The 288358-nt window shown below is 47.3% G+C and overlaps 1 protein-coding gene across 1 annotated transcript; it reads right to left on the reverse strand.

Annotated features, from left to right (window-relative positions):
• Positions 1-6188: 6188 nt before the first annotated feature.
• On the reverse strand, positions 6189-242331 carry LOC144720439 (transcription factor SOX-5-like). Its single transcript, XM_078597241.1, has 14 exons — positions 242306-242331; positions 241146-241366; positions 191617-191706; positions 172429-172601; positions 149386-149454; positions 96852-96975; positions 92677-92756; positions 62085-62231; positions 58274-58460; positions 49121-49260; positions 26581-26692; positions 24735-24908; positions 23619-23835; positions 6189-12337 (listed from the first exon to the last, which is right to left on the reverse strand). Exons 1-14 carry the CDS (start codon positions 242329-242331, stop codon positions 12046-12048), a joined length of 2052 nt encoding a protein of 683 aa, XP_078453367.1. The 3' UTR covers positions 6189-12045.
• Positions 242332-288358: the final 46027 nt, after the last annotated feature.

The following is a 288358-nucleotide window of genomic DNA, read 5'->3' on the forward strand; positions in this document are numbered from 1 at the left end:
TTTTCTTTTTTCTTTTTTTCTCTTTTCTCCCCGGAAAAGTCACATGACTTTACCGAAAAAACCTAAGAGTAAGAGCTAGTAGCTCTCGAAATTCTGGGGCCTTTTCTTACTACGTCACGTGGTATCAAGTACCTTCTGGTTGGGGTTGAGTATTTTACGCGGTGGCCTATGGCCTGGGCCCTCCCCAACCAGTCGGCAGCAGCCGTCATGGACGCCTTTGTTTAGGGCTACGTCTTGGACAAGTGCACTCCAGAACGGCTGCTGACCGATCAGGGAAGAAATTTTTCGAGTACCCTGTTGAGCGATGTATGCCACCTGTTGGGCACAAAGAAGGTGTGCACTTCACCCTACCACCCTCAAACTGACGGCATGGTGGTGCACCTGCATAGGATCCTCACCTCTATGCTGTGCCATCAGGTTGATTAATCCCACCTAGACTGGGACTTGCAGGTTCCGGGGGTCCTCGCCGCATACCGCATGGCACCACACGCAGCGACGGGGTTCTCCCCATTCTTTCTAATGTACGGCAGGGATGCCATTTCCCCCGCCGATGTTTGGCTGGAGATAGAGCAGCCTCCACAGTCATCAAAGCTCGCTGATCACTTGCACTTCAACCTCCGTAAGCTCTCCGAGGCACGTGATGCGGCCATCGAAAATTCGGCCTCCCGCCAGTGGGCAAATTCAAGTCTGCAAGCCCCTCACACGTCCACGCATCAGTGGGCGCCAGGAGATAAAGCATGGCTTCATTGCCCCCAGGTGCCGGTGTCTACATCGGCAAAACTCCTTAAACCATGGCGGGGTCCGGTAGAAGTGGTTGAGGTTGTGCGACCACAATGTGTTAAAATCCGTTGGGGACGGCGTTGCTGGTTTGTTCACCCTTCTCGCTTAAAGCCTTTTGTTGCGCCGCGCATCTCTGCGTCAAACTCACAACAAGAGGGCCGAGCGTGCCATGTGTCCGACGAGCCAGATGTTGCCCCGTTGGTGCCTAATCCACAGCGCAGACGTGTCCTTCCTCCTGCAGATGACGCAGGAATGATGGGGCCGTGCAGGCCACGATTAGCCACTGGGGACCATGGGTCGTTAGCGGTCTCCACGGAAAGGCCTCCTGACCCACCTGACACTCCTGTCATGCCAACTGATCTACCTGCACCGCTGAAGGGGCCACCTCGATGGTCCCGCGAAACACACGCGTGTTAAATCCCGCCGGTTTTCGTAATATCTACGTTATGTTGTACGACATGGTCCCGTTGGTGCATCGTTTTTTTCAGCAACTGCTGCCTGGGTTGTTGCGTCGTGCATGTTGTTCAATTGTTAAATGTTACTTACCTTGTACATATGTTGTGTTATTAAGGGGGGGTATTTATATTGGGTATTTATTCTTGTTCTTGGTTTGTTCTTGTTCGCAAAGCACACACACTTCGTTTTGCATTGTTGGGGTTTCCCATTGTTGCAGCCGGGATGGCTGAAGCTTCCAAAGGGGGGGTGATGTAGAGGTGCTAGACACTCTATTCGGTAACCTGCGGGGCCACTATGTATCAGAGGGGCAATGCAGCAGTGTTACCGCTCTGAGGTGAGAGCGGATCGTAAACAACAGATTCCCGCCAGACCAACGACCAGGGGTCAGATGAGGTAAAGAGGATCGAAACCACGGATTGTAAAGAACCAATCAGAGGGTTCCACGAGGGAGCGTGGGATTGGATAAGGACCGTTACAAACGGGTATAAAAGGGCGAGCGCGGGGAGCGCGCGGGAGTTCTCACACGAAGACTGAAGCCGGGCTGAAGAAGCTAGGACCCTAGACCAAGCCTTCCAGCTCTTCTAAGAGCTAAGGCTCAGTGTTCCAGCGGTCAAGGGGAGAATAGGTCCTGGCAGGCAGGACCTTGGCTCCCCAGCCTTGCAGCTCTTCTAAGAGCTAAGGCTCTGCGCGACCAGTGGTAAGTGGACCCACCGAGCCAGCGGTGAGTCAAGCTTGCCTCCCCTTGGTCCCAGCCGGAGGACGTTTGGGTAGCGAGTAGACTGAGAATAGCTCCCGCGAGTTCGGAGGCTGTACCTCCCTAGGCTAGCAGCCAGACCCGTGTATAGGTCCGCCAGGTACGGAGGCTGTACCTCCTTAGGCTACGGGTGAGGGAACCGTATATCCCTCCGTGTGTGTAGGGACTGTGTCGAAAGAAAGACAATAAACCAGTGTGTGCCTTAAAGGAGTTTATTCATCTGTTATTTACAACACTACAATAGTAAAGACTTGTCCCTTGCTTTTTATTCGATGCATGTGCGGCGATGGCGCAGCCATTGATCGAGGGTCGAATTCGACCCATGTGTGATCGGCATCGCGCTCGCTGAAAGGTGTTTGCCTTCAGGGAAGTCGTGTACTGTTTACGCAACTGCGCACAATTCTGAGTCACTTATAACTGCTTTGCCGTTACTTATTGCCAATTATGGACTCAGACTATCGTCCTATCATCTCATAGAGTCCTTGGCACATAATATGCTACACAGTGGCAGTGGGGGTCACAAAATGCCGATTTATTACTAATAAACTCCAATGGATCTGATCTAAATTAGGGATTTCGATCGGATAATTGGGGGGGGGCACGTGACACCCCCCCTCCCCCCCACTGGCTCCACCAGTGACTGTAGTTGTACACTTTCGTCTTCCCTCTCCCTTACTATTAACCCGAAGTCCTCAAAAATGATCCTCTATATTTTTTTGTAATTACCATCAGCAGCTTTCTACACCCTCTCGACGTGCATAACCCCCATTTGTAGCAACATGGGGAAGGATTTTCTTAGAGACGCTTTACAAATCCAAATTGTACTTGACGTTTGTACACGTAAGTTGCATTAAATAGAACCGTGTGTGCTCCCATCAGGAAACTCAAGGCCAAGGGTTGCCAAACTGTGGTACGTATACCACTAGTGCAGGGGTGGGGAACCTTTTTTCTGCCAAGGGCCATTTGGATATTTATAACATTATTCGCGGGCCATACAAAATTACAACTTAAAAATTAGCCTGTTATCTTTGGTCAAACATTTAATTAACTCACAGCTAATGTGATGGCTGGAACTGCTTCTCTTTGGTGAGGCGTGTGATGTTAGCTGGTATTGATAATGTTGCTACTCGCAACTGCTTTTCCAGGTTTGCTCCTAGATTTATTGAATTTCGAGTCCCGCCTGCGGTTGCCTTGGCAGGGCCAGACCAATTTTTTTCACGGGCCTTATACGGTCCGTGGGCCGGACGTTCCCCACCCCTGCACTAGTGGCACGCAGACAGATTGTCAGCGCTCCTGACACGTTGCTGAGCACGTGTTTTACACAGAAGTTGAAGATTTGTTGATTTTTCATGTAAAGATTGACCGCTTTTTGGTTAATCACGAAGCAGAGACAAACAGGGAGGCAGACAGCAAGACAAAACACAGCAGACACGGATACTGGTCACGGAGACTGACCGCATACAGAGAGACAGACGAGTGCTGTACATGGAGACAGACAAACACAGCGAAACACACAAGTACCGCGTTAGGGTGATTTGATGTGTCTTTCGCCTGAGCTCCTGTAGTGTTCAATACAAGTAATATAATAATGGAGAGGTGGCTGACTGCAACGTCTCTGAAGAGAAACCAGACGGAAACAAAAAAACCCTTTGATTTTCCGGAAAGTCGTGCTAGCTCATGCCACTGGATTAAGTGAGGAGGGCCCGCTGGCAGTTCTGAAACGTGTCCTGCTGCTACAACAGTTGGGTATGCGCGAAGTTACCAGAAGATATGATGTCAGTTGTTTGGCATTCAGAATTACTTGGAGTGGTGGGGAAACGGAACTCGTTCTTATGACGGTTGCTCATTTTTAATATGGGAGAGTGAGTAATTCGGTCCAATTTTCTCTCCCAAGTAATTACCTCTATTTTTTTTATGAGACACCAATGTGGATGTTTTAAACGTGCTTTACCGGCGACTGGACGAATGCCAATAACTCTATCCAGAATACAATGAATCTTAACAAGAGTTGGCATTTATTAACTATGCTTTGATTCGTAATGGTAATAGCTATGCATCCCTTGCAAGCCACCACATGAAAACCTTCCACTTCTCCAGCAGAAATGTCTTCATACAAAGCATAACTCTCCCAAAGATAAAGCTCTTGATTAAAACAAACTCAGCAAGTATCCAAGACGGGTGAGAAAACAAACCACTCGAAGTGGTGTTAATGCAAGAGCTTTGGGTCGCTTGAAGTAATTTTAAGGATTGCTCAGATGGGGAATGCACACACACAAGGTAATACCCCGGTGCTTCTAACTGCAAGAGATGTGTTGCTTCATCCGTTCTTGGAGAGGACGCTGCAAGGCAAGTTGGACGTTGTTCCTTTGTCGAACAACAGTGTCAAGAACAATTTTAGATATGACTTGTCAAGTAAAAGAAAAAGCGAATTGAAAACATCGAGAAAAGCAAGTAGTTTTCATTGCAATCAGATGAGAGGGAAAATTGTTGCTGAAATTCTTGCATATGTAAAGTTTGAAGCAGATATGGAAGTTAAAGAAAGTTTATTTTTTATTTTGTGAAGCTTTTGTCAAGTCGTACAACATCAGAAGAGATATTCAAGAAACTGGATAACCTGATGAACAAGAACGGACTACAGTGGCAAAAATGCATTGGTGTGGGCACCTAATGGGGCTCTAGTCATGACTAGCAAGTCAGGAGGAGTTCTGGCACAAGTAATAGAAGTTGCACCCACTACCAAATTCACACACTGCAGTATACATCGTGAGGCTCTAGCAACCAAAACAATGCCTGCCAACCTCAAGGTAATTTTAATTCAGGGAGCATAAATGTGGTCAATGTCGTAAAAGCACGGCCACCTCAAATTCACGGTTATTTTCTCTTTTGTGCAACGAAATGGGGACCGACCACGAAAAGCGTCTTCTGCATACTTGAAGTGAGGTGGCTTTCTCGTGGCAAGGTGTTGTTGGCCCGCCTGTTTGAACTCCATTCTGAGACGTACATTTTTCTTAAGTGAAATTAAGTTTGTGTTTTTCTGACCGTTTTCACTGATGAGCTGTGGTTGCAAATTCTTGCCTATTTTGTGGACGTGTTTACATGGTTCTGTATACTATCGTGTTTTTGTACTGTTTGTTCTTGTAACGTTCTTACCCGCCCATACTGGACATGTTAAAAAGAGCTTCATAGCTCATCGGATTCCTCCGGTATAAATATTCTGATTGTCTTAATGAACTGATTGCTAGTCTACAAGGCCTGAAAACAAATCATTTTAACGTTTGTGACAAAACAAGATAATTTGTTGAAAAACAAACTGCAGTTCATTATTCCGCAAGTAGAGAGAGATAATTGTCAATCATTTCTAAGGTTGAAAATTAACTGAAACTGCACCCGGACCTGATTGCTGACATGAAAGAGCACTGCCATTGCCTGGTTGCAGATTTCAGTGACTCCTGCCCTGAAGATGCCACGAAAAAAAAGTTGGATCGGAGACCCGTTTTCACTTGAAGAACACTTTGCCAAACCGCTTAAGGAAGGGGAGCGTCCAATCGAAGTTTAATTTGACGGTCAGCTTCAGCTGGACTTCAGGCGAATCAGACAGGGCCATTATCATTTTTTTACTCCATTCTGTACAACTTATCGAAATTCACTGCTATGATTTCCATTACAAACCACACACAGGACGACGCTGAATGTAGAAGCAGACCTCCGGCTCAAATTAAGCTAGATTTCACCAGACAAGCGACAACTGCGCCCCGTCAAGCAGTCCAATTAAAGACGTCCCAAAAACGCCAAAAGGATCTCTGGATGGAGTAAGTTTGTTCTGTCTTTTTCCAATTTTTTACTGTTTCATATCTTATCTTATCTCAATGACATTTATATAGCGCCTTTATCAAGGCGCTTTACATTAATTATAATTTGTACATAGCCGTCATTGATAAAAAAGATATATAATGAATGCTGAAGGTTGTGATGTTGTTTTAATATAGTCTGTTAATTATGTGGATATACTTTTTGCTGTGGTTGTACTTGAGGTTGTATTGTGTTAAATTGGTGGTATATAATCTGTTAAGAGTTTGGCAACCGCTGCTCTTGGACATTACTTATGACAGCAAATGGTTGCAAAATTTACAATTTGCCATGAAGTTTGAGCTGCTTCTTAAAAAACGTAAAAAAAACATCACGTGCAGGACACGAGGAGTGATGGCTGAAGAAACATTTATTAGTGTCTGTCATGTCGAATCAGTTTGCAGACCGTACGCACCAAGGACATCACACGAACTGTACTGTGTCTACCAATAGGCAGCTAGTACCAAGCACAGCCCAGCATGAGAGTGATAATACTTCATTTTAAGTGGCACTAGATTGGTTTGCAAAACAATAGCAAATACTCTATTATCTGCATTGCAATGCGAATTTTTTTTTTTTTGATCAACAATGACCGCACCAAACTTTTACTCTGGACGTAATACTGAAGGTCCACTTAAAATAAAGCATTACGTTAGAAAAGTAAAAACGAACATGGTAAATACATAACTTATATTACACTGTTACAAACAAAAATAAAACTCTATTTTCCCCTATGTTACACATACAGATGGTTATCGTCAACTTTTATTTTCATCTTTTTTAGCTCCAAGTCAATAAACACTGAGATATGATTGTCTTTTTTTATGTTTTCTTTAAAATAAAAGTTACTTTTTAAAACGGTCTTTTTTTTACATATTACAAGTCAAAATTATTGTTCATATCGCCCGTGGAATGCCTCATAGCGGGATGTGAATAAATATGATGACAGTAGGCATTGTGCTTTTGTCCAATTCCTTTTAATCACGGGGAACTATGGAGCTAAAAAACTCTGCAGAGACAAAGTTGCATAAATAACACGAACATTTTAACACTCTTACACAGCAGCTGTGAGCAAGTCCCACAAGCAATATGAACAGTATTCACACACATCGCATATGTTTTGTGAACAGTTTACACTATTGATTTAAGCATTTTTCATTAAAACAGTGCTCTCTCAACACACCAGTTTTGACTGTGGTTGCACGACGGCGGATAGCTACATGAAAAGCAAGAAACCGAAACGAGCAACATTCCAAATAACAGTCCATGTGACACAACTTAACCAAACTGAAAAATGTTCATATTTTGAAATGCAGCTAGGAAATCTATTTGTGTTGGCATGGCCAACATATGGACTAATATCTACAGTATCTACACATAAATTGGACGTACGATACAGGGCAAAGCTGAATAAATAAATAGGGATTTGTAATAAAAACCTAATAACAAAAGGCTGTTAAATACAATAAGCAAGGACCTATAAAGCAGCACGGTCCATTCTATTAGCATCGACTGGACTACTGGTGGCAGAAGGCATGCAGTTTGTGCTTCTACTCATCTCTAAGCGTCTCTTGTTTAACACCCCACGAGGAAGTGAAGTTCGTTTATGCTGATCAATTACAAATTGTGAAAACCTTTACCTGAGTTTGTCATTTATTACGTTGAAATATGTAGCAGCCTGTGCATATAATGGAAGGAACTTGGGGGTACTAAGACGATATTAATCTAATTCATTATGACTTAGTCTTGAAATAGTAATAAAAACATGTTTGGCACTCTAAATTCAAAATACAAGAAGGAAAATTATAATTGTCATTTGTTTTCATTCTACAAAATGTTTACGATACTTGTCGGTTGTTCTATGCGTAATGGGAGTCTAACGTATACGTTGAACTGACGTCGGCATTAGAATAGGTTAGATACACTAAGCACACTCCATGAGCCAGCTGATGGGCATTCATGTACCTGAGTCCTAAGCAGGGAGGCCCCACAACACATAGGCCTGTGTCAATTAAGAAAGACCTGCGCTCTCCTCTTAAGCCATGTTGTGCCTCACATACATCACTAACATGACAGCCTTTTCAAGTCTCTAACAATTACAAAACCGTACCAATCTGCCCAAGCCAAGATAACAATTAAAATATTAAAGACATTTAAATTATTTTTATTAAGAGTAGCAGTAATTGACACTGGAGTGTGTTGAACGTGCGCTTTGACATGTATAAAAACAGAGGTATGCCAACGCAAGAGAAACTCCGTTCATTGTGTCTAAGATACAATAGTAGATTTCCTTCACGTGTCTCGTTTTCATTCCATTGTCAACCCTCAAGCGGTCTCATCACCAAACGACAGAGCATCGTTGACACACAACTTTGCCAACGGCAGTTTTCGAGGGATGTAACGTCTCCTACAATGTTGTTACACAGTGCTCGGATTCATCACAACAGTGAATCCACCGAGTGCTGCGATTTTGTTGACGAATGGGCGATGGCCGGGATGGCGAGTTCATGGTTTTTCACGGAGTCCGGATGAAGTCTTAAAAAAAAGCTATATGCTTTAACAAGAATAAAGTTGGGACTATTTTAAGCGATATACACTGCAAATATCGGTCACATTCACACTCCCAATATGTATATAGCACTTTCTACTTTATTTCGCTTAGAGGATAAAATGTAAACAACTTTTCATTGTGCTCAATATAACTGTAAAATGTTAGTTTTATCTCCAAAATCAGATGTTTGTTGAAATTCTGTACCTATGCAGCTTTAAAAGCAAGTACCTATTTTATGATTTATTTCAAAATAAATAAAAATAAAAACCAAAAATATAAAAACTGCTTTGAAGTGCTAGACAAGAAAAAAAAACTCAGTTCTATATTTTTATCGAGCAGACAGACCACGACCTCCTGTGTGTGTGTGTTACCTCCTGTGTGTGTGTATGACCAACATACCACGACCTCCTGTGTGTGTGACCAACACACCACGACCTCCTGTGTGTGTGACCTCCTGTGTGTGTGTGTGACCAACACACCACGACCTCCTGTGTGTGTACGTGACCAACAGTGGGGAGGGCTCTGGCCCCTCCGCGCGACACTCCAGCCAGTCCACGTGCGCTAGGTGGTGACTCGTCAGTCTTGGAAGCTGCTGCTGATGCTGCTGGGTATGAAGAGCAGCATTAAATTGGTGGTCATTTGGCACTTAAAATCATTATATATATTTCTTTGCTCTTTTGCCAACATTTCCGTTACACATTTGTTGCCAATAAAATGGAGCAAAAGCAGCCAGATTTCTAGCTAAACACATAAGCCAACGGCATTAACACTGTGTTACATGTCGCTGCTGGCTGGCACCGACTCTTGACATCTTAGTGCACCTGTTCCCTTCTTGAAGGCGTGCACCAGAAAAGACGTCCCGCTAAGCGGTGACAAATTGAGTGACAGTGTACGATATCCGGAGGGCAAAATTTACCTCCACTTGGTTCCTCTATAACCGCACCAGAGCAAAGATGGGAAATATATTCGCTAAAGTTGTATTTTTATACTTTACAAAGATAAGAGTTATATCTTTAAATACAATCAAGCCGAACACATTGACGAAGCCTTAGCCTGTACACTCAGCCAAACTATCTCCACAGACGATGCACTGGACAGGCGAACCTAAACCATTACTGACGCCGAGATGCCACCTTGAATTGTAAAATTATAGGAGGAACATAACCTTCCATTTGTCTTTTAGATTTGTTTTGGTTGATATAATTTCAAACAATATCCAGAAACACAATAACATTATATAGTGAGTGTCGTTACACTATGGATACATGAGGCGTGTAGTTATTTGTGTAGCCCGTTTCGATCTCAGCATTGTTTGTGTGTGGCTATTTTAATTATTTATTCAAATATTTTCACCTGGAAAATCCCCTCAGATGGAAGATCTCATTTGTAAGTGTGTCCAGGGTGTATGCGTGTAATTTAAGGTTACTTCTTTTGTGGAATAACACTGTAACATAGCAAATGATATTACTACACCAGCTTGGCATATTACGGACGGTGAGTGTGAATCTGTACAAGTACAACATATTTTTACTGCCTCCAATAATGTTGGTGAAAGTCTTCATAAAGAAACAAAAACACCTTGCATAATCCAAATGTTATACGTCGCTTATATCATCCATAAGAAGGTTTTTTTTGGTTAATGTGTCGTTAAAACCCGCCACCACCCGACACAGCCAACTACTAAGGGTTGTCACGTAAACAGAACGTGGCCAATTCGTCGCTAGTACAGCACACCGGTGTGTTTGGAGAGCCAAGCCTCAGAATTTACAATCTGAGTACGACGTTTCGCCAGTAATTTTATCCAGAATGAACTACTCGGATTCCTGATCAAATGACGAACACCGTTGTGAACTCCCTTTTGGCAACAGTTACGTCTTTGCCCAGAGAATGATAATAATTAAGACATTGAAAGAACGTGCGATTATGTCGAAATATCTCAAGTGCGCTGCGTCGCTGGAAGGTAACAGGCGAGCCTTTCGGTCTCGTCTCACTATTGAGAGACGAGACGTCTTTGTCCTTAATTTCCTTCGACAGTGCGTTTCACAATAGTGCTTGTCTCTCAATCGGTCTGCCTGGTCCAGCCACCAAATAGCATGCCTTGGCACATGGCTGTTGTTGGGGTGTTTTGCTGTCGGGTCAAGAGCTGGGCAAGGCAAAATTAAGCGAACTACCAAATATCAGATATATGTATGTGTGTACAGTACATGGAGATTCGGTGCTGAGAACATCAACTCACCACACTCCAAAACTTTTCTTACTTTGCAGTGATTAGGATTTGCTTTCTGGATCTCAGTGGACATTAACACTGGAATTAACCAACTGGATCACTCCATGTTAGACTTAAGTATAAGTAAAAGGGCATATAATAATCTAATATTGTATTCTAGAAGTTCAGTGACTGTAAGAGTTTGAGTTTGTGCATACCAGTCGGAATATGATATGACTACTTCTTGTGTACTAGTATATGAATGTACGTCTTGGGCCGTACAATTCGACGGTACGCCATACTGGCACAGACCATCACACGTGTGTACCGAGACTATTCAGAACGAGTTCTATTCCTACGCTGTGATGTTTACGCCGAGGATAAACTGCAGTGAACATGGGCTGTTGCAGAACGAAGAGGTTTTACAGCGGCGCTCCATGCGTTTACATCTCAACCACCGCATGGACATGACATACGGAACGTGGCAGATAGTTTGCTGAGCTAATGATGCAGAGGTAACTGGTGAACTGGCAGACAGGGCCACAGCGAGCCCAATCAAGGCTTTGGGCAAATCTATGAGAAAGAGAGGGAAAACAATAACAACACTATTTTCTGTAAGCTCCTATATGACTTGTTTAAAATGTATGAAAATGTGAACTATATTCAGCTCAGTAAACGTTGAGTTATTTAATATGGTCATACTTTAGTTTGTTATACAGTATTTATGCTTCTTGGTCTTCACCTGAGAACGGCTGCTTGCGTTGTGGCCGAAACGTCGTGAGAATTATTTTATTATGTTTTATTTTTATTATTTTATTACTTCCCTTCTACGTGACTTTACCGAAAGAACCAAGAAGATGAATCCCTGCAGTCACGAAAGCATTAAATCGAAAAAAAAAGTATTTATGCTGTCGCTTTATTTCCTGCACTATTTTCATGCAAGACCTGGGATACACTCATTATGAAAGCTTATTTTTAATCACATCAGGTTTTGAATTGACAAAATAAAATGCGTACACTGCATCACTTAATTGTGTCATGGCATTACGATATGTTCCTTCTAATGCAGTCACAGTCTGTATTTACTAGATATGTATTTCTGTGCAGAAGTATATTTTGAGCATCGAGTGATAACGCTTTGGTGCACATTCTGTCCAGCACATCTCTTGTCTTTTTAAATCACAACTTAATAGGAGGGCATCATTTAAGAAATAATAATTTGTAGAAAATAATTTAGCTGGTTACCGCAGGCTTTTGGCCCATGATCCTGCTTGTAAAGGCTGGGTTTTTAATCTCTGTGTACACGAAGGGGGTTCAAAATTGGGTTAAATTGTTCATCGTCGTCTGGCTGGGTCTGGAGTTTGAAGCGTACACGACTGGCTGCCGCTTGTTCTCGGTGCCCCGCGTGGGCATGCGCCCACACCCGCCCGCCTGCCCGCTCGCTCGCCCGTGCTAGGCGTGGTGCTCGCTCTCCTGCTCATTCCCACTGCTGTATTCCACAGCCTCCTCATCCTCATACTCATACATTTCGCTGTCGTCCCCATTGAGTTCCTCCTTGGGCTGCACTGCCGGTGCCCCCAGGCCGTAGCTCATGTTGGCGAAGACGGGGGGGGGCAGGCCGGACTGAGGGCTGCCTGAGCCGCTGGAGCGCTCCGAGATCTGAGGCGACGGTGCCGAGCTGGCCATGGCGAAGGCGCCAGGGTAGACCATGCTGGCCGATGACATGGGCAACTGGGACTGCGGGCTGGGCACAAAGCAAAAACAGCGATGTTTAATATCGGAATTGACAAAACACAACACACACACAGCTACCACATTAAAAGTACTCTACAATTTTAGCGACATGGCTATCACAAATGGAAAATGAACAAATTGTGGCTTATCATCACGTGGAAATTGATAGTAGCAGCCAAATACTCTTAAACGCACGTTGATTCTAAATGTGGGGGAAAAAGCCGGAGGACCCGGAGAAAAATTCACGCAACCACAGGGAGAACATGCAAACTCCAAATATACAGCAGGCGTCAGGGTCAGAATCGAACCCACGACATCCGGCATACTAGGTGAGGTAGTTAACATCTTGTCACCGTGGCACCCTCTATATCGGTATTAACTTTAATCACGGTATCAACCAAACACCAACACACACAGCGACCAAATTAAAATTACTCAACCGGGATTATAAACACAGAGCAATAATTGCACCCCACTGGCAGCGTAATGCCCACCTGTGGTGCTGTGTCACTACTGGGGGTGCCCTTCAAATGTTCGGGATGAGACGCGATTGAAGGCGCTCTGACTTGCCGAGGCATTTCAGAGCCAAATAAATGCAAGTAACATTATTTTTCTGTTAGCTATATGTAAGTCACCAAAAAAACAACACGTTTATGATAGTTGTTTACAATTAAACAATTTGGATTTATGTCGCGTCCGAGGGGGACCGGATCTATTGGATAGGCAAATAACTGAAGTTCAAGAGGGAAGAGGCAGAGATAAGGAAATTGTTGCTGCACTGTCATTCATTCAAGAGAGCATTTTGTTCAATGTCCAAAAAAACACAAAACGTTAAGTTAAATGCTCACTGTGGCAGCAGTTTCGTGGTAAAAGACAGGCAGTCCAGTCAAGTTCCATTTAAAAGAGGTGTCCATATTTTACCAGCTTACGCGGGAGTCTCAAGACTCTTTTGTTGATGAGGGTCCTGCCACGTTTCTTTTGACAGTAGGAGGTGATGTTTCAATGTGTAACCGATTGAGTAATTGCAAATATTTTTTTTAGCGCTCGGATGTTTCGCCAATACTGGTTGCATTGCATGTTCCCTTTGAGCTATGGAAGAAAACCGGAGAACCCGTAGAAAACCCGTGTTGAACATGGGGAGAACGTGCACACGCTACGTGTATAGAACAGGGGGAGAATGTGCAAACGCTAGGTGTATAGAACAGGAGGAGAACGTACACACGCTATGTGTATAGAACAGGAGGAGAACGTGCAAACGCTACGTGTATAGAACAGGGGGAGAACGTGCAAACGCTACGTGTATAGAACAGGGGGAGAACGTACAAACGCTACGTGAATAGAACAGGGGGAGAACGTGCAAACGCTACGTGTATAGAACAGGGGAAGAACGTACAAACGCTATGTGTATAGAACAGGGGGAGAACGTACACACGCCACATGTATAGAACAGGGGAAGAACGTACAAACGCTACGTGTATAGAACAGGGGGAGAATGTGCAAACGCTAGGTGTATAGAACAGGAGGAGAACGTACACACGCTATGTGTATAGAACAGGGGGAGAATGTGCAAACGCTAGGTGTATAGAACAGGAGGAGAACGTACACACGCTATGTGTATAGAACAGGAGGAGAACGTGCACACGCTACGTGTATAGAACAGGGGGAGAACGTGCAAACGCTACGTGTATAGAACAGGGGGAAAACGTACAAACGCTACGTGAATAGAACAGGGGGAGAACGTGCAAACGCTACGTGTATAGAACAGGGGAAGAACGTACAAACGCTATGTGTATAGAACAGGGGGAGAACGTACACACGCCACATGTATAGAACAGGGGAAGAACGTACAAACGCTACGTGTATAGAACAGGGGGAGAACGTACACACGCCACGTGTATAGAACAGGGGGAGAACGTACACATGCCACGTGTATAGAACAGGAGAAGAACGTACACACGCTACTTGTATAGAACAGGGGGAGAACGTACACACGATAGGTGTATAGAACAGGGGGAGAACGTACACACGCCACGTGTATAGAACAGGGGGAGAACGTACACACGCCACGTGTATAGAACAGGGGGAGAACGTACACATGCTACGTGTATAGAACAGGAGAAGAACGTACACACGCTACGTGTATAGAACAGGGGGAGAACGTGCACACGCTACGTGTATAGAACAGGAGAAGAACGTACACACGCTACGTGTATAGAACAGGGGGAGAACGTACAAACGCTACGTGTATAGAACAGGGGGAGAACGTACACACGCTATGTGTATAGAACAGGGGGAGAACGTACACTCGCCACGTGTATAGAACAGGGGAAGAACGTACAAACGCTACGTGTATAGAACAGGGGGAGAACGTACACACGCCACGTGTATAGAACAGGGGGAGAACGTACAAACGCTACGTGTATAGAACAGGGGGAGAATGTGCAAACGCTAGGTGTATAGAACAGGAGGAGAACGTACACACGCTACGTGTATAGAACAGGAGGAGCACGTGCAAACGCTACGTGTATAGAACAGGGGGAGAACGTGCAAACGCTACGTGTATAGAACAGGGGGAGAACGTACAAACGCTACGTGTATAGAACAGGGGGAGAACGTGCAAACGCTACGTGTAAAGAACAGGGGAAGAACGTACAAACGCTATGTGTATAGAACAGGGGGAGAACATACACACGCCACGTGTATAGAACAGGGGAAGAACTTACAAACGCTACGTGTATAGAACAGGGGGAGAACGTACACACGCTAGGTGTATAGAACATGGGGATAACGTACACATGCCACGTGTATAGAACATGGGGATAACGTACACACGCCACGTGTATAGAACAGGAGAATAACGTACACACGCTACTTGTATAGAACAGGGGGAGAACGTACACACGATAGGTGTATAGAACAGGGGGCGAACGTACACACGCCACGTGTATAGAACAGGGGGAGAACGTACACATGCCACGTGTATAGAACAGGGGGAGAACGTATACATGCTACGTGTATAGAACAGGAGAAGCACGTACACACGCTACGTGTATAGAACAGGGGGAGAACGTACAAACGCTACGTGTATAGAACAGGGGGAGAACGTACACACGCTATGTGTATAGAACAGGGGGAAAACGAACACACGCCACGTGTATAGAACAGGGGAAGAACGTACAAACGCTACGTGTATAGAACAGGGGGAGAACGTACGAACGCTACGTGTATAGAACAGGGGGAGACCGTGCAAACGCTACGTGTAGAGAAAATGGGGAGAACGTGCAAACGCTACGTGCATAGAACAGGGGGAGAACGTGCACACGCTACGTGTATAGAACAGGGGAAGAACATACAAACGCAATGTGTATAGAAGAGGAGAAGAACATAAACACGCTAGGTGTATAGAACAGGGGAAGAACGTACAAACGCTACGTGTATAGAACAGGGGGAGAACATACACACGCTAGGTGTATAGAACAGGGGGAGAACGTGCACACGCTACGTGTATAGAACAGGGGGAGAACGTACACACGCCACGTATATAGAACAGAGGGAGAAGGTGCACACGCTATGTGTATAGAATAGGGGGAGAACATACACATGCCACGTGTATAGAACAGGGGGAGAACATACACATGCTACGTGTATAGAACAAGGGGAGAACGTACACATGCCACGTGTATAGAACAGGGGGAGAACGTACACATGATACGTGTATAGAACAGGGGGAGAACGTACAAACGCTATGTGTATAGAACAGGGGGAGAACGTACACATGCTACGTGTATAGAACAGGGGGAGAACGTACACACGCCACGTGTATAGAACAGGGAGAGAACGTACACATGCTACGTGTATAGAACAGGGGCAGAACGTACACACGCCACGTGTATAGAACAGGGGGAGAACGTACACATGCTACGTGTATAGAATAGGGGGAGAACGTACACATGCCACGTGTATAGAACAGGGGGAGAACGTACACATGCTCCGTGTATAGAATAGGGGGAGAACGTACACACGCCACGTGTATAGAACAGGGGGAGAACGTACACACGCTACGTGTATAGAACAAGGGGAGAACGTACACATACTACGTGTATAGAATAGGGGGAGAACGTACACATGCTACGTGTATAGAATAGGGGGAGAACGTACCCACGCTACGTGTATAGAACAGGGGGAGAACGTACACATGCCACGTGTATAGAACAGGGTGAGAACGTGCACACGCTACGTGTATAGAACAGGGGGAGAACGTGCACACGCTACGTGTATAGAACAGGGGGAGAACGTGCACACGCTACGTGTATAGAACTGGGGAAGAACGTACAAACGCTATGTGTATAGAACAGTAGAAGAACATACACACGCTAGGTGTATAGAACAGGGGGAGAACGTGCACACGCTACGTGTATAGAACAGGGGGAGAACGTACACATGCAACGTGTATAGAACAGGGGGAGAACGTGCACACGCTATGTGTATAGAATAGGGGAGAACGTACACATGCCACGTGTATAGAACAGGGGGAGAACGTACACACGCTACGTGTATAGAACAGGGGGAGAACGTACACATGCTACGTGTATAGAATAGGGGGAGAACGTACACATGCCACGTGTATAGAACAGGGGGAGAACGTACACATGCTACGTGTATAGAATAGGGGGAGAACGTACACACGCCACGTGTATAGAACAGGGGGAGAACGTACACACGCTACATGTATAGAACAGGGGGAGAACGTACAAACGCTACGTGTATAGAACAGGGGGAGAACATACACACGCTACGTGTATAGAACAGGGGGAGAACGTGCAAACGCTACGTGTATAGAACAGGGGGAGAACGTACACACGCTATGTGTATAGAACAGGGGGAGAACGTGCACACGATACGTGTATAGAACAGGGGGAGAACGTGCAAACGCTACGTGTAGAGAACAGGAGAAGAACATACACACGCTAGGTGTATAGAACAGGGGAAGAACGTACAAACGCTACGTGTATAGAACAGGGGGAGAACATACACACGCTAGGTGTATAGAACAGGGGGAGAACGTGCACACGCTACGTGTATAGAACAGGGGGGAGAACGTACACACGCCACGTATATAGAACAGGGGGAGAAGGTGCACACGCTATGTGTATAGAATAGAAGGAGAACATACACATGCCACGTGTATAGAACAGGGGGAGAACATACACATGCTACGTGTATAGAACAAGGGGAGAACGTACACATGCCACGTGTATAGAACAGGGGGAGAACGCACACATGATACGTGTATAGAACAGGGGGAGAACGTACAAACGCTATGTGTATAGAACAGGGGGAGAACGTACACATGCTACGTGTATAGAACAGGGGGAGAACGTACACACGCCACGTGTATAGAACAGGGAGAGAACGTACACATGCTACGTGTATAGAACAGGGGCAGAACGTACACACGCCACGTGTATAGAACAGGGGGAGAACGTACACATGCTACGTGTATAGAATAGGGGGAGAACGTACACATGCCACGTGTATAGAACAGGGGGAGAACGTACACATGCTCCGTGTATAGAATAAGGGGAGAACGTACACACGCCACGTGTATAGAACAGGGGGAGAACGTACACACGCTACGTGTATAGAACAGGGGGAGAACGTACACATACTACGTGTATAGAATAGGGGGAGAACGTACACATGCTACGTGTATAGAATAGGGGGAGAACGTACCCACGCTACGTGTATAGAACAGGGGGAGAACGTACACATGCCACGTGTATAGAACAGGGTGAGAACGTGCACACGCTACGTGTATAGAACAGGGGGAGAACGTGCACACGCTACGTGTATAGAACAGGGGGAGAACGTGCACACGCTACGTGTATAGAACTGGGGAAGAACGTACAAACGCTATGTGTATAGAACAGTAGAAGAACATACACACGCTAGGTGTATAGAACAGGGGGAGAACGTGCACACGCTACGTGTATAGAACAGGGGGAGAACGTACACATGCAACGTGTATAGAACAGGGGGAGAACGTGCACACGCTATGTGTATAGAATAGGGGGAGAACGTACACATGCCACGTGTATAGAACAGGGGGAGAACGTACACACGCTACGTGTATAGAACAGGGGGAGAACGTACACATGCTACGTGTATAGAATAGGGGGAGAACGTACACATGCCACGTGTATAGAACAGGGGGAGAACGTACACATGCTACGTGTATAGAATAGGGGGAGAACGTACACACGCCACGTGTATAGAACAGGGGGAGAACGTACACACGCTACATGTATAGAACAGGGGGAGAACGTACAAACGCTACGTGTATAGAACAGGGGGAGAACATACACACGCTACGTGTATAGAACAGGGGGAGAACGTGCAAACGCTACGTGTATAGAACAGGGGGAGAACGTACACACGCTATGTGTATAGAACAGGGGGAGAACGTGCACACTATACGTGTATAGAACAGGGGGAGAACGTGCACACGCTACGTGTATAGAACAGGGGGAGAACGTACACACGCTATGTGTATAGAACAGGGGGAGAACGTGCACACGCTACGTGTATAGAACAGGGGGAGAACGTACAAACGCTACGTGTATAGAACAGGCGAAGAACGTACAAACGCTACGTGTATAGAACAGGGGGAGAACATACACACGCTACGTGTATAGAACAGGGGGAGAACGTACAAACGCTACGTGTATAGAACAGAGGGAGAACGTGCACACGCTACTTGTATAGAACAGGGGGAGAACGTGCACACGCTACTTGTATAGAACAGGGGGAGAACATACACACGCTACGTGTATAGAACAGGGGGAGAACGTGCACACGCTACTTGTTTAGAACAGGGGGAGAACGTGCACACGCTAAGTGTATAGAACAGGGGGAGAACGTACACACGCCACGTGTATAGAACAGGGGGAGAACGTACACACGCCACGTGTATAGAACAGGGAGAGAACGTACACACGCTATGTGTATATAACAGGGGGAGAACGTACACACGCTAGGTGTATAGAACAGGGGGAGAACGTACACACGCTATGTGTATAGAACAGGGGGAGAACGTACACATGCTACTTGTATAGAACAGGAGAAGAACTTACACACGCTAGGTGTATAGAACAGGGGGAGAACGCACACACGCTAGGTGTATAGAACAGGGGGAGAACGTACACATGCTACGTGTATAGAACAGGAGAAGAATGTCCACACGCTAGGTGTATAGAACAGGGGGAGAACGTACACACGCTAGGTGTATAGAACATGGGGAGAACGTACACATGCTACGTGTATAGAACAGGGGGAGAACGTACACATGCTACGTGTATAGAACAGGGGGAGAACGTACACATGCTACGTGTATAGAACAGGAGAAGAACGTACACACGCTACTTGTATCGTACAGGGGGAGAACGTACACACGCTAGGTGTATAGAACAGGGGGAGAACGTACACACGCCACGTGTATAGAACAGGGGGAGAACGTACACACGCCACGTGTATAGAACAGGGGGAGAACGTACACATGCTACGTGTATAGAACAGGAGAAGAACGCACACACGCTACGTGTATAGAACAGGGGGAAAACGTGCACACGCTACGTGTATAGAACAGGAGAAGAACGTACACACGCTATGTGTATTGAACAGGGGGAGAACGTGCACACGCTACGTGTATAGAACAGAGGGAGAACGTACAAACGCTACGTGTATAGAACAGGGGGAGAACGTGCACATGCTACGTGTATAGAACAGGAGAAGACCGTACACACGCTACGTGTATAGAACAGGGGGAGAACATACACACGCTAGGTGTATAGAACAGGGGAAGAACGTGCACACGCTACTTGTTTAGAACAGGGGGAGAACGTGCACACGCTACGTGTATAGAACAGGGGGAGAACGTACACACGCCACGTGTATAGAACAGGGGGAGAACGTACACACGCCACGTGTATAGAACAGGGGGAGAACGTACACACGCTATGTGTATATAACAGGGGGAGAACGTACACACGCTAGGTGTATAGAACATTAGGAGAACGTACACACGCTATGTGTATAGAACAGGGGGAGAACGTACACACGCTAGGTGTATAGAACAGGGGGAGAACGTACACATGCTACGTGTATAGAACAGGGGGAGAACGTACACATGCTACGTGTATAGAACAGGAGAAGAACGTACACACGCTAGGTGTATAGAACAGGGGGAGAACGTACACATGCCACGTGTATAGAACAGGAGAAGAATGTACACACGCCACGTGTATAGAACAGGGGGAGAACGTACACATGCTACTTGTATAGAACAGGAGAAGAACGTACACACGCTAGGTGTATAGAACAGGGGGAGAACGCACACACGCTAGGTGTATAGAACAGGGGAAGAACGTACACACGACACGTGTATAGAACAGGGGGAGAACGTACACACGCCACGTGTATAGAACAGGGGGAGAACGTACACATGCTACGTGTATAGAACAGGAGAAGAACGTACACACGCTAGGTGTATAGAACAGGGGGAGAACGTACACACGCTAGGTGTATAGAACAGGGGGAGAACGTACACACGCCACGTGTATAGAACAGGGGGAGAACGTACACACGCCACGTGTATAGAACAGGGGGAGAACGTACACATGCTACGTGTATAGAACAGGAGAAGAACGCACACACGCTACGTGTATAGAACAGGGGGAGAACGTGCACACGCTACGTGTATAGAACAGGGGGAGAACGTACAAACGCTACGTGTATAGAACAGGGGGAGAACGTACACACGCTATGTGTATAGAACAGGGGGAGAACGTACACACGCTATGTGTATAGAACAGTGGGAGAACGTGCACACGCTACGTGTATAGAACAGAGGGAGAACGTACAAACGCTACGTGTATAGAACAGGGGGAGAACGTGCACATGCTACGTGTATAGAACAGGAGAAGACCGTACACACGCTACGTGTATAGAACAGGGGGAGAACGTACACACGCCACGTGTATAGAACAGGGGGAGAACGTAAACATGCCACGTGTATAGAACAGGGGGAGAACGTACACATGCTACGTGTATAGAACAGGGGGAGAACGTACACATGCCACGTGTATAAGACAGGGGGAGAACGTACACACGCTACGTGTATAGAACAGGGGGAGAACGTACACATGCTACGTGTATAGAATAGGGGGAGAACGTACAAACGCTACGTGTATAGAACAGGGGGAGAACGTACACACGCCACGTGTATAGAACAGGGGGAGAATGTGCACACGCTTCGTGTATAGAACAGGGGGAGAACGAACACATGCCACGTGTATAGAACAGGGGGAGAACGTACACACGCTACGTGTATAGAACAAGGGGAGAACGTACACATGCTACGTGTATAGAATAGTGGGAGAACGTACAAACGCTACGTGTATAGAACATGGGAAGAACGTACACATGCTACGTGTATAGAAGATGGGAAGAACGTACAAACGCTGCGTGTATAGAACAGGGGGAGAACGTACACACGCCACGTGTATAGAACAGGGGGAGAACGTGCACACGCCACGTGTATAGAACAGGGGGAGAACGTACAAACGCTGCGTGTATAGAACAGGGGGAGAACGTGCACACGCCACGTGTATAGAACAGGGGGAGAACGTACACACGCCACGTGTATAGAACAGGGGAAGAACGTGCACACGCCATGTGTATAGAACAGGGGACCTGATAGCTTCCAACACGGTTTCCTTTCACATCCCAGTTGTTGCGCCAAATTTTCGCTAGAACCCGGCCAGGTCTCACAAAGCATGAAGAATGATAGTAACAGTCATTGAAATGATATCGCCAAATTTGTGTTGCTAAGACCCATCACCACCCAACACAGCCAAACAGATTTTATTACCACAGGGTGTACACACGTTTTAGCGACGCGCCAATGATTATTGTTTCAGCTCCCTGGTAAGTGGCGAGATGTTAACTACCTCGCCTGGTATGCAGGAGGTCGTGCATTCGATCCCGACCCTGACGCTTGCATGTATTTGAGTTTGTTTAACACGTAAGCATACGCGACAAACATTTTTAATGAGAAAGGTTTTTGGGGTTTGATCGCGTAAGTATCAATGTGTCATAACCCTCCACCACCCGACACAGCCAGTAAGGTTTGTCACCTAAACAAAACGCGCCAATTAGTTACCACTTCAGTTCACTGGTGAGTTGGAGAGTAAATCCACAACATTTACAATTTGAGTACTCAACCAGAATAGAGGCGAAATCCTACGTGTTAAATTTGAGTGCGCAAATTGTAGTAAACTAATTGGCACGTTTTGTTTAGGTGACACACCTTACTGGCTGTGTCGGGTGGTGGAGGGTTACGACACATTGATACTTACGCGATCTAACCCCAAAAACCTTTATTATGAATATTTGAGTTTGCATCTTATCTCCCTGGTTCGTGTGGATTTTTATCCAGGTCCTCCGGTTTTTCCCTCCACATTTAGAAACATGCGTTTAGAGTATTTGGCTGCTATAAATGTCCACATGATAAGCCACTTCGTTGAGTATCATTTGTGGCCAGGTCGCTTCAGAAAAAGAAAGCTCAGTGGGCGTGACCTGGTAAAATAAAAAGTCGTTCATAGTTTTAAGTTTAATGACAATTCTCACAATCAACCTCGCCAACTATGAGATGCAACTTTTCGCTTTAAACATCGTCACCTGACCTGGCTTCATAAATCGGTATCACGAGGCAGAAGATTAGTGCTGGATATAATCAAATTTGCCAATGTCATTGGTCACTTTGATCTTTACCCATGTATTGACAGTTACATTTTAAATGTGAAATTTTATTGAGACACTGTGTTGTCTTGGTGTGGTCTGGGACAGTTTTTTGCTGCTTTGTACTTATGCAATTTGTACTCATATAGTTTATATATTTAGTGATTTGCTTAGCTTTCCGATACTTTGCACTCCTATCGGGTTTTTGTATTGTTAGTTGTTGTAAATTTAGGACCTGCCCCTACTTGGACATTTGTGGAAAAAGAGCTTCATAGCTCATTGGATTCCTCCTGCAGTCTAAATAAAGATTCTGACTCTAATTTGTACACGTGACAACTTACTACGGTTGGCTACGTCAGGTGGTGGAGGACATTGACAACACAATTTCGGCCAGATAATTACACTACGTGGCCTAGACCAAAAACAAACTATAAACCATAATATTGGCTGTGAAAACCTCCGTGCTGAATAAAACAAAAGTATTTGTATCTTACCCCACATTGTAGAACTGCTTCATCTCCTGGCGCCGATTGCGCATCAGAGCCTTGTACTCGCCAATGCGGAGCTTCTTCCCGTCCACGATGCACGTGCGCTTGGGACGAGGCTTGTACTTGTAGTCGGGATACTTCTCCAGGTGCAGTTTGCTCAGGCGCGCTTGTTCCTCGTAATATGGCTGCTTCTCCTGGTTGGACATGCTCTTCCAGCGTGAGCCTGGACACACACACACACACAAAGATCCCCCATAGAGCCTCAATGCACTTTTTGAGGCAAGTGCGTTAGCAAGCACCGATGAAGGCCGGCATGGCACACGAGAGGGAGGTTGACCAGCACCATACCCGGCCGCCTTTGTCTCCCTCGTGACAATGTTTGCACATCGCACGAGGTACTCATTTAAGGCTGACTCGACCTAGGGGAGTCTATAAACACACGCGTGTGAGCCTACACACGCGCGTGTGCAGACATTGTGTACTCGTATATATTATCCGAACATATTTAAAGGAACTGTTTATAAAATAATAGTTAGCGTCATTGCGGAGAGTATATGTAACAAAATAAATAAGCAAACAATACTCATGTATGCATATGTCCCTCCGCATAAAAATATTAAACTATATTTTACACATTTCATCAGCTACACGGCCTTTTGGGAATTGGTGAATACAATTAAACTCTGGATCTATTGTATGAAATTAGTTCACATATTTTCTATGCTTGTTAACCCAGGAAAGCCTCACTTGAGTGTCAAGACTCTTTGTCAGCAAGGTACTGCCAAGTTGTCGCAGTAGGGGGCGATGTTACTGCAGTGTGTGATCCCAATTGAGTAATATGCAGCTAACTTTACAGCATTGGGTTGTTTGGCCTTTACCAATTACAATGTATGTTTATTTAGCTTTGACATTCAGTATCTCATCAGCAGAGACAGCGTTCCTTCAACCAATGCTGGTGTACTGCCAGATGTTATTAGGCAAGTAGCCTCTCTGATTGTTTCTTGCGTCTGCTTGTGTCGATTCAATGCTGTGGTGGGACAGATACATTGTCTGCTTATTTACGCGATCTACATCGCGAATATGCACAGTTGTTCCCGCATCGTGCTCGCCACGTGTTCTCACCTAGTATCTTGCTTATGTTTGAGTTGTGCATGTCCGGGAAAGCTTGAAGGATTTTCCGCCTCTCGTCCTTTGCCCAGACCATGAATGCATTCATCGGCCGCTTGATGTGAGGTTCATTGCTCCCTCTGCTTCTTGACTCGCGGAAAACTCTTGCATCCGACATGGAGTTGCTTCCTGCACAAGGCGATCACACGCGCACACACGCAACCAACGGCAGTTCAGGCAACGAGCCAGGCCACTTGCTAGAGACGCGGCACTTTTGTCAACCCACTGCTGGATGAGGGCCTGTCTGTCACTCCGCGTGGGCTGTGGTGGGGCCAAGTTGACCGCGTTTCTCTGCGTTGGGCAGCGGCGTGTTGGTGAAAGAGGCAGCACGGACGTTGGAGAACGGAACGACGGTGGATTTGGCCGCACTACCCTCTGTTGACAAAGTGACCTCACAGCAGCCTATAACATCTGTTATGCTTGGTGGTAGCCCATCCAAGCACTATCCACGCTCACCCCTACTTATCTTCGAAATTTGATGAAATTGAATAGACACTTGATTTTGGCATTTGGCCAGGAGATTTAGTTCAAGTAAATTACATAGCCTATAGCGTGTTTCTCTTTTGTCACCGCGTGCATGGGTTTATAGTTGAAGCAGTTTCGTTATCTGGGCTGAGTTTGTCAGTGCTTGAATGGGGAAGCATGCGATCGTCTTGAGATATTGGCTGCATTTAGATGCTTTGTCAATACAAATTGCATCGTAAAAACTGAATACACCTCAGAAAACGTTCCGTTTTCGTCTTGCAGCCCCTCTTCCAATAGCAAATGCGCTTTGTACTGTGGTTAGGGATTTAAAATATTGGCATTATGAAAACATCTGTACAAATGAAGCCCATGTGGAGTGTGAGGGACGAAATGACATGTTACAAATGCAATAAACAGCAATGCGTGTTGTATAAGAGTGTGCTTGACTATGAGTGCATTATACGGTGATATTTCTGTAATCAGTTATCCTCTTATCTGTGAATTTTTACATATAAGAACTCCAATATGACCACTGGGAACGCGGGTTTCCTTTTGTAAATACAATCTCAGGTTGTGAAGAAGGAGTGCCCAACAATTAAAATGGTTGGTCTGCCTCAGAATGGCCTCATGGCTGTGTGCTGAAGCCAGCCTTAAGCCCTCTCGATAGCACCCTGTCACATACTGTCATGACGGAACCAGCCTTATCTGCCTGGTTGTCTTAGCTCGCTTGTCTCTCTTAAATGGCCACTGCTCATAAAGGAAACGATCTAATAACATCAACAAATATTCAGACAATACTCCCCCCTTGCCAAATGTGTGTCTCCATGTAAAAATATATTTTGTTCACATCCCATCGGCCACACGGCCTTATGGGAGTGCATCATTTCAGCAGCATTGGTTCATCACAAGCAAGCTCTGGGCCGGTTTTGACATTCATTACAGCCACGATTTATTTTCCTATCAACGATGGTGTCACGAGGCAAGGGATGGCGTTACAATTGTTAACACAGAGGCACTCTGCATTCAAAGGCAGTGTATAAATCGTGCGAAGAATCAGAATCCGTATGTTTTTGTCTGAAACCCATCCATAGTCTGTATTATTCTGGGTCTTTCCCGTAACAGAATTCACCTTTGCGTGCATCAAGGTACATTGGAACTGTGCATGACTTTTGTTTTTAAGTCACAGTGTGAGAATAAATAATGTCTCCTGTACATATGCCAACGAGTCATGTAAAATTGGCAATGTCTAACTGCGAGGGCTTTTGGTTTTTTGCAGGATGAATAAGCGTTGGCTTCGAAGCAAAGTGCGCCTGTTAACAGCGGAGGAGATCATTACCTTCCATGTCTTCGTTTGCACTTGTCAGGTCGATGATGCTGTGGCGGAAAGGGCCGTCGTCTGCCGCCTTCCCAGATAGCTGGTGCATTAGAGGTGACAGCATCACTTTGTCCTAAACAGCACAAAAAAGCATCTAGAATTATCCAAGTGAAATCAACGCACCAGCATGGATAGGGGAACGCCTGACGATGGAAATCCTGAGACCTTCATGGTAGGCATCCAACACGTCCCATTTAATGAAAGAATGTAACTTAGTCAATGATGTAAGATACAATGTTCTAAGAGGATCAAAAAGCTGAAATTGGGCTAAGATACAGTGGAGTCTATAACTTGAAAAATTAAAAATTACATCTATCCCATTTTGGCCGCAAATATTACCGATCGGTGGTTGATTGGTTGTTCTCATATCTTTATAAAATAATCTAGAAAATAAACTAGAGTGGTGGGGATATATAGAATCTATAGAGTTATGATTAATTTTGTTTTACAGTGGTGCAGTGGTTCGCGCATAGCACCGTGAGAGATGACTTTACCTGTCTTGGTGACCACCACACATGAACCGGCATGGTGAGGTATGGTCAAATACAACCGACATGGAGGCTATCATCCAGTAGTCAATTGACAAAGGGACGATGTTTGATTTTCGTGGCGTAATGCACACAATATAGAGTGTATGAAACTCTGGAATCTATAGAGGTGTAATACCACATACAAATGTGTATTTGAAATAATAATGTTACTCACAATCTGATGCATCTCCTAAGGGCATAAGGATTGATTTGTATTAATCAATGGCTCATTATATCTATAAAAGGTGTCGAATGAGTCATCTGCTGGACAATTCAATGCAATGAGGTCACAATTCGATTTGTGAATAAAATATTTTTGCGATCGTCATGCACAGAATCGACAATGGCTGCCGGCAATACAGTAAGCTACATTCCTACAACAAACACGAATTGGCAAATCACATTCTCCTGCCGAGCAGTTGCATGCGAGGAACTGTGGATGGGTCCCAATCGGCTCGGGATGATTTTGTAAATGCGGCTGTAACTGGGTCCCATCAGACCCAGATTAGTCAAGACTGCAAATGAGACTCTTCTGGTCTCTGGAGTTTCTCACATCGTTAAACAATTACAACTTGAACAAACAAAAAATATCCCACTAAATAGACACGGTTTATTGGATGTCCACTTTGCGGGAAGCCAACGGTTGTTGCTCCATGGAAAGACTGGGCCCAGCAATAGGAATGTGGAATTTCCACCACTGCTTCATGGCTCTCTGGCAGAAGACACTCAATGCCCTATGCTCGTTAAGAGGGGCAAATCACCAACTCCGCTCCACGTGGTTATGACTGTTAAACACACATTGAAACGTGCTCTGCTCCGATAAGCACGGTTAGCTATGCACGGTGCTAAAGAATATCAACGTACGTACAGTGCTGCACCCTGGAAATGCTGCCTAAAAGGCCAGCCAAATGTTTTAATATCAATGCACGTCTGTAGGGCTTGCACTGTAACTGATTTACACATACATAACCAGAATCTTAGTAGAATTTTCTGCGCACAATGTAATTGAAAACATATATATTTTAAATGTTGCAAGGCTCACATCGCTCTATATGGAGTAATGCCGAGCATGTGTGAGCTATCAATCTCATCCGTGTTTATACTTTTCAGAGGCACATTCTCATTTGTTTGTCAGCCATCAATAAAAGTGCTTCTGCTTTTTGGAGATGATCATGGTCCTGATGCTGAACCTCTTCGTGCTATTTATATATATATACAAATTATTATAATTATTGTTTACCGAGGAAAGCCTCACCGAGTCTTATTACAGTCTTGTTACGGTAAAGAACAGTCCGCAACAACACGTGAAATGCGTATGCAGGCCGAACAAAGACTGAGGCGTGTGGGTAGCATCTAGAAGCATCCAGCAGTATCCCGATGTTTTGTGTGATGCTACGCCGAGGCAGCCGTACGTCCGCTAATTCCTACTCACGCGACGTAGTTGGTTCACTCGATCGCGTTATATGCAATTCGCATCCACGTTATAAAAAAATGTGTTTCCTATTACATTAATCGGGTTAAATCCAATTGGCGTTATGAACACAACACGCGGCGTCGTTATAGGAGAACAGCCTGTAGCTCGTTCTAAGGAGAGTCCTGCCAGTAGGGGAAGATGTTGCTGCTACGTCTACTCCTGATTGAGTAATTTGCAGGCACATTTTCAGCATTGGTTTGTTTGGCCAATACCACTGGCGCTGTGCAGTTGTTTTAGCTATGGGAGGAAACCGGAGAACCCGGATGGAACCCATGCACAACATGGGGACAACATGTAAACTCCGCAGAGAGAGGCGTCAGAGTTGGGAATTTAACCCAGGCCCTCCGAGCTGTAAGGCACAAGTGTTGCCCCAGTGCTACCCTGCTGCCCAACGTGTTACAAGGGTACTACACACTTTGGCCTTAAGATACCAGGACCAGTCCATGTACAAATGTATCATACAATAATACAAGTGTGTAATGCGTGATAAATATCAAACAGTTTTAAATTGTGAAAAAGACTGAATACAGTTTACACTTACGCGACATATTTGAATACCACATTCAAATATACAAAGACGAATTACAAGATAAGGTAAACACGAATACACAATTGTACGCGATGCAAACCAGCACACACTGGCGTGAGCAGCGAACCCGTTATGGCTTCCAAAGGGCTGCTACCATTTACACAAGAGACCAAAACCGGGCATATTTCGCAGTCAGCCTATATCTATCTACAGTGGGGGGATAAACTGAAATAAGTTCAACATAATGTCGGTACCATATCTTGGTACAAATCAATTCCTGCCACTTGAACGCAGGTGTCAATTCCCCGACTGCACCAGATTAAACCCGGGTTACCACCTGTCTGGGTCAAACCGGGACAGGTCGCAAACCCCCTGGCTCCACACCACTTGCGCAAAACACTCTGAAGGCAACGATCAGAACTACAAGCACATTAAACACAACGGCTGCCTCTCCGGGTAATAGTGGAGCAGCATTCGGTTCAAACAGCACGTCCAGCGGTGACGTCACAGTGCGACGTGTGCTGATGCAGTTCGCACGGCGTCGTCATAGCCATTCGCTGTGAAACTACCACGCCAATTCCACTGGCTGCTTGACCATGCTAGCGCACAGACGTCGGGGACAGACGCGATATGTAGACATACAATAACCAGCGCCAGCTCGGGAGCTTGGTGGGAGAGCGAGCGTATCGCAAGCGGAAGGTTTGCGGAGTTCAGATCCTGTTTGGGAGTTGACTCAGCCCATGATTCCTCTGGTGTTGACTAAAAATGGAGTACCACATTGTTGAGAAGTGAACAGCGGCTGTCCTATGTATTTACTCGCCCCCGCCATAGGAATGAGGAATTTTTCCTACTGACTCGGGGCTGTAAATGGGGAATAGGCACCACCTCAATCCTCATTTGAGCAGGAAGTCAATTTGACTTTGTAAAATAACAAGCAGCACTTTCAAATTATGACGTTAATTTGTCGATGCAATGTAGGTTATTTAGAAAAAAAAATGCATTCACCAATTAAATCTGCCAGGAATTTTGACAAAATACGTTGATCCAAAAAGGATGGTAATCTTGGGGGACATATCCACATTTCAAGAAAACCATGACATCTCTCAACTCAACAATAGTCACAGAATCAGCCACAAAGCCATGGTTGGCAGGGAAATACAAACGTCGGATATGAACTGCTTCCACTTTGGTCGCGCGCACGCGAATTCGTTTCTGTACCGGGCGGGGCTAGGAGCTTAGTAATTCTGTCCACTCCGCACGGTCACGTGGCCTTCAATGCCAGGCCCTGATTGACTCCGACCCACTGGTGGGGGAAAAACTCACAGGACTACATAAAAATCAAAGCGTCCGTCGCGCTTATGTGAGTGAGTGACGGTGCACCCGTGCACCACAACACAAAGCCGCACCACGCGGATAATCATTTAATAATGTCACACCGCTGCATATGCTGCTGTGCATATTTTATGCTAAAATGGTGCAAATGGACGTATTGATGCGTGAGGATGAAGTTGCCTGCACAAGAATATCATTCACATCTCGCTTTAGAAAATCAACAAAAAGTCCCTGGGATATTACAAAGATGAGACCTGATGCATGATGTACTAACGCCCCATCAACAGCCGTGTCCTGATTAACACCCCAATGAGTTCATGAATTGCCACAATTCGGGGGTCACAATATTCTATTCAAACATTGATTCCTTTTTATCTAATTTTTATAGCTTGTCTGTATAGTTCCTCGTAATTCCCATCAGATTTTTTCCAGTTTTGTCTGCTCCATTAGCCGAAATATATCAGTAATAGTTTGCAAATAATTTCGACAAATCATAAATGATACATTGTCACATATGCACCCATCCGGGATTTGCAATATTCCAAACCATGTTAAGTGATTCACGCTTGCCCTGTGTCAGCCGTGGAACTCCGAGGGTCAGACGAGGTGAATGATTACAGTGGCACAGACGCTGATGCTCATTGTAACATTTTCCAGCGAGGGACTGGCTCAGGCGACGCCACGTGCGTTAGACAGGCCGCGTCTTACACCCTTAGCACCACGGGGATTCCCCAGGGACGAGCAGAACGTTAATCAAGGCCTGGACAGAAGCCCTGTACAAGTACTACTGTGCGCGTTACCTGTGCATTCTCCAGTCAAAGTCTAAGTGATTTTCTTACTTAAATGAGCATTTGGTGTGGCTTTTCTCGTGTTTACAGCCATGAGCCAGTGGTAGAAATTCCACGATCCTGTGGTAGGGGCAAGTCTATGCATAGGACAACCACTGTTGAGCCATCTTGCCAGATACGTGGAATATCTGGTCGTATGGAATAAGAAGAATCATGAATCTATATTGCCCCTTATCTGCAAACATCTAATTTATGGCTGAGATGACAGACATTACTTACAGTTCTGCTCCATGCAATGTCTGTCAAGAACACCTGCCTGTCCATAGCCCTAAACTGTACCATTGGGTAAAACTTTAAACGATATTGTTTATAAAGCTCACTGAAGCAAATCCAACATAGATGTTGAATATATTTTAAACAATGATGAAGATAATCATGTCATTTGTTCTACGCAGAATAAAAAAAATCACATTCAATTATAAGATATAAACCCGAGGGGTGGCACAAATGTTTTAAAAAGTCGCAATGTTAAACATTGTATCCAGTCTCTGGAAAATGAATGCGGGCCAAACAGCTAAGCTAATATTGTTTCTTTAAAGCCCTCTTGACTCCTGTGTTCAGTGATCCCAGGGCCCACTTCAACACACAAAGCTTTGGGTTGTTGTGTCAATGCCACAGTCATGAGGGAGTTCATTTTAAATATTCTAGATCATTCTACAAACATTGCGGCAAACAATTTAATTACAAGTCAGGGGTTGGTAATATTGATAAAATATAATTTTACATAATTTATTTGTAGATTTGTCAGCACAAGAGTACAAAAAGGCTGCAATGCATTACAGATTTAATTAGCTTAAATGATACTGGCAGTTTGTCTTGTAAATCTTACATCGCAGGAATTAGGCAAATGAAAAACAGATCACTGCATTACTTTTCTGGGTAATTATACTTGACGTCTAGCAAATCCCATCGCTTCGGGAAAGAGAACGGACTGACATATTTGCCATCTTTCTTGGATGTCTGAGTGTGAGTGCTACTGGCAGCCCACACCACTCCCCTCATATCAGGGTAAACGCTCTCCGGGGCACAATATCACTGCTGGTTAACGGAGTTGCGAGTGAATGCAAAGGAATGAAATATGAAAGGGTCAGGAAAAGAAACATTTCTTTCCAGTGCCACTGAAAACAAATGAGATTTTTGGTCTGAAGCCATTCAGAGATTCCTTCTAGTCTGCGAATGTTATTGAAGCCAGTCCCGTGAGAAAGTTTTTTTATCGCCATAATTACAGATTCTAAGCTAAGGGCAAAGGAATTATTTGTAGAAGTAATAGCAGTTCCATTTAAGGCATTATGCTGCCAACAATGCCAGCCAAAATTCCCACACTACATTTGTCAGCAATTGTTTATCACTTCCAAACATTGCCTTACTAAACACACAACATATTTAGCCCTAGCCTTGTACTAAAACACTGCCATTGACCACGTGAACCTGAAATTTTATTTTGCCTGCTCTAGAGATTGTTTAAAGGCGCATAGACGGCACTACATTGCATCAATATAGTGGACTAAAGAACATCACGAAACATGGTCACAAATCCTAGATTGTATTTACGTATCAATATGTTATATACACATATATACAGTATGTATACTTATGCATTTATTTTCATAACAATCTGAACTAAATTAACAGATTAAGGTGCTCAGTGATTTAGATTTTGTGAAAATAGACCGGAGACAACCTCTTACTATTAAAACGCCATGCCCCATAAATATTACTCCACAGAAAAATATTTTTACATGGAGCATTTAAAAAAACAAAAATTCCCTCCTGTTTTCACCAAAAAGTGTTCTAACAATTCTCAGAACGAAGACTAAGAACCTAAAATTCAGAGTTAAACTCGAGGTCCCTTCACTGAAGAGAATTCACCCTTTTTCCATACAATTGCTACGGAAAAAAAAATTAGGAATACGTAATTTGCAATCCGCGTGATACTGAGATGTACGTCAACTTGCAGGAGGTTACCCTCCGCAGCGTGCCCACGAGAAAGTGTGGCGTTGGTGAACCACGACGCTTTCAACAGCTCAGTATTGGTGCCGTCTCAAAAGGAAACACAAACGGCTCGGGCGTAACACAAACTTCCACCCTCGTGTAAATGCGGTTGTTCGCCTCGTGGAGACGGCCATTTTGATCAACGCGAGATTCCACAGGCGGGACTTCAGAGCGGTGGCGAGGGAACATCGCGCGGTGTCTTTTAAACATCGCTGTGAAGCTTTCAGATCGATGGAGTTAAAAGTGGGGAGTGCAAAGTCGGTTGCCCTGTGAAGCCAAGCGCTGATGCCCTGTGACCTTTACACCTGTCCAGTTATTGACATGGCTCCACACCAAGGGCTTTCTAGGATGGGTACGTTTTTTTTGTTATCATCAATAATATCTCACAAATGAAGAAAGAAAAACGCTGTACATGACAAAAAATATATGTACAGTGTGTATAGTGGTGTAATTTCTACTCATACATAAGTGCCAGTTGCTTAAATGTTCACAGAAAGGACTCTCATTGCTGTAGGTTGCTATTGATAACATATATCTCAATGCTTCGCAAACTAGATGAGAAACATGAGTTTGAATTACATAAGCACGATACATAAAAGTGAAACGGACACATAGCGTGATACACACGTATGCATGTTCCTGTATTACTATATCAGCTTATTACAAAATGTTGGCTGACGCTTTTTGACGCTTTGTGTGACGCTTTTTGACGCTTTGTGTTCAATTATTTTTTATTTGTCCAGGAAAAATCATTTGAGAATGTTTTGTGGATTAAGACTTAAAGAAATCATCATCCAATGTGATCAGCACATCACTAAATAGGCCATCCAAACTATAAAGTCACGTACAGTTGGAGTTGAGCATTGCAAACACGTTATTACACGTTGATATCCATTCCCCAGAATCAGAATATTTATTTATACTGGAGGAATCTGATGCGCTCTAAACCTTTTTTCACAGATGTCCAGTCGGGGCAAGTAAGAGCGTTACAACACACAATACAACACACGATGGTAGTGTCTTGATTTGAAGCTTTCGTGACTGCAGGAATCCATACTCTTTGGTTCTTTCGGTAAAGTCACGTAGGTAGACAAAATAATAGATCACGACGTTTCGATCGCAACAATAAGCGACCGTCTTCATGACGTTTCGATCGCAACGCAAGCAACCATCGCTTGTGTTGTGATCGAAACGTCATGATCTATTTTTTTGTCTACCTACGTGACTTTACCGAAAGAACCAAAGAGTATGATGGTAGTGTAAAGTATAAGAAAGGTAAACAATTCACCCAAAAACATACAGATAAAGCTAGACCACCCCCATCCTACCAGGCAAAGCCCACCGAGGTATTAACTTGTTTTTCAGAAGCGACCTGGCCACAATTGCTCACGTGGCCGGTTGGCCTTTGAACGCTCCTGTATCCTGTCCCCAAAGATCTTCGTACAGGATGTACTCTCCTCTACATGGGGGCTCCTTGGCCTGCAATCCTTCCAGTCAGTTTTAATCCCTTTCTGAAAAGAAGAATCGTCGACGCGAGGTTCGTTCCAACAACTGTCCCAGATTACTTTACGATGTACACAATGATACCATTTGGTCAATGAGCCTTCCCCTTTGTATACTTTGAGGAGGCCTTCATTAAGCAACGGAGAGATCACGAATGATGATGAATGTGTGATAATATAATGTATCGTTACTATGGATTTCATGATAGTCTTTGTTGGCATGAGATGAATATTGCACTGTTGGTCCTATACATCTCTCGTTGATGAGAGCCCCGACTTGCACTCATTGTTGTGACTACACATTCAAGCACTTTGTAACATTTCTGATGCTGACATGTGAACAGCATTTCAAAAGATCATTTTAATAAGTGCAATTAAGAATAGGGAGTCTGACAGCGTCACTTCATTGTCAATTGATCTTCAATGGTAATGAGGATAACTTTTATTTCCAAATCATTGGGATATCCAAAAAAAACGAGCTACCCTACTTGAAAGCAGACAATTTGAATTCTGCCATACGCTGTGTACACCCACTGTTTGTTTCAATGAGCACGCAGCGAGCGTGCTAGACAATTAATGATTTTTAGGTGCATCGTCGGAAATAATGAGTTTAAAAAATATATAATTTTGTGCGGTTAAGGAGATGAAAGAGATGTAGTACTGGAAGACTACTTATGGGAACTAATGTAAAGTGGCAGGAACTGACAACCAAATGAAAGCGACTAATGAGGGCTAGTTATGTGCTTCAGTGTTCTCAACAGCTTACCTAGATAAATGGAAGAGACAATCAGCATTGGGAGTGTGCTGGTATTCAATCACATTGTTTTAGGCTGATATATAATGGGCTGTACGTAACACGAGTCAACAAATACAAATTTAACCTGTATTGCAACGTGTTTTCTGGTATGTTTATATGAGCATATTGTATTCCCTGAATATACACAATTTTAGTTCAGCAATCCAAAGTTATGGGCGTTTCAAAGCATGTACGTGGTTGTAAATGCATGATACAAAACTAAACAGCGTGTAAAAAAAACTATACAAAGCATAACACAAAATTATACAATGCAAAACACTAAATAATCACGAGCGTCGTTGTGGAGATTGTTATATTTATTCACAACAACGCTGAACTCGGAACCGTATCTCACAGAGAGGGTCCTTGCCTCTAAACATTTGGCAATTATCCAGCATTGGTTCAAGCAAGCCTGACACTGGTGATGAGATACTGAATGTTGACACTGCTCCAGATTTTGCTGAAATGACTCTCAGAAGGCCATGTGGGTGATGGTATCTGTAATAAAAAACACATGTTTTTGTTAAATGGAGGGAAGGATGTGTGAAGGCGGTGTATTGTCTGCTAATTTATTATCTTAATTTGTCAGGAAGCTATCTTTAAAAGGACACATTTTGCGACGATAATTGTCACTGTACAGGAGCACTTAAGAGATGAACCCAGTTGTGCCGGGCATCCGAGCTCACAGTCGTAATCCCCTGCTCTGGAGCCAGGATCAACGGATGTCACGGATGGCACTGCGTGCTAAGATACACTGGCTGGGCTGCGAGATGCCAGGGGATGGCAAATGGGTTAATCACCGTTTTTTTGGGGACCTGTGTTTAGTCTATTTTCTGGGTGAGTGTTCTCAAGCTACATCAATGTCCTCTGCACTTGTGCCATTCTGTAATAAAAAACAACATCAATTGGCTAAATATCCAAATGCATTATCCTCCCGGAGAAGTCTTGACACCTTGTTAATCCTTCAAGGAAAAAAACATTACATTTTTGTGTTTACATATTTTATATTCAGCGGGAGACAATGGACACGTTTCACAAATCCGTCCGAGCTCTGTCTGCCACCCAGCAACGTCGCAGTGCCTGTTCATACAGGTCGCATGTGGTGGGGTAAAGTGTGGGTACTCCCACAGTCAACATTGAAGAGTAGGTCCAAACCGCTACCTTTACTCTGCAGGCAGGGGAACTCCTTGTATTCAGGATAAACTCGGAGGAACCCTGCTCCAGACTTATAAAGGAGTTAATCGCAGGCACTGCGTGGCCATCTGAGGAGCGTGGCTGATGAACCACGCCACTCCAGATCGATCCGCACCGTACCATACAAGTTGGAGCACAATCATCGAAAAGCAAAACAAACGCTCGACTACAAAAACATAATGTGGTATCACTACATAAACTAACTACAGTAGTCATGACCTTGACTCCATTGTGAGCATTCAGGAGAGAGCCAGCAGCGGTCCCTAAGAACCCCGGTCCCCGTGATGTCTCTCTCAGAAAGGCTCCGTTCACGGCACGTGAACCCACAATCAAGACGTGTAAAAACCCAAAAACGAATTCTTCTGTGTCTCTCCCAGGAGAGCAAGCAGCTCGTAATCAGAAGGTTGCAAGGTCCTGGTTGGGTGTTGACTCGGCCCATCGTCCCTCCCATATTGATTCACAATGAGGACCACTTTGACGGGGAAGTCAACAGTGATTGTCCTATCTCTACACTACCACTGCTATAGGAAGGTGAGTTTCTACCACTGGATCAGGGCTGTAAACGGGAGATGAGCAATACATCAATGCTGTATTCGAGTAGCAAATTACTTGGATAAATACGAGGCAGATGGACAGAAAGTCTACTCTGCTCAGGTGGCATGGCTCTAGTACAGGAAGGAGCCTCCGTCTGTATGAAGCTCCACAACAATTAATGTTCACGTGTAGGTGGTGGTAGGTCAGACCCGGACAGTCCTAGAAACGGTACCTGTGTCTTGGGTGGCAGGAATTGATTTTTGCCGAGATCTGGTACCGGTTGTGCATCGAACCTTATAGCAGTTTACTGCACAGTTTTGATAATAGACCTCGGCCGACTGAGAAACATGTCTAGGTTTGGTCGACAGTGGGAAAAGGTGGCAGCCCTAGTCCCTGGCCTCTGCCGATAACAAAGATTTGCAAATAAGAGGGTGACAGATAAAGGCGCTTCACTGCAATCAGGAACACACTGGTGAGCTTATGTGATGTGCACCATGGGCATGTGTTTCCCTGAGTCTTCAGACTCGAGCAAAAGTCAACTTGGAGGAATATTTTGCCTTTGACTACATTTGCTACAATAACAATTTACTGACCAAAATCCAACAAGAATCGGATAAACTGCCCGTTCTAAAATTGCATGCCCATGTGGGTAAAATCATCCACCAGAGGGAGCCCATGCACACAGTCGAGTCTCAGAAGGTACATGTTCATATTTTTTTACAAAACAGTGTGAACTTAAAACCATGCCAGGGCCTCAAAGTTTACAGTTCAGTCCTTGATTTAGAGGACACATTACTTTTTTGCAAGTTTTAATGAAAGCTTCATTTAACATCCTACACATCTTGACACAGTAAAAGATGAATGCCATATAACAGTACAAAAACCACAATTTAGCACGAATGGGTGACGCTTGCACAGAAACATCAAGACGCACAATTGGATTATAGGATTACTGCTCGTGCATTGTTGTAGCAATGTTATGGACCTCACTTGCATATTATTGAGCCGTGTTTTTTGCTAGTTACGATCCTTGTTGCGACAATAATTATTATGATCGGTATGCACTGGAGCAGTGGTTCCCAACCCGTGGTAGGTGTACCCCTGATTCCTCTGATTTATTTTCACGTACTAAGTGCCAGTGATTGGCTATGGATATAATATCAGTTTGGTTCAGAATTTCATCGAAAGTTTGGACTGCTCGTCATTCTAACATTAAAACGCGATACACATTTTTCTTATGATAAAATCATAACACGAAATTGATTTTGTCTACCTCAGTCACTTCTGTCAGTACCTCCGCAGTTGGCCGAGCCCTAGTTACACCACAGGAGACATGGATATGTGCGTCCCAGCTAGAGAGGTATTTTAATGTAAATTCTTCAACAGCAAATCGAAGGCATGTTTAATCTTGTAATCTCAGTAACGCATATTAATTCCATGTATTACTATGATTGCTGTTAGAGCATGCCTAAGCCATCACACTACACGGGCACTATTTCATCTTACTATGTGCATTGAGAAACAAAGGTGTGTTTCTCAGTAAACTGGAGTTTATACAGGACGACTTAAAAAAAAAGAAAATATATATCAACATATATTTTTCTCTTAAATCATACATGAGATCATATGGGTTATTTGACAATAATTTAACTGTGATCCGGATAAGATCAGTACGTCGATCTGGATCACATTCAGCCCTTGGACAATGAGATTTACAAAAAAAATGTGGCTCAGAATCAGATTCGGGTCTGATCAGACGTCACACGGCCAGATGCGACCAGACCTTGCCCATGCGGCTCAAGTTCTGACCTTGCACCACCCTTCACAGTGGCTCCTGCAGAGATGCATTTTGCTACCAGGTGATTTAAGGCGCCATGGTGATGAGATATTTATTCCCTCGCCTGGTATGCAGGAAGTCGTGGGTTCGATCTAGACCCTGATGCCTGTATATTTGGAGTCTGCGTGTCTCTCTCCATGTGATCACATGCATTTTTCTCCGGGTCCTCCGCTTTTTCCCCCTCCTAAACACGTGATGTTGATTTCAGAGTATTTGCTTGCTATAAATGTCCACATAAGCCACTTTGTTGAGCTATCATTGTGATAGCCTGGTCGCTTCTGAAAAAGAGAAATACAGTAGCTCAGTGGGCCTTACATGGTAAAATAAAAATAGTGAAGTCAGGTTTTTTTTAAACCCAGGGTAACGCAAATTGTCATGTGGCGAGCATTCGTGAAGTTGATTCAATGAGAAGCAGTCGTGCTCCAATGTTTCTTTCATGATCATTAACATTTAAGTAATATTGATGTAACTTCAGTTTGTTAATAATAAAAGTAAGGTTTTTCTAACTTTTTGGATATTTTATCCTTATGGCAGTATCCCGGGGTACCAAATAATACAAAATGGCCGAGGCATTTAATATTTTATTTCTGGGACACTATTTTTTCCAGGGGTGTACTTAACTCCACGACTGGGGTACCAATCAATCCGAAATCAGTGCTACTCCGCGATGTCAAAACGTAGCGAGGACGATTGCGCTGAAACCCTGAACGCTAGTATGCACCAGAGTGCATCGTGTACAGCTCGTCGATATGAGTCGATTGCCGCATCGCCGACCATCAACAGACTAAAAATGACTGTATCACGGACATTATGCGAGAGCCGGGGGACTATGGTACCCCGGGGTACCGCCATAAGGTTCATTTTCTAATAATAATATTACTTTAGAACTTTTTTGTACATGCTCCGTTCTTGTAGCGCAAGGCTATCAGGAAGGCGCTGCTGTGTTTCACAGACACAGTCCGTGGTAGTTTCAGTGCCGATCGATGTTGCTGTCATCTTAATTAAGAAACTTTCAGAAAATTTTCGGAAAATTTGACAAATTGGCATCGTTACGAATGATGTGACAGGAATCTTTTCACAGCACATGTCACAGTTAATACGCCTGCAGCATTAACCAGGGCAGCCTCCTGGGTTCGAACCGCGAATTATGTTTCATGATTAAAAAGCTCATTCAGCAGAGTCTACAGAAGATCTATGGGCTACATTTAACTCTTGCACGTATTCAACGTGAGTAGGGCACTCAGGCCAAAGTGAGTCTCCATCTCCGATGCTTGCAGCGAATATGGCGTCATCTGAATTGCTACTGTCGCCGTCTCTCATGTGGGGTGCTTGGGAGCTCCAGGTTTTTCGTCTTTTTTATGAATTCAAAATATCCTCACTGGTTCTGTCTTTATTGTGCTTGATAAGAACCGTGCCTCCATGTTGATATTCACAGTGTCAAGGATGTCATGTTGGGATTACAAAGACGAAAAATACTATACAATTAAAATTACATGTTCATGACTATTTAATGAACGTAAGACACAGTTACAATGACATGCTGCATAATAAAGGCTTGGGTGTACAATAGCGTTATTTGTTACTAATTTAACTGGTGAAGCCACACCGATTCCCAAGATTATTTTGCAGAAAGGGCTGGCTACATTGAAATGTGTGGCCACCACCAATGGCATTGTGTGTGCTTTTAGCCAGAGGAAAAGACGGGGAACCCGGAGGAAACCCACGGAGAACAAAATATAGAAACCCCACGCAGAAAGGTGCCAAAGTTAGGAATCGAACCGAGGTCCTTCTTGCTACGAGGCGCAAATCGTATCATCGCATCACCGTGAGCACGCCCGTTGAACGTAACATGGGAAATAAAGGCCAGGAGTGGCGGACGCAGCCATGACAACAGTGTTTGCACCGTAGATATTAACACAACAGTATTACTTTGCAATTTGGGAAACACTGTACAAAAAAAGCATATCCTTATTAATAGCACACCTTACAGATGCGTTGACATCTGAGAGCGAGCGACTATATCTATTGCTGATGTGACGTTTGCGTTGCGTGATTTATATCGAACATCGTGGCCTGATCTTGTGAGGATCTCTCTTGGCACCTCTGCGGTAAACGTGGTATAACACGAACATTTCCGACCACCTTGTGAATAGTGGAAATCTTGGTGCTGAATTACCTTCAATTCACTTCATCTGCACGCACGACTGTTATCCTCTGAGGAATGCACGATACATGCAGAGATGTTTGCATGTGTTTTTTCCAGCAGTCAACTGTGGGAACTTGAAAAATAGAGATTTAATAAAGCAGATGATACATAAAAAAATGCAGTTGCCGAGGTAGAGCAAGAATACTTCAGTGTTTACTGCAAGAAAAAGGCGGCAACTCAATATCTGCATTAAACACTCAATAATTACCATGCACATGATCTTATTGTTTTCCCAGGAAGCAGATAAAGCATTACGGCCGCAATGGATACCTAATGAATACCATTGGTTGGTCAGTAGTGGCTATGCACGTGGCCTGTAATCCATCACTGTGGAAGCAAGGGTTGGTGGATCACACAAATGTTGCAATACTCCCTTCCCGTGGGTGTTGAGGTACCAGATCCTGGCTTGCTATGAGAACACGGTTCAGCAAAGCGTGGACGAATGTCATCGGTCACTTCTCAATGGGATAGAGTGTTGAAAATAAGAATAAGTTTTACCCTTTCTGGCAATAAAACATTGTCTGTGTACTCTTCGCCTTTCGGCGTTGTTCTCTGCTCTGATACCGGTGATACAACGCCATGAAGAAGGCTGCTGTCTCTGGTGTAAGCCAATCATTTTAAAAGACAATGCGTCACAAGTACGTGTGGTTAATGCGGACTTGATGCCTTGCAAGACGTTCTGTTTGATGTTGTAACATCTTAACACCTCATGTTTGATTGCCAGAAAGACCACCACATATTCTTATTTTAAAAAAAATGATACTGGCAAAAAAGGTCCCATGGATACAGTGTTGCCTGCTCACATCACCTGGTTTCTCCGGCCGCTCCGATTTTCCCCGGTGTCTATAAATACTCATTAATTCGCTGAAAACTTCTTCAGATATAGAGAAATGCAGAGCTTGGGCAGTTATTGGTTGTGCTGGCTCGCCGCCTGGCTGCTTTCCAACTTGGCTGTGGTTTCTCAGTGACTGTAAGATGCAATTTTCGTGAATGAGGCAATAGAAAACTAACCATTATTCACGTAATCATTGAGACCAGTGGTTCTTAACTTGGGGTGCACACAACTCCTGAGGGTGCGAGCTGCACTGGGGTGCGAGACATGGTCAGATTATTTTTAGAAGGTAAATCATCGAAACTGCAAATTCAGCACGGGCACGTAAGTACAACTACTTTGTTTCATTAAACCTCCTATGTATTTATTAACATTATACATGATTTACTATTGCGAACCAAAGGGGTGCAAGGCTGCAGTAAAGGTTAAGAACCACTGATTTAGATACATTGTGGGTTTAACCTGGATTTGGTTAAAATGAATGTAATGAGAATGTTCATTCATAATCTAGAAAGCAAATGAATAATACTAACAATAATAATTATAAAAACTTTGGAGTAAAAATAAAATGTTTTCAAAGCAGTCAAGCAATTTTTTTTCTAAACAATGTTTTCTGTTGAGACACAAGGGGCCTGATTCATGCAGCTATTTTGGCCATCGTTTCCACACCTTTTGGCAAACTTCACCACCTCATTCGTACATCGGAAAATTCAGAATTCTTGAATTTGTGAGCAGCAGATTGTGCACAAGAAGTACCCATAGCGTCACTTCTCGTGGCACAATTATGGCCCAAGAGTGAGGTGGGGCCAGGGTAAAGCCAACAAAACGTTTCACAAAATTGTGGAAACTTTGTCATGGCGAGGGGGATCGCCGACGGTCGTGCGTCGAGGGCGGCGTGGCTCGTGCAGTCAGAAGCACGGCCGATTCTGCGCGTGGATCCTTGTACACGATCGATGTCTCCATTCCGCAAATTATTTTCCTGCATTTGTACGCAAACTTTCTAGCAGCAGCATGTGTTTGATGCACGAAGCTTTTCAGAAAAGCAGCAGAATCGAGGCTCACTCACAATGTGAAAATGATATAGCTGATCGAGATCAAAGAATGCGATAAAAAGATGTCGATGCTGATGATGATGTCAATAATGGAGTTGACGAAAGTGAAGATGACGATGATGAATTTGAGTATGATAATTAAACGCTGCTGCTGGTGATGATGTTACCATTGCTGACACTGCTTCATCATCATTGTTCTTAAGAACATTCCGCACATCGCAAGAGCGCAGAGCAACTGTCTCAAAGATAAAGACCCGCCGTATGACCTGTACAGACTGTAAGGGGCAAGTGCTGGTAGCGACCACCTATGAAGGCCGGCACGGTACACGAGGGGGTGGGTGGCCAACACCACGCCCAGTTGCCTTTGTCATCCCAGTGGTTATGTTTACCTACTGCAGCAGGTACTAATTTGAGGCAGAGTCAACCTAGGGGAGGCCCAGAACTGGATCAGATAACCATCACTGGTGTTGGTCGTGAGAACACACATACACACATGGGAGTTTGTGTGATGAGAGAGTGCCCCTGGTCGGCTCGGTGTGACGGCAGGGCGAGCATGCTGGTGTCACCGCACATGACTCGGATGACCCTCGGCACTACGCTGAATACCCATTGGCTGTAAGGGGTTTGTGGCACGAGTCACGAGATCTTAACGGGCCGTGAAGACTTCTAGACTACTGGCAGTTGATTTACAAAGGTAACCCTGAAGAGTCACAAACACAATTTAGGGCCTTATTCATCGAGTTAAAATCGACTACAATTCAACTGGGTTGGAATTATATTTGTCACGGAAAATAACCACCCCAGTGGTAAAGGTTACCTTAATGGCACTTATTCTAACAGAGCAAGCGTCACCGTGTACGCTTTGGGAGACGAGCCGGGGGGGGGGATCGTGCCCGCAGTGGTGCAGAGCAGTGGGGAGGAGCAAGCGTCTAGATCCGCCTCTGCGTGCCTTGGACCTGGCTTTGGGCAGAGCACCTCATAAATGAACGTGGAGACCAGAGTAGAAACGTCCACGGGAGGGGCGTCTGCATGGGCTTAGGCTCATGGTTGTGGTGAGGGGAGGGGGGGGAGCACACGGCCCCTACAGGTGTGATGCTTCGGATACACTCACAGAGGCTGTGTCAGTGTCGACTCATCAACAACAACTTTCAAACTCATTTGTATCATCAGATGACAATTGCACCCTATCGATGCCACATGTTAATGTAATGAGAGCCTATGTCCGGCTCACGTGGTGATTGGCTCTGCCGGTCCTGCTCTACAGCCAATGGGGGGAGAGCCTGGGAGCATGGCCCTGGCGTGATCGAGGGATGTCAGCTAGGATGATTGGTTCTGCTGCTCTTGGTCTCAGCCAATGAGAAGACAAGTCAGGGGCGTGGTCCCGGGAGTTGATGGAGGAATCTGGAACATTCAGCGCAGGCTATTAAGGATTGGCTGGAGCGTACCACGTGACCCAGGCATTAAATAAGGGAAGAGCCGAGGGACACGTGGTCAGACAAGGAATGAAGAGAGAGAAAGCGGGGCTCCGAGTGCCACGTGGCGGTGCGTCTCTTGCGATCTGTCTGCCCACTTCCCGTTGCCTGACAGCAACGGGGAGTGCTTGTGAACTGAGAAAAGCAAATAAAAGGACCGATTCCACAAGCCGTCTCTAGAGTATTATTACATTAAAACTAAACTATTTTTCTTATTTTACCAAGTAAGGCCCACTAAGTTATATAGATATTTTTCAGAAGCGACCTGACTTTCACAAATGATAGCTCAAGTGGCTCATCATCATGCGGAAACTATAGCAGCCAAATACTCTAAACGCACATTGATTCTAAATGTTGAGGGAAAAACCCGGAGAAAATTGACGCGACCACAGGGATATGTAAACTCTAAATATACAGGCGCCAGGGTCGGAATAGAACCGATGACTGCGTACATACCAGGCGAGGTAGTTAACATCGTGCCACCGTGGCGCTCATTAACATCCAGCATTGAAGATGTTAACATGCAGCATGGAACCGCACTGAGGATTGTGTTACTGCCCGTGTCCCGCAGTCTCACAGTGTGTTCTATGCGAGTCTCTTCCAAGAGACGTGGAAAGCAAATTGGTGATTAATAATATTGCTGGTGTAACCACAGCACCAAGCAGTTATGGATCGTTATTTATTTATTCATGTAATACAACGCTTGTTTACCCAGCAAAGGCCTCACGCCTCTCCTACAGGAGGGTCCTACCAGGTTTTCATGATGGGGTGGGGAGCAGGCGGTGTTGTTGTTGCTGTTGTGTGTGTGATGTTTGGCCGATACTGGTTACATTCTGTGTGGTTTGTTTTTAGCTATGGGAGGAAAGCGGAGAGCCTAGAGGAATCCCATTCAGAGCAGGGGGAGAATCACACAGATTCCTCACAGAGAGGCACCCGAGTGGGGAATCAAAACCAGGAACTTGTTGCTGTGAGGCACGGGGTTGTTACCACTGCGCCACCCTGCTGCCTTTAATGCCCACGTTGTGTTTAATGTCTCTTGAAATAGACTTGTTTATGATACACGGTGTGAGACTGCATGACGCACGTAGTCCCACAATACTAAGTGTGTTCACTTGCTCAAGTATAGCAGCACGTCAACTGAAATACATCGATGCATTTGTCTATATTACAATAAATTTGGATTGTGAAAGGTGCTCTGTGTGATAACATTACCGCAGGCTAGCTGATCTCATCATCTGATATAAGTTCATACCTTCACTTAACATGCACAAAATGTTTATAATTTAAATATGATGCTCAGGCTTGATTAGTTATTCTTTCCATAAGTTTACAAATTTAATAATTAGTGTGAAATGTATGTTTCCTCATTAACTGTGTAAGATATTACTATGCACTGTCAGGTCACACAAGTGTAGCATTGAACAGTTGCAAAGTTTGAAGTCACCTTCAGGTTTTTACACCTTTGTTAGTGCCATTGTGCAGGAAATATAATTTAAACGTTTGATGAACTTGTATCACATTAAAGTGCAATGTGGGAAAGAGGGTGGCACAATGTCCTGGGTTGAATTCCCAATTCGGGTGTCTTTCTGCATTGAGTTAGCATGTTTTCCTCCTGTTCTGCCCGGTGCGAGAGTGTGAGAGTGAGCGGTGGGCAGCGGTAGTGCAGAGGTTAGCGCACTGTGCTATGAACTGGGCGACTTGAGTTCGATTCCCACTCGTGCCCATATAATATGGTAGTGCTGAATATTTGAACTGGTCTTGGGCCTCCCCTAGGTTGACTCAGCCTTATTTGAGTACTGTTTGTAAATATAAGTCTTAATTTATTGACTTTTCTCCCCCCAGGTAAGGCTATTTTTTCAGAACATCAGCACTGGGGGTCTTTATGAGTGTTAGTATTGTCTTTCCCTGTTCTGCATGGGTTTCCTCTGGGTTCACCAATTTCCACCCACAGCAAAGATTCCAATGCTTAAATATCACCTGAAAATGACTCAATTGGGATAACTAAGTGGCAACATCGCCTTCCAACTGCGAAGACTTGACAGGACCCTCCTGAAAAAAAGTGTCTTACAACTCACCGATGCTTTTCTTGAGAAACACGGTCAACAATTGCAATGTTGTGTGATACATAAAATCAAACTATGGACCACACATTGAGCCACTGCAGTCTGTGCTCCTTCTAGGGAGGAGGAACATCAAAACTATACGAACTCTCTCTCCTGAAGCACTCTCGTGGCAAGCGCACTACGGCATTGACAATCAGCTTCTGAACGTATCGCTTCCATCGTGCGCAGTAGAATATAATGGGACAATTCATTAATTCAATGGTGCACACCGCCGGTTCATGTACACGTTACAGCTGGAATACATTCTATATAAGCCGGCGGTGTGCATGTAGCTCCATTTAAGTGCATCTTTTGCTAAGCCGTTCATCCAGTATGATACTAATAATAAAGAAAACAGCTCACATTTGTGACCAAACTGTTGACAACTAGTGAACAGTAGACATCAAAAAGCTATCACTCTCAAATCACTGCCACGGGCAGGTCGTAGGAACGGAGCTGTCGTTGTGCATGCTGGGTTCCCCGCACCAGCCAGCGGATTGTTTCATTGGGAGTCCGATGCTGGCGAATCGGTGAATTTTTTGCCCAACAGTTGCTGCCGTCGCATGCATTGCAATTATTTTTATAATGACATAATTATTCCGCTCGTTTACCCAGGAACGTCTCTGTGAGTGTCATCACTCTTTTCCAGGAGGGTCTTTTCAAGTGTTCGCAGTCGGGGGGTGATGTTGCTGCTGCTGGTGTCCGATCCCAATTGAGTAATTTGCAGCTAATTAGTCAGCATTGGGATGTTCGGCCAATATCAGTTGCATGGTATGTTTTTTTAGCTTTCTCAGTAATGTTTCAAATAAATATGAATACACCAACGTTTCATAAATACAACGACTAATCACGCACTCCCGTACACCTGTCCAGATTGTCTGTGATTTTCAAAAAAGTATGTTTCTTGCTTTTAACAAGAAAAACAGCTAGAAGCACAAAGGGAAATTAATGTTCTCTGTTTTACACATGCATAGGTGTACAGTGTATGGTTTGTCAAATGCTCGTATGTGTTGTCATAATATTATTTTAAATAATTACGAGCTCTAATATAAAAACATATACTTGTTTAACTGCAGTACGTTGCTGAAAATACACATTCACAAGGCCTACCATGTACGTTTCAATTACTCAACTCTCAGCTTCATAATGTACCCACGAACTAAATTACAAACGGTATTGGGAAACACACCAATACAAATGCCTGCTTAAAAATCCGTATTGTTCCTACGGTTTTGCTCACAAAAGACAACACATCTCAGCATGCAGCCACCTGCTTTCAATAACAGCTATTTAATCCAGTGTCCATTATTTGCCTTTGCTGAATGCACGTTCTAATGCTTTGTGCAAATGACACATCTCGAACAAACCCATGATGACCAATTTGGAATCCGGGTAAGAGTTTTAAAACGTGCATTTTTTTATTGTGCAAATCAAATAGCCACATAAGTTTCTTCCTTCAATGTTCTGAATGCTTTAAGGAAACGTCATTGCAGGTGACAATGCTTGCGTGCATGCCCCAACGTAGAGAGGGGGCTTTTATCTCATTTTTATGTGTACATGTGCGGTGGTGGCACAGTGATTTTCACACAACACCACTATCCAGGTGACCGAGGTTCAATTCCTAGCCATGGATAACATTAGAAGCAAGCGATATCTCAGCCTGTCATTTTGGTGACACAAATTACTCTTGCGAATGAGACTGTCCTTGTCTCTCCGGTTCTCTCCTGGTTCAATGATAACTTTGATCATGAAACCTATCCTCGGCCCTGCACTGGATTAACCTAAATTAGTACTTGTTGCAGCATGCATAAATCAGAACTCGGGTGACAAAGGCAGCCGGGTGTGGTTCTGGTCACACCGCCCCTAATGTGCCACGCCACCTTTAGTGGTTGCCACCTGTCTGGACAGTCCAGGAATTGGCATCTGTGTTTGGGCCGCCGGAATTGATTCATAGCGAGATCCGGTACTGGTGTGCTGTTGGATTTCATTGCAGTGGACTGCACAGTATTGATAACAGACCTAGGCTGGCTGGGAAATATGTTGCGGCTTTGCCCCATGGAAAAGCTAGCAACCCTATATACAGTTTATAACGATAAATATGGGGGCCCTGTGCTTTTGTGTGGAGCGAGTAGGCCAGGTGTGATGCTGGCTACACCACCCCCTCACGCGTCATGCCGACCTCAAAAGACGCTCAGCGGCGGCCGCAGTTGGTCCTTGACCCTGGTGGGGCAAGCAAGGAGTGGGGGGGGGGGGGTGGTGCGGTGCGTACCCTCTCATTGAGGCAGTGGTTGATCCCCACGGCGAGGGAGAGCTTGCCGTCGGAGGAGCGCGACGACTCGTGAGCGCCGCCGCGGCCCAGGCCCTCGTGCTCGCCCAGGAAGGACGTGGGGTGCAGCGACGACAGCACATCTGCAGCACGCGGTGGTGGCAGCAGCAGCAGTAGCGCATGCTGTTGTTACGTGAGGTCACAAGCGGGTCACGCCCAGTCACCGGCAAAACTTACTTTTCTGCTCGTTTTTGTGGCTTGTTTATTCACGCAGTTGCTGAGTACCAGGCTTCACGGCCCAAAGTGTCAAGCGGCCAGTAACAACCAGCACAATCGTCAGCGTTGTAACAGATAAAGAGTGTAATACGTTTCTTGATTTTTGAGCGAGGTTATTATTTTAAGGGCTTTGGGAAAAGAGACGATGATGGAGGAGGGAATTCAAACAGTGGAGCAGAGAGAGAAGTGAGGGGACCTGTAGTGTGGTGAGTGGGTGGTGAGTGTGTGGTGAGTGCGTTATTGTGTTGCTGTGATCTGAAGTGTGGTGAATGAATGGTGAGTGTGTGAGTGCGTTAGTGTGTTGCTGTGATCTGAAGTGTGGTGAGTGGGTGGTGAGTGCGTGAGTGCATAGTATGTTCCTGTTACCTGCAGTGTGGTGAGTGAATGGTGAGTGCGTTAGTGCGTTTCTGTGACCTGCAGTGTGGTGAGTGGGTGGTGAGAGCGTTAGTGTGTTGATGTGACCCGCAATGGATGAGGTGAAACAGCCTGGTATCGTCAACATCGGAGGAGAAATCAATGAGTGAAGTTCACAGGAATTGTAACCGTAGTAATAGTGATAGAAGAGTGTTAAGAAGGTGACTGGCCACTTGTGAGCGAATAACTAACTGCATACTGCATAATAACGTTCCGTATTATGACAAATCTGTGTGTGTACGGTATTTGATGTGCGCTATTATATTGTATATCTATATCCAGTAAAGTGTCTCTACACTTCCTTCAGTGATGCATAATTTATTTCAATTGTTTACCTCACTTGCGCATTTCCAGTGCCTAAGGCAGAATTTAATCGGTTCAGGCGTCAGGCAGAAAACAACACAAAACGCTGACACAGTCAAGCGTTTGGATCGCTGGGTACACACCGACTCGCAATCGCACACAAACAGTGTCGAGATCCCTAGACTACGGCGTCCTGTACCATGAGCCACCTTGTATCCCATACTGAGGCAAGAGAAAACTGAGCACCAGCCTGAGCAATAATGACCAATACTCCACCAGGTATTCATTTAAACTAAACTATTTTTTTTGACCAGGTAAGGCCCACTGAGCTCAATAGCTCTTTTTTTCATAAGTGACCTTGCCACAAATGATAGCTCAACGAAGTGGCTTATCACGTGCAAATTTATAGCAGCCAAATACTCTCAATGCATGTTTCTAAATGTGGATGAAAAAAACAATTTCCATGAGCGCCCAGCAATAAATCCAGGTGGTGTGGCACTGAAGTGCAATGCTCACCATCGTGCCACTGCTCCCTTCACGTTTTGTGTATACAGCATATGAACCACACTGTGGCTCGGTGGGAGAGCGTGTGGCTCGCAATCGGAATGGTTGCAAGCTCAAAATCCTATTTGGTTTTTTGACTTGGTCCGTCACTGCCCCGGGGTCGATCAAACAAGTATTGCTTCTTGGGAATGTCAACAGTTGTTTGCCTCGGGAAGGCAAGACAAGACTTGCCCCTGCCATATGAATGTGGAATTTGAACCACTTGCTCATGGCTGTGAATGGAAAATGAGCACCGCCTCAATGCTGATCTGAGCAGGAAATCCCTTTGACTCTGAGATGCGCGCACAGGTGTAACGCCGCCTCTGTTGAATGGGAAGCACGCCACCTTCTCGTCAGGAGCAGCACATCCCACAGGCTAAAACAGCGTGAACAAGAGGGCCTATGATGTCGGACGAGAGCGAGCCTTTTTCTCTTCCTCGCACGCGCTTGCTGCGCCCGCTCGCTCGCCCGCCTGAAGTTTACACAATCTCGGCGCTGTTCAGAGTGTGTCCGTGCCGGCTGCCTGCCGAGGTGAGCCTCACCCATTACCGGCACACACACACAAAAAGCCCATACTACAAAGGCGTGCAGTGGGTTTTAGAGGGGCCTTGCTACAGTCAGGACGCGCGTGAATCCCGCACCCTTCAAAGCCTTTGTCACCACGACCAGACGCTCCTCAGAAGCGCAGAAAGCCAAACATTTGTACTACAAAGGACGACGGGGGCTCAGATTTGCTGAAGTGCTCGTTTGAAGCGTCCAAAAACAAAGCAAAGCAAAATGGTAAGGGAAGCAACTTCAAAAGTCCTGTCAGGTTTGCTTAACATTGTATCAAAGTACATCTGTTTGCAATGAAGCTTTCTGCGGGTAGGTTCATTAATTTCTACAGAACAAGCAGCCGCGCAATTCCAAATAATTTCGCTTGATTTTCGGTTGTTTGTCAGAGGCATTTGCGAAGAAGAACCGGGATTTTTTTTAAAAGATATCAATCATGAAATAAAAATAGAGGTGTCGATAAAATGAAACAGGTATGCGCTCATTTAAAAGTGTATTCCAAACAGATGTTCCTGAGGTTTTTAATTTTTATTTAGGTAACACGTTTTGTTGTCGTACATCAATGTAACGTGCACAATTTATTAAATGCTTACCATTAATAAAAATCCAGAGCTGAAGTCTATGGGCTCATGAATTTATACAAGCATAGATCTGTGCGCAACGCAAAAACGTGAACTCTGCATGTGCATGCGATGAAAGTCGCTTAATCTGAATTGCAAAAACTACTTCCTTTGCAGGATAAAACATAAATCCTTATTTTGGCTTTAACACCAGATACAGGACTTTAACTAGTTAATAATCCATTTTCCATGATCCATTCTGAGGATCTTCTACAGCACAAAATAATCATACATGACATAGATTAGCACTTTATCCTGCCGTTATTAGTTCATTTAACTAATTACAAGAATCGATATTGCCATTCTAACCTGTATGTAATTGGAAACATTTTTTATGGGGTGGTCTTGAGACTTTTGTTTACCTAGTTGTCCAAAAAGCACAGGCACAAACTTATGAATACAGTGTACATTATACAACACGTAAATACAGACACACTATATATACTGTATACAAACATTAAGTAAAACATTATTGCCCTACCTATGCGTATAAACACACACACACACTCGTATAAAGCAGCACAGCAAACCTTTATGTCATGATATAAAAATTCAGGTGCTATGGATACACTCACCCATGCCATAGGAATGTGGAATTTCCACCACTGCCTCATGCATCTGAACGAGAGAGGAGCACCGTCTCAATGCTTATTTGAGCAGCAAACCACTTGAACTCCTTCGTTCACATTGTTTTTATCTGCTCTGATGCAACCTCTGTGAATGTATAAATCAGCACTAATGACACATGAAAACCAGTTCTAAAATAAATCTACTCAATTTACAGTAAATATATAGAAACCGCTTGACGTATGTCTATGGAAAGGTAGTGTGGGACATTTATTTATCCAGGCTTTATTTTTTAAATGTATGCTCCTTTAGTTGATGTTATTCTCTTGTGCATGTATACTCGTGTTGTATTTACAATAGCATTTCAATTATTCTATTCATTTGAACAAATTGGCAAGTAAAACACACACACACACGTAATGCGAAGGGCATCAGCGGCAGATTCGTTAAGGGCCCTGCTGATTGAATATAAAGTGGAGCAGGCCCTCGCACGGTCTTAGATACGAGCAACACGATCTTAAATCCCACCCGACTAGAACGACAGGAAGGCAATGCGACGGTGCAAGACCAGGAGCGGAGATGAATTCTCGCGTGAGCGCCGTGGCTGACACATCCTGCAGCACCGTCTGCAACGTATGTACGTGTGTGTTGAACTTCTTTCGCATCGAACATAGCCAATCGTGCTAATCGGAGGTGCGGGGGGAAGGACAACAAACTAAATACAAAAAGCAGCTATAAATAAATTAGTTTTCAATCTAGATGTAAAAAAGTGCAAAGCTCTCGTGGCTTCCTAATATGAAGTGCATCCCAGACACGGCTGCAGACGCAGCCGTGTCTGGGATGCACAAAAGCCGCTGCGAGGACAGCCGGAGTTCGCTTGATGGTTTATGCTCCTTGACGATATCAGCAATGTATTATGGTTCATTTGTGGCAAGCACTTTGTGTGTAATGAGTGCTACCTTATCATGTACAACCTGCACAAGACCCTTGCTACTCAGGACCCCAAACCACGAGACATTGCGGTAGCCAATCTGCATTTACATCCCCACCGCTGGATACGCATATGACCAAACATGTTCTTGAGTTTTTGTTCTTCAGTGACCAATATTAACTATAAAGTGGCAGAAGATGCAAGCCTACATGTCATTTTCACTGTAAAATAAGAACATTTTATTGGGATGTAATAAATTGGACCATTCAGATTCTATCGCGTAAAATATCGTTAATAATATTACACAAGTGCATAAATAATGACAAACACGGGCAGAGGCTAATTGACTATTCAGTGGGACCCGATTTAAATATCTCACCAAGACCATACACTCATTTGATATCAGCGGGTGATAGGAAATGAGTTCTCGTATTCTTGCAGCATTCGCTATGAGGGTACGATGATGTGGGATTAAATAATAATAAAAATAATTGCACATGTATTAGGGTATCGTTACCATAATGGTGTAAACCAGTGTAATGGGCTTACATGCTTAGGCTTCGTATTCTGGACAGATATTTCAAGAGCACAAACAAATGTGTTCCACACAGTGTTAATTAAACGCTATTCGGCCTTGAACACCAATTGCTGCAGCGATGCATCTATTACTTGGACTGAATATCAACACGCACAAATTAACTATCAATAAATATTATCGGAGCATATTTTTGTTTGCATGTTCACCACAAGTACGTGGAGTTAATGTGGACATAATTACTTGCAAAATGTTTTGGTGAACATCTTAACACCGGTTTTATTGCCAGAAAGGGTCAAACCTATTTTTCTTTTTCAATACAAATGCATCGAGTTGGATTGTTTTATTGAAACACTGTTTCCAATCTGTCATTATGCATTCCTGTAGGATTTTGGATGACACAATGTACACGACTGTGGAACTGAATCTGTTGTCATGTATGACCAAAGAGGACTGGCTCAACACTGTAATCATCCTGTCTTATCTCCATGAACTGTAACAACACCTCATGGTCCTTCATTGTACCTCTCTCCTGCGGCATGATAAGTAGCCTGGGTCAGACTTCCCATCTGTTAATGGGAACCTACATGGCTCAGGGGAGAGGCCATGTTGTTCTATGCGTCTGAATGGGTTAACTTCATCTCCTGGTTAAATAAAGGACACTGACTGACTAAAGGACAAGCAAGGCCACCATCAGTCTTGAGTTTGACCCAGTACATTCCGGGGAATCGGGGTCTATGCTTGAGTGGCAGGAATTGATTTGTACCGAGATCTGGTGCCGGTATTGTGTTGAACTTTATCCCAGGATACTGCACAGTGTTGATTGTAGACCGAGGTGGAATGAGAAATATATTCGGGTTTGATCTACAGTGGGAGAGGCGGTGACCCTGTGGACAGGAGTCATGTAAACATCCTTTTAAGTAACTTGTTTTGATGTATTAATCATGTTTCATGTTTAAAGCAACTTTTATAATGAAAGGCAAGCAAATGTGATCCTGTGATGTCACCAGTCAGTTTAAAACATGAACTAATGGACACAGGTTACACACAACCAGTCTGAACACTGCGTGCACAGCCACACATGACGTGTAATTGTACTGTCGTGTTCGATTTACAAATGTAATCAATTAATATCTAAACATATTGATGGCCATATTTTCTATTTTTAAAAAAATGTAGTTTTCTTTATCCCTTTCATACACAAATATTTCAATGTTCTACCATTTAATTGCCACTAGATGTCAGGTAGGTACACATTACAATACATTATGGGGAGGATGCTCGTGTTGGTTTCTTGTTGTATTTGACGAAGCTTAGCAGAGAGACTGCTTCCCATCCAAGTATTTGCAAACTTTTAAACGTTCACCACAAAGTTTGCACTTTCCGGACTTGGCTTTTGTGTACAGGTACAGGAGTCAAACCTCGCAAAGGACGACTCGGGGCGGTAAGCAAGAGAGGCTCCCTGAACGTAAACATGAATAAAATAAAAACGGCGTTACAAGTACTGCGGCTGTGCCCATGACGAGGGCTGTGGGAGGGCGTTGCTGCTGCTGGTGCGGGGTCACCCGTCGGGCGCGGGGTCACTAACTGCGACCCGTCCACCACGTCGACTCCTGGTGGGTACCTCGCACGCTTGGTTGCTTATATGTTATTTAAATAAAGACATCGTTAACATTTTTTTTATCTTCTCAGCTTTCTTACCTCTACTTCGTAGTGACGGTATGTGACCAGATTCAATGTGCGTTCGTTTAAATTTGATTAAATTGTAATTATTTAGTTAATAATTATTAGTGTACAGCAGTGTTTTTCATTGCAAGGCCCGCAGGCCACAGGCGGCCTCTGGTGGTCTTTAGTGTGGCCCCTGACGTGCAGCCCCCTGACAATACACAAATGTAAAAACACCCCCATCATCATGCTGCTGTCAAACACAATGGTTTCAAATGCGTGGCGGCCCTCACTCTGATGTCTTATCGGCAAAAGTGGTCCCCTTCTGAAAATGAGTGTATAGTTAAAATGTCATCATGATCATCCATGATTGGTATATTGCAGAAGGTCTCTCCACACCATCATTATCCCTCATTAGAATTCAATCCACCCAGCACCTGCACAGGACCCGATGTCATCGCTTCATCATCTGCGTGGTTGAACATCTCGTTTTGCAATGGTGCCCAAAGCATCAATCGACATACACAGCAAACAAATATCATGACACATATAGGTTAGATAACTGTTCAATCAACTGTTGCAACATAGACAGAACAATGCCCCAAGAGAGAGAGTGAAACCTCGGACGGATATCGTTGTGAGCAGCAGCCCACGTTGTGCTATCTTCACACAAACACACGCATGCACAAATACACACCCGGTAAGATGAAGCAATCAGTTCGAGTCGAGTAAGAAACTATTGCACATACATATATGCCAGAAGTGCAAATGCAGCGTGGTGTGATGTTGTAAATGACTGGCAGGAACAAACGTGCCACGGGATGATGAAAAGAACGCAGTTGGAAGTGGGTAAGTGGCAAGAGCAAGGGGATTAGTTGGGTGCTCCTCATCTCCTTGTCTCATACGGAGCTGATAATAATTGGCCAATATCAAAGATGAATGAGAAAATTAAAATAGGGTGGGATGAGGCAATTACACTGAGTTAGTTCGGGCACTGCTGAGAGGAGGCCGAGTCGGTCCGTCTGGGAACTGACTGTAAAACAATAGACTCTCTTGAGAGGGGATTTGTGGTGCGCGTGGCCCGTGGGAGCTGTTGAGTAGAGGCCTGCTCGCAGCTTAAAGAGGAGGTGAAAATGAGCGTCCCGGCGAGACTTAAGCAAATGTACTCGGCACGCAGTGGGTCTCACACAGGACAACGTGCAAAGGCACGCCGCTCGCAGCGGAGAGGACGGGCTAGCGACAGGGAGTAAACGCCACCGGGAGCTCACAGAGAGAGGGGGGAGCCACGGAGACTTTTTGGTGGCAAATTGGGAAGGCGGCACAGGGGGCAGAGGAGCCGGGTGCAGGAGGCAGCAGAACACAGCAATTTCCCATGTGCCATTGCTTCCTTCAGACACACAGAGAGTGTGTGTCTCTCTGCTTGTGTGTCTGTCTGTGTGTCTCCGTATCTGTGTTTTGTCTCTCTCTCAAATTTAGCAATCTTTGGAAGAACGTAATCAACCAGGTAGGGTGTTGACTGTTGTGTTACCCGACTCTCTGTGTTGTATTGCATTATATTTCTAAGTTTACTAGGTTTATTTTCTACCTGATGACGATTGCTTGTGTTGCAATCGAAACGTCGTATTCTATTATTTCATTTATTTTCTTTCTACGTGACTTTACCGAAAGAACCACAGAGTAATTTCTCAATAGTGTTTACTCAAGGTAAATATTAAGTGAGATGTGTTAATATTTCATGGGGGTGGAGCAGTGGTGCAGCGGTTACCACACTGCGCTCTTACCCTGAGCTCAATTCCTGTCATGCCACTTGTGTTTTTCTTACACTCATGAACTGCGGCATTCGCTATATACACAAACACTTTTCCTATAACTCAAAATCTGATAACCTTTAAAATATTACCCACGTAAAATTATCTTGATTTCGTCTCAAATGCTCTCAGAATGCTATTGCTGGGCATCTTTACAACAACTCCCCTCCCTGCAGCGATGGCGAGAGCTCGGTCTAAACGCCGCCTTGACAAGGGCCAGCACTGTGGCTTTCTCATCGCCAATGCTCGCTCGCCGTACCAATCTAGCAATGGGGAGCTTCAGGCCTGGCTCCTTCGCCGATTGCTCTTGGTGCTCACAACCACACTCTGCACCCCGTCACCAGGAACAAGTGCAGTTTTCACCGCGCCACCGCTCAGCATACCCGTGGACAAACAATAATATGGTGCAAACTCTTTGCTGAGCACAGGCTCAATGGCCCAAAATCTCAAAGGAGCCAGCAAAATAAAAAAAGTTGTCAATAGATAAGAGAGTGAACATGTTTATTGAATTGAGCAAGGGTATTGTTAGAGCTTCGGAATGGGGTGATGAAGCAATGCAAGGGGAAGAAACAGAAAGAGAAGCATTTTGACCTCCGTGTGGTGGGTGAGTGTTGAGTGAAGGGTGAGTGAGTGCGTCTGGTGTTGTGATCTGCAGTGTGGTGGCTGATCACCGTGTGGATGAGATGAAACAGTCAGTGTCTGGTAGACCGAGTCCTCAACATGAGGGAAGGAATCAACGATAATGAAAGCTCACGGGAACGGTAACCGTGGTGATAATGACAGAAGAGTGACGAGGCGGCGACTGATCGCTGGCGAGTAAGCGAGTGACTGGAACAAATCGGTGAGCGCCGGATCACAAATCAACAAATTCAACTGACTGGAAACCGTGGTGCTGTGAACTGAGCGATGCACATGCAGACGCTGCAAGCAGCACACACGTACCAAGGGGAAGCGTGCGGCTGGGCGGAGAGCTGAGGGTGGTGGGCAGGGGCGGTGGCTTGCGTAGGAGGCTGGCGCTGCTGCACTTGAACATGTGCAGTGGTGGGGAGGATGCTGCATTGTCGGGGGACCTGGAACCCTCACCAGATTTGGGTTTGGCCGAGAGGTTTAAGGGCTGAGATGAGTCTTCCTGTAAAACAACAACACACGGACGACGGCATGGCTCATACCACGAAATACAGAATTTCATTTGCAGCAGCATCAACAGTGGAACGTGCTAATTCTAACAGCACAAGGGATATAATACCTACGAACGCACACTGGAACTTATTTTATTGCAGCTGTAATGTCAGTCATCATCGATGATGATTTGTATATCATCATCAATGCGTCCGACTTGAGGCATGACGAGGATTTCAGTGCTTGTGTAGAGGACTTGTGGAAGTGTGAAATTACTGTCATTATGATTACACTTGTGTACCCAGGAAAGCCGTATTGAGTCTCAAAGACTCTATTTTAGCAGAGTGCAGCCAAGTTATTTTTTGCAGGAGAGGCCAATATTGCTGCGCATAATCCCAATTGAGTAATTTGCAGGTAATATTTTGGCATTGGGATGTTTGGCCTAAAACGGTCACATCGGGGGTTTTCTTGTAGGTAGCTGTGGGAGGGAAACCATGCAGAACAGGGGGAGAAAAATACAAACTCCACTCAGAAAGGCAACCCAAGTCATGAATTGAGCCCAGGCCCTCATTGCTGTGAGGCACAAGTGTTACCACTGCCGCCACCCTGCGGACCAATATAATAACCTCCAAATTCAGCAATGACAATGTGCGTGACAGTCAGTGGCAATGGCTATGCGATTCAATCTTCGTGGTTCTTTCGGTAAAGTCACGTAGAAGGGAAGTAATAAAATAATAAAAATAAAACATAATAAAATAATTCTCACGACGTTTCGGCCACAATGCAAGCAGCCGTCCTCAGGTGAAGAACATGTCTGTCGATAAGACAGAGTCTGAATGACACGTCTTAGGCTTGGAGCGCCTATTTAAGCTGGGAGGGAGGAGGAAGAGCGCCTTGACAAAAGAATTTGCATATTAAGAGGAATTTAGCATATTTATGGGAAATGCAGGAATGTGACTAGTGCTACTTGTGAAATGCGTAGGAGGTAGGCGGGGGGTTTTCAAAGTCATATTATGCCCATGCATTATGCAGGATTAGCAGCATCAAATGGAGGGGGTAGGGGTAGCATTAATAAAGGGAAGGAATGTTAATAGTATGTAGCTGCAGTAACTAAAAAACCACGTAAAAAGCTAAAGTATAAACTACATAGTATCATCAGTATGCTAAATATACTCTCAATAAGCTGAGCTACTAACCGTAAGTAATACATTACAATTCTAGGCCGCAAAAAATATAATATGCTTCCAGCTAAACTTTTTCCTTACATCACACGGGACTATCCCGTACTATATGCTGCCATAGACAAACCCAACATTAAATTGTATACTGTATTACGTGTGGTAGCAGTTACATTGGAGAAACCAAACGACATATCTCGGACCGCATCCGTGAACATAAAGCAGACTTGAAACACGGTAGGACAAACACCTCAGCCGTGGCAGATCACTGTTACAATTCAGTGGGTTCACATGATACTGACTTCTCCAAGACAAAGGTTCTCTGCAAGCCATCTGGCTACCATGAGAGATTCGTTCATGAGGCGATCCACATATACAAACACAGAGACAATTTCAACCGAGAAGATGGATTCCGGCTTAGCAATCATTGGAAGGACGTAATAAACCATTTCGGATCTTAACTGATTGTGCCCACGTTTACGGTGACTTTCAGACCGCGTTCCACTCACTGACATTGACTATATATCTTGTATTCTCCGCAGGGAATGGATTCTTTGCTCCGCTGCAAGCTTCCTACCACCACTCTCCCATTGACATATTTCGTTGCTTCCTCTTAGTACCTTTCACGCGACGGTCAATGGTATAGTGTATAGCATATTGTATAATAATAAATAGTATTAAAGTGTAATGTTTAATAAAATGTATAAGGTAATATATAGTATCGTAATTGTATAGTGAATATACAGCAGTGTGGTATACAGTTGGGTGGGTAGAATAATACAGTGTAATATTACACTATGTATTATTTTAAGACATAGGGTAGTGTATAGTAATACAGTATACAATTTAATGTTGGGTTTGTCTATGGCAGCATATAGTACGGGATAGTCCCGTGTGATGTAAGGAAAAAGTTTAAAAAGTTTAGCTGGAAGCATATTATATTTTTTGCGACCTAGAATTGTAATGTATTACTTACGGTTAGTAGCTCAGCTTATTGAGAGTATATTTAGCATACTGATGATACTATGTAGTTTATACTTTAGCTTTTTACGTGTTTTTTTAGTTACTGCAGCTACATACTATTAACATTCCTTCCCTTTATTAATGCTACCCCTACCCTCTCCCTTTGATGCTGCTAATCCTGCATAATGCATGGGCATAATATGACTTTGAAAACCCCCCGCCCACCTCCTACGCATTTCACAAGTAGCACTAGTCGCATTCCTGCATTTCCCATAAAAATGCTAAATTCCTCTTCATATGCAAATTATTTTGTCAAGGCGCTCTTCCTCCTCCCTCCCAGCTTAAATAGACGCTCCAAGCCTAGGACGTGTCATTCAGACTCTGTCTTATCGACAGACATGTTCTTCACCTGAGGACGGCTGCTTGCGTTGTGGCCGAAACGTCGTGAGAATTATTTTATTATGTTTTATTTTTATTATTTTATTACTTCCCTTCTACGTGACTTTACCGAAAGAACCAAGAAGATGAATGCCTGCAGTCACGAAAGCTTTAAATCGAAATGTATGCGATACAATGTTGGCAAGCAGAGGAACCTTGATCGAATCTGAAAAGCCCTGGTACAGTATATAGTTACGTATGAATACAATCCATTTCGTTTTGAAGGTTATGCTAAATATACCAAATATTACACAAATCCCTCTTCAGAGGAAAACACATGATCATCAACTGTGGTTTATTAATGAAGATTTGTTAGCCAAAACATCCAGTTAATGTATAAACAATGTAATTTGCTTTGCACTACATTGTTAATGTAGGCATGTGGAGTGAAGGGGTGTGTGATCCTGCTTAAGCAAGCGGTGGTCATCACGCCCAGAGCCACGCTCCTAGCTGGATTTAACCTGTGGTCACTCTCCACTAAGCAATAGCCAACAGTCACCCTGCTCGGGTTACAGCTGGCCAGGTGCCAGCGGCAGAGCGGATGGCTCCAAATCGGAAGATTTCCAGTTCGAATCCTGGTTGGGAGTCAACTCAGCCCATCTTCCCTCCAGGGTCGATAAAACGAGCACCACTTTGTGGGGAAGATCAATAGTGGTTCACACTGCCACAGACATGTCGAATTTCCACCACTGGCTTAGGTCTGTAAACGGGACATGAGCACCGCCTCAATGCTCATTTGAGCAGCAGGAAATCACTTTGACTGTTGACAAGGATTAAATGCCGGAACTTGGCAACTTTCCGATTGCACGTTTCAGGCAACCGCAGCGGCACCTGGCTGAGTACAAACACAAGGCCGTGTAAGAAATTGAAAAACAGTTGATTTATTTCAGATTCATAAATTGAAACTATTAATTCCAAACATTTTAGTTATCAAGTATTATTACACTTGCAAATGAGTACTGCCTATGCTCCAGACACACTGGCATTAAAAAAAAACTAAATTCAGAAACACGTGCCCTCACGGTGGGCGGGCCTGCGCAGGTGTGGTGAGCTACCTTGGGTTTGGGAGGCGGGCTGCCCTTGGGCTTCTCGTGGAGTTGCGGGTGCCCAGACGGAGAGCCGGGCAGGCCTGACGGCGGCACCCCGTGCAGCTTGGCACCCGGGGAGAGCTGCAGGGCTGCCAACTGGGCCGCGTACAACTGCTGTGTGAGGGACAGATGGATGTCAGGGGTTCAGCGTGATAATGAAGCATTGTTCTTGGGTGGCGTTCACTGCCACGTCAACACGCAGCACATTGCTGCACTTTGCTGGGGAGAGCTGATGGCGCAGCAGCAGCAGCAGGTGAAGCAGCCAGCTCGGGGTTAGAGGGGCAGCCTCAAGGGAGGGGATAGGCAGCTAGGAGATCCTGGGGGCCCCGGGGCGTGATGCTGCAGGTTGATCTCAGTGTTTGTAATTGCAAGTTTATTTTATTTTATTTGTGTAGGTCTTGATTTAGTATTTAAATGAAAAATTAAATAGCGAAATCAAGCCCCACGTGAGATGCATTATCGCTGTGAAATAACCTCAGGACTCCACCTTAGTCCAAAGCAGATGCTGCAGGTGGATGGGAGATTATCTACATAATGTATACGTCTTTCCGACATTCCAAAACAACAAACGCACCGAACATTACACTCTCCCCAAGAATTGCTCATGTGCTGGACTGCGCAAGAAGAGTTCACAGCAGTCATTGACAATGCAGAAGGTGAGGGTCACAGTGCGAGGGGAGTGCTGATGTCCCTTTGACCCATCCAAGTTAATTCTCGTTTAGCAAGTGAATCCCTGCTATTGTGCCACCCACCACACAACACATTTTCTGCCACCACCTCCCCCCATCCCCCATTCTGAGAGGAGCCACAGCCCAGCCTGGAAAATAACGTGGGTGATGTGTGCCCTGCCCGTGCAGCAGAAAAGGACCGGCACCACTGCTGGAAGTGTGACCAGCGAGGCTTTGCATGGCGACGTGTCAGTGTGTGTGTGCACCAGGGCAGTGCCCACAGCAGATTTACAACACATGTGTACTTCTGTGTCTCTTGGTGACCAATAGCGGATAAGAGGAGTTGAGCACATGTACAACGTGTATCTCACATTGACCAATAGCGGATAAGATAATTTGAACACACGTACACCGTGTATCTAACTGTGACCAATAGCGGATAAGAGTTTAGTCCACATACATCATGTATCTCACGTTGACCAATAGCGGATAAGATGAGTTACACAATTAAAAGAGGATCTTCCTGCTATCGCTTTGTTTTTTTATAAAGAAGGGATGTCGTGTGTTTAATTACATTATCACGTAACACATGCGCATTGAGTAAATGCCACTTTACAAATGCAGTGTAAGACGTTATATTGCTATAACCAGATCCAATCTTTAATTTGTTGGTCACCAACGATGTGTAGCGATATACCAAACTACGCTGTGTGCACTCACGCATCGTTCTGCTTTGTGGGCACGTGTGGTGTATGGTATGTGCATTCAGATCCACTATAAATACAACCGTACAATCTATGTAATCAATCACATTTTAAGGGGTTATTTTAAATAATGACCATTTACATTTTTCCCATTCTCATGAAAGCAATTTCACCATGTGGTTCCAGTTTTAAAAGCCAATCTTCAATTATCAAAAACACAACACCAAAAAAGTTGTAAACATTTTTCTCTATGTACACTACATTTGGAAACGTTGCAATGCATCCGTGAGTCTTTTCCCACTCACACTGCCGTTTCTCAAAGAATATCTTTGTAAATGTTTGAGTTTGCCGCAACTCAATCTGCCCGCAGCGATGGCTCTGGCTTGCACCATGCTCAGTGCAACCTCAGATAACAGCTCAGTCCTGACAAAGCACTCCTACAAAGGCACTGTTCTAAGGTGCGTGAAGATGATAAATTGTTAAATTAATTATTATAAATTGGGGTGGTCTTACCATCTACACTAGTTCACAACCACCACCACACACTGCAGGCCACCAATAGCACAACCACACTCCAAACCACCATCACCACCACCACCACATGATCCAAGCCACCACCACCAACACACTCCACACGACAAGCCACCACCACCACCACACACACTACAAGCCACCACCAACACACTCCAAGCCACCACACGACACCACCACCTCTAAGCCACCACCACACACATTACAAACCATCACCACCACCACACTCCAAGCCATAACCACCACCACACTAAAAGCCACCACTACCACACTCTAAGCCATCACCATCACCACCACACGCCAAGCCACAAAGCGATTACCTCTGCAAGTTTTAAAATAAAACAACCAAACCGAATGTTGAAGGAACTATGTATTTCACAAGAAACGTATGTAAATAAAATGTTTGCCGTATGATTATACTCCTCTTGTTGTCTCTGTAAGCCGTTGGCCAGTGGTTTCTTCTGCATATTACTTTCTAGTATGGATAATTTTTACACTGAAAGCATTAGCTCTGAAAAAACCCAACAACTTATAATATACATTTACGATTTATTATAAAAAATAATACGCAAACTAAAACGGCCATCACATTTCAAATTCTCTCAAATTCGGCCAAATAAGGCATCTACTTTCATTTCCATATCAGTCACTTCATACGTACGGATTGCCATATGAAACACAGCCCGTTGGCTGGCACGGAGCATGGCAATAATCATTCAGTCTTTAAATATACACCTTATGGCAATGAGACAAAATAGCATCTGTGGTAACTTGCGTGTAATGAGAAGAGGGCGACAGCAATCGCCTACAGCAATCCTTGTAAGGTAACTTTCCCACACTGATATTGCTGCGTGTTGTTTGTACTTCCTCAGATCAAACATCTGTCTTCTCTCGGCATTAATCAACATCGACAAGACAAATCGTTTCTGTGTTATTGTTTTCCATATTTCATGGTCCTTTTCATGTCGAATGCCCGGCCCTGGCCCATACCAGCCTCACCCCCTCGTCCTCTCCCCACCGTCGCAAGAACAACAAAAAAAACGTCCAACGCTCAGCGTATGCTGAAGGAACAGTCGAGCGTTTCCGAGTCTCCGACTCGCTCTTAAAAGGCGCAGTATTTGACGAGCGCCAACTGCTTGTAGCGCTCTTTATACCCACAATACCACCGGCTCACAACATCCTGCACCACAGATTATCACGGTTGGCTACGTACGGTACGAAAAAAGTTAAACATACATGCATACACTGCGGTAAACGTCATCTCTTCACCAGTGTTTTTTTATACGGGGTGGGGTCGGGTGAGAGGTTGACGTGGGGTAAAAGGCCTTTTCTGTCTTGGTGCGAACGGAAATGACATCATCAGTGATGATGAGGATGAGGAGGGCACCTGCGGCTGCTCTAGAGGGGGGCACCAGCCTAGAGGAGGACACCTGCTGCCACTACTGCTGCTGCCGCTGGTTACTAAAGGTCCACAGATGAACCACGCACGGCAAGTGTCTTCAACTGGCTCTGCGGCTGCCCGGGCACACTTCGATTGGCTAAGGAGTAGTTTGTTGTCCTCCCTCCGCACCTCCGATTAGCACGGTTGGTTATGTACGGTGTGAAATAAGTTCAACATACGTACATACACATCAAAGTGAATGGCCATAAACAGCCAGCAACTCTCCAATTGGCTGCCGAGTAGAAAGTGGGTGCCGAGGAAACGCAAGGAGGCAGTGACGTTGGCACGGGGCACTCTTTCTCTTCTACTCTCAACTTCGCGCTTCATCTTCCTACGCGGTGTTCCGTCTCTTTGGGGTGAAATAAATAAACCTGCAAAGACTACCTGCACATGCTGATGTCTTCTCTTCATATATATTCATATAAATTTCAGTCCGATTAAAACTTAAAGGTGCAGAATATTCTACAGTTAGTTTTCAAATGCCAGAAACGTTACAGACAGAATTCTGAGTAAGGCAGTCAGGTTGATCAATGATCCAGAATCACTGATGTATTCCAGTCACTCGCTCACCAGCGGTCAATTGCTACTACCATAGTTACTGTTCTTGTGACCTTCAGTGGTGGATTATTCTCGAAACAATGAACTCAACAATTTACTGAACCATAGTTTCTGCTTCCTTTAACCACACACCATAGCCAACAATACACCGATATCATCAATCCTTTTCCGCATCACACCGCATCCAGGAGGCCCACACATTGTTCAACATGGGCATCAATTACAAATCGCTTACCCGATCATCATCCCACAGCCACTTACTTGTGAGAAGTTAGTCAACATGGCCCACTTGAGCCACTCAAAGTCGAGGACACTCGTCAACGCGCGCACAGAGTGCACTGCCTTGGACACCAACTCACGGCGATCATGCCGACGGTAGTCACAAGGAGGAATTTATTAAACCATTACCAACACTTAGGCGTAGGACTGTGAGACGTACGCACAACTTGCCTTTTGTAAGGTTGTAATAAAGTACAATGCCTCATTAATGCCAGTGCCATGTTTGTTATGTTCAGGTATTACGTGCAAATAGTTACTTTATAATTATTGGAGTATGCATGCAGAGCACAACAACAACAATGCACCAGGGCTCAGTTCTCTCTAGACTTATTCTCCTGCAAAGCTGCTCAGATTTCAGTTGAGCCATCTGCTGGCGGAAATCTTGATGATGCCACTAACATTGAATTACAATGAATCAGGTAAACGCCTGTGCATTCCACCTGAAGCTGAGGGGTCTGGGGTGGATTCTAGTGCCTTCTCAGAGCGGAGCCGTGCGATACAGCTGGTTAGAGTTCACATCTTTCTTTTGAGTTGTATATGTCGGGAGTTGTAGATGTTGGGAGTCGTAGATATTGGGAGTTGTAGATGTTGGGAGTCGTAGATGTTGGGAGTCGTAAATGTTGGGAGTTGTAGATGTTAGGAGGTATTCTAGGGAGTGATGGTCTGTGGGTCTGGGCCAGCCACGTGCTCTGTGAATATTTGTCTGTGACTGTCCACCATGTGAGGTGTTCAGGGGATCTACCTGTTGCCGATCTGGCGGCACCGTGGACTGGTAGAATCCTCATTATATTACTGCCGCCTCCTGGGAGGGGACTCTGGCCTGGAGTAAGGATCTGAGGGATCGTCCAGGGCTGCTGCTATGGCCACCAGTGTGCTCATTCCCTGGACTCAGGACTAGTTTAGCCAGGTAGCCTGGACTTTGTGTAGTGTCTCTGTGGTGTTCTGTCTAGTTCGTGTTGTGTCCCTGTTGTGTCTCTCTATGTTGAGTCTCTGTGGCATTCTCTGTGGGTTGTGTCTCTGTGATGTTCTCACTTCGTTGTGTCTCTGTTGTGTTCTCTCTGTGTTGTGTCCCTGTGGTGTTCTTACGAGTTCGTGTCGCCGCCCGTGACAAAAGGCCTTTACTCATCCCATTGCTGATGATTGGCCTCTGGTTTAGTGAGGAATGGTGCGTCACACATTCCTCCTGGAAAAATCGAGGTCGATTAATTACCTTGTTGAATTTAGTAAAAGAATACGTTTCTGGAAATTTTACACCAATGGACTTTCTGGACAAGTTAGAATAATCGTAATGAATAAATAAACCAACCCTGTGTTTTTTAATTGAGACCAAGGTATATAAATACATAAAAAATTATATACGACCCGTTGTCAATTAACTACAATAAGAAGGCCTTTACCATGCCGTGCCGATCAAGGTGGTTATTTGACCAGACTTCACGCTGATCAATGGCCAAGTGTGGGTTGGTGAAGGGCGTACATGGGGCCGTTTCAGATATTGAAACTACACTATAAACTATTTTTATTTTACCAGGTAAGGCCCACTGAGCTATATAGCTCTTTTTTTCGAAGCGACCTGGGCACACATGACAGCTCAACGAAGTGGCTTATCATGTGGAAATTAAGAGCAGCCAAAAACTTTCAATGCATGTTTCTAAGTGTGGAGAAAAATCCACGCGACCACGAGGAGAGAGACACGCAAACTCCAAATATACAGTTGTCAGGGTCGGGATTTAACCCATGGCCTCCTGTATACCAGGTGAGATAGTTAACATTTCGCCACCGTGCCGATATATAACTTTGCTCTGATGTTAACCATGCCCAGGGACTTAACTCAAGTTGCCAGGTCGAAAGCACAGCGTGCTAACCACTGCGCTGTCAGTTTTGGTTAGAAGGACATGCCCAGGATATAAAATGCGACTGATGTTAGCCATGGTCAGAAATCAAACTTGGGTTGACAGGTCCATAGTGCACTGTGTGGATCCCTGTGCCACCACTATCTTGATTGCATCTCCACTCCAGAAAGCGACGGAATAATTTCTACCAGAATTTTCCCATACTCAGAAACAGTGACGATGATCATGTTGTGTAAAACACAACAAGTAAATAGAAGACACGTGGAGGTGTTCTCAAAAGGCGCAGCTCTGTGTGCGCGCGCTTTACAATCATGCCTCCACGCTCGACACCACCCGCACTGCGGTGCATGCACTCCCTCCTCCCTCCCACGTTGCGATCCATGCCGACACTCGTCCTTGCAGCTTTACATTCAACGCTTTCACGGCGCGCGCCTTCCACCTCACATTAATCACCTCGACTCCAACCTTTCACCTCTATTCTTACAACTTCACTCCCTCTCCACCACACGCACCATACCTGACCCTCTCTTTACACTTTTCCTCACCCGTTACGGCAATTCCACACCTCCGCCACCTCTTCCCCCAAATCCCGCTTGCACGTCGCATCGTCACCCGTGCCACACCAGCTTCCCACGTCACGCGTTCATTCATTCCGCCGACCTTTCATTGCCTTCGCGGTTGCTTGGAGGGCAAAATACGTGAATTAGAAACTATGAAGTTTGCACGTTTACCATTCTCAATGCGTGTGTAATAACTTCGTTCGGATGTACATGTTGCCAAACAGCCGCAAGCTTAACACGTGAAGGTGTTCTGTCTGCTGCAGCTAATAATGGCTAACGCTGCGTGAAGTTACGCAGGTTTCACCGCATTGCCAGGAGTCGTTCCCTAGCTGTGAAAACACGGCAAGTCGTTTTTTCGGTGACAATGCCGGATTTGAGACTCATTTTTAGAGAGTTCAATGCAACGTCTCACTGCTCTGAGCCAGCCCGAATCGTGCGCAGCCTCTCTTTTCAGATGCCCTGCCCGCTTGAGTGACCTCGTTAGGGAGCGTGACCTTTGCAGAGGAGAGGACTGCTGCATTCCTGTTGTTACCGAGGTTCGGAGGTCGGATGACGATGAATGTGGTTGAGGTGCTGATGGTGCTGCTCTTAAATGTACAATGTTGGTGTGTTGCATGGGCAGGTCCCTCCGACAACGAAATTCAGGGTGACAGAGGAAGGTTACCATGCAAGAACTCCGCGTGTGCGTATATTTTTGACAAATGGGTAGGATCTGAATACGGTCCAGTCAGAGTAAAGCTGTGGCAAGAAAGGAGACTGAGACTGTCGACTGGAGGACAGAATCCTAGGGCAACCAATCGAGTGAAAGATCGTGAGAAGTGGGAGTGTGCGGATCGGAGGGATCTGTGGACGCCTGGGCTTCACGAGGCGGAAGCAAAACGTAGTTCCGGAGAGTGCCCAGGATGGGGCTGAAGGCTACAGCAGAAGCAGCCAATAGCGCAGTGGAGACAATTACATGGAAGTTATCATGAGGTAGCACAAGAAAGCACAGGAAAGTGATACAGTGTATTACTGCAGTGATTACAGGAGTGATATAAACGAGTGTTTCGGCCCGAGACGCAGACATCCTTGGAAATTCAATGGGATGGTGATTAATGGAGTTGTGCGGAAGTTATTGCACTGATAGCGTTTTCGAGTAAATTATAGAATTACAATTGCAACATATATATCGGTCAGTGAACTCCGATACAAATTTCCATGGCCATTAGAAATAAGACCCAATTCCGTGGATTAAGCCCATTCTACCGTGTCCCCCTCCACCCTCCAGAACAAGATGAAGTGATAGAATTAAGACAAAGTTTAACTAGATTAAATGAGGCTGGAGTTATTTTACATTATCATCGGTTAAAATATGTTATTTCTGTAATTTTCAGCTGTGCGTTTGAAACACTCATTGCTGTGAGAACTTGTGCTGAGCCCACGTTCCAGGTACAGTCGTCCCTCGGTTAATCGTAATATCGGTTAACGGTTTTCGGTTAATGTTTCGCCTCCCATAATGACCCCTTAGTTTCGACTTAATGTTAACATTTTCATTCACGGTATGTTTATATTGTGTGCGCGGGTGCCAATTTCGGCCAATCTGAGTGCTCGTAAGTGGGGTGAGCATGCCTAAGCCAATCAGCGACACCCATTTATGGCCATTTAGACCTCAACTGGCGTTGTTTACATGTTTTCTGTTTTGGCAGTGGAAACAGCTCACTTACTTATTTTTCAACTTACAGTACAAGTGAATTCGATTAACGGTTATTTCGGTTAACAGTAGTTTTGGTGGAATGAATTAAAAACATTAACCAAGGGACTACTGTATGCAAGCTTAGCCGGCCTGCTTCCTCGTGGCTGTGGGAACACGGTAAGAAGAGACCCTTGAGATGCCTACTGGATGTGGGCTCTGCTGTGCAATGGCCTCGATGGTGTGGCTGGGCTAAAATTGTATTGCAGTTGATGTACGTGAAGAGCAATACAATTGTGCCTCTTGACTTAATACTGATGAATACAGTCAGGTTGAACAAATTGTAATTACCAGCAAAACAGTACTCGAATTGTAAATGTTGCGGGTTTACTCTCCAACAGACCGGTGTGCTGAATTAGAAACTAATTGGCATGTTTTGTTTACATGACAAACCTTACTAATTGGCTGTGTCGGGTGGTGGTGGGTTTAATGACACATTTATATTTACGCAATCGAACCAAAAATATTACCTCTTGTTAAATAAATTGCTTTGAATTAAGTTGAAGCTACATATTATTTCTAAATTGGAAGCTCACTGCCCTGCAAGCGATGGGCTACCTTGCATCATATCTGGATAGGCCACGCACGGCAGGGTATTCACCTCTTTTCCACAAATAATGGAAAATGAAGAACTACCCAAGTGCCAGTGTGACGCAGCGCAACAGACCGGCGGAACTCACCGCAGGCCCGTGTCCACTGCGGGCACCTTCCGAGGGGACGACTGAGGAGTTACCCGTTGGCCCCTGAGGTCAACAGCTGGATAACAACCTGGACGTAGATGTATAATCACCAGAGGTGGGACAAAGTCATTGTTATGCAAGTCCAAGTCGAGTCGCAAGTCATCAAATTCATGACTCGAGTCTGACTCGAGTCCAAGTCACATGACTCGAGTCCACATCTCATAGGTGGGACAAAGTCATTGTTATGCAAGTCCAAGTCGAGTCGCAAGTCATCAAATTCATGACTCGAGTCTGACTCGAGTCCAAGTCACATGACTCGAGTCCACACCTCTGATAATCACTGCTCAATTCACATCTGTACGAATGAGAGGCTGACGAAACTTTGTTTTAGAGATTCCATCCTAGCAGGGCACATCCAGTGTGGACCTGGTAGAAGTTCTCTTCCCACGCTGTGCCATCTGCCTGGCAGTAACGGTGCCACTGGGAACAGTGTAACATTTTTGGCCATCTGAGCATGCCAAAATGCAAGGGATTGGAATGTTTTGTGAAGTTATAAATATTTCTCTTTGACACTGAGAGACACATTTTTTTATTTTGGCTGACACACTTTGGGTATCAATTTAAAAGGTTTCCAAGCTAAATATTTGCCAGTAAATGTTTTGTCATTCTGCTGGGAGTGAGTCCCAATGTGCCTCAAATGGCTACCAAAAGAAGTGTTTGCCAGTCCTTGCAAAGCATATCTACAGCAAGAGCATGTGAGACGTATTCCAATGTACTTGTCATGACGGCCACAAAGCTTTATCATCTTCATTGTTAATCATGATCAGATTTGTACTTGTAAGCCATTGTGAGGTGAGGACAACCCCTTACTACCACGGTATACGATAACAACTCCACTGTTATTACTCCTACATGTACCCAGATTCAGTTAACACAAATCGCTTTCATTGTTGCCCCACGCATCAGTTCTGATGGTTTTAATATCAGCTGATATACTTGGCAGAAATGTTTCATGCCCAGGGAATCTTTACTTACCTAACGGCAGGGTGTTTTACTGATAACAATATTATTAGTGTTTAATATTGTTTACAATTATTTTACTTTATAATGTACCTTGATTCTGACCTAAACATCGTTTTATGCTCTTTTAAAATCTATGTTTAATTTTGTATAGATCGTAAAAAGTACGTTATTTATCATTGATGGTTAATATTTTCAGAATTTAGAATGTGAGCCATTTATTCAGTCCGGTTATTGTTTTTACTAACTAAATTACTATTTGCATATTACAAACAAATCAATTACAATTGTTTCCATGTCCATAGCACACCTAGCAATACCGTAAAAATATATAACTCAAGATAAACTGAACTATTTTATTTTTATTTTACCAGGTAAAGCCCACTGAGCTATATTGTTCTTTTTCGGAAGCGCCCTGCTCACAAATGATAGCCCAATGTAGTGTGTTATCATGTGGAAATTTCTAGCAGCCAAATAATCTAAAAGCATGTTTATAAATGTGGAGGGAAAAACCAGAGGACCTGGAGGAAAATTATTGCGACCACAGGGAAAACATGCAAACTCAAAATATACAACAGGTGTCAGGATCATGATCGAATCCACCACCAGGCAAGGAAGTTAACATCTCACTACCGCGGCGCCGCATATTTATGCTTTATCAATAACTCATTAAAATCACAACATACAGGACACAGTTTGTTGCTTTTTCAGTCCTTTGACGTAGATTAATTAAATACGAATATGTGAATTAATTCATATCGCAAAAATGCAAGATAGCGAAGGAGAGTGGAGAAATTCCAGCTGATCAAGTCAAGTCGTGGTCAGTCGGGCACTTCCTGGATGTACAAAACGGCCTCCAGCAAACGGCCCAGGGAAGAGCTACTCAAGAGAGTCTGGAGCAGTGCACCCTGGCCTCTGTTTGTCTGGGCGCCACTCGAAACGACGGCGCTCAATGATATCCCTCATCTCCTCGGTGCACACTTCACTTGATTCTCGCGATTCTCGTCATTTCAGGAGCTGAGTTAATGCTGGCGCTTGCTCGAGACTGTGTCAAACGCTGCGACGAGAGCATGGCAGCGAGACGCGTGTCCACTGTGGCCTCTCTCGCTCTGCGCCACTGGCCGCCCTCGCGCACAACGCGCCGCCCACAGGGCCAGACCAGGCCATCGAGCGCGGCATGACGTTCGCACAGCAGCCGTGGGGACAGAGGCAGCGTGCACCGCACGCTGCTCCCCGAGACACGCCTAGCGTGTGCAAATAGGTCCGTGTCAAATACGCGTAGGTTAACTCTGCAAGTGCAATGGTATTATGTCAATTCAGGTATGCAAGCTATGCACTTAATTTTTTAGTTAACACCATAACACAATACGCAATACTACGCAATGGTGACGAATGGGACAGGACCCCTCAAAGTAATGTATCACTGCTCACATCCACGTGTCACTGTTAACATTTATGTGTCACTGTTAACATTTACGTGTCACTGTTAAGATCCATGTGTCACTGCTCACATCCTTGTGTCACTGCTCACATCCATGTGTCACTGCTCACATCCATGTGCCACCGCTCAAATTCGCGGCCATGAACAAACTGCTTAAAATAAACATGCATTGTATCTACCGTTAGACATACACGAGAAATACTCCTACAACATCCACTGAAATATAGTAGTTTATACTACTATATTTGTGTTATAGACATTGTTTTGCGAGGAGACTTTAACATAGCTCCAATATTTTGCGTGCAGTTATATTGTCAGCGTTCCTATCCATTACATGCAAAATAGATGCGGCTGCTGAGAAGTGTTTGTTTGGAGCGAACGTCTCGGTACGTTCACCCACGAAGCTAATGCTCCGTGTAGGAGGAGGCATTGTTATCTGTTAGAATATTCATGCGCAGGGCCCCTGGCAGAGCGGCCGCAGTGGAAGACACGCACGGTCTGGGCTCATCTGAGTGGCTCGTCGGGATAATGTGAGTTGTCAGCTCAAGCTGAAGCTTCGAGCTGCTCTCTTAATCCCCAACAATATGGCAAAACATCTGCCCTTTCTTCCCAAGAATGTAACCCCACCCAGCCAGAGCCGCTCCCACTTGGCCAACGTGCTTAGGTATCTTTTGAAAGGCCATTGTGTCAAACTGTAAATTTGCAAATTTTGTAAATGTATAAATATATAAATCCATTTTGATTAACATCAACCGCATGATGTTAATATGTATTGCTGTAAAGAAAATGTGGCATTACAATTTGGATGAAAACCTTTTTCACTTGTGTTGCTACCGCTGTATACTGTTTGGAAATCAACAAACATCGATCAGTTCCATATAACACCAGATAAATAAAAAAACAAGGACAGTGATTATACCGCAGCAGAGACAACGACGGGGGCCTCTGGTGAGCTGCCACCATTAAGGTGGTAAGGTGGCAGCTTGCGCTCTGGCAGCTTGCGCTCTGTGCTCGCGTTGAGGATAGCGTGGTGCCCAGCTCGCACTCCTCCCTCGAGGGCTCCTTCCCTAGGCAGTGGAAGCACGAGGAGTGCAGCTCGCCGCATCTGAGCGCTGCCCTGCCGCACTCCTGGCACTGTAAAGCAATAGAATGAGACCGTGAACTATGCACCTATGTTGAGCTTCTTTCGTACCGTACGAAGGCAACCGTGCTAATCAGAGGTGTGGGAAAATATGGGGGGAGGGAATAAATTATGATCACGTTCAAATCAGGTTACCCTGGGTACGTGCAAGACCACAATGAATTACGGAATGGGAATCGACAAATAATCGCGATTTGGATTCCATGCTCAAACCCATAACAGCTGAATCCATCTATGCCAAGTTCGACCTCATGCCGTAACGCATGCTGAAACCCAAGCCACATTAATATTCAGCGACTAGAATTACTTTGGAATGACACGCATAATCCCTCTATTTCACGAACTTATTCTGTCGTGCCACAGCACCTCTCTACTCGCGTGGCCGTTCCTCGCCATAAGTCCGTAGCGCTGCCGCAACTAATTATCTAAATAATTATAAATAAAACATTTAACAAGTTAATTAACTTCCTGGTAAGGAGTGTGCTAGTTCCATCCACTGCAGCTATTGCTGCTGCTGAACTCAGCGAGTGATCATTTGGTACGTCCCTACCAATCTTACAGAGATGACACCCTGCTAAACAAACGCCCTGATGTGTTGCGGGAGCCGCTGTTTTTAAAAGCGCCCAGCGTAACAGAAAACTCAAACAATGAGGCCGAGATGACGGATGGGTCTCCTGGGGGCGGGTGGGGGCCCCCTGCCCCCTTGTGCCTCCTCCTCTCGCCCCCGTGGCGGGGAGGGGCTGCGGGGGGGGGCACCTAGCGAGAAGGAGATAATGTTACGAATGAAATTTTATGAATTCCCGGCAGCAGGATGAAGGAAGCCGGAGCGTGTCTGCGGCCACCGTATGAGCAACCGGTGTAACGTTCGAGGAGGGACTTTTAACTGGCATTTTTTATTACAAATGTATGTATTGAAAAGACACTCAACCCCCAGAGGCACGCCCCCGTGTCCACAAGCAGCAACGTGTGGGGTAATGCAAGCTGGCGTCTGCTCACAGCTGCGAGCCATCCACACTATCTCTCGATGCTTTTACATTCGGATTCCCTGTCATCTCGACTTCTCTTTGTCATTAAAAAGACCCTCAGTAATTACATGCAGCATTTGGCTCAATATTTGTGTTCCTGAAGGATTTTAATCTTCCAGGAAGAACAAGCAAAAAATATAATTTCAGTATCGAGACCAATAAAATAACACGTATTTAGTGAAAGCACCAATGGTGATGTGCTTGCATTATGAAATAACACGTTGAATTTGATGATGATGAATACTCAATTATGCAATCTATTATAATGCATTTGAGGTAATGTTGTGTCCTGGAAAATAATACCCAATTACAGTCGTCTACTGCTGATGAAATTATATTGTCGTTTTTCCCGTGCCTCCAAGTCACGATGTTGACATTAGCCTGTCATTTTGCGAATATGCATGCATTATAAATCATTTGTTATGATGATGAGACTAAGTGGTACTACTATGATTTTTTTTCTCTCCGGTATAAAATGTGTTACATTTCTTCGGTAACATCATTTCAAATGTGCGTGTTTTTCAGGTATTGTTTCAGGAAATGCTTATGTCACGGACATAATTTCTACGAGAACAAATTTCATTTGCCGTGCCTTAATGCCCCTCTTGTGTAAACCGTGTTTCACAAATGTGTGCGACGTCTTTAGGCTTCATCTGCTCGCGTATCCCCGCCTGTGTTTCTGAGACCTCGCGAGAGAGCGAGCGAGAGAGGAGAGAGGGACGCATTGTCTCACTGAACTCACACTTGTCCTCGATTAATGGTGCAATTGATTTCACACCGAGCACCAGCCTCCTTGCATCATTATCCAGGTGCAAGAGGCTTGGAGGTTTACGAGATGATTGTTTTAAATGAAGTGCTGTAAAATGCTGGTCGTGATAGTGATTTGTGAGAACCACTCTCATCATTACAACACCTTCCCTGACCTGACAAATGACGATGAATAAAGCGTGTGAGACTCACTCAACAATGATAAAGGTAATTGTCACACTCGAGGTACAGCGCTGCCCCAATCCCTGGCCACGTGCTTTGTTGACACTGGGTGACATTTCTGACAACTGTGTAATGTTCAAACAGACATAATTATAAAACGCATTCCTGTAGATGAAAGTCATTAGGGCAACGCAGCTGTAAACTGAAAGTGGCACGTACCAGCGCAAGCCAGATCATACCATAAGCTGCTTCTTTGATTCTTACAAAAACACACACAATGATCCAACAATTTTTTTAAACCATATTCCATTATTGATATTATTAGATAGTAAGATCTGCTTGGTTATTTTCATTTATAATACATTAAACACTGTGTGGATTCGAACTTTTGATTGATTTAATGAAAGCGGAGGTGTACAAAGAGTAATTATTATTTATTCATATATTGGATATCGGATATAGTGAAGCATCAGCAAGATATTAACTGTGTTCATGAGTAAATTAAATTGGTGTATTATGTATTACTCCAGAAGCAAACTAGGCTGCAGCTCAAAGACAACTCTGCCTTATTAATTGCTGCTGCTTCTGCACACGGAGTGTGAGGGTAGCAGCAGCGGCAGCGTACGTCAACCGCCCAGGTTGACTCCAGGTTGACGCAAGCTGCTGCAGCCGCCGCTGCTGCTACCCTCGCACTCCGTGTGCAGAAGCTGCACGTAAAACGAGTTGCGACCTAGACGACGGTTGACTCCGGCCGCCGTGCCGCACGGTGTCCTGGCGTAGCGGTGAGGCCCCGCCGTGGGGCACAGCCGTGGAGCACAGGGGGCCCACGGTGGTTCAGGGCTATGCTGTGGGGTGTGCCCAAGCCAACCCAGAGGCCCTCCTGGGGCCTCTATTTATAATAATAAAAAGTGCGACAAGAGTGACAATATATAAAAATAAACTATTTGTAATTAAGCTACTTTAAGAGCAATGCATGCCACGATAAAGCGTGTCGAACCATTGCCCTGTGTCTTCCACAAACCAGCACTAATCCAGTCATTAACATGACTTAGCCTCTGGCCATTATTTTCTTATAATTTAAAATATCAATATCGAATTTCATACTTTTGCCTTATGAACATAATTCTGAAATGAAATTCCGTTTTCTCCTTTATGTAAATGTACGTAAGTTTATTTTATCAAGTGTTTTTATGGAAATTTGAGTTTTGGTACATGGTGTACAAATGGGGAAAGTTGCAGGGTAGGAGTGGGAGGAGGTGGTGGCGCAGTGGTTAGCACGCTGCGCGATGGACCTGGCCACTTGAGTTAAATTCCGGGTCATCGCTAACATCGGCGTAAAATGATATGTGAAGCGGCCCCATGATCCCCGTACACCAACCTATACTGACCAACGTGGTAAAGTATGGTCAAGCAATCCATATGACTTACACAGCATGGGGAGGCCTTCATCCAGCAATGGAGCAACAAAGGGCTTCACATTCGCATTGTATTTAATATTAAGAGCAGGTTCAAATTTTATAAACTCTACATATGGTGGGATATAGTTTAGAAACCCATTACACGGTAGTGTGATTAAATACAACAAAATATTCTTAAAATAATGAGACGCTATGGCAGATTACTTTTGAGATATATTTAGTGGTTTGGGTGCTCTCCTGCATACCTCGTATAAAGACCCCCAAAATTTAGTATACCGTACTATAATTCTATAATATAGTCGATGCTATTTATCATAAATAAGCAATTCCTATAGTCGCAATTCAATGTTTGTATTGAGAGAGTAAAATGTGACTGCAATGAATGAAATTAAGATTGTTTACATGGCTGCTTCTGCACAGAATGCCAGCGCTCAATAATGTGCCCGCACAACATAGCAGCTCTGTGGGCTCGCTCTGCACGGAGCTGGAGGTTGTGCAGACGAAATAACTAAGCGGACAAGTCGCCTCTTTCAAATATCTGTCCCTCTACATACATCCCATTAGCCACATGGCCTTCTGGGAGTTCATACTTTTAACAGCATCAAAAGCAAACTCCGGAGCATATATTTTGTAATGTGTGGACACTGCTACTGGAACCGATTTTTGCAGGAGGGCAGTTGTGGCGGTCGTATGGAGACACTGGGCCATCATAAGGAATATGGAATTTCCTCCCCAGGCTCAAGGCTGTCATCAGATACACTTTGCACTAACATCGCCGGAAGTATGTTTATGTCCACGATGTTTAAAGGCACAAATAATATCATCCGAAGCGAACATATGTGAGCTTTATAAATTATCAGTCACGGGTGCATGAATCACGTGTGAAGCCATCCTTGCACTATTGTCATTTGTATGAATGGTATTATTTTACAAGAGCCATTGGTAATATTTACCCGTAGTCCGCAAAGCAAACCGACAGCCAAAGTAAGGGTAATTGTAGAGTCATTTAGAAATCTGAAAACAAGCTATTGTACATTTCCAGCCAGTTTTCTAACATGACAAGTTGAGTGTCCCAAATGACAAACAAAGTCCTCCACACAGAGAATGGCTGCGATCTACACTGGCGCACAGACGAGCGGGATGACAAGCTAATAAGTCATTAGGTCCGTATATCTAGCTTAAGATGCACTTAACGATTGCAGATGTCTTGTCTTTTGTAGAATCATTTCTGCATATGCTCATTAATGCTTCACTTAATATATTTTGAATGGTGTGGTGTTTGAATATGCATAGCACTGCGAGGGTGATTCCTAACTTCTCCATAATGTGGAAGTGGTGAGGGCATTTGTGGCGATAAAACGTATATAGTGGATGCACACGCACAGATTCACCGAAAGAATGTTGGGCGGCGTTGGCACCATGTATTGTCCTCACTCCAATTAAACCCGGTGACCACTTCGGTTGCCACCTGTCCAAGCATGAACCTGGGACACACTGGGGATTGGCATCTGTCTTCAGGCGGCAGGAATTTGTATCGAGATCTGGTGCCAGTATTGTGTTGAAACCGTATGACAGGATACTGCACAGTTCTGATAACAGACGTAGACCGAGGAATCTGTCCAGGTTTGGTCTACGGTGGAGAAGGTGGCGACCCACTTCGACACTACTGTACATAGACACCTCCTTGGCCATTGCTCGTTATGCATTCACCCTAGTGCCTGGCATTTATTTACACTGTTTAGATAGATCACAGCACCACGCTTCCAGGCCATTGTCAGTAAGACTCACCTGTCCTGCCTATTTTGAGAGACGAGCACAGGATTGGAGGGGTAAGCCTGCTGTTTAAAAAAAAATGCTCTATGTTTTAATAATTCTTTCCTGTATTTGTGGAGCGTACGTTCACAGGAAGTTCCTGTTTTTTTATGCTAATTTTGGTCACGTGACCAGGAAGTTACGATTTTAGATTTCCACTGTACCACGCGGGCGTCGGCCATTACACAGATAAGTCAAGATGGCGCACGCATCGCATCTCAGTGAGACCACAGCCGCACTTGTCCATTGTGCGAGCTTAAGAAGCATTGTCTGTAAGTTGTTTATATTCCTATAATATTGGCAATGCTGTTGTAATGTTGGAATGACCGTTATAGTGATGTAAATGCCTTTATGGTGCCGTTAAGTTGTTGTAGTAAATACGAGGCCTAGTTAGTAACGAAGCCTGCGACTTTCCTTATTGTGGATGTTACTTGTGATTTAGTAGGTCGAGTCAGACTTGTGCCTATGTTGCGATCCTGAGAGTAAAGATGACGAAGTATCTCATCTACAGTTTAGTGTTATGTGTAATGCTGTACATTTGGGGTGCAGTGGGATGAATACACGATGTGCCTGTATGCAACGCACCGGCTTGTGCTTTGTCTAGTTGTTCAGTGGTAATGTAGGGGCCTGGTCCGTCCAGGATCTATTGTTATCTAAGACAATGTTCTGATGCTGTGGTGTTCATTGTGTTGGTGTTTCCGGATTATAACAGATGCTGTATCTGTGTTTTCTCACCAGTTTTACCTTGTTACAATCAATAAATGACGATTGGAGTTGGACATTCATCCTGGCTCCGAGGGTTTATTGAATGCAAGGTTATCTACTCGACTAGCGGTGCAACGCAGCGCACAGCGAGGCCGAGATAGTATTTATAAGGAAATGTTTGCCGAGTTATCAGAGAGATACTTCATCATGGTCGCTGGTTGTGGTGGATGACAAAGGGGAAGCCTAAGGAGGGGAGAAGCCCAAAATGATATCTGCTGCTGAAACGAAGTAATGGAATCAGCTCACATGCAGGCACTCAACGGATTGTTGCATGGCAAGACTGTGCGAGAGCGCAGTGGCTTGGGGAAGCCTTCATCTAACAAGGGATTGGTCATCGATGATGATGGTGAAATAAGAATGTTAAACCTGTATAAACCCGATTTAAAGCTTTCGTGACTGTAGGGATTCATCTTCTTGGTTCTTTCGGTAAAGTCACGTAGAAGGGAAGTAATAAAATAATAAAAATAAAACAATTCTCACGAGGTTTCGGCCACAACGCAAGAAGCCGTCCTCAGGTGAAAACTAGGTCTGTCGAGGCGACAGCATCTGAATGAAACAGCACACGTGCTTGGAGCATATATATGGAAGGGGGGGAAAAGAGCGCCTTGACAAAATAATATGCACATCAAGAGACATTTAGCATATTTATGGGAAATGCAGGTATGTGATTAGTACTACTCATGCCCGTGCATTATGCATTGATTAGCAGCATCAAAGGGAAGGGATATGGGAAATGCAGGTATGTGATTAGTACTACTTATGCCCGTGCATTATGCAGGATTAGCAACATCAAAGGGAGGGGATATGGGAAATGCAGGTATGTGAATAGTTCTACTTATGCCCGTGCATTATGCAGGATTAGCAGCATCAAAGGGAGGGGATAGGGGTAGCATTAATAAAGGGAAGGAGTGTTAATAGTATGTAGCTGCAGTAACTAGTGTAGTGTCTCACCAGGTAGCCAACGTGTTCATGGAGAAATTTGAGACTGACGCCATCCAGACTGCCACTCTATGCCCGACCTTATGGAAGAGGTACGTAGATGACACTTTTGTCATCTGGCCACATGGCCGGCCTGCTCTAGACCAATTTCTCGACCACATCAATTCCATACACCCAGCCATCAGATTCACCATGGAAGTCGAAAAAGATGGCAAGCTACCCTTTTTGGATGTCCTAATTAAAAGGAGACCTGATGGTTCAATGAGCCACTCTGTCTACAGGAAAGCCACCCATACGGATGCTTACCTAAAACCGGATTCCCACCACCATCCATCCCAGAAGAATTCCCTCATCAAGACTCTATACCATAGAGCTCAATGCATATCCGACCAGGAACACATTGCCAGTGAACTCAAACACGTACGCCAAGCTCTTAAGGCTAATGGTTACTCCGACTACACAATCCGCAAAGCCATCACTCCAACCATCAAGAAGGATCCTGTTGAGCCTTTCAAGACCATCACCTTACCCTACATTGCTGGGGTCACAAAAAAGATGTCCAAAATCCTGATAAAACACAAGATCCAGGTCCGATTCAACACAGTACAAAAAATCTGTGATCTGGTCCCGTCTGTAAAAGATGTGGTTCCAGACATACAGTACCCTGGCGTCTACAAACTAAGTTGCCTCTGTGGTAGCAGTTACATTGGAGAAACCAAACGACATGTCTCGGACCGCATCCGTGAACATGAAGCAGACTTGAAACACGGTAGGACAAACACCTCAGCCGTGGCAGATCACTGTTACAATTCAGTGGGCTCACATGATATTGACTTCTCCAAGACAGAGGTTCTCTGCAAGCCATCTGGCTACCATGAGAGATTCGTTCATGAGGCGATCCACATATACAAACACGGAGACAATTTCAACCGAGAAGATGGATTCTGGCTTAGCAATCATTGGAAGGACGTAATAAACCATTTCGGATCTTAACTGATTGTGTGCACGTTTACGGTGACTTTCAGACCGCGTTCCACTCACTGGCATTGTATTCTCTGCAGGGAATGGATTCTTTGCTCCGCTGCAAGTTTCCTGCTCCTACTCACCCATTGACATATTTCGTTGCTTCCTCTTAGTATCTTTCACAAGACGGTCAATGGTACAGGGTATAATAACAAATATAACATTTATATGCTTAATACAATGTACAAAGTTATATATAGTATCGTAATTGTATAGTCAATATACAGCAGTGTGATATACATTAGGGTGGCTAGAATAATACATAGTGCAATATTACAATGTATAAGGTTTAGGGTGGTTTATAGCATAACAGTATATAATTTAATGGTACTACTCACCCATTGACATATTTCGTTGCTTCCTCTTAGTATCTTTCACACGAAGGTCAATGGTACAGTGTATAATAACAAATAGTATAACATTTATATGCTTCATACAATGTACAAAGTAATATATAGTATCGTAATTGTATAGTCAATATACAGCAGTGTGATATACATTAGGGTGGGTAGAATAATACATAGTGCAATATTACAATGTATAAGGTTTAGGGTGGTTTATAGCATAACAGTATATAATTTAATGGTACTACTCACCCATTGACATTTCGTTGCTTCCTCTTAGTATCTTTCACACGACGGTCAATGGTCCAGTGTATAATAACAAATAGTATAACATTTATATGCTTAATACAATGTACAAAGTAATATATAGTATCGTAATTGTATAGTCAATATACAGCAGTGTGATATACATTAGGGTGGGTAGAATAACACATTGCAATATTACAATGTATAAGGTTTAGGGTGGTTTATAGCATAACAGTATATAAATTAATGCTGGGTTTGTCTATGGAAGTATATAGTACAGTGTAGACTCGTGTGATGTAAGAGAATAAAGTTTAGATGGAAGCATATTATATATTTTTTACGACGTAGAATTGTAATGTATTACTTACTGTTAGTAACTCAGCTTATTGTAGAGTATATTTAGTATACTGATGATACTATGTAGTTTATACTTTAGTTGTTTACGTGGTGGTTTTAGTTACTGCAGCTACATACTATTAACACTCCTTCCCTTTATTAATGCTACCCCTATCCCCTCCCTTTGATGCTGCTAATCCTGCATAATGCACGGGCATAAGTAGTACTATTCACATACCTGCATTTCCCATATCCCTTCCCTTTGATGCTGCTAATCCTGCATAATGCACGGGCATGAGTAGTACTAATAACATACCTGCATTTCCCATAAATATGCTAAATGCCTCTTGATATGCATATTCTTTTGTCAAGGCGCTCTTTTCCCCCCTTCCAACCCAGCTTATATATATGCTCCAAACACGTGTGCTGTTTCATTCAGACGCTGTCGCCTCGACAGACCTGGTTTTCACCTGAGGACGGCTTCTTGCGTTGTGGCTGAAATGTTGTGAGAATTGTTTTATTCTGTTTTATTTTTATTATTTTATTACTTCCCTTCTACGTGACTTTACCGAAAGAACCAAGAAGCTGTATAAACCCGTTATGCACTGGGATGGGAGTTCAAGGGTAATAATACATTGTTAGCAGATAACATCTAAAATATGTCCTGTCCATACACCTATGGCAGTGGTTCTTAACCTGGGGTGCACACAACCCCTGGGGGTGTGAGATGCACTTTTTGGGGGCGCAAAACATGCCAGGTTTTTTGAAAAGGTAAATAATCGAAAACAAATTAAGCACGGGCACGTAAGTACAACTACTTTGTTTCATCAAACTATACGTATTTATTAACATTTCACATGTTTTAATGATTGATAATCAAAGGGGTGCAAGGCAGCTGTATTAGGTTAAGAACCACTGACCTATGTGTTGACCAATTATGTCTGTCTGCATTGGCTTAATGAAGCAAACTCCAGACCGGTTTAAACCTCCTGAGTCGCATTAGCAGAGTGAAGCCTGCTCGTCAGGGGCTGCTGAATCTCGGCATATCACAGGAGAGGGCACTCCTCCCCGCAGGGATGGGGCCGCCCACGAAGGTGGAGTGCTCCAATCTCAAATGAATGTGAATAATACTGGGAAACGCTGGTCCAATAAGCCCATACAGCTGATGGACAAATATAAATATTATTATTTAAAGATATGGTTGATTTGCCTGTACCGTACAGTGTTTTAGATGGCAGAGCAGATCTGCATTGGTTTTAAACACATGGTGGCCAAGGTTGATGGTGATACTGGATCATTTATTGTCAATTCATCGGGCTTTTTTGGGGGAAAGAGAAACCTATTTCTTAGTCTATTTAGAGAGATGAGAAGGTTTGTGAATTCTCATAAATCCATGACCCACACCTCAGAAGCGTGAAGAGATTTTATAAATTAATCGTTAATGCCAGCTTCATCCCACATCCACTCGAACTGATAGATGTTCAAAAAGTTTGGATGGTTTTATGAAATGCTACCAAAAATATAAATGATATAAATTGTGACCTTTCAAAATATTAAAGTATAGATTACTTTTCATATGAAGGGCATTTGAGTTATACATTTGTATTTCTATATGGAGCTGAATTTTTTGCGTGCAGAGAAATGTGCCACTTCTGTATCTTGTGCCAAGAAGTAACAACTCTGCCAGCAATAGTTATGAAAATGTTACCCCAGGAACAGGTGCCCTGCCGTTCACAAACTCAAATCACCGTCGCTCTTCCCAATCTCTCATGGCCTATCTCAATTCATGACACGTGGCCTTAACTTATACCGATTGCAACTGTAGCTGTTTTGGCATCATCGGCCTTCGAGTCTGTGCTCTGCAACTGCGTGAATAATATATACTGTATGTACTTTCATTCGAATAGGATTTAAGAGACAGAGTAATCAAAATGTTTACTGCTCGTAGCGTGGTTAGGCCTCTGAGGTTCAACGCTTTAAGATTATTTATTTTGAATACCTCAAAAGGGATCGGTTAACATTTTTATGCGTGGGGCATGTTTCCCACACAGGATAAACAATTAAAATGTCATTTAAATTTTTATAAATATACCATTTCTATTTTAACGCGAGACGCCTGCAATACTAGTTGAACATAAAATAACACACTGGAGAATGTGAAGTGTCCATTTAAACCAGAGGGGATTTCGAATACATTTTATAGGAACATTTCAGCACGCAAATAAAGAAAAGCTGCAGATTCCTTTGTGTAAGACAGAAACTAGTAACAACTTGGTCCCAAGTTGACATTGCCTTTGCAGGTTGATTCTTATGATTCTGATAATTGTGTTACTTGCATCAGTTACAGAGTAAAGATATTTCCTTTTTCAGATAGCCCACTGATAGGAGATCAACACTTGCTGGCAGTGTACGGCCCTGGAATGAGACACCATGAACCCAGTAACATCATAACGAACACGATGTATGTATGTTGAACTTCTTTCGCACCGTACGTAGCCAACTATCCTAATTGGAGTGTGCGGGGGAAGGACAACAAAATAAACTCAAAAAGCAGTTCAAAAGAAATGAGTTTTAAATCTAGATTTTAAAGTGCACAGCTCCAGTGGCTTCCTAATATCGGAAGGAAGAGCGTTCGAGACGCCCACAGAAGCACATCTGAACGCGCGCAATGCAGTGACCGTTGCATCGAATTTAGTGATCTGTAAAGACCAGTGTTGTAGGATTTTACTTTTAACGCTGAGCATTGCCATATCAAGAACAAGTTCTGTATATCATGGGACTTATTGTGCGACAACAGATCGCCAGTGTATTTCTATACACTACACTCTCCTGGCTAAAGCAAATGCCTGGAACTGATATCAAGATACTGGATTAGACATCCAGGTTCAGTACGCCGACATTGACATTCGATACCTTAGCCGCTCATATGCTAAGTAGTGCATAAAGCAGGACACAGCATATTACAAACCGACTTTATTTATGGGTGCAATAATTTAAGTGTTTAGGAATGGCCATCAGTCAGCACTCATCACCGCCGGGCGTGCCCGCAGCACAACGCCTGCATGATGGCGGGGCTCTGGAAGCGGAACGAGGGCACCGCACAAACTTTAGCAGCTCCATTGAACAGCCAAACCTGCGCGGCCAGAATATCACAAGCACACCAAGTTGGGTGCCAACTGATCTACGTGCATTTTTATAGTTTCAAGAGTGATCTCCTGTAAACGTGGATTGTGCTAATGAACAATCCCAATCACTTCCATAGGTAAAAAAAGGAAAAATACTAAATAAATAATTGTCTCAACGTCCCAAGCAAACGTTTCCAGAACGGTCTGGAGACCCAGTGATGCGTTCCTCTGGTGTTACACAACGTACCACACAGCCCTTTTCTCCATGCTTCTTCCCCTACCCACACTGCTCCACTGTGGAGATCCCCCATCATTATTTGTTTCTTTCGGTTAAGTCACGTCTAAAGATAAAATAATAAATTAAATTAAATAATAGAATACGACGTTTCGATTGCAACACAAGCAATCATCATCAGGTATAATGAAATAGCGACATAAAATCTAACCAGAAAACTATAGACAGACATATTAGCAGACAGATGTCACCAAGATAGATAGAGCAACACAGGTAACAGAGAGAGGTGGTCGTCTCTGTGGGGTGGCCTTAAATAGACAGAGGAGGGCGGACGCAGAGAGAGGGAGGGGGGTTAGAGAAAAAATTAGCATATCAATGAGTGGACAACAAAACGTGGTGCTGCAAGTGCGATGACACGGCAAGCAAGCCTGAAAATCAGGAGAAGGACACACTGAAATTAAATAACCTAGTAAAATATCGAAATGTAATGTAATACAACACAGAGGGTCGGTCAACACACAATTAACGCATAGCCTGGTTGATTACGTATTTCAAAGATTGCTAAGTTAGAATTTAAGTGTGAACATTCCAAAGAAAGGACACAGGCAGAGAGAGCAAGTAGTCAGAGAGAGATGTGCCGTTTGTCCATTTCTCCACCAACAAAAATTTATAGAAAGTGGGGGGTAAATAGTTTTTATAAAAGGTTTCTGAAAGTTGTCGACCCCCCCCCCCCCTCAAAAAATATGTTTACCCCCGCGTAAGTATATATACCTACACACCCTATATACAACAGAGCAAGTAGTATCTATTGAATCTGTATTTGTATCTACTGATTGCACAGTAATATCTACTGAGCCAGTAGTTGCTACTGACTGTTTAGTAGTATTTACAGACTGTAGTAACTACTGACCGTAGTAGTATATACTGGGCCTACAGTAGTATTTACTGACTCTATTGTAGTAACGACTAACTGTATATTAGTATCTGCTGACTCTATAGTAGTATCCACTGACTACAGTAGTAACTACTAACTCTATAGCAGTATCTACTCACTCTATAGTAGTATCTAAGACTCTAGTAGCTACTCACCGTAGTAGTATATACTGACTGTAGCAGTATTGACTGACCGTAGTGGTATATACTGACTTTTAGTATCTACTAAATCTATAGTAGTATCTACCAACTCGATAGCAGTATCCACTATCACTACAGCAGTGTCACCGACTGTGGTGGTCTCTGCTATCACTACAGCAGTGCATACTGACTGTGGTGGTACCTGCTATGACTACAGCAGTGCATACCGACTGTGGTGGTACCTGATATCACTACAGCAATGCATACCGACTGTGGCAGTACCTGCTTTCACTACAGCAGTGCATACTGACTGTGGTGGTACCTGCTATGACTACAGCAGTGCATACCGACTTTGGTGGTACTTGCTTTCACTACAACAGTGCATACCGACTGTGGTGGTATCTGCTATCACTACAGCAGTGCATACCGACTGTGGTGGTACCAGCTATCACTACAGTAGTACATGCTGACTATAGCAGTATATATCAACTCTATAAAACAAACTATGAACTTGACAGAGTGCCGTTGTGAGGCCTAGTCCCGTACAAAGTCCGCGGCCTCGCCTAGATTGCCCAGCCGGCCGAGGTGGCACCTTGACAGGCTGGGGGTTGGGCCGCTACCCTCGCCCTCCCCCATCATCCCCCCGCCTGCTCTACAATAATAGTTTCTAAGCGCGATAATATTAGGATCTACCGACCCTATAGTAGTAGGTGCACACATTGGGGGGGGGGGAGAAGAGAACATGACACTTTGAAGAATTTACCTCAGCGTTGTGTGTATTTTTTTTTTCATTTTTAACGCGAAAGAGAATTTCCCCCTCCTCCCAACGAACGCGTGTGTGTTGCATGCGCAAATGTGTGCTTTGGCGCACTCTATAGCAGTATAATAAATTGTACTAAATGGTTAATTAAACTACTTTAAAGTTGACGGATGCAAAATTGGAATTGCGTTGGCTCACCACGGGGCTATTGCGTGGTACCCGGGTACTTTTTTTTTTACGTAAACCCTACGGTTCGCAAGCTAAATCCTTCGCAAGTTTCGTCCACAGACAGACAGATTCTGATTGGTGAGTCGGTGGGAACGCAGGGGCTAAAAGGTTGACGCGTGCACGACCAATGGAGAGGGGAGGGCGGGAGGTGTGGGGGGTGGATCGGCCACTGAACGGAACGGAGGAGGACAGTTTGTCTGTCCCAGCTTGTAAACACCGAGCGTCTTTCCTTTCCTATAATTCCCCCCAACGAACACCTCGGAAGCATTCCTGGGACTTTACTATGGCGGCACACCAGTTGTGAAGCGCTGCACTGGAGTACGGTGATGAATATAATCCCATCCCAATTTTTGTAAAACATTCAATGCAATGGATTTACATGATACATTCCGGACGGATCTAAGGTAATGCACGTGTGCCTTAAAACTATGAATCGTAATACTGTGATAAAATACAATAATTGAAATATTTCACCTGGAAACTCCTTTCCAACGGATGGTCTCGTTGGTAAGGGTGCCCAGGATACCGAATGACACTCATCGCGTTGTCGATTGGCACGACCGAGACACCATTGTCATGGCACAGCCAACTCACAAAATGCAGTGTGAGTAGCATTTCTTGGCTTTTTCCGTGACCTTTGCAAGCGATCCACATAACAGCGTTGAAAAGGCATTGGTTCGCCCAAATTGTTCAGTCTGGAAATTGTTAACACATATTAGTTAAAAAACCTCACATCAAGAAAGGGCATATAGCAAACTCCATATGAATAGCTTGGCAATGTGCCAAACCAGTTGGTCGTGGAGTAGATCAATCATGAAGTTAGAAGCAGGTGTAAAGCATAAGGCTGATGCTTGTAATACCAATTAGAATCATATTTAAAACAACGCAAATCAACACCGTTCCAGTTCCATGAAAGAGAAAACCAAAGCCGAGCTGCAATATAAATTATACAGCAAATTCACAAAGGACACGATGCTGCATGCGGTCTGAGCAGACATGGTAGGCCTACGCCCACGTAACCCACAATATGCCTGCTCTCTTTTCAGGTTTCACAGCACAAAGTGCTTGCCACAAATGAGCCACAATACTTTGCTAATCTCGTCAAGGACCATAAACCATTGCGCGAACTCTGGTCATCCTCGCAGTGACTTTTGGTTGGCCATCGAACAAAGACGGTCACTGCATCACGCGCTTTCGGATGCGCCATCTGTAACGCTCTTCCTTCCACAAGAGGTTTTTTGGGGTAGATCGCCTAAATATAAATGTGCCGTTAAACCAGCCACCACCCGACACAGTGAATTAGTCAGGTTTGTCACGCAAACAAAACATAGTGAAATTAGTCACTAGTTCAGCACACCAGTGTGTTGAACAGTACACTTACAACATTTTCAATTCAAGTACGACGTTTCGCCTATGTGTTAAACTGCTCTGCCTTCTGATATTAGGAAGCCACTGGAGCTATGCACTTTAAACCAATATCGAAAACCCATTTCTTTAGAATAGCTTTTTTGTGTTAAGTTCGTTGTCCTTCCCCCACACATCCGATTAGAACGGTTGGCTATGTACGGTGCGAAAGAAGTTCAACATACGTACAACAACATACGTACAAGCTAAGCTGGACCGAGCCTGCACAACGCCCGGGTGGATGACCACCGCACTGCTATCGGAGGCTGCGGGGCTGTGCTGCGCTACACTCTGCGGAGGCAACGCAGCAACATCCATTGTATGATCCCACCGCTAGCCCTCCCTGCCTTTACCAACCCGCGCTGACCAGCATGTGGTGAAGTATGGTCAAATACATCCCCACGACCCACACAGCATGAGGGAGGGCCCTCGTCCAGGGATGTACGTGTACACATATACCAATAGAGAATATGAAACAAATTACATTTTGACATTGAAACAAGTGTCCCTAATGTGTGAATTAAAATAAAGAGGTATGGGGTAGGTTTCCATGGACATAAGCCTTTTTAAAATCAAATTCATGGTAATGGATACACCCTGACATGATGTAACAAGCCTCTGCTGAGCACCGCAGCCTGCTTTCTGCACTGTGCAGTGACCATCACAACATCAGCAGCAGCACTGGTGCAATGTGAGAAACTCCACACGCGTGGAGGACTCCATTTCATCTCGCCGTGTTCAATCAATACACAGCAGGTCACCACTGACCGACTCACCCACGCACTCACCCACTCACTTCCACATCCATTTACTCGTTCACTCACCCACTTACTCTCTCACTCACTCACCCACTTACTCCCTCACTCACCTACTTTCTCACCCATTCACTCACTCACCACCCACTTACCCATTTATTCACCCACTCACCACCCACTCACCACGCTGCTGGTCACAAAACTGTCCTTCTCTACTTCTTCCCGCACACTGCTCAACTTGGGAATTCCCTCTCCTATCATCATCTATTTTCCCCAAGCTCTTACAATAATAACCTTGCTCAAGTGAAGAACTGTGTTCACTCTTATCCATTATAATGTTGATGATTGTGCTGTTTGTTGCTTGCCACTTAATGATTTGGGCTTTTGGGCCTGTGCTGTGTAACAACAAAAAACCCGAGTTCGAAACAGAAATGATGAAAGACGCTTACAATAACACCCAGCAGCGTGATCGTCGATATAAAAGAACATAATTTTACAATGCTCACAAAAAAGCTTATCCATATAGTTCAGAATTCGTGTAAATTACCATTTACTTTCTGGTTTATAGAAATGCACAATATTCCTTGAGAGTTTAGAGCCAGAGTCACTGCGAGTGTGCAGTTGAAATCCATTTGTAAGTAAACTAACAGCAGCAAAGAAATGACCACCACGAATCACATTCCCCGCGGGCGTGAAATGTTACAAGTGTGCAGAGAGCTCAAGACCAGCGATGGAAAAGCGACCTCAACCACCGCGCACGCGCGACTGGACTAAAGATCGCACGGGAGCCACGAGACGGCACGGGACCCCCTCGTCTGATCAGAAGAAGCCCCCCTCGCCGTGCCAGCAATCTCAACGTTTGGGCTAGAGGAGCTTCACTTGCCATGACCTTTCACCCAGACACACCCCCTCTGTTCAAGTTCAACGCGGCGTCCATGCAGGACTTAGCGGGCTCTCAAACTGACTCTAGATGAAATGCAAATACAAAAATGTGGGGAAATGCACGTAAATAATATTTGTAAATAAATAGCACAGGCATTTCAAACATTCGCCAAAAGCCAAAATAGTCTCATTCCAGTTGGTGGAAATTTCACACGCGCTTTGGTGGAATAACTCCTTGTGCTGAACCCCCCCAAAGTGGTACGCATTTGATCAACCCTGGACCAACCACTGATAGGCCGAATTGATCCCCAATTCGGATTTGAACTTACAATGTTCAACTTTATGAATGGGAGCTTGCCACAGCGCTCACATTAACTGTGTTAATTTTGAAAGCCAATTGTTTTGTAACGCTGCTGTAAATAGCGAGGGCGTAACTCCTCGCCTGACTCCTCTCTCGCCGTCCAGGCTGTCGTGGCAATGAGTGGCCGGTGCCAAGGCATTCAGGCCCGGAGATGTTGGTAAACTGTTTGGCGTTAAGCGGAAAAAGGCTGAGCAGAGTCGGCGAGTGTTTTTCGGTGAGCCACGATGGCTTTGCCGTGTTGGCGAGTGGTAACCCATGAGCAGGGGCAAGAGGGGGACGTGCTGCTCCATACCTGCAGCTGGAGAGGGCTCAGTCCCGAGGAGGCTGCGGCAGACATGGCTGACGGGATAAACTGCATGTGGAAAGGGTCACCTATGGAGGTCAAAAAAGAAAACACGTTAAACACAAAGCGCTGATATCCACACATACACTCAAGCACTCTGCTGCGAGTGTGTACATACGATGGTACCCTACACTGGCACTTCTCAGAGCACCAAACACGTGCACGCCTGCGCTCTTAACTACGTTTTCACAGAAAGCAACACAAGCGTTTTTTACGGAGAAATGGCTATGGACGTGGGCTGCAGGGTGCATAGGTTTTCATAGCGGGACATCTACATTAACATTTTGACCACTGTGCACACAAGCGCACGCTCAATAAAGAATCAAGGAGCACAATTCACTGACAACCCTGATGCTCATACATGCACACACACACAAAATGTACGTTTTTTAATATTTCGTTTGTGAAGCGTCCTTCCCCACACCTTCTATTTGCACGGTTGGCTACGTACGGTGCGAAAGAAGTTCAGCATACACACATACATACAAATTATTTGGGCTGTCTAGGTTGCAGCATCATCCATACAATTCATTTTTGTGCGCGTGTCGCTGCCAAACTGACTTTGCAATTCAATTCCTGCGCTTGCAACTTCTTGTGCGGCGGCGGCGAGGCATAGTTTTTTTTGTATTTGCATCTTCAAAAGCAATGCTAGCACAGGTGGCGTACAAACTGCTACTGCTGCTTCTGCTGCTGTTAGGCAGCCGGCATTCGCTGTTGCTGGAGCGTCGTGCCCGGAGACCGGTGAGGGCCCTCCAGCCTACGCTGGCAGCTCTGACGACGGTGAGGGATAGCCACGGCCACACAGAGGCGATGCGCAGTTAGCGTTGATTGGCAGTTGTTGCTGCCGTAAAGGGAACTAGCAGGTGTACGTGTAATCAGTCACAGATTCGTTCAATTTACCGAGGTCATAAACAAATTGCCATGGTTTGTTAAAGTGTTTTTTTTTACATTCTGAAATCTATCAGACAGCAACGGTGTGGGGCTTGAATAATGAAAAAAGGATTACTACATCAAAGTTCAACTTTTCATCATTAGTTTTAATTTTCTCAGTCAGCATTTTAAATGTCAATCACTCATTTATGCGACACGGCCTCATTATTTTTCTTGCAGGGCAGGATATGTTTTTACCTACATTATATACAGCATTCATTTTTTATATTAATTTAACGATAACTTGATTACTTTGCTGTTCGTCTATTGAAACAAAAGGGACGTAGATTTCTATCGAGTTTCTACAATTATTTTATTGAACCTTTTTTAAGGTTTCCTAAAAATAGAGACTATGCCCAAGAAGCCCTGCTAGCGTGATTTGAAGTGAATAATTACGTACATTAACGTCGTGGAAGAAACACTGTAAACATTGTAATCTTAAAAATATGACTTAACAGTTGGTTACGAATTTTACTTTGAATAATTAGCTATTTTTAAGTAAATTCTATAAATGTATACTGTAACAAGAAGCCTAGTTATCCATTTACAATATTGAAATTATGCCATTGTAAAAATAAGTTCTAGATTAAAGGCTGCATACTATATCTCTTTGTTGGCTGAATACTAAATTTTTTCATCACAATCGCAACAAAATTGGTCACTTTCTCCCTCTGACAATTCATGGAAATTGTATTTTTTCTGTCATTAATTATATAAAACCACATATCAATGGATTTTACGAGAGATATGATGTTTCGCCATCGCCGTGGAATCTTCAGCAAAGCGTTGCGAGTCTCCTGCCTGTTTGGCTGCTCCTGCCCAAGGCGGTGGTGGCGTCTCGGTAACCTCTCGTGAGCGTTGCGTTGCCATTACACGAGCACCCATCAGGGGGCTGCAGAGTCAAGAGACTTTGCTCAGAACCATCGAAAATCGCCAATTTATGAGCGGAACCGATTCTGTGAACCGGGCCGCAGGCAAAAAATGTCAAACGACAACTTCGACAAAATATTTGTTACATTTACCTGACTTGGAGTGCTCTTGGAATAGTTTCACCAAATTTTTATTGCTGGGGAATACCAAGAGGTTAAAACATTATATTCAGTCTGTTTCTCTGCACATTTTCACAGTGCAAAGAATTACCTTGAACTTTCTTGGCAGAAAGGATGGCTATTCTGTCCTCTGTGTAAAGCAATGTTGCGTTTGCATGTTGCATATGAACTAGATCTCACAGGGTTCACAATGCCTGTCGCGCCAGGTGTCGCTGAGCTCCTTGCTGAGGAGCAACCCACAAACGTACTCGCGGCTCCAGCACCGCATTTGTTCACATTACCTTGGTCTGGATGACAAACGTCAACTTGTTTCACGTCATCATCCGGTTTCCGTTGTGTTCGTGTCCGCGGTTCTGAAGCCCCCTGCGTTCTTGTTAAATAGAGTTTGTCCAGCTTGAGCCTCACCCCCTGTGCTGCGCGTGATTGCCGGGCTGCTAAGTCTCTGTCTCTCCCTCCGTTCACTCCTTCGGGCGCGATACCCCCACTGGGCCTCCTGGCCTCCGTGGAACCCTAGCGACCTCTCATCTGGGCCGACTGACCTCACCATCAACAAAATGGGCTTATTTTCCATACCTATGTAAACAACAAAAAACCTGGAATATGAATGTATTCTTCCAGGATTGTGGGAGACTGTAGGTACCGATTTAACGAAGAATTTTGCCAAATCAGATTTGTATTAAGGCCGTGACAACACAGGCAATGATTTGGTGTCATGTAATGAAACAAAGATATGTTTTGCATGTGTGTGAGAGTTGCTCCACCCTCCACGAAGGCATGCAAGTGCAGCGCAGGGCCAGAGATGGCTTCGTGCGATAACGATGCAGAAGACGACCACCATGATAATGATGGTACGAGCAATGGTTTTAATAATGAGCATTATAATGAAGGTAACAGCATCTTTAGTGGTTATAATGGCGGAGACAATGAATATGATAATAGATGAAGACGACAATTGAAGATAAACGGAGTTGAACTGCAGGGGCGAGAGCTTGCGTTGCCTTTTTTGTATTGCTACTCAGACAGTCGCTCGTCATAGAGGGACTGCTAGGCAATGACGACAGCGTTGATACTTGTTGCTGCTGCTGTAGCTGATGATCGACCAACCCACGCTATTGCCTCGATCTTAAGGCAACCCGCCAACCCTTGCAAGCAACGGATGACAGGGTCACGTGTGTGCACGAAGGGTGTTTGCACACCACAACCAGATGCTCATTTGTCTTATTTTATTATTTGACATTTAGGGTTGAGTCGCCCTTGGGGAGGCCCAGAACAGGTGCCGCTGATGTTTGTCACAGCCAGGAATCGAATTCAGATCTCCAGGTTTTGTAGCACAGTGCACTAACCACTACAGCACCACACCATGCGAATACATACATATATACAAACATCAAAGGAAGTGGACTGACAAAGGGTTGTACGTTATTTGTATTCTATGTTCATGATTTCATTCTTTTTCATATTAAAAGATCAAAAACTGCTTATCCTTTTGGAAATAACACACATTTATAATAGTAATAAAAAAAATTCAATTTAGAGGGAATTCCACAGTGGAGCAGTGCAAGAGAAGCCACAGAAAAGGAGAGGTGACCTGCAGTGTGGTAGGTGAGTGATTGGTTGAGCGAGTAGGTGAGTGATTGATTGATTGATTGAGTGGGTGAGTGAGTGATTGAGTGAATGAGTCATTGTGACCTGCAGTCTGGTGGTTGAACACAGCACGGATAGAACGAAACAGTCAGTCTGGTAGATCGAGTCCTGAATGAGTGAAGTTCACGGGATCAGTAACCGTGGAAGTTCTTGTATGGAATCCGCTGAATGTGAATATCATCATGTAGAACAACGGGTCAGATTATTTGTAATCACGGCGATTGCGATCTCTGCGACCCACCACGGTGTGACCTTGGAGTGTCTCACAGGGAGGAGCTGCAGCCTGAAATCTAGGGTTGCCATCTCTTCGGGTTTGGCTCTGAAAGTCCCATAATCGGCATCTGTGTTCGCGTTGCGGGAGATGATTTGTGCCGAGATCTGGTATCGCTATAGCTTTGAACTGTATTGCAGTAAATTGCACAGTTCTGATAGACCCAGGCTGACTGACAAATATGTCTAGGTTTGCTCTGCAGTGGAAAAGGTGGCAACCCTGGTTCTTACCCGGTTTGTAGGAGAAGCCCGGAGACAGGAAGAGTCCCTGCTGCGCTGCTGTCATGGCTGCCAGTGCCCGCTGGTCTTGTGGGAAGATGGGGATCATGAGGGGAGACATGTGACCCTGGACCTGCTAAACACAACAAGAACAAATTATAGATTTCATTGGTAGCGCAACATGCACGCAAAAGCATCTAAACAACACGTGCATAGCATGCTTTGACCAATTTGACTACTGCTACATCAGCAAAAATTGCAAAATATAACTTTATTTGTACCATGGGCTCGCAGTGTCAAACCATTATAGACTCACGCACCAGCGTCAACCCTCACAATATGATCGCGGGCGGCCATGCACCCATAACATATATATATCAAGATTAACACTCCTTCTAAAAACTCTCTAAAATGTAAATTAACAAACCATGGAAATTATAAACTCGCTTCTTACTCACTACTCTAAACAGCTGTGCAAATGGGCACTAATAAAATCCGGTGTGGAGTGAAAGGAATTGGTGCATCTGTAATAACAGCTATAGTGGGTTCACGTGGGGGATTGGCTTGCCGGTCCTGCTTGTAGCCAATAAGGGTCGAGATAGGGAGCGTGGGGCCGGCGTGATCACGGCATGTCATCAGGGGTGATTGGCCCAGCCATTGGGGCCCCAGCTAATGGGGATCCGGATAAGAGGCGTGGTCCCGGGAGTGACAGGGAACCATCGAGAACGGTCGAGATTGCCCATGGAGGATTGGCTGGGGGGACCACGTGACGAAGGGATGAAGAGGGAGGAGAGAGGGATGATCGGGGGGAGACGGGGAACGGAACGGGGTGAGAGCCACACGCGAACGGGGCTCCGGGTGCCACGTGCGCGGTGGGAGTTGTGGGAGTCTGCCGCTCTCCGTTGTCTGCCAGCAACGGAGCGTGTGGGAACAAGTGTACCGTGAAGTGAAAATAAAGAAGACCGATTCCGAATCCGTCTCCGGAGAATTATTACATTGGTGTCAGAAGTACTTCTGCGACTGTTTGGACGATCGTCAAGATGTCCAAGCACCCCAGAAAAAAGAACCTACCTGTGCCTCTATCGGAGGAGGAGGTCGAGACGGATGAAGATGAGCTGTTGGGAGCTACAGCCCCTATGCCGCCTGCTGAAAATGTACTTCTCGACGTCTCTCAGCGTCGACCGACGGAAGATGCGACCGCTGCAGGAACAAAAGGCGAGTGGCGGCTGATGGCGGAGCAGATCGAGTCATTATGCGCCATTCTGCTTAGTCTGATGACCGCGGTGGCATCCTCACCAGCCGCGGGCCGCCAGATTGCCGATCAACTGGACGCCGCGGGAAGGAGTCCGGTGAAAGAACCTGCGTCCGCCATTCCTTCTGCTACGCGGGAGGACGCCGTCATTCTGGGTGGAGCGGCTGCGCCGGAGCCGTCGGCCGCCATTTTGGGCGCGCCTACCGCCACGCGGCCGCCGGCCGCCATTTTGCCTGATACGGGTGGAGAGCGGGAACGTCAGTCGGAGACGCCCGCGGCGCGCTTGCCACTGCGGGCATCGCCTTCCACAAATCAAAGAATTCATCGCCGGGGGTGATTGGAGTGCTTTCACATGGCGCTTTGAATCGGCTTTTAGATCCGTCAATTGGACGGAGGATGAAGCGCTGGGAGCGCTACCTACACTGCTCGACGATGTTTCTCTGGGGGTCTTCCGTTCCATCCCGGCGGCCAAGAAGAAGACACTGCGGGATGCGTTCGCGGAGATGGCGGAATTCTATGACCCACCGACGTCGGCCACCAGAAAATTTATGTTACGTCGCCGAGCATCGGAGGAATCGCCGTTGGCCTATCGTGGGGCGTTGATGGCGCTGGCCATGGCTGCCTACCCCGACGCGACGGCCGACCATTTGGATCCTCTCATCCTCTCCCGTATGCTGGAGTTGGCTCAGGAACTCAAGATTTCGCTGCCAGTTTGCGGCCACGAACCACTTACATCGCGATGGGTGGCGCGCTGCCTGGACGCAAAATTTAATATCAGGCGTTGGGACCAGATGGCGGCGTGGACGGGGAAACCAGAGATCGACGGGCCACCTTTGGGGTGGTCTCCACGACTGGTGGTCCACTGCTCCGACGACTCGGGCGACGACGACATGCTGGCTGCTGCTGTTTCGCACGGGATTCCGGGACGGCGGCTGCGCGACCAGCGTGGCAACTACATGGGCCGTCCGCGTGCAAGGGCCGGGTCGTCCGACCGCCGGCCGACGTCGGCGGCGTGCTTCAAGTGCGGCAGACGGGGCCATTTCGCCCGTGACTGCCGCTGTCGACCTCTACTGTCGCCTCCTCCGACGAGGGGACCTCCATCTCCTCCACCTACTGCGGAGCCGCAACAACCTCGGGCGAGTCGGCACACATCGGACACCCGGCAGGTCCTGTCACATCACCCATCCATTCGCACTCATTCTCACACTCCTCAGGAAAAATTTACTTCCCCCGCTACAGTTACGCGCTCTGCTACGCAGTGGAAAAAATTGGCTCGCAGGGTTGTAGCTGCGGCTTCGGGCTCGTCGACGGTACGCGGTACCATCGACGGCGTTGATGTGCGCATCTTGGTGGACACGGGCGCGTCGGCCACCATCATTTCTGATGTTATTTTTCATTTGTTGTCCATCCCTGCGTCGCAGATACGTAAGGTTAATGATGCGTGTGTCGCCGCGAATGGGGGAAGCATGGGTATCTGTGGCCAGGCAGATGTGAGCATCACTATCGGGAATATTACCGCCGCAGGACCTGTATTGATCTCTCGCTCGCTAGCTGTTCCATGCTTACTCGGTACTGATTTCCTGCGTCGGATGCCGCTGAAAATACGAGTCGACCAGGACTGTTTGGAAATGCCGGGGGGTCGTCGAATGGCGTTCCTGCCTTCCTTGCTGGCCAGCGCGCCTGCAAGTAACGCAGTTACTGCCGTTGTTGCTGCTACGGTAGAAGTACCACCGGGAGCACAGATGCTAATACCGTTGCGTTATCGTAAACCCCTTCGAATGGGGAAGGGTGCAGAAGGCGTGCTGCTATCCCCATCGAATTCGGCATCTAAATCCTTTTCTTTAGCGGCGGCACAAACGATCGTGCGACCGGGTCAAGCACCTTTTATACAGGTGTTAAATGGGGGACCTGACCGCGTTATTGTTCCGGAGGGGTCGGTGTTGGCTCACGCCACTACCGACTTCGCCTCTTGCAACGCAGCGCCGCGCGCACGAATGCCCGCTGGTAGGCCCCCACACGATCGCTCTCAAGAACGTTGGATCGCTGATTTGTGCGGAGAAAATTATTCCTTGTCGAACGAACAAAGGAACGCCCTGCGTTCATTACTGATACAGTACACTGATGTTTTCAGTAAAAATGATTTGGACCTCGGCCGCACGTTGCTTTTGTCGCACCATATTGACACCAGTGCGACACCTCCCATCTGTATGCACCCTCATCGCATGAGCCCGGCGGAAAGGGATCACGTGCGCGGAGCGGTAAATGAATTGTTGGCGGCGGACATCATTTCGCCGTCCAACAGCCCTTGGGCCGCGCCCGTCGTTCTGGTAAAGAAGAAAGATGGTGGTACAAGATTTTGTGTTGATTTCCGCCGGTTAAACAAAGTTTCGGTGGCAGATGCATACCCCTTACCGAGGATGGATGATTCGTTGGACGCTTTATCGGGTGCTAAGTTTTTTTCCACCCTTGACCTGTCCTCGGGGTTCTGGCAGCTTCCCCTCGACGATGAGTCGAAGGCGAAAACGGCGTTCCGCACGCCGCAAGGTCTCTTTGAATTTAATCGGTTGCCTATGGGCTTGAATGCGGCACCGGCGACGTTTCAGCGGCTCATGGAATTGGTGTTGACGGGACTGCAGTGGGAAACGTGCCTCATATATCTTGACGATATAATTGTTTTCAGCCGCACGTTCGAAGAACACCTCCAACGTCTAGAGGCGGTTTTTCAAAGAATGCGTACGGCTGACCTTAAATTTAAACCTAAAAAATGCCACCTTCTGCAACACTCTGTCCGTTACTTGGGTCATATTGTCAGTTCGGACGGCGTATCCACTGACCCTCTGAAAACGAAATGTGTACGAGAGTGGCCCACACCCACTTCGGTGGGAGATGTTCGGTGGTTTATTGGGTTCGCTTCCTATTATCGCCGCTTCGTTACAAATTTTGCGACGTTGGCAAAGCCATTACACGTTCTGACTGGCAAAAATCAAAGGTTTAAATGGGGAGCGGAAGAGGAAAAATCTTTTATGGCACTTCGGGACCACCTCGCCACGGCGCCAACGCTGGATTACCCAGATTTCTCACAGCCGTTCATCCTCGATACGGATGCTAGTGATATCGGCATTGGGGCCGTTTTGTCGCAATGTAAGGACGGGGTAGAGCGAGTAGTGGCGTACGGCAGCCGGGTTTTGTCCCCTGCGGAAACACGCTATTGTGTGACAAGACGGGAACTTTTGGCAATTGTTCACTTTGTCCGATTGTACCGGCCGTACCTGTATGGACGGAAATTCCTAGTTCGCTCAGATCATGCGGCTTTACAATACTCCTTGAAATTAGATCAACCGTCAGGCCAATTGGCTAGGTGGTTGGAATCGCTACAGGAATTTTCCTTTGATATTACATACAGGAAGGGGACCCGTCACACGAACGCTGACGCACTCTCACGGCTGCCGCCCCTTCCTCCGTGCACTTGCCTGATGGGCACGCACCGCTGTGCGGCACCAGCCACCTCGCCTTGTCCGGTTATGGGGGCGATAGCGGATGAGGATGCAGGGGCGAAAGCGAAGGAGGACGACCAGCAAGGGTCGGTGGACACGGATGATATCTTACGGCTACCACACGCGGTCTGGCTACGTGAGCAGGAGGCTGATGCCTCGCTGTCTCCGCTATGGAAATTGACAGGGAAACAAAAATCTCAATTGGCGGGTTGGAAATGGCAGATGTTCCGAGGCAAGTCGGGATTGTTAATGTGTACTGACGGGTTGTCTGACTGACCACGCTTGGTGGTGCCTACTTCGCTTCGCTACGACCTGCTTCGTGCTCTGCACGCTGATAAGTTGATGCACCTCGGTGTCCAAAAGACTTTGGCCGCGCTGCAGAAGGATTTCTTTTGGGCCGGTATGACGGCAGACGTCAAGGACTTTATTCGCTCATGCCAGGACTGTGCAAAGAGGAAGCCGCCTCGGAACCCCTATGTACCACCGTTACGTTCCATTGAGGTGTCCCGCATTAACGAATTGGTTGCTCTCGATATTCTGGGCCCGTTTCCCCCGTCGGCGAGGGGCAATAAATACCTTCTCGTCGGGGTGGAATATTTTTCTCGATGGCCGATGGCCTGGCCTCTGCCCGACCAGACGGCAGCATCCATTACCGACGCTTTCTTTAACGGGTATGTCATGGACAAGGGGGCACCTGAGAGGCTGCTCACAGATCAAGGGCGGAATTTCTCTTCCAAATTGCTTAAGGAAGTTTGTGACGCGTTGGGTACGAAGAAAATTCGCACTTCTCCTTACCACCCACAAACAGATGGTATGGTGGAACGATTCAACCGCACCCTCTCGGCTATGCTTTGTCACACGGTCAGTGAAAAGCAAACCGATTGGGACCTGCACATACCAGGCGTCTTAGCGGCTTACCGCATGGTTCCACACACGTCCACGGGATACTCACCATTCTTTTTGATGTATGGCCATGAAAATGTTCCACCCATCGATGTGCAATTGGGTGAGCCGAGTAAGCGACCGTCCCGTTCCTTGCCTGACCACGTGCGTGACTCGCTTGAATGAGTGACGGAGGCGCGAGAGGCTGCCCGGTGTGCGACGGCCCGTGCTCAGGCAAGGAACGAACGTTATGCGCGTCAATCACATACTCACATGTCTTGGTCAGTGGGGGACCGGGCGTGGCTCCACTGCCCCCAGGTACCGGCGGGCACATCCCCCAAGCTGCACAGGCCGTGGCGAGGGCCTGTGACACTAGTGGATGTTCGGAACTTGCAGAGTATCCGTGTTCAGTACGAAAATCGGCGGTGGTATGTCCACTCCTCACGGCTTAAACCCTATGTTGACGCGCGTGTCGGCCCTTCATCCCCACTAGTTGACCTGCCGGGTTCCGTCGAGCCGACCACGCCGATTGTCACATCCATTGATCCCAAGGGGGACTGTGTTGTGCCTCCTACAGATGAACAGGTTCTGAGGGCTGAGGCGGCCCCAGCCGCCCCCCCTCCAATGAGACCTGCCCTGGACGTGACCAAGCATCAACAACCTACTTCTTCTTCGAGCCTACCACCTCCTGTCCATCCGGAAGCAAGGGGATCATGCGCTGGAAGCGGAGGGGGTCCCGCGTCGCGTACGCGGTCGAAATCTCTTCCGTTTCGTTAACGTTTGATCGTTCGTTTATTTCCCTGTTGTTACTGCGCTGCAGGGGCGCCCAAATGTATGTGGTGATTCTTGTTGTATGGGTGACTTTTTTAAATGTTGTTGGGCGCAGGGACGCCGGTTCACCCTCGTATCGTTAAATGCACCTTGGTGCCCTAATAATGTGTTCGGAATTGGTTTATCACCCTTTCCCAGCCGAGACGGCTACTTTTTTTCACCGGGGGGGGGGGTGATGTAATAACAGCTATAGTGGGTTCACGTGGGGGATTGGCTTGCCGGTCCTGCTTGTAGCCAATAAGGGTCGAGATAGGGAGCGTGGGGCCGGCGTGATCACGGCATGTCATCAGGGGTGATTGGCCCAGCCATTGGGGCCCCAGCTAATGGGGATCCGGATAAGAGGCGTGGTCCCGGGAGTGACAGGGAACCATAGAGAACGGTCGAGATTGCCCATGGAGGATTGGCTGGGGGGACCACGTGACGAAGGGATGAAGAGGGAGGAGAGAGGGATGATCGGGGGGAGACGGGGAACGGAACGGGGTGAGAGCCACGCGCGAACGGGGCTCCGGGTGCCACGTGCGTGGTGGGAGTTGTGGGAGTCTGCCGCTCTCCGTTGTCTGCCAGCAACGGAGCGTGTGGGAACAAGTGTACCGTGAAGTGAAAATAAAGAAGACCGATTCCGAATCCGTCTCCGGAGAATTATTACACATCTACCACAGTTCCGTGAACCACTGCCCACGGCCTTGCGGCCCACAAGTTGTGAAGCACTGCTGTAGGCCTAATCTCGTACAGCTATAAGTAGACTTTAACTCTGTTCTTCAAAAGATAGTCGGCTATCACGATCAGTTACCATAAGTCGTAAAAATGAGTTCCTTTTTGTGGAGGTTCCAAGTCCATGCTCATGTTCAAGGCTCACAGACCCCTTCCATTTTGAATATAGAAGCGCACTATTGCCGGGGGCTTAGACGACACGTATACTTAACACACAGGTTTTTGGAGCCAATGTGACACCATATTGGGCGAAGTCCGACCATGTGATACGGTGACCAATTTTCTAGATTTTGCCTTGATGATTTGTGACGTAGTTTCAAAAGCGAAATGTTGCTCGATTCTGTTGTGAGGATTGCTCTTCAACTCACGGGTGAGCTGAAATAATAAGAGTTTGCACGTGAAATGCTTGTACGTGTGACTTGTTTAGCTGCGTCGGGCTTCGGAGGGTTTCTTATGACACAGATTTTGACAGATCGCTATGTGGCCTAAACCCAAAAATCAACTACGAATTATATGTAATATTAATTAGTTATAGTGAAAAGCAAGAAGCAACGTGGAATTTCTCTTCATATCTGGTACTGCCACAGTTCACACGTCATCTTCTTCACCAATGTCGATGCAGGTGTTTAGTAAGATTGTCGTCGCTGCGGTGATGTGATGAGCGCTACTTCACGTCACGGGCCCAGGAGTGAGCAGCAGTAGTGAGCCCCCCACCCCCCCCCACTGGGTTCCACCCTCCCAGCCAGTCACCAAATTATATGTTCAAGTGAAGCGACAATGTTCGGGGGTCATGGGATTTTTTTGACCACACAATTAAACACAAGGATATTCCCATATAAGAGTGGCAGGCATTTTTATAAATATATAATTTGGCTTGGCTGTTTTTGGCTGGTGTTTAAATTAACTAAAAATGGTTTTGGGTAAAATTTCATATTTGCTGTTGCAGGGATTCTTAAGATTCACTCGACATTCTAAAGGCTCATGAACATCAAAGGTAACTATTTTAGCTGATCAAGTGACAGGAGAAAAATGGTGTCTAGCTATAATGTCACAGTCACAGCCGCTGGGATATTAATTATGTGGATATCAACACAAAAACATCTTATTTCTGAAGAAGAAGCAAAACCTTTTCACCCAGAGTTTTAAATCGTACCACGTAAATCACTTATGTGATAATGAACAATGTTACATTACATTTGTCCGTGATGGATACATTGTAACACAGTGTAAAGGTTCACAAGCCGACACCTTCTCCAGCGGATGACGCTTCCCCGTCTAATGGAAAATATCCGTGCAGGTGCAGGCACGGTGTCAACACAACACAACCATTCAGAGTACAGCTGCAGCATTGTACTAACCTAGCCAGCACACAACGAAACAACATAATCACTCGCGTCATTGTGAGAAAATATAAGCAACAAAATATATAAGCAGACAACAAGGCTCCCTTATATGGAAGGATAATTTGCTCTCCGGATCCAGTCATCATCCTTGATTGCCCGGCAAAGCTACAACCGGTCTCAACACCGCACATGAGCTCGTTTCATTGCTCCATTAGTTGGTTCTGGTGTGCCCTTGGAAAGTGCTCTAGGTACGTATGTGTGTGTGTTTTGCTGTGCACGTTGCCTGGTACAAGTGCCATGGTGAACGGTGGTTGTTGTTGTTTGCTGCGTCATGCTTATCAACTTTGGAGCCGTCGATTTTCAATAAAGACACCTGCCCAAGAAACCTGTCGCTTGATAAGCATGTTGGTTTTTGCACTACTTGTTACAGTCAGTGGTACACGAGGCTCAATGTATCGCAGGCTCAACGATATGTATATCAGTGCCGCACGATCTCATCATAAAGGAGTGGCCTTCGATTTCAATGCAATAGAGAAATGCGGCGAGTGAGATTATCCCTTGCTGTGATCATCTGAACGAGATACAGTGCTGCAAGCCTAGCGGGCAGCAATCTCAATGCTGTGTCAGACCGGACCACTGAAACAGTGATGTGACATCACCACCGTGCACGGCGACTCTCCCGTCACACTTTTGGAGATGAAAGCTAATTTTTTAACTCAGTTGCAAGTAGAGTCTGTTCTCTTATAACGCCGTGTGTTTTCATAACGCAATTTGGATACGTGATTAATGTATTAAGAAACACATTTTTTTATAACGCAGATGTGAATTGGATATAACGTGATCGAGTGAACGGAACTACGTCTCGCGAGTAGGAATAAACGATTGTACGGCTGCCTCGGCGTAGCATCACACAAGGCGACGCGATGCTGCTGGATGCTTCTAGATGCTACCCCCGCGCCTCAGTCTTTGTTCGGCTTGCGTACGCATCTCACGTGTTATTGCGGACTGTGCTTTACCCTATATAGTATATTATTTATTCCAACGCGATTTTCAATAACGGATGCAACTACCGCGTTAAAAGAGAACAGATTGTACCACAACTTTGGGAGCAATATAGCTGCAGAAACACATCCCAATATAGGTTCACAGAGCTTGGGAAATTGTTGGAGCCGCTACTGGCTGTCTTCCCGCTTCACTGCAGTTCCCGAGCCCCTGAATAAATCTCTGAAGGAAAATGGTGCGCGTTACAAATTCTGAATTGATCATTATTAAACTCAAACGTACGTTTCAAGGAAGAAGTGGCAATTTATCCAAAGCTTGGAAAATATGACATTGTACAGAATTAGGATGTTGTTTTAAAAGCTCCTAATGTCAACCAGGGGACTGGAGTCCTGTTATGAGATTCTCCTGATTTTGCTTAAACGCAATGGTGTGTTGAGTTAGATCCAATTTGTATTTTGGCGGCGTCGACCGGGAACCATCAACGTGGGTGGTACAATGAACTGTATTGCTGCACAAGTGCAAACATACAAAAACATACTTTTGCTAGAGAGAAAATGCAGTTAGCAGCTCAAGCTGATGGGTGTCAGCATATACAAGCAAGTGCTTTTTATAGTATGTGCTTCAGAGCATTTACAGTCTGCATTATGTTGGAAGACACAGCCCCTGAATATTAAAAAAAAATACTTTGTTTGCTGTTACCAACCTTGTGAACCCTTACTGTCAACAAATGAATGTGGTTTAAAGCCCTCTGATCTGAACGTAACATCGTGGTTACAATGGGTTTATTTTCCACCTCCAAGTCTGCGTACATTATTTTCCAGCTTCTTCTTCCGTGGCTCTGACTCAAGGTGATTGCACTCTGGATGGCCTCATAACAATAAATAGTCTTTATTTCACAAACTTTGAGAGCAACAAACACTGCCTTTCAGCAACAACAACCACCGTCTTTGTATCTTTCAACCGTAAAAAGCGCGGCGCTCCTAGCCTCTGTACCACGCGTGCGAGTGCAGGTTTTCTGCACAGTTTCTGTAAAGTTTGTGTTCTTTGTTGGGGGGGGGGGGGGTAAAAACTACAAAAATAAAATCCCGAACGATACTTGGAAACGACCCTGGTGAGTGGTTGTGTTTTAAAACCCTTTTTTGAATATTCATTTTGGTTTCTTATAACGGTGTTTATAATTGTTGTTTTCTTTAATCGTACTGCGCCTGTCCACACAACTTGTTTACAACGTGGGATGTGAAAAGCAAAAGGAGTACAAATCCTTTTGATATGTATTTTTTCTCATTCATGGAGAATTTAAAATATTTTCCTGGTAAGCCATGCGCAAAGCTAACACATTTCATTCCTGGCCAAATGCTCACAAATAAGCAATTGCATACAGGTGAACAGTGAATTACATATCTCATGCGAAATGGAGAACTTCAATATTATATTTAAACATTGTCATATATTAAGTTATTATATAATTGACAAGTAACATTTCATATGTATAGTGAAATAACAAGTAATGAATTGAACATATTTAAGTCTATTCCTTTGCTCAATTCTTCAAAGCAGTTCTTAATGAAATAGTTGAAAGCTGCCATCACATGTTTTTGACAAAATTTTGCTTTCACAAGAGTATGTTCACATGCTTGCCCAAGCTCAGCAGAGTCTGTGGGCACCGTCCGAGCAGCGTAGGACGCGATGTTTTATTTCCAAGGAGGTATTTGTTCATTTCAAAAGGCGGCAGCAGCTCAGGGCGACTGCAGCGCGACGACGGGATCTTTATGGAAGACATCAGAAGGCGACGCCACGAAAGGGTGACCGTGCGTCCACCCATATTCCTGAAACGCTGCGAGCCTTTACAAAGGATTGCAAACGCACCATTTTGTGTTGTTTGTGAAGAAAGAACAAGGCTATTATCTGCATCTTGTTTGGACATGCCAGGTGCAGACGCGCTCTACACATTGCATCCCTGCCAAAGATCTGACCACAGAGAAGAACGAAAACAATCACAGAATCTTGACAAGGATCTGCTTCTGTCTTTGGGCTATGACATTCTGGCAAGTGCGAGGCACATTCCAGAGCGGCAGGTAATGTGTGCTCTGTGGAGGAGATGCCGCTGCCATTTTCCCATAACTCCTGACAGCGGAGTAGCATTGCAAGTCTCTGCAACTGCCGGAGCAAACCGCAAAAAACACTTTTTGCCTTTCACTCAAATTCTCCTCCCTACCCTGAGGCCGGAAGGGGAACAATAAAGTTCCACCGGTACAATTAGAAGAGAGCAGTTGTTGTCTAAGAGCACAATTAGAAACAAAAATAATAACAAATGCCCCCAAATCAGAATTTATTAAATCTGATTATGACCAAATACGTACACAGCAAGTTCAAAAGTCAATTACACACGTACAGTATGTCAACAGTCAATGAATGTCGGGTTTATAGTCTGTGCCGGGCTAAACTTTTCCAGCTCGCTTGCCAACAGCACGAACAGAAACCTTCCACGTCCAATGCGGAAAAGTGCACGCACAGCGCGAAGCGTCGCTGAACGTCCCACGCAAGTGGAGCGTGAGCTCTGTGGCCGCATGCGTGCGGTGGCGCAAGCTGCTTTACACGCGCCCGACGCAGCCTCCGTGCACGCGCACGGCGCCGCTACAGCGAGAGGAGGTGGGTGGCCCGCCTCGTGGACCGGCAATGCGTGGCCCAAGAAAACCACCGCTCTCACTTGGGAGATGGCAAGGGATATTCATCACAACCTACCTTCGCATCCATTACCAGAACAGGGGTGGCTCATTCACAAAGTGAATGTCAGTGTCTTACCCAAGATGTTGAGATGTTACCCATTCAAGAAATGGTTCACAAAAATAGTTACACTATGAGCCCTGTGACTTAATTTCTACACTGCGTTGTTTTGCTCTGATTTAATTTTGCTTTACAGCACTACTTTTGCTATGTTTCTGGTCGTCCAGGTGGGTTTTGCAAATCGGACACTATCTCGGTCTCTTGCGTTCTCACCTGGTCAAACAAAAAAACCTCGACACTCTACACCCATCGTTCAATTTTGATGTTGGTCAGAATACAGTGACTCCTGCCTGTGGTACAGGTGAGAGGGGAGGTTGGGTGGGGCACAGAATGGCAACAATTTAATATTTTGCCCCAGTTTGGCAAACTGCACCTTTGGTTTTGTAAGCAGTTCTTAGCATGGCATGTATTGCATTACTGAAGCAGTGCCCAGGGGTAGTGTGAAACTTGTTGCAAACCCCTTAAACAATGGACAGTTTCTAAATGCAGCCCAACATGTTTTTTACGACGCAGCTCAGCGTCTCGATCGCATTGTCGCTGCGGTTCTTCCACAACAATCTCAAGTTTACACCAGCCTCAATTTATACAAAACCAACCATGGCCAATCAGAAGAACCCGAGGACTTCTGAAATATGAAGTGCTCAAAAATGGGGATGCTACAGTAGAAGGAAGTGATGCAAACACCAGACATTGCATCGATTGGAGCGCAAGCAGCCAACATTCCTCATTATAATATACAGAATGTTCTAAAAAAAAAACCAGGGAAGTAGTATTCTCATTCAATGTATATGCAAGGAAACTTCAATTTATTTTACACCACAGATTGTACAGCTTAAAGCGTAAATTACAGACGATGCAAGCCGTATCTGGATATCGCTAACAATAAACAGCAAAGAAACAAATATCACGAGCAAATGTCTGGAAGAGATTTTCCCATTAAAGTATGAGTTTGTGATCGGATCAATTGCGACACTGTTATTCCGAAGCTAGCCACAGTCACAAAGCCAACATACACACAGACAACACTGGTGAGCCTGAGCAGGGAATGCTGGGTGTAATGACTGCCACGGATGGCCTATTCGCTGTGCCGCATTGTGTCAGCCGAGTGCAGGGCCGGATTAAGGTTCTTAAAGGCCCGATGCACTTCTGTTCTGTAGGCCTTCAGTGATAACACTTGTCTTCCCTTACACTACTCTCTACTGAAAATGAGAAAATCGGGACAAGTGAATCTCTTGTGGTAATTTCTCTCTCACCTTACGAAAGAGAAAGATTGACATTACTCTGCCTCTTTGTATATACACTGTGCCTATCCTTGCTATATATAAATATATTTATTCAAGAATATATTTTTGTTACTTTTTTTTCATCATGCAAACAACAACAACAAACCACGGTCAAAAATAGTTTTAGTTTTCGTAGGCCCTAGGCAGAGAGCCTATGGTGCATATTGGATCATACAGCCCTGGCCGAGTGACCACTTTGTTGGGTTACCACCTTTCCCAATGGAGACCAAACCCAGACGCATCTCACAGTCTGCCTGGGGCTATCCAGACCATGCAGTCTACGGTGAAAAGTTTAACACGTAGGCTTCCGCGACCAATATCATCCATAACAGGTTTTTTGGGGTTAGATCGCATAAATATAAATGTGTCGTTAAACCCGCCACAGCCAATTAGTAAGGTTTGTCACGTAAACAGAACATGCCAATTCGTTACTAGGACAGTACACCTGTGTTTTTGAGAGCAAATCCACAACATTTACAATCTGAGTATGGTGATTAGGTTTAATTCAGTTCCAATACAAGATCTCGGTACAAATTGATTCCTGCCACCCAACACACAGATGCCGATTCGCAGACTGTACCGGGTCAAAGTGGTGCAGGGGGCACTCGTACGCAATTCGCTACGTCACACGGCCAGAGATGCCGCATGAAATAAGGAGCGAATCTCTAAGAGAGCAAAACCTTTCCAAAGAAGGGTGGTTACTTGACTTTGTGCACCAGCAGATGGTTCTTTACACATAACCTCTGCACATGAACGAAAATTTAATGTCGGTTTTGTTACAGCATTTCAGCGTCTCTACTTTGTAAGCGGTGAAACTAATTGCCAGCATACCCAGTGTCAAGAGACTGTGCTGTGAACCCCATTACAATGCTTGGCGCGAGTGAGTTCACGCAAAACCGCGCACAACAGCAGATGGGAAACGGTGGTACGTTTCTATCATCCCAGCAAGCGTGCCCAGGGTGTGGTCATAGACATCAGTGGCACATAATAGAGAAGATGAATCTGCCCTTATCATCACTTTGGTCACCATAAAACAAGTACCCAGTGTCAATGTTGTTACACCACCAAAGGGACATTGAAGGCAGCCAGGTGTGATTGCTCGTGACACCTCCTCACAAGCGCTGTTGAGGATATTTGAATCAATTTGCACCACACAAGCATTCCCAGTGAAATGCGGGACTTTCTGAGTGGTGCATACTTTGTGCGTGTATATTGGCTTGAGCAGGTAACTGTTGGCACAAACCACAACTTTATACGCAGTCTGGACAATCCTCTCCATATATGGGGCTAACCCAGAGGCACAAGGCAACAGTGAACACCGATGCCTTTACCGTAGTGATGAGTCCCAATGAGGGCGAAAAAGGTCTGCAGCTGTGTCTTTGTTGTATTGCTGCCTGTTGTTGGGATGACCACATGTGTTCAGCTATTTAAGGAGGTGATTCTAAACGACACACATCGTTATTTTTAGCTAGTGGTCTGGATAAGGCTTTGTACGTACAATGCCGCAACACCTTTGCGAGCTGTTAAATCTGCTAATTGAAGTACACATGCGTTTGTGTGTTTGATATTCTTACTTGGGGTGTAACGATTCATCAACGTGTAACGATAGACGTTTCTCCGTGTATGCAAATTGTATCGGCAATAATATACAAATAATTTGCTTTGTTATGTTTAGGTGAATGAGCGAACAAAACTGTACGCGACAGAACCAAAAATAGCGACGGTCCAAATGAGACGGTGAATATGAGAGACGAAAAAAAATGTGTTTGTGACCCTGAATCATGACAATGGAATTACCAGGGAGTGCATCATCACACCCCTCACGTATACCGAGGCTCTCACGGCCAATGTTAAGATTCATCATTGATTTCTGTTGGGTTAGATTGTCGCGTAGGTTTTTAAACAATAATCCTCCACTATCCAACATAACCAATCAAATCAAGTTGTCAAGTCATGGGCAAATATGTAGATGGATTTGTTGTAGTTTATACGAAAAACTGAATTGTTAAAAAGCAAGAAACATGTTTACAACTGTGTCCTGACGTTTCGCCGGAGATTACAACCGGCATCATCAGGTGGCGACAGCAGCTCCTGCGTGTCTCTTGCTTTTCAAAGTATGCCCCCTCAGGTTTTGTTGAAATACCAAATCACTTAATTATGTTTGTCCACGTGACAACTTGATTTGACTGGTGTAGGGTTGTAGTTAAACAATGTGTGTTACATCTACACCATCTCACCACAAATAAACCAATCGTGAATCGTATTACACCCATAGTTTTTACACACCAGCCTTTAAGTATGTTGATCTACGGTGAACTACACACTGCTTGGCAGCACTGGACTGCGAATCTGTGGACCCGAATTCGATTCCTAGCCTTGTGTCCCCCGCTACATGTCGCCTGCACCTCATAATGAATGTGTGGGGCATGAACACAGCATACCGCGATGGTGGCAACACGTTACCCTGCATACATGTACGGTGATTAGTAAAGAAATGCGTGGTTTCATATTTACCCTTTGTTTATGAGGGAGTTTCATTATTTATGATGGATGGTCCATTGTAAACACTCGTCTCTTCCACTGCTCCACTTTAGAATTCCCTCCCTTCATTATTCTCTTTTGTCTCCGAGCTCTCACGACGGTAACCTCACTCAATATAAGCAACATAGTATCCATACTCTTTGGTTCTTTCGGTAAAGTCACATAGGTATAAAATATAATATATACCTGCGTGACCATACTGAAAGAACCAGAGTATAGATTCCTGCAGTCACGAAAGCTTCAAATCAACGTAGTATATATTTATCTGTTAAAAAAATGATGACAATGTTTGTTGATCATTTGACGTTTTTTGGGCCTCTGGACTTGTGCTCAGCAATTGTGTTATAATATATATTTATTTTTCTATACTGACTAGAGTGCCACTCACTGTGGGAACAGTTTAGAATCTCGTTCTACTGTGTTAAGTCACAGGTTGCTCAGCGTCTCCTCGTCGTGTTCCCCGCGTCCATGCCTCTACTGCACTACGACTCTATCGACTGAAATGCATGTTTGAGCAAGTGGTAACTACTGAACAATTGTAAAAAAAAAACTCGGCAGCATTTGAACAAAAACCATGTGGTCTGACCTTAAAAATAACAAACTTGAGTTTTGAGTGGCACTCTATTTCTACCCTTATATGAAAACTAGTTTTATTTATGTTTGTAATCTATATTTTAAACATAGAAACAAATGCAAGACGTGTGTTAATCTGTATTTCACACGTTTGTCCGTCATATTGGCAATATCTGAACACAGTTACGAAGTTAATCTATTTTTAAATCTGTGCAAAGGACAATCTTAATCGTAAGTCTCAATGTTTTAAAGTGTAATATGCGTAGCGTGTGTAAGTATTTTTACAATGTGTGTTCTCGCTGTGTGCATTGTTCGCCAATCGCCCACAGGTACCACAGACATTCCTGCTGCGGTTCGTCTCATTGTGGAGATTCACAAAAGCGCAGCTTGGCACTGCTCCAAGCCACAAGCAATGCAGCTGCTCAAACTTTCCCACTACCTGCACCCACCCACCCATGAAAATTTTTCAAAGTTATTTTATTTAATTAGAAGATAACGTGCCAAAAAGGGCGCCGAACATCATCACCAGCTCACAACGGGCGTGCGGACTGGCTGCAGATTCATTAGCGGGCGAGCAGCAATCCGCTCAACTCTTTTGGGGTTTTAGAGTTTTTTCTTGGATCATTTATTCCAGGCAACCTCTCTGGCTTCCACCAAATTCCGATTCACTCGAGTTTGCCTTCGAGAGGTTTTAGCTGTACATGAAAGTGTATTTTTACATATATATAATCAGACATTCGTGACTAGGCTGAAACTATAGACCCACGACCCTTGAGCAGCTAGTTTAATCACAGGTGTCCGAACCCTGGATCTGAACCCAGGGGCTCTGCATTGACGGCTCAGTCTTCTTACCGCTGAGCCACTCGGCCACCCGATGATGTAACGATCGAATCCTATTTTGTAAGAAAATTTCATTGCAATTTAAAAACACGCTGTGGTGATAAGCGAACTTTAAACATCATCCTGTTTGATCTTTATCAATGCCGAGAATAGTTGGAAACACATTAATCCACAACTGGACTACTTCATTTAAAACATCACCGCTTAGTAACTGCCACTTGATAAACATTTAAATGCAGACATCAGTAACAAATTAATTAACAATTATAATGCAAACAACATTCACCTATTATTTTGTACAAAATATTACTTATACGTATGCACATTTTATAATTTCAGCCGGATTTAATTAAAATAATTGCGAATAAAAGGGGCAAATTAATGACATTGTAGGTGTGAAATTGGAAGAATAATTTTTTCCCATCTTTCTAAAAAAAGTGTTAGGGTAAAGGATTAATTCCCGCGTGTCCTTTAAGAGTGGCCGATGTTCGCTGGCGATCCGGCAGGGCCACACGCTGGTGGAAACGGCGCAGAACGGCGTCGACCGGTCCGCGTTGGCCAGGGATGCCGTGCTGGGGGCGTGTGTCGTGATGGTGGTGTGTTTCGTGATGGTGGTGTGTGTCGTGATGGTGGTGTGTGTCGTGCTGGTGGTGTGTCGTGCTGGGGGCGTGTGTCGTGCTGCTGGTGTGTGTCGTGATGGTGGAGTGTGTCGTGATGGTGGTGTGTCGTGATGGTGGTGTGTGTCGTGATGGTGGTGTGTCGTGATGGTGGTGTGTGTCGTGATGGTGGTGTGTCGTGATGGTGGTGTGTGTCGTGATGGTGGTGTGTCGTGATGGTAGTGTGTGTCGTGATGGTGATGTTTGTCGTGATGATGGTGTGTGTAGTGATGGTGGAGTGTGTCGTGCTGGTGGTGTGTGTCGTGCTGGTGGTGTGTGTCGTGATGGTGGTGTGTGTCGTGATGGTGGTGTGTGTCGTGCTGGTGGTGTGTGTCGTGATGGTGGTGTGTGTCGTGATGGTGGTGTGTGTCGTGCTGGTGGTGTGTGTCGTGATGGTGGTGTGTGTCGTGATGGTGGTGTGTGTCGTGCTGGTGGTGTGTGTCGTGATGGTGGTGTTTGTCGTGATGGTGGAGTGTGTCGTGATGGTGGAGTGTGTCGTGATGGTGGAGTGTGTCGTGATGGTGGAGTGTGTCGTGATGGTGGAGTGTGTCGTGATGGTGGTGTGTGTCGTGCTGGTGGTGTGTGTCGTGATGGTGGTGTGTGTCGTGATGGTGGTGTGTGTCGTGATGGTGGTGTGTGTCGTGCTGTGGCGTGTGTCGTGATGGTGGTGTGTGTCGTGATGGTGGTGTGTGTCGTGATGGTGGAGTGTGTCGTGCTGGTGGTGTGTGTCGTGATGGTGGTGTGTGTCGTGCTGGTGGTGTGTGTCGTGATGATGGTGTGTGTCGTGATGGTGGTGTGTGTCGTGCTGGTGGTGTGTGTCGTGCTGGTGGTGTGTGTAGTGATGGTGGAGTGTGTCGTGATGGTGGTGTGTGTCGTGCTGGTGGTGTGTGTCGTGATGGTGGAGTGTGTCGTGATGGTGGGGTGTGTCGTGATGGTGGTGTGTGGCGTGATCGTGGTGTGTGTCGTGCTGGTGGAGTGTGTCGTGATGGTGGTGTGTGTCGTGATGGTGGTGTGTGTCGTGATGGTGGTGTGTGTCGTGATGGTGGTGTGTGTCGTGCTGTGGTGTGTGTAGTGATAGTGGTGTGTGTCGTGCTGGTGGTGTGTGTCGTGATGGTGGTGTGTGTCGTGATGGTGGTGTGTGTCGTGATGGTGGTGTGTGTCGTGATGGTGGTGTGTGTCGTGATGGTGGAGTGTGTCGTGATGGTGGTGTGTGTCGTGATGGTGGCGTGTGTCGTGCTGTGGTGTGTGTAGTGATGGTGGAGTGTGTCGTGATGGTGGTGTGTGTCGTGCTGTGGCGTGTGTCGTGATGGTGGTGTGTGTCGTGATGGTGGTGTGTGTCGTGATGGTGGTGTGTGTCGTGATGGTGGAGTGTGTCGTGATGGTGGGGTGTGTCGTGATGGTGGTGTGTGGCGTGATCGTGGTGTGTATCGTGCTGGTGGAGTGTGTCGTGATGGTGGTGTGTGTCGTGCTGGTGGTGTGTGTCGTGCTGGTGGTGTGTGTAGTGATGGTGGAGTGTGTCGTGATGGTGGTGTGTGTCGTGCTGGTGGTGTGTGTCGTGATGGTGGAGTGTGTCGTGATGGTGGGGTGTGTCGTGATGGTGGTGTGTGGCGTGATCGTGGTGTGTGTCGTGCTGGTGGAGTGTGTCGTGATGGTGGTGTATGTCGTGATGGTGGTGTGTGTCGTGATGGTGGTGTGTGTCGTGATGGTGGTGTGTGTCGTGCTGTGGTGTGTGTAGTGATAGTGGTGTGTGTCGTGCTGGTGGTGTGTGTCGTGATGGTGGTGTGTGTCGTGATGGTGGTGTGTGTCGTGATGGTGGTGTGTGTCGTGATGGTGGAGTGTATCGTGATGGTGGTGTGTGTCGTGATGGTGGAGTGTGTCGTGATGGTGGTGTGTGTCGTGATGGTGGCGTGTGTCGTGCTGTGGTGTGTGTAGTGATGGTGGAGTGTGTCGTGATGGTGGTGTGTGTCGTGCTGTGGCGTGTGTCGTGATGGTGGTGTGTGTCGTGATGGTGGTGTGTGTCGTGATGGTGGTGTGTGTCGTGATGGTGGAGTGTGTCGTGATGGTGGGGTGTGTCGTGATGGTGGTGTGTGGCGTGATCGTGGTGTGTATCGTGCTGGTGGAGTGTGTCGTGATGGTGGTGTGTGTCGTGATGGTGGTGTGTGTCGTGATGGTGGTGTGTGTCGTGATGGTGGTGTGTGTCGTGCTGTGGTGTGTGTAGTGATAGTGGTGTGTGTCGTGCTGGTGGTGTGTGTCGTGATGGTGGTGTGTGTCGTGATGGTGGTGTGTGTCGTGATGGTGGAGTGTATCGTGATGGTGGTGTGTGTCGTGATGGTGGAGTGTGTCGTGATGGTGGTGTGTGTCGTGATGGTGGTGTGTGTCGTGCTGTGGTGTGTGTAGTGATGGTGGAGTGTGTCGTGATGGTGGTGTGTGTCGTGCTGTGGCGTGTGTCGTGATGGTGGTGTGTGTCGTGATGGTGGTGTGTGTCGTGATGATGGTGTGTGTCGTGATGGTGGTGTGTGTCGTGATGGTGGAGTGTATCGTGATGGTGGTGTGTGTCGTGATGGTGGAGTGTGTCGTGATGGTGGTGTGTGTCGTGATGGTGGTGTGTGTCGTGATGGTGGAGTGTATCGTGATGGTGGTGTGTGTCGTGATGGTGGAGTGTGTCGTGATGGTGGTGTGTGTCGTGATGGTGGTGTGTGTCGTGATGGTGGCGTCTGTCGTGATGGTGGTGTGTGTCGTGATGGTGGTGTGTGTCGTGATGGTGGTGTGTGTCGTGCTGGTGGGGTGTGTGGTGATGGTGGTGTGTGTCGTGATGGTGGTGTGTGTCGTGATGGCGGTGTGTGTCGTGATGGTGGTGTGTGTCGTGATGGTGGTGTGTATCGTGATGGTGGTGTGTGTCGTGATGGTGGTGTGTGTCGTGATGGTGGTGTGTGTAGTGCTGGTGGTGTGTGTCGTGATGGTGGTGTGTGTCGTGATGGTGGTGTGTGTCGTGATGGTGGTGTGTGTCATGATGGTGGTGTGTGTCGTGCTGGTGGTGTGTGTCGTGATGGTGGTGTGTGTCGTGATGGTGGTGTGTGTCGTGATGGTGGTGTGTGTCGTGATGGTGATGTGTGTAGTGCTGGTGGTGTGTGTCGTGATGGTGGTGTGTGTCGTGATAGTGGTGTGTGTCGTGATGGTGGTGTGTGTCGTGCTGTGGCGTGTGTCGTGATGGTGGAGTGTGTCGTGATGGTGGTGTGTGTCGTGATGGTGGAGTGGGCCATGCTGGTGGAGTGGGCCATGCTGGTGGAGTGGGTCGTGTGCTCCAACAGAAACCGAGGAGAGTGATTCAAATGCAGCTTCGTGGCATTTCATATTGACGAATTGTGGAGAGAACGTTTCCGAAATTGAGGGTGCTTACTTTTTAAAATTAAATCCAGCACTAGATTAGACGGGAACCGGATTCGGAGGGTTGAAAAGAAAAAAATATTGTTTAGATCGCCTCTTATGTGTTTATTTTCTTTATGTCAGGTGTGTTTCGGAGATATCCCTCTCTCCCTTTCCCCCTTATTAATAAAAGCTACCCTTTCCGTATGGTTTGGGGCAGTGAGCCCGTTCCCCATCTTTCTATCCCCCTGCTTTTCATAACTGGTTTGGCTTCTGTTGACACTGTGTGTACATGTGCGTCGCAACGTGATGTAACGACCAGTGGCGGCTCCTGCAAAATCTCTCAGGGGGGGCAAATGTCTGGATGATTGATAAGGATAAGGTCCACCCATGCAATGGATAAATTAACAGCTTAAGCATGTAAAGGCAACTTCACTTCTTTAATATTAATGAAAAATAAAGTGACTCTTACAATACATCTTGTTTGTTTCTATACTCACTATTAAAACAAACCACTCAAGTTTATTTTATTAAAGATTCCACTAGGTGGCGACAAATTATATTATTAGATGAAACGTGCTTACGTATGATCACGTAAGCACGTATGATGACGTAAGCACGTTAGGGCGAGCCCTCCCGGAAGCCATAGAGAATGCATTGCAGCGCCCCCGTTCGAAAAAAAACATCTTTGAATGTAAGTCTATGGGGCCACTCGGGGCGATTCTCAGCCGGAGTGAAATCGCCCAAAAAGAGGCGGTACTCCACAGAACGTAGCATGACGCTGATTGGACTATATCCAGAGGCACAGTGACGGCTAGCGTGACTCTGTGGTTGAATGACATTGGTGGTGCGTCGCCCAATCGCCCTAATGAAGAAACCGCCCCTGGTAACGACCCGCACGTTGCCTCAATAAAATAAAATATATATTTATCCAGCGCAAAATTTTAGATCTAAACTTTCTATACCTCGAGCAAAGCCAACACATTAAGCACGTGATGAGCAACTGGGCAGGTGGCGCAGCCGTGGAGCGAGCGGCTCAACTATCGGTAGTTTGCGAGCTAAAATCCTGGTTGGGGGTTGACTCAGCCCATTATGCCCCTGGGGTCAGTAAAGTAAGTACCACCCTGTAAGGAAGTGAACAGTGTTTATATGTTTTTATGGACAGACTTGTCCTTGTCATGAGAATATGGAATGTCTGCCACAGGCTCAGGGCTGTAAACAAGAGATGAGCAGTGCCTCAATGTTTATTTGAGCAGCAGGAATCACTCGGACTTTTTCTTCCAGGTTCAAAACCAATTCCCTATTTTTTCTTCTAATAAGGCTTTCATCATCATCATCATTATGATGATGCTTGTTTACCCTGGAAAACCTCACTGAGTCTCAATGTTATTTATGATTTTTTCACAGGAGGGCACAATGTGGCTAAGTGTTATCCAATTTGAGTACTTTGCATGTAATTGTCCAGCACTGGGATGTTTGGCTAATACAGGTTAAATGTTGTTGTTATAGCTCTGGGACAAAACAGGATTACGCACAGGAATACCACGCAGAACGGAAGAACATACAAACTCCACACAAAACGGTGCCCGAGTCGGGAATTGAACCCAGGTATTTCCTGTGTAGATGCACGAACACCTCCACTACACTGCCACCCTGCTGCCAAGAATCGCGTCCCACATTTTAAAAACCTCCATTGCAATACAAGCTCGCTCACAGCTGAGCCGTGTTTTTATTGCCACTGACCTCGCTGCTAATGTGTTCAACGGAGCTCACAGCTACCCCCTGACCACATGACACTTGACACCACAGAGCAGCAGCCATCGCGCAGTACTGAAGGAAGCCCAGGACACAGACGAGTAGGGACTTTTGCTGTGCAGGTCAGAGTGATGTGTTGGTGTCGGTGTACCTGCCTGATCACTTGAAATTACCAGTGGGGTGCTCAGTGTGTTAGTGCTGCTTGTGTCTTTGACTATATGTATGTATATACTGCGGTAGTGTATGGGTTAGCGTGCTGTGCTACGAACCTGGCGACTCAAATTGTATTCTTGGCCAACGCCTGTGACAATTATCTGATGAGTCCTGGAATTTCCCCAATTCCAACTCAGCCTCAAATGAGGGCCTGATACAATGTGTAAACATCGCCACAAGGGAGACAAAGGTGGCTAGGCATGGTGCGCCCCTCGTGGTCTGTGCCGGCCTTTATAACAGCATTTGCCTCAATAGTCAGTTAAGGCTATACGGGAGAACTTTGTCTTTGAACTGGATATGCATGGTGACATAATTGAGACTGAGGCAAAGCAAATTGTGTGTATTCATTGCCATTTGACTTAGCCAAGGTTATAAAAGTAGGTTAGACGTGAAGGAATAATAAAAAAAGTTACACAACTGTGTGAAATGTATGCATCCCCAACACAATACTCTAGTGTATGGTTGGAAATGCATGCATGTTTAAGTGGTGGCTGGAGCAGGCTGCTGCTACTGTGCGTGGATTGTGCACATATTCTGCTGGGGCCTGCCTTGTGGTGTAAATACATTTCATCTCGGCATGCATGTTTATATTTGTCTTAATCTATACACATTATTTTTAGAGATCAATATTACTAATTGTGAAACTATTTACGCTGTTAAGATGTATTTGAAGGGCTCGATAACAAGAAAAAATAGTGGGCTAATGTTTCTCCAATTGCCTCAAAAATGCCCATTGCCCAATATGCTAGTCTCGCATATATTTTACACTCGGGTGTCACTCAAACTTCAAGCTTGTTATCTTCTGGGTCAGACCTCCTGGTTTCATTCATTTGTCCATTAAACTGAAGCCACTGCGAATCGGAAGACAACCCTTCAATATTTTACGATTGCTCAACTTTAGTTTAAAATTGCTAATCTCTAGTCATACCGATGTATTTACATGGCTAAATAAGGGTTAATTATTTGACATCCCCACTCATTGCTTATCATTCTGTAATGGGCCACGCAAAGAAATTGTAATGGCTAAAGTGGATGCCACCCCAGGCTGTACCCACAAGTGAGATATCGGGGTCTGGGCTCGTGGACTAATGGGAGGCGGGTGGCTCATATAAGTCGCCACGTTAGTGGCCTCACGGCAGCCACAGGGCTGCTTGAGGTGCACACGGTGCACTGGACGTATTGGCGGTACACCGGTGCAGCATCACATACCAGTTCGAAAATACAATTTTTTACTGCCATTCGTCTTCTGACTGCTTCGACATCACGAGAACTGATTTTGATGCACCACCACCACCACCTCGCAAGATATTCTAACCGGAGTTGCGAATCGTGGGAAAATAAATAATTATTGCGAAAAATTTGCTTTTTTAAAAGCGCACTACCGGTGTATCACCAATACATTCAAATGCAATGTATACGGTTGCAGCCGTATGTCCTCATACTCAGCGAGCACTGGAAGGTGCTCACCTCCGTAGTGATCATGTGACACGTCCACGTTCCTATGGTAGGGGCAAATGAATTCAGCGAACAGACACTTTTTATATATTCCCATTTCGCAAGCCTAGTAAATGTTTCAAAATATGTGCAGACATTTAAAAAAAGTAACGGACGTTATGTTTGGTTTTGTATTTTTGTGTTAATGTATTCATCCAAGTTGTTTTCCCAAGGTCCCCTGTGGAGAAGGCATTGTTGCTGTGATGGACTTGATTGTAATAAAGTGGGATGCAGTGTTTGATGTATTTATTGAGTAATCAACGCGCAGAGTGTGGGAATTGTTCAGGACATGAATCAGTCGAAAGGGCCTGATCGTCATTCACGAGATCATAATCATTAAATAATTAGCAATTGTGCACATTTAGTATTTGTTCCATTCTAACAGCGCAAGCTATCATGAATTTGCCATGTTTCACACAAAGTCTGCAGTAGTTCACAGTTGAGAGGCAATGATCGCTATGTGTAGTCCAAATTGAGTAATTTGCAGGGAAATATCACATTTTGGACCATAACGCCGGCACATAATGGCCTACTCTTTTTTTGGTGATGTTTAACGTCCACTGTGAAGCAAATGGTGCCAAATATTGTATGGTAATTACCAGAGAAGCTTGCCGGGTTTGAACCAGCAACCTCTGCCACAAGTGGCGAACGCACTACCACCGGGCTTCGTCTCACAAGATGTTTGTGAAAAACATTTTTTACCTGAATCTAATCCACTGTTTAATATCTGACCCGGTAAGAATATAATACGATCAATTACGCTTTTATCTTGCAAAGTTGTCAATACTATAGTTCCTCAGATCATGTTTAACAACGTTGATCTCGTCCACAGTGAAAGCCATCGATGCAATAATAATAAGAATCCTATTTATACAACGATTCTCGTCAAAGGTCTCAAAGCGCTGTCCAGGACACAGCAGCGGCCTTCAACGCCTGCTCATCCGTCACGCGTGGGCGCAAGGTCGCGCGAGTATCCTCCCTCGATCTCCCGTCGGGTGAGCTCTCCCACCCTGGTGGTTACCCAAAGGACGTTTCGACGCACAGGCCCGTGTGGACTGCACGTCGGCAGAATACATCTACACGCGGTGGAGCAAGCACCATGCCCCAAACCGCCTTCTTCATCACTGAACAGCTACTGCAGCGGTTCCGGCCAGACACGAAACGCTGTGGTCACACCCGGGGTAGAGCTCCTACTTCCCACCTGAGTCTGCTACATCAGAATGCAACACACCGGTGTTCAGTGGCATTATGGGCCCCGCCGCTCACCAACTTACTCCAGTCACTGTCTTGCAGTCACTTCCCTGCCACTCTTTTATCGCTACTACCACAACCATTGTTCACAGGGGGCTTCAAGCTCTACCAGTCCTCTCATCTGCACTGTTCAACCACCATATTGCAGGACAAAGCGTGTCTCTCATTCTCCCATTTACCTCACACTGCTCGACTTTGCAAACCTCGTAGTCTCGTATCCCAACTTCTAATAGCCTTGCTCAAAGCAAAAAATGCATTATGTCAACTCTGCTGTTGCACCACAAGTGCTCTCTGTTGCCGACACATTTGCATTGGGTAGCAACAGTTCTTTCCGTTATGATTCCTGACCATTGTCCGTCGACTCTTCCCACGACGCGTCGTGCCCGAGCCACTCACAACTGCACGTGTCTGTGACGCGTCGTGCCGTAGCCACTCACCACTGCACGTGTCTGTCACGCGTCGTGCCGTAGCCACTGACCACTGCACGTGTCTGTGACGCGTCATGCCCTAGCCACTCACCACTGCACGTGTCTGTGACGCGTCGTGTCCTAGCCACTCACCACTGCACGTGTCTGTGATGCGTCGTGCCCTAGCCACTCACCACTGCACGTGTCTGTGACGCGTCGTGCCTTAGCCACTCACCACTGCGCGTGTCTGTGTTCGGTGGCGGATCCAGGGGGGGCAATGGGGCCACCCGCTACCCCCCCCCCACTCAGACCCCGGGTATCGGTGTTTTATTAAACAGAGAAAATATATTTAATGTGTTTCATTATTATTAATGTGGTGTCCAATTTATAAACTTGCATTCCAGGACTTCAACCCCACCCCCCCTAGGAAGTTTCTAAACCCCCACCTGCCCCCACACATTACACAGCACGCACACCGCCCCCCCCCCCCGTACGCTGCCGGTGTTTGACTGCTGCAGCTTAACTCCACACAAGCGCCGTCGATTTTGCTGCTGTCTAAACTAACAGTGCGGCACATTACTACTCTACATTCAGGAGCTAGGGACAGATGTCATCAAGTGTGATGATGTCCTCTGGCGGAGATCTCTCTGTAGAGGACCAAACAAAAGAAGGGGGACTGGGGAGGTGGGGGAGGGTTGGTGAGAGTTCAGAAAATTGAAACATTGAATTGCTTCTGTGTTTCCTTTTAACATTTCCCTTCATTTTTATTTTAATTTAGCAATTTTGTATGATTATACTTTATTAATAATGTTAAAATGCTGCTGATGTGTATTTTCAAGACTGAACAAGCCTTCCAAGCTATAAAAGAGCACCCCCCCCCCTCTACTAATACAGGAAGGGAGATTTGCTGGAGCCTTAAATGTCTATTATTGTCCATTACTCCCAAAACATCAACTCAATTAGCAGCACTTTGCTAAAAGGCTCCGTCGCCTCTGTGGCAGCGCGAGCGAGGACTGCTAGCGGCACAAAGCCACAAGCCCCGTGGCAGCTCCCCCCCACCTCCGCTGCCTCACAACGACTCCCATAATGGCTTGTCAGGGTCACAGACTGTTTGAATTGTCAAAATACTGATACTTAGCACAACCTTATTATCCGCGGCAATGACCGAGCGGTGGGGGGAGGGCCTCCGGCAGAAATGTAATGGGGATCCCGAGCCTGGCTAAAGCGGTGGCTCAGTGCACGCCTGCAGCCGGCCCTGCCTGGCCCAGCCCGGCCCAGCGGTCTGAGACGTGGCTCCCCCGCGATTGGAACTCAAATTCATTGCCGCTGTCGCACGGCCTCGGTCTATTATCAAAAACTGTGCAGTAAACGGCGATGAGGTGCAACACATCAATAGCGTACTCGGGTCATCGCTGACTCATATTCAAAGACCAAGATCCCCTGTGTAGCCTTAACAGACTGTTTGGGCAAGCGCTGTTCGTGAGTAGCACCGATGAAAACCGGCACGGCACACGAGGGGGTTGGTGGCCAATACCTCGCCTGGCCGCCTTTGTCTCCCTAGTGCTGAGGTCCAGGATCGGTTCAGATATTGATCACTAAATGTTGGTCATGAGCAAGAACCGATCTCGGGTTGCCAGGTTCATCGCGCAGCATGCTAACCACTGCGCCACCGCTCCGCGTACACACAAACACGCGTACACACTAAGACACGTCCACACCAATACACGCGTACACACACCAACACACGCGAAGAGACACCAACACGCGTACACACACCGACACACGCGTACACACACCGACACACACGTACACACACCGACACACGCGTACACACACCGACACACGCGTACACATCCCTGTCTCCCATGCGGAGTGCCGTGCTCTGAGCACCCTCACAACCCTGGCTCCTACAAACAGATTTTCTCAGAAAGTGCTTACTTTATATTTACTTTTTATCGTAAATGTCTAAATTGTGTTCCACCTTACCAAAATATATATTTTTAATATAGCATGAATAACTTGTGTTTGTGACAAGGACGTACAAATACAACATGTAAAGGATCCATTCAGTCAGTGTACTGTGATTTAGCCATATAGTAGGGAAATGCAATGCAACAACATCCCAAGCAGCAGCAATGAGATCCGTGATAAAGCGGAGAGAATGCGGCTGCCTGATGTGCCTCAAGGAACGTGCGCGCGACGTCTCCTGCTTTTCTCTCATCGACGCCGCCAGCACCATTGTGATGTAATTGGAGAGAAAAGCACACACAGAGCCATGCTACACACCTGGCCCTTACCAACAGACACAAAGCGCCTTGCGATATTATTTGGTAAAAACTGCGACAGCAGTTGTCCACGAATAACAAAACTCGACGCAAATGAGAGCACACAGATGGGAAGCGGCCCACCTGAAGGAATATTCCACGTGAATTATTTTATGAAAAAAAATTAATCCTGTGATTCCCCTTTTGGCTTCCAGTAATCATTGCCTACGACATTTTTTGCGTCAACATCATCTTCACTGTAACAGTCTGATCAAACTAGAAACCATGATAGCCCTCTCGCCATCTCCGATTAGCACGGTAGGCTAAGTATCGTATGAAAGAAATTCACGAAACATACGTAAATAGTTTAACACGTAGGCTGTCGTGACCAATATTCATAATAAAGGTTTTTGGGTTCGATCGCGTGAGTAGAAATGTGTCGTAACCCTCCAACACCCGATACAGCCACGTAAACAAAACATGCCAACTAGGTACTGGCGAGTAAATCCACAACACACCGGTGGGCTGAAGTAGTAACATCCTGAATAAACACAAGATCCAGGTCCGATTCAACACAGTACATAAAATCCGTGATCTGGTCCCGTCTGTAAAATATGTGGTTCCAGACATACAGTACCCTGGCGTCTACAAACTAAGTTGCCTCTGTGGTAGCAGTTACATTGGAGAAACCAAACGACATGTCTCGGACCGCATCCGTGAACATAAAGCAGACCTGAAACATGGTAGGACAAACACCTCAGCCGTGGCAGATCACTGTTACAATTCAGTGGGCTCACATGACATTGACTTCTCCAAGACAGAGGTTCTCTGCAAGCCATCTGGCTACCATGAGAGATTATTTCATGAGGCGATCCACATATACAAACACGGAGACAATTTCAACCGAGAAGATGGATTCTGGCTCAGCAATCATTGGAAGGACGTAATACACCATTTCGGATCCTAACTGATTGTGTTCACGTTTACGGTGACTTTCAGACCGCAGTCCACTCACTGGCATTGACTATATATCTTTTGTATTCTCCGCAGGGAATGGAGTCTTTGCTCCGCTGCAAGTCTCCTTCCACCACTCTCCCATTGGACATATTTCGTTGCTTCCTCTTAGTACCTTTCACGCGACGGTCAATGGTATAGTGTATAGCAGATTGTATAATAATAAATAGTATAAAAGTGTAATGTTTAATATAATGTATAAGGTAATATATAGTATCGTAATTGTATAGTGAATATACAGCAGTGTGGTATACAGTAGGGTGGGTAGAATAACACATAGTGTAATATTACAATGTATAGTCGAAGGTATAGGGTGGTGTATAGTAATGCAGTATATAATTTAATATTGGGTTTGTCTATGGCAGTATATAGTACGGGGTAGATCCGTGTGATGTAAGGAAAAAGTTTAGCTGGAGGCATATTATATTTTTGCGACGTAGAATTGTAATGTATGACTTACTGTTCGTAGCTCAGCTTATTGGAGAGTATATTTAGTATATTGATGGTATTGAGGTAGTTTACATTTTAGTTTTTTTACGTGGTGGTTTGGCTGCTGCAGCTTCTTACTATTAAAATTCCTTCCCTTTATTATTGCTAACCCTACCTCCTCGCTTTGTTGCTGCTAATCCTACATAATGCACGAGCATAATATGATTTTGAGACCCTCCCCCACCTCCTATGCATTCTACAAGTAGTGACTCATCCCATATCTGCATTTTCCATAAATATGCTAAATTCATCTGTTGATATGCAAATTCCTTTGTCAAGGCGCCCTTCCTCCTCTAACCCAGCTTAAATATACGCTGCCAAGCTTGGTGGTGTTCATTCAGACGCTGTCTTTCCGATAGACCTGTTCTTCACCTGAGGACGGCTGCTTGCGTTTTGGCCGAAACGTCGTGAGAATTGTATTTTATTATGTTTTATTTTTATTATTTTATTATTTCCCTTCTACGTGACTTTACTGAAAGAACCAAGAAGATGAATCCCTGCAGTCACGAAAGCTTTAAATAGAAATTTAGTAACTAGCTGTGCTGAAGTAGTAACTAGCTGGGCTGAAGTAATAACTGACTGGCGCGTTTTGTTTACCTGACAAACCTTATTGGCTGTGTCTGGTGGTGAAGGGTTATGACACATTTATACTTACGCAATCTAACCCAAAAACCTTGATTATGAATACTTAATTCTAGATTTGAAGTTTTCTTGATTTTTTTTACCTACGTGACTTCACCGAAAAAACCAAAGAGTATGAATACATACATAGGATAAATTTTAGTTAATACAAAATTGCACCTCTCTTTAAGAGACCTCAGAAATAATTGACAAACGCGGAGCGATGACTTCACCGTAGCACTCACTCAGCAGGGAACACCCTGAGCTCGAAGACAAGGGAGCTGCGTTGCCTTCTTTATGTGGAGCAACGCATCACCCATCCTCGGGCTTCCCAGAATACACCAGGGCAGAGACTCACTATTCTTTCTCTTCGCTCTTCCTTAAGCTCTTTTTTCTTTACATTTCAAATAAAACCTTTATACCTTTTTTACGCAAGTGACATTTCTTCAACAGTCGCTACATTTCGCGATGAAGAGTCGTCGCGCGAATGTCCGCTCGGTGGAGCTGGCCATGGGGGCCACGGTGTACGTAGAGCGCGAACGGCGAGCCCAGCACACAGAATCCCCACGACGCTGCGCCCGCACGCTAATAGGCACACACTCACGCACACTCGCCACGAGGTGACAGGCGCAGCAGCTTGACTCGCTACGCTCACAAAGACCAAATAGAAACCCACTGACATGAAATTCCTGTTAAATAATGACAAGCATTACCTTTTATCGAGCGTCATTAATGTTACAGTATCATAAAACGCTGCACCAGTACAATAGTTAGCAGGAAAAGATGTCGTCAACAAGATCCTTCCGTAGAGAGATCAAGAAAACAAAATGTGATGCAAGACGACGAAAGAATGTTCTTGACTGAACAGATTAGTATGGTTGGCTATGTACGGTGGGAAAGAAGTTCAACGTACATATATATGTGAGCAACAAGGACTGTGAGTTGTGTAACATCGTTGTTTAGGATTTTAGTTTTGCTGTCTTTTTATTTATATGCATTATTTGAAATACGGCAGTTGCATACAATAGCCTACTCTTGTGAATAATGTCACAAAGGGCTACTATACGTGTAAAGTTTCCAGCTGTCATTCCACCCTCTGTTGGCAGGATGACTATGATGTGCAAAGCTCTCCTAATTCCACAGACGTCTGTTCACACAGTTCTCTCTTAGCAATGCAAAGGGGACTGCATGACTCAGCGGCAGTTGCGAGCGTCTCGCAAACAGAAGCTCACGAGTTAAGATCCTAGTTGGGAGTTGACTCAGCCCATCATACCCCTTGGATCGATGAAATAAGTACCACTTAGTAAGCTCAATGTCAGAATCCAGCAGGCGGATACTGGGAGGTGGATCACGATTGAGTGCAGTCCGCCCACCACTAATATATGAAGAAAAACATCAAATATGCAAAATGTTCTCTCGTTATGAGGCTCACTCGTTTTCCTCATCATTAAATAAGAAACCAGAAAAGCCTTCTCATTATATTTCACGAGCATGCCTCGTGAGAGAAAACCTAAGCCTACTTAATTTCCACGTCTCTGTAAACATCTGACAGTTTACCGGCACCGGACAATAGAAACGTTGCAAGTTCAAATCTTAGCCAGGGAGGCGACTCGACCGAAAATTTCTTCTGGGGTGGATGAAATTGCTACCACAAACTGGTTTGCCGAAAACCGAATGTGGGTTGTTCCACGCATCGGGCTCGGAGATGGGCAACCCGGACACTATCACGTCCTCTCTTGTACTCCGCTGTATCTGTAAATCCCTTGTGCATGTATTTTGAACTTCTTTTGCACCCTACAAAGCCAACCGTGCTAACCAGAGGTGCGGGCGAAGGACAGAAGCCCGGCAGCTAAGGCAGAATTGGCACGGAGACTCATGACATACAGTGCATAATGCTACAAATAATAATTTGGAAATAATATTGTAATAATATTGTGTTTTTCAGACTAGTTTTTTTGAATTAGTTATTGTATATGACCGCTGCAGGACACCTGTGCGGATTTGACCCGGTACAGTTCCGGTTATAGGCATTGTGTTGATTAACTTTTTTGCAGTGTGACTGCACAGTTCTGATAGACCTGGGCCGAATGAGAAATACGTCCAGCTTTAGTCTCCAGTGGGAAAGCTAGCACAGTCTTAGAACCAGTAGGCTTCTTTAAAAATGTATACATTCTGCAAGAGAAACCAAAATTAGAAATGACAGCTCAACCGGTCGGCGTGTTTAAACGTCGGGCGGGGCAGAGAGAAGACATTGGAGGCCAACTGCGAGTTTGGGAGTGAACTAGCACCGCGTCTCGAGGCATCTGCAATTCGGTCACTATTGTGCGCAGAGGCAGCTGCTGAAGCATTGCGGGGTTCGGGAACGATGATTACGGGGCAAGCAGAGCCCGTTGTTCCCAATTAAGTGCGGTTCTTTAATGCTCATTTTCAAAATTATCAAACCATGTTATGCATTAAAGCTGGTGAATCATAAAATGCCTTTATGGCTCAAACATTTACCAGTATTATCTGCTGCATACCAACACTGGACTACACTTAAATGAACACAAAAAAGATAAGTGATGAATGATGCCTAGATTTATAATAATGTGAAAGCTCTTACAGCTGAGAGTGGTATATTGCCCGAGTAATAACACAAGCAAGTGGCCCAACATAATTAAATACCATGACAAAAACAAATGCCACTTTGTCGTCCAGTCTTGTAGACGTGAACAAGTCGAGGACATTTCACAAAGTGCGGTGTCACAAGCCGTAGTCTCACTGCATGTCACCCAACAACAGCAATGATGATAATCAAATGCATCCGGAATTCTTGCAGAGCTCATCATTCATCGTTTCACACTCGACCATCTATCTGGGGCTGTTGCCTGCAGTTGGCGCTGCTGCCACCAGGGGTGCTCGGAGTTAATGCAAGGCAGCTGCTTCTGGGTAATTGCTCTCATGGTGCCTACGAGAATGCAAACGATTTCAGGTCGCACTGCGCCCCATTAACAAGTCAACCGCACAGCAAGGTTGCACCTGCGGTGTCTTCCTTTTAAACGGTAGTCGCTAAGCGCCAAAAACTCCAAAACATCAAGCGTCCAGCGACAGACAGCACGTTCAAAGTTGCCAAGAGTTCAACCGTTTATCGAATTGAGAAAGGTTCTCGGAAGAGCGTGGGAACGGTGGGGAAAGAGACGATGGAGAGGGAATTCCCTAAGTAGAGCAGTGCAAGGGAAGAAGCAGAAAGATAAGTTAGGTGACCTGCGCTGTAGTGAGTGGCTGAGTGAGTTGCTGAGTGGTTGGGTGAGTGTTGTTCTGACCTACAGTGTGGTGGTTGAACACTGCGTGGATGAGACGGAATAGTCTGGTAGACCGAGTCCTCAACATGGGTGTGGAGGGATCAATAAGTGAAGTTCACGGGAACATTGGCCATGTTAAAATAAAAACGGCTGTAACGTCTGGATGAGTGGTGGTGTATTTACATTACCCAACTTCACAATGTACCTCTGGAACTCGTCTACTCTTGCGTATGCCAGCAGTATTATCCAGAAGCCAACTGCCAATGGCAAGATCTGCGAGCCACGGCGAGAGGGTTTGCTACTCATCCCTCCTTCATTGAAGGAGCACACATGGAGGAATAGAATAAAAACTACACGAACTCTCTCCTGAAGCCCTCTCTGGAAACTAAACCACCGACGAAAGCAGCCCAGCACGGCGAATAAAACCACGTGCGGTGGTGATTATTTTATACGCCACATCAAACAGCTGTATACATTAGCAGCCGATGCACACGTGTAACTCTTTCGCTGGTTTTTAGGTCATGTACGGAATGGAATTAACTTGGGAAGCAGAGTGAGAGTGATATAATTTACCCTACAAAGATCCCCGTACATCCGTATGTTCGTGGTGAGAGAATCCCACGGGAATGAGGGACCATCTATGAGATTAATGCATTAGTAATTCAACTTGTGTAGGGAGCAATGCCTCATTGCATCTCAAGTCTCTTTCAGGAGGGCTCTGCCAAGTATTCGCAGTAGTCGTTGCTGTGTGTGATGCCCAATGAATAATTTGCAGGTGATCTTTCAAAATTGCAATGTTTGGCCAATAACAAATACATCGATTTGGCTATGGGTAACATAAAACCCAAGAACTCAGAGGAAATAAGGGGAGAACATAAAAACTCCACATAAGTGCCCGAGTCAAGAACGCAACCCAGGAGGTTCATGCCGTAAGGCACAAGGCATGACCACTGTATCACCATGCTAACCAAAATATGTGACTGTATTATTGCATTAGTTCTCATCCTTAATGCCCACAAGCCAAGTAATGTCCCACTTAGGGTCGCCACATTTTCCATTGCAGACCAAACCGGGACGTTATTCCTCGTGCAGCCTGAGTCTATGAAAACTGCAGTTTCCTGTTAGAAAGTTCAACGCAATACCGGTACAAATCACTTTCTGCCAACCAAACACAGACGCCGGTTCCCAGACTGTCCGGGTCACCCTCAGACAGATGGCAACACGAATGAGTGGGTAAGCTACTGAGTGACTTGGCAAATAAATGAGTATACGGATGAGTGAATGAGTGAGTTAGAGAGTGAATGAGTGAGTTAGAGAGTGGGTGAGTGAATGAAAGAGTTTGTATTCCACTGTCGACCAAACCTGGACGTAGTTCTTAGTCAGAAATAGTTAGATTATCCAAATTACCGTGGAGTAAACCACAATGAAATCAACACAATACTGGTACCAGATCTTGGTACAAATCAACTTCTACCACCCGAACAGACGCCAAAAGACCATCTGGGTCAAACGACGACAGGTGATGACCCCGTGTCTCACCATGTCTTGAGAGGGCTGCAGCTACTGAAAAACAGCATTCAGAAATGATCTTTCACATGTCTGTCGCTCACCACAAAAAAAGTGATTTTTTCCACACATCCTATCAACATCTTCTCTGGGAATGTACCATTTACTTTTTCACGATGGTTGGAATTGTTTTGTGAGGGTATACAGAAGTTACCCCACCACAATAATTATTTCAATCAATCAGGGCGTATATTTACTAATAGGTGGCTGTAGGCAAATGTTGATGAATAATCGCAGTCGTCTTAACCACCGTGATTGGGAAATTTCTCGAAATGCTTTTAGAGCGAGTCTGGAACGAGTGACATATTCACAGCATTTTACATGACCTATACCGTAATAACAACGACATACATAAGTTGACAATACGTCTCCTTCACCCATCTATCTCTCTACATAAAAAAAAAACTAATTTATATACCCAAGCCATTAGCAGCAATGGTTCAAGTCAAGCTAACTCTGGACCGATTTCGACACACGGCATCTCATTCGCAAGTCAGCGTTGGTTGAATCGGTGCTGGTAAACTGCCGATCTTACAGGCAAAGGGACCCTTACCATATGGGTGGTGGAGTCCGTGTTCGACGCAACATTTAAAATTACCGTACTTAACGCAAAATAGCCATTTGCGTCGTTGTGGAGAAAATCATACGAAAACCGTCAATGATCAGTATAAGTCGTCCGTCAGAGTACGCCGCATCGTTTTAACGTCTTCGGAAAAAAAGGGGACATTTATTTCGAGTTTACGTCGTCCATTAGTTTCACGTCGTCGACGAAAAATTATTATTATCGCTCGCTACTTTGAGCTGCATAGTGACATAGTGCGACGCTGCGCAGCGTCATTGATTCTTGTGATTGGCACACCGTCTATGCCTCCGCCGTTCGCCTCTCCCCCACCTCGACTCGCTCGAGCCACATCGCCCCCCCCCATTGTCAAATGGGAGCAAACATTCCCTGATGTAAAGTATTTGTTTGAAACTATAAGTATATGTTATGTATATTATTTTTATTTAATATATATATATTTTTAGTTGCTGTGTGGAAATATATTTTGTACTTTCCTCCAGTATTCCTCATTAGTTTAGTATTACTTTTCCTCGTTAAATCGTATGTGATTTATTATAATTTTACGTATGGAGTATTAGAGCGCTGGAACGTATCTCCTGTATTGTAGTTAATTATTATGGGAAATAGCTGATCGGTTAACGTCGTATCGGTTTAAGTCGTGATTTCAAGGAACGAGACCCCGGCTTAAATTGAGCATTCCCGGTACAGTATTACAAAAAAGTTTTGCTGGCTGGCCGGCGTGAGGCCAGGCAAGTGCGCAGTGTTGATGTCACCACGCACGTCCCCATGGCAACGACAGCCGAATCCCGCAGCGTTGACGTCACGCCGCCCCCGCCCCCACCCCCCCTCAAACTGTTCCCCGCCCCCCAAACCCCCCCCACCGCCCTCCAACCCCCCTGCCCCCCGCCCACTCTCCACCCCGGCCAGCCGGCCGTGGATCCCACGCAAATGCGCGGGCAGTGCCGGTGGATAACGAAATAAGTGTACGGAAACAAAGTCGCCTCTACATTAATATGCCGTGTTCCTTGGTCGCTCATGTCCATCGCTATATTGCTTCTTCATATTGAAATTGTGTATGTTATTTGCACGGTAGGGTATCACTCTTGCACGGTAGGGTATCACTCTTGATTAAACATCAGATGTTTTTGTTTGTTAATCTAGCTTGAGTGTGCATCCGATTGTGTTTCCAATTTCTGCGTGTAAAGTGGCACGCAACATATTCCATAGTGTGCATTGTTATCGCTCTACATTTCAAATTAAGTCTCCTATGATTAATTGTGCTTTGACACTGAACAACACTGAGATGATGGTGCTGTTGGGATGTTTTTGCTCATAGTGTTAATAACATAAACAAAGATCTCAATGGATACCAACTTGCGTCTCATGCAAAGAAAGTGCCACCATAATATTGGCTGTTGCCACCTGCCCAGCTTTTACGGGGTTTGGCCATCACGAAGGTGTACATTCTGATAACCAGAAAGCCGTGCGGATGTGTGAACGTCGACTTAATATGCTTTTACGCGGAGGGACAGATACGCGAAGGAGACTTCAGAATTGCGTCTTTAGCCACCGCAGCCCTCTCGTGGCACGCGGCGTTGTCACTGCGCGGGCCTCCACCCGGCACGGCAGTCGGCTTCTGTGCTCGGGTGGCAGGAGGCGATTGGTGCCGAGTCCTGGTGGCACCGGCATTGCCGTGTCGAGCGTCATTACAGGAGACTTCACGGTGTTGATAATTCTAGATCTAGGCCAGGGGTCAGCAACCTGCGGCTCTCTGAGGACTGCTTCGTGACGTTATTCATTAAAGACCACCGGCCTCGTATTCACGTTGATTTGCGGCTCTTGAGCTTTTTTTAAAATACCAAAATAAAAAAAAATGCCTCTTCTCGTTATGTTGGTGGCCGACTCCTGACCTCGGCTGACTTAGACGCGAGAGTGTGGTGTGCAGTGGAAAAGGTGGCGACCCAACTTTATTAAAATTAATAGGAAGTATTGTTAGAATTATGATTTATTCAAAATGAGACCAAGAAAGTGATTTTATTTCATTTATCCTGCACGTATATGAAAGTGAGAGAAAACAACTAAAATGCTGAGAGCTAAACGCGCAAGTTGGCGTGCGTGGCACATCCCGTGAGGTCATGAAGGCAACGCAAACAATATGTTGCTGCGCTATGTACTCCGGTGTGGTCACGCACTTGTCTTGATTTGCTCAAAATCGAGTGCAGCTTGGCGCCAGGCTTGCATTGTGCCACGCACAATCACGCGCCGCTTTATTGAAGTTCGGCGAGCCTCGAGGTGACGACCGCCAACAGCCCTTGGTGGTGGTGGTGGCGGGGGGGGAGTAACAAAAGCGCCGGGGTGTGGCCGGGCCTCCGTTATCGCGCCGCGCTATGAGGTTCCCCGTTCCCTTCACAAATAATATTCTTGTTGTTGTTGCATTCTCCCATTGTGCCCTCGCGTTCTCTGAAAGCAAGGCTGTTTACGCACACGCTAATGCTGTTTTATCGCGGACGCATTTTTCGCACCCGCGCAAAACGGGCGCGGAGATGACGGAAGCGTGAAATGTTCTGGAAGCGTATGGCGGAGGTGCACGGCGTTCCTTGTGCGTCTTGCCTTTCGTGTTCAGAAATGATTGCCATTCATTACACCGCAGCTATATATGTACGTGTGTAAGTGGTGCTCTCTTGGATATCTCTGGCTGGCGATTTCCGGTAGTCATGGCCAGACCGGCCTCCTTGGGGAAATGGCAGCCCGGGAGAGAGAACTTTCCCAGCCCTCACCCTCCCCTCACCCCCACTCCATCCACCCCTCACCCTCCCCTCACCCCACTCTATCCACCCCTCACCCTCCCCTCACTCCACTCCATCCACCCCTCACCCCACTCCATCCACTCCTCACCCCACTCCATCCACCCCTCACCCCACTCCGTCCACCCCTCACCCTCCCCTCACCCCACTTTATCCACCCCTCACCCTCCCCTCACCCCACTCTATCCACCCCTCACCCTCCCCTCACCCCACTCCGTCCACCCCTCACCCTCCCCTCACCCCACTTTATCCACCCCTCACCCTCCCCTCACTCCACTCCATCCACCCCTCACCCCACTCCATCCACTCCTCACCCCACTCCATCCACTCCTCACCCCACTCCATCCACCCCTCACCCCACTCCATCCACCCCTCACCCCACTTTATCCACCCCTCACCCCACTCCATCCACCCCTCACCCCACTCCATCCACCCCTCACCCTCCCCTCACCCCACTCTATACACCCCTCACCCTCCCCTCACTCCACTCCTTCCACCCCTCACCCCACTCCATCCACCCCTCACCCCACTCCATCCACTCCTCACCCCACTCCATCCACCCCTCACCCCACTCCATCCACCCCTCACCCCACTCCATCCACCCCTCACCCTCCCCTCACCCCACTCTATACACCCCTTACCCTCCCCTCACCCCACTCCTTCCACCCCTCACCCCACTCCATCCACCCCTCACCCTCCCCTCACCCCACTTCATTCACCCCTCACCCTCTACTCACCCTGCTCCATCCACCCCTCACCCTCCCCTCACTCCACTCCATTTACCCCTCACCTCACCCCACTCCGTCTACCCCTCCCCTAACCCCACTTCACCCTCCCCTCTCCCCATACCCTTCCCTCGCACTCCCCTCACACCAGGCACCCAGACCCCACACCCAGACCCCAGACCCCAGCTCCTCCCTGAGACCCATGAAGTGAAGAGTGTGCAGATGCAGACAATGGCACGTTGTTCCCTCCCTCCCTCCATCCTCCATCAAGCTGGCGCATGGCATAGCCCCGACCCCCACTGATTGATGTTGCCTCTGCTCTGCCCAGCCTTTGGATATTTATGTGGATTTCTAATTGTTTGGAAAAAACAGCTGCAAAGTCATGGGAACTGGTACTTTTCCATGACGGGCTTTGTTTAGGAGTCATAGCTCATACAGGTCCTTTATAAATAGCGGCGGCGGCGGCTAACTAGGCTTGCATTTGCGAGCGTGTCGGTGTGCCGCGATTGCAATGTACAATGTTCACAGTCACAACAAAAGCAATGACAGTATTTCAAGCAAATGGCTAATGCTTTTGAATTTTACTCTTAATGCTCAACCATCTCTCAACAAATAACTCACCCTCTGCTCATACAACACCAGCCATCCTTGACTACCCCCACCAAACAATGCGATGTTTTTGTAACGCAAACGTGAGCACAACAAAAGCTGAATTCCAGCATGGAACATCCTCTTGATTTTAGTTTTGGCCTCACCGCTTCTCTGAGCTTTTAAGGAAGGTGAGTGGTATGTGCACAGGCCCAACTTTAAAATAACAATAATAGTCAGGATATTGAGCAATGGATTCCAAATGGATTCCGACTGCTGGAATAGCATTACATAATAACGCATTGTTCATAACTGCTTTTGTGCGGCAGGGTGGAGGCACAGTGGTAATGCTTGTGCCTCAGTGGCAACGCTCATGCCTGACGGCAAGAATTCGATTCCTGACTCGGGCGATTTCCATGCGGAGTTTGAACGTTCTCGCCTTGCTCTGCAGTGTGAGTGTGCGTGTCTGAGCATGTGGCGTTTGTATTTTTTCCCTCTGTCCTGCGTGGGTTTCCTCCTGTTCTTCAAATTTCATACCATAGTAACAGCAACAAAAAAGAACAACTCTACAATGCCACTGGAATTGGCCAAAACTTCCTAATGCTGAAAAATTACCTGCAAATTACTCGATTGGGATCACACATAACAACAAACATCGCCCCAAACTGTGAACACTTGGCAGGACCCTCCTTAAAAAAAAGAGTCTTGAAACTCAATGAGGCTTTCCTGGGCAAAATAAGCATAAAGAAATAAAGGCAAACAATGAATATAGCAGGAATGCAGCATAGTAGATATTGGCAACCAAGAGCAAGACCGGAGCCAGATGGCTGGTGCAGAAGGGCCATGCCATGGAGGTGGCTGTCTCCAGTGGGAGGAAGCAATGGCCAGGTATGGTGGCATCCACGCAAGGGCTGTGGTGACCTTTTGACCTTGGGTTTAGGTGTACTATGCAAAGCAGTGTGAGAAAAAGAATGAGTAAAATGTGATTAACCAATACGAATATATTATTCCGCAGAAGCATTTATTTGTTTCCACAAGTTGACATATACCACTATGGTGGAATTAATTGTTGATTTGTTACCAAAAAAACGGGTTTCAACGTGTTGATCATTTCGATGCATGGTATTTATCACCGACTTGAGCTGAAAGTGCACCCTGGCAGGTGTTGTTGTATTCACTCTTTTTGGGAAGTGGCTTTGTCCCGCGATGAAAGTCATTGCACGTGCAGTGTTTGTTGTGCATTGCTCTCAAATGAGTGCCGCGTTTGCAATGGCAATGTGTCTCACTGGGTCATCTTTAGCGACGAAGGAAAACTTTCCTTTCATGCTTGCTCTATGTATATCTCTCCAAGACAAAGATACCCTGCAGAGCCTTAAAATACTTTTTGGGGCAAGTAATGTTCGCGAGCAGCACCTATGGATGCCAGCACGGCACACGAGGGGGTAGGTGGCCAGCATCACGCAGTATCGCCATATCCAGTGGTCCAAATTGAAATGTGAAAGTGCCATTGTCCGAAATGTCACCAATTGTATATATTTTTTTACTTGGAAGGTTACGGCAATGTTGTTGACGAGTGTGTTGAGTTTGTTTGCTTGTTGTTATTTGTGCTTGTGTACCACTGCCAAAGCAGCAGCAAATTTATCGGATAATGTGTGGAACCCATTGGCCCTGCAGCTCATGTTCATTGCCATTTCCCTCTCTGTGGGAGCATCAAGCTGGAGGAATAGGACCCGTTCTGAGAAGTGCCGTGGTACACGTGTGTTTGGTGTCATGAGAAGTGTCCGTACATGCGTGTTTGGTGTCATGAGAAGTGTCGGTCCAATGTTACGAGTCTATCTCGAACATGGTTCCATCTCTCTCCCTCAGCTACTCTTTGTTAATATCCAATCGTCCATAAGAGGTTTTATTTGGGGTTAGATCGCGTCAATATATGTCATTAAACCCGCCATCACCACCCGACACGGCCAATTAGTAAGGTTTCTCACGTGAACAAAACGTTCCAATTAGTTACCAGTTCAGCGAAGCGATGTGTTGGAGAGTAAACCCACAACGCTTACAATTCGTCACACTCATTCCTGCTGCTGCTTTCTTCACACGCTCCCGTCCCTTGCTACAACGTCTTCACTCATTCACGAGTTGTCTTCCCTCTGACGTCTCCCGTCATTCCTTATCCAACCGTTGTTTTTTTCAGAGTTCCGTGCTTTCAAGCTTTCGTTGCGATATTCTTGTCTCTTTACATCGCTTGACTTTCTCAAAATGTTTTGTTTTGTTTATAACAAGTGGTTCTCCGTTTGCTTTTAAACATTTCCCCCCTCCACGATAGTTATTTCATCGCTTGAGGTGGTTTAAAATTGGTTACTTGCTGATGCGTACGTTGATGTTGAAAACATACATTTTCCCCGTGAAATTAGCTTTGCCCTCTCCTTGGCAAAGTTGTACCCCACCAGTCTGAGGGTGAGCCGTGTTGACTCTGTTGAGGACAGGGACGCATCTACGATCTGGGGTTTGTACGTTCGAATAAAAATATCACTGTGTCGGCTTCTTCTGCTGCCATTGTGGAGATTCTGTTATCTCTGACGGAGACTTGTGTTGCCTCCGAAACGTCGTGATTTTTGTTTTTATTTTATTTTACTTTCTACGTGACTTTACCGAAAAAACCTAAGAAGATGATTCCTTGCAGTCACGAAAGCTTCAAATCTAGAAATTCTGTTATTTCCAGAGAGAAAAAAAAGGCATTCATATCTTGGCGTCTTCATTGTCTGCAAACCCGAATGGATTCTCACCTCTTTAATTCCTCGACCCAATGCCAGTCACCATTTCGCTTTCCCATCCCCACAACGCGTCACGCACGTTTGTGTTAAGTTCCCAATGCGATGTTGTAACACGTGTTACCTTCATCGAGAATATATATTTAATCTACAGATTCAGAATCTTTATTTAGGATGAGCTATGAAGCTCTTTTGCACAAATGTCCAGTCGGGGCGGGTCAGAAAATGCTTTATTGCAATCATCATCATCGTGGCTTGTTGTTCTAGCGTATGTGTGAGTTATCTCGAAACTGTAGGGTTTTGAGAGCCTCAATGTTCGCTGGGAAACTTCCCTGGTGAACTCTAAAACTCCCACCCCTCAACAATTACGACATCTCCCTCTTAAATAGAAATGGTTATCGCTATCAGATGTATGGAGTTCTCCATTTGTCCTTCTCACCACACCGATGCTGTGTGCTGATCTTTCTCAATTGTCTCCAGTTTGACAGCGGCTCGATCCTTCTGGCGGAGTCGACACATGGTGTGTCTCGATGGCCAAATCAAGACGGCGCCGAGTTCTTACCAAGCGATTCCTAACATCGCCGTCTCCCTACACGACCCTGCCCACTGTCTCGTTTGATGAGATGAAGGTGAACTGTGCGCTGGACCAACCCCCCCATGTAGGAGAGGGTCACCTGAGTTTGCGTAAATGCAATCTCTCTCTGCGTCGCGTGCGTGTCCCTCAGCAAACCATACCGACCAGCGTGGGGAAGTATGGCCCCGTACCCATCTTCCTGCCGACGACAGTGCAGCCTGAAAAATTCCGCCGTGCCGTAAATAGGCATCAACGCAATTTTTTTATATGCAAATCTTACCAAAACAAAAAAATACATCAAATCAAAAAGTGTGAGCCACACATAGTCCGATAGTGAATGAGTAAAGTGGGATAATTGGACCACTCTTTAATGTCAACAGGGGCGAGTGAATGTCCACTTTGCATTGGATGCAAGGAGAATACGAGACATTTCATTACTCTGTTGCCCAGTTCAGATAGCTCGGGCCAAAATCATATGAGGCTGAATAATTAAAATGATTGAAATGTGTGACTTGTTACTCATTTGAATGAATATTGTTTGTAAAAGTGCTGAGCTTTGCAATGACCTCGTCACTTACAAAAGCCGACACTCACTGTCCAATAACACGTGACCTCTCTTAGCCATGGGTCTTCACTGCTCCCCCCCCCCCCCCCCGTGTTCCCACACCCCTCTTGTGTAGCTGCATCCCTCCCCCTCGTCACGCATCCCACGATGCCTCTCCATCTCTACTGACTGCTCCTAAGGTGCTCAACACGAGCAGTAGCACCGTCGTGGAGAGAATATAACGCAACAGAATAAGGACACAGACAATACACCTCTTTCACATATCGCCCCCAGCCCCCCCTCCCCCCTCATATGAATAACAAAAGCATTTTTACACATCCCATCAGCCACACAGCCTTACGGGAATGCATAATTTCAGCAGACTTAAAAGTTAGAACCATTCCAGAGTTTTCTTGTGTTGAACCAATGCTTCTGGGGTTGTGCAACTCTCAGGGGGGGGGGCATTGTGACTGATGGGATGTGTAAAAAAAACATACCTACATTTTTTGATGTGGGGCGGGGGGAACATGTGCAAAGGAGGTGAATTGTCTGCTTGTTTATTTCGTGCAAGAAGAGCTCCTCTGTGCAGTAAAGATGTCTCGCCATCTACGCTAAACTGTCATTCCTTTGAAGAGTTTAACCAGGATTAAACGTGGGAAAATATCGTTTTGTTTGTTAAACCCTCAATGCGTAGCTACTATTTTTGTTGTACGGTTTGCTGGGGCAGCAGTTTATTTCTTTATTATCAATGACAAATTGATGGAGTGGAGTTGACATAAAACACACAAAAGAAATTTCCACAATGTCGCGGAGTTGGGAGCCACGCAGAATGACTGTCCGCCTGTCGTTTGTATTAAAATTTGGTGACAACTCAATTTCCAACGGGGTCAGTGGTGCGTATGCACGTGGTGTGTAAGCACGTGGTTCATATACACGTGGTGCATAAACACGTGCGTATAAAATGTACCAGTTTACAGCGTACACTATACCGTGTTATCGGAAAATAATTTAACAAAACCAAACATCTATCCCCCACCGCACAGAACTAAATATGAACCCTAAACATCGCCACAGAATGCAAAGGACCGTCCCTTGCCTTTGGCAATTTATGAATGAACAAATATTTGTCGCAGTTTTTAAACACAATTAAGGCCCTACGTGCCCATTGTTTACTTCCAACAAAAAGATTCAGCAGAAGCCACTTAGTGTAATAATTCGAACGTCGCTTTGGTAAGTTCCTGAGAATTCCAGATAAGAGGTCCCTGAGGTGACATTATGTAGCAAAAACTATAAGCAAAAGGAAAAAGTGGTGACCGCAGCGTAATGGCCCTGTCTTGTTAAGATCTTAAAAGAGGATCCTCAAATAAGATGGAAGCCAATTAGAACCCATTAGAGATACAGACTCTAATCAGATGATGATGATGCCAATGAAAGTATGCAAGTTATTTTAAAAACAATACAGATGAGGTGGCTCCGTGACCTGTGGGCTCGTGCCCAGCGGTGGGAGTGTAAAGGTACAAGTGCCACGATGGATCCTCTTCATCCTGCAGCAGCCGTTTCCCCTCCGAGGAAACGTCGCTCTGCAGGAAGAGGACCCATTCGGAACAGTGACGGTACGTGCGCGTTTGGCGTTATTAGAAGTTCTGGCATGGCGTACCATCATAATATAACGGCATATTTCCACCACTGCTCGTATCCACGTGCGCATTTAACTAGAATCACCAAAATGCCAGTGCTTGCATTGTTGGCCTTAAACTTTGGCTCCCAACCAGTAATGAGAACAGATTAAATTATTAATGACTACCGAAACAAATTCGCATCAACTTGTCTTTAATCAAATTCAGCCCTGCATAAATCTAAGTACAGTTTAGATGGTAAAAACACTAGTGTGCCATTATACATTAGGCACTAACTAAAGATCTGTTGCCATTTTGCAGTTTTGGTGAAGGAAGCCAATTTAAGAGAAGCAGTTCCGTGGCGTTGTCTGTGGTCAGTTTAGACACTTTTTTTATTGGGTGAATATTGTGAACAAACGGCATATCAGACACTATTACATCTAATCAGCATAATCATTGGATGCTGCTCGGTAGTCAGAAGGGAGTTACCAGATCCTCAGCCTCATGCCTCGGTATCCATTGAGCAATTTTTAAAAATCTCCACGATATATGTCATGTTACTGTTAAAGCAAGGGAACAGTACAGTGCCGCTATAATTCGGAGTTTGTGGTTAAACAGCGAGGTTTAAATGCGCTCACTGACAGAGTTTTCTATGGCTGTCAAAGGTGTCCGTTTCAGACGTAGGAGGTAATCACGGGATTTGATGAGTAAGTCCAGACTATGACAATTTAATCTCAAAGCAGAATATTAAATAGAAAATAATCCTAAAACGAATCCATCGGACAAATTTGAGAAACCGAAATGTTAAAAGTGTTGCCATGTTCACTATTGCACGTTTATTGACGTTATTGCATGGGAATTCATATCTGCAACTTTAAGTGCTTTACCTAATTAACTGAAGTTTTTATTTCATGTAAATAATGATAAAGCAACGTGAACTAAAATAAATCTGTCGGTGCGTGTTTCACTCGACTTTAATCAATGCATCTATGTAGTGGCCAGATATAGAACTCTTAAACAATCCCTTACCTTAGATATTAAACAGACAATTAATATATTATATGGAGCATTTTAATGATACTGTATCCAATGAAAGAGCATTGAATCCATTACACACGCTTCACGGCTGACCTCATGGCGCTGGAGGGAACAGAAATGGTAACCCAGGTCGCCCTTGCAAATGCGACAACTCTGTTCTCTAGGAGTTCTCAACTTCGTCAAACCAAATCAACGCGAACCTTGAAAACGAACTGTGTTTGGAGTGGGAGGCGTCGAGGCGTCTCGAACAATACACACCGTGGACCGGTGTTCAACATAATCGACTACTGCACTAACATCGGATAATTTATCTTATATTTTAACATATGTATATACTTAAATTACATTTTTCCAATTAATTTGTTCCATGTTATATGACATTTAACAGTTGACTAAAGTAATGACAAATCAACTTAAGCGTTTGGCAGGCACTTGCCGGATGATTTCACATGGGTCATTCGTTGAATTAGTCAGCAAATGATTGGAATTTGTTTAAAGTCCTTAGTCAAAATGAAAAAAAAGAGGAAAAGGTTAATATATAATTAATTATGCATCAATACGTTGTCTACAAAGCATTTATTAAATACTTATTGGGGCCATTTATAATTGACAGAAGAGGGACTTTAAACGATTGCTTACTCATGTGACTGCATGCAGACATTTACCTTAATTAAACCCAAAGACTGTACGTACGTGGGTGTTCTATCCATGATATTTATCCGATATTTTTTTAGCAACCCTTTGTAGCTGACGTCTTATAGAAGTTGCTCAATTAAAAATATTTCTGGAAATGTGCTCATAAATAAATCACTGTTCCTAGACACCATCACGGTCAAAACCCCCGACCAGGGTCGAAACAAACGCGGGCAATCGGCGGGCAGGCCGGACTCTTATGAAGCAACGCGAGAAGAGCGCGTGAGCCGCGGCGCGTGCAGCACGCCCCAACAAATATCCCCTGTGTAGCTTTAACAGAATTTTGGGGCAAGTGCTGTTAGCGATTAGCACCTACGAAGGCCGGCTGGGCACACGAGGGGGTGGGTGGCCAGCACCACCACGCCCGGCCGCCTTTGTCTCCCTAAGTGTCGATGTTTACACACCGCACAATGTACTTATTTGAGGCTGAGTCGACCTAGGCGAGGCCCAGGACCAGTTCAGATAATCATCACTGGTGTTTACCGTGAGCGGGAATTTAAACCCAGGTTTGCGGGGTTCATAGCGCAGCGCGCTAACCGTTGCATTACCGCTCCTCTCTTTGACACTCGCACATACAGCAACACATCCACTGGATGCTTGTACATAGCAGTACTCCACTAGGAGCAACGATATTACTAAAACATTAAAGTGGATCACTTTCGTAACGGTAAGCACCAATAGTTTAAGGCGATGTTACTTGAGCTCCTGAATAGCGTTACGGTGTTGTTTTGCTACGAGTTCAAGGTCTATCAGACGTAATAATAATCATTACAGTCGTCGTCGTGGAGAATATAAATAACAAAATAGATGAGCACACGATATGTCTCCTCCTTCACAAATCCGTATTTCGTTCACAACCCATCGGACACACAGCCTTATGGGAGCGCATAATTCCAGCAGCATAGGCCTCTCGGAAGCTCGTGAGGTCGACTGGTTGTCTAAACAACATTTGTTTTTTTCAATATAGAGCTATATATATATTTATATTCTCCACAACAACGCTTCTGATTATTGAGTTAAGTATTATATAATTGTGCGAAGATCTAGAACCCATATCTAACAGAGTGCATCATTGCGTGTAATCTTTGTCAGTCCGCCAGCATTGGTTCAAGCAAGCCTGACTGCTGATGAGACACTGTGTGTTGAAACCGATCCAGAGTTTGCTTGCACTAAATCCAATACTGCTGGAATGATGCATTCCCAGAAGGCTGTGCGTGTGGCCAATAGGCTGTGTAAGAGATACTTTACATTTTTATGTGGAGAGACGGACATATGAAGGAGACGTAATGTGAGCTATTGGACGTCACGATTGAGCAATATCGGTGAGCGAATTGTGAGTGGAAAACCAGACGGCTCGGCCATCGCACGTCTGAACATTGCGCAGATGACACGTAAACCAGGAACGCAATAACGTAAAATAAATATATGTCTACCGATGACCAGAGATTTCGCACGAATGAATAATTGCAACTCAAAGGGGAAGAGAGAGGAATTGTGGACGGCCAGAGCAAGGCCCTTCCAGGCACAGCTGAGAAAACTGCCCCCCCCTATTGTGCACCGTTGAGATGTATAAATAGAATAAAATTAGAGTTATTATGCTTTTTCTAGATAGCAGCTGAGTATAGGCCCCAAGACCCAAGGAGTTTAAGTGGTCAGCAACAAACAACTAGCACAGTCAACAACGCTGTAAGAGATAGGAGTGTACCACGTTTCTTGATTTGAGCGAGGTTGTTGTAGTAAGGGCTTTGGGAAAAAGAGATGATGATGGAGCAGGGAATTCAAACAGTGGAACAGTGCCAGAGAAGAAGCACAGAGAGAAGTGAGGTGACCTGCAGTGTGGTGGGTGAGTGGTGGGTGAGGGGTGGGGGTGTTGTTGTGACCTACAGTGTGGTGGGTGAGTGGTGGGTGAGTGGTGGGTGTGTTGTTGTGACCTACAGTGTGGTGGGTGAGTGGTGGGTGAGTGCTGGGGGTGTTGTTGTGACCTGCAGTGTGGTGGGTGAGTGGTGGGTGAGTGGTGGGGGTGTTGTTGTGACCTGCAGTGTGGTTGGTGAGTGGTGGGTGAGTGGTGGGTGTGTTGTTGTGACCTGCAGTGTGGTTGGTGAGTGGTGGGCGAGTGGTGGGTGTGTTGTTGTGACCTGCAGTGTGGTGGGTGAGTGGTGGGTGAGTGGTGGGGGTGTTGTTGTGACCTGCAGTGTGGTGGGTGAGTGGTAGGTGAGTGGTGGGGGTGTTGTTGTGACCTGCAGTGTGGTTGGTGAGTGGTGGGTGAGTGGTGGGTGTGTTGTTGTGACCTGCAGTGTGGTTGGTGAGTGGTGGGCGAGTGGTGGGTGTGTTGTTGTGACCTGCAGTGTGGTGGGTGAGTGGTGGGTGAGTGGTGGGGGTGTTGTTGAGACCTGCAGTGTGGTTGGAGAGTGGTGGGTGAGTGGTGGGTGTGTTGTTGTGACCTCCAGCGTGGTGGGTGAGTGGTGGGTGAGTGGTGGGTGTGTTGTTGTGGCCTGCAGTGTGGTGGGTGAGTGGTGGGGGTGTTGTTGTGACCTGCAGTGTGGTGGGTGAGTGGTGGGTGAGTGGTGGGTGTGTTGTTGTGGCCTGCAGTGTGGTGGGTGAGTGGTGGGGGTGTTGTTGTGACCTGCAGTGTGGTGGGTGAGTGGTGGGTGAGTGGTGGGTGTGTTGTTGTGACCTGCAGTGTGGTGGGTGAGTGGTGGGTGTGTTGTTGTGACCTGCAGTGTGGTGGGTGAGTGGTGGGTGAGTGGTGGGGATGTTGTTGAGACCTGCAGTGTGGTTGGAGAGTGGTGGGTGAGTGGTGGGTGAGTGGTGGGTGTGTTGTTGTGGCCTGCAGTGTGGTGGGTGAGTGGTGGGTGTGTTGTTGTGACCTCCAGTGTGGTGGGTGAGTGGTGGGTGTGTTGTTGTGGCCTGTAGTGTGGTGGGTGAGTGGTGGGTGTGTTGTTGTGACCTGCAGTGTGGTGGGTGAGTGGTGGGTGTGTTGTTGTGACCTGCAGTGTGGTAGGTGAGTGATGGGTGAGTGGTGAGTGAGTGGTGGGTGTGTTGTTTTGACCTACAGTCTGGTGGTTGAACACAGAGTGGATGAGATGAAACAGTCAATTTGATATACCGACACCTCAAATAATGATGATGTTGAGTTGAATGACTTGTATGGCACCATACTGGAGTGTGGTGGCTGCAGTATCTGCTAAACCCAGGACAAAAGCCTTATAAGCTCTGGCTTCAAACCTGGCAGCACGTCTGGCTGCTTGGTCCGTGTGTGTGGAACGTGCTGCAAGTGATAATGTCTGTGCCTTCTAGGTTCAACTCAGTAATTGCCCTTTAACTTGGAACAACAAGACCCTCCATTGTTCCCAGTGGCATGCTTTTGGCTGCACTGGAAGACAGATGCAACGTACACAAACTAATTTAGAATGTGCTTTGTTATTGGAACTGCCGTAAATATAAATTAAAAATAAAAGTTGCAGACAACTGACATATTTCAACGTTAGAAAACCCACGTGTGTTTGTCACTGGGGTGTATGTACTTGCTGTACTGTACACATGTTGGGACACAGCATTTCAGTTCGTACTGAGCATTTCTTTATTGTGTAAAATAATTCTTCTTCTTTCATATGGCTGCTGATTTAGATGCAAAGCAAGAACTACAATTGAACCATTCAGGTGGTCAAGCCAGACAATCGCGTCAGGAGCAGCAGGAGTGTATCACTGCGATGTCTCCTTCGTATTTTTGGATCGGGGCATTGCTTCGTCATACGTTGTACGGTCCGTTCTGGATGGCCACGGTCGCACAGTAACACTTAGCAAGCTACGTTTTGCTGAGCTTAAATCGAGTCGAATTTATAGTTTTGTGTAAGTAGGTCAGTGGATGGGGGGGCGTACCCCATGCCTCTATACGACGAATGCTGCCAGTCGGCAGGGATTACCACCACCACGAGCGAGTGAATCCGTTGCTGTTGTGACGTTGCATCGCCACGAGGCGCTCCCTCCCACGTAGCCACGTGGAGCCGCTGGGTGTCAGGATATCTTTCCTTCCCCTCATTGGCCTCACGGACACATGTGAGTGGGGTGGCTGTCGCCCCCCAACCCCGCCCAGAAGATCCTCCATCTTTGTTTCATTGTGTGTGCCCTCAGCAATTAATACTTCTCCACACTGCCACAGGGAGCGGCGAGCACACCTCAACTTCATCTAGCTCGACGAAGGAAGATGCGGAGAGTGAGACGCGGGCCTTGGGCAACTCAAGCGATGATGGCTGGCTTGTCACCCAACATCACTCCACAGACGCGGTTGCTTGCCATGGGCACAATGCCGAGGGCCCCTGACTTTCCTGCACACCCAATGGTATCCATCGACCGAATAACGCACAAACTCATGGGATCCATAATCCATGGGAAGAACCATGCACCCACTGGCACTTGGGTGACAGATAGGAGGTTATTGTGCTGTACATGTGCACCTATGTCCAGTGGTGGGAATGTGAATGCAGAAGCGCCGCTATGAAATATATTTGTCCGGCAGCAGACCTGGATCACTGCCGTTTGCCCTCAGCTGAAACACCGCGGGGGTAGGAATAGGAACCGTTCTGGAAAGTGCCGGTAAGCCGCACATTTTTGACGTTATGAGATGCGCTGGCATGGCAAGCTGTCGTATACCGGGCGCATGGCGACCACCGGCCGTGGTCGTGAGTGCGCGTGTCGCTCGCGCAGTGAGGCCCTCGCGCCCTCACCTGTATTTGCTGCTGCAGCACGTTGATCTTCTGTTGCTGCTGCAGGAGCTGCTGTTGCTGGCGAGCGATCTGTAAGAGAGCAAAAACGCAACATGCTCGTTAGCGTCGTCATCGTGGAGGATGCAAGGGGCAAAACAAATAAGCGGACAATATGTCGCCTCGTTCCGCATGTCTGTTCTGCCACATAAAAAACATAAAAAAATATTTTTTTACACGTTCCATCAGACCCTGCTGATGAGACACCAAATGTCAAAATGTGTCCAGAGTTTGCTTGTGTTGAAACCGATGATTCAAAACTGTAATGATGATAACCCATGAACGAATGCTGCTGAATTTATGCAGTCCTAGAAGGCCGTTCGGCTTATGTGTAAGAAAACAACATCCTTGAGATGCATTTTCTAAAAAGTGATTGAGTGATCAGCTTGGCAGGAGCATAGTTGGCCTCCGGGATGATACTGAACGCCGATGGAAGAGCGTGGGCCAGCGTTGCTGAACGCTCGAGTTTGGGCCATGGAAGGCCCCTGCAGAATCCAACTTGGTTCTTCAGCGTTCAGACTTTGTGTGTCACCTTCGGCCTATGCAAGAAGTCAATGATGACAAATTAGTGATTGAGCTTAAATTTGATCAGGAGCAGCTCTGAGGGGGGGTTTTATTTGACAGTTACACTATCAAATGCACTCTTGTATGCACAAATGCACAATTTAGATGCTGAAAAATAGAACTGGCAGAGTAGCTTTCATTGCTTTCTGGCCATTCCGGTCGTTGCTGTGTGACCTGAACATGCTTTTCCCTTTCTATAGATGGCAGAAGAATGGCAGGTAATGGGTGAAAAATGTTGAATATCTCCTAAACCTGCACAGTGAACAACACAGCAAGGCCTTTAGGTGACTCATAATACGGGTAATATGCAAACCAGCGTGGGCTTTACTAATGATGAGGGCAAACGGCAAGACCCAAAGAAAACCCCACATGCCAGTCTTCAACAAGGTAGAGCCTTTAAGCGCAATGCACGGAAATTCCTTGTAACAAGGTATAGGTCTTGAATGTAAAATATAGCAAAGGCGTACTGCTATGAGGTGATCCGAATGTAGCCAGGGATTGTCTTCACACAGTCAGGGATCTCTTAACGGAGACTCTGTTTAATAGATTTATTCAAATAAACCAGGCATATCACAAAGCAAACATACTGAGTCAACAATGTTTCCTATTCTGTGATTAGTCATCCTGATGTGCACTCCGCTTGTGGTTATATTTCTAAACGAAATACCTGAGTGCTCCTCACTGTCACTATGAACAATTGTGAACATCTCAAACAGAAAGCAAAATGGGGGAAAAAAAGATGTGTCAACAATCGTTTCCATTGTGCTGTTATTGCATCACGTTCGTTGTTATATTTTACGTGCAGGAGGATGATCCTTGCCATTCTTAGCGCTAAATGCACACATTTCAGACTCCTCATGTCGGAGCGCTTCCTTTGAAGAGGAATGCACACAAGATGAAAAATGTAGGGCTGAGGATTCGAATACAAAACTATGAAACAAGTGGGGGGGGGGGGGAGGTAATTATTTATGAACCGGCGATATTACTACAGTAGACCCTGCCTCTTGTGGGTGTTTATTCCCATTTGGCATGTTTTAAAAATGAATCGGATTAAAAATAATAAAAGTAATAATTTAAAACGAGTTAAATAATAACGCCCGACGTGTTCAACGCGCGCGTTGCTCGCCGTCACGTGGCGCGTCGCTCGCACGGCGTTACTTCAATTAGCGACGTGTTTACCCTTTCGCTAATTAAGCTCTCACTTCGGTTTTACGAGACGCGTTATTTAAATAGCGCTCAGCCTTCGCAACTGACGACACTCCCTGCATATTCTGCACGTCGCCAGCGTGCCGTCCTGCGGATGTTTTTCATCGTTTACAACTTCACCCCCTGCTCCCCCGCAATCGAGGTGGTGTCTAAGAAGTGGATTCGCCAATGTTTGGAGGGTCGAACCGTTTGGTTGGCTGTGCTCTCGGCGAACGTATTTTATACTCTTCACCATACATCATCAAAAATCAGGGAGGGTTAGTGGGTTTTTTCCTTAGGGATACAGAATACTCGGTTGGTAAACTCATCACTTCCTCGATTTAATCCTGAAGATGTAGGGCGCACAGTTGCAAGCCATACACCGCGTGTAGCTGTTTGCCAAGTTTGGTTATGAGAACCGTGCTTCAGCTTGGCGGTGAGCTCCAACGATACAAATCGATGCAGGTATTGCTTGTATACAGAATAAATAAATGTTTTTCTTGGCTATGTCGGGTGGCGGATGGTCTTACGACACAAATTCTGGCCGATAATTACATGGTCAAATTGAAAAGCAATTACGAAGGGTAATATTGTCTGTGAAACGCGGCCTATTTAATATTTTTTTAAGAAAACATAGTAATATCGTCAGGCCAATGGACAAGCCCGCGTTGCGGTCAACAATAACTCGTTCTCATTCTCCATCGTTAGCAGTGCACCGTCGGTAGAGACGTCGTGAGCGTCGCCGGTGGGGAGGGCCCAGCCACGGGTTTGCTGGGAGACGCAGTGCATTGATGGCGCTGGGCTTGCAAGGGTCGCTGACGGCCTGGGCTGGCGAGGGGCATGCACGGTGGTCAAAATGGGTTTAGCGTGCGGGGGTGTTTTTTTTTTTTAACAACACAGTTGTTGTGCACAGGCCTAAAGGCCCAACACATGAAGGGGCCGGCGACAAACCAGCACCATAAATGTTGTCATGGATGAGAGCCGTGAACACGTTTGTTCCACCGGTATGTCTCGCAACACCAAACGTGTGAAGCAGCACATGGGCTTTCACGACAACTCTTGCGATGCATAATTGATGTTTTGCTCAGATTACGTGAGTAGAATGTGTGTCGTACACCCTCTTCCACAATTACCAAAGTTGTTAAGTGTGCCGCGTCCACGTTCACATATGTAAACGGCTCCAAATATTCAAGCACTTTTTAAATTGGAGAAAAAAATAAACGTGGATAAATTGAGATTGTGTGAGTTTTGACGAGCTCCGTGAACACATTTGTTGTCACGCTGGATAGCCGTGGCACTCGCGTGATATCTTTCGCGCTGTACGTGGCGCCCCATGTCAAATACACTTCTGCGAAATCACAGGGCACACTTGTTCTATAACTCTTTTACATAACAGACGAGCTATGATCATCAAATGAATGCAAAAGCAAATGCGATTGAAGTTGCAATAAATATATACGGATTCATTTTAAAGGCACAATTATTCGTAACTTTAAATGTTTAACATGGTAAATCAACATTGTTTTATTTATAATTTTAAAATATATTCTATCTGTAAACACTGAAGTGCAACAAGGAATGAAATTAATCTATCGTAATAAATATCTAAAACTACAACTTTAATGTGTTTTCTTGTCTCTTTATTCCCCATGTGTCCAGGTAAACATGACGAGGAACATGGCATTTTCCCAGCAGTTACAATCCACGCACAACTCAATGTTAGTTTTAGCGGTTAGTGGGAAAAGTGATAAAGTATCCTTGGGAAGAATAATGTGACCCAGAGAGAGCATTCTTGTGGGCAGGGCTGGCGTGAGGGAGATGCAAATGGCCCTTTGGCCACCCAAGGCCACTCACTTTAGCGGTAAGTCAATGCCCTAGTGGCCCCCCACACAACGCTCTCCTGCCCCCCCACCCCATTCGGGAGGAGTTCCAGCCAGGACTGCCCGTGTGTAGATATTACTTCGAAGAAAATTCACCTCACGCGCTTCGGTGCGTTACTTCTAAACCGCAGCACATGATGAACACGTATGGCCGAATCCATCGTCTGAAAGCCAAGGTGTCCACTGTGTGAAACTACGGCACCGCAATGCCGGGCCGTAATTAGCAGAGACGCGCAGAAAGCCCCAGAGGTCAGGGGCTCGCGTATCGAGAAAGGAAACATGAAGTGATCTTGTCTGGTGAGCACGTTTACTGACACAAGCTAAGAAGGATTGGGAGGATCCTGGGCTCAGGGCAAGGGAGCTGCATCTCCGATGCTCCTCACAGCTCGTCCTCATTCTGCAATGGCCACAGAGGTGAAACCCAAGAGGCTGACGCGTCCTACGAATCCTTCCCCGTGGATTCCAGCCGCAGATAATTCCAGGCTGTTCTGGTGCATTAGTTAAACTTCACAACAAGTGAATTTACCTTACTGGAAGAACAGTAAATTGCCAAGTGTCACACTGCATGAATGGGATCCAGACTGATCAATTCCAAAGGGTTCAAGAATTTTCAGGTTATTTTTTATGGTTTAAGCAAATATATATTTATATGCCTTTCTCTAGATAATTTGTCACAGCACTGTAATGACTTGAACAGCTTAGCTGAATTATTTCTGTCCAGTACAAGCACTTTGGTATAAGCTGTATTTACTGCTGTGCATATATATGATAGTATACATGACAATTTGAAGTAAAAATTGTATTCTAATGACATGACAATTTGTGTCATTTAATTCTTGCTCAAAAAGTAAACGGGTTTATTGTTGTCATCATCATTAGGGCACCACTCAAAACTCAAGTTTGTTATCTTGAAGGTAACAACCTCCTGGTTTCATTCCAGTGCCTGTTAAACTGAAGCGCTGCAAGTCTAGAGATAATCGCTCCGTAGTTACCGCTGGCTCAACGGCGGCGTTGAAAAATGTATTCCGGTCGATGCACACAGAAGTCAACGCGCAGGAGACACAGATGCAGAGAACAAGAGGGGACGCTGAGCAAGCTGTGACTGTGATCAGAGTAGAGCGAGATTCTCAGCTGCTGACTTTTACACCAAGAAGAACACATTGAGATGTGGGTGTGATCACAGAAATCTGAGACGCCACTTTTGCACGTGCATATCGAGGTGGCATCCAAGACACCATCTTTTGTAAATCGGTGCCTCCCTGTGCCCCCATCGTAACCTGATACACTTCCCTTCAGCGGCCTTCCGTCACTTGCCACGGAACATCTCAATTCCAAGAGTGTCCAGGGTGTTGATTGACACACAGCACGCAGCACACACGCAATGACGCGTGCACACACGTTCACAAAAAGACAATAGCCTCCAACCTGGTCATAATTAAATTACGTGAATGGCTCATTGATGTGAATTTCGTCAACAATATAAATGTGATTCTCCTAAGATGCCGCAGTTCCTTTTGGGACACTTGGCATTCTGTGGCCTATTTCACAATCTGCAAAGTTCAAACTCACTTTACCCACGTACGACGCATTCGCATTTCACAAACAGATCGACGCCGATTGCTATGCTGCAACATTATTCATGAAAAGCTTAATGTGCATTTCTGCGTGGATGTATTTTAAAGTCAAATGTAACCTCCCTCTCCTCGTGAAGCAAGAGGTTAACGTGGGCAGTCAATTACCCCGCAGTGTCCTGGAATAAAATTGATACTATCGGGAGGAGCATCATCATTGCAATGACAAAATAATACTTTGTGGAAGCTGTCTGGCCTCTCACTGTGGATGTCGCCATCGAGTCATGCACACACATCCGCGTGCTTTTAAGACACTGGCGTTATTATAATCGCGTCTACGACGCCTATAAAAACAAATATCACATTTGCATTTTCTCCTATAGCCCATGCAGAATGCAGAAAGAGTTGTAAATAATGTGACAATGAGTTGTAAATAATGTGACAATGAATGGAATCCAGCGAACACAGATGCACCTTGGTCAGCCGACTGCGCGACAGAGAAACTGCAGTCACGTCGGAGAGAGAATGGCCGATTATTCACAGAATAAGTCGAAGAAGCACAGGAATAGCCATGTGATGCGGGAGCGAGAGTGGATGCAATTTTTGATAATGCGAGCATTGTCACCGGTGGCCATGTTGGTTCTGGTGACTTCCATCGGCGGGAGATAAAAGAAGTGGCAGAATTCCCGACAATGAGCAGAAAGACACGATGTCACGGAAGGGAGATCTGGGCAGCAAAGCCTCTTAGCAGCGATGCCAGATGCTTGAGCCTACACAAGACAACTAAAAAAATACATCCCACAACCTCCTGTCAGTATGCCACTGACGCCACATAGCCTTGTAGTGTGCCCACTTTGGACAAAGTGAAGCACCGTCTACTTTTCCACTCTAAAAATATTACTACACATGCCACCAATGGCACTCGCATTTTGCTATCGCCTTCTGCCACGAGAACCTGATCTTTGCCATCGATTGAGTTGGAGTACCCGCTGCAGATCGTCACAAGGAACCTACACTCGTGGTGACCGGGTGGCCTTGAGGTCAGAGTGCCGACCCAGCACCGCTGGGATCCGGCGTAGGGGAACCCCGGGACGCAGCGAAGCATCGATCCATCGATTAACATCTGAGTCGGGACACTCACGACGCATGATTGTGTGCCACAACAGTCGGCTGCTTCCATTTCATATGACATTTAGGTGACAGGTGGGGCCACTGGAGGCCACTACAATTGCCACAGTAACACTATTAAAAATAAAAAAAGGACTCGTTCTTGGCGACAATCTCGACACCAAACCTTCGTCTTGTTTGTTTTCTTCTCATGCAAGGCCCAGTGAATGGCAACTTAAAAATCCATTTCCATCTTTTAAAGCCATGTGGTAGCTTCAGGCGAGGCTGAATGATTTTGTTCCATGCCACCACTGACTTTCCTTAAGTTTCCGAAGATTAACTCGACCGAATAGCGACTTGGCCACGTTGTGCTGAGTGATGGCACCGCGAGAGGCAGGTGGTCGACACAGCCCTAAGAGCAGGGAAACGCCACATCGTACACACGTTTCACAAGAGATAAAAACCTTCAGTCACTTTAAAACAAGCGGATAATTCCCACCGGGTTCTGACTGAACTGAGTAAATGCACTGAAGGGGAAGCCTGACAGTGGGTATAGACCCTACCTGGTTGATTACGTTCTTCCTGAGAATGCTAAATTTGAGAGAGAGATAAAACACAGAACCAAAGACATATAGACAGACATATAGGTAGGGTGTTGGCTGTTATGTTATCCGACACAGTGGGTATAGATTCACAAAACGCACGGGAAACATAGAGCAGCACGAATGGAGAACTGGAATATTTCATCAAATGGCTGCAGTTCTACTGTATCTGACCCCGTGTCAGACAACAGTGACTAAAATACAATGCCACTGATTAAACATGCTTTACCATAACATTAATGTTACAAAAGGTAGATGATTAAATGCAAGTTCTTTTGATCTTTCACAGCCTCCCATAACCATGAATAAAATAGCGCGCCGAAGCACGTGTGCTCCTCATTATCGGTGCCGATGAACGCCGTGAATTATTCTCACGTTAATTATAAGACTGTACAGCTTTTGTTTCAACGAAATGCAGACCTAAACGCCTTTCCAGCTCCTCGTTGGAGAATTGTCAGCTTTCATAAGAGCCACAGCGAGGAACCACATTGTAAGCAATCTGAGCGCGCGCACAGAATGCATTTCTGGCAAACTAGAATTCGGATCGCGATTAATCATGACGTTACGAGCGTTGTCACAGAAAATCAAGCTAGCCATGTGTTACCTGCTTCATAGATCGGAAACATGGACGTTGACAAGGAAGATTAAACAACGGCTGCAAAGGACGCGAAGAAGCGTGGAGACGTGCATTCTTAGATTTACACTGAGAGACGTAGCGAGCATCGCGTGGTCGAAAGACACGACTTTGGCCGTGAAGAAAAGTAAGCACGATTGCGCAGGGCGCATCACTGGAGAGAATGACGGCCGGGCAATTAAGAGTTCATGACAGAGTGGCAGCCAAAGCGTGGATAACGTACGCCTGGCAGGGTGTCCACTACGACAACAGAGCAATGCAATCGCGTGACGTGCAGCTGCTTGATGGATCGCAGGAACATGAGAAACGATGACAGCTTGGGCAGGCCTTAATTCAGCAGTGGGTTGAGTAAAGTTGATAACGTTGAAGCGCTTTGCAAACCGGTTATATAGTTGTGGTAGAAGGCTCACGGATCTGTAATCCCTCAAGTAAGTTGTTCCTTACGTATTAAATAAAACAATGATTTGAGGTATTTATTTACATTTAAAGATTTAGGAGATAGAACAGTTTTTGTTTTAAGTTTCTTGTCCTTCCACCACACCAGATTAGCAGTTGGCTATGTACGGTGCAAAAGAAGTTCAACATACATAGATACAGATAGGTCTGCTATTTTGACTTGACAGATGTCCACAGTTATTCCATCTGATCCGGGAGATGTCCCTTTCATGATACTGCCAAGGGCAGCGGTTATCTCTTCACGTGTGCCATCTGGAACACGCTCCTCCTAACCCGAACACCGATTCGTTTTCCTGGGGTCCATGATAATTTTTTTCATATCCAAATCTGCATACAACTCCTCCACAAGTTGTACGGGCCTGTCTTTGTCTTGCATGGTGATTCCACCTCCCTTTCTTCGGGCTTAACCAAATTCATCAATCATCAGCTCCTTATTGCTGCTTGCATGCTTTTGTATTGTTCGTGATGATGTTGTTACTCGCATCTGTGGGTGTGCTTTTTCTTTCCACGTTTTTCTTTACCTCCACTGGTGCCACTGAGCTGCGTATATATTCTGCGTCCCGTTTGTCAATCGCATCCCTGAGCAAGGGCAGACGTCTGATGACACTCGTACAATGTCAGCAAAAGAGCACGGCGTTCCAACAGCAAGATCGTGAATTGGGTGTGCAATATCTCTGAGAGGTCAAGGCATCGATCGTACATTGGAAAATTGGTTTTAAAACTAAGCTAGCATTGTAAAATGCAAAATAAATCCCTCAACAATTTTGTACAAATTCCCAAATGGCCATTAAACATCACAGGGGCCTGCGTGATATCCAACAGAATAATGCAATAGAGAGTACTATTAATGTTCTATATTTAATCGAGGCTCAAAAAAGCATACATTCCAAAAGCAGTCTTTTCAATTTGCTGAGAGTATTTATAGCTGCCTCGGCATAAAGATTGTGCGTATTAACTGGTAGCATTGCCAGTTCTGATCATTAATTACTGCTTTTGGTTAAATAAGGATGGCGTGATGTTCAAAACGAGCACAAACTGTCCTCTTTCAGTTGAGCATGACAATATTGGAATATGATTGTAAACACGTCATGTGCGTACTCAGTAAATAGCCAGTGTTGCAGAATTCGTAAAAGGTCAATTTTTTTGGAAATAATGACATCCTTTCTTACAGTCTGTTCAGGGCTCGTTGGGATGCACAGCATCCCTCTTACAAGCAGCACCTGGGAAGCACGAATGGCTGTTGAGAAGACCAAAATTAATGTCGTAATAATAGGAACATTTCAGCAGACACACCCATGAGAATGGGCACTTAAAATGTGTCACAAATAAAATGTAAATGTACTGTACTGTTTACGTGGTTTTGTTATGCAAACTGCTAGGATTACACCCCACATATCAACTAGGAGACTGTCCACAAATTAACATCTGGCAGTACACCAACGTTCGTTCTATCGAGTCTCACTGCTGATGGGACACTGAATGTCGAAACCGGTCCAGAGTTTGCTCGTGCTGAACCAATGCTGCTGAAATTACGCGATCCCAGAAGGCCGTGTGTATGTATATGTTGAACTTCTTTCGCACCGTACGTAGCCAACCATGCTAATCGGAGGTGGGGGGAAGGAAAACAAACTAAACACTAAAAGCAGTAAATATATGCCTTAAATATATTTTGTTACTATACATTTATGTGAAGTATGGGTAATGTATGCCTATTTATTTTGTCACCAATAAGCAAAGTGATTCATGCAATAGACTCGACTCAGACTGGTGGAGGTAATCAGTCAAGCACCAGAGGAATAAAGTATCAAGTATTGTGATCATAATATCATCATACGGTTGTCTACATGTATTTAGAAAGGAGTGAATTTCCAAGATTAACACGTTATTATGGTTGTGGACACTCATAATGGTTGAATGCACGTGTACACTTACACGCATGCTTATCGAGCATGTGCATCCACAGTGGTATATTGGAACATCAATGGTTTCATGTCATTATTCTAAATAAGAATAGAATAATAACTAGATGGGGAAAACAGTATCGTCTATGATCCTGTGTCAGCACTCAGGCGTGGCATCCCTGTGGAGACACGGCCACACTACCATCGCAATGTGGATTTTGGTCCACACAAGTCCTAGTTTGCGAGCAACCACACTTTGACACGTGGCAGTGTCCGGGCTACGCAGCACGCGGACCCACCGAGGTCGCCACCATTCCCATCGGAGATCAAACCCGGCCATGTTCTGAAAGTCAGCCTTGGACTATCAACCATGTGCAGTATCCTGCGATAACCATATGACTACCAGATCTCGGTACAAATCAATTCCTGCCACCCGAACACAGACGCCAATTCACCGACAGATGACAACCATGTTGTGTGGTTGAGTGAGTGAGTGGGTGATTTACTAAGTGATTTGACAAATGAATGACTGAGTGAGTGAATGAATGAGTGGGTGAGTTACTTGGCAAATGAGTGAGTGAGCGTGTGAGTGAGCGAGTGAGTAGGTGAGTGGGTGAGATACGAATTGACTTAACAAATGAATAATGAGTGGGTGAGTGAGTGGGTGGCTTAGAGTCGCCACCTGTTCAGACGTATTTCTCAGGCCGCCGTGGTCGATTAAGATTGGGCAGTAGACTGTGATCAAGTTCAACACAGCAATACCGGTACCAGATCTTGGTAAAATCAATCCCTGCCACCCGAACACAGACGCCAATTCCCAGACTGTGCCGGGTCAAACCCGCACAGGTGGCAACCCAAACGAGGATGTGGCACAGCAGGTATGAAGGAACACGGCACTGCCATAGAGTTGACTACATAGCAGCAAATGCTCAACTGCTGACAACATTTCAGCACAATCTAAATTGCTTTTAAAAAAACTACACAAAGCGCATCAATCACCCTGGTAATTTCCATCGCACAAGTAACCGGTACACGCCAAAATGTGCTTGTGATTGACCTGCGGCAGATAAGATGCTTATCTGATTGCGCTTCAGTCGGCGGAGGTATTATAGCACAAACGCCAAAGTAAACTGTACATTGTGGACATGGGTAATGTTTTAAGGCAGTGCATACTTTCTGAACAAATGTTCCTGTAAAGTGTGGACTTTTAAGAGTTCATTGTAAGCTGTCACTCGGGTTAGCGCACATCATTACTTTTTGTGTTGACTAAGGCTTCATTGTATATACAGAGTTATCTTGCCAATAACGTCTGGCAAAAAAAACTGAAACAATCGTTTAATACGCCTGACTGCTGATCGATTGAACGATATTAATTTGGTATTGCGCTATTCGCAATAAATTGTCCAAGGCGCTTCACAAATACGACAAATACGCTTAATAAATTAGCGATACCAAGTCGATAAACATACAGCAACTAGATAACAAAAACATTAAATGCAAAGATCAATTAAGATGCAATACATTACAGGGTAAAAACATAGCAATGTGAACGATGGATCATAAAAGTGGGTCTTTAATGTTTTCTTTTAAGACCACAACAGTTGGTAGCTCTTCTACAGAAACAGGCTGATGAGACACAGAAGGGTCGAAATGTTGCCCGATAATAATTGGTCTGGAATTTCTATTTGACTGATGGACGAAACTAAATATATTAAGCTTCATGCAGAGATGTGCACCGAAGTATCCTTATTTGTAAACGAGAAGACGGACATACTATTTTGCAAATTCTCACATGTGTAGACATTCAAATTGTGGTTAAAAATAGCAAAAATGTGAAGTGTATATGGAAAACATCTTGCAATGGCCCACAATGATGAATATAAATTATTAATAATAGACCGTACACAAATATTACAATTATAGCAACATAATCCTACTTAAAAGTCTGTCATCTGAAACCGTCTGACACGCAGTGCGCATTCTTTAACATGGCTACACAAACATTATTTTACAGCCTGCTGTCACTCCACCACCGGACGAATTTCCTCCCCAGGCCATGTCAGTAAATAGGAGTTACTCAACCATACTTCACCACGCTGGTCAGTACAGGTTGGTGAAGTAGGGTGGAGGGGGTGGGGGTCCATATTCGTAATATGAGTAAATACGTCCATAAATTAAAACTTACGAACTCACTGAATGTTTGGGACTAGTGCTGTTGGAGAACAACTCTTGGTGACCACTTTTCCTTTCCCAATTCTAATGTTGACCACACAAAGTGAGCCCATGGAAGGCCCAGGACAGGTTCGGATAACGACCATGCGTGGCAAATGTGCATCAGAACCAGAAGTCGAACCTCACTCGCCAGGATTGTTTCCGTGCAAGAGCCTGAGCAGAACACAGCGGAAGAGACTCACACACTGATGCACACACCCAGACGCACGCACTGATGCACACACACACAAACCCACACACACACTGGCGCAAGGCCGAGCAAGAAAACTTAACTTTTCTGCAAAACTGTCACGAGAGAAACGAATCCCAGAAACCCAACGTTTGTGGTTGCCGGCAACGCGCACAACAAGACGAGCGTGGTGCGGGGAACGTCTGTCTTGCCGTACCTGTGGCTAACTTCAGTGAGAAACAAGAATAGCCCACCAGCAGCCCCAGTGCTATATTTGCCATTTCCAGAATGGGAGCCGTGCCTCCCACGGTGGCAATCCTGGCGGCTCTCATCCCGAATAATTGTTCTGATGTCCAGATGTTTTTACAGCAAGGTTCTCATGCCAGTGTTTGGACTGCTTCCCAGGAGGGGGCAGGGGTTCATGTGAACAAGCCGTGAGTGATCTTTAGCAATGGGCCATGAGCACTGTTTGTAGCTGCACTGAATTCCAGCATAGTTTCGCACTTGGTGCTTGTGCCTTTAAATGGTGCACGTCTGGGTTTAGTGGCCAAAGCGGCATTCGAACCAAGAATATTATCGAACGTTATCGCGCCATCGCACCTCGCCACACATGTTAATTCCGCATACTTGTGTATGAGATGTATACCCTTGAGTTAATGCACGTCTGCAAGAGTGCATTGAAAAATAGATAATACAGCATGTGACTAAATCATATTGTTGCTCCATTATAAACACAACTGAGCACCTATCATGTTTGTGTCTTGAGTCAAGAGGTTTTTTTCATGTGAAAATGTTAAGTTACATTTGTAACTTCCATTGAGCCATCGTGCCAATGTATTGGATTACGATGCTTTCCCAAGAGTGACAATTTGCAATATCAACATATTATTTGACATACACTGAACATGTTGCACTTTCAAGCGATATCATATGCAGCTAGTTTGTCGAGGGACAGCGAGCGGTCATCGAAAGGTTGAGCGTGCGCCTGCTGTTGTGCAGCAGTCGTGCGCTCCCCGTACCGCAGTTTTCCTTGCCGCGGTTATTTCAGAACACGTGACATTTAGTTGTGAAGAGTTCGATTACGCACAATTGACTTTTCCACATTTGAAATACATTACAAAGTTAAAGTGTGTGATTTTGTATTCTGTCAGATAGCAGTCTTCAAGGTGGCGCCCCGAAACAGTGGCGGCCGCGTCGTGGGAAGAGCGGCCCCCTGCCACTGAGGTGACGAGCGAGGAGGAGGAGGAGGGCAATGCAGCGCCACACAAGGGGGGGCCCGGGGGCCCTCGGCCTCCAGCTGGACAACGTTGATAATCATGACCACTTGGAATTTGCAAGAAGCACAGCTTTTATTCTCGCATTCGGACAGAGAAAGAGAGAATGAGAATAAAGAATGATTGAGAGGTGTGGGAAACCACTGACAAGTGGGAAGGCAGTCCGAACTGGTGCCAGCAATCGCCAAGCTGTATGCGGAAGGAAACCAGAGAAACCGGAGATAACCCCACGCTTGCGACAGTGGTACCACTCAACCCTCACACTGATGGAAATTAACCCACTTGCTGTACTGCCATCAGACCATGGCCGTGAGCCAGGAGGACAATGCGCTGCCGAGGCGGAGCAGTCACGCGGAACGTTTACTCGCGGCGGGAGGAAGAGGATGGGAAGGGAAACCGCGATGGAAAGCCTTCTGTTTTCTGTAATCTCAACATCTTTAAAGCTAATTGCACAATTACCACCACGACACAAGTCTCATCCGCCCACTCCGGCGCAGCCCAAGGCGCCACGGTAACGGCGAGCGGATGAGTTGCGTGCCACAAGCGGCGCGTGAGGCTCGGGGCTCTATCTCCTCAGCACGGCGAGGTCGAGAGGGATCCGCGAAGACCACGCGTGTGCGATTGTGGTCTCACAGCCTTAATTCACTCTGTGTCGGTATCCCTTTCCCATTGATTTAAAATGTAGAAATGAAATCCCGCACTGGTATTTAAGTTCCTTGTATATGTTCCTTTAAAAAAGGTTTAACCTCAATGTTCGCCTTCCCTGCTCACAACCGCATGCACGGAACTTACGATGACGAGCCGCCGGACGACGATGATGCGAGTAATACGAGCACTACGAACGTACTTCTCGCGCGTAAACCTTCCCCGTGAACGCTTCCCTGATGGGTCTCTCCTCTTCCTCCGCACCCCACCATCCCCCACTACCCAAGGGAGCCCCCTTCTCATGAGCGGTACTCATTTTATTGACCCCAGGGGAATGATGGGCCGTCGCCCCAAACCGAGATTTGAACTCATGGCATCCAACTGTAAATCAAGTGCCACCTGGTTCTCATGCAAACTTCATAAATAATTTCAAATGTCTCGTTTGGGTTAATAATCACCCTGACAAAATACTGAGTGGCAGTGTCGGATCCAGTAGCTTCCTCCCAAACCAGGCGCAGTGGTGGAGCGAGCGGGCTCTCAATCGGAAACGTTGGGAGTTCAAATCCTGGCTGGGGGGTTGACTCGGCCCGTCTCTGTGGGGTAAAACGAAATGAGTCCCAGTGGTTATCCCATGGATAGACTCGACCCCACCATGGGAATGTAGAAATGCCACCACGAGCTCAGGGCTGTAAACTGGAGATGAGCACTGCCTCGATGGCGAGATGTTAACTACCTCGCCTGGTTGTAGGTTCGAACCCGACCCTGATGCCTGTTGTATATTTGGAGTTTACAAAGTCTCTTTCCCCGTGGTCGCGTGGATTTTTTTTTCTGGGTCGTCCGGTTCTTCCCTCCATATTCAGAATCAAAATGCATTTCTAGTTTTGGTTGCTATAATACATTTCTACGCGATAAGTTTAGCTATCATTTGTGACCAGGTAGCTTCTGAAATAAAGCTACATTGCTCAGTGGGCCTTACATGGTAAATAAAAAAAAATTTGAGTTTAGTTTAAATCGCTTTGTAAAATTTCTCATTTTGATAATTGAACCCACATTGCGATAAATAATATTGTCATGGTAAATGTTTGATTTGAGTGATGATTTTCCGTGGTGAAGGAGAGGGTGAACGGAGAAGCAAGAATAGAGGTGCCGTGACCGATTGTACGATAAGAGTGGGATGGCGGAGGGGAGGAGGGATTGTTCTTTATTAAAACATTTCCCCTTGAAAAATCCCTTGAGGTGGAACGTTTTCGTTTGCATACGGCATCCGGGAAATGAAGAGGGCATTGTTGATCGTGGGGGTGAAGCTGTGACCATGTTGAGGCAGTAGTGGTTGGAGATATAGAAATCACTATCTGTAAGGAAAGGCCCAGGATAAAGCTGTCTGAGTATTTTTGCTTTTGAGATTGACTTATTTAAAAAATAAACACCTGAGGCGTGCCGTTTTATAACATGCACATAACAAGCGCGTAAAATATAGTTTCCTGCTCCCATAGTGACTTATCGCTTTGTTGACCGGCTGTTTAACGTTAGAAACAACAATCTAAACATCTCCCGAGTGGAGCACAGCGCATTCAACGCTTCTACAAACCGTGACTCATCTGCGTATAATTAATGTGCAGCCTGGCAAATACAATGACCAACTTTCGAACACGATTTCACACTCAGATGATGCAATCGCAAGCCCCTTTAGAGTAATTGACGTTAACTTTGTTCTTATCGGACAATCTGTGTTACTGATAGAGTGTGCACATTCATTTTGTGAATTAGTAATGTTTGATACAATAATACCAGTAATATGTCCGATGTAATCAGCAGACTCGTTTTTATACTCGCTAAACTGGAGCGCAATGCAAGTGCTTTTTCCCTCACCGACCGACACTTGATATGTTATTTAGCTCGTGCGCGTGTGCAACGCGACTGCTTCAATGTGGCCGTTTCATCTCGATAATGAATGTCACCCATCACTGCCACTGCTCTGTTCGTGCACGTGTGTATGGTGCCGGGCATGTGTGCAACGTGAATAGCAGAGCCCGGTTAGCTGTCCTACGATTAGCCCTTGTGTCCTGTGTGCAACATTACAAATGCAAAGAGTGAACAATTACGATGGTTTTCTAACAGAACGGGGTTTAGGTTATGGTTTGGGAACGATGGCATTAAGGGCATCGCTGGAATCTCTCCAGTAATTGCTGCAGTGGCTCATTTCCAGTGGGAACGAGTAACCATCAACCGTTTATTTCCCAACAGTTCCCACCAAAAGAAAGTTGTCTAATTCACATCTGGCTGCTAATTGCCCGCCAGTGCGTTCTGCAACACCGTCACCGAAGTCGGTGTGCGCCTGCGGTGCTGTGGGTGGCACGCTGACGATCGTCAACGTGCTTATCCTGGTTAAATAAAGGATATGTGTGCGAGTGTGTGTGGACCCGATAGACTCACGTGACGCTCCCTCTTTACTCGCACAGCTCCGAGCCGGCGGGAAGTTCTGCCAGGAGGTGACTGCGGGGCACGTGCCGTGCGCAACACGTGCCGTGCGCAACACGTGCCGTGCGCAACACGTGCCGTGCGCAACACGTGCCGTGCGCAACACGTGCCGTGCGCAACACGTGCCGTGCGCAACACGTGCCGTGCGCAACACGTGCCGTGCGCAACACGTGCCGTGCGCAACACGTGCCGTGCGCAACACGTGCCGTGCGCAACACGTGCCGTGCGCAACACGTGCCGTGCGCAACACGTGCCGTGCGCAACACGTGCCGTGCGCAACACGTGCCGTGCGCAACACGTGCCGTGCGCAACACGTGCCGTGCGCAACACGTGCCGTGCGCAACACGTGCCGTGCTGCCCGTTCCACTGCCCCGCTCACCCTCGCCCAGCGTCGCAACGGCACCCCCACCACCCACGCTGTGGTGTTGCCGCCGTTCAGTGCACGCGTGGGTTTGATTGGAGTTTGCGCGTTCTCCCCGTGGTCGCGTGTATTTTTCTCGGGGTCTTCTCTCCACATTTAGAAACTTCCGTTTATAGTATTTGGCTGCTATACATTTCAACATGATAAGCCACTTCGTTGAGCTATTATTTGTGACAGCCAGGTTGCTTCTGAAAAATAGCTATATAGCTCAGTGAGCCTTACCTGGTAAAAAAAATAGTTTAATAGTTTAAAAATAGTTTTTTTAATATATATTGTGTAAAACTGTGTAAAATCCTTCCAGGCAGCGATTTACGTCGCCACCGAAAGTGCGCAGTGCGAAACGTGGAGGATCTGTGCACATCCCCACCGCCAGGCTGTGGTTGAGCTTGAGTTGTACGTTTATGTTATTAACGTGTTTGAAGTAAAGTGTGATTTTGCACGCATTAATTTGAATGTGTGAGAGTGCACGTATGTAATTGTTGGAGTGTTATTTTGCATGTGAATGTTATGTGCATGTATGTTTTTGCGTGTGTGTCTATTGTTTGCTGTCCTGGCCTTACTCTGTGCTCGCTAAGTCTCTTTCAGGCTATATGGGGGATCTATATTTATTAATGGCAGTGGAAGTCTATGTGGGGAGAGTCTTTGTATGTGATTGTGCATGCGTGTGTTTGTTGGCTATGTACGGTGTGAAATACATTTTACATACAGACATAAGTGTGTGTTTGTGAAAGTTTGTATTTGTGATAGCGTGTCTGTGCGTGTGTATCAGTCAGTCGACCTGTGGCACCTGGGTCTGCCCCGTGACCTCCTGCCAGCGGGCGTTCGACACTTCACATGGCCTCAAGGTGCACATGGCCTGGCACAAGCGTCGTGGTGACATCACCGCCACTTAGTGGCGAATGGCGGTTGTTGTTGTGTGGAGCGGTAGTGTAGCGGTTAGCGCGCTGCGCTACAAACCTGGCCACCCGAGTTCGATTCCCGCTCACGGTCAACACCAGTGACAATGATCTGAAACGGTCTTGTAAATATCGCCACTTGGAAGACTAATGCAGTTGGGCGTGGTGCTGGCCACTCACCCCCCCCCGTGTGCCATGCTGGCCTTCATCAGTGCTCACATCACTTGCCCCAAAAGTATGTTAAGGCTATACGGGGGATCTTTGTATCTGTAATAGTGTGTCTGCGTGCATGTGTTGGTCAGAGCGTGGGTGCGTGTGGACGTAATAATGGTGGACTTAAGGCGAGTCCCGACCACCCCTATGTTCTCACGGAAATGTACGCAAATCCCTTGCCTAAATCCCGTCGGGACTCGAATTAAGACACATCCTGGCCTCCAGCCGAATTGCTAGGGAGCAGTAGTAAGTTGAAGGATTCAAACACAGCTGGGCTTGAACCTAAAGTTGTCACCTGTCTGGATTTGACCTGGACAGTCCGGCATTTGGCATCTGTGTTCGGGTGTGGCAGGAATTGACCTGTACCAAGATCTGGTACTTTATCACAGGATACTGCATTCGACTATATCCATATTTGGTTTCCAGTGGTATTGGTGGCGACCGTAGGTTGACCTCTGACTTGCATCATAAAGCGTCCCTCCGCAGCCATGCCCTACCGACAGCCAACCACACGAGCTGGGGGGCTCTAGACGTCACTGTGAAGCATCGCCCCCCCCCTCCACAGGCACTGGTGGGGGTGGCGCTTTGTGCGGGGGGTTGTTGTCCCCTCGCAGCAACGAGGAAGAGGGGGGGGGGGCAAGCTTGGAGCGGTTTGTACGCGGCAGCACGGCGGTGCGGTTTGGATCATTGCACCGCATTGCTAGTCTGGACCAGGCCGATACACGTTTCGGCAGCTCCAATCTGGTCCAGTCATTTCATTCAGATCCCATGTCCAAAAGAGATTAGAATTTTACAATGTTTTTATGTTGTAATATAAGTGTTTGTACGTATACTGCGATGTGAGGGGTCTCAGAAGGATCTCAACCAAAGTACAAAGAGCAGACACACTGCAGTTACCGAACAATACCACCTGCGTTTCGTTCACCACAGTACTTGTTTTTTTTTATAAATATGCCCAGCATCAAGGAAAATGCTTTTAAGCCATGTCTATTTGGATAAAATCAATTCAGCTTCAGGATTCCGAGGGTACAGACATATTCAACGTCTTCATTTGGCTTTGAATCACCGGAGTCTCAATATTAATCTGCAGGAGAAGCTGGTTTTGGAAGGTTTGGTCAATTGGTTTGCGGGGCGCCGAAGGGACCACGCACATGCAGCGTGGCGACGCGCAGCCTGCGCGGCTGCCCTGTGCCAGAGACGCACACCCGTGGGTGCCTCACTTGGACTCCACCCCAGGCAACCCACCCTCTCGGCCACCGGATTACAAACACGCATATCACCATACGGGGCACATCACCTCTCTCCTCTGGAACCAACCGCATTGGCTTCGCTGTCCAGACAGGATCCGAGTACGAGCTGCGTGCGACAGTCTTCGAGGTGTTACACTGGATGGCGCCAGCGGATATTAGCCAAACTTTGCCTTCTAGCGGCGAGCATAAGCGAGAGACGTAGTCGCGCTGCGATCCGTGTCATCGGACGCAGTTGGAAAACTGTCCGAGGAACCGAGCATTCCCAAATATAAATGTAGGCTCTTGTGCGCCGGTCCTGCGACATAGAGCAGCCTAACTGCCGAGACCGGACTCGTACCAGCGCTCGAGTCTCGCAAGAGACAACTAGAGATCAGGTTGTTTACCATGTCTTTTCCGTAGTCTTGTACAGTTCTAACCGAAGTATGGTGCCAGACAAGTCATCCAACTCAACATCATTATCATGATGATGTTGAGGACTACCACATTGACTGTTTCATCTCATCCACACTGCATTCAACCACCACACTCCACGTCACAATACCTCTCATTCTGCTTCTTCCCTCATCTTGCTCGCATTTGTAATTCACTCCCATTGACTCTTTCCCCAGGCTCTGATAATAATCCTAATAACCTTGCTCGATTCAAGAAACGTGTTAACTCAGATTACCCATACCAACTTTGAGAATACTGCTGCATATTGCTGGCTGCTTGATGCTTTGGGCCTTCAGCCTTGTACTCAGCAACTCTGTTCAATATATATACATACCTATACATATATACATACCTATGTATATATACATCAGCCTTTGAGTCCTGTGATGTGTCACGACTGCCGATCAAGGACGCTCATTGTCAAGCATGACATGGAGAAGCTCATTGAGAAGCGCGACACCGAGAAGCACGATGCTCTGAAGCGTGCATGGCGGTGGCAATGCCCCAGGTGGAAGGTATTGACTGGGCATGGTGCCGCAAAGGTTGCTTTAGCGTCTCTCCACATTTCAGCGAGCTTAAGGTGTTTTATTAATCGTGCGTGGAATTGCCATGCAAACACATCATATGTGGTTACAATTTAAAATATTAAACGTCAACAGAGTTCCCAGACCAGGGTTTGTACCAACATGGGAAAATACTTTCCACCATATACAATAAATACAAAATGGAGAAACTGTTACACGCATTACTTTCCATTATTACCGCCCTTTTAGCTTATTCATAATTCAGACAACATGTATGTAAAATTAAAGACATTTAAGAATTGTAAGGAATGCACGTGTATCCCAAATGCATGCCAATTAGTGTTTTAATTGAATGTGTTATTAGACATCGATCTGTCATCTCATTCATTACACACACACAGGCGTGCACATTCTATTAATATACCACTGCAGTTTGTGGTGATAACTAATTAACTGCATCTACTGACTCGGCATCGCTCCCGTAAAAAAAAGGTCACACATTTCTCCCACACGAAGACTCGCACAACTGAGAGGTAGGGTGACAGACGCCGAGCCACGTGAACGAGCGAGGCTGTAGAGGGGATGATTAACAAACGGAGCCGAGCCGAGTCCCAAACGCTCGGGAGACGGCGGCCGGTGTCTAGGTGGGGATGAGGACGACCACTGGGGCCCCTCGGCACGTGGCGTGTGCCTTCTTTCTTTTGCACGATGGCCAAGCAAGAGGTACAAAGGCCACAACACATCGACGGAGCGGCCAACAACGAACGGCTCCGTCAACGTCGTAAAAGGATAGGCGTGAACACGTTTGTGGAATTGAAGCAAGGTTATTGATGTGCGAGCTTGGGGATGAGAGAGGATGGGAGGAGGGAATTCCAACGTGTAGCGGTGTGAGGGAAAAAGCATAAAGAGAAGTACGATGACCTGCAGTGTGGTGAGTTTGTGGTGAGTAGTTAGGTGAGTGAGTGCGTTGTTGTGAGTGGTGACCTGCGGTGTAGTGAGTTGGTGGTGAGTAGTTGGGTGAGTGAGTGCGTTGTTGTGAGTGGTGACCTGCGGTGTAGTGAGTTGGTGGTGAGTAGTTGGGTGAGTGAGTGCGTTGTTGTGAATGGTGACCTGCGGTGTAGTGAGTTGGTGGTGAGTAGTTGGGTGAGTGAGTGCGTTGTTGTGAGTGGTGACCTGCGGTGTAGTGAGTTGGTGGTGAGTAGTTGGGTGAGTGAGTGCGTTGTTGTGAGTGGTGACCTGCGGTGTAGTGAGTTGGTGGTGAGAAGTTGGGTGAGTGAGTCCGTTATTGTGAGTGGTGACCTGCGGTGTGGTGAGTGGGTGGTGAGTAGTTGGGTGAGTGAGTGCGTTGTTGTGAGTTGTGACCTGCAGTGTGGTGCGTGGGTGGTGAGTAGTTGGGTGAGTGCATTGTTGTGAGTTGTGACCTGCGGTGTGATGAGTGGGTGGTGAGTAGTTGGGTGAGTGAGTGCGTTGTTGTGAGTTGTAGCACATCTTATAGGAACGATTATGTGTGCTGGTTTCCAGGTCGTGGGTTCTAACAGGCCGATTTGTATTATGTGTCGTACAAATGTCTGGGGGAAGGCACACAAACAGTAATTATTCCATACGAAAAAAAAACTCGCAGAAATGTGGGAAATGGTTGAGAAAACCCCAAATGCAGGCAAATTATTCTCAGTTTTTTTCCCGAGAATATTTAGTTTCAAGTCGAAAAGACAATGAAATGCCGAAGCATGCAGATGTGTGCCAAGCCATCCTTGTGAGGAAATGAAAACTTAATCTGCCTCTGCCACCGAGGAGTGCACACGGTGCATGAGCACATCTCACGGACGGTGGCGCTGGCCACAAGTGGCCGGCTTTGTGAGCGCCCTGCACCGCTGTGTCACGACGCCGCGCGGTGCTTGGGCACTCCCATTCAAGTCAGCTGTTGGCGAGGCTGCCCGTGCCCACGCAGGAGCAGCAGGAGCAGTAGGAGCAGTAGAAGTGTGTTTGCAACTGATTGTTAGCACCCTTAGTTGCACCTTGTTCATCAAAATAAGAGCCAACTTAATTAAAGGGTTGGTTTATAGCCATTGCTTTGTTAATTTTAATTACGTTAATTTGTTTAAAGCTGCACATCGCTCAACGTGCGCTGATTTATAGTTGTCTACCACTGCATGGGTGTTCGCAAGAACAGAAGTCAGAGTGATCTCCAGGTCAACTAGACATCGAGGCATTAGTGCTCATCTTCAAGTTTACAGCCCTGAGTCAGTTGTGGAAATTACCCATCTTATGGTGCGGACAAGTCGCTCCATACGACAACCACGGTTGACTTCCCCGCAACGTGGTTACCATTGTATCTACTGCAGAGGAACGATGGGCTGAGTCAACCTACGACCGGGATTAGAACTCGCCAGCATTCCGATCGCTGGGCCACCCGCCTTGCCTCTCTGATCCGGCGTGCCGGTAACCGCGCACGAGGGACATCGTCATCGCTGTGGAGGACTCTCGCGTCTAGCGCCGTGCGGGCCGCACCGAGTGGCGGCGCAGGGCGGCGGGAGTGTCGCGCCGCGCGGTGCGAGCGCGGCGCGAGGGGGCACCTGCTCCTGCTGCTGCCTCGCGAGGTCCATCTGCTGCCGCTGCTTCTCGAGCTGCGAGGTGGCCAGCTTCTTCTGCTCGTCGTGGGCGGCCAGGAGCTGCTCGCGCAGGCTGCTCAGCTGGGAGATCATCCCGGCGAGCTGGTGCTCACGCTCCGCCAGCCCCTCCGCCGAGCCTGGGCATGTGGCACACGCACACACACGCACGCACATGCACGGCGCTCGCTTAGCCACACGTCCACCCACCCACCAAGGGCGCTGGAATGCCTCACAGCCTACAGGTGACCTGGGGCTGCCACCTTTCCCACTGTAGAGCAAACCCGGACATATTTCACAGCCAGCATGGCGTTAATTATTAAAACTGAGCGCTATCCTATGAGAAAGTTCAACACAATACAGATACCAGATCTGGGTACAATTCCACTCTTGCCGCACGGACACAGATACTACTTCCCGGACTGTAAAGGTCCAAAGGTGGGAAGTGCATCATGGATGCTTATGCTTGTGGTGAGATTGCAGCATCTTTTACGTCTACTCTTCAGCAGCACAGAATTAACATCACGCTCAAGAAAGTGCATTGCGTGTACAAAAGCCTTAACCAGACCACCAGCCCAAAATAACCGAATGTGTATCTATTTCGTCATTTAGACCCCTAAACTCAAAGATTTGGCTAGGGCTGAGAGAGCTCTGGTCCGCGGAATGCGCATTCCCCGAGTTTGAAGACGAATCTATTTGTTTGAAGCCTGCATTAAAGTTTCCCTTGCCAATGGGTGCTGTTGTGATGCGAGTTGCGTTGCAGGAGGCACCGCGTGCTCGTGAGCGATCCCCCCATGCCCCTCCGGTGCTCAGAGCAACGAGCAGGAGGAGGAGCGATGGCATGGACAGTGGTTGTGCAGAATGCAGCTGAGCAGGTTAATTATCGTGAGGCATTCATCTTCGTCCCCACGCATGCAGTGTGGAATTGTCCTCATCAAGCTGTCATTAAAGAATTATAGGAATAGTTTAAACTCGTATGTAGAATTGCAAAATACATGTTTTTTCTATTCAATGGCAGATCCAATTGCGTTGAGAACACAACGGGTATTAACGTCACTGGGGATGCTCAGAATGTCTGCATGACGGTATTAAACATCTATACACGTTCACATTTCGTGCGGGTTATGACACTTACGGGCATTTTGAAAAATAAAATCGCCCCGTACAATTTGAAACAGCGTTGAAAGCAACAGGTTAAGTGAAAAAATATAAATTTATATTTAAACTATAGCCTCCATACGGCTTTTAAACCCTGTAATAGAGTGTGAACATTATGATTGAGACACGCATTTAAATCTGCCGCGATGTTGACTGGATTATTTAAATGCATAGCCCACGCATCGCCGTTCCTTTGCTGTTATGATCTCCGACGAGGTTATAGCATCTGGCTCTCGCCAGATCTCAGGCTCACACTCTGTTGATCCCACTGGGTAATTCGACCGTTATCGGGAATTTCCATCGGACAATTACACTTTAAAGGCAACGGGTTGAGAGGTTAGTCTGCACCTTCTAAGCCGAAATGCGACATCGTGCGGAGTTCACATCGCGTGTGGTGTGCGCAAACCCTTTTATGAGCGGACATTTGTTAGCAATAATGTTACTTTATCGTTGTAAAAAAAGAAACGTGTTTTTCAAACTATTTACTCCATTTATCAGCAGTTATCACTTTCCCTTTCATTTTGTTCTTTCAGTAATGCAGCGGGAGCCCATTAGAAATGCACGCCCGGCAGCTCGCTGAGATGATTCTATCTCCGCCTTTGCCGCCGCCGCCGTGTGAACCGCGAGCAGCCGCTGAAGCGCGGTGTGCCCTCTCTCGCATCGCACCGCCGCTCCAGTGTGTGGGCATTCCACCCCCACCTACCCCAGCCCACCCCGCCAACCACCTCCCCACCCAATGAAAGTTTTAAATACAATTATTTTTTCCCACAGTTTATAGCTAAGAATAAAACGTTACGGGGGTCGCAGACATTTTTTTGTCTCCCAGTTTGCGTTTCAGCGAAAGGCTTTTTAAAATGACCTGCAGCACGTTGCGATGCGGGCTTGTTGGCAGCCGTGATTGTGTCTCCTACGGACTGGGGCAGCCAAACATCCCCTCCCGCACCTCCGATTAGCACGGTTGTCTTCATGCAGTGTGCGAAAGAAGTTCAACATACGTACAACAGGAGGAGCGTATCCTCGGTACACCGCTCCCTCTGGCCGCACAAGCTGCGGTGGTTACAAATGGTTAAAGTGATACTCTGCTCAAATGACCATTGAGGCATTGGTACTCATCCCTTTACAGTGGTGTACGTTCCACCTTATTTTAGCGGGCATAAGTCTAATCGTACATGGGGCAACCGCTGCTGCTGTTGGCTTTCCCCACAAATTGGCACTCATTTTTTGTTTATCAACCCTGGAGGAATGATGGGCTGAGTCAACCTCCCAAACCAGGATTTGAACTTCTTAATATTACGCGTCCCCAGTCTCTACAATGGCGTGCACGTTGTTGATCGTTATCATTAAGTTTGAGCAGCATCGCAGCACAATCGTGAGAAGAAAGTGCATTTGGCACAACGTGGCAACTTCGCAGAAGCGCCTTCATCCACTGAAACTTTACTTTGCAAATGTAAGTATCGTGTAGCGTTATTTTATTGTGCATAACATTCTTGCACAAGAATTGTAACAAGTTACGAGCAATTTTTTACCGATTTGTAGTAACTTCAGCTGAATCACTCTTTGACAAACAAGCTGCAAGGTAATGGGCAGCGTTGAGTCGTGGCTCTCGCGTTTCTCCGTAATCCCAGGGTCGATGCCGGTCATTGGCGGTGTAGACGGCTGCCCTTTAGCTATGGAAGGGGGGCATGCAGTTGCCCCTGGGAGGGTTCGGCAGACGCTCACCGGCGCTCACCACAAACTGCCCGCGCTTGCGTTGACGTTCTGAACAATGCAGACGCGACGACGTCAAGCACGCGAGAGATGCGCGTGCCATCGTTATCAAGGTCCCATCTCCAATTGTTGACATTTGCAAAAGATAAAGGCATGCTAGATGGCAGACAACTTTACCCATGTCCAGCTCCTACTTGACGATAAGGAGCCCCCTTTGAACGCCCCAAGAGACTGAGATTTACATCGGTTCCTTCGTTGACTAGACGTGAGACAACCACGGAATGGGTTACTCACGCTCGATAATGGGGCGAGCACGACCCAAGCAAGGAAACCGTTTGAGGAATGTCACGTGACGTGATGTATTCAGTCGCGCAATCTCCGAACACATCCATTTAAGCTGTTATATTTAGCTCGTATATATGTCACACGATGGTCACATGAGCGTGCGCGTCATGACAAATACATCATGTAGAGGTTCGCCGTTGCGATGACAAGTTCCCTAGCGTGCCTCCTGCCTGTCTCAGACACGAGCGTGCCCCCTGGTCCAGCGAGGGATTTGACGTCACGTTTCCTGAAAGGACCAGTGGATAGAAAAATTCACAAGCAGCACAGCCTCCCCAATGACACGTGACGCAGCACGACGAAGTGAAACCAGATTTAGCTGAATTCCAAGGTCAGGCGTGGCCAATAATTGTCGTGAAATTCACAACGTTAAACGGAGCCAAACCTCTGGAAGCTGCACTAAGGGGGGGGGGGTGCAGAACACTTCTGGTTGTGAGGGATGTCTGGCATCCTGGAAATAATTAACTATCAGGTACATAACGACATTGGAATTGTCTTTACACGTAACCACAGTAAATAACTAAGCAACAACTACATATTTACAATTTAGCATTGAAAATGTTAAAACGCTTTCGACAATAATGAACCTCATAGTGGGACCCCGGGGTCCCATAAGGCCACGGCTCTCGCATAAACTGCACTGCGACGTCATTGTATGTCTGTCGAAGGCGAACGACACGGCAATATATTCCTCTCGACGAGCTCTACACGATGCGCTAATCAAAGTTTAAAAATTTTGTTTATGACTACGGCAATTTTTGCAACGACGGGTGCTTGGTGAAGAACGAGAGGGTTGATTTCTGGTGGGTTATGGCGTTTATGTGCGCGGTGGGACGGAGTTGCCAACAAAAATAATGAATTACGATTTGTTTTATTCTGGACCCCGGGGTCCCGCTATTAGGTTAAATTCACTGCATGGTGCAGTAGTCTTGATAAAGAGTGCATTAGGTACCACCTACGCAAAAATGTTGTGTTTGGCTTGTACAACGTGGAATACACGTGGATGAATTTCCTTGTTGTACTTTGACTTAATTGACTAATGCCACTTTTAGTTGAACATTTCATTGCAAGACTGAAAGGGATATTTTTCAAAGTATGAGAACAGTGCGACAAAGGGTAGCACGCCTGATACACCGATATTGTTTTTTTTCCTTTTTCGATACGATTCGAGGAAGTTGTCAACCGTAACTAAAAGACGGCCCACGCGTGAAGAATGAGTCGGGCAAAATGGAGGAGTCATGAACCAGCGGCCCAGCCGCGCACAAACCCTCCCCACCCCGAGCCCGTAGGCAGCACCTGCACCGCAGCTCGGTGGCGCACGCCGGGCTCACAGCTGTGTCGGCGAAAGCTCACGGCGAGCGCTCTCAAATAGGGCAACCTTCCACCTGCCTCCACCAGACAATCGTCAGAGCAGTGTGAAAACAAATCCCTTAATCAGCTGACAAGAAAGTCCAGGACTTAAAAACAGCTAAACAATACCATCAATCAGCAGATCAATACCACTAATGGCCAAACAGTCGCAATAAAATGAATCTTACGCAGATGGTGCGCCAACTAATTTTCGACAGTGAAGTATTTCCAACGGGAACTCGCCGCCGCCACCGCAGAGTGTCGTCCTGCCTCCCTTATTTACCCAAAACAAGAGAGAGAGGGGGGGGCAGGTTGGAGAGTTCCCCGCCATCCACTCATGGAATGAGATTGTAAGCCAGCCGCAGCACACAATGCTCTCGGCCCATGGCGACCAGGCCCTCCACGATTGAAGCCCCACATGCGCCTCCTGGCCCTGCCCAGTGGTCCCAACGATCACGTTCCCAAGTTTGTAGACGCTTCATCGGCACCCTTCTGTGTGTAATGGGTTCAACTGAGTCACAGATGTAGACTTTGGGACCCGGCGTGGCCGGCTCTGCCCTTGGCCACGTCTACCTTCCAGAATCCTCGGGAAGAATCTGGGTCCCAATCACGTGACCCCCCTAGCCCCCTCTTGGGGCCCCTCTGTCAACTTAACCGGTCACGCGTCCTCACGGATCAACCAGAGTGCCATGGCCTCACACAACCTCATCCTTCGGTCGGCACCCACACACCCTGTCCTGTAGGGCTGGCACTGCACCTACAGCCTGGTGCCATCCAACGCTATTATCCAGCGCACACCGTGCCCCTCTAGGGCCGGTACTACACCCACAGCATGGTGACATCCAGCGATGTCACTAGATGTGTAATCGTGCGGGTAGCAGCTATTGTGGCTGAATCGAGGGAAGTTTTTCGCGAGTCACTTTGGGTTAAATTGTGTAGCGGGTGAGTCGAGATGAACCGGTCCAGGGAAGTTGGTACCAGCAGAAGGACGATGCTCGTAAGATGAGTGCAACAAGACGTTGCTGAGCTTCTGACTCTGCAGCTCATGCGTGAAGGAAACTACAGAAATCTATCACGCAAAATAATCATTGCGTTTCTCTACAGTGATACTGATTGTTATTATTACGAGCATATTGCGTCCTTGCCTGTCAACAACATTGGCTTCAGCAAGCCTGACTCTGCTGGTGAGGCACTGAATGTCGAAACTGGCCCAGACTTTATTTGCATTGAACCAATGTTGCTGATAAGATGTGCTCCCATATTGTCGTGTACACAAGTTGGATGTGTAAAACAATACACGGGACACCTATGGGGAGGAGGCATACTGTCAGATTATTTATTTTGTCACGGAAATATAGGTTGGATAGCATTAAACAGGAGGGTGACCAGACTCCACAGGAACTGAATGATCACGTCTGTTTGGAGTAGCGGACAGCTGCTGACAGACAGAAAGACGGCGATTGCCGTTGCAGGAGTAGTAGTAATATTACACTATTACACGAGATGGAACTTAAAAGGGGGAGTGGTAACTCAGAAGGGATTTGGCTGCTGAACATTCCAGGAAAGGTGCATAACTTTCTAAAGCATCAATGAACAAGAGAAATATACAAATGTAAAATTCACTGAATGGAAACCCCGGGTGTGTCTGCGGAGTGGTACCCACGCCGGCACGGCTCGCGACACCAAACACAACGGAGTGCGGGGGTGAGATCGTGAGTCGGTGCGGGGGTGAGACCGTGAGTGTGAGAGTGTGTGTGTGTCGTAGAGGGGGTGAGAGTGTGTGTATGTCAGTGAGGGGGTGAGAGTGTGTGTGTGTCGGAGAGGGTGTGAGAGTGTGTGTATGTCAGTGAGGGGGTGAGAGTGTGTGTGTGTCGGTGAGGGGGTGACAGTGTGAGTGTGAGAGTGTCTGTGTGTCGGTGAGGGGGTGAGAGTGTGTGTATGTCAGTGAGGGGGTGAGAGTGTGTGTGTGTCGGTGAGGGGGTGACAGTGTGAGTGTGTGTGTGTCGGTGAGGGGGTGAGAGTGTGTGTGTCGGTGAGGGGGTGAGAGTGTGTGTGTGTCGGTGAGAGTGTGAGAGTGTGTGTGTGTGTCGGTGAGGGGGTGAGAGTGTGTGTGTGTCGGAGAGGGGGTGAGAGTGTGTGTATGTCAGTGAGGGGGTGAGAGTGTGTGTGTGTCGGTGAGGGGGTGACAGTGTGAGTGTGAGAGTGTGTGTGTGTCGGTGAGGGGGTGAGAGTGTGTGTGTCGGTGAGGGGGTGAGAGTGTGTGTGTGTCGGTGAGAGTGTGAGTGTGTGTGTGTGTGTCGGTGAGGGGGTGAGAGTGTGTGTGTGTGTCGGTGAGGGGGTGAGAGTGTGTGTGTGTCGGTGAGGGGGTGAGAGTGTGTGTATCGGTGAGCGGGTGAGAGTGTGTGTGTCGGTGAGAGTGTGAGAGTGTGTGTGTGTCGGTGAGGGGGTGAGAGTGTGTGTGTGTGTCGGTGAGGGGGTGAGAGTGTGTGTGTGTGTCGGTGAGAGTGTGAGAGTGTGTGTGTATCGGTGAGGGGGTGAGAGTGTGTGTGTCGGTGAGAGTGTGAGGGTGTGTGTGTGTTTGTGAGGGGGTGAGTGTGTGTGTCTGTCGGTGAGGGGGTGAGAGTGTGAGAGTGTGTGTGTGTCGGTGAGGGGGTGAGAGTGTGGGTGTGTGTCGGTGAGATTGTGAGAGTGTGTGTGTGTGTCGGTGAGGGGGTGAGAGTGTGTGTGTGTGTGTGTCGGTGAGGGGGTGAGAGTGTGTGTGTCGGTGAGGGGGCGAGAGTTTGTGTGTGTCGGTGAGAGAGTGTGTGTGTGCGTCGGTGAGGGGGTGAGAGTGTGTGTGTGTCGTTGAGGGGGTGAGAGTGTGTGTGTGTCGGTGAGGGGGTGAGAGTGTGTGTGTCGTTGAGGGGGTGAGTGTGTGTGTGCGTCGGTGAGGGGGTGAGAGTGTGTGTGTGTCGTTGAGGGGGTGAGAGTGTGTGTGTGTCGTTGAGGGGGTGAGAATGTGTGTGTGTCGGTGAGAGTGTGAGAGAGTGTGTGTGTGTGTGTGTGTCGGTGAGGGGGTGAGTGTGTGTGTGTGTCGGTGAGGGGGTGAGAGGGTGTGTGTGTCGGTGAGGGGGTGAGAGTGTGTGTTTCGGTGAGTGGGTGATAGTGTGTGTGTGTCGGTGAGAGGGTGAGAGTGTGTGTGTCGGTGAGGGGGTGATAGTGTGTGTGTGTCGGTGAGGGGGTGATAGTGTGTGTGTGTCAGTGAGAGTGTGTGTGTGTCGGAGAGGGGGTGAGAGTGTGTGTGTCGGTGAGAGGGTGATAGTGTGTGTGTGTCAGTGAGAGTGTGTGTGTGTCGGAGAGGGGGTGAGAGTGTGTGTGTCGGTGAGGGGGTGATAGTGTGTGTGTGTCAGTGAGAGTGTGTATGTGTCGGTGAGGGGGTTAGAGTGTGTGTGTGTCGGTGAGGGGGTGAGAGTGTGTGTGTGTCGGTGAGAGTGTGAGAGTGTGTGTGTCGGTGAGAGTGTGAGAGTGTGTGTGTGTGTCGGTGAGAGTGTGTGAGTGTGTCGGTGAGTGCGTGTGTTTGAGTGTGTCAGTGAGAGGGTGAGAGTGTGTGTGTGTCAGTGAGAGGGTGAGAGTGTGTGTGTGTTGGTGAGGGGGTGAGAGTGTGTGTGTGTCGGTGAGGGGGTGAGTGTGTGTGTGTGTCGGTGATAGTGTGAGAGTGTGTGTGTGTCGGTGAGGGGATGAGAGTGTGTGTGTGTCGGTGAGGGGGTGAGAGCGTGTGTGTGTGTCGGTGAGGGGGGGAGAGTGTGTGTGTGTCGGTGAGAGTGTGTGTGTGTCAGTGAGGGGGTGAGAGTGTGTGTGTGTCGGTGTGGGGGTGAGTGCGTGTGTTTGAGTGTGTCAGTGAGAGGGTGAGAGTGTGTTGGTGAGTGTGTCAGTGTCAGGGTGTGCGAGTAAGTGAAGTGGGGAGTGGTATTTTGGCGGTTAGCGTGTTGCTCTACGGCCAATGCAAGTGAGGATGATCTGAATCGGTCCTGGGCCTCCCAAAGGTCGACTCAGCCTGGCGTGGTGTGTAAACATCGCCACTGACGAGACGGTGCTCGCTAGCAAGCATTTGCTCCTACAGTCTGTTAAGGATACACGGGGAATTTTTGTCTTTGTGAAAGTGTACCTGGGCTGCTGCAGGATGAGTGGGTTTCATGCCGGAACTTCATTCAATGTTTACGTTTGGACGACGGGGCCTGGGTGGTGCACGCGGTAATGCAGCGGTGCTTGGCTTTCATTCGTCGCGAGGCTCCCGTGCAAGTCGTTGGCTAACGAGCCAATGGCTTCTTCACACGCTGGGCAACAGAGGACTCAAGCTGACGTCCGATTGAGAAAGAGGCGCCCGAATGGTTTGCGGGAAAAGTCGGTGTTGAGCCGGACCAAAAATCAAGACTGTCCACTTTGTTTGACGCTGTGCAGAACCATTGCGTCTGCACTAAAGCCCAGGCAATGGTTCGCTACCTCACACCTGCAGCGTTCGAATTGGCTCCTACTTTTGTCAGATTTTTTGCTGTTGTCATGCGTATCGCATTCATAACTTCGCATTGTATTTTAGTTGCTATGCATACAGATAAACGTCTGTTCATTGTGTAGTGACATAGAATGGGTCACTACGGCGCGTAGCGCTGGTTACTGGTAGAGAGCAGGATCGCAGGTGTAATAGCCTGGGCTACCAGCAGGGCAGGTGAAGGGTGCCCTGGAGCGCGTAGCAGTGGCAGTGAAGGGCATTTGAGGATACAGCGGCCGGTCTGCCAGCAGGGCACGTAATAGGCACGGATGTAGGGTAAAGGTTACAGAGGGAACACGTGGGGTAGAGCCCAGAACCTTCTGGTGGGTTCCAGAAGGGACGTGGCCGAGGGCAGAGCCGGGCGACGCTGGAGAGGATTAAAGGGAGGCCCCGACGCTGGGTCGGGGCTGCTGCGGTTGGGGAATGGAACCCTTCGTCTTCACAAGTCTTCGTCCCCATCTTCACCTCATCGTCGGTGTTGGGTCAGGCAGTGTGCCGGCTGTCCTGACCCGTATATAGTTATCCCCTATACTGTGGAAAGTGTAGAATAAAGGTGTATGCTTCCTACTATTAGTGTCTCTGAAGTGACTCACTACAATTGTACTGCAGGGTGATCCATTTAGAGATACCCCACTGATTGCGAATGACACCGATTACTTTCTTTGCTACAGCTGATAAATACTGTGTAAGTGATTGATCCATATCTTAGAGAGGGGAGTGTTACGAGGTGTAATCCACCTCCGCTTAGCATGGTTCGCTACATACGGTGTGAAAGACGTTCAAGTAGTTGAACATACATTACTGGCAAAATAAATGTCACCAACAAAGATAATTTATTTTAATTTCATTTTTTTAAAAAAACGTCATCTGACAAATCCCCTGAGAAGGAACATCTTGTGTGTAAGGTTGTCTAGGGTGTCAGATGACAGACACACACACAAGTGAACATTAACTATTGATATCACACAGGTTTCCTTTCATTCGTTTAACGAAAAAATATTGCAAATATGAAAACTGCTTGCATTGTTTTAAAGCTAAACAATCGCATTTAACTGATGCAATCATTTCACCCTCGGAGCCAGAAAGATGACATGCAAGACCGATTTGCCACAGAGGTTAAGACTGATTTTGTCACACAAGATGTGCAGTACGATCCGTACATTGCCAGTTCTCTGGTGGAATCGCGCATTACTCTTTTCAGAGCCCCTGTCAAACCTGTCCCGGGGTTGTCTGCTCTGCTCTCTGTGCAATATTAAAGAGGCTGTCTCCTTCATGTGAACACCTTTTTTTATCACAATATTTACCCGCGCTGCATTCAGTCGCTGGGGTGAGCAGATTTCTCGCGGCAGCCTCTGAGCTGCACCTGGGCCGTACACTTAGCTCTCGCTCACGCTCAAGGGGGGGTTGCCCGCCTTTGGACCTCACGATCCGGTCGTGACGGCACGTCACGGGCTCTAGGGCACGCCAGCCGAACACGATCACCGTCGTCAATCCAGCGGGGTGACTCACGGAGCTAACGCGTTCACCGATGCACATTCGCCCGAACGTACCCGGAACGTAGCGCGAAATTAGCTAGGCAATAACGGGGGGGGAAATGCACAATTGCTTCCCTCCAGCTGCGGAGGGTGGGAGTGGTGAGGTGAGCGGCTTAACCCACGGAGCTCGCATTGGGACAGAAGTCGGGTAACAGTCCAGGAATTGGTGTCTGTGTTCGAGTGGCAGGAGTTGATTTGTACCGTGATCTGTATACTGCACAGTTCTGATCGATCTGGGCCGATTGAGACATATATAGTCCAGGTTTGGTCTGCAATGGGAAAGCTGGCACCTCTAAAGCACTCACGGAAATTAGGAGAATGACTGCAGACCACAACGCTTCTCAGTTCTGCGTCTTCCTACATGCTGTTCCACTCGGGAATTCCCTCCCATCGACTCTTTTCCCAAGCTCTCATAATAACAACATTTCTCAATTCAAGAAACGTGCAAGCTCAGATTACTCAGAACAACTTTGATAACACGGCTGTCTATTGTTGGCCGCTTGACACGTTGGGCCTTTGTTCGGTAACTATATATTTAAAAAATCCCACCAGCCTTTTAGCCCACATGTGAGCGCGGTGAGCCCCCCTGTGCCGTCAAATGTATTTTCCGCACACGGCATTTCTAAAAGCGTGAAAACGAGCCGACGTATTTCATGCACCGGACATCAGCGGTGTGAGTTTTTTCTTCTCCAAATACGCTGCAGAAAACCAAATTTCTGCTGATTAATGTCGTCAGTGCTTTTGGAGGATGGTTGCACAACGTCCACGAGCATTTGAATGAAATGTCAACAACGTCAAGGGGGTTGTTGGAAGCTCACTTTCCAGCTCATTCGTTGCGTCTTTAAAACTCGCGTCGAGTAGCCGTAATTACTCCCGAAGTTCACGCATGGGCCCGAGCTCTGTGGAAACGTGAGCACCTCTCGGCCACAACCAAACGGTGAGCGGAATACTTCTAATCCTTTACTTCTCAAAGGAATGTGTGTACTACTTGTCTTGGTGTTGCCTCCAACATTCCTAGAGTGGCTCTAACGTGAGGTTGTCTCAAATCTACTCCTAGACAAAGTATATTCTTTGTAAAAAAAATACATTTTAATTGCTCTTTTTTACTTTGCTAAATAAATCACAGGTACATAATATTATACCGTCACATATGTTCATTAAATTCAATATTAAATGAAAAAAATAGTTTGCGTACGGAAATGTACAATCTAAGTTCTATAAACGTAACACTTCGGATCGGCCTATATTTTATTATCCTTCTAAAAGCACAAATGTGTCGATGCCCCATGAGCCGCGGCACCTGCGACTGCACTTCCCCCACCGTGTCGCTCTCCGTTTCTCAACGTCAAAGGTGTGCTCGCCGTTCTCCCTTCACGTCGCCGTCATGTTCATTCCCTCGGCATAGGCGACACGCCTTGCGCTCTTTAGCAATTGAATAATGCAGTCATGACAACAACACTTCTTACGCATAAAGCAACTTTCACCAAAGGTCTCAAAGCGCCCGCAGACACTCAGCATGACAGTAACTCGTGCAACCAAAATACGAGAAAAAAGTAAATACTAAAAGCTTTTTGCTGAATTAGCTAAAAGTTGATAAACGCCAGTGTATACGTAAGTTATATGATGAGCTTTTAAAATCGTCCACAGACTCAGAGATCCAGATATCTCGTGGGAGAGTTCCAGAGTCTGGGGGCTGTCACACGGAGGGAAACAGCTCGGTCGCCCATCGGCCAAAGGCATTACGGCCTGGGAACGCAGAGAAGGCTTGTACCCGTAGATCTTAAGAGACATTGGGGGCACGTGTGGGTGCAGCCGCGTGTCTCTGATGTAAGCTGATGTAGATTTTAACCTGAATCCATATTGAAACTGGAAGTCAGTGCTGGTGAACACCCTCGCGGCCCCACTCTGAAGAAGCTGTCATTTTTTAAGCACCTTCTTAACGACGCCACGGAGCACGCCGCTGCAATCGTCGATGCGAGATTAAATAAAGGCACAGAGCAGCTTCTCTGCATCTGAAGCAGAGTGAAGGGAAACGGAGATATTCCTAAGATGTAAAAATAAAGTCTTGCTTTTTTTATATGAGCCTCGAAAGACAGTGTTTGGATCACAGATGACACCTGGATTTCTGACTTCCTGTGCCAAACCGATTACACGGCCATGAATCATAGGCTTGAAGGGTTTTTGGTTGATCTGTGTGAAAAAGAAAACGTATTCACGGATGCCAAACTCGGTTAAAATGCCACGATATCGCCAGGAACCCCCAGCCTGAATTAAGACGCCACTCGTAACTTTGTTGAGATGAGCGTCTCTCTCACTCTCTCTGGACACAATAAATAACTTAACGTGCGCACACGCTTTGGAATATTCCTGTTTCTGACAGCACCACTCCGTCTGATGCTGAGCATCAGTGACCTTGACTAGTTTTGGCCACTGTGCTTCTTCACTCAAGGATCACAATGATAATTATTTTTGGTTCTTTCTTCTTGAGAAACTGCAATCGCCTCTGTCTAAAGCTGATGTAATGTGGCCCAATACATTTCAATTTTTGTACAAATGCAAGTGAAAGGAAAACAAAACGAGGTTATAAAAATGCAATTAAATTATAAAAACAGATGTTAAAATGTTTGCGTGACAAACACCTTTCATAATACGTACTTCTGCAACACAAAAGCTGGTTCCCATGCTTTGTTCATTTTGCCACACTTTAGTCAAACCTTTGCATACAATCATAGTAATTAATTCCCTGCGGGAAATTAATCAAGTATATATGCATATTAAAAGTTATTTGGCGAAACAATCTGTTAATCATGTACAATTTAAAATGTACAATTGAAAAATAATTTTATTTTACATTTTATTTAAGCTTTTTTTTTTCAAAACAGAAGAATCATTGTTGCCGCATCCACAAAGACGCTTCATTCGCTGCAGCCTGCTCGGTGCCCTGTCCTTGCCCTCCCTCTGGCTCAGATACAATCGCTCTCCTGGCAGGCGTGACCTATCAAGCCCTCTCTGCATTTGGGCCGCATTGCGGATCTTCTTTCAAACATCGCCGGGGACCTGGGCTCCTTAATGGCTCGCGCCCGCCACAATGTCAGCTCTAAAGCCTAGCTAATGCGACATCAGTGGCCTATTGTTTGCTCCTGCGGCCCCCCTGCTTGGCCCCTGCCATTCTGACCCCCCCTGCTTGCCTAAAAGCCTGTGATTGTAACTCTGCTCCAGAGCTCTCAGTAGGCTGTGAAATTCTTCACATGCCAAGTTGCAGGGAGCAATCAAAGCTGCTTGTGCAGGGCCTGAAAGAGAAGGTGTGTGTGTGTTCACACTCATTTGAAGCTCACCCCCCCCATCTCCCTCTGGGGATCCCGGCGAGGGAACAATGCACAATAATTGCAATTGTCGTGCTGGCAAGCTCCGGCGGGAAAATAAATCGCCGCAGCCAGCTCTGGGCACACACATTGATCGGGCTGATGGAGAGAACGGTCCCAAACGTCACTCGGGCTCTCAAAGAATTCTTTATTTTCCTCCGAGCCAGACGGCGTGTCTCTCTCTGCGGTCTCGGCCTAGGCAAATTGAGGGTGCGGGCACGGGCGTGGAAACCGCACACCGTAGCCAGGGAGGGCCAAGGGCCCCGCACGCGGGCGGCAGCGGCCTCTCCGCATCGGAGAAACTGCCGCCGGCAATGAACACACTGCTCTGTGGAAGCTACTGCTACTACCACCGGTTACCGTTCCCCCGATCTTCTCTACGCGATTCCTCCCTTGCCCTGTTCAGGACTCGGCGTGCCAGACTCACCGTTTGTTGTCATCCACATGGTGTTCAACGACCATAATGCAGGTCACGACAACAACAATGCACTCGCCCAATCACGAACACTTTAGGCACTACTCCACTTTGGAATCTCCTCCCATTGTCTCTTTTCCCAAGGTCTTATTATAACAATAACCTAGCTCAATTCAAGAAACTCTTACCCATTACAACTTTATGGTGCCGTTTGTTGCTGACCACTTGACGTTACAAACATTCGGGGCCTCCGCTCAACAACTGTATCATGTTATATTGGGGGGGGGGGGGGGAGGAAAAAAACACGTCTTGCTGGCTAACGGGAGGGAGAGAGGGAGGAGGGGAGGCAAGAGGAGGTAGGGTCACGCGCCTGTGCGCTCGCACGACCTGGGAGGTGGAATCGCCGAGTTTCCAGAGGGATGACATCGCTCTGCGAAGGAGACACCCGCCCAAAGCGCAATGGCTAAACCTGTAGCGAGGCTGTGGGACGAATTCGCTGTCTGACTTCCCCTATGGAGATTAAGGGACCATCCGTTTAGTACGTACGCATGGAGGGGGGTGAAGCCTCGATAATAATTATTTGTCTACATTGGCCTTCAAGTCAGTTAGATTGTCCGGCGGTGGACTATCTGTTTGCTTAAACACGTTAATATTATTAATCCTTGATCGTTTCTGCGTGGATTAAATATTGGCCGTTCTATAGGATTTGGGGGGGGGGGGGTAAAAAGTACGCGTGCGTACAGGGAGGGGCGGAGGGGTCAAGTTCAGACAGATTTTTGCATACCTACTAAATGGATGGCCCCTAACCGCTCGTCCCCACACTCTCTGCTTCGCCCCCATACGTTGAAAACAAACTAAAACTCCGGGAGTTGCCTCAGAATTATAAGCAGAACCTTCTTGTGCTATCCAGACCACTCCACCCAGCTCACTTCACCACACAGGTGTTCCACCTTCAGGTTTTGTCCAAGAGCTGGATATGGATACGGTTTGCTTTACAGTGGGTGCTATTTTTAAATTCTTTTTTCGGTAAAGGAGGGGGGGGGGGGTTAGTGTGGGAGAGCGATGTACACCGGTCAGCAACGTGAGCTGTTACACTGAAGGGCTCGGCCTAAAACTCTGAGATCTCCGTTAGCAAGAGGGCAGAGCTGCTACGCTCAACTGGACAGGGGGGAGCAGGACTCGACGTTACTCACGAGCTGCAAAAAGGATGAAACTGACGTGCAAGTGTCTTGTTACTTTTTTGCTGCAGTATTTATAAATCCCTCGTTTTAGATCGATAAGGCTGATGACTACCGCACTTGCACGATACGAGCAAGCACTGTAAGTTTGCAAAGGGTTTCCAAAGTGTCGAAGCATTTAAAAAAAAGTGGTGCAGCCAACTATATTTTATCCTGGCCTGTATCCCACAAATCACCTCCAACATTAACCAGGCGTGAATGTTTAGCAGCATCAGTGTTGAAGATGTCCAGTGGCTCGTGATGTGAGTCGAGCCAACGACGTCAATCACGAGTTCTCAGTATCCTAGGAACTCATCGAGTAATCACCCCAAACAAACGTGCAATGAAACATCAGTTTAACACGGAGGCTTATGCGACCAATATTATCCATAAGGAGGTTTTTTTGGGTTAGATTGCGTAAATATAAATGTGTCTTTAAACCTGCCACGACCTGACACAGCCAATTAGTAAAGTTTATCACTTAAACCAATCATGCCGATTAGTGACGAGATCAGCAGAGTGGTGTGCTGCAGAGGAAACCCACACGTGTTGTTGTTGGAGAGTAAACCTACAAATCTTGTGGGTTTACTCTCTAACACACAGGTTAGTGCTGAACTAGTTACTAATTAGCACGTTCCGTTTACGTGACAAACTTTACTAATTGGCTGTGTCAGGTGGTGGCGGGTTTAACGACACGTCTATATTTACGTGACCTAACCCAAGACAACCTATATTATGGTGAATGAAAACATCTTGACATTGTTTTTATTTTAGAAAATCAATGTTACTGTTGATCTCGGCCAGCTGAATGTACTCCTCTGCTTTGACCACTGCTGGACTGTTGCCAGTAAAACTGCTTTCATTCATTGCCTGGGGTCGCCTCACGTGAAGGTCGCCACCTTTTCCACTGTTGACCAAACCCAGACAGATTTCTCGGTCAGCCTAGGTCTATCCAAAACGATGGAGTTAACTGCTTTGAAGTTAAACACAATTACCACCAGATTTCGGCATAAACCAAAACCTGCTACCCAAACACCTACCTCGACCTCACGTTTTGTTTTGGTTCCTCTTCAACCGACTAAACCTGCTGCTTGAGCCGGCCCTTCCATCTCTCACCCACATGAGAAATCTCGAGGCTCCTGTGCCATAGTGCACACGATTTGTCTATAAACTTGGGCTGAAGTTTCATGCTCAAATCAGACCATATCATAATTAAGTGGGCAATCCTTAGCGGACATATTTAATGGAGTATGTAAGATTAAATAATAATAAATAATAGATTTCGCACACCACAAATACAGAACTCCCACATATATATCGAACATTGCGCAAAGCTGCGTTGTGATTTGAGCTGGAATCGCGCCGACTCCTCGTGCCATGTGAGTGGGTCGCACGTGCTCACGGTGCATCCACGCGCGTGCGCCGCGTTCACACTGCAGCCTACCGGGCAACGTGCACGTGTCATATATTTAGCTCAAGCTGAGTTACGTGCACGAGCAGTAAGAGCGTGTGTTAACCTGGAGTATTAAAGATTACATTTCACTCCACATGATAATTTCTGGGACAACAGTGGATCATATGGACCCTGATTAGCATCGAGGTCACAATGACTGTCACAGCACAAAGTGAAATTGAGGTCAATAATACTGGCTGAGTCGTTTTAGGCCCAGGCCTTTCTGAGTTTTTCTAAAACCCTTCTACACTTTACAGTGTATACAGACATGTATAAACTATTATTTTTGAAGTGTTTTAAAAAGTGTTAAAACCTATTATCGTCCAAGCAAAAGTGTAAAACACAGCAGTGATCGTGGAATCAACAAATTACAGTTATTACAATTATGTACACTGCAGATTTATGTAAATCATTCACGCACAAATTACTCTTAATAATTTTTAGAAAGCACTTTTGTAAATGGACCAACCCCAGACATAAGTCTGAGTAAGCGTAAGTTTATTATCAACACTGCGCAGTAATTACCAAACCACGGCACAAATCAACTCCTGCCACCCAAACACAGATGCCGATTCCCGGACTGTACCGGGTCAAACTGCGCCATGCCGCGGATCACAACTGGACAAGTAGCAACCATACATAGCAACCACGTTTGTGTTTCCCAACTCTATCGGACGGTGGTGAATTTCAAATTCAAGACCATGAAAAACTACAAATATTTGAAGGAAAGCGATATTGATGCCTCCACATCCACTTGCAAGGGGTGAAACATGAACTGAAGCTGACAGTGAGAGAGCCACAGTGGGGAGGCAACACTGTAGTGACAGTTATTTGCAATGTGTATTTTTGTGGACTGGTGACCAACACGCTGCTCTCTTCCACAATCTCTCACGTGTGGGAGAACTCTCAATAACACCACGGTGGCAAGTAAGTTAAATCGACATCTTTGCAGGCAAACGTTTTATCCCTCGCCGACAAGGACGTGCACTCTTTCAAGCGCTTGCAGATTCAGAAATAAAAAAAAACAAGTGTGCTTGACGGTGGACTGTGCAACTGTCTTAGATAAAGTGCAGGAAGCAGGCTACTTGGTGGAGACCAACCAGCCACAGGAGCAAGCAGGGTTTAATGGACTGCCGATCACATGCTTACATCCTCTCAATAATATTCTGCAAAAGACCAATACATCTAAATTACCATTGTGGCTGGCCTTTGCAGACAATAAAATACAATTGACTCTGTAGAAATTAATGCAATAATTCAAGCTCTTAAAAACCAAGGCCTGAAACAAACAATATCTCAAAATAGCAAAAAACATCTACAAAAATGTAACCGTTACACTAACATTTTATGATCACAATTTATAAAAAAAAATAATTACATGGGAAGTCAGTTACGCGTGAGAAAATGTTTTCCAAAAATATTTTTGTCGCGTTACCCTCCACCACCTAACATAGCCAAAGTGTTTTTTTTTTTTACAAGGACAGGCATTTTATACGCAAATAATTACTGCTTGAGCTTACCGGTAAACTGAAGAGCAATTCTCACAAAGTTAACATGTAAACCAATACATGCGAAGATTGACTTGAAACTGTGTGATGCATCCTCAAGAAGTGATAACCTGACGAGTTTAAACGCTTGTACACGTGACAAATTTATTTGTTTGGCTATGTCAGGTCGTCGCCTCAACCAAGGTTTAATTATGAATAATTTAAGCACTTCATTTGCTGGTTATATAAATACATACAATTTTAACTTCATTGTCTAATCAATTTCACAATACAGGACATTGTATATTACTGCCTCTTTATCTGTCATGTCAATTTGCTTAGGGACATGAGCTTACACACAAAAATAATTGTCTTTATTTTCTGAAGTGTATACCCTAGTCCATGAGATGTCAACGATGTACAGAGTAATCTGTGCTTTGCTGTAAACATGAGAGGCGCATTATAAAATGACAAGATTAATGGTGGCGGCGGTGATGAAGCACTGACCAATGGGAGCCAAGTCTACAACTCCCCACGGCTCACCGCTGGTGAAAATGCCAACCTTTCCCCTTCACTCAACCACTGCCTGGCAACGTAACCTCACCTTGCATCTCAGCGGCAACATCTCCAGAGCTCATTCCCAGCATCCGTTCCTTCCAGTCCTTGGCCAGAAGTTGCTCCACACAGGAGGCATCTGTGGGGCACAATAATTTGGGTCGTCATTAAAGCCCACAGCTCAGAGACATTGTCACACTATCACACAAGTAATATGACAGAGTCATTATTTCAAAACTTAATTCCCCCGCGATGACCCATGAATCAGATAAGACAAATCAAGGTAATAAAACCAAACACGACAAGGTGAGTTGAAGCTATTGCCATTTATAATAGAGGGATATAAATTACCATGTAATAGCATCATGTGTGTATGCGTGTTGAACTTCTTTAGCACCGTACATAGCCAACCATGCCAATCAGAGGTGCAACAAGGTCGAAAACTGTCCTGCAATACCAAAAGCACCGATATAATGCACATGTACAGCCCTTTGCCAGTCTTACGCATGGTGGATGAAGGCCTTCCCAAGGCATGCGGTGAGTGGGTGTTGTTTGACCATACTTCACCACGCTGGGTAGTATGGGTTTTGTAAAGGTGGGAAGTGTAGACGCAGAAATACAGCACAATGATCGATTTTATTGCAGTGCCCTTCACAGCCCACAACATCTCCAGTGCCTATAGCACCTGGTATGCAGGGTGGTTACCCCCATTCAAGTGCTATATCCAGGCTCACCCTCTTGATTAGCTTCTGTTGTGCAGGACAAAGCGTGAAAGTGAACTCATTGATAATGTAATGGCGATAATTATTAATCTGTGGCATTCATAATGCAACGTCTTGGGCTTGTTTTTCCCAGTTCCTATACAATGCATTTTTACTTTTACTAATCTTAAACAGAGAATCACTATGCCTGGAAATGGCATCATTTTCCATGACCTCACTCATTTCTATTCTAGGAAATGCATTAAAACGCATTGTTTGTCTAAAGAGGTACGTTTTACCTGCATCCAACTACGCTGAAAATTGCGCTCACGCTCCCAGTTTCACAGCCGTGGCAAGGCGGAGCAAATGAAACCCGTGCATGTATGGAGGTATGCCTGCGGAACTTCTTTCGCACCGTATGTAGCCAGCCATGCTAATCGGAGGTGCGGGCGAAGGACAACAAACTAAACACAAAAGCAGTTCGAAAGAAATTAGTTTTCAATCTAGCTCCCAGTGGCTTGCTAATATCAGAAGTAAGAGCGTTCCAGACGGCCGCAGATGCGCATCTGAAAGTGCCGTGTGATAATGCGGCAACCACCGTCTTTGAAGCGGCACAGCGGTGACACGCCGGAGCTGTGCATCCTAAACTTTGCAGCTTCACTCCAAACGGCTTCAAAAGGAGCTTTACGTTCTCCCTCTCTTCTGCACGGATTTTCTCCGAGTTCTCCAGCTTCCTCCCACAGCCAAACACGGAGAAAATCATTGGCGTTGGCCAAAAATCCCAATGAGGCAGGACTCTCCTGAGTAAGTAAGTAATTAAGATGACTATGCCTATTTCAAACGTACACACATGTTGTATAACAAGTGAGCAGCACAGTGTCACAGTCATGTGGGCAAACAACAAATGAGCTCGCAGCTCTCCACACGCATTAACGCCGACGACTCCGACAAACAGTTGTACATCTGCGCAGCCCCTCGGCCTCACGGCTGTGGAAGAGTGCGCTCATTTCTATCTGCCTTGCAGCCTTGAGTGGCACAGAAGTGGCATGTTAGCTCCTCACCGCACGCACTCTCCCACGCAAACCGTAATCTTGTGGACAGGTGGGCTTCTGCCTGTGGACATTAAATACGCAGTGGGTACGTATGTCTGTTGAACTCCTTTCACACCGCAAGTAGCCAACCGTACTAATCGGAGGTGTGTTATGTGTGCCTACGTTGGCTATTCTGTGAAGACACGTGTGGCAAAATGCCACTATCTCGGCCACACGTACGTGTAACTCAACTCTTCTTGAAAACAAGACAGATGCTGTTCGCGTTAGAGATGCCCTCGTGGTCGCCACGCTTGCACTGGGCGCAGCTGCCCAGTCAGTTGTTTGCAAACATGCACCATCAGGCGTAAAGTGAAGGTTAGAGACTTTGTATCATTATTTTATTATTATTCACAAGAATAAGTTACGACATTCGTGGGGCCACGGCTACGGCCGTCACCTGCCTGGGTCTGAGCCGGTGTACTCCAGGAATTGGCGTCTGTATTCAGGTGGCAGGAATCGATTAGTCCCGAGATCTGGTACCAGTATTGCTGTGTTGAACTTCATCACAGTTTACTGCCCAGTTCCGATGACGGACCCAGTGCTGACTGAGAATTGTGCGTGCGGGTTTTGGTTTAAAGTGGAAAAAGGTTAAAGCACGTGCCGCGGCCCACATCCTAAATATGACCATAATGCACTGCAGTGCTCCATCTTCTTAGATTAACAACTGCCTCTCCGTGACGACACATTTCACTCGCTTCAGTACAACTGTCACTGATGTGCCTTGCTGATCTGCAAAGTCTCAATGTAAACACTGAATTCTGCCTGCGATCAAATGAAGGCAATGCATCATACAACTAACATGTGTGTGTCTGTTTATCGACACCCTGCACACTCTCATGCACGACGTGTTCCGTCTCATGGGATCTTCCACGTCAAATACATATCTTAAAGAAACCACCGTGACATACACAAGTTTCATATTGATTTGTGATCATTAGAAGCTATAAGTACTCGCATACTTGTTGTGCTATAAGGTATTCACCCTCCAGCGATGGCACAGTGATTTGCACCTCCAGGTAAGAACCCGGCCTTCTCCGAGTTCAATTCCTGGTCGCGGCTGACGTCAATGGCGAGAGCGGCATGTGAAATCATCCTCGTCCCCACACGTTCACGAACCCGCGTCAGCCAGGGTGCTCGAGTACTGTGAAGCAGTCTCTACGACCAATGTGACCTACCGAGGCCGTTATCCAGCAGTGGACTGAACAAAGCGATGTTCGTGAGTGACCACTAACTTCAGCAGGGCATTTGTTTTTGCTCCGATTTCTATTCGCTTCTTTGATGTACTCTGTTTTAGGCTGTTGCTTTTTGTCGTTTTGGTGAGCCAGGTCACTCTCGCTATCCTGTTTTCGCGAGTCCTCACACTGGTTGCACAAACTAAACTTGAAACGTAATCGTCACCGTCAATTAATTGATGTTGTTACATCATGATGCTTGACGGGAAAGCCTCAGACAGGGCAACAGGATTGTGTAAACTCATTCACAGCCATCTCTGGTCTTACACATAAGCTTAACATCCTCTCACATAGCTTGGTTATATTTATTAAACAAGATATGTTTTGTTTTAATATAAAGGTTAGTCTCGGTTTAAATGAAAAATAGTATTCATATTCATATACAGACCTTGTAAAATATGATGTTCAAGCTCAGTAGGAGGAACTTCAACATAAAATGTAAATACATTTAAAATGAACTACCATGTTATATATATATATTACTATCCCCGACAGATCTATGCAAAGTCTGAACACAAACTGTATCTTAAGATGACATGGTGCTGTACAACTACAGCGAGGGTGAAATTACACGAACATTAGTGGGGGGGGGGGGGGGGGTCGGCGTCTGATTACTCTCAGTCGATATAGAAGGTTGTAACGATATCCATGTAGGGGTCGCCACCTTTCTCACTGTAAACCAGACCCAGACAGATTCCTTCAGTCAGCCTGGGTCTATCAATACTCTGATGAAGTTCAACACAATGATGCCAGCAACAGATCTCGGGATACAAAAATAAATTCCTGCCATCTAAACACAGATGCCAGTTCCCCGACTGTCCAGGTAAAACCAAAGACAGGTGACAACCCTAATCCGCATACGTCAACTTGATTAAGAAGGATGAGAGAGACACGTGTAAGAATTGGACGTAAGGGTTCATGAGTTAGGACAGAAATCAAATTCCCTTAAGCTTGCACGTGTCAGGAAAATGGAGTCAGTTGCGAGTTTAGCTGACATCATGGAATCCAGAGAGGGCAGCAGCGGAGATGAACGGGTACCCGATGGAGGGGTTTGGAGATAAAACGGTGCCTGTCAGTAGTCAGGGGATGTAGTGAGAAGCGTATGAGATTATCCTGCCCTCTTGACTTCTCCCCTGGTTAAACAACGTAAACTTCAATTAAACCTAAATCCCGATCACCGATTTGGTTCATCGTGACCTGATTACATGCAGGCACACCGCAGAAAGAAAACAATCTGTCAAAGACAGATTGTACATCCGTACAAACACGTCGAGTCAGAAGTTGTGTTGTCACTGAGTGATGAGGTGGTCGGCACTTCCCCGTCGTGCATTATAGACACTCCCTACATGTGATTGTGGCCCCAGTATTAACGACCTCACGCATAAACCCTCACAAAGTAAATGCTTGGAGTGATTCATATCAAAATATGAAAATGTCATCATCAAATCACGGTAAAGTGCACACAGGACTGCCGTCTGTACCATTGCGGGGCTCCCGGCTTGAGTTATCACCAACGCGCCGATCCACCGCCGTCGCTTATCGAACACCGGCCACGGACAACCGCAGAGCGCTCGCTACCTGGCAGGCGTCGCCGATGGAGCCACGCTGGCTCCGAGCCAGTGCACACCTCCACCCCTACTGCCCGGCACTAACTGGACCAGTTTGAACACGAATTATTGTCGGGTAAAAGACACGGTGCCGAAAGAGAAGGCAATCGATAGCACGCGTTGTGGGCGAGACATGGGATGCTGTTAACGTGTCTTTACTAACACTTAAGAATCGCCTGCGAGAGTTTACGCGTTAGCGATTGATCATGCGTGGTGTAATTGCTGCATCTTGATTGATGAGATCACGATTAGTATCTCTAACGAGTTCCGTATTTATAAACAAAGGCGGCAATCACGAAAGCGTGCCCAGATAAATTAAATCACTCCTGAAAAAGTGCAGATCGAGAGGAATTAGGAGAGCTTTTGGCTTCACAGAAGTAGAGCAAAATGAGTGGAGGTGACAGCTCAAGCTCCGTGATGGGAGACACTGATACAGGAATGCTGATAGTCGTCGGTAAGATACGTGTGTGCGGTGTACGGTGTCTGTTTTACGCCACCGACTGTAACCAAATAAGATTCACCGCTTCTTTTGTGAAGGTCGCTTGCGTGCCTGCATTTTCAAGGGACGGCTATTTACTCGGGATGGGTATTTACTCGGGATGGGTATTTACTAGGGATGAGTATTTACTCGGGATGGGTATTTACGAGAGAAGGGTATTTACTCGGGACGGGTATTTACTCGGGATGAGTATTTACGAGAGAAGGGTATTTACTCGGGACGGGTATTTACTTTGGATGGGTATTTACTCGGGATGGGTATTTACTCGGGATGGGTATTTACTCGGGATGAGTATTTACGAGAGAAGGGTATTTACTCGGGACGGGTATTTACTTTGGATGGGTATTTACTCGGGACGGGTATTTACTCGGGACGGGTATTTACTCGGGATGGGTATTTACTCGGGACGGGTATTTACTCGGGATGGGTATTTACTCGGGATGGGTATTTACTCGGGACGGGTATTTACTCGGGATGGGTATTTACTCGGGATGGGTATTTAATCGGGACGGGTAATTACGAGAGAAGGGTATTTACTTTGGATGGGTATTTACTAGGGATGTGTATTTTCTTAACTTAGTTGCAACGTCTATCAATACAAGACGAAATATTTGGACTGTGACACCGACACTTACTTCGCTGTAAAACGGTCATGCATGTCCGCTGTCATTGATGGCGAAACTTACATAATTCCCCAGAAAACTCATCAAGCATGAGCAGGAATCAAGCATCCCACCTAGTAAAAACTGGCTTACAAGCGGCACTGGTAACAAAATGTAACCCGTCAAATCAATGTGAGTTCCGACTTACGTGGGCATCGAGGAATTGGTGCTCATCTCCTGTTGACAGCCCTGTAAAGTCAGTGGTGATAATTCCACAATTCTAAGACAGGGGCAAGTCTATCCATAGGACAACAACTGTTGACTTCTTCACAAAGTTGTACTAAATTTTGATTTAAAGCTTGTACTAATTGTATCAACCTCACAGGAATGACATGGCGAGTCAACCACCACCCCTCCAACCAGGATTTGAACTCGCAACCTCGCGATTGTTAGCGGCTTGCTCTGCGGAGTGTCAGCACCGCGAATCGTCCATTCAGCCAGCAGTGAGTGTGGTGGCGTTGGAGCGTTTCTCTGTCCGGTCGCCGGCCTCTCCAGAAGCCCATTGTAGGATACGACCCTCACAAATCGACGCCGAACGTGGCCCGTACTTACGCGCGCGCTTCACACATTACACTTACAAAACCCTTCCACCGCCATACTGCAACACTTCATATTGCTAGAGCGCTGTTTTATATCATTTCAAGCAACTATAAGCAATATAAAAATTGTCAAAAATTGATTTAAAAAAAAGAAAGACCATCCTCAGAATAGAAAATAGAAAGAGTCACAGTTTCAGCTGACAGCCAAAGCAACACCGACTTCAAAGCGACGTTGCCGAAGGGCACGGCAGCGTTTGGAATATGGATGATTCTACGGGTTTTATATATATCATCTCATCACACATATGCCAATGATTGCCTCACGGCGGTATGGCCAATGGGGGAACCATCCGGGCTCAGCACGGGCGCTCCGAATCCCAGCAAGTGACCGAGCGAGGAAGGGTGTTAATGTTTAAAAAATGAAACTTACAAATGTTGGCTTTGAACAGTTGACACCGGCTCTCAGTGACTGACGTGAAAGTGTCACGGGGCCTCCACACCTAGCGAGAGACGGCCAGGCTCCAGAGGCAGGCAGCAGGGCCTCACCGACGTGGCCGACACTGCAGCCACCCGTCTACGCATGCCCTGACTGTTCTTATCTGGAGGCCGACTTGGCCTGCGAATCTTCCTGCTTCATGCTGCCAAACAGTGGCAGTTCCAGTTATCTCTAGAAATAATGACTACCTCCGATCATCAAAAAAAGTAGCCCATAACATGTGATCACTGTCTGCGTGATTTGCCGACATCCACTCATAAGAACATTTAAATCCCAAATGTGTTTAATATGCTGCCAAAAATATGCAGCCATATTTGTGGACAAGACACCCACTGGGAAAAGACGTATTACAAAAGAGCGACAGGTCAAGCATCTCCGCCTGTGATGCCCCTTCTGTGGCCTGGAGCCCACGTAGCGCAGGTATTCCCGCAGCATCGCTACGCGAAGAGAAATCTTGGGACGCCGCTTCTCCATGATGCTAACGACAGCCCCGCGAATGGTACAGTCTCCTCGACGGCCCTCGCAATGTGATGCACAGCATGGGGCGGCGGTTGCTACTCGGCACAAGACTGCATAAACACTGCAATATATTTGACCCCAATGTGTCCAGAATATGCCTCCCGTGTGATTCAGTTGCTACGTGTAAGAAGGATCTTGTTGTATACAGGAAGACCTGCTGTTATCCGTGGGAGTGATAGGGACCAATATAACGCAGAGTTAACCATGAACATACTCCACTCATCTGCGGGGGAAAATCACGGATAATTATTGGAAGCCGTTCCCCATTGACTCACATCGCACCAACTGCTGGCCACACCACGCCACCGTGCGCCGTGCCGGCCTTAATAGCTGCTCACTAAGAGCCCTTGCCTCGATGGTCAGTTAAATGCGACGCGGGGGATCTTTGTGTGTGTATGCGCGATTCGTTTTGTCCACCATCCGTCTCACCTCGCATCACTCTCACTCCAACCCCCCCCCCCTTTCCTGGGGGAGCGAGAGGGACTTCTCTGTTCACGACAACAGCTGCTACATCCCGATTACCAATATAATGCCATCAACCAGGAGAACTCTTCCCCCACTTATGTTACCATAACCTTCCGAAAAGATATACATACAGGTTAAAGATTGCAGCACGAGTCTGTGCGCAAATGGGATTCGGTGAATAACTTTACAACGAGCCTTTTGCCCGTCCAAGGACGGGCAAAAGGCGTGAACAATTTGTCAGGCTGCGGTGACACAGACCTATTTCATTTAAAAGTTATAATCCCTTGTTCATCGTGACGTCCTTTTTACTTCGACGTCTCAACAACAGAGATCACGTGACGTGAGGGTTCTGTCTTTGTAGTGAGGGCTATAAGTTGACGCCGAGGAGGGGGGAGGAGGCGCCTCGCCCCCCCACAATGTGGAGTGACGTCACCCGCTAATTATTATTAATGACGGGGGGTGTCCATTTGGAGGACGTCACCAGTTCATGAATATTAATTAAGGGGGCTGTTCGATGTGGTGACGTCACCGGCTCATGATTATTTATGAGGGGGGTTCTTCATGCGGAGTGACGTCACCCACTCATGATTATTAATGAGCGGGGGTCCATGTAGAGGACGTCACGCGCGGGACACACAGACATTCTTGGCTCATTATAAGTAGCAAATGCCAACCGATGATAGCTCGGTGAGATCAGTAGGCGCCGTACATCCCAATACACATGCGGCCAGAAGGGCACATCGGCCTCCTGGCCACTGGTGAGGCGACGTTGACATCAGGTGAAGAAGAGACGTAATGGTGGCGTTGCAATATGCACACAATTGTCAACCCATAAGGTGAACCCCGTATTCTTGTACAGGGGAAATGTAGTTTTCAGGTCCATACGGCGTTTCAATAGGGGCACAAATAATGCGTCTATTTGTTTGTGTTTCTCCCTTGTGATGGGGCTTTGTAGGATGAATGTTGAGATTTATAAGGGTAATGGGGTGGCCAGTCAGGTCTGAATTGGCCTCTAATAAGGCACTGATAAGGGGTTGACAGCTTTGTCGGTGCAGAGACCGTCGCTTTTCAGAAGAAATCTGTTACCGACTTCAGGTTGCAGTGGAGTTTAGTCACGGAATCCGTGAAATTACTCGATGTTGAGTTTAACACAGTTCCCTTAAGCAACAGTGCGAGCGATACAAATACATTGGTCCAATAAAGCACAAATTAGGTTTACATTTGCCGCTCATTATTTAAAACGTCTTATTATAACAACTGTATGTGGGTGAGCGGTGGTGCAAGTGGTTATCACCAACCTTCACCCACCAGACTGGTGAAGTATGGTCAAACAACCCTAATGGGGAAGGCCTTTGTGTATGTACTGATGTTGAACTTCGTTCGCACCGTACGTAGCCGACCGTGCCTATCGGAGGTGGAATTGCGATAATCGAGATGTATTGTTAGTCCGGACAGACTCGCCCCTAGACACCCACACCAATTGCCGTGAATTAGTTGCCGCTTGTAAGCTGATGTTTTTTTTACTTCATGCGAACGAGGTTAAGGGTAAAACAAATATATAGAAGATACCGCATACTTTTTTTTAACAAATAATTCCACTTTGTCGGCCCTGGTGAATCGAATCCGCTTTATCATTTACAATAGCCTGGCGCGTGACACGAACTTCGTTTAAAAACATACAACGGATAGTCGCGCACCTTTGGGGGGAGGGGGGTGGGGCTGGGGGTTGTGGGAGCTTGGTGGGGAGGGGGGGGTCGCAGGGTTGGGGGCCCGGGGTCAAGAGTCACCCGGAGGCCCTCCCAATTCATCCGGCGTGACTGCTGCATCTGGACCGGTTTTGGATGTCGCCTCATCATCATCATTATTATGATTCGAGCTTGTGTCGGTTGCGTGAGGGTGTGATGCGTGGCTGTAAAAGGTGGGCCCCGCAAATATGGAGAACCCAGAAGAGCGGCGCAGTTGTATTGTTGTGGCAGCTATTAGTAATCCAGACGATGTGAGGAGGAGGAGATATGTGACACTCACCGAAATGTAATTATTATTTAGAAATATATCAACAAATTGTCAAGCAATGCCTTCATCAGTCTAAAATTCTCATTCAAATATTGTAATGTTGACAACAATACTTTAACAAAAATGTTCAACCCCTATCAGCTATTCTATTGGCAGAATCAGAATATTTACTTATAAACTACAGGAATCCGATGGCATGTTGTGCCGGACTGAAAAAAAACGTGTTCATAGCAACTGTAACATTATTATTATTATCACTTTCGAAAGTTTGTTTGACTATCTGTGCACCCACTCAAAAGTAGTTGACTCAAGCCCCACAGCGGGTTGGCCACTCAGAGACCAAGAGGGAGGGAGATGCAGGAAACCACACAGAGCCACACACAGAGCCTGCCCAACGCCGGGCCCGAGCCATCGCCGTGCCACCTCGGCACAGCACTCGCCACTCGCCACACGCGCAGACGTCGCCGGGCATCGCGCCGAACGCGATCCACCCGCACGGCTGCCTTCACCATCATTCTCGTGCTCCCCCTGCCAAAGATTGGAACCGTGGAAAATATTGGTGCAAGGCTTTTATACAATTTAAGTGCAAAGCAGAGGTCGCAACCGGGTACGCGATATCCGTACCCTACCCGATACCCGGCTACCCGTACCCGGCCAGGTACGGGTACGGGTACCCGTTTGTGACCCTGGTGCGGCCGGGTACGGGTACGGGTAGGCCGTGAGTCACTGGTGAGTAACCGTTTGTCACTCATTTCGGGTAGGGTACGGGTAGGGAACGGGTACCCGGCCGGGTACGGGTACCCATTTGCGACCTGGTGCGGCCGGGTACGGGTAAGGAATCAAAACCCGTTTGCGACCTCTGGTGCAAATCCACGTGCTTTGCCCGTCCCATTCCTATGGCAATTATATTATAGTTGTATTATAAAAGAAGCCATTTGGTGTTTGAACATCTTAACACCTGTTTTATTACCAGAAAGAGTGAAACCTATTCTTATTTTTTTATACTTTGATTCTGACAAAACGGTCCCATAGATTTAACAATTAAATTGTTGTGATTATAACAGCAAATGGAAATGCGCAGGCCTGCAAGTGCCAACTCGCACAACTGCTAGCGGAATGGCCTCCATTCGAGGGAGCTCGAGGGAGAGCTCAACTCTAATTTGGCCTTCTCTTCCGCGATGGCCAAACGTCTGGGGAAAGAGGTGCAGATACCCACACTTTACCCCACCACATGTGACCCGCCAATCTACCGACTGTGGTATGAACCCCATCCCTACCACTGGGTGGACACAGAATGGCAGGTGGGGAGGGGATTTAAGAAACTCGCACCATCGCATCGATGGCCGTGCCGCGAGATGGAACCGGCGACATCTGCACGTCCAGTGTGCGAACTATCAGCATCCATATGGTTGTAATAATACCCAAACACATCTTCACAATCACAGTGGTTAGTTATTACTACTACTACTGCTCCTGTGTTGGTGTTTTTATTCATTTTGGTTGCATAATTCCTTGGTTGTGTTACCCAAATGAAACAAGACACGTTTCAATAATCCACATGATTTTGTTGATAAAATGACATAAGTATTCAAACAAGATTCACATGTGAATTATTCGCTTTGGTTATTGTGGATCTACATTTTCAATGTGCTGTATTGCAAAATAACGAATGGAGTAAACGTTGTTCTGAGATGTTCTGGTTGATGAACGCCAGTGCAAAATAAATTCAGCAATGGAGCATTAAAGGCCAAATTAAACATGGATATTTAACTCGTAACAATTTTGCCATCGAAATGAAAGTCAGCCCTTGCCTTCAGAGCAATAAGTAAGCAAAACATAATTGATGTTTATGGTAACCCCAAAGTATGAACAATCTCCACTGTTAATAAAAGCACAACGTGTATTGTTCTTGATCCAGATTACTCTTGAAGGGGCCTGGCATGAGATCATACACAAGTCTCGTTGGAAGATGACTCTTTTACAACAAACATCATGATCACTTGACAGAGATCACGAGTGGCAAATATGCACTGCTAGATTAGCAAACACTGGTGGTTTTTAAGACCGCTGGTCAAAGAATGGCGTGTGGCAATTGTTTACACACGCGCGCACACCCTTCCCCAGCCAGCCATACATTACGATCCCTGGTAACACAATGCACAGCAGACACTGCAGTGTTGGCCACCACAGTTGCAGAAGTCACAGCGACTAACAGCCACATCAGGTGCAGTAGCCGCAGCAGCCACAGCAAAGGGCAGCTGCAATAACCTCGGCTGTCGCAGTCACACCGGTGGGGGAGCCGAGGGCCCAGCGGTGGCATGCCCGCCCATCGAATCCAGCGGGGCCACCCTGATTATTATTGCGGGTGGAATAACTGCAATAACACTGCACGACGACGCCTGTTCCACAGTGGAAGTTACGGATCCTGTGATTCGCAAGATGGGGGCACCGGCATTGCGTGCCGGTGTCGAGGCCAAAATTTGCCAAATTCAAAAGTTACCCACAAATTAGTTCAAGTGGGGTTATCCAAAGTAGCAATTATTGACTCCGACTGGCAGACTTGCCCCAGGTTACCCTTGCAAATGAGACTCATGCTGTTCTCTTGAGTTGTCACATATAGTTAAAACAAAGTCCACTTTAAACACCCAGCAGCCGCTGTAGATGCGGTTATCACACAATGCACAGCATACTTCCACCACAGCTGAGGGGGATAGCCTAGCAGATAGCATTAGGTTACTAGGGTGGGAGCGTGGGTTCAAATCCAGGCCTGGGTGGAAGACGTTTGGCCGGCAGGGTGGTCGAGGGATAACACTTATGTTTCACAGCAACAAGGGCTTGGGTTTGATCCGCAATATGGGCACCTTTCTGCGTGGAATTTGTATCTTCCCCCCCTATTCTCTATGGGTTTCCTCCCATAGCAAAAATAAAACACAATGTAACTGGTATTGGGCAAACATCCCAATGCTGAAACATGACCTGCAAGTTGCTCCGTTGAGAATTACATTCGGTAGAATCGCTCCCTGAAGCAACATTTCACTGGACCCTCCTGAATGCCAGCCTTGAGACTCAATGAGGCTTTTGTGGGTAAACAAGCATATTAATACAAAAAATAACAGCGGACACAGCACTTAGATTAACTGCAGCCACCCCAGCAGATACAGCAGTGGAACGGGATGGAGCGCACAGCAGAGACAACAGGCAAACGCGGCGCCGCGAATGCATGTGTGTGTGTGACGGTGCCTTGTTAAGTCGTTGGGGCGGTCACGGCCAACCAAGCCACACACAAGAAGCGCTTGCATCTGGCTCGGTCTTGGCTGTGCCCCAAATCGGAGCTAACAAACAATCTGGCAAGGGGAGCAACAATGCCCACAGCCAGCCCTCATCACCCAGCCCTCCCCACCCGGCTCACCTCCCGCCTGCTGCTGTCACTCAGGACTGCTCAGCCCAAAGCCCCGCATACACAAAACAGGTGCCCAGAAAGAGTTATTTTATTGCACCACATAAAACCATCGCCTTGCAGTGTTACAGTTGCATGCCAAACTACCCAAAGGAGATTATATATTAGCATACGCCAGTGTAAATGTTTGCGCACACAGTCTTAATTGTGTTCTCTAATGACAAGACAACCACACGTATATAATGAGGGCCCGGCCGCCCTCGCGAGTGGAGTGGCATGGAGTTGCAGAGGGCTTCGCTTGCTACGAGCTCCACAGCACGATGGCTCCGCTTACGTTTCGCTGGTGGTTTCTATGTCGTCGTAGGTGGGATGCACGTCCCGCACATGGCGCCTTACTCCTGTGAATTATGTCACAGGGTCTCCTCTCATGTCCGCAGCAGTGGCTGTCGCGCTTGGGCGACTCCCAGCGGCGCAGCGCAACCACCTTGTGCCCGAGTGGGGCCCGGCAGCAGTGGCAGCAGCCGCTCCTGGCTCCACGGCGCCCGTAACGCAAAGGGAAACTGGAAGTATAAACGTCCTGCCCGTGGCCAAAATCCACCAAGCGTATTCTCAAGTGCGGCGGCGGCTAGCTGAACGGCTCGCGGCCCTCACCAATATCTGGCTTTGTAAAAATCACGTTGCATCGAATTTTGATTTTGCACGATTTGGCCTTTTTTCCTCCGCTCGAGGCTTCATTCTGTAAAAACCCTTTCAATTCTTTGCGACCAAAGAGTGTGGTCTGAGAGCGATGCTCGAAAGATGCCACACACAAAGGCGACTGAAGCCAATTGTAGGTCATTGCTAAGTGGGACTTTGCAGTTAGAGTGACTTGTAACAATGGAGAAGTATTTACTCTCTGCTGTGGTGCTAAGTGGTTGGGTAAAATTCAACTGGATACAAATGCAAAAAACAAGTCTTGCTATCTTCAGTATGATAAATGTACAGTGTCAATCCACTGCTAAATGGAGGCATCCTCATGTTGCAAGGGCATATACTTCGCTACGATGGCCAGTGTGGGCTGGTGAAGGGTGGGCTCGAGGGGAAGGGGTGGCAGGATCGGTTCAGATGTCACACGCCACTGGTGTTAGCCATGCAGAGGAATCGAACTCGTGTCACCAGGTTCAAAGTTCACTGTGAGAAACCCTGCTCCAACACTCTATGCCCCTGCAATGCGTAATAATTTGCATGCGTACAACAGTGGGAAGTGTGTATTACAGTCCCCTATTGTTCATTGTGCTCCGTCCACTGACGTTGCCTGGGTCTCTCGAGGTGCCACCTGTCCGGGTTTGACCCGGTACAGTCCAGGAGTTGGCATCTGTGTTCCTGCGGCAGGAATTGATTTGTACCGAGATATGGAACTGGCATTGTGTTGAACTTTATCACAGGATAATGCACAGTTTTGATAATAGACCCCGGGTGACGGAAATATATGTCTGGGTTTGGTCTACAATGGAAAAAGTGGTGGCAACGTGTGATGCAGTGACCGTTTTTGTTCAATGACTAAACAAAAGCTGTTGCGAGGATGACCGGAGTTCGCGTGATGGTTTATGTTTCTTGACGAGATCAGCAAAGTGTTGTGGCTCAGTTGTGGCAAGCACTTTGTGTGTAATGATTGCGAACTTATCCTAAGTGGAGACTGATTCCGCCACGTGAATGTTGAATTATCAGCACTGGCCCATTGCCAGCAAAGGAGTGAAACAGTCGTCCTCAATATTGATGCGGTGTTGTGACTAGCTCTTCTCAGTACAGACTGAAAATGTGAAACTTCTACCATTGTATGTACAAATGTAAGTTGAACTACTTTTGCACCATACATAGCCAACCATGCTAATTGGAGGTGCGGGGGAAGGACGACAAACTAGACAAGAACATACTAAACAACAACAAACTAAACTACCATTGGTTCAGGACCACGACCCAATGTGCAGTTGAGACTTTTATTCCACGTACTGTGTAAAATCCAGGCACAATTTTGGCTGCAACTTCTGGGTCACCAATGCCAGAAATCTCCTACTCAACTGCACTGCGCGACGTGACGACGTCGTGTTGCTGGTTGGGATGCGGTCGACTGAGATTATCAAGTGGGTCGACAAAGTTCACCGCATTGTGTGAGTGATGTCGAAAGCTGCACACTACACCGTGGTTTGCACCATCACATGGGCTTGTAAAGACCCATCCCCCTAGCAAGTCACTGAAATTGCCACTCTTCGGAATCACGATTAAATCCAGGAAATACAGTTCGGTTTTGTCCAATTTCACCAACTCATCTCTATTGCTTGTGAAGTCTCCTTTGTCCATGATCCTAAATGAGATATTAGCATATGAATGAAATAGTTAAGAATACAAATATAATCGAGGATGCAATGTACACTTCAAGCATATGGTGTAAGAGTAAACATCACTTTTAATTAATTTCTTAATGCATCGTAAGATGCCATGACTAGAATTGTGACATCAGTGTTCTGCCATATCAGAACATAATGCATCGTGGTGAGGCATCATAACAGGACTTTGTGACAGCAATTGTCACTTTGTAGGAACTTACCAATGATTGTCCTACGGAGAGACTGGTGTTGTGAAATGTTCTGGTATGGCAAACTGTCGTAAACTGGCACACACCGAACACTGGGCAACTCATAATAAAGGTTTCTGGGTTAGATCGCGTAAGTATAAATGTGTCGTAACCCTCCACCACCCGACACAGCCAGTAAGGTTTGTCCCGTAAACGAAAAGTGCCAATTAGTTACTACTTTGGCCCACCGGTGTGTTACGCGATCTAACCCAATAACCTTTATTATTAATACTACTGGTTGCGAAAGCCTACGTGTTAAACTGACTGGGCAACTCACTCCAATCCGTGCGTTTGTCACTGCGTGGTTCAACGCGTGCATTATTGACACCAATTCGTGTGTCATAAAATACATGCTAGACCCCACTTTATCGACTGCAAACATCTAAGCAGCGGCCGGAGCGGCGAAGTAATGCGGCCGAGAGCCAACTGAGACAACGTCACGCGGACCACCGATTCCGGACCGGGCGTGTGACCGGTTGGAGGCGCGTTGATTCGACGTTTCGCTGAGCTGCCCCTGCGCTGGAGCCGGATGCGACCCGAGCCCTCCGGCCCGGGCCGCCCCGCGGACAGCCGAACGCAACGACACTCCCAGTGATTTACATTTCACACAGCCCGGCCCCTCGAGACCCATTCATCGTAAATAGAATGAGGGGGGTCATATTTACACACACACACACACATATATCAAAATGTATATAAATACAAACACATAGCTGCTGAGCACAAATCCAAAGGCCCAAACGTCAAATGGCTAGCGACGAGGGATACCCCCCACGTGCCTGCCGTGGGGCGGGGGCACTTGCGTGCAACTGGCCTGTTACGATGGGACATTTACAGATTTCCCCTCACTTCTTCGCTTCGTTTGTCAAACGTAGACAGGGTAGTCTGCTTGCCCTGTGTGTGTATAGAGACAAAGATGCCCTGTATAGCCTCAACAAACTGTTGGGGCCGACTGCTGTTAGCGAGCACCTATGAAGGTCAAAATAGCACATGAGGGGGTGGGTGGCCCACACCACACTTGGCCTTTGTCTCCCTAGTGCTGCTGTATAACATACGCACCAGGTACTCAGTTAAGGCAGAGTCGACCTAGGGGAGGCCCACGACCGGTTCAGATACTCGTCACTGGTGTTGGCCGTGGGTGGGAATCGAGTTTAGGTCACTGAGTTAATCGCGCACTCCGCTAACCACTACATTACCGCTCCCTGTATATACAGGGTGCTTTAATTATTGTTTTAACACTTATATGGGACTATCGTTTTTAATGGAAAAAGAAAGGATAATGCACTGTAACATGATAACAAAAGTATGTTAATTGCTTCAAAAAGTCAGAGTCTCCACTTGTTCGCCATCATTGTCAACACGTGCCTGGAATCTTCTCCAGCTGGTCTCCAAAGCCCGGAGGCACATTTCTTGTGGTATTGTTGCAAATTCTCCGAGGTGTAACATGTTTTTGAAGCACCCTGTATATTGTAACGCACTGTGTTATGAATCCAGATCATGGCCAACATCAGTGGCGAATATCTAAACCAGTATTGGGCCTCCCCTCGGTTGTTTAACCCTTAAATCTGTACCGAGTGCATTGTGTAAACATGAAATCTGGGGAGCCAAAGGCAGCCAGATATTTTTGCATCGTTCCGGCCTTCATAGGTGCTCACGAGCAGTACTTTCCCCAACAGTCTGGGCTACACGGGGATCTTTGTCTGTGTAGATAAATGTCAGTCCGATACCCTTAAGGTTCAACACTCAACGTGTTTGGAATGTTGCCTGGTATGTATCATTAATCACACTTCATTTCTATTGATTAAATATTTACTTTTCCTTACTGCAGCCAGCACCTGTGGTGATCGCAAATACACACGCCGTCAATCGGCATCGCAGGATGGATGTAAAATTGACATTGCCTACACATTGTTTTGAGTTGTTTCGTGAATGCGAGAGATTACAACTAGTACAAACGTGTACGCACGCCGCGTGACCTGCACTACAGCAAAAGCGCATCTCCTTGCAAACGGCGACAGAGATATCGAGCAAGGGGACGGATGGAGAATTACGTTGAATGTCGTCAGGTGGCGGAGGGTCTTGACAACGCAAAGTTTGCCGGATCGTCACGTGGCCTAACCCCAAAAATCAAGGGCGCGTCGTAACGCCGCCTGCAAGCACCGGCGCGTGACCACGCTTCCCTGGAACGTCGTCGGCGTACGCAGAACCGCGCCGAAAGCGTGCACTGTCGCTCACGCGGAAACGAAGCGACGAACGACGTGGCCACGTTGTGGCCACGACACGAAGGGAAATGTGAAGGACAGGCACACGTCACCGCTTGGCATTAATGGCAATGGTTTGTCATTTATAAGAAATCACTTATTTAGAATTCGCTCATTTGGGCCGGGTAATGCATGTGCAAAGGCGCTGCCTATTTAAGTAGCAAAACTAATTAATTGAACACTAGGCCATGAGTAATTTTCGGAAAGACGGCAGCCACGAAACACTGTCGAATCAGAAACCTCATTGGCAATGGACCATACAATACAGTGTGGCTTCATGTGTTGTGCAAACACTAGTAGACCATTTGCTGCTGTCACGGATGTGAATTGGAATGAATGCGTTGAGTTAGGCACGCGTTTGTATCATAATCTTTATTGTAGACTGGGGGAGGAATCCGATGAGCTACGCAGCTCTTTTTCACAGATGCACAGCGTAAGGAAGGCAATAGAAGTGTAAACCAATACACGTTATCCGCGTACAAGTTCGCAAGAGCAGCGTTAAGGAACGACACGCCGTGGAAGAACCAAAAGTCGTAATCTGACAAGTCGACAATACGCCTCCGTCACGTGTCTTTCCGTGCACGTAAATGCATATAAATATGTTTTACACATCCCATCAACTACACAGCCTTCCGGGAGTGTGTACTTTCAGCCAAATCGGTTCAGTGCGAGCAAACCGTGGACCGGTTTTGACATCCAATGCCTCATCAGCAGTCATGCTTGTTTGAAACGATGCTGGTGAATTGCCAGATGTTTGTAGGAAATGAGTGCTAGTTGGACACAAGCCTATGCAATACGTTACACAAATTTGGGGCATAGTCACGAAATGTCCAATAATCCTGAAACGTGCTTCTTGTTTTGGATCGACCGTGCGGAAGTGCCGCCGCTCCTGTGGCGTCACTTTGTAACGTACGCACGTTGAACTTCTTTCGCACCGCACGTAGCCAACCGTGCGGAGGAAGGACACAAAACTGAATGTAAAAAGCTGTTTTACCTCTACGCTTTCCCCACAGCGAGGGGCGCGACGTGGCGTTGGGCGACGTGACGATGGCGGGCGCGGAGACGTTCTACGTTGAGTGCGTCGCTTAAATGTCCCGAAATTCCCCCCAAAAAATATCCTTTCAAAATCTCATACATTTAAGTCCTTAACTTACACACACACGGAGACAAAACGTCCAAACGAATCCCTTGCCAAGCACAACAACGACACCTTTAGCCTTAACAGTGCTGTTAGCGAGCACCTATGAAGGTCGGCACGGCACACGAAGGGGTGGGTGGCCAGAACCACGTCCGGCCGCGTTTTCCTTCCCAGTAGCGATGTTTCTACACACCACACCAGGTACTCATTTTGAGGCTGAGTTGACCTAGAGGAGGCCCACGACCGGTTCAGATAATCGTCACTGGTGATTATTGTTACACAGGCACCACGTGGAGAAGCCTAGTCCATATGGACATGAGGCACAACGTTCTTGAGAACACCTCTTTGCCAAGGACCATCCACATGACATTTGCTGATGCTCACACAGGTGCTTATGCGGTCATCGATACACACACAACTGCATACGTGTGCCACGCGTCCAAAGAGGTCTCGTCCAGACAGCACCCACACCAGGACACATCCACAAATGAGCACCGATGCATCGGTGCTCATCTCCTCATTTACGGTCCTGAGCCAGAGGTGGAAATTCCACAATTCTGTGGCAGGGGGGGGGGGGTGAGTCTAAGCATAAGACAGCAATCACCGTTGACTTCCCCGCAAAGTGGTTCAGACTTTAATGACTCTGGAGGGCTGACGTATTTTTTAACGCTCATGTTGTCTGCAGATCACTCCCACTTTTTATTCGGGGAAATACGGCCATCTGCATTTCTCCTCGGTGAAAGACAGAGAACAACATTCGCGTGTTTTTTTTGGTGTGCAAAGCGTCTTATTCATCTTGCAACATCGCCAAAGCCAACATCTCGTGTACCTACATCCACCACGGCCAGAGTAGCGACAGAGCAACTCCCGTCAAGCTGCACTAAACTATAAACTAAACTATGAACTATTTTTTTTTATTTTATCACTGGGCTAAAGAGCTCTTTTTCAGAAGCGAACTGGCCACAAATGATAGCTCAATGAAGTAAGTGCCTTATGTGAAAATGTATAGCAGCCAAATACTCTTAATGAATCTTTCTGGACGTAGAGGGGGGGGGGGGAACCAAATACCTGGAGAAAAATCCACAACCACGGGGAGAACATGCACAATCCAATACATCATGCATCAGGGTCGGGATCGAACCCACGACCTCCTGTATACCAGGCAAGGAAGTTAACATCTCACCACCACAGCAGACTCACTCTGGCACCCTTTGCACGTCTGTCACGTGAACTTACGCGATCATCAAACTCGTGCTCACCCCTCAGTACTCCTCCTCAGGTTTGGCGCAGTTAATCCAAATCAGTCGGCACGATCGCCCATGACGTGGAAACTTGGATTGATTGGCTCTGTCCGTTTCAGGGTTACAGTTATAACATCTAACACGATCTAACACAAAAAAACATGTTTGAATGATAACATTGGACGTCAAAGCCTACGGATATAATGTGCAGACGCTATTACGTCGACGCATGCATGACCTGTCCGTGTACGTTTTTATGGTGAACGGCGCCGTACATATATAAAATATTGGATATTATTAACGCCAATTGCTTTTTATAAATTAAGCATCTGCAGTATAATGTAATCACTCTCGATTGAGATGCCACTTTCCCTCTGCCGAACAGACCCCACAATGGTTGGGACTCTTCAGCGAGCCATGGCTTGTAACACAATTTCCAAAACTCGGAGCTGGAAATAAAAGGCACGAGCCAAGGGAAATATTTCCAATTCACTCAAAGCAAAACTGAACACGGAACGAACACGTAAAAATTAGGCACCAACGCAAAGAAATGACGACACGCGGTGCGCGTAGAGAGAAAACGTCGTGAACGGTCATCGCCGCTGCAATGGTGTTTCTTACTAAATGCGTCGCCGCGTTATCCCAAGTTGTTCACTCGAAGTAACGGAATCCCAAATTACGTATTGTCGACGGCTAATTGGACGCGACGTGAAACGAGATGAGGACGCAACAGGCAAAGGGGTGGTGATGGCGGGTGCAGACCACGGCGCGAGCCGGCAGGGAGACGGCGCTGCAGTCGCTGCAGCGGTTTAGAAGAAGAAAAAAACCCATTTAAGAACAGAGGGATAAAAAGATGATGACTTGTAATTTACAGCGACACCAGCATATGCACAATGGTCAACGTTTTCCCTTGGTATCGTTGGGCACGTTACGAATTCCCAAGTGGCAAACGGAACCACTCAATACAACCCACTCAATACAACCACTTAATACCATCACGTATCCCCTGGAGGGTACGTGCAAGGGCGTGGAGCGCTCGCAAGTATCTGGGTTTATACACGCGTGTTTGTGTGTGTCTTTGTGTGTCTGTGTGTGTATTTGTCTCTTGTGTCCGTGTGGGGAGGGGTAGTGTAGCGGTTAGCGCACTGCCCGACGAACTCAGCGACCCGAGTTCCATTCCCGCTCACGGATAACACCAGTCACGATTATTATTTGAACCGATCCTGGGTCTCCCTGAGGTCGACTCAGCCTCAAAAGAGTACCTGGTGCAATGTGTGAATATCGCCACCCACCCCCTCGGGTGCCGTGCCGGCCTTCATCGGTGCTACTCGCGAACAGCACTTTCCCCAACAGTTTGTCAAGGCTACACGGGGGATCTTTGTTGTTGTCTGTGTGTTTGTGCGTCTGCATGGGTGTGGAATACTAGGGTGGTGGTTCATTCTGTCGCATCAGAAGAAAACGCAAACAGGCGTTCTCTCGCTGACACACACACAAGCCGGACGATCTCCCAGACTTCGCTCCATCCTGCCGCCAGTCTCAGTTGATTCCAATTTCTTCAGAAAGAAACTGACTCGCTCAACATTGCAACTGCTACAGCGGTGTGCGGACCCTGCACTTACTCATGGATGTGTTTATGTGGTTGACTGGGTGTGATATTCATTGGAAATAAACACATTTTGCGTAAGCTCGATTTAAAATGTGCGTGTGTACGTGACGTTACTTGTTTACTGTGTATTTGCGTGAGTGTTGAGTGGATACAATCAGTGTGTACGGGTGTGTATACGAGTTCGGAGTGGCAGTGTCACGGTTAGCTTGATGCGCAACGAATGTGGCGACCCGAGTTCGAGTCCTGCTCACGGCCAACACTAGTGACGATTATCTGAACCGGTCATGGACCTCGCCGAGGTCAAGTCAGCCTCAAATGAGTACCTGGTGTGACGTGTAAAAACATCGCCACTTGGGAGACAAAGGTGGGCAGGTGTGGTTCTGGACACACAGCCCCCTTGTGTGCCATGCCGGCTGTCACAGGTGCTCGCTAACGACACTTGCCTCAACAGTCTGTCGAAGGCTATATAGGGGATCTTTGTATTTGCATACACATGTCATTACGTGTTCGCGATGCATATCAGTTGACATAATGGACACCGCTGCAAACGAGATTTGTCGTCAAGGGATGTTCCACGTGGAGCGTGATGAGAAACAATCAAATTAAAAACCATCCCTGGCACGTGGTTTGTGTTACGATCCATTGGCAATCAGTGCCACCTGGCATCCGTACCTGGTGGACTGCTACATCCAACCCTGTGCTGCCCGGGTTTGGGTCTGGACAAATCCCCAAGGGGCCACTCGCCAGAGTGTTTTGTGCCACGCTTGTAGCGTTAGAATAAAACAATACGAGAAGGCCCTCTAGTCCGTGCACATTGTATTTTAAATACAACTGTTGTATTTACGTGGAGTATGATGAGAGACATACAACTGTTGTATTTAAAATACAAAATACAATATTGTATTTTAAATCCAACTGGGCGTACCCAGGAAAAGTGAAGATCGACCTTGTCACGCACTCACATTTATCGCATTGACACCAAACATTTTGGAATGTAGAGGATTCTATTAAAAAAAAGTAGCTGGAGCAATAAAAATATTTGGTGACAAATTAACAAAATAATGCCCATTGCGACATAATGAAGTGATTTCATGGTTTAAAGCAAGATAATTTTATTAATTGCAAGAAGTAACTGAAAGTAAATGTAACGGCACTCGCTGCCCACGAGAGGCACGAGCCAGGGCTGGAAACTCCACATTCCTAGGACACCCGCCGTTTACTCGCACAGAACACCCGTCAATGTTTGGATGGGAATGGGAAACTCGGGTCGCAGGATTCATAGCGCGCCAGGGCGCCCTAACCGCTGCGCCGCCGCTCCCACGGCGGGGCAGCGGTTCCGGGCGCGAGGGTGCTGCGCCGCAGCTACTCCGCGCAGGACGTGGGCCACCGGCGTGGCTTGGGTGCCTCGGCGCGATTGGCGGCGAGCGGTGCGGCCTTGGAGCACGCGGAGGGATGTCGGGGGCTGGCGAGAGGGCGTCGGGTGGCTGAGCAATGTGAGCGACGCGCGTCCCGGGGTTTGTTTTTAAATCCGGTGCCCGCCCGGGATTGTCAGCGTCACCGTGCGTGCCGCTCGCATGCCCAACACTGTTCACACCCGTGCTATTCGTTCAATACGAATATCGAGTACGCGACGCGTTGAGATTGACGATTGATTTTTTGGGTCACGTCGGAGTGAGAGTAAAGTGTTATGTCGTAAACCCTCATCCACCCAGCACAGCCGGGTTATTCCTGCTTCAGCATCGCTACCGCGGGTGCGGTTATTGTTGTTGTTGTTCTTGGAGAGCGATCCGCACGCAGAGTTTACGTGCGTTGAGCGATCTCACCCAAACATATATATTTAACAACTCAAAATACCGGTAGCGAAAGCCTACGCGTTAAATGTACGCAAAACGGTGTTTTTGTTACTGTTTTGACACGCGGGTAAAACCTGGCCCGATACAATGTGCTGCCCCTTTGTGGGAACACTACAGCAGGGCTTCCTCTTCACGGGCATCGGGCCTGCTTGGAAGAGTAGGCCAAATACCCTCCCAGAGGGGTTGTCTAGAGCTGCCTCTAGTGGAGAGTCCCTTCCTGCCAGCAGTGGCGAGAGCAAGCAATTGCGGGGCTGCAGCTTTAACTTTCTTGTTTTTTACCCAGCCTGTTTGACGTTTTGTTGTCCCGCAGTCGACTGCTGCTGTTGCTGTTGTTGTTGAGACGCTCCGCTAGCGCGGGGAGCGAGGGTTGGGCTCTCGCCACCACCAAAGGGGCACGAGCAAAGGCCACACAATTTGTAGGTCGGTGCCTCTGATTGAAATGTCACAATTAGGAACCCAAGTGAATTATGCAAATCAATAAATAAATGGAAGTGTCCTTTCCAATAGTACATAAACAATATTCATTGTGATTCCCATTAAAAAGGCAAGCCAATTAAGAGGCAGTCACATAATATAAATTAGGATGTCTCAGAATCAGCGTTGATATACCGTACATCTAGCAATTGCTTGCTGTACGCGCAGTGGATCATGACGTAGGCCAAGCGTGTGCCCTCTTCGCAGTCCTTCCAGACATGCATTGTGCCACGAAGCACCACGTGGGTGAAAGACACCGCAGAGAACGCCGTGAGATTCAGATCTTGGTCCTTCCATCATTGATTCCTACCTCAACCGCCTCGCGATGTTCACTAATACACCTCGATCAATGCGTTTCTGGAGCTTTATATATATTGAAGCCTCGTATGTTGAACAACTCGTAACATTAGTACTATGAGTATGCGTTCCCAGTCTTCATAATTTAGCATTTCGGACGACAAACACTTCGTAACTTACCTTTCATATTGTTCACAAAGATAATTTATGTTGAAAATAATATTATAGTTGAGACTGTATACTATTAAAATTAAAACCTGACAAATAAAAGAAACATTGAAGAAACCATTTTATTCTTATTTATATAGTACATTAGGTGGACGAATGATTTATTTTAACAAACAGAGTGTGATTCTTGTTTTATTTTTTGTTTTCTGTGTAAAATAATGTCTGTTATACCGAAACGTCGTTTATCAAATATACGCATGTCGAAGTATTGGTATAAAACCACCATGCAGAGTGCTACGATGTCTGTGATAATCCTCTATGATAGGTCCTCTATGATAGGTCCTCTATGATAGGTCCTCTATGATAGGTCCTCTATGATAGGTCCTCTATGATAGGTCCTCTATGATAGATCCTCTATGATAGGTCCTCTGTGGCAGTCCTCTGTGATAGGTCCTCTGTGATAGGTCCTCTATGATAGGTCCTCTATGATAGGTCCTCTATGATAGGTCCTCTATGATAGGTCCTCTATGATAGGTCCTCTGTGGCAGTCCTCTGTGATAGGTCCTCTGTGGCAGTTCTCTATGATAGGTCCTCTGTGATAGGTCCTCTATGATAGGTCCTCTGTGATAGGTCCTCTATGATAGGTCCTCTATGATAGGTCCTCTATGATAGGTCCTCTATGATAGGTCCTCTATGATAGGTCCTCTGTGGCAGTCCTCTGTGATAGGTCGTCTGTGGCAGTTCTCTACGATAGGTCCTCTGTGATAGGTCCTCTATGATAGGTCCTCTGTGATAGGTCCTCTGTGGCAGTTCTCTATGATAGGTCCTCTGTGATAGGTCCTCTATAATAGGTCCTCTGTGATAGGTCCGCTGTGATAGGTCCTCTGTGGCAGTTCTCTATGATAGGTCCTCTGTGATAGGTCCTCTATGATAGATCCTCTATGATTGGTCCTCTGTGATAGGTCCTCTATGATAGGTCCTCTATGATAGGTCCTCTATGATAGGTCCTCTATGATAGGTCCTCTATGATAGGTCCTCTGTGGCAGTCCTCTATGATAGGTCCTCTATGATAGGTCCTCTATGATAGGTCCTCTATGATAGGTCCTCTGTGATAGGTCCTCTATGATAGGTTCTCTGTGGCAGTCCTTTATGATAGGTCCTCTGTGAATGGTCCTCTGTGATAGGTCCTCTGTGGCAGTTCTCTATGATAGGTCCTCTGTGATAGGTCCTCTATGATAGGTACTCTATGATAGGTCCTCTATGATATGTCCTCTGTGATAGGTCCTCTATGATAGGTCCTCTGTGGCAGTTCTCGATGATAGGTCCTCTGTGATAGGTCCTCTATGATAGGTCCTCTGTGGCAGTTCTCTATGATAGGTCCTCTGTGATAGGTCCTCTATGATAGGTCCTCTGTGATAGGTCCTCTGTGATAGGTCCTCTATGATAGGTCCTCTGTGGCAGTTCTCTATGATAGGTCCTCTATGATAGGTCCTCTATGATAGGTCCTCTATGATAGGTCCTCTATGATAGGTCCTCTGTGATAGGTCCTCTGTGATAGGTCCTCTATGATAGGTCCTCTGTGGCAGTCCTCTATGATAGGTCCTCTGTTGCAGTACTCTGTGATAAGTCCTCTGTGATAGTCCTCTGTGGCAGTCCTATGTGCTCGTCCTCTGTGATAGACGTCCGGCACCGTAGAAAAAGCCGGCCACTGCCAGCATCAGTGCCGCTGTGTGGTGTGTGGTGCATGTTGTATGTTGCGTGGTGTGTGGTACGTGTTGAGTGGTGCGTGTTGAGTGTTGTGTGGTACGTGTTAGATTGGTGCGTGTTGTGTGGTGTGTGAAGAGGTGGGCCACACACTAAGCTGCGGTTGATCCCTGCGTAGGGGGCTTACCACCGTTCACACAGCAGACCAAACCAAGGTCTATCAACACTGTACAGTTATTCATAACTTTTGTTTCGGTTCGATCACGTAAATATAAACGTGTCGTTAAACCCGACACCACCCGATACAGCCAATTAGTACGGTTTGTGACGTAACACAAAATGTCAATTAGTAACTAATTGGGTGTGTCGGATGGTGGCAGGTTTAATGACACATTTATATATACGCGATCGAAACCAAAACGCCTCTATTATGGATAATATTGGTTGCGAAAGCCTATGTGGTTAAACTATACAGTTACACTGCAATTATGTACAACACAGCAATACCAGCACCAGATCTTGGCACAAACCAACTTCTGCCACCCAAACACAGGAGCCAGTTCCTGGAAAGGTGGAAATTCCCGGACAGGGCAAGCAATGGAATGCTGCCAGTGTTGATGATGGTCACGTGTTTTTACCGTGGTGAATACGGGCTCCCCCACTGCTTCTCCATTGCTCTGAGAATCAGCAATGCTTTGTGAAGTGGTTAGGAGTATTTGTCCTATGGAGATAATGGCCCCATCATAGCAACGTGGAATTTCCAACAATTTGCTTGGAGCCAGCAAGTGCTGTCAACGTGCTTGTTTGAGCAGCAAGGGACTACGACTTATTTACCTTTGATTGTTGAAGCAGAATTGACGTTTTTATGGAATTTCATGTTGCTATTTATATTGCCAAGTATGCCATCACACAGGCTCTGTCCAGCCAGTTGCATATTTAGTAGTTAGTGGTTCTCCAAGTACAATCATTTCCACAGCCAGTGACCCGTGACACTGTTACGCTATACCAAGCATGTAAGCAGCTGGCAAAGGGGTTTTGATCGTTCACAATTAATTTCCGTTTCATAAATCTCGACCCCTTCAGTTTCTAGTACCGCTCCGCGAAGGGTTGATTCACGCGAAACGGCCACAACGCTGTGCCTGAACTAACCGCGTCATTACGCTTTCAGAGGCTCTGCGCGCAGAGCAAAATCTAACGGATCGTTCACCATGCATCGACCGTGTCGGAGGCACGCAGGTACTGGCACATGGCGGGGGGCCGGGGGGGGAGCCGATCATGGCAAGATATGTTACCAATGTAACGCTATTTTTAAGGTGTGCAATGACTGTGACAGCATGCCCGTATTTCGCAGGGGTTCCGATCCAACATTTCAATCGATTCGAGGTTGGACATGCATCTTCACGAGGTACGCAAGCACAATCCCGAAAGAGGATGAGATGGAGAGTAACTGTGAGCAGCATCATCATCATTGGCAGCAGACGCCGACATGTTCAGCAGCAGAACCACGGCCGCGAAACGCAGTTCACGAACACTTCAGAAAAAGATTCCGAATATTTTTTTACCGTTGAGAATTTGTCGACGATTTAAAGGAAGTATACTATTGCCTTTTTTTGTTCCACATTGATTTATTCACGAATAAATATTAAACCTGCAGCTATGTAGTGCAGCGGTAAGACTGACCCCTCACAGTAACAGGGATCGCGGAGTTTGTACGCTCTCTCCCCCTGTTCTGCGTCGTTTTTCTCTGGGTTCTCCGGCTTCCTCCATAACTAACAAATAACCGATATAACCCGTATTAGCCCAACCCTTCCAATGTTGAAAAATTACCTGAAAATGACTCAATTGGGAAGAACGCACAGCGGCAGCAGCAACGCCATCACCCCACTACTGTGAACACTCGACAGGACCCTCCTGAAAAAGAGTCTCGAGACTCGGTGAGGTTTTTCCCTGGGTAAGTGAATGCAGCAGTGGCAGCAGCAATAATGAAGACACGAGGGTGGTTCACACCCCCCCTCCCGATTGGAGTAACCTCCCCGCCAAATTCACCGCTCACCCTGAGGGGGCCAAGTGGCCCGGCGGTCGGGCGAGCGGTGGGGCGGTGGCGTGGACACTGGCGGCAGCGGAGTGGCTGCCTCCCACCGGTGGTGAGCTCAGAGAAAAGCAGCAATCACACCGACACGGTTCACCCACATTGAACAACGCCTACGTGATTCGCGTGGTTAGCTACGTACGGTGCAAAATAAGCTCACCGTACACGCATAAACTAGTTGACCCGTTTATGAACGCATCACCTGAATGGTACATTCATTCCTATTGTTTCACGTCATACAAATAAACTCCAGGTCGATGGAACGGTTCGAATTAATTGTTCAGGTTATTTTAAAATATGAAACCACCTCCCATCCTTTACCACAGCTTCAGCCTAAATGCTTTCAGATCAAATGGTGCGGAAAACTCTACTACTTACCGTATTGTACAAAAACCTCCAAAGTGACAGGACGCATGGTTTTAAATTACGGCTGATGGACACTCACTTCTCAAACGTCACTGGCGACGTCACGCGTCTTAAAGGAGACGCGAGCAATCATATTTCGACGTCCTCAGTTGATAACGAGCACGAACCGCAGCGCCTCAAAGCGCCGACAAGCTCACCCCTTGTAGCACGTGGAGGGCCCGATGATCTACGTCCCACGGCAACGTTCAGTCTGGCACCTTTCCTCAAAGAGAAATGTGGTCCTTCTTTGCATCTTTCCTCAGAGTCAAAAAATACTCCAATGCCTGGGGAAGTCACGAAAGCCAACTTGCTGGCAGAGAGGGTTGCGATTCCTGCAGCTTGGGTTTGATACAATTTTGTATCTGTGACGGAGCTAACCGGAGCATTACGATAGCCTGAAAGTCGTTTCTGTTATTATTAAAGAGTGCGTGCTTATGTGATTAACGGCATGCACCATTAACAGCTGTATATGACATATGGCAAAATGCATTTTAAATACTCCGTGAGATTATCTTCCGTAAATAAATAAAGAATTAAAAAAGAGAAATAAACAAAAAATAAAAGTAGGCTTTAAAATCCCCCCAATACTTTTTAGTAAACTAATTAATTAAATTTGAGTAAAGTCATTTATTAAATTGTCCTATGATAATGCACTAAAATGTAATGTTACTTACCCAAGGGTTACAACCCTTTACAACGTGGTAATTAAACAATGGCCACACCATGGCTGAATGTGGAAGGCATGGGGGACAAGCCAACACAATGACCGTTACACGATACAAACAATTGCACTGCCTTAAAGACAGGTAGGATGTTTTCCAACGCATTATATTTAAAAACATCTAAATGCACAGCACCCACTCCTTGGGCACAACCAGAGAAAGACACAGACAAATATATTTTACAAATATCCGTTCATCGCTTTCTCATCAAGGCATTAGGGTGGACACGTGTGGGTTTGTGTTCTTAATTGTGCTTTGTGGAGCCACTGGAAATGCAGCAGCAGCATCGCCGGATCATTTGTTTAATAATGACAGATATTTCTCAACCCACTGCTGGATGAATTACCTGCGGGCCAAATGCGTATAAAGGCGTAGAGAGGCCCACATAACTTGCAATCAGTGCAATAAAGTTTGTCAAGGGGCACGCATCGCGAGCGAGGAGTCAGCGGCTCGCGCCTCTAAATAGCAACGTAGGGGGCCGGTCGCGATGAGGATTCCGAGCACAGATCTGATGGATGTCTTTTTTTTAATCACAGCAACTCTGGCGATTGTCTCAGCGCCACGCTAAGTTTAAAGACAGTAAAAACAATCTCGCAAAGGACCAGCATGGATCTTAGCACAACGCCCGCCGCAAAGAAGGTTTACGGCAATCTGATTTCTACACGTCTCATTGGTGAACGTGCAGAGCCAAAGCTGCCTTCTGTCAGAAGGCTTCAGCCTGATGTGGTCGTTACACCAGCAGCTGGCGGGGCCGGATTACCACGAGCCCCCACCCGCAATCCACGTGTGCACCAGCCTGCCTGGCCGAGGATTAGCAATGCCATCCCACCTCCCTCCGCTCATCCCCCCCATCCACCCCCCTCCCACCCAACCGCCTGTCCCAACACCTCCACTGTCTCCCTTATTTAAAGCATCGCGCTCAAACTGGCCACGCTCTGAAGGGAGTTTATCACCACCACCAGGGTGGGCACGCTGGAGATTAGAGGGGCGACCTCGACGCGTCCCTGCTGCTGCTGTTACTGCTGCTACGGCTGCTGCTGCTCACGGCACGCGGGCAGCAGCAGCAGGGATGCGAGGTGACGCGGGCACCGCTGTGTCCGATGTTTGAGGTGACGGACAAATTGAAAAGAGGCGCGGTCCTGCAGTCGCTCGCTCATGCCACTGCTCCTTGAAAGGCCTCCACTGGGAGCGAATTCTATGGGGGAGTCGGTTTCCTCTTCCACACTGACCACAAGGACGATGTGGGGAGTGCCCACATGTTACCCTATCACGCTTGCCCTGCCGATGGACTGACCTGTGGGCGTAACGGGTGGACGGAGGTGGCCATGGGAGGGGAGGGCTTTTAAACCTCCCCTGTTGTTTCAACTGCCGCAGCGGAAGATGGAGCACGAGTCGGTGACCTCTGCGTGTTAAGTCCAGTGTGCTGCCCACGACACCATGGCAGCGAACAATGGACAAAGGCACTCGACTCCCAACCGGAAGGCTAAGAGTTCAAATCCCAATGGGTTGGTCGGCTCGGGCAGACATCCCTCTCGTTAGCCCCCTGGGTTTTACCCTTGAAGACGAGGGACCGAATGATGCATCTCCAGCAGCCATCCCAGCAGGTCCTAAACATGACCCGTGGAGGTCAGCCGTGTTCATCTCCCGGAGAAACCAGCCCTCATCAGGGGAATAGGGCGCCACGGTAGCGAGATGTTAACTGCCTCTCGTGGTATACAGGAGGTCGTGGGTTCGATACCGACCTGACACTTGTATATTTGGAGATTGCGTATCTCTCTCTCCCCATGGTTGCGTGGATTTTCTCCGGGCCCTTCGGTTTTTCCCTTCACATTTAGAAACATGCATTTAGAGTATTTGGCTGCTGCTATAAATTTCATATGATAAGCCACTTCGTTGAGCTATCACTTGTGGCCAGGTCGCTTCTGAAAAAGAGCCATATAGCTCAGTGTGCCTTAGCTGCTGGTAATATAACAAGTTTAAGATTAGTTTAGAATGTCTAAGTGTCAGCAATCGAAATAAGAGCTCTCACACACACACCGTGGAGTATGGAGGCACGTGTTTGTGCCCCTCCGGGAGAATGCTCCTGCAGACGACAGCCCGAATCGAGGGTCCCATGCAAGTTCGCCCCCTCCAGCAAGAGCCGAGCCCCAGACGAGGCAATGTGCATGCATATCCATCAACATGGTGTCATTCTCACGGGGGGAGTTTTGCGCGAAAATTTACGAGAAACAACACCGGCAGGGTCTTCTTTCACTTAAGTGCGGTCACCCAAGTTAAGTCACCCAAGCTAAGTGTGATCACCCAACAACGCCACACTGCCCGGCTTCCACAACACACAGCTCTTCAATGAGCCCACCACCACCACACCACCCAGCTTCCACAACACACAGCTCATCAGCGAGCCCACCACCACACTGCCCGGCTTCCACAACACACAGCTCTTCAATGAGCCCACCACCACCACACCATCCAGCTTCCACAACACACAGCTCATCAGCGAGCCCACCACCACCACACTGCCCGGCTTTCACAACACACAGCTCATCAGTGAGCCCACCACCACCACACCACCCGGCTTTCACAACACACAGCTCATCAGTGAGCCCACTACCACCACACTGCCCGGCTTTCACAACACACAACTCATCAGTGAGCCCACCACCACCACACCACCCGGCTTCCACTACACACAGCTCATCAGCGAGCCCACCATCACCACACTGCCCGGCTTCCACAACACACAGCTCATCAGCGAGCCCACCACCACCACACTGCCCGGCTTCCACAACACATAGCTCATCAGCGAGCCCACCACCACCACACCGCCTGGCTTCTGCAATACACAGCTCATCAGCGAGCTCACCACTAGGCTGCCCGGATTCCATCTCCCATGTAAACAATGGGCATCAGTTTACCGGATCCACACAGACAGCGGTGGATGCGTGTCCCGAATTCACGAGTGGAGAACACCCTTAGACCTCGCTTAGCACTCAAGATGCACTCCTGGAGAAGTAAGTGATCATCGAATCAGCACTAAAAGGGTTATACCATTGTATATATGGGGATGCATTCCCGACAGCTGCGTTGTTTCTTAGATGTGAGCAATATATGAGGGCTTCATTTGGGGTATTAGAATTAGCGCTCGTAATAATACAGATGGTCAACCTTATTTGATAAATAAAAATAATAACATCAGTAAGTATTATGAACTATATTTACGAATGCATTCCATTGTACTCTACAAGGCAGCGGAGGGAGAAGAGGTTGTACAGGGTGTTTGAAAAAGATGGACACAATTTGAAATCGCTAGATCTCTGCAACCACGGACCGCCCATGAATGAAACTCTTACCTCTTGAAAGGGCGGGGCATAGAGTTTCAAATAATTACCGCTCGTTGCCTCTCCCAGCGCACAAACAGCCCATAGCCTCAGACATTCGCAAGACGGTGACCCCGCAACACACAAGGGGCGTTTTGCGTTCTGCAGTTCAGCAATACTTAATCCGTAATTGCATGCAGCATGCGTTTCAACGGCGTTTTGGCATTGATCCGCTAATGTCAAAGAGCAATCGTCGTTGGTACCGACAATTTGAGGAAGCGGGCTGTTTATGTAAGGGGAAGAGCACAGGGCGACCACGCAGCTCAGAGGAAAACGTGAGAAGAGAGGCGTTTGGGACGAATTCAACTATCGTCTCGATGCTGTCCGTGCAACAGGTGGAGGGCACATAGAGCATTTATAAAATGGTTAGTAAAACTTGATAACTTATCAAACCGTTTGTAACTGTTAGTGTAATTGTAACATGTTTCCATCGTGAAATATACTGCTTTGAAATTGGGTCCATCACTTTTAAACACCCTGTATTGTAGGAGGTCTGCCTGGTAAACCACTCTCTCATGTGTGCCGCGAAACTTTGCACTGCCCCAAATATACACTTGGTGGGTGAGTGGGCGATGCCATTGGCTGGCTTAATGACATCCAACTGAATCTCGAATCGTTGCTCTTCGTGGCCACAAGGAAGAGGAAGCGTGATCATCACTGAAATAAATGTTGCAGCATCTGATGAACAGAGATTGCATCGTGCAAAGCATTGTCGATTGCCACCCACACCATGCTCACTTTTAAAAGGGTCACAATTTAATAATGACGGCACAGATTTATTCGACGCCCACGCCGTCAAAGGCAGATCAGGCTTAATCTAAAGAAACGTTTGCCTCAGCCTAAGCTCCACTTTCCGTGACGATCACAACACATTTGAACGTCTGGCTGACGATACAATACACACCCGAAAGTCGGCATCATCTCGCTGAACGCGTCACTCGCACAACGGCCATTGGCCATGGCTGGTTACGACCCACGTCGCCCTGGTCACTTAAAATCGAGCATCTGCGGACACTTTCACATTTCCCACAACAACAACAAAAAACTAAAACTTAGCACGCGGTGGACGCATCTAAACGGAGGGGATTTCACATCGCGAGTAGAGGGAGAGGGCCGCAGTGATTGCCCCGCACCTGCGTCACGCACGGCCACGCGCTCCTCTCGCGGAGCCCTTCCCGCTCACCGCCGGTGCTGCTGCTGCCTCTCTCTCTAGACTAGGCTGCTGCTGCTGCCTCTCTCTCTAGACGACTGCTACTGCTGCCTCTAGACCAGGGCTGCTGCTGCCTCTAGACCAGGGCTGTTGCTGCTGTTGCGGCTCTCTAGACCAGGGCTGCTGCTACTGCTGCCTCTCTCTAGACGACTGCTGCTGCCTCTAGACCAGGCTGCTGCTGCTGCTGCTGGTGCCCCTCGCACGCGTGGGGACGCGGAGAGGCGGCGGCACGCGCTCAGGGCTGCCGCCTGTGCCGTCGATACCCGATACAACGTTGTTGTACATTTACAAAAGCTACTGAAAGGGAAGAGGTTATTTTAAAAATTTCTCGTTGTTGTACTTCGACGCCCCCCCGGTATATATTTAGAAAGCAAAACACTCGTTTTTAATTATCGAACTGTGAGCAGCCTGCCTTTGTGATGAGCGAAGACGCTGCCGCTCCCGTGCAGTGCCGCGCACTTGATCCCGACGGGTTTGGGTTCTCGCGCCGCGCTCGAGGCGGCGGGCAAATCGCGGGAACAACGACGCAGAACGTCGCCACTGTGAGACGACCGTGAGCGACAGGACATGCAGGAGGAGAGGGGGGGGGATCGTGCATCACCTGGCCGCGCATGGGAGACGTCGGCGGACGCTCGCTGAACCCCGTGACGAGCCCGCGCGCGACACAACTTCACGCGCGTTCTCCGTTCATCACGAGACGTCGGTCTAACCGCTGGGTCGAAGGCCTTCCCACGCCGTGTCGGCGTGCGCTTTTTGTTGTTGTTTTTGTTGGCCATACTTCACCACGCTGGTCAGCGCGGGTCGTTGAAGTGGGGGCGTAGAGGGTGCTTCGGAGGAGGGGATGGGGGGAGGGGTCAGGACCGGTTCAGATATCGCCACCGATGGTAGCCGTGGCCGGTAATTGCCAGGTTCATGGCGCAGTGCGCTAACCACTGCACCGCTGATCCTCCCGTATCTAGATATTTGGCACGGTGGCTTTACTGCTGCACGAGTGCCTCGCTGCCCTCCCTACATCGGGGTACTTGACGGACTGCTAGGGGTAATTTTGCATACAACCGGTACACGCAGCCTCGCAGTAAACAACTTCTCTTGGTTTCACATTCTAAGATCACGTGGATAGATGGATGGGTGATTGAATGTAACGGATCCAAAACATGTGCCTGCATATACGGGATCGTGAACACGCAGATCGCGATAACAATGTTTGGTTTATTTGCTTGAAAACTCTTTTAAATTTAACAAAACAAATAAGCAGACACTACGTGCCCTTCAAATATCCGTCTCTCCACGTAAACAAATGTATGAAAGTATTTCATACAAAACCCATCTGCCGCGCGGTCTTCTGGGTGTACGTAATTTTAAGTAGCATTATTTCAAGACAGCAGTGTTGCATTGTCTGCTTATCTATATTGTTATTTATCTTCTCCACAAAGATGCTTACGGTTTTTGATAGTTATTATTAGTATCTTTAAAAAAGAAAAAAACAATATATTGCGCCCTGTGATAATGTTTTCTTCTTCTTATTCAAACCAGGCTTGTTTAAATGATGATTTCGCTTCGCCGCATTGATGTACTTTGACTTTATTTGTTTTGCTTTTTGTAATTTGAGTGACCCGGGGTCACTCTTGCAAATGAGGCTCTATCCTGACCTCTTGACTTCTCGCCACTTTGGTTGCACGAAATCAACTCGGGAACTTGCGACGGAGAGAAGCGCTCTGAGCGCGTTGCCTCCTGCACGACACCGATGGCAGAATCGCCCACGATGTCACAGCCGTCCATTGCATCACTCAGCTGGGATGACGCGAGGCTTCGATGATGGCACGTGGCGGGGGGGATAGCGTGCAGTGACTGGCGGGACGAGCGAGTGAGGTGTGGGTCACAACGTAGAGAGAGAAAGAGGTGGTGGAGGGGGAAGGGAGGGGCTGTGGTGAGTCGACGCTCAGATGGGGCGGTGTTGATGCGATATAAGAGTGGACAGAGAGAGGCGAGAAAGAAGCTTTCACGGGAACTTGCGAGCGAACGACCGGTACGCTGCTACTGCTGCTACAGCTGATTGCACAGATGGGTTGTGATGCACAGAAGCTACCAAACTGACGTCTTTCAACGCTCAGCCTGCTTTAGAGGGTTCCGCTTTATGTGTCGTCGAGGTTGATGCTGCTGCTTGACACAAATCTTGACGTCAACTTGGGTTGAGCGGTGGCGCGGTGGTCAGCGCATCGCGCTGCCACGAACTTGCCTTCCCAAGTTCCATTACAGCTCGCGACCAACAGTGGGAAAGCAATGTCTGGACCGGTCACGGGAGAGCCCCGGTGAAGTATGGTCAAACGGTCTCCTCGATCGAGGCGGCACGGGAGAGACCTTGAACCAGCAATCGATCGACGTCAAAATCGGCTGCGTTTAGTTTTTTTGTTGTGTTTCACGCGGCTCAGGAGGGGGCGGCGGATTGCTGACGTCAGGGGGTCTCTCTGGTTTCCTCGATGCGGATTTTATGAAACTGAAAACATTTTGATCCAGCAGCAGCAACAACGGCACGACGGAGGGGCAACGCTGCCTGGCGCTCTCCGCACGGTCGAGGAGGCAAGCGGCGTTGTTGAAGGGAGGCCCAAACGGACCCCCCCCACCACCAACCCCCCACAGCGTCTCATTTTAAGTGCACGAGGGAGTCAAAGTCGCCAGGGAAGTTTACGCGTGCGCTCGTCTGTTTACTTGTGCAGAATTTATAACGAACTAGGGAGCGCGCGTGGATTTCGTAGCGATCGCTGAGCGAGCGCTTCGCCTTAACAACGCCGGTGCTATGCGACCACTCTTTGGGTGCAGAGAGGCGAGGGGCAAAGGGAGGAGGAAAGTAGATGGAGGAGGCCGGTTGAGGAGTGACAGCCGAAGGAGGAGATGCTGCCGAGAGGACGACCACCGTGGAATGGGAGCTACGGGAGCCTCCCGTGCGCAGGATAGCGGCGCAGGAGCGTGCGCAATCGGGGTCGGCGTTGGGAGGCTTTCATCCAGCAGTGGATCGATCATGGCTGACAATTATGATGATGGCACACCAGTCAACAGCGTTTTCAAGAACTTCTAAAGGGTACATTAAACGTGGGCTGCAAACCACCTCCTCATCCTAACGCGTGCTCACTCCTCACACAGTGAATCCCCCGCACCCTGCCTGCCCCTCGGCTCTTTCCCAGATCTTTTACGAGCTAAAGCTGCCCCCATTCACGAGTTAAACACAGAGTAGAAGAACAGACCCTGAGGGACAAACACCAAACCAAACAACGCGGCCATCAGGCCGGTCACAGCCATAACAAGGATCAGGGTTGGGGCTTGAGAGGTCAAGCTGTGTGGACTTCACACATTAGCCATTGACATCGTGCATATGAAACAAATATATATAATTGCCACACTTTAAGTGAAAAGACAAAAAAGAACTCAGATTCAAGCATAACTCGCAGTCATGCTCGTTGTGCACAGTTTGTGTGCGACAGCGAGAGCGCTTCAGCTGGGACGGGGAGGCAGGAGGGGGGTGGAACGGCGCAGGGGGAGTCCGCGGTGCCCGCCAGGGTTGGCGGCTCTCGTCGGCGCCGTGCGTGGCATCCCCGCGTCACAGCTATGGTGCCTCGGCATTCGCACGCACAGCGGGAGGGGGGGGGCAAGGGACGACGACGAACCCCCCAAGAGGCACCGAGGAAGCACGTGGCGCTGCTGCTGCTGCTCACCTACGGTCAGCAGCAGCAGCAGCGCCCTTGGACGGCGCTCCTCCCGTGCCGAGCGGGGGACTGGACACCGGGACCTCGCTAACGCGCCCCCTGACGCTCGCTTACAGCCAAACTCTTTATATGGCAAGACCTATATCTCTCGAGCTATTATCCCTAGAGCTTATATATCTCTAGCTCATATATCTCGAGCTTATATATCTCGAGCTTATATCTCGAGAGCTTATTTCTGTTGAGCTAATCTCTCTCTCGAGGTTATATCTCTCGAGCTACTATCTATCGAGCTCATATCTCTCGAAGGCTTTTAACGGAATGATTGAGGAAACCACGACGGTTAACTTTAAAAAACCCGCTAACGTTTGTTCAAAACCACGGTCGGTCCCCGTGTAACGAGACGGCCATGCGACTGTTATCTGCCGTAGATAACCTCGTCAAAACACTGAAACGTTTGGCTTATTGTACAGAAATAAATCCTTGCTCTTGTCCACGTGTAATCAGCTTATCATCTCTAATTGTATGCCAACTATTGATCAGGGCAATGTTGCGGGCAAATTGGCCCCATTGTACAACAGCTTACACTTGGCTTTCCATTCTGCCATGGATTTTAGTGTCCATCAAAACCCCACCGTTGTGAACGTTATAATCCGCCCTGCATCCGTGTCAATGAGAAGAGAAATTGCACCGGTGTGCATTTGTTCAGAAAGCCTACATTCAACTCTTGTGAACCTAGAACTTTACTACATCGCTATGCCCACAGGCAAACCAGTTACAATGTATCAGCAGCAGTCGGGCCTGCTTAAAATCACTCATGGATGGCTGTGTGGCTGATGGTATGTGTAAGAAAATATTTAACATTTTTTACGCGGAGAGACAAATATGGGAAGGAGGTTCATTGTCTGCTCCATGCTTTGTTACTCAATCTCCACTGAGTGAGCGGTTAGAGTCACAGTGAGCGGTTAAGTCACAGTGAGCGGTCAGAGTCACTCATTGGCAACTGCTTTCAAAAACTAACACCAACAAATACATTCCCAATACTCAAAATGGCAGATGGCATGGCAGCTACTTGAATATGAAACACGCGCGGTATCGAAATCCACGGAGCTCTTGAAACACGCACCGCCCTATGTCGACTCAGTCAACCTGACGACCGTCACAGCCCACAGAGCTCTTGTGCATCGCGTGACGCGCTTGGCACCCCCGCGTCTACGTGTGTACTGCGTGTTGAACTTCTTTTGCACCGTACGTAGCCAACTGTGCTAATCGGAGGTGCGGGCGAAGGACAACAATCTAAGCACAACATCTGCAGTGTATATGTAAACTAAATGCTCAATCGTTAAATTACATTTAAAAATATATAATATTCAGAATGTATGCGCGGCTTACACATTGGCATTTGCTGAACTTATTTAATGAAATCCGGGTGTCCCTCGAAAATAATCCTTCTAGATTTATTGGGCTGGATTTAACGATACGCACAGAGGTGTGCAACATTGCATGTGCGAAAGCTCTCCGCCTTGTCCGGATCACAAGCACAAAATAACTGACTATGCAACCATGTTGTTGTTTAGAACCACCACTTCAAAGAGTTGAGAAAATGTGGCCATCCCAACAGCAGGCAGTAGTGAACTACAGTTCAGGCATCATTGTTCACCGCTAGCATGTGCCTCTGGGAGCCTCATATATGGAGAGGACTTGTACCTTGACACCATGAGCACTCTCCTGAATGCAACAATAATACGACTTCAGGCATGGCCACACATTCAGTTCTTTTGAACTGGTGGTCCAGATGAGGTTGGAAACATTTAAAAGATGCAATGCTGCGCACCTTTGTGTATTGTTAGATATGTTTGTTGCAGGCTGCATGAATGTCTTCTGCTGTATTGCGTGTTCTCGTACTTTACACGTTTGAATTACTACACTCAATGGGCTCTGCTCAGAGGCAATCCATATACAGGGTGCTTCAAAAACATGTTAACATTTACATGGGACTATCGTTTTTAATGGAAAAAGAACGGACACTACACTGTAACATGATAACAACTGCATGTTAATTGCTTCAAAACGTCAAAGAGTCTCCACTTGTTCGCATTCATCGTCAACGCGTGCCTGGAGTCTTCTCCAGGTGGTCTCCAGAGCCCGGAGGCACATTTCTTGTGGTATTGCTGCAAATTCTCGGAAGTGTTAACATATTTTTGAAGCGCCCTGTATATGCAGTATACAGTAAATCTAACTGCAAGTTGTGCTTCAATCAAGATCCTAATGTCTGTAAAAAAACCCACATAAACCGATAACATGTATGTATGTTGAACTTCTGTCGTACCGTACGAAGACAAACGTGCTCAACATCATTCCAGCCTCAATCATCAGTCTTTGCTAATCGCATAGCGCGTGACACCAAAAGGCATTCAACCAAAAGTGGTGGACTAGTCGCCCTCTCTAAATATGTTGGGAGTCCAAGCGCAGTCACTCCAATCGTTCACGGGGTCACCGATACAAACTGTGTGCACGCGGTGGCCACCTTTCACAACATCGACCAAACCAAGGTAGACAGGAGGCTCAGGTCAGCCGAGGTCAATTTTCAAAAACCGCGCGGTCAACCGCAATGAAGTCCCACACAATATCGGTGTCAGATCTCGGCAACAAATCAATTCCCGCACACCCGAACCCAAAACCCACTTCGGCCCTAACGGCACCGTCCCTTGGATGTTCAAAAGGCCCGCGCTGGGTCCCAGGCCTGCCCACGGAGGAGGAGGGAGGCGCGTGGCCTGCAGCGGTGCCGCTCTCACGGGGCCCTTGCCGCTGCCGCTGCGGCAGGCGATGATGGTGTCCGTGTCTGTCTGGTGCTGTCGGCTTGGCAGCAGCCTCGCAGCTCAGGCAATCACCTGCGAGCAGTTTTTGATTGCTGAAAGGGAGTCGCTTTGTTATTGGGGGAGAGTGCAGGGGGTGATTTGGCTTCGGCAGAAGTAATAACCCTCACGGATTTCCTCTCATTAGCATCAAGTGGCAGCCTGAGTAACTCGTTCTCAACATCATAACGACGGCAGTGTTAAGTCGCGTGGCTCTTCCACTCGGGCACACGGGAACATGATGTGTGTGTATGTATTTGAGCGGCAGGGCGGCAACACCAGTGGTAAAAATGTTTGCCTCACAGCAAGGAGGGCCCTGGGTTCGATTCCTGACATGGGCACCTTTTCCGTCTGTCCCCACCCTGTTTTGCATGGGTTTCCTCCCCATAGAGCGACAGCGAACCACGCAATGTAACAGGCAATGGAAAAGCATTCCGATGCTGAAATGACTCAAGTTAGGGTCAGGGACACGCGCGCGGTGACATTTCCTCCTCCTGCAAACGTTCTCGAGACTCGGCCGAGACTTCCCCGGGTTAAAGCCAGCGACGTCGAGGCAACGTTGAGCCAAGGTGCCCACCATGAAGCGAGGAGTCTCTGTTTGCACAGAGCCGAAACAGACCAAAGGGGCCTATTTCAAATACGCGACACGACCACGACGTGAAATAAAGAAACAACCAACGCAGATGGGGGGGGGGGGGGATGGAGTTGAACAGAGTAGATATCACTTTGATTTGAAGCTTTCGTGACTGCAGGAATCCATACTCTTTGGTTCTTTCGGTAAAGTCACGTAGGTAGAAAACAAAATGAATCACGACGTTTCGATAGCAACACAAGCCATCGATGGGCACGGTGTGTGTAGTGTGTACACGGTGTGTGGTGTGTACACTGTGTGTGTGTACACTGTGTGCAGTTGTGTACACTGTGTGTGTACACTGTGTGTGGTGTGTACACTGTGTGTGTGTACACTGTGTGTGGTATGTACACTGTGTGTAGTGTGTACACTGTGCGTGTGTACACTGTGTGTACACTGTGTGTGGTGTGTACACTGTGTGTGGTGTGTACACTGTGTGTGTGTACACTGTGTTTGTGTACACTGTGTGTAGTGTGTACACTGTGTGTGGTGTGTACACTGTGTGTACACTGTGTGTACACTGTGTGTGTACACTGTGTGTGGTGTGTACTGTGTGTGGTGTGTACTGTGTGTGTGTACACTGTGTGTAGTGTGTACACGGTATGTGGTGTGTACACTGTGTGTGGTGTGTACACTGTGTGTGTACACTGTGTGTGGTGTGTACACTGTGTGTGTGTGTGTACATGGTGTGTGTGTACACTGTGTGTAGTGTGTATACTGTGTGGTGTGTACACTGTGTGTGTACACTGTGTGTGTACACTGTGTGTGGTGTGTACACTGTTTGTGTGTACACTGTGTGTGGTGTGTACACTGTGTGTGGTGTGTACACTGTGTGTGTGTGTACACTGTGTGTGTTCTGTACACTGTGTGTGTGTACACGGTGTGTGTGTGTACACTGTGTGTAGTGTATGCACTGTGTGTGTGTGTACACTGTGTGTGGTGTGTACACTGTGTGTGGTGTGTACACTGTGTGTAGTGTGTACACTGTGTGTGTGTACACTGTGTGTGTACACTGTGTGTGGTGTGTACACTGTTTGTGTGTACACTGTGTGTGGTGTGTACACTGTGTGTGGTGTGTACACTGTGTGTAGTGTGTACACTGTGTGTGTGTACACTGTGTGTGGTGTGTACACTGTGTGTGTGTACACTGTGTGTGGTGTGTACACTGTGTGTGGTGTGTACACTGTATATGGTGTGTACACTGTGTGTGGTGTGTACACTGTGTGTGTACACTGTGTGTGGTGTGTACACTGTGTGTGGTGTGTACACTGTGTGTGTGTACACTGTGTGTGTACACTGTGTGTGGTGTGTACACTGTGTGTGGTGTGTACACTGTGTGTGTGTGCACTGTGTGTGTGTACAGTGTGTACACGGTGTGTGTGTGTACACTGTGTGTGGTGTGTACACTGTGTGTGGTGTGTACACTGTGTGTGGTGTGTACACTGTGTGTGGTGTGTACACTGTGTGTAGTGTGTACACGGTGTGTGGTATGTACACTGTGTGTAGTGTGTACACTCTGTGTGGTGTGTACACTGTATGTGGTGTGTACACTATGTGTACACTGTGTGTGGTGTGTACACTGTGTGTAGTGTGTACACTGTGTGTGGTGTGTACACTGTGTGTGTGTGTACACTGTGTGTGTACACTGTGTGTGTACACTGTGTGTGGTGTGTACACTGTGTGTGTGTACACGGTGTGTGTGTACACTGTGCGTGTGTGTACACGGTGTGTGTGTACACTGTGTGTGGTGTGTACACTGTGTGAAGTGTGTACACTGTGTGTGGTGTGTACACTGTGTGTGGTGTGTACACTGTGTGTGGTGTGTACACGGTGTGTGTACACTGTGTGTGTGTGTACACTGTGTGTGTGCAGACTGTCTGTGGTGTGTACACTGTGTGTGTGTGTGTACACTGTGTTTGGTGTGTACACTGTGTGTGTGTACACGGTGTGTAGTGTGTACACTGTGGGTGGTGTGTACACTGTGTGTGTGTACACTGTGTGTGGTGTGTACACTGTGTGTGTGTGTGCACTGTGTGTGTGTACACAGTGTGTGTGTGTGTTCACTGTGTGGTGTGTACACTGTGTGTGGTGTGTACACTGTGTGTGTGCAGACTGTCTGTGGTGTGTACACTGTGTGTGTGTGTGTGTACACTGTGTTTGGTGTGTACACTGTGTGTGTGTACACGGTGTGTAGCGTGTACACTGTGGGTGGTGTGTACACTGTGTGTGTGTACACTGTGTGTAGTGTGTACACTGTGCGTGTGTACACTGTGTGTACACTGTGTGTGGTGTGTACACTGTGTGTGGTGTGTACACTGTGTGTGGTGTGTACACGGTGTGTGTGTGTACACTGTGTGTAGTGTGTACACGGTGTGTGTGTGTGTGTGTGCACTGTTTGTGGTGTGTACAATGTGTGTGTGTACACTGTGTGTGTGTGTACACTGTGTGGTGTGTACACTGTGTGTGGTGTGTACACTGTGTGTATGTGTACACTGTGTGTAGTGTGTACACTGTGTGTGGTGTGTACACTGTGTGTGGTGTGTACACTGTGTGTAGTGTGTACACTGTGTGTGGTGTGTACACTGTGTGTGTACACTGTGTGTGGTGTGTACACTGTGTGTGGTGTGTACACTGTGTGTGTACACTGTGTGTGGTGTGTACATTGTGTTTGTGTACACTGTGTGTGGTGTGTACACTGTGTGTGGTGTGTACACTGTGTGTGTACACTGTGTGTGGTGTGTACACTGTGTGTAGTGTGTACACGGTGTGTGTGTGTGTACACTGTGTGGTGTGTACACTGTGTGTGTGTACACTGTGTGTGTGTGTACACTCTGTGTGGTGTGTACACTGTGTGTGGTGTGTACACTGTGTGTGTGTACACTGTGTGTAGTGTGTACACTGTGTGTAGTGTGTATGCTGTGTGTGGTGTGTATACTGTCTGTGTACACTGTGTGTGTATGTGTGTACACTGTGTGTGGTGTGTACACTGTGTGTAGTGTGTACACTGTGTGTGGTGTGTACACTGTGTGTGTGTGTACACTGTGTGTGTGTACACTGTGTGTGGTGTGTACACTGTGTGTGGTGTACACTGTGTGTGTACACTGTGTGTGGTGTGTACACTGTGTGTAGTGTGTACACTGTGTGTACACTTTGTGTGTGTACACTGTGTGTGGTGTGTACACTGTATTTAGTGTGTACACTGTGTGTGGTGTGTACACTGTGTGTGGTGTGTACACTGTGAGTAGTGTGTATACTGTGTGGTGTGTACACTGTGTGTGTACACTGTGTGTGTACACTGTGTGTGGTGTGTACACTGTGTGTAGTGTGTACACGGTGTGTGTGTACACTGTGTGTGTAGACTGTGTGTGTACACTGTGTGTAGTGTGTACACTGTGTGTGTGTACACTGTGTGTGGTGTGTACACTGTGTGTGATGTGTACACGGTGTGTGTGTACACTGTGTGTAGTCTGTACACTGTGTGTGGTGTGTACACTGTGTGTGGTGTGTACACTGTGTGTGTGTACACTGTATGTGGTGTGTACACTTTGTGTGGTGTGTACACTGTGTGTGTGTACACTCTGTGTGTGTACACTGTGTGTGTGTGTACACTGTATGTGGTGTGTACACTGTGTGTGTGTACACTGTGTGTGGTGTGTACACTGTGTGTGGTGTGTACACTGTGTGTGTGCACTGTGTGTAGTGTGTACACTGTGTGTGTGTACACTGTGTGTGGTGTGTACACTGTGCGTGGTGTGTACACTGTGTGTGTACACTATGTGTGATGTGTACACTGTGTGTGTGCACACTGTGTGTGGTGTGTACACCGTGTGTGTGTGTACACTGTGTGTGTGTGTACACTGTGTGTAGTGTGTGCACTGTGTGTGGTGTGTACACTGTGTGTGTGTACACTGTGTGTGGTGTGTACACTGTGCGTGTGTGTGTACACTGTGTGTGGTGTGTACACTGTGTGTGTACACTGTGTGTGTGTACACTGTGTGTAGTGTGTACACTGTGTGTGGTGTGTACACTGTGTGTAGTGTGTACACGGTGTGTGGTGTGTACACGGTGTGTGTGTACACTGTGTGTGTACACTGTGTGTAGTGTGTACACGGTGTGTGGTGTGTACACGGTGTGTGTGTACACTGTGTGTGTGTACACTGTGTGTAGTGTATACACTGTGTATGTGTACACTGTGTGTGTGTGTACACTGTGTGTGGTGTGTACACGGTGTGTGTGTGTACACTGTGTGTAGTGTATACACTGTGTGTGTACACTGTGTGTGTGTACACTGTGTGTGGTGTGTACACTGTGTGTGGTGTGTACACGGTGTGTGTGTACACTGTGTGAAGTGTGTACACTGTGTGTGTGTACACTGTGTGTGGTGTGTACACGGTGTGTGTGTGTACACTGTGTGTAGTGTTTCCACTGTGTGTGTACACTGTGTGTGTGTACACTGTGTGTGGTGTGTACACTGTGTGTGGTGTGTACACGGTGTGTGTGTACACTGTGTGTAGTGTGTACACTGTGTGTGTGTACACTGTGTGTGGTGTGTACACTGTGTGTGGTGTGTACACTGTGTGTGTGTACACTGTATGTGGTGTGTACACTCTGTGTGTGTGTACACTCTGTGCGTGTGTACACTGTGTGTGTGTACACTGTGTGTGGTGTGTACATTGTGTGTGTGTACACTGTGTGTGGTGTGTACACTGTGTGTGTGTACACTGTGTGGTGTGTACACTGTTTGTAGTGTGTACACTGTGTATGGTGTGTACACTGTGTGTGTACACTGTGTGTGTACACTGTGTGTAGTGTGTATACTGTGTGTGGCGTGTACACTGTGTGTGGTGTGTACACTGTGTGTAGTGTGTACACTGTGTGTGTACACTTTGTGTGTGTACACTGTGTGTGGTGTGTACACTGTGTTTAGTGTGTACACTGTGTGTGGTGTGTACACTGTGTGTGGTGTGTACACTGTGTGTGATGTGTACACGGTGTGTGTGTACACTGTGTGTAGTGTGTACACTGTGTGTGGTGTGTACACTGTGTGTGGTGTGTACACTGTGTGTGTGTAAACTGTATGTGGTGTGTACACTTTGTGTGGTGTGTACACTCTGTGTGTGTGTACACTCTGTGTGTGTACACTGTGTGTGTGTACACTGTATGTGGTGTGTACACTGTGTGTGTGTACACTGTGTGTGGTGTGTACACTGTGTGTGGTGTGTACACTGTGTGTGTGCACTGTGTGTAGTGTGTACACTGTGTGTGTGTACGCTGTGTGTGGTGTGTACACTGTGTGTGTACACTATGTGTGGTGTGTACACTGTGTGTGTGCACACTGTGTGTGGTGTGTACACCGTGTGTGTGTGTACACTGTGTGTGTGTGTACACTGTGTGTAGTGTGTGCACTGTGTGTGGTGTGTACACTGTGTGTGTGTACACTGTGTGTGGTGTGTACACTGTGCGTGTGTGTGTACACTGTGTGTGGTGTGTACACTGTGTGTGTGTACACTGTGTGTGTGTACACTGTGTGTAGTGTGTACACTGTGTGTGGTGTGTACACTGTGTGTAGTGTGTACACGGTGTGTGGTGTGTACACGGTGTGTGTGTACACTGTGTGTGTGTACACTGTGTGTAGTGTGTACACGGTGTGTGGTGTGTACACGGTGTGTGTGTACACTGTGTGTGTGTACTCTGTGTGTAGTGTATACACTGTGTATGTGTACACTGTGTGTGTGTGTACACTGTGTGTGGTGTGTGCACTGTGTGTGTGTACACTGTGTGTGGTGTGTACACGGTGTGTGTGTGTACACTGTGTGTAGTGTATACACTGTGTGTGTACACTGTGTGTACACTGTGTGTGGTGTGTACACTGTGTGTGGTGTGTACACGGTGTGTACGTACACTGTGTGTAGTGTGTACACTGTGTGTGTGTACACTGTGTGTGGTGTGTACACTGTGTGTGGTGTGTACACGGTGTGTACGTACACTGTGTGTAGTGTGTACACTGTGTGTGTGTACACTGTGTGTAGTGTGTACACGGTGTGTGGTGTGTACACGGTGTGTGTGTACACTGTGTGTGTGTACACTGTGTGTAGTGTGTACACGGTGTGTGGTGTGTACACGGTGTTTGTGTACACTGTGTGTGTGTACACTGTGTGTAGTGTATACACTGTGTATGTGTACACTGTGTGTGTGTGTACACTGTGTGTGGTGTGTACACGGTGTGTGTGTGTACACTGTGTGTAGTGTATACACTGTGTGTGTACACTGTGTGTGTGTACACTGTGTGTGGTGTGTACACTGTGTGTGGTGTGTACACGGTGTGTGTGTACACTGTGTGTAGTGTGTACACTGTGTGTGTGTACACTGTGTGTGGTGTGTACACGGTGTGTGTGTGTACACTGTGTGTAGTGTATACACTGTGTGTGTACACTGTGTGTGTGTACACTGTGTGTGGTGTGTACACTGTGTGTGGTGTGTACACGGTGTGTACGTACACTGTGTGTAGTGTGTACACTGTGTGTGTGTACACTGTGTGTGGTGTGTACACTGTGTGTGGTGTGTACACTGTGTGTGTGTACACTGTATGTGGTGTGTACACTCTGTGTGTGTGTACACTCTGTGCGTGTGTACACTGTGTGTGTGTACACTGTGTGTGGTGTGTACATTGTGTGTGTGTGTACACTGTGTGTGGTGTGTACACTGTGTGTGTGTACACTGTGTGTGTGTGTACACTGTGTGTAGTGTGTATACTGTGTGTGGCGTGTACACTGTGTGTGGTGTGTACACTGTGTGTGGTGTGTACACTGTGTGTGGTGTGTACACTGTGTGTAGTGTGTATACTGTGTGGTGTGTACACTGTGTGTAGTGTGTACACGGTGTGTGGTGTGTACACGGTGTGAACACGCTGTGAGTGGTTAGCTGTGAGTGGTGAGCTGTGAGGGGGGAGCGGATGAGAGGGAGAATGGGTGGAGAGGAGGGGGAGCCTGGCTCTAGCAGGGGGGCTGCCCTATCCTGACATAAGCAACACACAACGTTGATAGTCGTGTCAATTCTCATCATTCGTGGTGTAATTGGGTGGTTGTAAGCCTATATAATCGCAACAAAAAAGGAATCAACACTCTACTCAACAACACGAAGTATTGTGTTCGTTGTGCACCACCAAATACTTTGTTCAAATTATTATTCAATATTCCCAAGCTTTTTTTTTTTTTTATAAATTAGCACTTTAAGCAAAATATTGCTGCCATAATGCGCTATGAATTTCAGGTATGTTTCCTGAAAGAGAAAAAATATCTTTTAAAGTAAAAAATGAAAAGGATGTTTCAGTTACATTATTGATCAGCGTGGTGGTGGTTTTGTTGTGTGGAGTCTGTGATGTGTGAGCTCGGTACAGATGGTACAGATGGTTTAGTAACGCCACACATATTTATATCCCACCCCTGGTCGAGGGAGCCAGGCTTCTCGGGAGGCCAATATTGTTCAAGTAAATCCCTTTACTGCTAAACTGGAGGGCTTGATGCGATTGTGGCAGGTTGGCTGTTCTCTGCCCTTTGGCTAGCGTTGCGCACACGGCCAGTTGAAGACATATTGCGGCTGACACACGCAGCTGTAGGAAGCCCTCGTGAAATTCCCAAGCCCAAAAACCCTTCGAGCTGAAAATGTGTCTGCCGTGAAGTGGACCGTTGGCTGCAGAGCCCAGGACGCAAGAGAAGTGAAAACAGGTGGAGTTGGCGCAAATGACAAAATCCAATGCGGCAACAATGGACAGAGAGCGAGGGATTGAGTCACCGGTTGCACAACCACCGGTGTCCTCCCTGCGTCAACCCCGCGGAGGCCGATTGACGCGGAGGTCCCACGGAGCGACGCCGCTTTGCCGGACCGCTTGACCATTTTTTTTTTGGGGGGGGGGCCCTTTGGGGGTAAAGAAAACGCGCCCCGGGTACGGAGCGCGTCGGCGGCAGGGCGTGTAGAGCGCGTGACCTACTTAGGCAGGTGATGCCCGCACGCGCGCACCCACCGTGGTGGTCGCCGCGCGTGAGCTCCTCCAGCTTCTTCTGCTTGAGCGAGTCCACCACGTCCGCCAGGCTGCCCTTGCGCCGCTCGGGGGTCCCCAGGGCGCCCCCGGCTCCGCTCTCCCGGCCGCCCTCCTCGCTCTTCGGTGGCGAGTCGCTCCCGCTCTGTGGCAGCCGCACAAACCGCCCGCGAACAAATCCACTCAGGCGCGCGTCGCGATAAATCCTTCAGCCGTACAGCAGCGCGTTCAATCCCAATTACCGGCCCCACACCGGGGTCCCCTACCCACACCTCCCACTCGAGTTTACGTGCACAGTAGCGCCCCGTCGCAGGCAATTACCGCGGGCGGAAACATAACCTGCAAGTTAAAAAAAAAAGTTTTTGTTGAACCAGGTGAGAGCTCAAGAGACGAGGATTAGAGGAGTCTCACGCGTACGAGCGGTCGACGAGTCGCCAAAAAAGACAAAATCGATTTAATCAAAGGCAAAGTGATGACAATGAAGCAAAGAGAAATCAGAGCAGAAACAAACCAAATAACAAGAAAAATCAGGGCAACATAAACACATTTAAGCAACTGCGCTACAGAAGAAATACAAAAATACCGCACAAAAGTACGTAAACATGACAGTGGTTAAGTTAAGAGAAGGTAGTAAAAATGAAGTCAACCATTGAAATTGATTCAGGGTGATAATGTCACGAGTACAAGGATGCGTCAGGTCCACAGCTCCTGGGAAGATTCCGCACGAGGGAGAAGGGTACAGATGCACGTCACCTTCGCTGCAAGCATCTCCATCCCCAGGTCAGAATCGGAATCAAAATGATAATATTTATACTACAGGAGGAATCCGATGAGCTACAAAGCTCTTTGTTCACAGCTGTGCAGTCTGGGCACGGGGTAAGAACGAGACAACAACGAGCAGTACAAAAACACGAATGTAGTGTAAAGTACAAGAAAGGTAAACAAATCACCCAAGCACATAAAGATACAACTAAACCATCCCCACCCTACCAGACAAAGCCCACTGAGGCATTCACTTATTTTTTGCACACGCAAACCCCCGACCTCCGCGTGGAGGTCGGGGGTTGTTCGGGGCTGCTTGTGACTGTGGAGTTGCTTGTGCCTGCCAGCTCGCTGGAAACATCTCGCTGGGCTTTAAAATGCACGCGAAGGACTCCAGGTGCACATTCATCCGGCCGAGGCACGGGGCTCCGATAGCACTAAAAGAGAGGCTATTGTGATTTAACCGCCTCTCCACGGACCCTCCACACTCTCTCTCTCTCCTGTTGTTGTGTTCAAGCTGCAAATAAGTATATAGCTGCCAGGCATATTGGCTTATCTCATGAATAGCAATCGCTGTAAAGCACACATACGCGCGCACGCATATAATGAAGCTTTCTAAATAATGTGTGCGCTCACGGGTTTCAGCATCACCCTGTCAGCTGCTAAAATCACAACAATTAGGGAATGCTGCGTAACTGGACGAGAGGGAAACGCGACTCGAACAATGTGCGGACCGGTGGCACGGTACCTTGAACGCGCGCGCATTGTCAGAACACAATGCAGACCGTTCCTGCTGCTGCCGCCCGTAATGGCCTGGCCCAATGTGTACATTGGCTGCGGGGCTCTCATTGATTGGCAGCGCCTGCCCGGGGTGAGTGGGTGAGGAAGCGTGCGCAGCGCGATAACGCTCACCCGTATCCGTCACCGCACACGCAACCTGCCGCTGCACGCTCACCGTCACGATCGTCAGCCCTGATCTACCCACTGCTAGATTATTCCCCTGCTATTCCCCCCGCCCCCTCCGCACGCTGCTGTACATGCCCTGATCTCGCCACTTCGTGCCCCCAGCGGTCGTCCTCTCGAGGTGCATTCTCTCCTTTGCCTGCCATTCAGTCGTCGGCCTTATCCATCGGCCATCATTCCTCCCATCGACTGACACTGCACAAACTCAACGCGCTTTCCCTAACAGCCAATGACGTCTCTGAGCGCGCGCGTGTGAAGTTTTCTCCGTGTGTTCCGCTCCCTGCCTTTATCGGGGTAACTCCGCAGCCATCTGTCTCTCCTCGCTTCTTTGCAAAAACATTTTCTCCACCATTTCCCTGGCCAGTGTCCACGTTTATGATCCGTACGTCGCAGAAGCTGATGCGCCGTGGTTAGACAACGGCCTTCTTCACGACTCTTCGCGACCGGGTTCAGTTTCCGGAGGGCCTCATAAGCGGCTCTCGCTGGCCCTCCGTGTTCCACCGTTCTGATGACGGTCCGCTTCCAGGGACCGCCGCAACGCATTACGCTGCACAATTTGCCGGATATATTCTCCAAACTATGATCTTACTTTGTTGATTGTACAAGTTTCGTTATTGCTCAAAGGAGTGAAAGTACGCAAGTGGCACGACTGCTACCGTGCAGCCGTGGCGAGGTGGCCCGTGGACTCCCAGGGCCACGGGAAAGGCGGCAGCAGCAGCAACAACCGAAGGCCTTCATTGAACAGTGGACAGAGAATGGTTGATGGAGTGTGGAGAGAAAGCTGGGAGGGGTGTGGGGAGAGTGCTGGAGAATAGCATGGTTGGAGGTCCAGACTGAGAAGGAATTGAGTGTTTAAGGAAGTACGAAAACAAGTAAAGCTATCGTTTCGCAACGTCGCTCATGTGAGTATTTGCCTGCATTGATCGTAGATACTCGGAGCAATGTGTATTGACTCGGGACGTGGAGCCACACACACAGCTATGCCCAGCCAGAGCCTTGTAACGGATACATAAACAGTGTACAAAACCCTCGCTGTGCATACACAAGGTACACTTGTGCACATTAAACATCTTCTTCAACTGTGGCAACGTGCAGGCGATCGCCAAACTGGCAGAGCGAATGAGAGTTGAGCCGCCGCGCGTGTGTCAATCGTCTGTTGTGTCTGGAGGCTCCCCGCAAGCGGCCGGTGTAACTCGCGGGCACGCGACCGCGGCTCCACCGAACGCCCGTTGGGTCCGCTCCAAAGAGCCCGCCGGCTTCACCCGAACTGGATTTGTGCGAGGAGGTTCGCAGACATCGGAAACGTATACAGGATAGGGGGGGGGGGGGTTTCTTATTTTTCGTTGGGGTAGATCGCGTGAATGTAAATGTGAGTCGTTAAACCCGCCACCACCCGACATGGCCAATCAGCGAAGTCTGTCGCATAAACAAAACTTGCCAAGTAGTTACTAGTCAGTTAGTTATTAGTCCAATTAGTTACTAGTCAGTTAGTTACTAGTTCAGCACTCGCCGGTTGTGTGTTGGAGAGTAAACCCGCAACCTTTACAATTCGAGTACCGTGCCGTTTCGCCGGTAATTACAACAACCATCATCATCAGGTGACAGCCAGAATTGTGGAGAAATCCACCTCCTGTGTCAGTTTTTAATAGAGGGGTAATTGTGATGTTATCACTATGAGGGGGGGGGGTGAATGGAGTCATATCAATTACAATGGATATCTATGATTGGTTGTTTTAAAAGTCAGAAACTTCTCGACAAGGTTTAGTCAGCAGGCTCGTCGAGCGTGCGAGGAGGATGCCGTTAGCTGTCTCCAGGAGCCCCGCATGGCCGCCCAAACGCATGCACAGGGAGGATAAACTGATGGAGCTTGGGCCAGAGATGAGATGGGTCGCTAAAGTGAAACGGGGGGACTTAGAGCTGGGCGGACCCGCTAACGTCAACAGAGTCGGTGGCCATGAGCGTCAAATGCAATTTTCGGGTCGCCAAACTCGTAGTGCAGCGCACTTACCGCTGCACCACCAGCACCTCCGATCAGCACGGTTTGGTGACGTACGGTGCGAAAGAAGTCCAACAACATGCACGCATACAACAGCATTTGCCGGCTAGCAACAACGGGAAGTGGAAGAGCGACAATTACAACAACAGACGGAAAAAATACAGCAGGTTGACACATGAGCAGCATAGGTCAGGGATCAGGGCTGGGCCTGTCACGGCCCTCCTGCTATTGAACCCTGAGCTTGACTTACGGTCTCAATCTGCATGTAGCCCAGAACAAAAAAGAGCGCGATCTTTTTTTTTGCAGTGGTAGAGCGTTTTAGAGCGGGTGGCTTGCAATGCAAAGGTTGCGAGTTCAAATCCTGGTTTGGGGGGTTGACTCAACCTATCATCCCTCGAGAGTCAACAAAAATGAGCATCACTTTGTACCTATGAGAATTGAAAATAAGGTTAATAATGTACCACAACCCTTAGCCGCAGAGTATATCAGAACGAGGTTAATTAGCATGCATTCAAGAATTACCAGGCATGCTCCCAGGCTATTCTGGGCTCCAGTCCAGGACAATACGAGAGAGGCTCCCTCCTGCCGTCAAGGGGCTGCTTCACCCACCGCCATTTACACTCCATGGGCCCACAGATGACACCTGGCGCCCCTTACAGACGAGATGTTCTACCTCAAGGGATTTTGATGGTGACAATTTTTGTTTCTTCCAATAAATAAATCCAACAACCTCGGTAACTGGCCCCTGAAAGTCCAGGCCAAACGTCGCCTTGTTCGCACGGCCTTGGGACGGCCCGACAGAGGGCCACGGGGTCACTATGAGGCTGGGCCATCGCCGGCTCCCGTCGGGGTGGGCCCTGTGCCACCGCCGCACTCCCGGTGCGCGGGTGAGAGAGGCTGCTGTTCACCCCCTGCTGTCAACTTCCCGCGTCTCCGCCTTCCTGTGCCTGTCACTCACATCCCCGCCCCCCACAGAGAGACGAGTCAAAGTGATTTCCTGCCCATATAAGCAATTGAGAATACGCTCATCTCCTGATACAAGCCACTGAGCCAGCGGAGCAAATTCCAAATTCATATGCGCGGGCCAAGGAAAAACACCGCACAATCATTGTTGATTTTCCCATAAAGTGGTGCTCATTTGTATCAACCCTTAAATGAGGTAGGGATGATGTGTCATCTCCCGAAGCAGGATTTGAACTCGCAACCTTCTGATTGTGAGTCGCTCTCTCTCTCCCACCGAGCCCCCTGGCCAGGCGCCCCCCACAGATGGGTCTCACGTGATATCGGTGCTGGCTCCGTGTGGTGGCGGTGGTGGTGCTGATCACAGATGGGTGTCTCGTGATATTGGTACTGGCTCCGTGTGGTGGCGGTGGTGGTGGTGCTGATCACAGTTGGTAACGGAGTTCATTTATCGTTTGCATCACACGCTTGCTCCTTTTTTGTTGGCTGCACTGAACAACAATAATGTAGACGTATAGGGCGTCTTTAAACAACGTATCTCAAGAGTGCCACGCAAGTAAAGGAGGGAAATACGTGAGAAGCAACCCGGGAAAGAGAGGCTTTAAGAGACAGAGGACTAGAGAAAGAGAGAGAGAGAGAGGCGGCCGTGTTAAACAGCTGGTGGGGTGTTCATCCGGGACTCAAAAAGTCTCCATCGACTGCGAGTTCCTGACCTCCAAGGGGCAGGGAACTCCAGAGCCGGGATGCCGTGAGGATAAAAGTTCCGTGGACGCCCCAGGGCCGGAGCCTGAAGTGCGGTGACCGCTGAGTAGGGGGACACGATCGGTGGATCTCAGAGATGTCAGTGGAGGAGCGTGTGGCTGAGTCATCTTCGTGGAGTGCGTGGCTGAATTATCTTCCTAGAAGTGGAGCCATTCCATTTAAAACCTTTAACACGGGGTAGGAGGATCTAAAACTCAATTAAATTCCGAGTGGTTGATTTTTTCCCCCAAATATTTTCAGTGGCCACAGAGCGACACTGAGCCATGCAAATTCACGGCAGGTCACAGCCGTCGCCGGAGCTCACGACACGTTTTACATTTCCAAACAGCAAAAAGCGCGCGTTTGCGGCTGTCAACAATGACAGTTGATCAAAGTGCAAATATGGCCCTTTTTTTTGGAAAGTTTCAGAAAAATGCAAGCGAACCCGGCGAACCACTGTGCACCTTGCTGACGTGTTTCACCCAAAGGGCTTATTAATTATGCAGAAAATTGTCACACTCAACGGATACCGTTAATGAACAGCAACGTTTCATATTGAAATTACAGCATTGAAATTTTTATTTTTTCTTCCCCCTGCTTGTCTCTCTAATCAATTCCCGATTTGGGAACAGACTCCGGGGCCTGGGCTGACGAACTCCCCTCCCTGCACGCAGCGCGAAGCCTCCGTCCCCGCAGCACGGACGCAGCGCTGTGTGGCGCCGCACACCCCACGCACATTGAAGGCGCAGTGAACACGCGCGGTGAACACGCGCGCCAACCCCAATTAAAGCAAAAACACCAACACGTGGCGGTGTGATGCCGATGATGCACTCTCTAAAATGTAATCGTATTTAATTATCGAGGAGTCGGAATCAATGCAAAGTCACTAATTATTACTAATTGAAAAAAAAACACTGCGATGCCACTTTTGATGATTAATAAAAGACACTGAAATACTGTTTGACGCTGGTTTTGATTTGTATATAAGCATTATTAATTGTTCGTCCTGTTTGTAGAAAGGCGAGCGTGTGAGCGAGTGGGTGAGAGGGTGTGTGAGTGAGTTGGTGGGTAAGTGGGTGAGAGGGAGTGTGAGTGAGTTGGTGGGTAAGTGGGTGAGAGGGAGTGTGAGTGAGTTGGTGGGTGAGTGGGTGAGAGGGAGTGTGAGTGAGTTGGTGGGTGAGTGGGTGAGAGGGAGTGTGAGTGAGTTGGTGGGTAAGTGGGTGAGAGGGAGTGTGAGTGAGTTGGTGGGTGAGTGGGTGAGAGGGAGTGTGAGTGAGTTGGTGGGTGAGTGGGTGAGAGGGAGTGTGAGTGAGTTGGTGGGTGAGTGGGTGAGAGGGAGTGTGAGTGAGTTGGTGGGTGAGTGGGTGAGAGGGAGTGTGAGTGAGTTAGTGGATGAGTGGGTGAGTGAGAGGGAGTGTGAGTGAGTTTGTGGGTAAGTGGGTGAGTGGATGAGAGGGAGTGTGAGTGAGTTGGTGGGTGAGTGGGTGAGAGGGAGTGTGAGTAAGTTGGTGGGTGAGTGGGTGAGAGGGAGTGTGAGTGAGTTGGTGGGTGGGTGAGTGGGTGAGAGGGAGTGTGAGTGAGTTGGTGGGTGAGTGGGTGAGAGGGAGTGTGAGTGAGTTGGTGGGTGAGTGGGTGAGAGGGAGTGTGAGTGAGTTGGTGGGTGACTGGGTGAGTGAGAGGGAGTGTAAGTGAGTTGGTGGGTAAGTGGGTAAGTGGGTGAGAGGGAGTGTGAGTGAGTTGGTGGGTGAGTGGGTGAGAGGGAGTGTGAGTGAGTTGGTGGGTGAGTGGGTGAGAGGGAGTGTGAGTGAGTTGATGGGTAAGTGGGTGAGTGGGTGAGAGGGAGTGTGAGTGAGTTGGTGGGTAAGTGGGTGAGAGGGAGTGTAAGTGAGTTGGTGGGTAAGTGGGTGAGTGGGTGAGTGAGAGGGAGTGTGAGTGAGTGAGTTGGTGGGTGAGTGGGTGAGAGGGAGTGTGAGTGAGTTGGTGGGTGAGTAGGTGAGTGGGTGAGAGGGAGTGTGAGTGAGTTGGTGGGTGAGTGGGTGAGAGAGAGTGTGAGTGAGTTGGTGGGTGAGTGGGTGAGAGGGAGTGTGAGTGAGTTGGTGGGTGAGAGGGAGTGTGAGTGAGTTGGTGGGTGAGTGGGTGAGTGAGAGGGAGTGTGAGTGAGTTGGTGGGTGAGTGGGTGAGAGGGAGTGTGAGTGAGTTGGTGGGTGAGTGGGTGAGTGGGTGAGAGGGAGTGTGAGTGAGTTGGTGGGTGAGTGGGTGAGTGAGAGGGAGTGTGAGTGAGTTGGTGGGTGAGTGGGTGAGATGGAGTGTGAGTGAGTTGGTGGGTGAGTGGGTGAGAGGGAGTGTGAGTGAGTTGGTGGGTGAGTGGGTGAGAGGGAGTGTGAGTGAGTTGGTTGGTGAGTGGATGAGAGAGAGTGTGAGTTAGTTGGTGTGTGAGTGGGTGAGAGGGAGTGTGAGTGAGTTGGTGGGTGAGTGGGTGAGTGGGTGAGTGAGAGGGAATGTAAGTGAGTTGGTGGGTAAGTGGGTGAGTGGGTGAGAGGGAGTGTGAGTGAGTTGGAGGGTGAGTGGGTGAAAGGGAGTGTGAGTGAGTTGGTCGGTGAGTGGGTGAGAGGGAGTGTGAGTGAGTTAATGGGTGAGTGGGTGAGAGGGAGTGTGAGTGAGTTGGTGGGTGAATGGGTGAGAGGGAGTGTGAGTGAGTTGGTGGGTGAGTGGGTGAGTGGGTGAGAGGGAGTGTGAGTGAGTTGGTGGGTGAGTTGGTGGGTGAGTGAGTGAGAGGGAGTGTGAGTGAGTGAGTTGGTAGGTGAGTGGGTGAGAGGGAGTGTGAGTGAGTTGGTAGGTGAGTGGGTGAGTGGGTGAGAGGGAGTGTGAGTGAGTTGGTGGGTGAGTGGGTGGGTGACATGGAGTGTGAGTGAGTTGGTGGGTGAGTGAGAGGGAGTGTGAGTGAGTTGGTGGGTAAGTGGGTGAGTGGGTGAGAGGGAGTGTGAGTGCGTTGTTGGGTGAGTGGGTGGGAGGGATTTTGAGTGAGTTGGTGGGTGAGTGGGTGAGAGGGAGTGTGAGTGAGTTGGTGGGTGAGTGGGTGAGAGGGAGTGTGAGTGAGTTGGTGGGTGAGTGGGTGAGTGGGTGAGAGGGAGTGTGAGTGAGTTATAGGGTGAGTGGGTGAGAGGGAGTGTGAGTGAGTTGGTGGGTGAGTGGGTGAAAGGGAGTGTGAGTGAGTTAGTGGGTGAGTGGGTGAGAGGGAGTGTGAGTGAGTTGGTGGGTGAGTGGGTGAGTGGGTGAGTGAGAGGGAGTGTAAGTGAGTTGGTGGGTAAGTGGGTGAGTGGGTGAGAGGGAGTGTGAGTGAGTTGTTGGGTGAGTGGGTGAAAGGAAGTGTGAGTGAGTTGGTGGGTGAGTGGGTGAGAGGGAGTGTGAGTGAGTTAATGGGTGAGTGGGTGAGAGGGAGTGTGAGTGAGTTGGTGGGTGAATGGGTGAGAGGGAGTGTGAGTGAGTTGGTGGGTGAGTGGGTGAGAGGGAGTGTGAGTGAGTTGGTGGGTGAGTGTGTGAGTGGGTGAGTGAGAGGGAGTGTAAGTGAGTTGGTGGGTAAGTGGGTGAGTGGGTGAGAGAGAGTGTGAGTGAGTTGGTGGGTGAGTGGGTGAAAGGGAGTGTGAGTGAGTTGGTGGGTGAGTGGGTGAGAGGGAGTGTGAGTGAGTTAATGGGTGAGTGGGTGAGAGGGAGTGTGAGTGAGTTGGTGGGTGAATGGGTGAGAGGGAGTGTGAGTGAGTTGGTGGGTGAGTGGATGAGAAAGAGTGTGAGTTAGTTGGTGTGTGAGTGGGTGAGAGGGAGTGTGAGTGAGTTGGTGGGTGAGTGGGTGAGTGGGTGAGTGAGAGGGAGTGTAAGTGAGTTAGTGGGTAAGTGGGTGAGTGGGTGAGAGGGAGTGTGAGTGAGTTGGAGGGTGAGTGGGTGAAAGGGAGTGTGAGTGAGTTGGTCGGTGAGTGGGTGAGAGGGAGTGTGAGTGAGTTAATGGGTGAGTGGGTGAGAGGGAGTGTGAGTGAGTTGGTGGGTGAATGGGTGAGAGGGAGTGTGAGTGAGTTGGTGGGTGAGTGGGTGAGTGTGTGAGAGGGAGTGTGAGTGAGTTGGTGGGTGAGTTGGTGGGTGAGTGAGTGAGAGGGAGTGTGAGTGAGTTGGTAGGTGAGTGGGTGAGAGGGAGTGTGAGTGAGTTGGTAGGTGAGTGGGTGAGTGGGAGTGTGAGTGAGTTGGTGGGTGAGTGGGTGGGTGACATGGAGTGTGAGTGAGTTGGTGGGTGAGTGAGAGGGAGTGTGAGTGAGTTGGTGGGTAAGTGGGTGAGTGGGTGAGAGGGAGTGTGAGTGCGTTGTTGGGTGAGTGGTTGGGAGGGATTTTGAGTGAGTTGGTGGGTGAGTGGATGAGAGGGAGTGTGAGTGAGTTGGTGGGTGAGTGGGTGAGTGGGTGAGAGGGAGTGTGAGTGAGTTATAGGGTGAGTGGGTGAGAGGTAGTGTGAGTGAGTTAGTGGGTGAGTCGGTGAGAGGGAGTGTGAGTGAGTTGGTGGGTGAGTGGGTGAGTGGGTGAGTGAGAGGGAGTGTAAGTGAGTTGGTGGGTGAGTGGGTGAGTGGGTGAGAGGGAGTGTGAGTGAGTTGGTGGGTGAGTGGGTGAAAGGGAGTGTGAGTGAGTTGGTGGGTGAGTGGGTGAGAGGGAGTGTGAGTGAGTTAATGGGTGAGTGGGTGAGAGGGAGTGTGAGTGAGTTGGTGGGTGAATGGGTGAGAGGGAGTGTGAATGAGTTGGTGGGTGAGTGGGTGAGTGGGTGAGAGGGAGTGTGAGTGAGTTGGTGGGTGAGTTGGTGGGTGAGTGAGTGAGAGGGAGTGTGAGTGAGTTGGTAGGTGAGTGGGTGAGAGGGAGTGTGAGTGAGTTGGTAGGTGAGTGGGTGAGTGGGTGAGAGGGAGTGTGAGTGAGTTGGTGGGTGAGTGGGTGGGTGACATGGAGTGTGAGTGAGTTGGTGGGTGAGTGAGAGGGAGTGTGAGTGAGTTGGTGGGTAAGTGGGTGAGTGGGTGAGAGGGAGTGTGAGTGCGTTGTTGGGTGAGTGGGTGGGAGGGATTTTGAGTGAGTTGGTGGGTGAGTGGGTGAGATGGAGTGTGAGTGAGTTGGTGGGTGAGTGGGTGAGAGGGAGTGTGAGTGAGTTGGTGGGTGAGTGGGTGAGTGGGTGAGAGGGAGTGTGAGTGAGTTATAGGGTGATTGGGTGAGAGGGAGTGTGAGTGAGTTGGTGGGTGAGTGGGTGAGAGGGAGTGTGAGTGAGTTGGTAGGTGAGTGGGTGAGTGGGAGTGTGAGTGAGTTGGTGGGTGAGTGGGTGGGTGACATGGAGTGTGAGTGAGTTGGTGGGTGAGTGAGAGGGAGTGTGAGTGAGTTGGTGGGTAAGTGGGTGAGTGGGTGAGAGGGAGTGTGAGTGCGTTGTTGGGTGAGTGGTTGGGAGGGATTTTGAGTGAGTTGGTGGGTGAGTGGGTGAGAGGGAGTGTGAGTGAGTTGGTGGGTGAGTGGGTGAGTGGGTGAGAGGGAGTGTGAGTGAGTTATAGGGTGAGTGGGTGAGAGGGAGTGTGAGTGAGTTGGTGGGTGAGTGGGTGAGAGGTAGTGTGAGTGAGTTAGTGGGTGAGTGGGTGAGAGGGAGTGTGAGTGAGTTGGTGGGTGAGTGGGTGAGTGGGTGAGAGGGAGTGTGAGTGAGTTGGTGGGTGAGTGGGTGAAAGGGAGTGTGAGTGAGTTGGTGGGTGAGTGGGTGAGAGGGAGTGTGAGTGAGTTAATGGGTGAGTGGGTGAGAGGGAGTGTGAGTGAGTTGGTGGGTGAATGGGTGAGAGGGAGTGTGAATGAGTTGGTGGGTGAGTGGGTGAGTGGGTGAGAGGGAGTGTGAGTGAGTTGGTGGGTGAGTTGGTGGGTGAGTGAGTGAGAGGGAGTGTGAGTGAGTTGGTAGGTGAGTGGGTGAGAGGGAGTGTGAGTGAGTTGGTAGGTGAGTGGGTGAGTGGGTGAGAGGGAGTGTGAGTGAGTTGGTGGGTGAGTGGGTGGGTGACATGGAGTGTGAGTGAGTTGGTGGGTGAGTGAGAGGGAGTGTGAGTGAGTTGGTGGGTAAGTGGGTGAGTGGGTGAGAGGGAGTGTGAGTGCGTTGTTGGGTGAGTGGGTGGGAGGGATTTTGAGTGAGTTGGTGGGTGAGTGGGTGAGATGGAGTGTGAGTGAGTTGGTGGGTGAGTGGGTGAGAGGGAGTGTGAGTGAGTTGGTGGGTGAGTGGGTGAGTGGGTGAGAGGGAGTGTGAGTGAGTTATAGGGTGAGTGGGTGAGAGGGAGTGTGAGTGAGTTGGTGGGTGAGTGGGTGAGAGGGAGTGTGAGTGAGTTAGTGGGTGAGTGGGTGAGAGGGAGTGTGAGTGAGTTGGTGAGTGAGTGAGTGAGAGGGAGTGTGAGTGAGATGGTAGGTGAGTGGGTGAGAGGGAGTGTGAGTGAGTTATAGGGTGAGTGGGTGAGAGGGAGTGTGAGTGAGTTGGTGGGTGAGTGGGTGAGAGGAAGTGTGAGTGAGTTAGTGGGTGAGTGGGTGAGAGGGAGTGTGAGTGAGTTGGTGGGTGAGTGGGTGAGTGGGTGAGTGAGAGGGAGTGTAAGTGAGTTGGTGGGTGAGTGGGTGAGTGGGTGAGAGGGAGTGTGAGTGAGTTGGTGGGTGAGTGGGTGAAAGGGAGTGTGAGTGAGTTGGTGGGTGAGTGGGTGAGAGGGAGTGTGAGTGAGTTAATGGGTGAGTGGGTGAGAGGGAGTGTGAGTGAGTTGGTGGGTGAATGGGTGAGAGGGAGTGTGAGTGAGTTGGTGGGTGAGTGGGTGAGTGGGTGAGAGGGAGTGTGAGTGAGTTGGTGGGTGAGTTGGTGGGTGAGTGAGTGAGAGGGAGTGTGAGTGAGTTGGTAGGTGAGTGGGTGAGAGGGAGTGTGAGTGAGTTGGTAGGTGAGTGGGTGAGTGGGTGAGAGGGAGTGTGAGTGAGTTGGTGGGTGAGTGAGAGGGAGTGTGAGTGAGTTGGTGGGTAAGTGGGTGAGTGGGTGAGAGGGAGTGTGAGTGCGTTGTTGGGTGAGTGGGTGGGAGGGATTTTGAGTGAGTTGGTGGGTGAGTGGGTGAGAGGGAGTGTGAGTGAGTTGGTGGGTGAGTGGGTGAGAGGGAGTGTGAGTGAGTTGGTGGGTGAGTGGGTGAGTGGGTGAGAGGGAGTTTGAGTGAGTTATAGGGTGAGTGGGTGAGAGGGAGTGTGAGTGAGTTGGTGGGTGAGTGGGTGAGAGGGAGTGTGAGTGAGTTAGTGGGTGAGTGGGTGAGAGGGAGTGTGAGTGAGTTGGTGAGTGAGTGAGTGAGAGTGAGTGTGAGTGAGATGGTAGGTGAGTGGGTGAGAGGGAGTGTGATTGAGTTGGTGGGTGAGTGAGTCGGTGAGTGGGTGCTCAGTAAAGCATCATCGAGGTATTGGTGCTCATATGCTGCTCTTAGTCGGGGTGAAAATTCCACATTCCTATGGCGGGGGCTGGGTAAATCCATGCATGGGAAAAACGCCGTTAACTTACCCACAAAAGGGTGCCAATTGTATTGACCCCACGAAGAATGATGGGCTGAGTAATTCCCAGCCGGGATTAAAACTCTCAACCTTCCGATTGCGAGCCACTCGCTCTACCGCCGAGCCACCGGCTGGTACTAATTGCTTGGTGAATAACGTTGAACTCTGGCGATAATCTTTTCAAATGGGCCAGCGAGTGGTAATATTTTTTTGTGGATGTGGGTTTTTGTTTACGAAAAGAATAACCGCACCAAGAAGTGGACACATCTGCCCTCAATGACCGTTTATTGTACGGCAGACTTGGCAAAAGCGCACAAGAATCTCAAATTAATGCTTAAACATTTGGAATTAATTTGGGGTAATCTTGGATGTTTTAATTTATTATTATTTTGGACCCACGACACCAGAATGGCACCACGAGGAAGCTTCCCTCCACAGCGAGCATCGCCACGCACGGCATTCTTGGGGAGAGGTGCGATGCACAGAGCAAACACGGCGCAGCATTGAGCCGTGCAGGGGAGGCACGCTGCACCCTCGTCACTGTGCAGCACGGAGGTCTCAGATGGCTTCGTGCCCTCCTCAGTCTTCGCCCTTACAGACGCGAACTGAGCTACACTTCTCGCCACGCAGCAGCTGCACCAGTAGCAGCACTAGCAGCAGCAGTATCACGAGCAGCAGTATCACTAGTAGCAGCACTAGCAGCAGCAGCACCAACAGCAGCAGTATCACTAGCAGCAGCAGCACTAGCAGCAGTCTCAGCAACAGCAGTACCGGCAGCAGCACTAGCAACAGCACGAGCAGCAGTATCACTAACAGCAGTATCAGCAACAGCAGCAGCACTAGTAGCATCAGCAGCACTAGTAGCAGTATCAGCAACAGCAGTACCAGTAGCAGCACTAGCAGCAGTATCAGCAACAGCAGTACCAGCAGCAGCACTAGCAGCAGCACTAGCAGCAACACTAGCAGCAGCACGAGCAGCAGCAGCACTAGTAGCAGCAGCACCAGCAGCACGAGAAGCAGCACTAGCACTAGCAGCACTAGTAGCAGCAGCACCAGCAGCAGTATCAGCACTAGCAGCAGCAATATCAGTATCAGCAGCACTAGCAGCAGTAGCAGCAGCAGCAGCAGCCGCGTCACTCGAGACGCGGCTGGGCGAGGGGCCACGCGTCCGTCGCCAGTCGCCCCCCGGCAGCGCCGTGCGGAGACGGCGGCTGGCGTCCACGCCGCAGCCCGTCGGGGAAGGCGCGCGCCGCGACTCAATCGGCGCCGTTTAGCGGACGACATCGCCACGTGCGTCGTCTCATCGACCCGGGTGGGGGGGGGGGGTGCGCCCCCCCACCCAATCCCCCCCCCCGCCGCGTCCCCACCTCGCAGCGGCGAGCATCACGAAACGGGGGGGGGGGGGGTGCGCACGCTGCCGATAATCGAGATCGTCAATGGCATCTCATCCCGGTCGCAACCTTCTTCCACTTCGAAGATAAAGCAAAGCAGCGTTGCTGTGTGATGGGGCTCGTTGACGCAGGGAAGCCTCGCTGAGTCTTAAGACTCGTTGTCAGGAGCGTCCTGTCAAGTGTTTGCAGCAGGAGCCGATGTTGCTGCTGTGTGACGCCGAGGTGAGTGATTTGTAAAGTCATTTTTCAGCATTGGGATTTTTGGTCAACATCAGTTACGTTCATAGTAAAATTGTTTTGTTGGTTAGATCTCGACACAGCCAACTAGTAAGGTTTGTCACGGTGTGTTGGATGATGCAATTACAACTTGCATCATCAGACAATGTTGGCAGGATTGTGCTGAAGTAGCAACGAATTGGCACGTTTTGTTTACGTGACAAACCTTAGTAATGGGCAGTGTCGAGTGGTGATGGGTTAACGACACATTTGTATTTACTCGATCTAACCCAAAACATCCTTTATTATTAATATCATTGGTCGCAAAGGCCTGCGTGCTAAATTGATCCGTTACATTTCATCGGGTTTTGTTTTGCTGTGGGAGAAAACCAGAGAACACCGAGGAAGCCCACCCAGAACAAGGGAGAGAACTCCACGCACATTGTTTGGTGATGCTGCGTTGGCAGTAGTGCAAAAGCACAAAAACCACTCGTCACGTTCGTATCAATAACATTGCAATAAAACATCGAAGTTTCGGGCAATGGTCCTTCCGCATATATATATTTGATATTTATGTTCAGTGACTTGCTTAACTTTTCTCTATCTTACTCCAATATCCTTTATTATATTGTTTGGATATCTATGAAAAAGAGTGTCGCAGCTTCATCAGATTCCTCCTCCAGGATAAATGCTGATTCTGATTCTCACAGCACGACTCGGATGCCTTTCCACGCAGAAAGACACTCGAGTGGAGAATTTGAAGGCAGGCGGCGTCTTGCTGTGAGGCACACGCGCTACCGCGACACCATCAGAGCACCCCACGCTCACACACTGCAGCCCCAGCGTACGACTCATCACAGATCCCCCATATAGCCATGAACAGACTGTTGGAGCCAGTGTTGTTAGCAAGTAGCACCTGTGAAGGCCGACATGCCACTCGAGGTGGGTGGCCAACAACACGCCCGGCCGCCTTTATCTCCCGATTTGCGATTGTTTACACACCGCGCCAGCTACTCATTTGATGCCGAGTCAACCTAGGGGAGGCCCAGCACTGGTTCGGATAATCGTCACTGGTGTTGATGTTCGTGCGCGGGATTCGAACTCGGGTGGCCCGGGTTCGTAGCGCAGCGCGCTAACCACTGCACCACCGCTCCCCGCGTGTCGTGAACAAGTGTCACGCACGCTCGTGCAGCGCCCCGCTCACCGCTCCCTCTCCCACCGCGTCCCCTGCACCGACAGCGAGCAGAGCTCCGCGCCGAGCACTGCCTTAAAGTCGCCCTGGCAGGCGGGAGGCGTCGGTGTGTTCACACCGGGCTACTTGCCTTGAATGGACAATTGATGGTTTCCACGTGATTACCCAGAGTAGGGGAAGCAAGCCCCGCCGCAGCACAAAGCATCGATGACCCACGCGGGCCACGTCGAACGTCAATAAAGCCATGATCTGATGAAACTAACAAGGCGGCCTGCGCCCAACCCTCCCTCACTCCGTGGCTGTGCCCATTTGACAGACGGAGTTTCTTCTTCATTTTGTACCCCGCACATAACAACTTCATCACGGTTGCTCTCAATTCGCCACGGAGGCAGTGAAACGCACCTGCGAGTCCAGGGGACGGCAGCATCTCGTGGCGCGACGAGCCGGTGCCTCCGACGCCTTCACGATCCCAGCCCACGACTTCCCCCCCTCCCCCTCCAGCTCGCGCGCTGCCTCTCTCAGTCCGGGTGACGTTGCAAAGAGGAGCGACAAAGAGATTCGCAGGATGTTCTAAAGACGACGAAGACATCACGGAGGAGGCCGCGACACGAATATCTCTTCTCGCTCCTGTGGGAGGAGGAGCGGTGGCGGAGCGAGTTGGTGCGTCGCGCTACGAGCCCGGCGAGCCGGGTTCGATTCAACCTCATGGTCAACACCGGTGACGATTGTCTGAACCAGTCCTGGGCCTCCCCTAGGTCGACTCAGCCTCAAATGAGTACCTGGTGCGGTGTGTAAACATTTCCACTTGGGAGAAAAAGGCGACCAGGCGTGGTGCATTCAACTTACGAGAGGCCTAAAAGCAATTACAACGCATTCTAAATAATGTGGGACATTGTGACCTGGTAAGACCAAACCCAGACAGATTTCTCAGGCAGCCGAAGTCTATCAGAACGGTGCAGTTCAACACAATTAAATTCCTACCACCTGAACCCAGATGCCTATTCCCGGACAAGTGACAACGATAGTGAGTGGGTGAATTACTATGTGATATTGGCAAATGAATAATTGGGTGATGGAGTGGATGAGTGAGTGGGTAAGTGAGGGTCGCCACCTTTTCCACAGCAGACCAAAACCAAAAATATTTCTCAGTCTGCCGAAATCTATAAACAGTATGCAGGATACTGTGATAAAGTTAAACACATTACCACCAGATCTTGTAAAAAAAAAACAAATCATAGTAACAGTAGTTTTGCAAAAATAAAGCGATGATTAAGAAATGTGAGCTAAACTCATACGGATACAAAACCAAAATATATTGAACTTATTTAACGTTGGACGAAAAGTTAACTTAATATGGTTACTAAAAACAATGTTTTAATCTCAGCTGTTATTTTTTTTTCCCATGGAAAAGCCACAGCCAATGAGGTGGACAGCTGACGCTTCCATTACCAGGTACGTACAGCAAAATCTCCTGGCGTCTTCAAACGCATCTTCATTCACACTCCTCCTACTCCCCCACACTCCCACCCCTCACTCCTCGCATCCCCCCCCCACTCCGCCCACCGCTACCCTGCTCCCACTTCTTCGACACGCCCCACCCCACTCCTTCCACCCCCCCCCCAGTCCTTCTACCCCCACAACCCTCCAACCCCCCCCTCTCTTTCCACGCCAAACTCCTCCCACCCCCCACACTCCCCCCTACTCCTCCCACCCTCCACACCCCCTCAACTCCCCCACACGCATCCCACTCCTCCCGCCCCCATACTCCCACCCCCCCACCACTCTTCCCAACCCCCCACTTCTTCCGCCACCCCCCACACTCCTCCCACCCATCTCTCCCTGCCCCCCAACTTCTCGGTACCACAATAGGGACCTAACGTGGAGCTTACTCCTGGCTGGGCTTTGACTAAACCACACAAAACGAACGTTCCAGATTCTAAACACACACAAGCGTTCCACACGGGCAAGCATTCACGAACACACAAATACAACTAATCCCCCCCTGTGCTGATGTTTACACACCACACCCGGTACAAATTCGAGGCCGAGTCGATCTAGGGGAGGTCCAGTATCAGTTCAAATATTCGTCACCGATGCTGCCCTTGACTACGATGAACGGGAATCGAAATCGGGTCGACGTGTTTGTAGCACAGTGCGCTAACCACGGTGCCACCGCTCCCCACACAATGACGCACCCGCGCGCACTGGTGCACCCAATACTTACACCCACGTGTATATTCCAGACTGAAGGGTTACGCAGACATATCTCTATTATGTATATCCAACCATGTCCGTCCAATGCACGCTGAGCTGCATTGGCTTCCGGTTGCCGAACGAATACATTATAAGATCGCACACCAAGTGCTTGCCACAAATGAGCCGCAATACCTTGCTGATCTCGTCAAGGAGCATAAATCATCACGCGACCTCGGGTTATCCTCGCAGCGGCTTTTGGCTCGCCATCGAGCAAAGACGGTCACCGCATCGCGTGCTTTCAGATGCGCTTCTGCAGCCATCTGGAACGCTCTTCCGATATTATGAAACAACTGGAGCTATGCACTTTTAAATCTCGATTGAAAACGTATTATTTAAAACTGATTTTTGTGTTCAGTTTGATGCCCTTCCCACGCACATCTAGCACAGTTAGATACGTACGGTGCAAAATAAGTTCAACATACACACATCGTGCACAAAGGAAGCCAATTGTATTGGAACTTTGAAGTTCTCTATGTAATACAAAAAGTCTAAGTGATGTGCTGCTCTAAAGAGCATTGAGGTCTTGGTGCTCATCTCCTGATTACAGCCCTGAAGAGGCAGTGGTGGAAGTTCCATATTCCTATGGCAGGGGTTGAGTAGGTCCATAGAACCACTTTTGAATTCCGAGCAAAATAGTACCAATGTTACAGACACCAGAGGGATGAAGGGCTGAGTCAACCCCCAACCAGGATGTGAACTCGCAACCTTCCGCTCGCTCTACCAATGAGCCACCTGGCCAGTAAACATGGAATGTTGGGCCAAAGTTCATCCAACGGTTCCAACTAGACGCCAACCTTCACCCAACGTTGACGTGTTTCTGGACGACTGGATTTCGTCCGTTCGTCTCTCAATCCGCTTGCCCTGGTTAGGGTCGCGGCGGCAACGTGTTGAGTAGGACAGTCCCGACCTCCCTTTCCCTGGCGACAGACTCCAGCTCTTCCTGGGGAATTCCCAGTCGTTCCCAGACCAGCCGAGCGACAAAGTCCCGCCAGCGTGTCCTGGGCCGGCCCCGGGGTCTTCGCGCAGTAGTGGCTGTATTTAATACGCATATCTTATTGTTGAAACTAATGATAGAATATTACATTTCGACATTAAGTTTAAGGCTCCTGTTTGTGAAATGCAATGCATACGTGAAGAAATGGTGTCTGCTTCTCTCATTGTGTATTTGGCATTGTTAACATTGTTTCGCTATTAAATTGTCAAATGTTAATTCCAGCAGACATTTGTACATGTCTGAAAATAATGGAGCCAGCCCGCTTTGAGGACGGTTCATTTTAGCACACACACACAGGGCCCGGTACACACAACAAACACAACCTCACTCGAAATCTGCATTTTAAACACAATTTGTGCTTTAACGCGGTCCCGATTCACAGTCTGGGAGGGAGACATCTGCCAACACCCACGCTCCATTGCAATAGACGGGGGGAAACATTTAAGATACTCTTTAAAATGAACATATCATCCTTTGACCTGCTGTTTTGAATAACAGAGAGCTTAGTCCGTATTGTGCACGGCGCGAGGGCCTTACCGTTACCGCCTTAGGGAAAGGACAACATGGCATTCTCACGTGGAAGGTCACGTCCATTGTGCACGCCCTGGGCAAGGCTTGTTGTGTGCAGCGCCCGACGTTAAGCCAGCCGATTGTGTAAGAACGCGGGTAAAAAAAAAACTCGCGCGGCAGATTACGAGGCCGTGGCACAAGGGGGTGCTGGTGGCTGGAGGGGCGCTCGGGGGAAGCCGCCGCCGCCGCCGCCGATTCCTCTCACTGTCGCCCCGTCGAGCCGGGCGGGACCCCTACGAGGACTCTGGAAGTTGCGCGTCTGAAAGCCCACCCCTTCTTCTTGTGCGTCGCACGAAAAGTGGATCGCGCATCTCGGAGCAGCGCGCGAATGAAGGACAGTGTCCCCGCTTGTTTCTAAACGCGTGGCCTATCCCCTTGCGGACACAGACGCCTCCCTCTGCAATCAAACAGCAGCCCGGCAGCTGCTGCCGTGGGGGCAGCTGCGCCGCTGGCCAACTTTGCGAACCCCTGTGAACTCACTCGACGAATGTCACCGCCGCAAAGGCCATTCGGATGCGATGTCGTCACGCTGTCAACGAGCAGCTGCTGTTCACATCGCCGATGCCACTCCGCACGCATCACTCAGCATATCCACGACGCCCACGGAAACTATGGCAACCGATATTGGGAAGAGACGGAGGAGTCTCCTTATCTCTTGCCAACTTCTCGTCAGCATCTTTCAGCCGAGCGCTGCAGAAATCTCCACCACTTCTCACTGAAAGTCACTGCCCGCCACGGCACCAGGGAGGGGCAGTCACCTGGCCGCTGGTGCGACACCTCGACTTCCCACTTTGTCTAAGCTACACATAACACAATCCATTCTCCGCATGCATCCATCCAGAGCCTCCATGTCTCAGGAATTATAAAAACTAAATTCGCATTAACATTCCTCACATTGGGACTGAACGCAAGGGATCTGTCGGGGGATACTTTTTTTCGTTTGCACCGGGAGGGTCGGCCGGTGGGGTCCGATGTCGGGCGTTTGCTCGGCACCTCGCCGTGTGCCCCGAGCTGTCTACCCCGCAGGTGCAGGCCGTGCAGCCGCAGGTGCAGGCCGTGCAGCCGCAGGTGCAGGCAGACGGGGGGGGGCAGTGCTGGCGAGGTGGGGGATCCGGCCGTTCTCGCATCCCAGCCTCGGCAAGATTCACTTCAAGCGGAATAATAAAAAATGCACGACTCGTTTTAATGAGTTTCTCTCCTCGCCGTTATCCTTTACAACTGTGCTTGTGCAACCCTCGTGAGGTAAGAATCGAAACGATTTACAAAACGAATAAAGTTCAGCGGCTCTCATCTGACTGACAAAACACATCTCTTGCCTGCATCCTCCATTCACAACCGTTTGATAAGATAATCCACGTCTAACACCCCCCCCCCCCACGACATTGTGAAGATTCACCATCACAATGTTTACACAGTTGAAAGGCTGAAGATAATTTTCCTCACAATTCCACGTATTCACGTAGATGCTTCACAATTCAAATGCCGCCGCAGTGTTCCGCGTCCAGCTGCGGACGTGGGGCGTGAACGATGCGCGGTAGATCAGCTGCGTACAAATGGCACTCACAAACGCGCCCGTGACGTGAGGTCATATGATCATGATATTGAACTCGTGTGTGTGCACTGGCACAGCCAGGCAAAATAGAACCTCATGTTCTATAAATACAGAGTTGAAAAAGTGCCCTTCCCATGCCGTCGAGTGAACTCCAAACGCAGTTCATTGTGTACATCCTATTTATGACTCATAGGCTCGCAACATCATCATCATCATCACCACCACACTTTGTATCATTATTAATTGGCCACAGCATCGGACACAATGAGGACACAGCTTCGTGCCTTCCTCAAATCTCCGTCTGGCTTCTACAACCCCCCTTGTATAGAACAGCAGCTTTGTCAGCTACCCAGGCGCTCACCGTGGGTAGCGGCATGCCCTCTACCACCAATCAGGTGATCATTGTTCTTCTCGACTCATTCCCCCAGCCCCATCGGATACCCCGTTTACAAACAGACAACTCTCCTCCGTGGCTTTCTTTAACACAGGGCCCACGTCTCATCTATCCTCCTCTCTCTCGAGCCAGAGAACGAGGTGTGCCGCCCCGGGCGCCGCGTTTACCACGTGTCCCCACCCTGTTCACAGGGTACAGCACAAACCCCCTTGACCCGAGCTCTGGCCAATACCATGACGGTAGCTGTCATGAAAGAGGCCCAGAATTATCAGATAATTCAATGGCAATGTACTAATACAGTCTGTTCTCCTATCACGCTGCGTGTTGTTTTCATAACGTGAATTGGACATAACGCGATGAATGTATTAGGGAACACATTTTTATAACGCGGATGCGAATTGCATATAACGCGTTTGAGTGAACGGAACTACGTCGCGCGAGTAGAGATAAGCGGTTGTACTGCTGCCTCGGCGTAGCATCACGCAAGGCATCGGGATGCTGCTGGATGCTTCTGGATGCTACTCACGTGCCTCAGTCTTTATTCGGCCTGCGTACGCATCTCACGTGTTATCGCGGACTGTGCTTTACCCTATATTATATATTATAACGCGATGTTTCCATGACTCTGTGTTCTTCGGGAACGCAACGACAGGTTGATAGAACAGACTGTATACAGTCTTCCCAATATAAAATGTGTCCATTGTGATGCCTCAAAGAAGACCGTGGGTAGGAGTTGGACCTTCTTCAAAACAAAAGAATACGTTCCAAGGTTACGGATTACTGACCCTGAATAAAAACAGAGCCAACATCGTACTGCACAGGTCAGGTACGCTCTCTCTCTCTCTCTGTGTAGTGTCCATGGGGGTCCCCAGACGTATACCACACGTTCATGCATTTCGTACAGAAACATTGCACTTCCAAGGATCCTCGTGAACATCAGCGGTGTCGAACGACGGGAACACAACGCAAACACCCGCGCCACCACCCCTATCATCCTCGCACTCTCCTCCCCAATCATCGCCGGTCTACGGACTCAAGATCGCGGCACTCTTAAGGCTTCAACATCTCCTGGCCGTCCACCAGCCTCCTCGAAGCGCGCGCAAGCCCTCACGTCAAGGCGCCACGCACGCCAGCGCCTCCCTCGCATCCCTCAACTCGCCCGTTGCCCCTGAACCGAGGCGGTTCGTGGCGCAGCGCCGCCGCTCCAGTGGCCACCGTGGCGGGTTCGCATCCCAGCAATCCCGCGGGGGGAGCGGTGGTGCAGCGGTCGGCGCGCTGCAACTCCCGATGATTTAGATGACAATGTAAATGTTTAAAGCGCCCTTAAAATCTAAACGTTCGAACCCGGCCACCAATGCCAGTGAAGATTTTCCGAGCCGTTCCTGGGCCTCCCCTCGGTTCGACTCAGCCTCATACGAGTACCCGGTGCGGCGTGTAGTAAACATAGCCACTGGGGAGACAAAGGCAGCCGAGCGTGTGCCGTGCCGGCCTTCATAGGTGCTACTCGCTAACAGCACTTGCCCCACTAATATGTTAAGGCTACACGGGGGATTCTCGTATTTCGTGTACTGGTCATGTTTTAAATAATTCTATTTTATCGGTTACCGATTCCGAAAGTCCGTCTGTGAATCGGTAATCGTTTGCATGATAGAATCTGACCAGGGTGCAGGAGGTGGGGCTGTACCCACACTTTACCCCACCACGCGCAACCCGCCAATCCGGCGACTTCGTGTGACATTTAATCACCCAGGCGCGCTGCCCTTGGGCGGGCTTGGAGAGAGCTGCCCCACTGTGCAGACGGAACCCCGCCTGTGGCGAGCTCCAAGGGCAGTCGGCCTCACCGCCAAAGGGACAAAGATTCCCCGTGTGACCTCGTGGGGAGCGGTGGCGCAGCGGTTAGCGCTACGCTGCGTGCTGTACTCCGAACCCTGCGATCCCGAGTTCGATTCCCGCTCACGGCCAACGCCGGTGACGATTATCCGAACCGGTCCCGGGCCTCCCATAGCCTTAAATGAGTACGTGGTGTGGTGTGTGAACATCGCCACTGGGGGAGACAAAGGCAGTCGGGCGTGGTGCTGGCCACCCGCCCCCTCGTATACCGTGCCGGCCTACAGAGGTTGCTACTCGCTAACAGCGCTTGCCCCGACAGTCTGAGCCCCACCATCAAAGACAAAGCTCCCCCGTGTAGCCTTAACATAATGTTGGGGCAAGTGCTGTTAGCGAGTAGCAGCACCTATGAAGGCCGACAAGGCACACGAGGGGGAGGGTGGCCAACACCACCCCCGGCCGCCTTTATCTCCCAGTGGCGATGTTTACTGCACACCGCACCAAGTACTCATTTGAAGCTGAGTCTCTAATGAGTACACACGCACCCCAGGGCAGTATAGAAGGTAGAACGGGCTTCTTTGTCTTTGTGGAAAACCGGTAACCGGTTTCCATTCTGTGCTTCTATTTCCTTTTCCCATTGCGGTTACCGCTAGCGATGAAGCACGATTGGCTACGTACGGTGCGAAAGAAGTTCAACATACATCGAGTACTAACGGCGAAGAATAGATCTGTTGCAAAAACCCGAGTGCTGGTACTGTAAACAATAAAGTTACAACATCCCCCGTACAAGCCATTAAACAGACTGTTGGGGCCTATCATGGGCAGCACAGTAACCACGCCCGACCGCCTTTGTCTCTCCCGCACCGATAAATTTAACACACCGCACCAAGTATCGCCAGGCACAGTACTCATTTGTGTCTGAGTCGACCTAAGAGATTCCCACGAACGGTTCAAATATTGGGAAATCGAACTCGGGTGGCCGGGTTCGTATCACAGTGCGCTAACCACCGCGCCACCGCTCCCCTTAAACTCGCGTTAAATTGGGCACAGAATCTCCAGCAGCGCTGTGCCGTCGCGTGTGATATTTACTGCTACGTTTAATGATTTAGCGAGTTACTTCATATGTTGTCGATAATTATCGCGGATGTATTAAGTAAGTTTATTAAATGTGTTGTCGCATTTTGAACCTATATACAGGGTGTTTAAAAAAAGATGTTAACACTCATATGGGACTATCGTTTTTAATGGGAAAAGAACGGATAATACCCTCTAACGTGATAACAAATGCATGTTAATAGCTCAAAAAGTCAGAGTCTCCACTTGTTCGCCATCATTGTCAACGCGTGCCTGGAATCTTCTCCAGGTGGTCTCCAGAGCCCGGAGGCACATCTTTTGGTATTGTTGGAAATTCTCGGAAGTGTTAACATATTTCTGAAGCGCCCTGTATAAAACACAAAAATAGGCTACACATATTCATGCCATCGCTACGTGGAGCGGAGACGAGAGAGGTGCAGGCCCGAGACAAGGCGGCGCGCACGCCACTAAGAGCCCTCTTGGAAAACAAACAGCGAATGCAACTTCACGCGAAATATCGCTGCAGTAATGCGCTAAAGTCACACGTGTACGAGGAACGGATGTCACCAACGGTGGATTAAACAAACCCGTGTTTACAGCAAGCCCTACCTTAAACTAGAAGACGAATAATGCGCTCTCACAATCGTTTAAGGTTTTTTTGTGATAAAGCAACGACAATGAAACATTTTCACAGGTGAAAATAAGCAAATAGCATTGCCAGTAAGCGTACATATGACTCGAAACACGGAGAATGACAATGGTAATTGATGGGGTGTGATGCAAGAGACGGTGTTAATAGGGCCTTACCAAACTAATTTATAAACTGTTTATACTCGTGCTCACACATCTGTGCGACGATTTTGGACAAAGATAAGAGTTTAAAATCTATCTTTATAGAAGAATTTGTAAATTAATTCCATAAGAAATGAGTGTCGAACACAACATATTTACGGCTAATGTTTCTTAAGTTGTGAGATATTTCTAGTCGCAGATGCTAACAATTAGCTCGTGGCCTGAGTAATTTTGGTTATTGTAACAATGATACAGATTTTTATTAATCCTTAAATAAAAAAAATATTTACTTGTTTTGTAAGTTTCCGAACTTGAATTACTAATATTAAATAATGTAACTAAAAATTGTAAAAATAAAAGCTTGCTTTTCAACATTCCTGCGATTTGCTGATAAACCAAAATTGGTTTTCACAGCTGCCGACGACGTGACACCTTGAGTTGATTGGCTCTGTCGGGTGGTGGAGGGTTATCGTAACAAAGAAAAATGGACATCTATACCTCAACGAACTCACCCAAAAGAGAACAAATTACGAATCGTCTTGGTTATGAAAGTACGTATAACACGCATCGCTGGAAATCTACGGGTAGCAGTGAAAATGCAAACTACCTGAAGGATATTAAATTAATATGTTACTCCATTTGGTTCTGAAATAAATTAAAAGTTACGGCAAAATTTGCGCAATTAGACGGTATCTGCTATAGGTGTGACCTGATCAGCTGTGTTGAATGGGAAACGGTAGCATCGCCACGCACTAAAGGCCTCGTTTGTTTCTGGCTACGCGAAACACATCGACACATCAGCGCAGGCACGCATTATGCAAGCGGGGTTCTCTATATGCTACGTTTATTTAACATTCAGCACATTTTAATTTTGTAATGGGGGGGGGGGCGTAAATAGAACATAATGCTTGGTTTTTATAAAGCCCGGACAATGCGTGCCTATTATTTTCATTTCCAATGAGCTCTGAAGGCTGTGTTCAAAATAAGCCATATAAAAATACACAAAGATAAAATTAAACTAAAAGGCAGTATACTTTGCTACAATTTCAATATTATTATCAAATACTGTACACAGACACGCGTAATAACAATTTGGTAACACATCATCATAGGAGAAACTCACAACACGACAATCTGATGGCAAATTTTAGGACATTTACCAATAGCACGGCATTTACAAACCGTCACGCAATATTCACCAAAAAGACAATGTTGTTTTTCACTGTTCACCAGTGCTTTGGCTTTCACCAGAATATAATTGGAAATTGCAAATTTGAATAAATAAATTAAGGGTCTCTACAACATTTCGGGGATTTCCACGATGAACGATGAACGTTCAACCCCTTTTGTCCGAACTCCGAGAGACGCGAACGCCACGGCCGGGCGTCCCCATTCGGGCGTCGTGCCCGGCTGGACGGCGAAGCGGCTTCCACCCTCACCTGCCGGGGACTCGTGACGGTCACAATCGCGGCGCTGCCCAGAGCCGTTCCCGCTCGGCGCTCACGCGCGGCGACCATCAGACCGGCCTCTCGGTCTCTTGGCTCCACATTAAGTTCGAACGAGAATGCTTCCAGCACGTTCACACGAGGTGCCAACGTGTCCCACTGCATCGTGACAACCGGGCGACGTGGTCACGCGTCAAGACGTGCGCCGAGATGAACGCGAAAAGCCAACGGGCGCCGCCGCATTGCTTATTGTTATTGCTAACGTGCCCGCAGCGAGATGAATTACGCCTATTAAGTCACACTCGCACCTACACCTCATCCGATGTCCCACAAAATAGGGTCCAAAGAATGGCTCACTGTGGAAATAGTGTGCATGCTTCACGCGCCCCGCAACTATTAAAGTATTCAATTGACCGCTCGCCGTGAAAAACAATCTCGGCACTGAAGGGGGTTTGTGGCACGGACCGCCCGCGCCTGTTAGCGCCACGCTGTATCGCGTGAAAATGTTTGCCCATTGCCTCGTGCGCAAACACGGGGCTGGGACGGAGCCCTTGCACAATCGGGCGCGCACAGCTTCCACTCTGTGCGGGCCGCCCTTGTGCGGAACAAGCGTGAATGGACACAAGACAGCAAAGAGCCGCGGACTCGCAAAGGAGCGCGCGGGCAATAATTTTGTATTTTCTCGTGCGAAGCTGTGGGTGTTGCGGGGACTGAAACACAAGAAGTGGTCAATAGAAATTAACGCTCCGCGAGACTGTGCTTCTGCTAAGGTAAATAGCAAAAAAACATTATTTTATTACATTTTTTATTAGCGCAGACAAACAGGCCCTTGTGTATTGTGCATTTGAAGAACAAGACTCAGCCTTATAAAACTTTTTCTTGCACTTTTCCAAAGCTCAGTGCAATGCTTTATGACAAATTTATAATCTCTGGACTGAACAGTGCTCAAATTTAAGATCAGCCAAGTCAACAAGCAGCTCTTTTTTCAGCGAAACATTATTTTTTCTTGTGCTAACAGAGGGCTCTGAATGTCCGCTGTCAGAGTCCGTGTTGATTTTGGCCCGACACCCAAGCCCAGTCCCGCCTGTGCTCATTATCATCCGAGTATGTAATAACACAAGAGCGGCGCGACACAGAGTGCCGCTCTGTTGTGTGATATAATCTGGCTGTTGTTCCCGTCAGCCCGCGCACAATCCGGCACTTGTCGGCCCGAAATGAAATACCTTAACACCCAGCCTATAGACAGGAAGTGAGCAGTCTGGCTGGACTTAGGAGCGGTTTGTTCCCTGCCCGGCCCTGCTCCGAGCCCCCATGCCTCCGTCGTGCCACACAACTCCCCATTCTCTTGCTGCTATGTTACACCGCTCGCCAGCAGCGTGCAGTGGTGGCCTCCGTCGCCCGATAAAGCGCCGAGGATGCGGTGAAGTGCGGCCTTACCTCACATTAAAAAAAAACAATCTGCCGGAATAAAAATCAACTCTTTAACGGCTGTGGCGGTGTTAATATTGTGTCGCCGACGTGACTTCGCTGGCAGGGTTGCTATCGGCCCGTACGGATGGGGAGGCTTGGCTACATGGCGCTGCGCTCTCCCGTCGCCCCACGCTATCTTTAGAACAAGTTTCGAGCTCGGTTGCTGCATCAGCACTTTCTAGAGGTGCGACAGCCTCGAAGAGTCCCGTGGATCTGCCCTCCAGCGTAGGAGACCTGTGGCCACCGTTTTTTATTTCTTTTTTCGCGTACTTTAAACCTCGTAAAAGTGCCTCCGCGACGAGACTTACAAAGGCTCGAGTGCAAAGTGTTGTTTTGCTACGTTTTGTAAGTGTCGAGGTGTCGAATTATCCGATGCGAGACCATCCAGTTGCTGTATACTTGGCAAGCTGTTTTATTACAAACTGTGGCATTGAGGCTAAAGGAATCACATGCCTCACTTCTCTTCATAAACCTCTGAGCCTTATTTAATTTAGGACACAAACTATCTCTCCAAACTCAAACCGTTAAACACGAGTGACCAAGCGACATTTATTCATCTCAGACCGACCTGTCTCGTCTTATCCCACGCTGTGTTCAACCACCTCGCTGCAGGTCACAATGCTTCCCTTTCTGCTGCCTCCACAGCACTGCTCCATCCCCAATTTGGAGTTCCCTACCATCCTGTCCTTTCCCGGGGCTCTTGCGACGGCAACCTTTGCCCGATTCCATAAACGCGTGAACTCGTACGCAGTACAACTATTTAACAGTGCTGGACGTTGCTGGCCACATGGCATTTCGGGCCGCCTTTGGACTTGTGCCCCAAGCAATCGCATTTAAACAAACGAACAAACACAAAACAAAACAATCGCCGTTCCTCGGCTCAGCGAGCATCGCAGCGGGACAGAAGCGAAGCGAGGCGGCGCTGTGCGGCAGGTAGTCATACCCAGCCATGCGGCACACCGAGCACACCGCGCCACTCCGATGGCAGCGTGATTACGGCATTAGCCACACTCCACAGTAATTGTGGAGATTAAGAGGTTTGTCTGTGTTTAACAGCTCACACGGCCGCTAATCCCCGTTATCCCGACAAGATAAAGAGGGACATCGTCGCACTCCGGCGGGACATGGCACTGTACTAAGCCCCCCGGTGGAACAATCCCCACGACGACGACACCACCGTTGCCGCCCTGCGGGCACCTGGCGGGACAATCCGCAGCCACCGCCGCCGCCACTTCTCGAGCACCTGGCGGCGTCCACAGCCGCACGTGGAACAGCCGCCTGCGAACGGTGCCGGGTTTCACCCCGGCGCAGCCTGGGAATCGGCATTGGTGTTTGGGCGGCGGGAATTTAATTTGTGCCGAGAACTCGTATCGGCGTTTTTTTATGTTATTGCAGTTCACCGCGTGCGGTTTTGATAATAGACCCCCAGGCTGACTGGGGAATCCGTCTCGGGTTGGGTCCACGGTGGAGAATGTGGCGACCATGAGCGCGCCGTGATACGCACGTCCATCTCCCTTCTCAAGAGCGGCGGACGCGCGAATTTAAATGCGGCCGCGGCCCGCTGACATTTTCTACAAATGCTTCTCCACTTTGTTTTGGGCCCGTCGGCAGAGTCCTCACATTCAGCGCTTTGCCGAAGCACTGCCGAGGGATCTCTTGCTGAGTTTGTGGTACCAGTGATTGTGGTTTTTCCATTTAATAATTTTAATCGGGATATTTTCTGTAAATTCAAGTGACACTCAATTTGAATGGTGACATTGAAATGTTGCAATAGTCTCACATTACATCCTTTTTTATCCTTTCTTAATGAGGAGACATCGACGGGGCGCAAGCTCCTCGGAACAACTCTATCCGAGCGCTTTAGCCAGCGCACCCATCCGCACTGCAGCCTCCCTGTCCAGCTAACAGCCCTCACATTGTCCCCGCAGTGCTGGCAGCACGAGGTGCGTTCGCCATTCGTGAGCGGTGAGGCTCAGCATAGATTACACCCTGACAGTTCCGCAGCACGGTCACAAGCAGACACTTAACAGTCAAAGTGGACAGGAGCTGGGCAGTGGGTGGGTGTGGGGGGGAGCCACGGAGAGAGAAAGGTTTACACCTCGGTGACGCAGCCATGATGGACTCCCCGCCGCTGCATCCCACACAGCAACGTTTACAAAGCGGAGACCGGCAGCAAGCGACAACGGGGTGAGAAGCTCGTGCTAATTTCCCGTCCGTTACAACCGCCCAAACTGCGGCGCCGCTCCCCTTTTGTTGGTTCTGCTGGAGGAGGCCGACCACGCTTGCGCCTAATATCGGAGGAATTTCTATTGAGCAGGGCATGACAATGAACAACATGGCCCTCGACGCTTTAAAATATTCAATGGGTAGCCCGTGATGATAAGTGGCAACAGGGGGCATCCACACAATGCTGGGTTGACACGTTTCACGGCCTTGTGTCAAATGGGTGCCGTGCGCCCGCTGAATCGTACGTAGTGGCGGTGGATGAGAGACTCCTTTGACGTTTGTGGTAAGAATTAATGAATGAAAGCATGAATGAATGTAAAAATGAATGACCGTCGGACGAGATTGCTGAGAGGCAGACGAAGCGTTGTCACTCAAGCTGCCTCCTCAGTGTTCTCGTTTTCGACATCGGGATTTGACTGGCGGTTGCGCGCTTACGTGCCATGTCTACACCTGACACGGAGCCGAGTTCATTTTGTGTAACCCACAGGTGAGGGAACTCAAGAGACCAGGATAGAGTCTCATTTACAAGAGCGGGTCACCCGAAACGACAAAAGCGATAATGTAAAAATAACAAAGTTCAACAATGAAGCAAATAGCAATGGGCGCCAACATCAACCGCGTTGCAATCAATCGAAAACAGTCCACAAACATCGTCCACGCCGATGTCTCTCTGTTACACTTCGTCGACAATTTATCTTGCTTCAGTGCCTACGAGTAGGGGAGAGTAACGCACCAGAGAGAGAGAACTGGTGGGACGGGACAGCGTGCACCCACACCTTCCCGTTCGGCAGAGACAACTACTCCAACTCAAACGGGGGGAGGGGGGGGGCAACAACCCACTATCAAGAGAATAAAACCGCGTTTGGCCAATAGAGAATCACAGCCTACGCGCTGCACGAAGAAACTGATAGGGGTGTGGTTTTCAAGCGAGCAGATGTTGAAATCCATGCAAATTGCAAAAGGTCAGGCAATCCCTTAACACGAGAGAGAAGCAAGAGCTCAAATGTTCCGGGGGGGGGGCGAGCGGCCTGCGAGTAATCACGACGACGCAGCCCACCCCCCGCCCCCACGGGAAGCTCACAGGACGCCGGTAGTCACCGCCAATCACCGGCTCTTCAGCAGCGCCGGGGTTCACAGGCATGGGGCCAAGGCGGCACTTCGATTTGCCGTGGTTGTTGGAGCAGCGTGAGCGCGCTTCTTGTCACGGATCGAGCGCGAGCACCAAATGAAGCAACTGGGGCAGCTTCCGTCTGCAATGGCGGTCCCCAAATCAGCAGTAGCCATTCCACATTCCTTTGTTAGGGGCTTGTTTTTATCTTTTTCTAGTTTCGATGGGACGACCGCTGTTATTCAGCCAACCTGGTGGCCACGGCGCAAAACACTCATGCCCAGAAAACTATGGAGTCGCATCAAGCTCGGAAAATTCGACAGCACATCATCCCTCCGAGGTTGATAAAGCAAGTATCACCTTGTAGGATGCGCTTCGTAGTGAACACTGTGAATATGTGCTTTGCTTTTAACAGGGCTGCCACCAGTCGAGGACTCGGCATCGGTGTTCGGGTGGCAGGAATTGATTTGTACGGAGATTTGGCAGCGGCATTGTGTTGAGCTTTGGTGGAGTTTACCGCACGGTAGATTTGGTAGACCTCGGCTGAGGACTACGTTCGGGTATGCTCTGTGGAAACGCTGGGCAGCCCTATCACTATCACCAACTCATTCACTCACTCACTCGCCCACCCACTCACTTGCACACCAACTCATTCACTCATGTACTCATGCATTTGCCGAGTCGCTCAGTTACTAACCCACTCACTCGGGTTGCCACCTGTTTGGGGTTGACCCGGTACAATCCAGCAATTGGCGTCTGTGTTCGAGTGGCAGGAACTGATTTGTCCCAATGCCTGGCATCGGTATTCCGTTGAACTTCAGTGGAGTTCACCGCACAGTGATAATAGACCTAGACTTGACTCTGCGTGGGTGTGGCCGACGGTGGACAAGGTGGAGACCCTGGCTGGAGGGCAACGTGTGCGAAATCGTTCTAAACAGATAAGGCCGCCGTTGTTGCACAATGAGCACGGAGGTCCGTGCGCGCCCCCCCGCCCCCCCCCCCCCCCCCCGCTTGCACTGGCGGTTGGCGCGAGGTGAAATGAAGTGGCAAGACTGTGGCTCAAAGAGTTCATCCCTAAACTCCGCGTCGAGCGGAGGTTTTTACCGAGTTGAGCTCGAACACAATCTCGTTGATGTGAGCATGTGCCCACCTTCACATGTTTGCCCTACATCAAACGTTGAAGTATTTTAAACATCCCCCTCATGCACGAGGCCCCCTGGAAGTGGATTATTTCAGCAGCGTTGGTTCAATACAAGTAACGCTCTGTATCGGTTTGACTTATGGTGCCTCACCAGCGGAGGAAACCTTGCTTGAACCAATGCTGTTGAACTGCCAAAATGTTGATGTGCAAGGACCCTCTTTCTGCTAAACATTGGTCGTAGTTTCATGCAAAACTCAACAATGCATAACCATGAATAATATAATCACTAGCATCACTGTGCAGAATATAAGTAAGAAAATAAATAAGCAGACAATCTGCCTCTTTTTCATATGTACCTCAAAAAGAGAAAGTATTTTAAACACGTCCCATGAGCCACACGGCCATCTGGGAGCGTGCGGTATTTCTGTGTAATGTAAGTACTAAAAGGAGCTCACACGAGTCACACAAACGTGACACACTCGTGTGCAGGGGTCGCTCACCAGACCCACTCGCTGCCCATGAACTTTAACCCCCATCTGGAGTGTACGATATTTATGTGTAATGTAAGAACGTACAGGAGTTCGCGCGTGTCACACAAACGTGACACACTCGTGTGCAGGGGTCGCTCTCCGGACCCACTCGCTGGTTTTGAACTTTAACCCCAAAACAAACGACAAAGATCCCGCGTGTAGCCTTGGGGCAAGTGCTGTTAAAGAGCTCCCATGAAGGCCGGCATGGCACAAGAGGGGGTGGGTGACCAGCACCACGCTCGGCTGCCTTTGTCTCCCTAGTGGCGATGTTTTTACACACTACACCAGGTGCTCATTTGAGGCTGAGTCGACTTAGGGGAGGCCCAGGACCGGTTCAGATAATCGCCACTGGTGTTGGCCATGAGCGGGAATCGAACCAGTGTCGCCGGGTTCGTAGTTGCAGCGTAGCGCTAACCGCTCCTACATTACAGCTCCCCTTTAACCCCACGCCTCCGCTGACTCACGCCCGAGTATAGCTCCCGCAGAGTAGAGCGTACAGGCCTCCACCGATGTTGGCCCACACTGCCTGACGACCCCACACTATGCATCAACGTGGGAGAAACCTCCCTCCGGCGTGTTTGTTTTGCTTGCCGCAAGTTCCTTGGGCGGCAGACGGGGTCACCACCTTTCCCACTGTGATCCAGACCCGCAACGTATTCCTCAGTCAGCCTGGGTCCATTGTCAAAACTGTGCAGTCATCTGCAATAACGTTCAACACACTACTGGTACCGAATCTCCGCACAAATCAACTCCTGCTATGCGAACACGGATGCCAATTTCCGGACTATCTGGGTCAAGCCTGGACAGGTGGCAACCCGAGTGGATGTCTCTCTGCTGGCCACATCGATCCTTCCTCAGTCTACGGAGCCCACTTTGGGAACCTCTCTCTTGAAAACCTTTTTTCTTGGAAAAAGTCAGTGGTGAACTTAACTCACAACAATAACAGTCACAGTTTTATTTTTTATTTGGTAGCATTGACCCGGAGTTCAATTTACACTCACGGCTACCAACACCGGTGACGATTATCTAAATCGGTCATAGGCCTCCGCTAGGTTTGGACTCAACCTCAAATGAGTACCTGATGCTGCTATGCATTGCCACTGGGAAGACAAAGGTGGCCGTGGTGGTGCTGGCCACCCCCCCCCCTCGTGTACAATGCCGGCCTTCGTGAGTGCACGGTCTAAACGAGGGAAACGCTGCAAAGAGTGCAGAGAGCAAGGCTCACACATCGGGTGACTGCTGAAGTATCACAGACAGAATAAATAGACAACGCGCCCCCCTGCCCCCCTCCCATCAGCCACGCGGCCTTCTGGGACCACATCATTTCATCAACGTTGGTTCAGTACAAGAAAACTCTGGACTGGTTTTGACGTTCAGTGTCTGATCAGAATAGTCAAGTTTGACCAATGCCTGCGAAGTTAAATGCCGGATGTTTCTAGGCTATTTCCCCACAGGGACAGACTTGTAATGTCCTGTACATGAAAGTAGGTGTTTTTAATGTGTATGCATGTCTTTAAGAGCATTTCCATGAAGAGATAAACTTGGACTCGGAGTGTCCAATGACATCAGCGACTATCTGACAATGCGAGAAAGTGACCACGGGTGAGCCGTTGCCAATCTACTTAGAGAGGCCCTCGTGATGCCCTTATGCAAGGTGGTTGTGGGTTCGAGTTTGCGTGTCTCTCTCGCCGTGGTCGCGTGGATATTTCTCCAGGTCCTCCGGTTTTTCCCTCGACATTTAGAATCAACATCGCGCGTTCAAAGACTATTTGGCTGCGATAACATTTTCACGCAATAATCCACTTCGTTGAGCTATCATTTGCGGCCAGGTCGTTTCTCAAAAACAGCTACAAAGCTCAGCGGGACATTACCTGGTAACATAAACAAATCATTATACCAGCCCTCTGAGCACCACATTGTAGGGAAGTCAACGGCGATTGTTCTTTGGATAGACTCGTCTGCACCATCAGAACGTGGAATTCCCACCACTGGCTCAGGGACTGTAAACGGGAGATGAGCAACCAACGGAGGAGGCGAACCCTGACTCTCGACTATGAACCCTCGGCGGGAGCTCCTCCGTCCGTTCTGGCAGTGCTCATGGAGGGTGCCACTGCGTGGGGTCACGGGGCCCTCGCGATGCCGCCCACTGACTGCGCGCTCGTCTATGTCAGTGACCTCGGCGCACTGCGGTTGCAGGGATCGTGGCCAATTGGTATCGAGCATCGACCCTAAGCAGTTGCTGAGCACGGGGCCCAAAGGCCCAGCACGTTAAACGTCCAGCTACAAACCGCACCATCAGAGTTGTTATAGATGAGAGTGTGACAGGTTGTTCTTTTTAATTGAGCACGGTTATTGTTGTTATTGTAAGAGCTTGGAGAAATAGACGATGGGAGGAGAGAATTGCAAAAGTGAGCAGGGTGAAGGAATAAGCAGAAAGAGAAGTGCTGTGGCCTGCTGTGTGGTGAGTGAGTAGCTGTGTGAGTGTTGTTGCGGTCTGTAGTGTGGTGAGTGAGTGGCTGTGTGAGTGTTGTTGCGGTCTGTAGTGTGGTGAGTGAGTGGCTGTGTGAGTGAGTGTTGTTTTGGCCTGTAGTGTGGTGAGTGAGTAGCTGTGTGAGTGTTGTTGCGGTCTGTAGTGTGGTGAGTGAGTGGCTATGTGAGTGAGTGTTGTTTTGGCCTGTAGTGTGGTGAGTGAGTGGCAGTGTGAGTGTTGTTGCGGCCTATAGTGTGGTGAGTGAGTGGCTGTGTGAGTGAGTGTTGTTTTGGCCTGTAGTGTGGTGAGTGAGTGGCTGTGTGAGTGTGTGTGCTGTTGTGGCCTGCTGTGTGGTGAGTGAGTGGTTGTGTGAGTGAGTGGTAGTGTGAGTGAGTGGCAGTGTGGTGATTGAGTGGCTGTGTGAGTGAGTGGCAGTGTGGTGAGTGAGTGGCTGTGTGTGTGAGTGAGTGGTTGTGTGAGTGGCAGTGTGAGTGAGTGGCAGTGTGAGTGAGTGAGTGGCAGTGTGAGTGAGTGGCAGTGTGGTGAGTGAGTGGCTGTGTGAGTTAGTGAGTGAGTGGCTGTGTGAGTTAGTGGCAGTGTGAATGAGTGAGTGGCTGTGTGAGTTAGTGAGTGAGTGGCTGTGTGAGTTAGTGGCAGTGTGAATGAGTGAGTGGCTGTGTGAGTTAGTGAGTGAGTGGCTGTGTGAATTAGTGGCAGTGTGAATGAGTGAGTGGCTGTGTGAGTGAGTGAGTGGCTGTGTGAGTTAGTGAGTGAGTGGCTGTGTGAAGTAGTGGCAGTGTGAATGAGTGAGTGGCTGTGTGAGTTAGTGAGTGTGTGCTGTTGTAACCTGCAGTGTTGATTGAGCACCGTGTGGACGAGACAAAACAGTCCGTCTTGCAGACCCGAGTCCTCATCATGGTTCTAATGGGACCAGTAGCCGCGGTAGTCGCCGTAGAAGAGTGACAAGGAGGTGACTGGCGAGCGGTGAGCGAGTGAATGAGTGAGGGCGGCATCATCATCATCAGCAGCAGCAGCAGGTTGGTGCGTGTGGTGGTGGCGTTGGAAGGGAATCCCTGCCCAGAGCGAGAGAGACGTCTTCTCGGTGGAGTCGGCACGGCCGCGCTGCTTCCCCGGCCAAAACCGTTCGTTCCTATCGCTCGTTGGCGTTTCCCAGCCTCTGGTTTACATCGACGACGACGACGACACAACTTTAACCTGGGACAATCCCTCGAAGAGCCTAATTTGTCTCGTTGTCAACGGTGTCTCTGTCAGGCTGTGTCAACAGCCACGCGCGGAGCAGACACGGCCGTGACACGGCCGTGACAGACGTTTAAAATCCGGAACTTACACGGAAATTGATTTCATGCAATGGATATCACCCCCAATCAACCACGTACATGAATTCATAGGTCGTTGAGTGGAGCACACCTCTGGTTCATAAAGAATGCGCTGGAGCTGTAGCAGTAGGAGAAGCGTTCTAAATGTTGTTGTTGTAAGTGTGTGTTCATGACTATGGTGCAATTTCCCATCAATGCAAAGTTACGTCGATTTTTATATATATCTCTCTCGTGTATAAATACACGAGAGAGATATATGTGTATAGACTCGTGATTATCATACACTAGTGTTGTGTGTACACTAGTGTTGTGTGTACACTAGTGATGTGTACACTAGTGTTGTGTACACTAGTGTTGTGTGTACACTAGTGATGTGTGGACACTAGTGTTGTGTACACTAGTGATGTGTGTACACTAGTGATGTGTGTACACTAGTGATGTGTGTACACTAGTGGTGTGTACACTAGTGTTGTGTGTACACTAGTGATGTGTGTACACTAGTGATATGTGTACACTAGTGTTGTGTACACTAGTGTTGTGTGTACACTAGTGGTGTGTGTACACTAGTGTTGTGTGTACACTAGTGTTGTGTGTACACTAGTGATGTGTACACTAGTGTTGTGTACACTAGTGTTGTGTGTACACTAGTGTTGTGTACACTAGTGATGTGTGTACACTAGTGTTGTGTGTACACTAGTGATGTGTGTACACTAGTGATGTGTGTACACTAGTGTTGTGTACACTAGTGATGTGTGTACACTAGTGTTGTGTGTACACTAGTGATGTGTGTACACTAGTGTTGTGTGTACACTAGTGTTGTGTACACTAGTGATGTGTGTACACTAGTGTTGTGTGTACACTAGTGATGTGTGTACACTAGTATTGTGTGTACACTAGTGATGTGTACACTCGTGTTGTGTGTACACTAGTGTTGTGTGTACACTAGTGTTGTCTACACTAGTGATGTGTGTACACTAGTGTTGTGTGTACACTAGTGATGTGTGTACACTAGTGGTGTGTACACTAGTGGTGTGTGGACACTAGTGTTGTGTGTACACTAGTGTTGTGTGTACACTAGTGATGTGTACACTAGTGTTGTGTACACTAGTGGTATGTGTACACTAGTGGTATGTGTACACTAGTGATGTGTACACTAGTGTTGTGTGTACACTAGTGATGTGTACACTAGTGTTGTGTGTACACTAGTGATGTGTACACTAGTGTTGTGTGTACACTAGTGATGTGTACACTAGTGTTGTGTGTACACTAGTGATGTGTACACTAGTGTTGTGTGTACACTAGTGATGTGTGTACACTAGTGTTGTGTGTACACTAGTGATGTGTACACTAGTGTTGTGTACACTATTGATGTGTGTACACCAGCGGTGTGTACACTAGTGTTGTGTGTACACTAGTGATGTGTGTACACTAGTGTTGTGTGTACACTAGTGGTGTGTACACTAGTGCTGTGTACACTAGTGTTGTGTGTACACTAGTGATGTGTACACCAGTGTTGTGTACACTAGTGGTATGTGTACACTAGTGATGTGTACACTAGTGATGTGTACACTAGTGTTATGTATCCTAGTGATGTGTGTACACTAGTGGTGTGTGTACACTAGTGTTGTGTACACTAGTGTTGTGTATACACTAGTGTTGTGTGTACACTAGTGATGTGTACACCAGTGTTGTGTACACTAGTGGTATGTGTACACTAGTGATGTGTGTACACTAGTGGTGTGTGTACACTAGTGATGTGTGTACACTAGTGTTGTGTACACTAGTGATGTGTGTACACTAGTGATGTGTGTACACTAGTGGTGTGTGTACACTAGTGTTGTGTGTACACTAGTGATGTGTGTACACTAGTGTTGTGTACACTAGTGGTGTGTGTACACTAGTGGTGTGTACACTAGTGGTGTGTGTACACTAGTGGTGTGTGTACATTAGTGTTGTGTATACACTAGTGATGTGTACACTAGTGGTGTGTGTACACTAGTGATGTGTGTACACTAGTGTTGTGTACACTAGTGGTGTGTGTACACTAGTGTTGTGTGTACACTAGTGATGTATGTACACTAGTGGTGTGTGTACACTAGTGTTGTGTGTACACTAGTGATGTGTGTACACTAGTGTTGTGTGTACACTACTGTTGTGTACACTAGTGATGTGTGTACACTAGTGGTGTGTGTACACTAGTGTTGTGTGTACACTAGTGTTGTGTACACTAGTGATGTGTGTACACTAGTGGTGTGTGTACACTAGTGGTGTGTGTACACTAGTGATGTGTGTACACTAGTGTTGTGTGTACACTAGTGATGTGTGTACACTAGTGATGTGTGTACACTAGTGTTGTGTACACTAGTGATGTGTGTACTCTAGTGATGTGTGTACACTAGTGGTGTGTACACTAGTGTTGTGTGTACACTAGTGTTGTGTACACTAGTGATGTGTGTACACTAGTGATGTGTACACTAGTGGTGTGTGTACACTAGTGTTGTGTACACTAGTGATGTGTGTACACTAGTGTTGTGTGTACACTAGTGATGTGTGTACACTAGTGTTGTGTGTACACTAGTGTTGTGTACACTAGTGATGTGTGTACACTAGTGTTGTGTGTACACTTGTGATGTGTGTACACTAGTATTGTGTGTACACTAGTGATGTGTACACTCGTGTTGTGTGTACACTAGTGTTGTGTGTACACTAGTGTTGTCTACACTAGTGATGTGTGTACACTAGTGTTGTGTACACTAGTGGTGTGTGTACACTAGTGGTGTGTACACTAGTGGTGTGTGTACACTAGTGGTGTGTGTACATTAGTGTTGTGTATACACTAGTGATGTGTACACTAGTGGTGTGTGTACACTAGTGATGTGTGTACACTAGTGTTGTGTACACTAGTGGTGTGTGTACACTAGTGTTGTGTGTACACTAGTGATGTATGTACACTAGTGGTGTGTGTACACTAGTGTTGTGTGTACACTAGTGATGTGTGTACACTAGTGTTGTGTGTACACTACTGTTGTGTACACTAGTGATGTGTGTACACTAGTGGTGTGTGTACACTAGTGTTGTGTGTACACTAGTGTTGTGTACACTAGTGATGTGTGTACACTAGTGGTGTGTGTACACTAGTGGTGTGTGTACACTAGTGATGTGTGTACACTAGTGTTGTGTGTACACTAGTGATGTGTGTACACTAGTGATGTGTGTACACTAGTGTTGTGTACACTAGTGATGTGTGTACTCTAGTGATGTGTGTACACTAGTGGTGTGTACACTAGTGTTGTGTGTACACTAGTGTTGTGTACACTAGTGATGTGTGTACACTAGTGATGTGTACACTAGTGGTGTGTGTACACTAGTGTTGTGTACACTAGTGATGTGTGTACACTAGTGTTGTGTGTACACTAGTGATGTGTGTACACTAGTGTTGTGTGTACACTAGTGTTGTGTACACTAGTGATGTGTGTACACTAGTGTTGTGTGTACACTAGTGATGTGTGTACACTAGTATTGTGTGTACACTAGTGATGTGTACACTCGTGTTGTGTGTACACTAGTGTTGTGTGTACACTAGTGTTGTCTACACTAGTGATGTGTGTACACTAGTGTTGTGTGTACACTAGTGATGTGTGTACACTAGTGGTGTGTACACTAGTGGTGTGTGGACACTAGTGTTGTGTGTACACTAGTGTTGTGTGTACACTAGTGATGTGTACACTAGTGTTGTGTACACTAGTGGTGTGTGTACAGTAGTGTTGTGTGTACACTAGTGATGTGTGTACACTAGTGATGTGTACACTAGTGGTATGTGTACACTAGTGGTATGTGTACACTAGTGATGTGTACACTAGTGTTGTGTGTACACTAGTGATGTGTACACTAGTGTTGTGTGTACACTAGTGATGTGTACACTAGTGTTGTGTGTACACTAGAGATGTGTGTACACTAGTGTTGTGTGTACACTAGTGATGTGTACACTAGTGTTGTGTACACTAGTGATGTGTGTACACTAGCGGTGTGTACACTAGTGTTGTGTGTACACTAGTGATGTGTGTACACTAGTGTTGTGTGTACACTAGTGGTGTGTACACTAGTGTTGTGTACACTAGTGCTGTGTACACTAGTGATGTGTGTACACTAGTGTTGTGTGTACACTAGTGATGTGTACACTAGTGTTGTGTGTACACTAGTGATGTGTACACTAGTGTTGTGTGTACACTAGTGTTGTGTGTACACTAGTGATGTGTACACCAGTGTTGTGTACACTAGTGGTATGTGTACACTAGTGATGTGTACACTAGTGTTGTGTACACTAGTGATGTGTGTACACTAGTGGTGTGTGTACACTAGTGTTGTGTACACTAGTGTTGTGTATACACTAGTGTTGTGTGTACACTAGTGATGTGTACACCAGTGTTGTGTACACTAGTGGTATGTGTACACTAGTGATGTGTGTACACTAGTGGTGTGTGTACACTAGTGATGTGTGTACACTAGTGATGTGTGTACACTAGTGATGTGTGTACACTAGTGGTGTGTGTACACTAGTGATGTGTGTACACTAGTGTTGTGTACACTAGTGGTGTGTGTACACTAGTGGTGTGTACACTAGTGGTGTGTGTACACTAGTGGTGTGTGTACATTAGTGTTGTGTATACACTAGTGATGTGTACACTAGTGGTGTGTGTACACTAGTGATGTGTGTACACTAGTGTTGTGTACACTAGTGGTGTGTGTACACTAGTGTTGTGTGTACACTAGTGATGTATGTACACTAGTGGTGTGTGTACACTAGTGTTGTGTGTACACTAGTGATGTGTGTACACTAGTGTTGTGTGTACACTACTGTTGTGTACACTAGTGATGTGTGTACACTAGTGGTGTGTGTACACTAGTGGTGTGTGTACACTAGTGTTGTGTGTACACTAGTGATGTGTGTACACTAGTGGTGTGTGTACACTAGTGGTGTGTGTACACTAGTGATGTGTGTACACTAGTGTTGTGTACACTAGTGATGTGTGTACACTAGTGATGTGTGTACACTAGTGGTGTGTACACTAGTGTTGTGTGTACACTAATGATGTGTGTACACTAGTGATGTGTACACTAGTGGTGTGTGTACACTAGTGTTGTGTGTACACTAGTGTTGTGTATACACTAGTGATGTGTACACTAGTGATGTGTACACTAGTGTCGTGTACACTAGTGATGTGTGTACACTAGTGTTGTGTATACACTAGTGATGTGTGTACACTAGTGGTGCGTACACTAGTGATGTGTGTACACTAGTGTTGTGTGTACACTAGTGATGTGTACACTCGTGTTGTGTGTACACTAGTGTTGTGTGTACACTAGTGTTGTCTACACTAGTGATGTGTGTACACTAGTGTTGTGTGTACACTAGTGATGTGTGTACACTAGTGGTGTGTACACTAGTGGTGTGTGGACACTAGTGTTGTGTGTACACTAGTGTTGTGTGTACACTAGTGATGTGTACACTAGTGTTGTGTACACTAGTGGTGTGTGTACACTAGTGTTGTGTGTACACTAGTGATGTATGTACACTAGTGGTGTGTGTACACTAGTGTTGTGTGTACACTAGTGATGTGTGTACACTAGTGTTGTGTGTACACTACTGTTGTGTACACTAGTGATGTGTGTACACTAGTGGTGTGTGTACACTAGTGTTGTGTGTACACTAGTGTTGTGTACACTAGTGATGTGTGTACACTAGTGGTGTGTGTACACTAGTGATGTGTGTACACTAGTGATGTGTGTACACTAGTGTTGTGTGTACACTAGTGTTGTGTACACTAATGATGTGTGTACACTAGTGATGTGTACACTAGTGGTGTGTGTACACTAGTGTTGTGTGTACACTAGTGTTGTGTATACACTAGTGATGTGTACACTAGTGATGTGTACACTAGTGTCGTGTACACTAGTGATGTGTGTACACTAGTGTTGTGTATACACTAGTGATGTGTGTACACTAGTGGTGCGTACACTAGTGATGTGTGTACACTAGTGTTGTGTGTACACTAGTGATGTGTACACTCGTGTTGTGTGTACACTAGTGTTGTGTGTACACTAGTGTTGTCTACACTAGTGATGTGTGTACACTAGTGTTGTGTGTACACTAGTGATGTGTGTACACTAGTGGTGTGTACACTAGTGGTGTGTGGACACTAGTGTTGTGTGTACACTAGTGTTGTGTGTACACTAGTGATGTGTACACTAGTGTTGTGTACACTAGTGGTGTGTGTACACTAGTGTTGTGTGTACACTAGTGATGTGTGTACACTAGTGATGTGTACACTAGTGGTATGTGTACACTAGTGGTATGTGTACACTAGTGATGTGTACACTAGTGTTGTGTGTACACTAGTGATGTGTACACTAGTGTTGTGTGTACACTAGTGATGTGTACACTAGTGTTGTGTGTACACTAGTGATGTGTGTACACTAGTGTTGTGTGTACACTAGTGATGTGTACACTAGTGTTGTGTACACTAGTGATGTGTGTACACTAGCGGTGTGTACACTAGTGTTGTGTGTACACTAGTGATGTGTGTACACTAGTGTTGTGTGTACACTAGTGGTGTGTACACTAGTGTTGTGTACACTAGTGCTGTGTACACTAGTGATGTGTGTACACTAGTGTTGTGTGTACACTAGTGATGTGTACACTAGTGTTGTGTGTACACTAGTGTTGTGTGTACACTAGTGATGTGTACACCAGTGTTGTGTACACTAGTGGTATGTGTACACTAGTGATGTGTACACTAGTGATGTGTACACTAGTGTTGTGTACACTAGTGATGTGTGTACACTAGTGGTGTGTGTACACTAGTGTTGTGTACACTAGTGTTGTGTATACACTAGTGTTGTGTGTACACTAGTGATGTGTACACCAGTGTTGTGTACACTAGTGGTATGTGTACACTAGTGATGTGTGTACACTAGTGGTGTGTGTACACTAGTGATGTGTGTACACTAGTGTTGTGTACACTAGTGATGTGTGTACACTAGTGATGTGTGTACACTAGTGGTGTGTGTACACTAGTGTTGTGTGTACACTAGTGATGTGTGTACACTAGTGTTGTGTACACTAGTGGTGTGTGTACACTAGTGGTGTGTACACTAGTGGTGTGTGTACACTAGTGGTGTGTGTACATTAGTGTTGTGTATACACTAGTGATGTGTACACTAGTGGTGTGTGTACACTAGTGATGTGTGTACACTAGTGTTGTGTACACTAGTGGTGTGTGTACACTAGTGTTGTGTGTACACTAGTGATGTATGTACACTAGTGGTGTGTGTACACTAGTGTTGTGTGTACACTAGTGATGTGTGTACACTAGTGTTGTGTGTACACTACTGTTGTGTACACTAGTGATGTGTGTACACTAGTGGTGTGTGTACACTAGTGGTGTGTGTACACTAGTGTTGTGTGTACACTAGTGTTGTGTACACTAGTGATGTGTGTACACTAGTGGTGTGTGTACACTAGTGGTGTGTGTACACTAGTGATGTGTGTACACTAGTGTTGTGTACACTAGTGATGTGTGTACACTAGTGATGTGTGTACACTAGTGGTGTGTACACTAGTGTTGTGTACACTAATGATGTGTGTACACTAGTGATGTGTACACTAGTGGTGTGTGTACACTAGTGTTGTGTGTACACTAGTGTTGTGTATACACTAGTGATGTGTACACTAGTGATGTGTACACTAGTGTCGTGTACACTAGTGATGTGTGTACACTAGTGTTGTGTATACACTAGTGATGTGTGTACACTAGTGGTGCATACACTAGTGATGTGTGTACACTAGTGTTGTGTGTACACTAGTGTTGTGTACACTAGTGGTGTGTGCACACTAGTGTTGTGTGTACACGAGTGATGTGTGTACACTAGTGTTGTGTACACTAGTGTTGTGTGTACACTAGTGATGTGTGTACACTAGTGTTGTGTGTACACTAGTGTTGTGTGTACACTAGTGTTTTGTGTACATTAGTAATGTGTGTACACTAGTGATGTGTGTACACAACTGATGTGTACACTAGTGATGTGTGTACACTCGTGATGTGTGTACACTAGTGATGTGTGTACACTAGTGATGTGTACACTAGTGATGTGTACACTAGTGTTGTTTACACTAGTGATGTGTGTACACTAGTGTTGTGTACACTAGTGATGTGTGTACACTAGTGGCGTGTACACTAGTGTTGTGTGTACACGAGTGATGTGTGTACACTAGTGTTGTGTGTACACTAGTGTTTTGTGTACATTAGTAATGTGTGTACACTAGTGATGTGTGTACACAACTGATGTGTACACTAGTGATGTGTGTACACTCGTGATGTGTGTACACTAGTGATGTGTGTACACTAGTGATGTGTATACACTAGTTATGTGTACACTAGTGATGTGTACACTAGTGTTGTTTACACTAGTGATGTGTGTACACTAGTGTTGTGTACACTAGTGATGTGTGTACACTAGTGGCGTGTACACTAGTGTTGTGTGTACACGAGTGATGTGTGTACACTAGTGTTGTGTGTACACGAGTGATGTGTGTACACTAGTGTTGTGTGTCGGCAAACCCGCCACCACCCGACAAATGGCCCCGAGAGAGCCACTGGCTCTCTCGGGGCCGTTCAGGTGATGGTCTCGAGTTGGCTCCTCACGAGTCCCGAAAGGCACGCGTGTCGTCGGGCCACTCGCAGGCACGCGGCTCCGTGCGGCCTCGCCAATCGCAGCGGCGGCCGCCCGCAGGCTACCCCCCCCTCCCCCCCGCATCAGCAGAGCTCCGTTCACAGCGCGATGGCTGCACACTTCGGTTGCTCTGTCTGTCAAACCGATAGCACGGTGAGGGTGAACGTTTCAAATTGGTTTTGTGTTACCAGGGTGATCTCTCAAAGAGACCAGCACGAGTGTCACTTGCAAGAGTGACCTGGGTCAGAAAAATAACAAAAGCAAAAAATATAAAAACTAAGGACAACAATGAAGCCATAACCCACCAAATAGAGATAAGAGCAGAGACAGGCAGATAGACATCAGAGCATAACCCACCAAATAGACATCAGAGCAGAATCAATGAAATAGACATCAGAGCAGAAACAACCAGATAGACATCAGGGCAGAGACAACCAGATAGACATCAAAGCAGAGACAACCAGCTGGACATCAGAGCAGAGACAACCAAATAGACATCAGAGCAGAAACAACAGAGCAGAGACAACAGGGTTAAAGAAGAAACTAAAACAAGGTGAGTCGTCATTGTTCGGTGTTCTCCTTCAGGATTTGTTTATTAAATGTTTCATCTTTTCCCCCCGAATTACTTTCCCATCGCGCCATCGGCATCATGCCATGAGATACTTCGGATGTATTTGTGAATCTCTCACAGAGAGCATCATCACGGAGAATCGCCCCTGGGACATAACATTGCAGAACTACTTCTGAAGTCCCAGCAACCGGCTCTTCACACGCACACTGACTGTGAACGCACTTCCCACCTGATTAGACAAAGCAAACGTGTACTTGACCTTTTGTGAATGTTCTTCAAATGTCAATAAAAGTCGACGATTATAATCCAAAGAGCTGGAATAAGCGAGATTAAACCAAATTTAACGTGATGTTTTTTTTTTCTCGTAGAGGCTCATTAGTGACCGGGCTGAGGCGTTCAACTCACTACACCGTAGAACTTGGTTTAATCAGAGGTTAAATCAAAGGCGGCTGCCAAAAATAGAACCTAGGACCGCACCAGTACCAGCTTCAGCACACGGACATTGTAATTGCCCACCGAGACACCTGGCCACCTGAAATGTGGCATTTCCACACGAATGTCCCTTACAGCAGCACGGGGCAAAGATTTTCCCATCACTAACACTGAAAGGCGAACACAAACAAGGTTTATGTTCACGTGCAGTGGCACAAACGTAAATGCACAAGCGTCGCTGTCGAAACCGATTCGTCCTTGCAGCAGCAGCAGCCTGGGCTCGCCAACCGTTTCCCCCTCCATGGATAAATCGCGGCGTAGGAACAGGAACACATTGTGAACAGCACCAGTACGCTGCGCGTGTGGTGGGGGCCTGTGCCGGCAACACGCGTTAACCTGTTGTGAGAAGTGCCGACGTAGTGACCGCCACCCGTAGAATAACGCAGGCCTGGCGCGGAAGAGACGGAGTGGAGCGCATGCCGCTGTGGCGACGGCGGCGCTCGATGCGAATCCTCTACGCTGGCAGCG

The sequence above is a fragment of the Lampetra planeri genome, chromosome 8, assembly GCF_965212315.1.
Source record: "Lampetra planeri chromosome 8, kcLamPlan1.2.h2, whole genome shotgun sequence".
Lineage (NCBI taxonomy): Eukaryota > Metazoa > Chordata > Hyperoartia > Petromyzontiformes > Petromyzontidae > Lampetra > Lampetra planeri.

Coding starts and splice junctions, on each gene's coding strand:
- LOC144720439 (XM_078597241.1), bottom strand. CDS start 242,331: ATGAATGTGCACCTGGAGTCCTTCGC. Junction 191,707..241,145: donor CACGCGCGGCGACCACCACG/GTGGGTGCGCGC, acceptor TGTGCCCCACAG/ATGCCTCCTGTGTGGAGCAA. Junction 172,602..191,616: donor TGTTGCCGCTGAGATGCAAG/GTGAGGTTACGT, acceptor CCACATGCCCAG/GCTCGGCGGAGGGGCTGGCG.